Source organism: Equus asinus, chromosome 25 (genome assembly GCF_041296235.1).
Source record: "Equus asinus isolate D_3611 breed Donkey chromosome 25, EquAss-T2T_v2, whole genome shotgun sequence".
Taxonomy (NCBI): domain Eukaryota; kingdom Metazoa; phylum Chordata; class Mammalia; order Perissodactyla; family Equidae; genus Equus; species Equus asinus.
Window position 1 is genome coordinate 34,765,094 of NC_091814.1, and position 288,358 is coordinate 35,053,451.

The 288,358-nt window shown below is 38.7% G+C and overlaps 1 protein-coding gene across 9 annotated transcripts; it reads left to right on the forward strand.

Moving 5' to 3' along the window:
• The first annotated feature begins 13,124 nt into the window (after positions 1-13,124).
• RPS6KC1 (ribosomal protein S6 kinase C1) lies at positions 13,125-181,923 on the forward strand. 9 transcript variants are annotated; one of them, XM_014834845.3, is made up of 15 exons: positions 13,125-13,387; positions 28,534-28,569; positions 34,102-34,222; positions 49,351-49,466; positions 63,055-63,148; positions 74,245-74,607; positions 106,796-106,914; positions 114,572-114,664; positions 140,118-140,165; positions 141,378-141,510; positions 150,779-152,374; positions 152,646-152,735; positions 169,819-169,901; positions 170,968-171,063; positions 180,947-181,923. In XM_014834845.3, the coding sequence occupies exons 1-15, from the start codon at positions 13,283-13,285 to the stop codon at positions 181,055-181,057; spliced, it is 3,204 nt and encodes a 1,067-aa protein (XP_014690331.1). In that variant the 5' UTR covers positions 13,125-13,282; the 3' UTR covers positions 181,058-181,923. The 9 variants fall into 9 exon arrangements, with proteins under 9 accessions (XP_014690331.1, XP_044613579.1, XP_070353036.1 ...); XM_070496933.1 differs by lacking the exon at positions 13,125-13,387 and adding an exon at positions 21,708-21,826; XM_044757644.2 differs by lacking the exon at positions 114,572-114,664.
• The last annotated feature ends 106,435 nt before the right edge of the window (positions 181,924-288,358 follow it).

Here is a 288,358-nt window from a genome sequence, read left to right on the forward strand (position 1 = left end):
TGATCTGAATTTGGTAGTCAGGATATAAAATTCAGGTAAGCCTTTGTCTTCCCTCCACCCCTTCACCCTTTCTTATTCCCCTCTCTCAGTCCCAGCATGGGGGCTTTGCAGATTTGTGAATCCCTATAGTGCAGAGGCTTGTGGATGTTATGGAATTGAGCTCCCCTCTGGCAAATGATCTTGCTTGGTCTGTTTTAGGGCTCCTAGAGTTATCTTTCCAGGAGAGTATTAAAGAGCAAGGGCAGACCTCAGCAGGGGGTCATTGGACAGAGAGGAGAATGAAGAAGCTGAGAGATGGAATGGCAGAGGAGAGCATGAGAAAGCTGCATGTAAGAAAGAGCAAAAATGCTTTTTATGGTTGTCTAATACCTATTTGAAGAGAGAAACCATGTCTTCTATTTGTCTAAATAATGAATAAATAAATGGCTATTTGATGGTACCTTTACCGAGTATTTTCACTCTGCCCATGCCAAAACTAGACATTTAGCTAGAAGCAGTATATGTCCTTTGTGAAGGCTAACATTAAGGTGTAAGGTATGCATCACTTTCTTCTCTTTAATGAATCTTTTGGTCATAAATACTTATCTCAACCTGGGAAGTCTGGGATCCTAGAGGTCAAAAAAGACTTAAGGGAATCTTTGACCTATCATAATATTTTGAAAAATCTAGTAGAAATTGAAGAAAAGTCCTCAACAAGGTAGCAAATGTTTACCAAAATCTCAAGTTTCTTTGCTTTTCACTGATATTGTATGAGTTTAGTATGGCTATATGTGTTATTTCATTCTGGTCAGAAGCTCAGCTCAGTAGTTATATGTCTCTGACTTTGGCAAAGAAGATAAAACAAATAATTATAACAATACATTTAGTTGGGTTGGCAGGAAAAAATCCTTAGAGCCATGGAGTTCATGCATTCAGCAAATCCCTCTTACCTTTCAGCCCCTGTGGCAGATACTGGGGTGCAAATGCAAAGGAAGAACAGCCCCTGCCTTTAAGGAGCTCACAGTGTAGTGAGATAAAAGTATGGCATCCCTAGGGGCCAGCCCTCTGGTGCAGTGGTTAAGTTCTGTGTGCTCTGCTTTGGCAGCCGGGGTTCATGAGGTTCATAGGCCCTGAACCCTGGTGTGGACCTACGCCACTCATCAGCCATGCTGTGACAGGCTGTGACAGGTTCCACGTATAAAATAGAGGAAGATTGGCACAGATGTTAGCTCAGGGCTAATCTTCCTCAGCAAAAAAAAAAAAAAAAAAAAGTATGTCATCCCTAAATTAGCCTATGCAACATATCACTGCCTTGTAATAGCTGGCTCCCATAGTAGAGATGTGGAATAGAGATGTGGTAGCAGAGAGGAAGGGGCACCTAATTTTCATTGAAAAGGAAGATGGGGGCTGTGAAAGAAGGTTTCAGAGAGAAATTAGTCCCTGAGTGAGCTGATTCCTGAAGGCTGGTTGGGGGGTGGTGTGAGGTGGTGATTTCAAAGGAAACAGATGGTTTGAAGATCTGAAGGTGTGAAATTGCAAAGGGTTTGGATGAAACCCAGAGAAATGAGTGACAGTTGAGGAAGGACCAGACAGGATGGATCCTAAAAACTATGACAGAGAAATCATGGCAACAGGACCCACTAAAGAGTTTTACAGAATTGTTACATAATGACATATGCTTTTAAAATGAATAATTTTAATGGGAAATGAAGGATGGATTGGAGGGGGCTAGGGAGACCAGGGTAGTTTTTATTGCCTTAAAAAAATTGTTTTAACTTATTAATTGGGATACAACATACACACAGTAAAGTGCACAAAACTTAAATGTTTAGCTTAAGTGTTTTCATATGTATACACTTATGTGACCACTAACCAGATTATGAACTTTTCTGCATCCCAGAAGAGTCTCTCTCACGCTTCCCAGGCAATACCCATTGTACCTTCCACCCCACATCCCTGCTCTCTGTGGGTAGCCACTACTCTGACTTGTATCGTCATGGGTTAGTTTTAATTGTTCTTGAACTTTATATAAATGGAATCATAGAGTATGTACTTATCTCTGGCTCTTAGGCTCAACTTTATGTGTATAAGATTCATCGTTGTTGATGCATGTGGCAAGAGTTCATTCTTTTTAATTGCTGTGTAAATTCCATTGTATGATTTTATACCAAATTTAACTTGTTCATTTTACTGCTGATTCACACTTGGTTGCGTCGAATGTTTGGATATTATGAGTAATAGTGCTATCAACTTTCTTATGTTTGTCTTTTTTAATAGATATACCCACAGACTTTTCTTAGGTATATATCCAGGAGTGAAATGGCTATTATTGTCAGTACTTTTACCTTTAGGCATTCTGGTACCACAGTCTGATAGGTGGACACTTGGGTTATTTCCGTTTTGAGGTCATTATGAATAAAGCTGCTATAAATATTCACACATAGGTCTTTATATGGATGTATATTTTCACTTCTCTTGGGTAAAATATGGGATATGTGGTAAGTGTATGTTTATAAGAAATTGCTGAACTGTTTGTCAATATGGCTGTATCATTTTGAATTCACACTGGCAATCTATGAAAGTTCCAGTTGCTCCTGTCCTTTTCAACATCGGGTAGTGTCGGTTTTATAAATTTTAGCCATTGTTGTAGTTGTAAGGCAACTCTTGTAAATTTTTCAAAAAATTGAGATAAAATTCATGTAACATAATTCACCATTTTAAAGTATACACTTCAGGGGCCGGCCCCGTGGCCGAGTGGTTAAATTCGCGCACTCCACTTCGGCGGCACAGGGTTTTGCCAGTTCGAATCCTGGGCTCAGATATGGCACAGCTCATCAAGCCATGCTGAGGTGGCATCCCACCTGCCACAACTGGAAGGACCCACAACTAAAAATACACAGCTATGTACCAGCAGGCTTTAGGGAGAAAAAGGAAAAATAAAAAAATCTAAAGTATGCAATTGAATAGTTGTTAGTATATTCACAAAATTGTGCAGTCATCACCCCATCTAACTCCAGAACATTTCTGTCACCCCCAAAAGAAACTCTGTACCTCCCAATTCCCTTGTCACCCTCTCCCCCCATCCCCTGTCAACCATTCACTAGTCTCTTGTCTGGACATTTCATATTAATGAAATTATACAATATGTAGGCTTTTGTGTCCGGCTTCTTTCACATAACATTGTGTTTCCAAGATTCATCCATGTTGTAGCATGTATCAGTACTTCATTCTTTTTTATGGCTGAATAATATTCCATTGTTTGGACATGTCATGTTTTGTTTATCTTTTCATCAGTGAATGGACATTTGGGTGGTTTCCACTTTTTGGCAATTACATATAATATTGCTATAAACATTCACACACAAGATTTTGCGTGGACATGTTTTCAATTCTCTCGAGTATATAGTTAGCAGTGGAATTGCTATGTTGGAACTCTATGTTTAAGATTTTGAGGAATTGCAAGCTGTTTCCACAGGAGCTGCATCATTTTAAATTCCCGCCAGCAATGTATGAGGGTCCAACTTCTCCACATCCTTATTAACATTTGTTATTGCCTATTTTTTAAAATAGCAATTTGTGTCATTTTGCTGGGGCTACCAGAACAAAGTCCCACAGACTGGTGGCTTAAACAACAGAAATTTATTTTCTCACAATTCTAGAGGCCAGGAGTCCAAGATCAAGGAGTTGGTAGGGTTTGTTTCTTCCAAGGACTTCTCTCCTTGGCTTGTAGATAGCTGTCTTCTCTCTGTGTCTTCACATGATCTTTCCTCCGTGTGTGTGTGTGTGTGTGTGTGTCCTAATCTCTTCTTGTAAGAACACCTGTCACACTGGATTAGGGCCCACCCATATGACCTCATTTTACCTTAATTGCCCTCTATAGGCCCTATCGTCAAATGTAGTCATATTCTGAGGTAATAGAGATAAGGACTTCACCATATTCTGTGAGTTCTCTTTTCACTCTTTTTATAGTGTCCTTTGCTGCACGAAAATTTTTAATTTTGATGAAATCCACTTTATTTATTTTTAATTTGGTTGCTTGTGCTTTTGGCGTCATGGCTAAGAAACCATTTCCTAATCCAAGATCACAAAGATATACACTTATGTTTCCTTCTAAGAGTTTTATAGTTTTAGCTCTTGCATTTAAGCCTTTGATTCATTTCAAGTTAGTTTTAGTATATGATGTTGGTTAGGTGTCCAAATTCATTCTTTTGCATGTGAATATCCAGCTTTTCCAGCACCACCTGTTGAAAAGAGGATCTGTCCCCATCCCGCCCCCCCCCATCTCCCATTCCTCTCCACCCTTCCCAGCCATTGAATGGTTTTGGGATCCTTGTTGAAAATCACTCGACTCTAAATGTATGGGTGTATTTCTGAACTCTCAACCCTATGCCATTTATCTATATATTTATCTTTATGCCACTGTCACACTGCCTTGATTATTGTAGCTTAGTAGTAAGTTTTGAAATAAAAAAATGTGAATCCTTCAACTTTGTTCTTTTTCAAGATTGTTGGCTATTCAGAGTCCTTTGCATTTTGACATGAATTTTAGGATCAGCTTGTCTATTTTTGGAAAAAAAAAACAGTTGGAATTTTGATAGGGATTATATTGAATCTGCAGATCAATTTGGGGAGTATTGCTCTGTTAACAATATTCCAATCCATGAACAGGGGATAGCTTTCTATTTTTTTAGGTCTTCTTTAATTTCTCTCAAGGATGTTTTGGAGTTTTCAGTATATAGTCTTGCATTTCTTGGGTTAAATTTATTCTCAAATATTTTATTATTTTTGATGGTATTGTAAAAGGAATTATTTCCTTAATTTTGTTTTCAGATTGTTCATTGCTAGTGTATAGAAATAGAATTGATTTTTGTATATTGATCTTTATCTTGCAATTTTGCTGAGCTTGTTTATTAGCTCTGTTTTGTGTGTGTGTCTGTGTGTGGATTCATTAGAGTTTTCTATGTATGAGATCATGTCATCTGCAAATAAGAGTTTTACTTCTGCCTTTCCACTCTGGATGCTTTTTATTTCATGTTCTGGTCTAATTGCCCTTGCTAGAACTTCCAGTACAATGTTGAATAGATGTGGAAAGAGTGTACATCTTTGTCTTGTTGCTGATCTTAGGGATAAAGCTTTCAGCCTTTCACCACTGAGTATGATGTTAACTGGGAGCTTTTCATCAATGTCCTTTATTGGGTTGAGGAAGTTCCCTTCTATTTCTAGTTTGTTTTGTGTTTTTATCATGAAATGGTGTTGGATTTTGTCAAATGCTTTTTCTGCATCTATTGAGATAATCACATGTTTTTCTTCTTTAGTCCATTAGTATGATGTATTACAATGATTTATTTCCATATGTTGAACCAACCTTGCATTTTTGGGATAAATCCCACTTGGTCATGGTTTTTAATCCTTTTATTTTATTTATTTTATTTTTCCTTTTTCTCCCTAAAGTCCCCTAGTACATAGTTGTGTATTCTAGTTGTGGGTCCTTCTAGTTGTGGCATGTGGGATGCTACCTCCACATGGCCTGATGAGCGGAGCCATGTCTGTGCCCAGGATCCAACCCTAGGCTGCTGAAGCAGAGCGTACGAACTTAACCACTTGGCTAGGGGCCGGCCCTGGTTTTTTATCCTTTTAATATGCTGTGTGATTCAGTTTGATAGTATTTAGGTGAAGATATTTGCATTATTCATAAGGGATCTTGGTCTGCAATTTTCTTTTCTTGACATCTTTGTCTGGTTTTGGTATCCAAATAATACTGGGCTCATAAAATGAGTTCTCTCATCTTCTATTTTTAGGAAGAATTTGAGAAAGATTGGTGTTAATCCTTCTTTAAACATTTGGTGGAATTCACCACTGAAGCCATCTGATCTGGGGCTTTTTCTTTGTTGAAGTTTTTAAATGAATGATTCAAGATTTTTACCTTATAGGTCTATTCAGATTTTCTGTTTCTTCTTGAGCTAGTTTTGGTTTTGGCTTTGGTCAGTTTATGCATGGTTTTCTTTAGCCCTTTCAACATATTTAAAATAGCTTATTTAAAATCTTTGTCTAGTAAGACCAACATCTGGGCTGCCTCAGGACATGGTTTTTATTGAATGCTTTCCTCCTGTGTATGGGCCATACTTTCTTGTTTTTTAGGATGCCTCATAATTTTTTGTTGAAAACTGGACATTTTGAATATTATAATATGGCCACTCTGGAAATCAGATTCTTTTCTCTCCCCAGAGTTCATTGTTACTGCTTGTGGTGGTTGTTTGTTTAGTAAATTTTCTTAGCTAATTTTGTAAAGTCTCTTATTTGTTGTGTGTTGCCATTCCGTTAGTTTAGTGGTCAGCTAACAATTGGACAGAGATTTTCTTTTTTTTTTTCAAGATTTTATTTTTTTCCTTTTTCTCCCCAAAGCCCCCTGGTACATAGTTGTATATTTTAGTTGTGGGTCCTTCTAGTTGTGGCATGTGGGACGCCGCCTCAGCGTGGCTCGATGAGCGGTGCCATGTCCGCGCCCAGGATTTGAACCGACGAAACACTGGGCCGCCTGCAGTGGAGCGCGCGAACTTAACCACTCAGCCACGGGGCTGGCCCTAGAGATTTTCTTAAATGCTTGGAAATATAAAAATCTCCCAGTCTTGCAAAGGGGCTCTGTTTGTATGTTGGGGACACATCAACACTCGGGGAGTTTATAACTCTGCCTTAGCCTTCTTTTCTTGCTTTTGAAGAATGTCAAGGTCAGCCAGACACAAGAGCTCAGGATCTTCTTAAGCATATGCATTGTTCTGGTTATGTGCATGATTTTCTAGAATCCCAGGAGTATACTGGAGCTTTTCAAGGCCCTTATTCCCCAAAGCTTGTCATTCTCCATCCTTTCCTCTCAAGCTTCTTGGGCAGTCTGTTGTTTGCTCAACTGCTATCTGTTGCCTCAGGTGACAATGACTAAAACATTTGCTTTTAAAAGTTTTTGACAAATGTCCCTTGGTTAGTGGCTTTAGCATGGGCCAAGTTCAATGAGATAAAGACGAGCCTTGTGAGCCTTTCAGGGAGCCTTCCAGGGAGCTGCTGGACAGGTCAAAACAAATAACTATTATTCTGTAAGAATCAGGTCTTTTGTGCTCTCTCCAGTACTGGTACTAGAAATATAGGCTGTTATTTTCCAGGATACCCCTGAGTTGAGGAGTAGGGGATGAGAGTAGGGTAAGTTAAGATACTAGAAAGCTTGCTGTTCTTAGAGATTCAGCTGTTTTTCTTGAATAAGTGCTCCCTGGGTTGCTGCAAGCTTTTGTTAGTTTTCACAGTTCTGAAAAAGCTGATTCTGACAGATTTTTTTCATTGCTTGCATGGAGCAGTGAACTTTTGGAGTTCTCTACTCCACTATTTTCCCTCATTGTGGTTTAATAGTTATTTCCTTAAAGATGAATGGTGTAAAACATCTTTCTGTGTGCTTATTTGCCCTCTGTATTTGTTTAGTGGTGAAATGTACATTTAGTTCTTTTGCATATTAAAAAAATTGGATTGGTTGTCTTTTGTTTGTTTGTTTGTTTGTTTTTTGGTGAGGAAGATTGGCCCTGAACTAACATCCATTACCAATCTTTCGGTTTTTGCTTGAGGAAGATTGTCCCTGAGCTAAGATCTGTGCCAATCTCTCCCTATTTTGTATGTGGGGTGCTGCCACAGCATGACTTGATGAGCGCTGTGTCGGTGCACACCCAGCATTGGAACCTGCAAACCCTGGGCCCCTGAAGTGGAGTTTGTGAACTTCACCACTACACCACTGGCCCCTGGTTGTCTTTTTTTAATGACTGAATCATAGAGCTCTTTATATATTTTGGATATAAATCCTTTATCAATTAGATGTTTTACAAATAGTTTTTCCCAGTCTGTGGCTTCTTTTTCATTCCTTAATGCTATCTTTCAGGGTGCAGAAAAATTTAATTTTGATGAAGTCTAATTTATCAATTTTTTTTTTAAATTCATACTTTTTGTTTCCTAAAAATTATTTGCCTAATCCAAAATTATAAAGATTCTTTCCTATGTTTCCTTCTAGAACTTTTATAGTTCTAGGTTTTACATTTATGGCTATGATCCACTTCATGTTGCTATTTGTAAATGATGCAAGCTAAGGATTGAGGTCCTTTCTTCCTTTCCTTTTTTCTCTTTTTCTCATTTTGCATATGGTTGTCCAAATGTCCCAGCATCTTTTCTTGAAAAAACTATCCTTACCCCCATGGAATTACGTTGGCGTGTTATCAAAAGTCAAATAGTCATTTGTGTGTGGATCTATCTTTGAACCCTCTGTTGTGTTCCACTGATCTGTATGTTTATCTTTATGCCAATATCACACTATCTTGTTTACTGTAGCTTTATAGTAAGTCTTGAGATCAGGTAGTGTGAGTTTTCCAACTATTTTCTTTTTCAAAATTGTTGATATTCTAGGTCTTTTGTTTTTCCAAACAAATTTTAGAGCAGCTTTTTCAATTTCTGTAAGAAAGATTGCTTGGATTTTAATTGGAATTGTACTGAAGCTTTAGATCAATTTTTAGGAGGTTTGACGTATGAACAACACTGAACCTTCCAATCCATGAACATAATATATCTCTTCATTTATTTTCCTCTTCTTTAATTTCATTTAGCAATGTTTTCCATTTTCTGTGTGCAGGTCTTACACACATTTTGCTAAACTTATTGTAAATGGTATTTTTAAATTAGCTTTCTATTTTTGTTGCTAGTATATAGAAGTAAATTACTTTTTGTGTATTTACTTTGAGTCCTGTGATTTTGCTAAATTTACTTATTAGCTCTATTAGTTTTTTGTAGATTCCTCAGGATTTTCTATGTAAATGATCGTGTCCTTTGCAAATAAAGGCACATTTATTTCTTCTTTCCCAATCTATATACATTATTATTATTATTATTATTATTATTATTATTTTTGCACTCTACAGACTCTCTGGTACACACTGTTGAATAGAAGTCATAGGAGCAAACATCCTGGCCTCATTTCTGATATTAGCAGGAAAGCATTCAGTCTTTCACCATTAAGTATAACGTTAGTTTAGTTTTTGGTGTAGATGCCTTTCATAAGGTTAAGGAAGTTTCCTCTGTTTCTAGTTTGGTAAGCATTTTAATCATGAACGGATGCTGGATTGTTTTTCAAATGCTTTTTCTGTGTCTATTGAGATGATTATATATATAACATTTATATTATATTTAACATATTAAATATTTTTATATATAAAATCATCTCAATATATAAAAACTATATATGTATTTGAATATATATATGTGTGTATGTATATATATATATTTGAATGTTGATCCAACCTTGAATTCCTGGGGTAAAACTCACTTGGTCATGATGTATAATCCTTTTTATATTTTGCTGAATTTGATTTGTTAATATTTCTTAAGGCTTTTTCCTTTTATGTTCATGAGGGATATTGGTCTGTAGTTTTCTTTCCTTGAAATGTCTTTGTTTTAAGGTAAAGTTGACTTCACAAAACAAGTGGTAGGTGTTCCCTGTTCTATTTTTGATGAATTTTTGTAGAATGGGTATCCTTTCTTCCTTAAAAGCTTGGCAGAATTCACCCCTGAAGTCATATTGGCTTCAAGTTTTCTCTGTTTTGAATGAAGATTTCAAATTCTTTAACAGATATAGGGCTATTCAAGTTCTCTATTCTTGAATGAGCTTTGGTAGTTTATGTCTTTCAATAAATTTATCCATTTCACCTTAGTCATCAAATTTATTAACATATAGTTGTTCACATAAGTCTCTTATTTTCCTTTTAATAACTATTGGATTGGTAGTGATGTGTCTTCTTTCATTCCTGATATCTACAGTTTGTTTTTTCTCTTTTTTCTTTAGCCCTTTGGCTAGAAGTTTATACATTTTGTAAACTTTTCCCCAAAGAATCAGCTTTTGGTTTCATTGATTTTTCACTATTGCTTTTTCTATTTTTATTTTCTCTATTGCTTGTCTATTGCTTATTCTCTTTTCCATTTCATCAAGTTCTTGCTCTTCTCTTTATTTTTTTCTTCCTTATGCTTCTTGTGGGTTTAATTCAATCTTCTTTCTCTAGTGTCTTAAGGAAGAAGCTTAGATTGTTGATTCACGCCCTTTCTTCTTTTCTACTATAGGCCTTTAAGGCTATAAATTTCCCTCTAAGCACTGCTTTAGCTGAGTCCCACACATTTTTGATACATTATGTTTCAATTTTAATTCAATTTTTTTTTTGTGAAGATTGACCCTGAGCTAACATCTGTTGCCACTCTTCCTCTTTTTGCTTGAGGAAGATTGTCTCTGAACTAACATCTGTGCCAGTCTTCCTGTATTTTGTATGTGGGATGGCACCACACCATGGCTTGGTGAATGTTGCATAGGTCTGTGCCCGGGATCTGAACCCACAAACCCCAGGCTGCAGACGTGGGGCTTGCAAACTTAATTACTACTCCACTGAGCTGACCCCAACTCATGAATTTTTAGGATTATGTTATTTACTTTCCAAGTATTCATGAATTTTACAGGTAACTTTCTGTTATTAACTTGTGTTTAATTCCCTGAGGTCACAGAGCACATACTATTTATAGTAGTCTTTTTAAATTTGCTGACATTTATTTTATGGCCCAAGGTATGGTCTGACTTGGTGAATGCTTTGTGTGCACTTGAAACAAATATATTTTCTGCTGATCTTGAGTGGAGTGCTCTGTAAATGTCAATCAGGTGGAGTTGGTTGATAGAGCTTTTCAGGTCTTCTATATCCTTACTGATTTATTTTTCTACTTGTTTTATCAACTATGGAGAGAGGAGTGTTAAAAGTCTTAACTAAAATTGTGAAGTTGTCTTTTTCTTCTTTTAGTTCAAATGGTTTTTACTTTATACATTTTTAAGTCTTATTATTAGGCACATGCACATTTAAAATTGTTATGCCTTCTTGATGAGTTGAATGCTTTATCATTAAGTTTTGTCCTTCTTTATTCCTGGCAATTCATCTTCTTTCTTAACTCTTCTGCGTACAGTTTTCAGGGTATATTGTTTTCCTATTCTTTAAATTTTAACCAATGGCATTTGCCAAATCAAATTTGGAGAAAGTGGGAGAGAAAGTTGCTAAAGATGATTCCCAGATACCTGGCTAACGTAATGGAAAAGAGAGTAAAATCAGTCATGAAGGCAGGGATAGCCTTATGAGGAAAATAAAAGTTCAGATTTTCTTTTATTTATATATTCATATTTTCTCCCCCAAGCTCCAGGACATAGTTGCATATCCTAGTTGTAAGTCAAAAGTTCAGATGTTAATCTGTCCTGTTTCAGTGGTAATTGGCTATAAAGGTAAAGATGTAGGTAACTTGAGTCAAATCCCAGAAGAGAGACATGCCTGAATTTAGAGATTTGTGAATCAATGGGAATAAAGAACAAAGGATCAAAGCCAAAATCCTGAGGAACAGGAACATTAAAGGGTTCCTGGAAAGAGGAAAAATCAGCAAAGGAGACTGAAAAGGAGTGAATGACTTACAGTGTAAAAGAAAGAAAAAGAGAATGCTGATTCATATGCTAAAGATGTAGAGGAGTTTTGAAAAAGTGAATGATGCGGGGTCAGTGAGCCAAGGAGTCGAAAGAAAGATTTCTTGGACTCTCAAGGTCTGGCAGTAGTGCTCTTTTATTTAGAGAATAGTATAGAATAGCATGGGGACAGGACCCATGGGCAGTCAGAGCTGCTGCGAGGGGACAGGGCCCACGGGCAGTCAGAGCTCCTGCTGCTGCCCCCGCTGGCATGGGGACAGGACCCATGGGCAGGCAGAGCTGCTGCCAGCATGTTGCTGTTGCTGCTGCCGCTTCTGCTGCAAAGTTGGGTGGAGAGTAAGGCTAAATTTAAGGCGTAGGTATGTGAGTTATCTCTTTACGAGACAAAGAAAAAAAGTTAAAATGGTACCAGTGCCGGTAGGGTCTGGCCATTGGGCGGTCCCACAACTTTTAGATAAGAATCAAACCGGATTGAGTAAATGGCAGAAGTCACCGCTCAAATATTATCTTCAACTAAAGACAAAGGAGGATTTTGGGGTGGGGGGTCAGTTACATGAGGTTGCCAGACAGTAAACAACTTAAGTTCTTGCCTTCCCCATTAAGAGTTTCCAGAGATAAGGCCATCCCCCCTTCCTCCTGGTGCAGAGAGGGAGGTGAATTCAGGTTTAATGAATGAGTAATAGATAGATTTAGGCATATGTAGGCTAAGAAGAAGGAGCCAGTGGTAAGAAAGAGATTAAAGATACAAAAAGCAGAAGCGGCATGCCACTGATGGAATAGTGTCTTTAGGTCTGCCAAAGAGTACCCGTTTCAGCGCACAGGTGGACTGATTAGTCTTAAAAATGGGGAAGGGATATATCTACAGCTCACATGGGAATAGAAATGTGAGAAGATTGAAGCATTGTTACTAAAGGCTCCTTTTTTTCCTCTGTAAAGAAGTCGGGGACGGGGAGAAAAGGGTAAGAAGGCAAGACGAGGAGGAGGAGAGGTGAGGAGAATGGCAAAGACTTGGAATGAATGTTACGGGGAATGAGAAAGAATCCTGATCAAGGAAAGGTAAAGGAATTGCCAAGCAGTACATAGCAACAATTGAAATGGGAAATTATCTTCGTAGTAGTTTTGAGAGGTGGTGTGATTTTTTTTCGCCCCCAGCTAGACGCAGGCTCCAGCTTGTAGAATCTGAGGGGTGAATTTTAAGATTGATATAGGGTTGGGGGCTTGTTGTGGAGGTAGAAAGACAGGTGCACAGGTGCGTGGGATTTGTCTTAGAAAGAAGGAAGCGTTATGTCTGCGAGAGTTCAGATGTTGTTGTGGGTATTTAAAATGATAGGCCGTGAGTAAGGAAGGAAAGAAGATGCTCAGCTAGGATATCCCTCCATCCCTTTACGACCTCAAATAATTTTGTACACGGGCTGGGCGGGGGTGCGGAGGACCAAGCTCTCGCCAGTGTGTCGCGGCCATCACAGCTCTTGCAGAATCTAAGAGGGGACGGAGCAGGGGCACAAGGAGACTTAGTAGAGATGTCTGGGCTCGCCGCAGTGACGAGAGCGGCGGCATGAGCAACCTGGTCACCGCCCGCTTGCCAGATCCACTCTGGGATGGGGGTCAGCGGGACGCTGCCTGGCCCGGAAGCTTCTCTGCCGACCCGGAAGCAAAGCCGTGCGGCGGAGGCGCCGCGGTGGAGCCACCGCCTCTTGGCCGCTTCGCCGCTGCTTGGGGATCCGGGACCGCGGCGGCGCCGGGTTGCCCTGATGATCCCCGGCAGGCGGCGGCGGCGGCAGAGGCGGCGGAAGGATGGCCTCTCCTCGGGAGCGGGGTGCCGACCTCGCCCGTTTCTACACTGTCACCGATCCCCAGCGACACCCGAGGGGCTACACGGTGTATAAGGTCACCGCCCGGGTGAGTGCCAGTGTCGGGCGGGGGTAGGAGCCTGAATTGAGACATGCGTGACTGGGGTGTGGACCCTGGTGTAGGTTTACCTGACCCCGGGTCAGAGCCGAGGGTGGGTCTGGGTGCACCTAGTGCCGAGACAGGCGTCGGAGGTGGGGATTTCAGGAAGGCTGGGGTAGGCGCTGAGTGCGGGATGCCCAGGACTCTGCTGGAAAAGGTCGCGGTCGTGTCCCCATTCCTGGGTGGGGCAGAGGTTGATGGTTTTAAATTGATGACTCAGCCCCCATTCCATTTAGCTTTCTCTTCCGAGGCTGAAATTTGCAGAAGTGGTTTTGCTTGTTTCCCAGGGAAAATGCAAATTTAAAACATTAATTTTTATATTATTTGGTATGTGTAATGGAAGGTATTTCTTCTCTTGACTGTTTATACAGCGTCAGGGTTGCACTGAGGCAGACAAGACTTCTTGGGAAGGATGTCAGTGTTAGGGCCACCAGCCTGGGACCTCGGTCTGGCTGTGTCTTTTTGCCTCCGAGTTTTTCACGGTTTACAGAAGGAAACGTGAGAAATTGTACTGAAGGTGTCTTGTGTGAGTTGTCTTGAGGGCTCACTTAGAAGTTGCGAGCCTCCTTTGCATCAACTGACTGATCCATTTTTAAATACCCACTTTATGTTTCACTGCTCTTGCGCTTTTCAAAGAAAGTTGTCATCTCTTCTTAGAAAATGCGACTAATAAAATCAAATAAGTATGTATGTACTGTATGTATGAGTAGGTGTGTATGTTAGACGTTTTGTACATGTCACTCAATCCTAATTTTAATGATGAGGAAACTGAGATTCAAGGAAGTTTCGTTAACTTGGCACACGTTGGGTTTGAGCACAGTTCTCCTTAACTCCAAGTTATATAAAAAGTTAAGAATTAACTCTATCATTATCATTAATTGTTAAAAAAAGAGAGGTACAGATAGTAGTAATAGTATAATATACATTTGGAGGATGTAGTAATCATATGTGATAGAGAGCTCAGGAAGTAGGCCTTGAGAAGAACCTTAAAAGTTAAGTAGATTTAGATAAGCACAGTGGGGCATAGAAGTGGCACGTAATTTATGGAAATGGTACACAATTCAGACATATGTGAGAAGATGGTGTTGATGCAAATAACCCATAACCAGACTATAAATGAAAATGTGGGTGAATTTATTCTGAGCCAGAATGTCAGGACCACATAGCCCACGTGTGAGGACTGCCTGCCCCAAGGAAGGAAGGGCAGCAAAGAAGTGGGGTGCACAGAGTGGTTATATACACCCAAAGAGCATGTTTCACATGATTGAAATGTCCCTTTTACAGTAGTCACAAGACTGGGCACAATGACTGATGGACACAGCAGGGAGCAGGTCTGTTGTCTCCAGCTGGGTGGTCACAGATGAGCGCAGCAGTCAGTTCCTAGCCTAGGGAAAGATGCTTATCCTTAAGGAAATGCCAGTGTCGGGGGAAGTTGCACCTTTATCTTAAGGGCATTTTCAATGCTTGCGCCACAGCCACGTCAGGCCCTTTTGGAAGAAGTCAGGCCGAATTAGGTTTACACCCGGTGGTTTCCTCATATACTCCAATATGTCCTATTGCTTGTCATTTCTATTTGTCAATGGGATAAGCAAGTTTGTTTAAAGATACTAAGACTAGGCCTGATCATTGCAGAGGGCTGTCCTGAGAATAGAGAGAAATTCACTACTCCCTGTTTGCCAGTAAGGTTGTTGTATAAGTGGAATGTTAGTTTCAGGTTATGTAAGAAATTTCTTAAGATTAAGGGGCCCTTATAATACTACTCTTGAGACCTTTCTAGTCATTGGGTCCTTCAAAAAATCTAGACTTAGTTTCCTAATATAGTTTATGGAATTAGAACAAATTTTAACATACATATGTTCCCCTCACAGCACCTGTTCATCCCTTGTTATAGCACTTACCACAGTTATATTGTATCAATCTGTTTACATGTCTGTCTCTAGTAGATTTAGAGCAGGTCTCTATCATGGTTATTTGTTTCCTTTTATATCACTTAAGGCAGTGGATGGCACATAGTGCCTGAAAAACTATGGTTGAGTGTTTTCCTCTCCATTCTAGGCAGCACACCCAATAAATGTTTAGTTCCAGACACTAAGTGCTGTGAGGGATACAAGGCTGAATAATGGCCCTCCCTTTCAAGGATACTCGTAGTAGAAGAGAGCCTACTGGACTTGAGGAAGTATAGTACAAGATAGAAAGGGTTAAATGTCCTAAGAGACTACAGAAAAGAGCTATGGGATTTCAGCAGACAGAGAGGTTGCTTCTGGCTCCAGGGATCAGGGAACATGTACCAATTAAGACAGGGAGTGAAAGATGGGAAGAATCCAACAGGTGGATAGAAGGAGAGGGCATTGTAGGTAGGAGGGATCGAGCCCGTAAAGGCCTAAAGAAAGCAGTGTGAGTGTGGAAATTGAATAGGAAACACTGAGTATGATGATTACTTGTATTCTTACTTTACGAAAGGAAAGGTTAACCCAATTTAGGTCTTAAATATCTTTTCTTAAGCTGTGAACTGTTTACAGAACTATTCTGACTACATAAATTAGAAGATAAAGTAGCATATTGCCCTAGAACCAACCAAATCCTTGTAATATGCATGCCACATATTGCTGTGGTTATTTGAACTTGAAAATTGCTTACACTGCCTTTTTTCTCCTTGTAAATGTTTATGTCCTCATTTATTGCTAATGTTACAGATTTTATTTTTTGATTTTGAGGTTTAAGCGTCAACATTGAGAAATACTTTAAAAATAACTGTGCTTAATATTATAAAACAAGTAAAATATTTATTGTTTTTTGAGGCTTAAGGAGAAAAACATCTTTCCTTAGGAGAATTAACCAGGTAAGTAGTGGTCCCCTGAGAGAAACTGATGAGATAAAAATTAGGAATGTCTTCTGTATGTTTCCCACTGCTGATTTACTTCTAGCTTTAAGGAACAAATCTCTTTATTCTTGATCCTTGCAGGCTTCTTTCTTTAGCAGGAGAATTAGAAGCCTTGGAAGTACCAATGCTAAATTTTGGGGAGCATAACAACTCTTTTGTCTTAAATTTCCTTTGTACTTTTTTTCACTTCTCTGGAACCTGGCAGGCTTAGAGAACCTTGTGGTCAGTGAGCAAACTTGCTGACAGATTTCTTAGTTTAATTCTGTTTCGCTTCTTAATTTTTACCTAGAATAAGTACCTCTATTCAGAATTGGAAAATTCTGTAGATTTCTTTTGATTCTTTAGTTGAAGGAAACATAGATATAAAAGAACCATTAGCGGTGTTTTTGGTTGTTTCATCATGCTAAGTTTACAAAATTCTCATATTGTAATCTGGATTTCCCAGCAACGTTAAGTGCATGGTAATTCTTGCCTGTATTCTTTCAATGAAAATGGGAAGCAAAAGACAGACTTTTATTCCTAAAAGACGGTGCCACCTTATGACTTTATTTTGTTTATATCGAGGCATAATTTTATATACAATAAAATTCACCAATTTTAAGAGTACAGTTCGATGAGTTTTGGCAAATGTATATAGCTCTGTAACCACCACCACAGTCATCACTGCAGAAATTCCCTCATGTTCCTTTGCAGTCAGTCCCTTCTCCCCACCCCCTGTTGCTAGGCAACCACTGGTCAGCTTTCTCTCATTATAGATTAGGTTGTATTTTCTAGAATTTTATATAAATGGAATTATACGGTCTGTACTTTTCTGGGTCTGACTTTTTTTAACTCAACATGATTATTTGAGATTCATCTATGTTGTGTGTTTTTATTCTCTTTTATTGCTGATCAGTATTCCATTGTATGGTTACCCTACCATCGGTCCATTTACCTGTTGATGGACATTTTGAGTTGTTTCCAGTTTTTGGCTATTATGAACATTTGTATGCAAGTCTTTGTGTAGACATGTGCTTTCATTTCCCTTGATAGCTCACAGCCTTGTTTACTATAGCTTTATGCTAAGTCTTGAAATCAGGTCATCTAAGTCCTCTAACTTTCTTTCTCAAAATTGTTTTGGCTATTTTAGATTGTTTGCGTTTTCATATAAAGTTTACAATTAGCTTGTAGGTTCTACAAACATGCCTACCCAGATTTTGACTGAGATTACATTGAGAATGTAGATCAATTTCAAAAGAATTGATGTCTTAACGATATTGAGTCTTCTGATCCATGAACATATATCTTCCATTTATTTAGCTCTTTAGTTTGTCTGAGCAATGTTTTCTAGTTTCAACGTGCAGGTCTTGCACATGCTTAAAGTAATTTGGGTTTGTTTTCAAAATGTGAGAATACGTAAGTCCTCATTTTACATAGCTAATATTTGTTGAGTAATAATTGCAAACACTTATATGGTGCTTACTATAAGTCAAGCACTGTTCTAAGTACTTTATATAAATTAGCATATTTTTCACGGCAGCCCAGTGAGTAGATGCTATGATTATCCTCACGTTGTCAATGAGGAAATTGAGGCACAGAGAGATTAAGTAACTTGCCCAGGGTCACACAGCTAGCTAGTGGTAGAGTCTAGATTTGAAGCCAGGTAAACTGGCCCCAGTCACAGTGTGTGCTTTTGATCCCAGTCCTGTGCTGCTGAATACCTATATTATAAAACACATTTCATTAGATTCTGTAGGTGTACATATGAGGACTCCTGTTTGTCCCCTCAGGGCCCTTACTGTAATTTGGCAAGAGTGATGGATACATGGATAATACAGTGATCATGATGACGTGAACAAAGGGGAGCAAGGGAATGAATGGAACAAGTGCTCAGCTTGACTTAAGTCTGAAAACGGACATTTCCAAAGATGCAAATAGAAACTCTGTTTGTATTGCTTGGAGGGAACCTGCTTTCAGTTCCTGACCGTAATCTTACGTGGCCTGCTTGAGCTTGGGAAGGGAATTATTTGTAGTTTCCCAGGTGTACTAGTATACTGTGTTTTCCCATACCGCTCTGTTAGATGCTGTTTCCTCTGTTTGGAATGCTCTTCCCTGTTGTCTTGGCAATCCCTGTCCATCTCAAGTGTGTTCTCCTAGAAGCCATTCTTACCTGCAGGACTCCGTGTGTCTTTTATACTCCTGCATTAAAGCCTTTATCATAGTGTACTTGTCTGCCCCCTCCCCTGAGGGCAGACTCTGTCTTTTTAACTTTGGATTCTTGGTGCCTCGCACAGAGCCTGGACTGTAGTAGAGACTTGAGATAAGGCTAGAAATAGGCAATACTTTTCTTTTTTAAGTTAGCATACAGTAAAATTGATTTTTTTTGTTATGTAATTCAGTGAACCTCGACACATGTAAATTCGTTCGTCCACTCACCATAATCAGCCAGCAACAGTTCCATCATCCCCAAAACTCCCTCCTGCTCTCCCTTTTTCACACTCTTTTCCCCACCTCTTACCCTCTGGCAACCACTCACCTACTCTCCACCCCTCTACTTTTGTCTCTTTTAGAGTGTCATATAAATAGAATCATATGGTGTTTAACCTTTTGAGATTATTTTTTGCCCGTTTTTTTTCGTTGGGTTGTTTGTTTTCTTACTGTTGAGTTTTGGGAGTTGTTTATTTGTTCTATATGTAAGTTTTTTGTCAGATACGTGATTTGCAAATATTTTCTCCCATTGTTTAGCATGTCTTTTCATTCTCTTAACAGTTTCTTTTACGAAGCAAAAATTTAAGTTTTGGTGAAGTCCACTTTATCATTTTCTTTCTTTTATGGAGTATGCTTTTAGTGTCATGTCTAAAAACTCTCTACTAACCCCATGTCACAAATATTTTTCCCCAATGTTTTCTTCTGGAAGTTTTATTGTTTTGCCTTCTACATTTAGCTCTATGATCATTTTGAGTTTATTTTTGTATGAGGTGTGAGGTTTAGATGGAGCTTCATTTTTTTTTTATTAAGGTTATGAAGGTTAACATCCTTGTGAAATTACAGTTGTACATCATTATTGGTCATGTTGTAGGTACACCACTTCACCCCTAGTGCCCTCCCCCCACCCCCCTTTCCCCTGGCAACCACTGATCAGTTCTCTTTGTCCATATGTTAACTACCACCTATGAGTGGAGTCATACAGAGTTCGTCTTTCTCTGTCTGGCTTATTTCACTCAACATAATACCCTCAAGGTCTATCCATGTTCTTGTGAATTTGTCCTTTTTTATGGCTGAGTAGTATTCCATTGTATATATATACCACATCTTCTTTATCTAATCATCAGTTGCTGGGCACTTAGGTTGGTTCCATGTCTTGGCTATTGTGAATAATGCTGCGATGAACATAGGGGTGCATGGGACTTTTGGAATTGCTGATTTCAGGTTCTTAGGATAGATACCCAGTAGTGGGATGGCTGGGTCATAAGATATTTCTATTCTTAACTTTTTGAGGAATCTCCATACTGTTTTCCATAGTGGCTGCACCAGTTTGCATTCCCACCAAGGTGGAGGTTCATGTAGATATCCAATTGCATGTAGATATCCAATTGCAACAAAATGCCGTTTGTTCAAGAAACTAGCCTTTCTTCATTGAATTGCCTTTGCACCTCTGTCAAAAATCAATTAGCCATATGTGTGTGGGTCTGTTTTGTTCCATATAACATTGTCTTGATTATAGTAGGTTTATACTAAGTCTTAAAATTAGGTAGTATGATTTCTCCAACTTTATTCTCCTGTTTCAAAATTGTTTTGAAAATTCTAATTCCTTTGCTTTTCCATGTAAATTTTAGAATCAGCTTGTCTCTATCTACAAGAAATCCTGATGGGATTTTGATTAGAATTGGGTTAAATTTGTAGATCAGTTGGGGGAGGATTGACATCTTTACTATGTTGAATCTTCAAATACATGAACATAGTTTGCCTTGCCATTAATGTAGGTGTTCTTTGATTTCTTTCATCAGCATTTTATAGTTTTCAGCATACAGATTTTGTACATGCTTTGTTAGATTTATTCTTCAGCATTTCATCTTTTTGTAGCTATTGTAAGTAGTATTTTTTTAAAAAATTCAGCATTTCATCTTTTTGTAGCTATTGTAAGTATTTTTTTAAAAAAATTCAGTTTTCAGCTTTTTATTGTTAGTATAAAGAGATTTGGTTCATTTTTGTGTTGACCTTACATTCTGTGACCTTTCCACAGTGACTTATTAATTCTAGGAGTTTTCGTAGAGTCCTTATTTTTTCCTACATAGGCAGTCCATGTTGTCTGGCATAAGGGATAGCTTTATTTCTTCTTTCCAATCTGCATGTCTTTTATTTCCTTTTCTTGCCTGTTGCACTAGCTAAGACTTACAGTGCAATATTGCATAAAAGTGGTGAGACTGGACATCCTTGCTTTGTTCATGATCTTAGGAAAAAGGCATTTAGTCTTTTACCCTTAAGTATGATAGTCACTGTGGAGTTTTTGTATTTGGGTGGCAGCGTGTTTTAATTTTTAGTTTAGTTAGCTTTTTATTTTGAAAGTAATGCATATTCATAAACATTTCAAGTAATAATTTGAGTTACTTTAAAGAAATAAAAGAGCCTACTAAATTTTAAACCCTTAACCTCTTACATTATTACAAATGCCCAGTGTTAAAGCAGTGAGAATTATTAGTGTTCAGTTGTTAAAACAGTAGCTCTGTGTAGATTTCATGAAGAAATATTGGTTTTGGCTTAATTTGGAGATATTTTCAGCAAATGAAGTAATTATGGGGGTAGAGAGGGAGATTAGTTTGTTGTAAAATGTAATTATGCTTAAAATCTTTGAAAAATCATGACTCTCAAGTTGTTCAGTTTTTTCCAGAGTCTGTTTTATTCTACCCTTTGTTTTTGATTCTTAATATTGTTAAGTAGAAAACTATGTTGTGTACCAAAAATTTAGTAAGTGGATTTTTAAAAATTCCTGTTTTTTGTTTATTGACAACTTGTATGCTCAGATATTAAGATTTTATGTTAAATTGCAAACTTTCTTTAACATTGAGAATTTTGATTCTCCTTGAACTTTGAATGGGAAATAGTTTACCTTAGAGTGGTACCATATAATTGGTAAAATTTAAGTGAGAAAAACAAGTTTAAGTGAGAAAGCAAATGTTTGTTGAGTACATAGAGGTAACTTGTTGTAGTTTCTTTATTCTCTCTTGAAACTTTCAGATTTTAATAATGTAGAAAGCAGCAATTCCTTACTTTCAACATACTGCTTTTGTCAAAACTTGTTAGAAAGTTGAACGTCTGAAATTTTTCCCATTGGCTTGTCTATCTTATGTTGGAGTTCTTCCACTCCAGAGAACTAAAAAATGTAAAATGTCTAATTATGGTTTGTGCAGGTGCTGTCTCTCGGGTCCAGACTACCTGGCTGGTGGGTGATAACCAGCCCAAATATTCCTGCCAGCCAGTGACACCTGCAGCTCTGCAGGGAAAAGAGGGAGAGAGGAGCTGCGATGCAGGTGATGGGGTGGGAGGGAGCTTCAGCTGGGTAAGGGAACGCCTGCCCGTGTGCTTTGGGCGCTTTGAGGTACCTGCTCTTCTTGCCAGAGTTGTTTTTGTGTGTGTATGAAATGCAGTTTAAAGGTGTCAGTATATTTATACGAAAGTGCAGATTTTATGAAAGTCAAATGTCTGAAAGTCAGGATTGCATGCATTATGTTGATGAATGTGCCATTCGGTTTACCTAACCCCCATGATGGGAAATGTTCAGTATAGCTCAGCCTTCCATTTTTGTATATCCTGTTGTACCTGTCCTACATTTGGAGAGTCGTATCTTTGAGAAATGAAGAGTGGGCCTGCCCCTCCTTTTCTTTTCCTTTTTTTTCATGTTTGATTACCTGTATCTTGACATTTAATTTTTGAAAAATCTATGTTACTCTTGGACTTTATCTTCTTAACCCTGCTGCTATTACCCTAAACTAGCAGCTGAACACCAATAGTGAAGTAGCCATCAGAAGACTCGACACATAAATTGGTCAAAAAAATACCTTCTTAAACTATGTGTTTAACTTATTTCTGTTTGTTTCTAACGGGAGTTATTTTGTGATCATTTTTATTTAGGAAATCTAATAGTTAGATTTGAATAATTTTTGTAGTTTTGTTTTCTGGTGACTATCTCTTACTCTTATAGAGAAGACAGTTCTTCTCAGTCAAAAGGATAATTTCAAATCATTATTATAATAGTAATTAGATAAAAGAGTGCTTTTGACTTGACTTGTAAGGAGACTTGGTAATGTTCGTTAAGAAGTAGATAAAACAAGTCAGCTCCCTAGAAAGCATATAGAGGATCTAGTGACAGTATGATCTGTTGATTATTATGGGCCTGAGTTAGGCCAAGCCACATCTGGTCTTTGTTTTAAACATTAAAGAGGGCTCATTTGAAGGTTGCTTTTTCTTTGGTTTATTACTGAACTGGCGAAAAAGCAGTTCGTGGCTAGTGTCAGGGCCAGTATGCAAACCCCTGCATAATTCTTTCCATTCTCCCACAGTGGTGCTTCAACTTCTACGTTTTGGTTGACTTAATTTCTTTGTAAAAGACAGAATGGGTTTACCTAACAGGCATGGGGAACGTGACTCGCATGCCTGGGATTTTCATCTCTTGGAGGGCCGATTTAGTTCTATCCTGGAAAGAGCATTTTGTTTGGAATCAGGGAGTTGTGAGATCCCGTCCTGCCTGTCCTGAGTGTATGATGAGGATGAGTGTTCGTCTGTACTGTCTGCTCTTGGGCCTTGGAGAGCTCATCCTACCAGGCAGGGCTGTTGTGATGAGCCAATGAAGGACGGGAGTTAATTTTTTAGCACAGTAACAGATAGTTACCTTCACTGTGAGCCCTTATTTGTTTTCCTAAATTCAGAATTTGCTGTTGGCATTAACAAAGGCAGATGGACTACAAGCACTGCAGAAGCATTTCTCAGCTGTTTTCCAAATTTTGGGAGGTGTTGCACTAAATAAATAAAATAATGATAAACAAGATAGGAAAAAAAGAAGTAGTTGAGTGGATAGATTGTCTTGGGAAATACTACATATCTTCCTTTTGGAGATTTACTAGGCATGGTAATGTATTAAAGACTTTGAGAAATTCTGCCGTAAGAAAGTTTTTTTAAACAAAAGTAAACTGAATTGATCATTAAGCCCTTCCTTTGAGAGCACTGATTTTGAAGAATACTGGTATTCCGTGCAGCATGGTTTATGAAGCACTGCTTCGAGGTGGTAGTTTTCAAGATGATTTTGTGATAGAATTCTCTATAGCAAAAGGCTCTTTAAGGTACTTACTGAGCCAGTGGTAGTTAATGCTTGCAGTGGAAATTTATGAACTTTAAATGAAAGGAATCACTGTTTTAACTTCCAACTTTTTTGGGAATATATTGGCTGAATTTTATGACAAAATATTGAAATTCACCCAGAAAAAATTACTAAATGCTAGCAGTCTATATCTGGGGAATTTATAGTATTTTTGTTTTAAAGTTGATATTACTTGTTGAGATAATTGGTAATATAGTATTAAAAGTTATAAAAATCTGGGTCTGAGGGCTCAATTTTGTTCATTTTCAGTATGATCGTATTCTTTCCTCATATTTCTGATTGATATTCTTATTTTTCATCAATTTTGCAGTCCCTAATTGTTGTTACTAATGGACATTTGGGCCCAATTCATGTTATCCTAACCCTTTTGTGTTTTTGGTTTCCATTTCAGAGGACACATTGTTAAGTTATTTAAATGAGATTATACATGTGGGAATGCTCAGTCCCTTACATTGGGGTGCTAAGTGGTTGAACTGGGTAATGTATTTAGCAAGTGATTATATTTTTATAATGTAGTGGCATGGGAATCAGATCTAGTGTATTCTCCATTGACTTCAGTACCTAGTAACAGAGTAGGCACTAACATTTGTTAAATGAATAAGTGAAAGAATAAATAAAACCTAATAGTGACAGGGTTTTGTGGAAGTGAGAAAACTTAATTATTGCTGCAAATTCTAGAGATAAATTGAGGGATGCAGTATAGTGCAGTGGAAAGAGCACTGGACCAAGAGTCAGAAAATCTGAGTTCTAATTCCGAATCTAAAGGTGAATAACCATGTGACCTTACACAAGTCTCTGGATCTTGTTTCCTTGTTGGTAAAAGGGGGACTCATAATAACCACTCCTGCCTAGTTCATAGGTTGTTGAGGGAATGAAATGAATCATTGATATAAAACGCTTTGCAAATGTAAATGTGCGAAGTGAAGGTTTTTTCTCCCATGCTTAGCACAGAGCCTTGAACAGCGTTAGAACAGATAAAGACTTTCTCTCTTAATACTGAAAAGGAGGCTAAGAAACAGAGTTTAGGACTGATTCTTGGCATGCTCACAGAGTGCTGAGGGTAGAAGGAGGAAGAGGAACCTCCAAGGGAGAAGCAAAGGAACCAAAGAGGAAAGAGAAGGGTCAGGAAGTGTAGCCCTCCACTTTCCAGACATGATTTTCACTCAGCTTTGTTTATGCTGTTGGGAAAGGGATATTTTCATTTGATTTTCTGAACTCTGCCTAAGTAAAATGTCCCCCGTTCATATGAGAAGTATTTGAGGGTGAAGAGAAATTCTTAGAAGCTTAAAATTAAAGACTTTCACTTAGGTGGTGTAAGAAAATTTCAACTTTGATTTTCTGTAATAGCCACGAGTAACTTATTACCATGAAAACGTTAACAGTCTTAAATCCCTGAAGTGTTCTTGACTGCTTTGGGGATGCCACTGTGGTCTGGACAGCGAGCACTCAGTGTCGTGGCAGTGCTCTGGGATGAAGTGCTTCCCAGTCTGTTGCTTAGCACACTACTGTTTTCTGAGATACTAAAATAAGTTTGGGAAATACGCCCCACTCCATCTGCATGCCCCCTGCCCACCAGCCATACGAACCGCTAGGCTGTGAGGTCCCGCAAGGCAGGCGCTTTGTTCTGCTCTCCAGTGTAGCCCCAGCACATAGCAGAAGTATGCGAGACACTGAGAGTGTAGGTGAGAAATCGTAATCAAATTGGTTATTTCTGGCAAGATGATTTTAAAATTGTAGATATTGTTCAGGGATGGCTATCATATTTTTGCTTGTATAGTACACATATATTTGATTTCTAGCAATGGCTTACCTGGAGAAAATCCAAAATGTAATTCTTCTAATATGTACACCAAACCAGGAAATAATGTCTTTTGTCACAAAAATTTCATTTGCATATGTAAAGGACAATTACTTAAAATAGTAGGATACTTTGGTATATTTATAAAATGATTGAGGGGCTGGCCCCGTGGCCGAGTGGTTAACTTCGCGCGCTCTGCTGCAGGCGGCCCAGTGTTTCGTTGGTTCGAATCCTGGGCGCAAACATGGCACTGCTCATCAAACCACGCTGAGGCAGCGTCCCACATGCCACAACTAGAAGGACCCACAACGAAGAATATACAACTATGTACTGGGGGGCTTTGGGGAGAAAAAGGAAAAAATTAAAAAAAAAATCTAAAAAAAAAATAATAAAATAAAATGATTGAGTTATAAATTCAGGAAATCTATTAATTTTTCCGAAAAATATAATTTGTAGAATGTAAGGTGTGCCTGAATAAACCCTATTGCCAGTGATCATATCAAGTATATGTATACTCTATAAACAAAAAGATGTTAGCCATCCCTTAACAATAGTGACTATTTTTGGTGGGTGGATTATTAGTAGGTTGATTATCCCTGACTTTCTTCTCATTAGCACATTTTACAAAAATATGAGAAGGATTTTTAGGAGGCAAAATTAAATCATTTAATAATGTGAAACAACATAATTTTGCAAAGGTGTGTGTGTATTTGGTGGGGGGGGCTGATATTTGAAAGTAATAGCTAAAGTCCAATATTTTAATAATATATAGTTGTTAGTTACTTGTTCTAGCCTCTTATTCTAAATTTCTGTTGTCTAATATGGTAGCTGTTAGCCAGATGTGGCTATTTTTGTTTAAATTAAGTGAAATAAAGTTAAAAATTTAGTTCTTCAGTCACAGTAGCCATGTTTCAAGTGCTCAGTAGCCACACGCACGCTTGTGGCCAGGGGGTACTGTGTTGAACAGTGCAGATAGAGAACTTTTCTTTCCATCATCAGAGAGAGTTCTGTTGGACAGCACTGTTCTAAATTAATGAAAGTTGCTAAGAGATTTCACCAAATTTATATATCCTGAAAGTTGGAGGATAGCGTAGCAAGAAATTGGAAACCTTTCCTGTCTGGAATTCTTAGGTGGAATTCAAGATAGTTAAATTCTCTAGTAAGGGATTGAAGGAGCTAACTTTTTTCTTTTTAAGATTTTACTTTTTTCCTTTTTCTCCCCAAAGCCCCCCGGTACATAGCTGTGTATTCCTATTTGTGGATCCTTCTAGTTGTGGCATGTGGGGTGCCACCTCAGTGTGGCTTGATGAGTGGTGCCATGTCTGCGCCCAGGATTCAAACCGGCGAAACCTTGGGCTGCCGCAGCGGAGCACGTGAACTTACCACTCGGCCCTGGGGCCGGCCCCGGAGCTAACTTTTTAATTAGAGAGTTCTTGGTGCCTTCTTGTTTACATCCACCACAGCCAGGCCAGGCAGGGAGCATTATTCCTGTTTTATAGAGAAGAGCAAGCCTGTCAGTGGAGGAATCAGAAGGTGAACTCAGGTTTGTCTGACTTTATAAGAACATTAAATAAAATTGCATAAATTTCAGATGCACACAACTACAACTTTTTTTTTGGTAAGAACATTAAAGATTTAAAATTGCATAAATTTAAGATGCACACGACTACAACTGTTTTTTTTGGTAAGAACATTTAAGGTTTAAAATTGCATAAATTTCGGATGCACACAATTACAACTTTTTTTTTGGTAAGAACATTAAAGATTTAAAATTGCATAAATTTCAGATGCACATGACTACAACTTTTTTTTTGGTAAGAACATTTAAGATTTAAAATTGCATAAATTTCAGATGCACACGACTACAACTTTTTTTTTGGTAAGAACATTAAAGATTTAAAATTGCATAAATTTAAGATGCACACGACTACAACTTTTTTTTTTTTGGTAAGATCATTTAAGATTTAAAATTGCATAAATTTCAGATGCACACAACTGCAGCTTTTTTTTTTGGTAAGAACTTTGAAGATTTAAAATTGCATAAATTTCAGATGCACATGACTACAGCTTTTCTTTTTGGTAAGAACATTTAAGATTGTCTGACTTCAAATGGTACGTTTTTTGTTTTTGTTTTGGACCTCCGGAGTAGTGTTGATTTGATCATAATCTCCAGTTCATGGTATTGTCACCAGTCATGAAAGACTTTTTTCTTCTTCTCATCCATAGGAAACCATTTTAATATGTTTGTATCTTTTTTGTTTGTTTTTGCAAAATGCGTATTGTCATATCAAGTTGATAAATTTTACATTTACGTGGATGGCGTTATGCATCTAATGTGAGATTTTCCCACTCTGCAGTGCTGTTTGATGATAAGCACCATGCCTTCTTCTTTTCCTAGGTTTTGTGAGGAAATCTTTCTAAATAGTGTTAGACTTTTTGTCTTTTGTAATTAGAGAAATCCGAAAGAATCCCCCCTCAGGGGATGTTGGTGGGATTATTTGTCCTTGAATGTGGTATATAATTTTTTATAAGTTGCTTTTGTTTTCTTCTTTACCATTAGGTGGTCACTGATTCCTTCTCATGGATATTGGTGTGTCTGAGCATTGTGGGTGCTCTTTTTAATTAATTGAAATTTTTATTGAGCTAATTGTAGATTCACGTACAGTTGTAAGACATAATACAGAGCAATCCTTTGTGGACTTTGCCCAGGCGCAGCTGCTTTTTATGCTTCCAGTGTATATACAGGCTGGGAAGAGGGGTAGACAGGCTGGTTAGAGTGATGTCAAGGAAGAGCGATGGCCTGAGGCCTTCTCTTGTGAATGTGTAACATGTGAACTTTAGAGTGTGGACCTTACTTTATCTGCCTTTTTGCTTAATTTTTTAGTATGTGTTTCAGATGGTGAAGTTACTGTGTGGCTGAGTTCTGCATAAGTGATATAGTATGGCATCCTTCTTCCTTTAAACAAATTGACTCTTTCATACAAATACTATTATAAGTAATTATACAAATGTGAGATCTTAAGTTTTGATAATGATTAGATATTTCTGTGTATGTTTTGTTTTAGGTTGTTTCACGAAGAAATCCAGAGGATGTCCAGGAGGTAACATGTTTATCCATATGAAAATTTTATTTTATGTATTTGACACAAATTTAATTAAATGCTTTATTGAAGTAATTGAATTATTTGTATGTCAGTCTTTGTATTTTTATGTTTGTGTGAAGATTGTTGTCAGCTCACAAAATAGTAGCTGAACTGTCCTATTTCAGACCTATGAAAATGTACGTGTTAAATTTTAGTAGGTGTTAAGTCACGTAAATAAGAATTTCAGGAATTATTCACACCTGTTAAGTACATATTAAGTTTTTGTAGGTATTAAGTTATATAAATAAGCATTTCAGGAATTCTAGTGCCGTTTAATAATGTGATAATTTTTCTGATAAATAGCACTCATAAAATTTCAATAGTAGTTAAGGGCCCCTACTTACTTATTTCAAAATCATGATGCCTGTTTAATAAAAAAATGAAAAGTATTTGGTAACTAGTATTAATTTTAAAGCTCATAATTATAAATTATGGATTTCTCTTTACTTCCACTTTTATATTGAGTTGACGTATTGACATCTTGGAAAACTGCTTTGGGCGTAGATATTTCTTTTTAAAATTTTGTAGTTAGTTCTTTTGCAGACTCTTTCCCTCTCTCTAAAATGATACCAGCTTGTTATGTTTTTGTTTAGAACTGTGGAATTCTATATTTGTAATTACTTTGTGCTTGTTACATATCTTTAGGAATCGTAACTGAGGCGTTTACTTCTTTTAATGTTTTTTGACTTGCTTTCGTTTTGGTACTTGTTCATTTACACTAAGATTAGAAGGACATATATTGGGGATTTTTTTCCCCTTACTAACGTGTTTAAAACAGATGCTGTAAATTGATAGTCTTGATTCTGCAATGTTTTTTTTCCCCCAATTGAATTTTAATGTTTTTGAGTGGGGTATGTACTTTCTATTTAGCCACAAGCCCCACTACTCCTTACAGACAAACCCGGCTTTCTTTATAGATTTAAGTTGATTGTTTGGTACTGGTTGGTTTGAGTGTGTGACAGCAAGTTTAGACAATATTTTAACTTTTATACATTACCATTTCTTGCTATTTCTGATCTGATATTTGTCTTTCTTCTGTGGTTAAAAATAGTTCAATAAAAGATACCTTTTTAAAAGATTTCCTACTATTTTCCTTAGGGGTTTAAGATAGCTTACTTTACCCCTGCCAATAGTCAGGAAGAGAATATTATAATACTGTTATTTTGGAAGAAAAGGATATATATCTTTCCAAAATAACTAGATATATAGATGGTAGTGAAAGTAATTTGCACCATTGATTAATTAAAGTGTCTACAAAAGGGTCAATTGATTAGTATGACCTATTCTTCTGAATTCCACTAATTATGTTGAATTAATAGTCAATACCAGGCTATTCTGCTTTTGAAAATTTACCACTCTGTTCAGATTGAAACTGGGTTGTGTTTCCTTTGAATACACTGTCTGATTGCTGTGCTGTAGTTTGTAGCTTGATGTTCCCCTTTTCCAGGGAGAATCCTGAACCAACCTACCCATGAACATACTCTCTGCCATTTCCTTAATCCTTTTTTGGGGAAAACTCTTTTATAATAACAACTGTTGGTGAACCATTCATCATAAAACTCTTGTAAGTGTCCTTTAGTTAGATTTGCATGGTCCTTTGTTAGAAATGGTATAAAATTAAAAAAAAAATGTCTTCTCTCTACCTGGCTTCTTAAAATATAGAGTAACCTTGAAATTATATCAATTTTTTTTTAGTTTCCCATGTGTTTCATTTAAACATTGTAATTCCCATTTAGGAGAGGAATTCACCACCTAGAATTTGTTTTCATTTCCTTTCCTTTTGCTTTCCCTTTCCATTAACTAATTCATTTAGTTACTGCTTTAGAATTTAGTTAGGCTTCACAAGGGCTATTGAGGATTAGTAGATGCACTGTTAGTCTAACCAAATATGGGGCTAATAAAATGCTGTTCTTATAAGACTGTTTTTCTTTTATATATGTATGTGTGTGCATATATATATGCACACACACACACACACACACTTGGCACATGCTACCAGATATCAGTGTATTCGTCCTAAGAATGCTAAAATACTCACATGGAGGAAATGGTTTAAAATTGTCTAGGATGGCTTGCTTGCTTTCTTTTTTTTAAAAAATCTTTAAAAAATTCCTTCTAAATTTTTATTTAGTAAGAGCAGCAGAAAGGGGAAAGAAAGAGATGGAGATATTGGGCCCTCCCTCCTCCACCTTAAAAAAAAGTAATCTAAAGCTCTGTTTCTATATAGGTAGTAAATTTCACTGGTGAAATTTGGGAAAGGAAAAGAAAAGAACTGAAATAGAACTTTCTATGTATCATGTCAGAAGGCTCTAGCTTTTAAGTCATTTCATGAAATAGTTTTAGAAAAACTATTTGAGAACATTCAGAAATGTGTCACAGGAAAAAAAAGGCTCTTGAAAATTGGGAAAAGAAAATCTGTAAACAGATAGTATGGTAGTGATGTTGGTTGCAAGAAAAAGTGATCCAGCAAGTTTTAAATACTATGAGGGTAAAGAGGACAGTTAATTGAATGGAGTGGTTTTGTAAAATACAAGAGATCTAAAGGTTTTTTGGTGTCATTAAGTGAAATTATCTGAAAAGAAAACATTTATTTTATGTAAAAAATACTTAAGTGAATGTTTTTAATGAAAATTAAACTTTTGTTATTATAGTCTATGTATGGTTGCCACTGAATTAATATTTTGGCTATTATACAACTATTTTTTTTCCAATAGGAAAGAATTGATCATTTATTAGAGAAAGTAATTTTCGCGTGTGTCTTTTGGGACTTTGTGTAGTCCAAATATAAACATGAGTACTTGCTAATATAATGGAAGTGTGCTTTTGTTCACTTTTCCATTTTGAAGATTTCTAGAAACATCAAAGTTTAAAAGGAGTGAGAAGAAAAGGAGGCAATGGATGTGACATGTTGAGATGCTTTGGTTTCCTGCATTTCTTGAGGGTTTACATTTGCTCTTAGGTATTTTGATTCTGTAGTCCCTGTGTTGAGAAGAAGGAATATGGAGTGAATAAATGAGGGCATGGTGGAGAAACACACATTCTCACTGTTGGGGTTCTAATTCTTGCTCTGACAGACTATCTGCTGGTTTACATACCATGGTATTATTATCATTATTGTGATTAAATTATTAACTTTTTCTCCTTAAGTTACTCTGCCTTTATTTAAAAATGACCCTAACTAGAATGTAAGTTTTATCTGCAGACTGACTTCTTTCCCTGTACTACAGCCTTTTGAATAGCTCTCATGTCTAGTTCATAATGGCTTTGAGGATGGCATTTACCTTATGTAAGATACTACTTTCACAAGCCCATCACCATCATATTTGATCTATTTTAAATATATGAAAATAACATTGTTTTTTCCCATGACAGAATTATATACATGTATCAAAATTAGAAACTACCGAGAAGCAAAAAATAGGAAAATTAGAATCACTTGTAATTGCACTATCCTGAGACCTTTTTCTTTCCAATGTTAGTTGGTTCTCTTGGTTAGTTCCTCTTGCTGTGTCTTCTCCTGAAACTGTTGGTTCTGCGCTGTCAACATTTGTCTTGTTCACCTCCATTTTAAAGTAAGATCTCTTCTTCCATCCAAATGGCCTATCGCGTGGCACAGCCAAGCTTCTTAAACACTTTGCACTTGGTTTCCTCTTCCAACTCTCCCTGGGCCCTCAGGGTTAGGGTTCCCCAGCATTCTGTTGTTAGACTCCTCATCTCGTTACAAATCTAAGAAACTGTCCTGAGTGATTACCGCGTCTCTGCTGATGAGTCCCAAATTAATACATCTTGCTAGTCCTTACTCTTGCACTCCAAACCCATCTACCCTTTTGGACATCTCCAGTTAGACACCTCACAAGCACCTGAATCAAATACATCTAAAATTGAACTTTGTTCTTATCTCAAAACAGCTGCTTCTCCCTTGCTCTACACCTTAGGGAATAGCATCACCATTTTTCCAGTTGCAAAAGCCAAAATTCTAGTAATTATATTTGGCATCTTGCTCTTTTGAAAGCATCCCCAACCCCTTCTCTCTCTTTACTTTATATTTGTTGGTCTCATCACTACTTCCCTTCAGTCTGCTCACCTAGGGTATTACTTTCTCTAAGCCTTCTTAGATACCCAAGGCTGGCTTAGGTGGTCCTTCCATAACACCCTTGGGCTGCCCTTCTCAGCATTTATCACGCCGTCTTGTAATGTAGTTACTGTCTTGGCTTATTCTTTCTCACTACTCCAGGAGCTCTTTGAAGGCAGGGACCATGTTTCTCATTTTTTCATCCCCTTGTGCCAACACAGTGCCTGGCACAGAGCAGGGTTGTGAAAATGTTTGTTTTTGATGACTATTTTTGTCCTTGAATAAATGAATAAAAGGAAGCTTCAGGAGGAGTACTTTGTTTAAATTAATTCATATTATAGTCTGACTAGTCTCCTAGGATTATAACTAAATTAAACAGGAAACTTAGTAATCATGGCAAAATTTTTAGTAGTATAACAAAATTTAATGAAGAATTTCTTATATGCGGAGAGTGAATATTTTAACAAGAGTCTCTTAAATCACACTTGGTTACCTGCTTGGCCTAAGATTTGCTCGTTGCCATTACACTATTGAGTTTGTTAGAAGTGAGGTAATTGGGATTTTCAGAAGCAGAGGCCCCAGTATACCAGGTAACAGAATTTAAAACTCAGTTTTACCCTATTTTGTGGAGACTGAGCAGCTGAATCAGTGATATCAAGGCCATGTGTCAAATTCTTTTCCTTTACAAAGTGCTTTTTTTTTTGTAGTCTGAGTAAGGTAGAACAATAATTCAAACTAATGAAGGTAAACTTTTATGTATTATATAATCTAGGTGATTGTTATTTTGTTTTTGAAATATACTAATTTTAATGGCATTCTGATCAGGATTTACCTTGTCTTCAGAAATCTTATTACTACTTTAAATTGAGATTTATGAAATAAGATTTATGAAATGTAAAAGTTCATGTTAATTACTTGCTACATGGCCATTTCTTCAGTTTTATTCAGTTTATTTATCCTTTTAGGCAAATGCTGAGTATGTACTTTGCTTAAAAATTGCCTAATTAACTATTTTGTGTTTATAAACGTGCTGTTTTTGAGGCAGAATCTATATTTTGATATCTAGCTCATTTCCAGACCAATAGTAATTGATTTTTGAAGAAGTTAAGTAACATTTTATGTAGTATAGATGTTCTTTGTACTAGGTTGAAGATTTTTCCAGTATGAAGAAAATGGTACTTGTTTAAAGTGAAATTTAAAAATCAAAACAGAGCAGTTGGAGGAAGAATTGCTGCTTTGTGTTTTTAAAACAGATATTAGTGGTTAATTCCATACTGTTAACCGTATTGGTTAGAACATATATTTCTTGCCTTTGCATAACAGGTGTTAGTACTTTAATGAGGATTGTTTGTGGTTCAGATGTCTGAACCTAAATAGTTCCACTATGAGATACCCATTTGATTTTTTTCTCTCTATAGATAATCGTATGGAAGAGATACAGTGACTTTAAGAAACTACACAAAGAACTATGGCAAATTCACAAAAACTTATTTCGACACTCAGAATTGTTTCCTCCCTTTGCTAAAGGAATCGTGTTTGGTAAGTGATTATTTTGAAATTGTGATTTTATAAAATGATGATTAGCTGATTGTGTATATATGCTGAACCTTGAAATACTGTCCCATGAAGTCAGAAGCCACTTATTAAAATAATTCATATCATACAGTAGGCACTTGAAGTTGTTTTTTTGTTCTTGGTGTAATTTTGTTAACTCAGAATGCATTTATTCCTCCCTTCCATGAAAGAATAACACAACTCCAACTCTAGCCAATCAAGCAAATAAAAAAAATGATGTAGGAACATAAGAAACGGTGATATTGAATCATTCTTAGGGCTCTGAAAGTTTTGGATCTGTAAAAAATAAGTCTATCCTGTGTATATTTTCCTGACATGTTTCTCGTAATATGAATGGTTGTGGTTTGAGGCACTAGTCCAGATATGACCATTTTGGGACGGTGCTCTGGGTGTGTTATTGATTAACAACTGTTAGATTCCCAGAGTGTCTGAGACCAGTCAAGTAAAAAGAATATTTGATATGATTTAGTTACGTATTTGACATGGAATAACAAATATATCAAAAATAGGGACAAAAGGTGGAAAACGTGGAGAAATACAAAGAAAAATAATGATGACAAGAACAGAACAAAAACCACTCAGGGATAAACATAATTATGTGGTTAATATTTTGGATTATGTCCTACCAATCTTTTTTTCAGTGTGGTTTGTATATGTGCACAGTGATTTAAATTAATGTTTTACTATGTATATTGTTTTGTAGGTTGTCCTTTTAAAACATATCAATTTGTTGGGAATACTTTGCTATGTCAATAAATAGTCTTCTGGGACATGTTTGGGAATGGCAACATGTATATATTTATCACAATTTACTTAGCAATCAGTTTTCTGGCAGACCTTTAGATTGATTTTAATTAGTTAAGAGCATGGGGGTTAGGGTCATTTGGATCCGGATTGAGTTCCACCTTTGCTATTTACTACCTGTGTAACTTTTGTCAAGTGACTTCTCTTTTCTAAGCCTCTGTTTTCCTATCTTAAAAGTGGGCATAATAATGTGCGGATTAAACAGGCAATGTGTATAAAGCATTAGCATGTCTGGTACATACTGAGGGTCCAGTAACTGGTATTATTTATATTATTTATCATTATTAATATTTTTACTGGTTAATAAGTCTGTTTTTTTTTTAGGTTTAAACTTACCTTTTTATACCTTTTTGCAATCCTACTCTCTTGCCAGCAGTTTTTTGTTAGTCTCTGGCAAAAGGGGGCATTGGAGGGAGCCTGGAAGGCTGGAAGAAGACACAGCCTGCCTGGTCCTGTCCACATGAACCCAGCAAGCCTCTTCGTTTGTTTCAGCTGCAGGACTTGGTTTCTGGTTGTGTTTTTCCCGCATTCCCAGAACTTGTCTTGTCATGTCCTCCCTCTTGCGGGCTGCCTGCGCCTGGGCTGCAGGAGATACCAGCACCAAGGTGCCCTCCTCAGAGGTCTCAGTTTCAGTTCCACGGCCCCTCCTCTAAGCCTCTCAGTGTTAATAACTCCACCCTTTTCCCTTTGTTTTCTCCAGAACTAGGGCTAGTGGTTATATTTTCTTTCTTTTGAGCAAGCAAAATTAAGTTTAATAGGAAAAATGTAAAGTACTATATTTAGAAAACCAATTACACAAATACAGAATCTAGTAGCCTTGTGGCTTGATAGTAGTTCAGATTAAAAACAAGTAATTTTGGGTAATTCACTGAAAAAGATCAGAATTAGCCAATAGTTTGACAAGGTTGCTATTAAAGCTTTTATAATCTAGGGGTTTATGTAATTAAAAATTTTTTTTCAATTGGGGTAAAATACACAGAAGGTAAAATTTACCATCTTAACCATTTTTTTTAAAGATTGGCACCTGAGCTAACAACTGTTGCCAATCTTCATCTTTTTTTAAATTGCTTTTTCTCCCCAAATCCCCCCAGTAAATAGTTGTATATTTTAGCTGTGGGTCTCTCTAGTTGTGGCATGTGGGACGCTGCCTCAACATGGCCTGACGAGCGGTGCCATGTCTGCGCCCAGGATCCGAACCGGCGAAACCCCGGGCCCCTGAAGGGGAGCGTGTGAACTTAATCACTCGGCCACGGGGCAGCCCCAACCATTTTTAAATGTATAATTCAGGGGCCGGCCAGTGGCACATTTACAGCTTCCAGGGATTAGAACCTGCTGTCTTTGGGGCCCTTTTTCAGACTACCACACGCGGTATATTTGTCTTCCTTTCTTGCTTGCTTGCACCCTTTGGGCAACAACTTTTAAGATCATGAAAATATCCTGCTCTTCTGGAAAATTACCCCTTAGACGTAGCATCCGTTGATGATTCTTGCATGAACCAATGTTTACATGATGGTTACAAAATAATGGTTGTCCAATTCTAGCAACCCCCTCCCCCTACATTTGCCATTGTTGTTCCTTCTCACTTCTCTGTTATCTTTGTATCTAGGCTTCTGTGTATCTGTTTCTATGTGTCTGTATCTGTATACTTATTCATCTAGCCATTATTTATTTGGACTCGTGTACTACTTTTTTTCCTAGTAGTGTAGCATTCATTAATGTTCTTAATTATTTTGATGCTCAGATTGTCCCAGTTTTGACCAGTAGGAGCCCTTTTACTCTGGCTTCTATGTCCTGTGACTTCTTCCTATCATACTAGTTTTTTTTTTTTAAGCACTTCTGATTTTTAGACATAACAAGATGTTCAGTGCTCATCTTGAGTTTATTCTGCTCCAGCCTTGGAATTAGCCATTTCTTTAGGGAGCTCTGGTTGCTTTTGTGGGCAGTGGCATTAGAAACTATGGTAGTTATCAAAGTATTGCATTTTAGCTCTGCATCCACCTTTCATTGCCTTGTTGGACATACTTTTCCAATTTGCGTGTATAAACTTACTCTGTAGAGGGTGTTAGAGAGACCCTGTAGGAGGTAGGTTTGAGCAACCCAGCTAACTTCTCTCATCCAGTGTGCTGCAGCCACACTGTCTCCAGTGAGATCTGAATCCCAGCCTTGGGGAGGAGGCACCCCTTCCAAGTACTGCCTTTGGTTCTCTCCCTCAACCCTAGGGTACTCCTTAGAGTTCTCTTTTATTCCCTCTTAGTAGTTAATCCTGTGTAAATAGTTAATAATTCTTTGTAAGATTTTCCCTGTTCAAATTGCTGGGTGGATTCCATTTTCTGGCTGGATCCTGGCTGCCACAGAGATTACTATCTGGGTAGATGTGCTCATTGCAACTTCCTTCTAGGCTCTTTCAGCAACTAGAGTTAGGAAACATAGCGCATTTATGTACAAGTGTATGTACAACACACACATTATACATACTTCCATTTATATACAAACCTGCATACATACGTATTACTGTGTGTATATGTATTTGTATGTACACATAGATACACGTATTTTATGTTTATGATAGCGTTTGCCAAACAAATTTTTATATGTTCAGTTCTATTTATGCCCCTTTCTCCCCCAAGATTTTGGATTTCTGGTCTTCATTAGAAATGTCTGCCAACACCTGTTTGCTTGCAAGATGATTTTCATAGCTTAAAAAAAATCCTTTTAGGGCCAGCCCAGTGGCATAGTGGTTAAGTTTGTACTCTCTGCTTTGGCGGCCTGGGGCTCACTGGTTCAGATCCTAGGCGCAGACCTACACACTGCTTCTCAAGCCATGCTGTGGCAGGCATCCCACATATAAATTAGAGGAAGATGGGCACAAATATTAGCTCAGGGCCAGTCTTCCTCAGCAAAAGGGGAAGGATTGGCAGCAGATATTAGCTCAGGGCTAATCTTCCTCAAAAAAAAAAAAATTCTGGGGCTGGCCCCTTGGCAAGTGGTTAGGTTTAGCGATCTCCGCTTCGGTGGCCCAGGGTTTCACTGGTTTGAGTCCTGGGCGTGGACATAGCAGTGCTCATCAAGCCATGCTGAGGTGGTGTCCCACATGCCACAACTAGAGTGACCCACAACTGAAAATACACGGCTATGTACTGGGGGGCTTTGGGAGAAAAAGGAAAAATAAAATCTTAAAAAAAAATCCTTTTAATAATCGATGTGGAATTTATATTTGAATGGGATGTCAGATGATGCTCCATTTTACTTTTTTTAGATGGATTGACATCTGTTCTAAGATAATTAATTAAATAAATCCATATTTTTTTCCCAATAAAATTTAACTACCATCTTTGTTATATATTACCTTTTTGTATGCAGTGCCATTTATTAAAGGTTTTCTCTATTGTGACATTTATTTGTCTATTCTTATGTTAATACCTATTTCTACACCATGTTGATTTTTTTTGTAATGACTTTATAGAGTGTGTTCTGATACAGACTATATTTCTCATCAACATTGGGGAAATATCTGCCTTTCAAGATCAGTCTGGAATACCTGGGGCTCTTACACTGCTAATTCTAAGAAGCCATGCCAGTTAGCCATTTATTGCCTCTTAGCTTCCAATCTCTTCTTTCATTTCCTATTCTGCATGAATGGATTGGACTTTTAAGTATTTTTGCTTTACAGTGAATATGTTGTTAAGCTTCACAATGGAGGGCACTGGAGGGACTTTGCAGAAGGATAGGGGCTTCTCTGCCTTCTTCCAGTGTGCTTTGGATTTTGTTTTTCTTTTTGCTTCTACTGTGCTTTTGCTAGAGGCGTCTGCCTCAGACATGTACTTAGAACACAGTCTCTTAACAAGCTTGCAGCCCCAGCCAGTTTGGTGGCCATCTAGCTGGGCACACCAAGGCACCCTAGTCCTACTAGAGAGTGAGCTTCTGACTGTGACTCCCTCTGTGTACCTGCCCCTCAGCTTTAGCCTGCTAGTACTTCGGAAGGTTGCTTCCTGTGCCCCTCTTTACAGGGACACTGTCGACCCCAGACTTGTCGCCCTGCAGGCGAGCAGGCTCCTGATGCCTCTTTCCTTCTGCGTGCTTGTCTGCCAGCCTTCGCCTGACTTTACCCCAGAAAGTTGTTTCCCATGGTCTTCCCAATGCAGATCCTCTGTACCCCAGGCCTTGCATTACCTTGCTTGTGAGTGGGCTCCCAGCACTGTGACTCTCTCTTTTTGCCCGCCTGCCAGCAGCCTTGTCCCATCTGAACTCTGGAGGGGTCTTTCATGCTTTCCTGGCAGCTGTGGACCAGCTCTGGCCCAGGAAACCCAACTAACTTCTCCCTCATTCAGTGGCTGCAACCACACCTTCTCCCAGAGGATCTGAGTCCCAACCTTGGGGAGGTGTTCCCCCTCCTAAGTCGTTCCTTCCTTGGGTACTCTCCCCACCCTGGGGCATTCTTTAGAGTTCTCTTTTCACCTTTGTCATTATTCCAACTGTCATGGTTAATAATTCTTTATATTCAACTTTTCCTCTTCAAATTACTGTGTGGTTCTGGTCTCTTAACTGAACCCTACGTGTGCTCTATTTGATTAAGGAAGGATTCTGGATGATCTGAAATTATCCTATCTCCATTGACTTGTGGTCCACAGGGCATAGGGATTTCCCCAGGCTGATTGAGAACCACAGTGCTCACTGAGCTTCACATTTACTTCTTCAGGATGTTCTGCATGTTTCACAACTCCTTGAGATCTGGGGAGAAGATGTAAAGCATCTTATGTAGTATAGCATCATCAGTGGCATTTATGTCAGAATGAAGTCATCAAAAGGTTGTTGCTACAGTTCTTCAATTTTTACAAATACTTAATATTCACAATTTATGATATATAATGATATCTTTTTTTTTTTAAAGATTGGCACCTGGGCCAACAACTGTTGCCAATCTTTTTTTTTTTCCCTGCTTTATCTCCCCAATCCCGCCCCATACATAGTTGTATATCTTAGTTGCAGCTCCTTCTAGTTGTGGGATGTGGGACACCGCCTCAACGTGGCCTGATGAGTGGTGCCATGTTCGCGCCCAGGATCTGAACCCTGGGCTGCTGTAGCGGAGCGCGCGAACTTAACCACTTGGCCATGGAGCCGGCCCCTATAATGATATCTTGAAATATAAGTAATAGCAAAGATATTTTGGTACATAATTAAAGAAAGCATTTGTATTTTCTTAGGTGAAAAACAGTTGAGGGATGTGGGCAACAGGTCACTAGCAGTAGAACCATTAGTTCTGATGGGACCATCAATTCATTCTGTTCCTCTACTAAACATTAGGGGATCCACAAACTCTTGTTATTGTGTAGGCTGTTAACCTTTGACTCTTTGCTTTTGGCCTTTGAGCCCACACATTCAATGATGCTTCGCATTTCTGTTCCCTTCTCTTCATAGTTACTGTGCAACATGTGTGGTTCCTTTTTTTCTTGGCACCTGATTAAAGTTGTAGTTGCTCTTTGCCATTGAACTACTGCCTCTTTTGACCATGATTTTGCTTGTTCTGTGCCTGGCAAACATGGTTGCATGCGACAGTCTGTTATTAATAGAATCATCTTTGATTAATTTCAACCTAATGCTTAATTATCTGGAAATTTTATGGGCACATTTAACTCAAGAAATGTTTTAAAAATAGGCACTGTGAATACAATGACTCAAATAGCCTGTCTTCTGACAAACTTAGTCTTGTAGTTGGAGTGAGCATCATGGTCCAGAAGTCGAGAAAGGGAAGTGCTTTAGGATGTGACATTCTCACTGTCAAGTTTTTTTGTTTGTTTTTTGAGGAAGATTAGCCCTGAGCTAACTACTGCCAGTCCTCCTCTCTTTTGCTAAGGAAGCCTGGCCCTGAGCTAACATCCGTGCCCATCTTCCTCTACTTTATATGTGGGACGCCTACCACAGCATGGTGTGCCAAGCGGTGCCATGTCAACAGCCGGGATCTGAACCGGTGAACCCCAGGCCGCGGAGAAGCGGAACATGCGAACTTAGCTGCTGCGCCACCGGGTCAGCCCCCTCACTGTCAAGTTTTTAAGTCTTTTGGTACTCTACTTTAATTATCAAGATGCAAATAATTTTAAAAATTCACCAGTTTGAGAAGTTTTAAGAACTGTGCTTCTAAACCCACACCAAAAACTGTTTTTTTATATTCTAAAAGTAAGAAACCTCCCTTATATTGTACTTAACTCTTTTCCTCCCCCATTCTCTGATTCCTTGACATTAAGCTGTGTGAGTGAGAGACTGCTTCATTCTTATGGAATATCTTCAGCATGTAGGCCCATGCCTGATAGATAAATGCTTGAAAAATAAGTTGAACAAAAACAAAGAATGAGTTAAGATTTAAGAGGTGGAGTAGTTACAGGCAGTGATATCACTGAAGGTCAATCTTAAAGCAGAAATTAAAAAGTTTGATCATACCTAGTGTGGGAACAGAGATGCACAACAGGAGGAGTATAAACTTGCGCAGTTTTTTGGAGGACAATTTGAAATATACCTTTTCTTAGCAATTCTGTTTTTAGTAAATTTTACTGCACATCTATTCTCATTTCTGCATAGGAGATATTTATCAATGATTATTAGACGTTTTGATCTTGAAAGTCTCCTTTACACTCTTAAAAAAATTATCAAGCACCTTGAAAAACTGTTATGTGGTTGTACCTATTAATATTTACCATATTAAAAATTAAAATGTACTATTGTATTAAATAAGAAAAAATACACTGCGTGTTAATATTTTTATGACAAATGACTTTTCCAAAGCAAAAAAAAAAAAAAGAAGAGTAGCATTAGTTTACCTTTGCAAATCTCTAATGCCTGGATTAAAAGAAGATAGCTAGATTCTCATATCTGCTTCTGGATCTAGTCTGTGGTGATAGATTGTTTTGGTTGAAATATATGACGAAAATTCAGGGAGATACAGGTGATTTAGTTGAAAAAGGGAGGAGTATTTTAATAGCTTTTCAGATAATTGAAGATATTCATCTTTGATACACCAAAACTTGACAAGTAGTAATTTCTTGAAGGTTTAGTTGCATTATGGAATCTGAAACCCTATCAACGAACCTTTGGTACTTTGTTATATTAAGATCCATTAGTTTGTCTTAGATTTGAATGGATCTTTTACCTATGCGTGAGCTTATAACATCAAGCATTGGTCATTTGAAAAATATTGGTTCCCCGAGTTATGCAGATTTTGCAAATGTTGACCCATTTCATTAGAGTACCAAAAAATTGTTAGTATCACAGATCTCTAAAGGAAATTTTTTAAGTATTGGGAAGCTGTCAAGCTCACAGTGACTTGACAGCTTCAATTTGATCACTGACAACAATGCTGTTGGTAGTTTTCCTTGAAGTGTCAGGCTCACTTTGTTTATTTTATTTTATTTTTTTGGTGAGGGAGATGGACCCTGAGCTAACGTCTGTGCCAATCTTCCTCTCTTTTGTGTGTGGGATGCCACCACAGCATGGCTTGATGAGCTGTGTGTACCGCACCTGGGATCTGAACCTGTGAACCCCGGGCCACTGAAGTGGACTGCACAAACTTAACCACAAAGCCACTGGGCTGGCTCCCTCACTTTGTTTAATTTTTGAGAAAATATCTGTGAAATATCCAAGTCTGAATAGTTATAGTTTGTTTATCTCCCATAAACTTTTAAAAAGAAATGGTCTCAAGGGTTGAGATTTAATAAAGTTAATAATTTTTACTGCTTCATCAAGGACATTTTCCTTTTGAAATTTTATTCATTTATTTTTTAATTGCAATAACATTGGATTATAACATTATATAGCTTTCGAATGTACATCATAATATATTTTGAATTCTGTGTAGATTACATCATGTTCACCACCCGAAAACTAATTATAGTCCATCCCCTCACATGTGAGCCTAATCACCCCTTTTGCCCTCCCAAGGACATTCTTAAGTGAAACTGGCATTTAAAAAAATTTTGATATGAGAGAGTGGCAGTAAGGAATATGCTGGTTACTAGTAAGTATAGTTTGGTGCCGTTGTCTTGATTCATGCTAAGAGGTCAGCAATTTTACTGCCATTGCTTTTAGATTATCAGGGCAAATGTCAATGTGGTGAAAAATGCAACTACTGGCTTAGTATTATTAGAAATGATTTGACCTCGTTGATCCCTTGAAAGGCCCTCAGGGGACCCCCAGGGGTCTGTGGACCATGTTTTGATAACATACACACACAAATATGTGTACACATGTATGTACATACACATAGGTGTTCCTTGCAAGGTTTTCAGTAGAAGAGAACTGAAAATAAGCTGAATTTTCTCAATAGGTGATTGTATGGATGTGCCATAATTCAGCTCATTAACAGAATTCTTCAGCTATTTGATATACACTGGGATAGAAAGATGTCTAAGATGTGTTTTTAAGATACAGAAAACAAATGTTGCACAGCTATATGTTTAGTAAGATCCCATCTGTGTTTAAATAGACATATGTATTTGTGTGATGACATGCCTAAACACGTCTGTGTAATGTGTGTAACCTCTATGGGCATGGGAGGAAGGGTAGTTTTGCTTTTTGCCTTATACTTTCTGTGCTGTGGAAATTAACTGCACACATATACCTTTAACTTTAATATTGGAAGATACACAGCCCAGCTTCTTAAACAGTAAGCTTGTCACTGGGTAAAAAGGGAGTGGCTTCTAAATTGGTTGAAGTTCTTAGCTATTATTGTCTGTTACTAATGGATTATCTTCAACTTTTCTGTGCATCCTTTCATATTATAGAGTGAAAGTTTCTTATTAATCTTAATAAGTAAGCAATTTATCTCTTTCAATAAATGGTACAGTCCATTTGTAATACTTGATGACTGCAATGAACCCTGCAGGTAGCAGCTGTGGTTGTGTGCGGGGAATTGTTGGTTGATCATCTATCTTTTTAGCTACTCTCACATTTTTAGTACGTAAACCTCAGCAGCAAAAGAGAGTCCTATTGTAACTTACAGAACCACCAGAGATGTAGTTACTGTTATAGTGGTATAGTGAAAAGAACATGCCTTTTGGAATCTGATGGATTTGAGCCCAAATCTTCTATCCACTATTTACTAGTGGTGTGATCTTGTGCAAATTAACGTCTTAGTCTATTTTCTTATTGGTAAGATAGGGATAATACCTTTGTGTTCTGAGGATTGTATCTGTGGCGTGTCTAGCTCAGCTGCTGGACACGTATGAGCTATTGTTAGCTGTCATCTGTTGCTCAGTTGCCATTCCTCTCGTGTACCAGACTCTCTGGTGTCTCCTTCTTCAGTGTTGCGTTGCTCCACTGCCAAATTTCTGGTTAGCCTCTCAGACTGGTAGATGTGTCCTCTTCTAGAAGTTCTCTGTTTCCTTTAGGCTGAGTTAGTTGTTTTCGCCTTCTGGTTCTACATCTCACCAATATAGCACCTAACTCATTTTGGTTTTCCCCAGGTTTTTTAATTTGAAAAATTTTCAAATTTACAGGAAAAAAACCAAAAGAATAGTATAGTGAACACTTTTGCTCACGTTCCCTGAGTGTTAACAATTTACCACATTTTTGTATAACTCTCTATGTGTGTGTCTCTCATTTTTTTCCTAAACCATTTGAGAATAAGTTGTAGATATTGTGACATTTCACCCCTACTTCTCATATTCCCCTACGGCCACAATTCCATATCACACTCAAGAAATTTAACATTGATAGAATAATATTACCAAATATGCGATCTGTATTCATATTTCCCCAGTTGTCCTAAAAATGTCCTTTCTACATTTTTTTTGGATCCAAGGTTATACCTGTAGGTTTGTTTCTTTAATCAAGAATATTTCTTATGCATTTTTTTTTTGTTTTTCATGACATTGACATTTTTAAGGAGTATAAGACAGTTGTTTTGTAGGTTTCACAATCTCCATCTGTCTGATTTTTTTTTTGTGATTAGATCATTGTTTTTGTTTCGTATCTCTTATTAAACTATGATTTCCCATGAGAAGGAAAAAAGCAGCTCCTGACAGCTGAGAAAGAACTGGCCTGGCACTATCCACCTGTTTGACCTTGGTGTTTCTTAGAGTTGGCCTGGCCTTCACAGTTAGGCTGTGTTGTTATTCTGCTGAACGTAAACAGTTTCACAGAACGTGAGTGTTTGACAAGTCCACTCTGTGTCCTTGGACCAAGGCAAAAACAAGACTACTCCATAATCATGATCACAGACAAAAACATGAACACTGTTTATGTCACAAAAATAATCAAGCATATCTTCATCCTGGCTGCCATGGATGACTACTGCTTCTTTATAAATCACAACCTTAGCCTCTCTTCGTTCTTGTTACCTCAAAGTAAGATTTATTTAAATCATAAAATCGTAGAATTAGATAGAATTCACAGCATTACAGTTACCCCAGCCTCCTGACAGCATCCAAACCAGGGCAAAGCCCCACTTCCGTGAACTTTTTCTGAAAGCACCTAACACAAGCCCAGACCTTATAAGTCCTTTCTGATAACCTCTTAGTGAAACGCCCCAGAGTTCCCAGGGTTCTCCCTAGTTGTAAGAAGTAGTAAATCCAACTTGTTTAACTAGAGGTGTGTTCTTGGTGCTGTTCCCTAAAGGGAATTCATGCCTGAGATCCTTGGCCTCTCTTTTTACTCTGTGAATGGATTTTTATTACAGTTAAGAATCAGCATCAAACTATTTTAATTTTTTACTGGTCAAGGATAATTTTTAGTTCTAATAACTAGTTTTTGATCATTGATATTTGCATTTTAAAAAAATGGTAAACTCTGCTGGCTAGGAGTTGTTCTGCATAAAAAAAAAAAAACCAGACATAGAGAAGATCCCAAAGGCAGCTTGTAAATCAAAGAGAGACACTATTTCCAGTGATTTATTAGCTTCGTTAGAATGTTTGAATTTAAACCCCCCCCCGCCAACTTTTAATAAACCATTCATTGTTGGGTAATTGGGAGCAGGAGAGTGACTTAGATATGATATATACACACTCATACACAAATAATATAATACATAATATATAATATTGCCCAATAAATCTTCTTAGGAAAAATTTGTTTTGCATTTTCTATCATAGATTATCTATAATTTTTGTACTCTGTTTACAGAAAAATTAACATTGACCTCGTGAATGGAAATTTAAAGCAGTGATAAGAGAAGCACCTGTTTATGATTTCTCATTGTGGCTGCTTTTCAAGTGAAGCTTTGATGATATTAAAGGATTAACAAGTAGAGAACAGCCACTAGGGTGTTGTCTGCCATTAGGATGACTGTTGAATCTTGCTACTTAAAAAATAGTTGTTTTTAATTAGGTGGCTTTGTTATATATATTAGGGCCAGTAGTTATTGCATTAAAATTCATCTGCTTCTCTTTGGTTATGCTATCGATACTAAGTATTTTTTCTTATTTTGAAATACGTTAGGAACAAAGAAGTGAGTGTGTTCTTTCACCATATTTGTTCTGATGATAGGATTCAATGTAATTGAACCTTTTAATGCATAAGCCTTTATTTTTGCTTGTACTCCACTCTGAAAAATGTTTTAATTTATCTCTGCTTGTCCAAGTTTAGTGGAATGGAAATGCATAGATCAATAGAAGTACAACGAAGACGTGCTTTTGACGTATTTATTCTATTTAGAAGTTGATATATTCATTGCTTAAGCATATTAGTCTAGCTTAATGGGGAGGTGGGAGGAATCATTGATCACACTAGGAGTAAAGCTCCCAGATTTTTATGTATTTGTTTCAGCTACTAAATAAGATTATTTTAGGGTGGCGTTAAATATTCTGGAATTTTCCATTAAAATTTCTCAACAAGTAGTTAATGTATTTAAAGATAATATCAGTTGGTTTTTGGGTTGAAACATAGTATAATAGATGCGTTTTTTTGCGTTTCTGTCCTAAGATTATAGGTGTTCACAAAATTATTAATATTAATTGTTAATAAATTAATATATAATAAAATTATTAATATATAATAAAATTATTAATATTAATTCGCAGGCACTAGAATTTACTTTTTTGTTTAAAGGATAAATATGTTGGACTATAATCATAACCACCAGTGTGTACTTAATTTCTTATTTAGGCAAAAGAAAGAATAACCTACAGTTACCGGTGATGTTAACCTGTTTGGCCAATAGATTTTCCCCAAGATTGAATAATTTAGATTATTTTCTGGCCAGAGAATTTGCGGGTTGAGGAGTTTGTTTCCAGATGATATTATTGATAGGTAAGCTAGCAGTGTCATTTTAGGTGTGCTTTTGTCATTGGGAAAGTCAGGTTTAATTTAATTGTTGCATATGAACTGGAACTAATAGGAAAACAGACTTAGCATAATGGACTATATTAGGTGTGGTGACTTGTGACAAAACTTAAAACCAGATAGAAGTCAATTTCTTTCTCATGGTCTAAGATCTGGATGTAGCCTCAGGCAGGGCAGCTCCACAATGATAGGAATCCAAGCTTCTGCCTTGTTGCTGTGTCTTTTTTAACTTCTCATTGCATAGTCCTTCCTGGAAAGGGAAAAGGAGAAAGAAGAAAAGGTGAGGAGAGAGGGTAGATCAGCTCTCTGTGAAAGAGATTCCTGGGGAGCCAAATATAACTTTGTTTCTATGTTATTGGCCATAACTTAGTCCACGTCCACATGTAACTGCAAGGCAAGCTGGAATTTATAGTCTTCTTTTACTGTGCTGCTGTGTCAGCAGTTAGAAATGGGGGATTATTTTACTAAGGAAGAAGGTGAGAACAGATAGTGGGATAGCAACTAGCAGCCTATTCCCTGGTAAATAAAGCAGTTTACTGGATGTTAGGAATCCTCTAATTGACTGCCACTTGCCTGCTAACCTTTACTGGGCCCTGGGCTCTTTGAGGATGCTGATAAAAGTTATAGACCCTTTCCCTAGAAAATGTGTCTGTGGACATACTCATGAAATTTTGTAGGATTGTGTCTCTGAAACCCACCCATTAAGCCTGGGGGGTTGTTTATGGACCCACTGTTAAGATTTTTTTTGTTAGTGAAAGATGACTGACTTATATTCTAGGATAGAAGGTCCTGCTGTAAGACTCCTTTTTTAAAAAGTTTTTCTGAGTTTCCATTATTCACTCATACCGTCAACAAAAATTAATTAGCATGTTCCGTATGGTAGACACTATGATGGTACTTGAAGGTTCAAAGACACCATGATTAATTTATTAAGTGCTTACTAGGTGCCTGGCATGGAACTGGAAACCCTCAGTACATTGTTCATTTTCTCCATTTTACAAAGGAGGAAGTAATCTGCCTAAGATTTTATACTTAGTGAATGATGGAGCTAGTATTTGAACCCAAGTTTAACTCTAAAACCATTTCTTTTAGTTATCATGAAGTAGACCCTTTGCCGTAAACATAAGACACATTGAGCAGAGGGTATTTAGTGGTTCAATTTTAAATTCTTGCCTTGGGTTATATAACCAGGAATCTGTTTCTGCCTCAGTTTTCTGTTAACATTTTGCAAAGCCACTTAAAATGTTTAAGTATGTGATGATGTTACTCTTGATTTTGCATTTTTTAAACCGTTATTGCAATCAGTGTGATACATGGCATGTGACAAATGCCAAGCGGTAATCTGATCTAAGAGTAGTACAAAATGATACTTCAAAATATCTTATCAGCATTCAAATTATATGTATCGTAAAAAACATTTTATGAAAACCACCTTTCAATCACCTTAGAAACCAGAGCTCACTGGTGCTGTGTGTTCCCTTTTTTCTCACAAGCGTGCTGTCATATATGCTGACAGCATCACACGTTGAATTTGGCTCAAAAGCTTTTTGCTTCAAACTGAGACTTTTGACCCCACTGATACACAGATGTCCTCATAATTTCCTCTCTTCAACTCCTTTATAAATAAAAAAGAGTTGGAAAGGGAAAATTATATAAGTGATTACAGTATTAAATAACTATAGAAAACCATTTGAGTTCTTCATAATTCTCTTTTCAGCTTTGGTTTCAAATCACCAGCTTCTTAAATGGTAAGTTTCTTACACCGAGGCCTTAGATTGAGACTGCGCCCTTATTTATCGGTTGACACCTCTGCCTCTTGCTTTATCAGATACGTGATTTTCTTTTCTGGCGTGAGTGCTGCTGATTCCAGTTGTAGACTAGACTTGACTTCAGAAGAGTTCCTAATAAGCACAGCACATGGGCCGTGATAGGCCTGCTGCTGCTTTCTAATCTGTGGACATAAACTGTCATAAACTGGTGTTTGCTGCTTCTTTCCGTAAGTGTTGATTCTTATTTAATTCTAGGACGATTTGATGAAACTGTTATTGAAGAGAGAAGACAGTGTGCTGAAGATCTGCTACAGTTCTCTGCCAATATTCCCGCTCTTTATAACAGTAAACAGCTTGAAGATTTTTTCAAGGTTTGGTAGTCTTTCTGAAATTTTTGGATTTTATTAAATACCTTTGTCTTCTAATTCATAGTAAACTGAGATTCAAGTTTTTTTTAAACAGAAAATGTCATTTACTTTTGAATTTCATGATTCAATAAAATAAGTAGAAGTTAGTAAAGTTAGTAGCTAGATAACAATGTCTATGGCATACCTTCTGTTTTTAGTATAGAAATGTACAAGATTTTTGATTCATAGATTTTAAAAAATTTATGTGAAGGGCTTAGAGATTATCTAACTTTATCATAATTGAAATAAATTAAAAAAAATTTAAGTACTATGAATTTCCAGTAGTTATCTTCACTTTTTGAGATGTCTTTCAGTGGTAGATTTCTTTTTGGACTAGAAACCACTGTAAGTTTATGTAAAATTTATTATAATTATATTAATTTGTGTAAATATAGAAAAAATAGTCACTGTGCAATTTTAGAGAGTTATGCTAGTACAAATTATATTGCCAGAAATCATTGGATATTAGTGTTTTAAGTTTCTTGACATGTAATGCCTTCATTCTGAATTCTTTATTATTTTTAATAATAACTTTCTATTTATTTTGAACTGAATCTGTGCAATTGTTGGTTGATATCAATGTCTTTAACAAGCACAGTTTTCCTCCTATAGCCTTATGTATTTTCTAGCATTTAGCCTTCTATAAAAATGCTACCTGATTGTGCCATAATTGTTTTTCCTTATTTAACTAAAAATCTGCTCATTTGTATAAATGTATTTCTTAGAGCATATGGTCAGCAAGGTATATGAGTAGTGGGATTTTTAAATTTTCTTGATGCCAGTGCATCTAAAAAGGAATTTATTTATTCTTTATTAATTTTTTAAATTTCATAATTTTTATTTTTTAATTAAAAAAATTTTAATTATTTTATTGAGGTCATAATACCTTATCACATTGTGAAATTTCAGTTGTACATTATTATTTGCAGTCACCAAAAATATGTGCCCTTTTACCCCTTAGGTCCACTCCCGACCCCTTTCTCCTCTGGTAACCACTAAATGGTTTTCTTTGTCCATGTATTTATCTTTCACATATTAGTGAAGTCATATGGTGTTTTTCTCTATCTGGTTTATCTCACTTAACATAGTACCCTCAAGTTCCATCCATGTTGTTGCAAATGGGATGATTTAGTCTTTTTTATGGATGAGTAGTATTCCATTGTATATATATATATATATATATACCACATTATCTTTATTCATTAGCTGATGGGCATTTGGGTTGCTTCCACATCTTGGCTATTGTGAACAATGGTGCAGTGAACATAGGGGTGCATAAGTCTCTTTGAATTGTTGATTTCAAGTTCTTTGGATAAATACCCATAGTGGAATAGCTGGGTCATATGGTATTTCTATTTTTAATTTCTTAAGAAATCTTTATACTGTTTTCCATAGTAAGCTGCACCAGTTTACATTCCCACCAGCAGTGTATGATCTTCCCTTTTCTCCATATCCTCTCCAACAATTGTTTTTTATCTTGGTGATTATAGCCATTCTATCAGGTATGAGGTGATATCTCATTGTAATTTTGATTTATATTTCCATAATAATAGTGATGTTGAACATCTTTTCCTGTGCCTGTTGGCCGTCTGTATATCTTCTTTGGAAAAACGTCTGTTCATATCCTCTGCCCATTTTTTATTGGGTTGTTTGTTTGTTGTTGGTTGTATGAAGTCTTTATACATTTTAGAGATTATCCCCTCGTCGGATATTTGATTTGCAAATATTTTCTCCCAGTTAGTGGGTTGTCTTTTTGTTTTGTTCATGGTTTCCTTTGCCTTGCAGAAGCTCTTTAGTCTGATCAAGTCCCATTTGTTTATTTTTTCTTTTGTTTCGCTTGCCTGAGTAGACATGGTATTCAAAAAGATCCTTCTAAGACTGATGTCAAAGAGTGTGTTGCCTATATTTTCTTATAGGAGTTTTGTTTTCAGGTCTTACATTCAAGTCTTTAATCCATTTTGAGTTAATTTTTGTGTATGGCGAAAGATAATGGTCTACTTTCATTCTTTTGCATGTGGCTGTCCAGTTTTCCTGACACCATTTATTGAAGAGACTTCCCTTTCTCCATTGTATGTTCTTAGCTCCTTTGTTGAAGATGAGCTGTCCATGCATGTGTGGTTTTATTCCAGAGCTTTCAATTCTGTTCCATTGATCTGTGTGTATGTTTTTGTACCAGTACCACGCTGCTTTGATCACTATGGCTTTGTGATATGTTTTAGTGAGGGATTGTGATGCTTCCAGCTTTCTTCTTTTTTTCTCAGGATTGCTTTAACTATTCAGGATCTTTATTGCCCCGTATGAATTTTAGGATTCTTTGTTGTATTTCTGTGAAGAGTGTTGTTGGGATTCTGGTTGGCGTTCTATTGAATCTGTAGATTGTATTAGGTAGTATGGACATTTTTTAAGTTGATTTTGTGTCTTGCAACTTTGCTGTAGTTGTTGTTTATTTCTAAAAGTTTTCTGATGGATTCTTTAGGGACTTCTATATATAAAATCATGTCGTCTGCAAACAGCGAGAGTTTCACTTCTCCCTTTCCAATTTGGATACCTTTTACTTCTTTTTCTTGCCTAATTGCTCTGGCCAAAACCTCCAGTACTATGTTGAACGAGAGTGGTGATAGTGGGCATCGTTGTCTCGTTCCTGTTCTCAGAAGGATGGCTCTCCATTTTTCCCTGTTGAGTATGATGTTGGCTGTGGGTTTGTCATATATGGATTTTATTATGTTGATGTGCTTTCCTTCTATACCCATTTTATTGAGAGTTTTCATCATAAATGGATTTTGGATCTTGTCAGATGCTTTCTCAGTGTCTATTGAGATGATCATCTGGTTTTTATTCCTCATTTTGTTAATGTGGTGTATCACGTTGATTGATTTGCAAATGTTGAACCATCCCTGCATCCTTGGTATAAATCCCACTTGATCATGGTGTATGGTCCTTTTGATGTATTGCTGTTTTCGAGTTGCCAATATTCTGTTGAGGATTTTTCTGTCTATATTTATCAGTGATATTGACCTATAATTTTCCATTTCATGTTCCTTGTCTGGCTCTGGGATCAGGGTGATGTTGGTTTTCTAGAATGTGTTAGGAAGTATTCCATCTTCTTCAATTTTTGGAATAGTTTGAGAAGGATATATACTAAATCTTCTTTGAATGTTTGGTAGAATTCTCCAGAGAAGCCACCTGGTCCGTGACATTTATTTTTTGGGAGGTTTTTGATTACTGTTTTAGTCTTTTTACTTGTGATTGGTCTATTCAGATTCTCTATTTCTTCTTGGTTGAGTTTTGGGAGGTTGTATGAGTCTGAGAATTTATCCATTTCTTCTAGATTGTCCAATTTGTTGGCATATAGTTTTTCATAGTATTCTCTTATAATCTCTTGAATTTCTGTGGTATCTGTTGTAATGTCTCCTTTTTCATTTCTAATTTTATTTATTTGAGCCTTTTCTCTCTTTTTCTTAGTGAGTCTGGCTAAGGATTTGCCAATTTTATTTATCTTCTCAAAGAACCAGCTCTTAGTTTCATTGATCAAGAGGATTTATTTTTTGTGACCTATTTTAGTTTACTGAAGAGAGTTGATCTTTTGAAAGGTATTATAAACTTATGGCTTATAGTGATAGTACTAGCAATAAAAAAGTTTGTAGGAACAGTAAGATTCCTGCTGATTGACTTTGTTGCTTAATTTTTCGTTAGTCTGCAAACTAGGCTGAGATGCATTTGGCTTCTGCTTATGACCTAATGCAGATCTTTAGGATAAAAGGCCAGTCAAATTGATAGAGTATTTAGCTTTGCTGTTCTTGGTTACAGCTGTTTCTCTGTGGCAAGGAGTCTATGCTTAGAAAAAGGCAACGTTATTAAGAAGAATATTACTTTATAGAAATTGTGAAAGGTAGTCATGTAAATTAGCACGTGCCAAGGGCTAAAAAAATCAGTCAAGGGATATAGAAATCAGATTGTAGACTTTGGAAAATTTAAATAAAAGTTACCTGTTCATTCCTTTTCTTTTGGATCTGGGAATTGCTGATTGTAACTGCTGCTGGAGGACACTTATGTTTAGGCTTTGCGAAACTGGAGACGAAAGAAGAGGAATAAAAGATTGGGCAGTTTAAAAGAAGTCAAGCTAATCTTGGAAAAAAGCAGTGTGCTGGGCAGGAGAGGGAGACTGATTTGACAATATCACAACAGTGGTATTCATTCTCTTTAAATAGAGATAAGGAAATATGGTTTTTGAGGTTATTTAGCTGCAAATAAACAACAAAAACAATGAAGCTGGCCATGTAAGAAAGGAATTTGTCTCGCACAACAAGAAGTTTGAGTGAGGAAGATAGGACAGGGCTGGTACAGAGCTCAGTAATGTCATCAGAGACTTAGGTTTTGGGTTTGAGTGTGAAAGGCAAAGGGCCAAAAGAAACATGGCAGTTTTTGAAAGCTGTCCCAGAAACTCTACCTGGAGATAGTCTTTACATGTCATTGGGCAGAACTGGGTCACAGGACTATCTTTAGCTTCAGAGAAGTCCTGGCAGATGACTCTTTTTAAGTGTGCAAGTCAGTTATTTTCAGTAAATTTAGAGTTGTGCAGCTTCTACTACCATCCAAATTTAGAACATTTCCGTCACCTCAAGTTCCCCTGTGCCCATTTGCTGGCAACCGCTTTTCCTAGCTCCATCCTTGGGCAGCTACATATCTGTTTTCTGTGTATGGATTTGTGTTTTCGGGACTTTTCAAATATGTGGGATCCTACCGTATGTGGTCTTTGTTCTGGTTTCTTTCCCTTAGCATAATGTTTTGAGTTTCATGCAGGTTCCATCATGTATCAGTATTCCATTCCTTTATGGTTGCTTAATAGTATTCTATTATATAGATTATACCACATTTTGTTTATTCATTGACAAATTAATGGACAGTTGGATTGTTTTCAGTTTTTGGCTCTTTTGACCAATACTGCTGTAAACATTTGTGTACAGATCTTTGTGCAGATATGTGTTACATTTCTCTTGGGTAGATCCTGAGGAGTGGAATTGCTGGGTCTTATGGTAAGTTTAAGTTTTTAAGAAACTGCTAAACTATTTTCCAAAGTGACTGTACATTTTACATTCCCCAGCAATGTATGAAGGCTAGTTCTTCCATAACCTCACCACCACTTGGTATTGTGTGATTTTTATGTTATAACTGTTCTGGTACGTGTATAGTGGTATCTCACTGTAATGTTAGTTCCAATTTCCTAGTGACGTTGAGCCTATTTTCATATGTTTATTCATATATCTTCTTTAGTGAAATATCTATTAAAATCTTTTCCTTTTGGGTTGGGTGGTTTGTTTTATTATTGAGTTACAAGAATATATTCTGGATGCAAGTGCTTTATTAGATATGTGATTTGCAAATATTTTCTCCCAATCTGCAGCTAGTCTTTTCATTTTCTTAATGGTGTCATTTGAAGTGCAAGAGTTTTTGGTTTTGATGAAGTATAATTTATCTTTTTTTTTTTTTTTTTTTTTTTTGGTGAGGGAGATTGACCCTGAGGCAACATCTGTTGCCAATCTTCCCGTTTTTGCTTAAGGAAGATTGTCTCTGAGCTAACACCTGTGCCAGACTTCCTCTATTTTGTGTGTTGGACACTGCCACAGCATGGCTTGTTGAATGGTGTGTAGGTCCTTGCCTGGGATCCGAACCTATCAACCCTGGGGCACTGAAGCAGAGCACTTGAACTTAACCACTGGGCCTCTGGGCTGGCCCATAATTTATCGATTTTTTTCTTTTTTGAATCATGCTTTTATTGTCATATCTAGGAACTCTTTGATTAACCCAAAGTCAAGAAGATTTTCTCCTATGTTCTTTTCTAGAAGTTTCAGTCTTACATTTAGTTCTGTGATCTATTTTCAGTTAATTTTTTTAGGTGTGTAGTGACAGTCTGAATTTGTCTTTTGGCGCGTGAGTATCAAATAGTCTGAGCACCATTTGTTGAAAAGATTATCCTTTCCCTAGTGAATGCCTTGGCACTCTTGCTGAAAATGAATTGACTGTAAGTAGAATGGTTTATTTCTGGACTTCAGATGTGTTCTATTGATCTGTGTGCCTTTCTTATACCAGTATCATACTGTCTTGATTACTGTAGCTGTATAAAAAATTTTGAAATCAGATAGTATAAGTTGTCCCACTTTATTCATATCTTTTCAAAATTGTTATGGCAATTTTGAGTCCTTTGAATTTCCATAAAAAATTTTAGCATCAGCTTATTCATATGAACAAATAATTCTGATGAAATTTTGATTAGAATTGTGTTTAATCTATAGTTCAATTTGGAAAGAATTGTTTTCTTTTTTTCTTTTTCTTTTTTAAAAATTTTTTCCTTCTTCTCCCCAAAGTCCCGCAGTATATAGTTGTGTATTTTAGTTGTGCGTCCTTCTAGTTGTGGCATGTGGGATGCCACCTCAGCTTGGCCTGATGAGTGGTGCCATGTCTGCCCCCAGGACCTGAACCTGTGAAATCCTGGGCTGCCAAAGTGGAGCATGCAAACTTAACCACTTGGCCACAGGGCCGGCCCCAAGAATTGTTTTCTTAACAATACTGTCTTCCAATCTATGAACATGAAATGACTCTCCATTTATTTTGGTGTTCTTTAATTTATCTCAGCAGTGTTTTGTAGTTTTTCAGGGTATAAGTCTGGCACTTCTTTTGTTAAATTCACTACTAAGTATTTTATTCTTTTGAGGTTATTGTGAATGGAATTGTGTTCTTTCACTTAGCATTATGCTTTAAAGATTTATCCATGTTGTAGTATGTATCAGTACTTAATTTTTTTAATGGTTGTATAATATTTCTTTGTGCAGATCGATGGATATACTGCATTTTGTTTATCCTTTTATCCATCGGTGCACGCTTGATTGTCTCTCCCTATTGGCTATTACGAATGATGCTGTTATGAATATTGGCATATAAGTTTTTGTGTGGGCATATTCTTTTAGGTATATACCTAAGAGTGGAATTGGTTTGGGAAGATTTAAAATTCTAATTCAGTTTATTTGCTTGTTACAGGTCTATTCTGATTTTCTCTTTCTTTCTTCTTAAATCAGCTTTGGTAACTTGTGTCTTCCTGGCAGTTTTCATCTAAAATTGTGTAATTTGTTGGCATAAAATTCTTCACAGTATTCCCATATAATGCTTTTAATTTCTAGATGGATGATATTGATGTTTCCTCTTTCACTCGTGATTTTCATAATTTATGTCTTGTCTGTTTTTTTCTTGATGAGTCTAGCTAAAGTTTTATATTTTTGTGGATCTTTTCCCAGGACCAAATTGGTTTCATTGATTTTTCTCCATTTTTCTATTTCACTTTTTTGATTTCTGCTCTAAACTTTATTTTCTTCCTTTTGCTTGCTTTGGTTTTACTTTACTCTCTATCTAATTCTTTAATTTCATTAAATGGGGGCTTAGGTTATTGATTTGGGATCGTTCTTCTTGTCTGATACAGGCATTTACAGCTATAAATTTCTCTGTTAGCACTGTTTGAGCTTTATCCCTTACATTTTTATGTTTTATTTTCATTTTTATTCAGTTCAATATATTTTCTGATTTTTTAAAAATGATTTTTCTGTTGACCCATTGGTTGTTTAGAAATATGTTCTTTAATTTCCAAATATTTGTGGATTTCCTAAAGTTTTTTCTTGTTGTTGATTTCTAATTTTGTTTTCTTGTGGTGTGGTCAGAAAACATACGTTGTGTGATTTGACATTTTAACTTTATTGAGACCTGATGTATTTCCTAGCATGTGATGTCTTGTGGAGAATGTTCCATGTGTGCTTGATAGGAATATATATTCTGTTGCCAGGTGGAGTTGTATGTGAATGTCGTTTCGTTCAAGTTGGTTGATAGTGTTACGTAAGTCTGCTATATCCTTACTCATTTTCTGTCCAGTTCTATCAGTTATTGATAGTGAAGTATTGGGGTCTCCAATTATTATTGTTGAATTTTCTGTTTCTCCTATTAATTCTGTTAAATTTCACTTTAATTATTTTGGGGCTCTGTTGACGTGTGCTTATATGTTTACAATGATTGTAGCTTCTTGATGAATTTATTTTCTTAGCCTTATGAAATGTCCCTTTTTGTCTTTACTAATATTTATCTTAAAGTCTATTTTGTGTGATTTTAATATAGCTACTCTAGGTCTCTTACAGCCGCTGTTTGCATGGTACCTTTCTTTTGATTCTTTTGCTTTCAGTCTATATGTGTTATTGAACCTGAAGAGTGTCTCTTACATGCACTTCATAGTTTCATCTTATTTTTAATCCAGTCTGAAAATTGCTGTCATTGATTCAGTTATTTAGTCCTTTTATATTTAAAGTAATTATTGATATTGATTGAATTTTTGCCTGCCATTTTGCTATTTGTTATGTCTCTTGTTTTTTGTTTCTCCTTTATGCCATCTTTTGTGTTAAATAAATATTGTCTGTTATACTGTTTAAATTCCTTTTTTTTGTTTTGTTTTTGAGTTATATTCTTAGTGGGTGATCTAAGGATTAAAATATGCATTTTAATTTATTTGAGATTAATACTAACTTAATTCCAGTAAAATATAGAAGGTTTGCTCCATAAAGCTCTATTTACTCTCCCTCTTTTGTGTTATTATTTTCATATATATACCTCAAATATATTATAAACCCAACAATATGGTATTATGATCATTGTTATTCAATCTGAGGTCTATTAAAGAAGTTAAGAAAAGAAAAGAGAAAAACATATATTCATATAGTGTTTTATATTTACCCTCATATTTACTTTTTTTGCTAAATGCCTGTTCTTTATTTGTTCAGGTGGATTTGAATTACCGTATGTTGTCATTTTTTTTCAGCTTAAAGGATTGTCTGTAGCTTCTTTTTTCTTGCAAGGCAAGTTTGCTAGCAACAGATTCTCTCAGTCTTTGCTAGGAATGTTTTTGTTTACCCTTCATTTTTAAGGAATAGTTTTGCTGGACACATAGAATTATTGTTTGCCAGTGTTTCTTTTAGCACTTTGAATTGATCATTCCACTGCCTTCTTCATTGTTTTTTTTTTTAATGAGAAGTCAGCTGTTAATTGTACTGTAGTTCCACTGTATAAGTCTTTTTCTATTGCTACTTTCAGAATTTAGCCTGTGTCTTTCAACAGTGTGAGTCTAAGTGTTGATCTCTTTCTGTTATCTTATTTGGGGTTTAATTTTTCTTCTTTATTTGTAGATTAATGTTTTTCATCAAATTTTGGAAACTTCTCACCCTCATCTCTTGAAATATTTTTTTCAGCCCCTTTCTCTCCTGTCTGTCTGGTACTCCCATTACATGTAAGTTGGTATGCTTGATGTTATCCCACAGCTCTCTCCGTTTCTCTTTATTATTAGTTGGTCTTTCTTTTCTATGATTTTCATATTGTATAGTTTCTATTGATCTTCAAGTTCATAGATTATTCTTCTTTCTCATATTTGTTGTTGAACTCCTCTAGTGAATTTTAAATTTTATTATTATGCCTTACAATTCAGGATTTCTAGCTGGTTCTTTTTTTAAAATTGAGATTAATTCACATAAAATAAAATTTACCATTTTAAAGTGTGCAGTTCAGTGATTTTTAGTACATTCACAAGGTTATGTAATCATTATCACTATCGAATTCCAGAACATTTTCACCACCCAATAAAGAAACCTCATACCCAACTTAAAGTCAACAATTCAAAGATACTCATGCACCCCTATGGTCATTGCAGCATTATTCACAATAGCCAAGATGTGGAAGCAACTGAAGTGGCCATTGACTGATGACTAGATAAAGAAGATGTGGTATATATATACAATGGAATACTACTCAGCCATAAAAAAAGACAAAATTCTCCCATTTGCAACAACATGGATGGAACTTGAGGGTATTATGTTAAGAGAGATAAGCCAGACAGAGAAAGACAAATGCCATATGATTTCACTCATATATGGAAGATGAACAAACACATGGACAAAGAGAACAGATTAAAGGTTACCAGATGGGAAGGGGGTTGGGAGATGGACATAGGGGTAAAGGGGCACATATATATGGCGACTGACAAGTAATAATGTACAACTGAAATTTCACAGTTATAACTATTATGACATCAATTAAAAAAAAAAAGAAAAAAAGAAACTTCATACCCATTAGCATTCACTCTTCCTTTCCCACTTGCTCCAACTCCTAGCAACCACTAATCTACTTTCCGTCTTGATGGATTTGCCTGTTCTGGACATTTCACATGAATGGCATCATGCAATATGTGGTCTTTTGCATCTGGCTTGTTTCACATAGTTTAATGTTTTCAAAGTTCATCCATGTTGTAGCATGTATTAGTATTTCATTGCTTTTTATGGCTGAATAATATTCCATTGAGTGGATATGAGTATAGCACATTTTGTTTATCCATTCATCAGCTGATGGACATTTGGATTGTCTCCACTTGTGGCTATTATGAGTAATGTTTCATTTTGTTCTTTTTTATAATTTCTCTTTATTTATATTTGCTATTTCATGGTCATAGTTGTCATACTTTCCTTTAAATCTTTAATCATGATTTCCTTCCATTATTTGAACATGTTTATAAACACCTGCTTTGAAGTTTTTGCCTTCTAAAGTCCAACATCTTTCTTCTCTCACAGTTAGTTTCTCTTGACTGCTTTTAGTCCCCCATGTGTGTGGAGCACACACTTCTCTGTTTCTTTGTATGTCTCATAATTATTTTGTTGAAAACTGGAAATTTTGGATAATATAGCAACTCTGAGTTCTGATTTTTTCCCTTGAGGGTTGTTGCCATTGTTTTATTAGTGTGTTTAGGAACACATCTGTACTAAATCTGTGGAATCTATTTAATGTGCAATGTATGACTGCTGATATCTCTGTTCAGTTTTTAATTTTAATTTTATTTTTAAGCCTGACTAATTAAGGGTTAGCCCTGTATTAGCATAGCTTAGTGATCAGCCAGTAATTGATCTTTGCTTGTATTTAAACAGTTTGTTCCATTATGTGCTTCTCCTCTCTGCATGTCTTCAGAGTTCAAGCAGTTTTTCAGTTTGCCCTGGCTTTTACTTTCCTTTGGGATCTCTTGTATTTCCTGTGTATGTGTGTGTACCATCTCATGACTTGCCAGGCATTTGTAGATAGCTTGATCTCTCTCTGGTTTCTCCTGTATGGATGGGTAGAGAGCTTGTTAAGAACCCCCATGGCTGTGTTATTTTCTGGATCTCCCTGCTAAATATCTGGCTAATGTGCTAGTCTTTTGCTTACCACAACTTCAGTCTTGCTGAGCCACTATTCCTTGCCATTTGTTTGGCACTGAGATTGCTACTGTTGCTGATAACACTGTTTGGTGTGGACTTTTTTCTGTGCTTCAGTCTGAATTATGCCAGCCTCTTCTGCAATTGAATCTGTTGGTTTTCAAGCCTTGCTTTGCCCTTGTATAATTACCATGGCAACCCAGCTGGGATGGAAGATGGGAGCAACCCCAGGCAACAATGCCACAGACTCCCACAGTTCATACCTGTGGTTCTCTGGTTTTTCATGAGTAACCGCTTCTTCATTTGCTTTATGTTTTTGGTCAATTTCCAGAGCTTTCAAATGATTGTTTTGACAATTTTCTCTAGTTTTATCATGCATTTTGTGGGGAGCATTTGCTGATCTAGTTATTCTACCATACCTGGACTCCTTCTCCCCTAGGTTGACTTTTCATTAGCAAACTTTGAGATGCTGTGTAAGAGTTTCTTTTCACTGCATACTCAGGAACACCAAAAGGTTAATGTTTTTGAACTAAAGATTTAAAATAGAATTGTAGCATATTTTCCTACTTCCCTCAAGTTCCTGTAAACAATTTTTGTTATTATTTTGTTTCATTAAAGATTTAATCTTTATTATTTATTTTGTATAATATTGTGTGTTAAATTAGGTAGATAAAATTTCTGTAGATTTATCAGCTAAAACATTTTCACATTCTTTAGTATTTTGTTATTTTGTCATGTAAGCAGATCTTATATCAGCTAATAATAATAATAAAAATTTATTGAGTGCTTACATTGTCCTTAATGCTTCACGTATGAAATCTTTTAGTCTTAACAAGTCCTTGTGTTATTTATACATGTTCTTTCCATTTTATAGGTAGGCAACTTAAAGTCACACACCTGGTGGTGGAAGAGGCAGTTAATTAGTTGAAATGCACTTTCTGTTAAATGAAATTGTAAATAAAATCAACTTTGTCTATTAAAATTCTCAAGAATACGTGCAGATTTTTCTTAAGATTTGGTTTGGATGTTGTTAAAAGGAAGGCTTAGTCTAGAATAGATGTTCTTTTTTTTGGAGAAAAAGATGTAAGCTGTGATTTCAATATTTTAATAAATAGAGTAAAGTAATATAAATTCTTGCTTCTAAAGAGAATAATGATTTTTAAAGTTTCAGTTTAACTTAACACTCTGGGAAGTAAAATTTGGTAATTTGAGACGGGCCATTTCAATTTCTCTTTTTTAAAAATAAGCTGACAGAGAGACTTTTGGTTAGTTAAAAATAGTTGTTGGGTTCTCTGTGTTCTCTGTGCTGACGTAGAGAGGAAATAGGGGTCTTGTCTTTCTCTTGGGTTTTGCTATTCTGGTAGTAATGTTTGGGGGCATAGAACTATTGGTGGAAGGTAGAAGGAAAGATTTTAAGGGGCAGAAGAGCTATCATTTTCATTAGTTATAGTTATTTAAGGATTACAAGCTCTTATATCTGTGATTGGAGCATTCAGTCCGTAAAGCCACAGCACAAAATCACATGGCCACTCGCCCGATAATAACATTCTCTAGTTGCGTGAGGGTAAGAGAAAATAGTCTTTTGAAGCCTGAATTTGCAAACCTAAATATAGAATTAAAATGATGGTCACATGGAGAAATCAACTTTATATTTATTAAAAATGTGTCTCCTTAATAAAAATATCTGACATTTGGTTTTACCTACATTGTATTCACATGGTTTTCAAATTTAAGGTACTTCTGGAATCGTTGGAGGTGCTGTGTGATAAGTTGTAGTTTTTAAATTTGACAAAATTAAATGACTTCTTAATGGAGTCCGTCACTTATCACTATTTAGAATGACCAATCTTCAAGGATGCTGAACAATATTCTTTAGCTGGTGTGTATTTTCTCTTGCAACTTTTTTGTGAGTACTATTGATAGATTAAAAAAATATGCTTTCATAAAAAGCGACATATTATAAACATAATATTCCTTTTGAATTTTTTGTAATAGATGATTTTTTAGAGCAGTTTAGGTTTATAAAAAATTGTGTAGAAAGTATAGTTTTCCCATTTATCCCTCTTTCCCCTCACAAGGTTTTTCCTATTATTGACATCTTGCATTGCTGTGGTACATTTGTTATAATTGATGAACCAGTATTGATATTGCTACTGATTTTTTAAAAGCAGTTGTAATTTAGTTTGACAGTTTTTGTAATTCTTATGCATACTCAGTTGAGATTACTATATTTCATTTATTACTGATTTTTCAATACTCTGATTGACAACGAAACACAATTACTCTGATCTTTATAGGGTGGGATAATTAATGATGGTTCTGAATTGATTGGTCCTGCTGAAGCTTATTCGGATTCCCTCACTGATAATTTTCCTGAGTGTAGTACAGAAGGTAAGAGATTTTAATATTTTTCATTTAAATGGTTTTGATTGCAGAAGACTATAAATCATATCTGCATTGCAAAAAGTAGATGAATATAGGAGTTTGAGAGTATTTCACTAAATCTCAGATTTTTTTTTCTTCACTTTTTTTTTTTTAAAGATTGGCACCTGAGCTAACATCTGTTGCCAATCTTTTTTTTTTTTCTTCTCCCCAAAGCTCCCCAGTACATAGTTGTAGATTCTAGTTGTGAGTGCCTCTGGTTGTGCTATGTGGGACGCCACCTCAGCATGGCCTGATGAGTGGTGCCATGTCCGCACCTGGGATCCGAGCTGGCGAAACCCTTGGCCCCCGAAGTGGAGCATGCAAGCTTAACCACTCAGCCATGGGGTTGGCCCCTCCTTCGCATTTTAACATCACTGATATTGGGTGCATAATGTTGGGCCGATGATATCTTACACTTAATTGACAGTTTTTTTCTTTCTTAATGATATGTAAAATAATAATTCTTCCTACAATTAATGGCATCTTAGATTTGATGAAATGTGGTATAATGACTGTTTAGAATTTGTATTGTCTAGTATAAGAATGCCTTGCTTTAGTTTATTTAACAGCATTTGACTTTTAGACAGTTAATTTCAAGACTGGGTTTGAAAGTTTAAACCTAGGGCAGTTTTCATTGTTTTTGATATTTTATAATAACATGACACTAAACCAAAACAATTTTTGTACTTTTAGTCACTTTAATTCAAGAATGCTTCATCTCGTTTCCTTCCTTTGTTAAGCCGTCCTTACATTTCTGTGAAGATTTAAAATACATGCGTTTTGATCTCTGGATTTCCTTAGCTAGTTTTCTTCCAGGGAAGATTTTGGAATTAAAAAATAAAGAGATCTAAGGATAAGGGTGGGGAGAATCTTGAAAAATAATTAGATTTGTTTGAGGTGGCTTACGTTTGGTTTATATAAAAGTAAAATCAAAGAGTAGATGATATTTGTTCATCTCTTTCACGAGTAAGAGTTTATGCTGGAGGAGGAGGTTTTGTGACTCTAACATGAGAGGTAGCCATGATCTTATTCCAGTGATGTTTTTGTGGGGATATGTGCTGATCTCATGTATCAACAGACACATTGACCTAGATTATTGCAGTAAATTCCCATCTTGATTTGGTAGGAGCAACAAGTTCCCATCCATTGTGTGGGCTGATGATCTTAAAATGTATGTTATGTTTTGGTGTTACCACATTGAGAAGTGATTAGCTTTTCTTGTTTTTCATGGTGGCCCCCATTGCCTTAAAAGCAAAGTCCATTAATTTACGCCCAGTGCTCTGTATAATGTCTGGAGACCTCAGGCTTGGGTCTCAACTGATTCCCAGTACCTTTGACTCCGTCTTGAATCAGGCAAGATCATAGAAAAACATTGTTGACAGTAACTTTACTTTACAATCCGTCATGTTTTTTTAGGTAAAAAACCAATCTATTTTTCATCACCTCTTTTGATCCTGAGATCCTTTCTAGGCTTTGGAAAATTTAATCCCTGCTTGGGATCCCAATGTCATTCTGTTAATAGAACTAGTGTCCTTGAAATGTGACCTATCTGGGATAACCTGATCTGGCTATTGCCTCAGAGATACCCTACTCCTGAGACAGAGGGAGAGGGTGTTTTCTGCCCATAAAACTTGCTGATTCTGTGATGTCCAATAGATGGTAAGTAGGAGAGCTAGGAAGATTTGTAGGAGAGTATTCAATGAGGAGCACAGTTCTTGGAAATTGCAAAATGCTTCTTTTCTCTCTCTCTTTACTTTCTGATACAGGAATTGAAGGTTGCATGATTTGGGAATGTTTATATTCTTTTGATATCCATAATAAGCCTTTATTACTAAGTGGGCATCAGCCATGGTGAGAGAAGTGTGTCTCTGGAGCCTATTTTAGTGAAAGGTCATCATGGATGGGAGTGGTCCAGAGGTCTTTTGTCCTTTGCTATAGTCTAGGAGAGGAGGGGGGAGCATTATTATTAAGAATGACTTTTCTTGAGATGGAAGAGTATTTTCTAAAATATGGAAGGCTGTTCAGGATAAAAGGGCGACTGTATTATTGTTTAAGGAGGTATAACCTAAAGCTAGGGTGAGCTCTTAATTTATTGTCCAAACTGAGACACTTCTGAGAGTTAAAGAGGATGCTATTAATAAGTAACCAAGACAACAAGCATGAACCAGGACTGCTTCAGGCAAACTAGGCAGTATGGGCCACCCTACCTACAGCAGTTGTTTCAGAGTTGACCTTTGAAGTTTCAAAAAGATGGGTTTTCCTTAGAAGGAATTCTCTTTTATGAATATGCTTTTATAAGAGAAATTGGGGGCAACATTGCTGTTAAAAACACAGCAAAAGACTTATGCTGCCTAAAATACTGCCAACTTATCCTTTCAGTGCATAGTTAGTTTTCCAACTATTTCCAACTATATTAGCATCTCAGAAACACACTGTGATCCATGAAGAATGAAAAACATGAACTGGAAATGCTGTTAATGCTTATTTTTTTACCCCCTCCCTTTGAAAGCCTTTATGCCTAGCTAATTAATCCTGCTGAAAGACGCCTTCTTGACAAATACAGATCAGTGTCATACAGTTTGCAAATTCATTGTTATTTGAGAGGGGAAATGACTTTTAAATATCATGAGATTGTCTGGCCTACTGGGCAAGTGGAAGATTTACTTTCATACCAAAAGGTCTGCAAACCCCGGAGACAACCAGGGAGGGGGCTTCTAGCAGCAAAAAAGCAGGAAAGCCGGCAGCCAGCCAAGCCCCATAGGATGCAGCGAAATGAAGGGTTGTAGAGGGATTGTGGTGGCAAGTGCTTGTGATTTGGATTTAGACGCAAAATGTGAGGAAGTGATTCACTCCGTAACAACTCCTCTGAGTGTAGTATTTTAAGTGGTGTTTTGAAGGTGGATTCATTTTTCATATGTGTAATTTAGTTTGCCAGTGGAATGAGCCAGAGGCACAAATCTTAATATATAGTCTGCTGTTTCAAGGTCCTTCAGTAAGAGTTAGAATGACATGGCAAGTATATCACCTCTCAGAGAACAGATGTAGAGGCTAAGTGATCATTACTTTTATTAGTACCATAAAAATGCAATCAACAGGTCTTAATTTACCTTGAAACAAAGTTTTCTGAGGAAAACATAAAGAGCTGGATTAGTGTTTTTTTAAAAAATTATCATTTTGTAGTACAGTGGGATAAAGGAAACCCCTTTAAGGTTTCATAAAAACCAGTAATTTGGTGCTTAACTGGTAAATATATTTTGTCTAACATGAAGTTGAAAATTATGAAATTATTCAGTAGATTTTTAGATAAAAAGTTAGCATTGTTTTATGTTTTTAAAATGAAATGCTGGTTACTTTTTATCTCCTTTGTTCAGAGAAATTATATATTTTCTCAAACATCAAAAAAGATTTAATTGATTGTTAACATCTTATTTCCTTTTGAAACTTCCATCTTTTTTGTTGGATTAAACTTAGCTGTGAAGTTACTGTGACATTTGTGGAAATCTGGCCAAAATGGTACATGAGCGTTGAGCTTCTTGACATTTTTCTCTCATCTGTTGGCCTTCTTGAAGGTTGTAGGTTGCTTTTTACTGCCATGCTGGCCTTGATATGGGAGCCTTTGATGTTGGTGTAATCTCATCTGGTAACCTGTGTCATTTCCTCTTCCTAATACGTTCTTGGATTTTCTTTGCAGTTTTGGGAGGGACATTTTCCAGGTGTCTGCAGCAAATAAGAGAAAATAATTAAATCAAATGGAGAGAGCAGCTTCTTACATGTAGCATGTCTTGAGTGAATATTCTTGAATGTCTCCAGAGTAGCCAAATTTGCCTTTTTTTTTGTGCCTGTAAGTTGTGGATTAAGGTCTCCATAGGTGCTCATTGTTAACACTTGTAGACACAAGAAAGGATCTATTAAACTGTGTTGAACTGACTGTAGTAAATGAGATGTGTATTTTGAGAATAGCATCTATCGCTGGTCTAGACAGAAAGAGATCTCTTAAAATCACTTTCAGTCCAAGATTTGTGTATTTTTTTGATGGCAGGGTAATAATTTTTTCCATTATTTAGGTAAGGACAAGATAATGAAAGTGTGTGAAATTGAATAATGTCGATTATACTTAAAACATTAGGGGGGACTAACTGGAAAGGTGTATAGTTATTTAAGCTTGCAAAGAATTCTTCTGTATCAAAATACCATTTTATTTTATTATATTTTCTTTTTCTTATTGGTGTTATTTTCATTTAGTTGATTTAATGTTGACTGGGGCAGGATTATTTTAAAAAGAAATATTCTTCAGTTGATTGATTACTTAATAATCCAAATCTATTTTTAAGGCAAACGTAAAATCTATGCACTACACCGTGTAGTGTAGGATGACAAAATATAGAAAGCCCAATTAAAAGGAATTAAAATTTGAAGTAGAATTTAGTGCAGATGTCCACTAGGTGGCGCCATGAGAACTCTAAATCTTGATGCTGAGATTGTTCTAGTCCCTCCTGTATTATGTTAGAATATGCTTATTTAGTTTGATGTTTCTTTTTCTCTTAAGTGCTTATCTACTTAACTTTTACTCACTGTCCCTTATTACTTGAATTTTCTTTGGTGGGGGAGCTTAAAATAAATAGGAAAAAAAGAACAGGTCATTATTCTCGAGATAAGTAAGCACAAATGAGAATGTGTCATTGTGTGTGCGTGTGAAACAAATGATACAAATTATGATTATTGACTCTTAAAAACCCTAGGGCTATTGAGGATAATGTTGGATATTAGGAGTTTAGGAGTCAAGTGGGACAATAACAGATGTCGTAGGAATGGGAATGATACAGATAAATCCTTTTATTTTACAGTTAAAAATGGGTTTTCAGAGAAGTTAAGCCATGTGCCTACGGCAGTCAGGGCACTCCAGCTATTTAAGAACAATCGCAGAACTATAGTATGAAATGAAGAGATTTAATTTTACGGAGAGGAAGGCGGTGAGAATATGTATTTGGTGTAGAAAGCTCAGCGTGAGCTACTCGTGTGCTGGTAGCAGGTTTGGTTTGCAGAGAAGATTATGGAGAGGAGCTGCATAAAAAGTTCATTGGGTAGAAAGGGCAACCAGCTCATAGATCTTTGTTGTTCATGATAAGATAACAGTATTAGGGTTGTAATTGTGATTGATGTGTTGTTTTCTGAGCTTATTCTGTTTTTCACCAAATATACAATAGATATTCTGATGCTCTTTTCATAAATTTTCAAGGGTAAAGCAAAGACGTGTCCCAAGGACGTTATCAAAATGTGAAACATCAAAGGAATGGTTCTTTTCGGTAACAATAGCTATTACTAAATGATTACTCCTGAAACGAGTACAAGAATCTTAACTAGCATCAAGTTTTAGATTTAGGTATTCGCTTAAAATCATATTTATAAGGGCTTGTTTCTTAATGGAGATTGATATGTATGTCTTCTACCTCAGGGTGACCTTTGTTCTGCTGGCTAGATATCTTGCTTTGTGTGTGAAGCATGAGTCATTGCTACTAGGAAAAGTAGAAATTCCCTTTTGTTGACTGTGGCAATATTTGAAGCTCAGGGCTCAGTGAAAGCTATCAGCTAATAATAATGAGGCCATGTATTTTATATATAGTCGGCCATGAGAGACCACCTGTTGTTCTAAAGGAAACTGATCTCTTTTTGCAGATGGTCTTCAAATACAGATTTCTGATAGTTTATAGTATAAAGATTTCTTTCTGTGGCAACTCAACCTTTTCCCCTGGTGCCTTTCAGAGATGGTGTCCTAGACAGATTTCACTATACTGCCCGACTCTGAGCAGTTCAAAGCACAGAAGGTGAGGGTAGGTAGGTGAACTGGGATGCTAAATAAACCCCTCATGTCTGTAGCTGCCTTTTAACCAGTCACCTGGGGCCCTCTAATAGCCCTGAGACTTGAATCTCTGTGATAGGAACCTGGAGGCAGAATGCTTTCATAGAACCTTTGACTTTCCCCCACCCCTGTATCCCTTCCAAAAAAGGCTTAGGTTTTTGACTTGATGGTGTTGGGGAAGGATGTGTCTTTTACTCTCCTGATGGCCCAGAGGGCCCCTTTAAACATGGATTGACTTCAGGTTGGTTTAACTTTTAACAGATAGTCGCTTGTATTGTCACTTGTTGCCCTGCCTTATCCACAACGTTCTTCCTACTCACCTTAACTGAGAACCTCCCTGTATCTTACTTGTTAACTTTCTTTCTGGGTTTTAGGGAGCTAGTCTCTACTTTATGTGATATTTATATGTAGCTTTGTATAAAACAGGTTGAATGACAAGATTGTGATTTCAAGGAGTTAAGCAAGCACTGTAATTAGGATATAAGAGGAATAAACTAGGTATTGAGTGTGTATATATGTAATTCATTGTTGTGGTGGTGAAGGGATGTTTTCTTCTTGAGCTGTTTGGGGAATGCCTCATTGAGAAGGAAGGAATTTAGAAATTGCTTAAATATGGAAGAGAAAGATATCAGAGAGTATTAGAAGATGATTAGTTGCAGTGTATGGTCAAGGAGATATGATAGGGTTAGGCTTTTCAGGTATGGTAGGGTGTATCTGAAAAGGAGTATTAAAGGGAGAAGATAGACAAGGAAGAAATGTTAGGGGTTCATCTGCTTTAAACAGATCTGTCTTTATAATCATTTCTATCTTCTCTCTGAAATTAGCAGTTCCTTGGCACTGGCTGCTGGGTGATTCATACAGGTCTATATTTCATAAGTGTTATCTGTGTAACAAATCTTTGTTCTCAAACAAATTCCCAGTTTTAGTCCTCACTGCATCTCCTTTGATATCTTTCATATGCAGAGCCTAAGGGCCTTGCCATACACATACAAGGAATATTATGAGTCACCTGTAATCCCACCATACAGAGAAAATTACTCTTAGGGCTTGGTGTACCTTTCTAGCCTATTTTCTTTGTGTGTGTGTTTTTTGGTTTTTTTTTGAGGTAGATTAGCTCTGAGCTAACATCCAGAGCCTGCGAACTTAACTGTTGCACCCCTGGGCCGGCTCCTTTGTGTTTTTAAGTTAGAATATAGTGTGTGTGTGTGTATGTATATATGTACACACACACACACTACTTTGCAGTTTGTTTTTGCAAAATAGATCATGAATAGTTTAGCATTAAACATTCTTCTATAACAATTTTTAATAGTATAATATTTTATTATAGAGCTGTACCATGATCTCCTATTGTTAGGAATTTATTTCCAAATTTTCATTAATTTTTGTGATAGGTATTCTTCTATATAGATCTTTTTTCACATCTCTAATTGTTTTTGGTAGAAATTGCTGTATTTCTGGGCCAAAGATATAAGCATTTTCTACATCTGATATGAGCTGCCAAATTGTCCTCCAAAAAGATGAACCCAGAGGAAGTCATTTTGTTTCCCTTTGCTGCTCCCAGTTAGGCTAAAACAATTCCTCTTCTTAACCTGCTAGTTTTTATTTGTTTGCTTACTTTGAAAGATTCTTCATTTAGAATTAGGTAGAGTTTGAAAAGGAAACAATTTGTATAGAATATTTATGACTTTACTATCTGACTTTCTCCTTAGGTATTTTGATGGTCTCACTTTTCTGATCTAATTTCATTTAATTATGATTTCCTTTGCTAATAAAATAAGGTTGGAAAGGTAAGAGGAAATATGACTATGTCACTAGATTTTTGTGGTCAAAAGTCAAGAAACTGAGTACACATAACTTTACCCTCTTGCCCTTTGGTATTATTGTTCTTGTTGGAAAGGAAAATCAGGCCAAGCATGAAACAGTACAATGTGATAGATGATGTGAGGGTTACAGTGGCAAGACACCGGAGAGCAGACGAAAGATTGATAGCAGCATTTCCTTTCTTTTGTGATTAGCCATATAAACCAGAACATTTTCTTAAACTTTGTCTATTTGTTTATTAATTTCAGTGGACCAGCTTATATAATGACACCATTTAAGGAAATAAGTTGCATTGAAATATATAAAATATTTTAAAGTTATTTAAAAAAATCTCTTATAAAGTCTATGTATTTTTCAGAACAGTGGATAAATAATTTTATAGATTGCTGTAAAAGTTTTTGATTTTGAAGTACTGTCTGTACAGTTGAAATGTCAAGGAATTGAAAAGATTCCCACCAGGTCCCATGAATCTCATCTGAGATTGAGGACTTAATGAAATCTCTTGCTTTTAGGGAACAAAATTGGTTCTTTATGGGCATTCTAAGGATTTGGAAAAAAACCCCTGAAAACAGGATATATTGACAGGGTGCCAAAGTACTGCCTAAAGCTGATTTGAAATTTGAGCTAAGCTGCCAGTAAGCATGTTTTTACCCTAGCTTATTTTATTTGATATGAAGTAAGCAATTTACATCTCTAACAGGGGTTGACAAACTATGGCCCGTGGGCCGAATCTAGCCTGCCACCTGTTTTTACGTGACCTACAAGCTAAGAATGGTTTTTACACTTTTAAATGGTTGACGGAATTCAAAAGATATTATTTTGTGGCATGTGAAAATTATATGGAATTCAAATTTCAACATCCATAAATGAAGTTTATTGGAGCACAGCCATGCTTCTTCATGTGGCTGCTTTCATGCTACAACACCAGAGTTGATTAGTTGTGACAGAGATTATGTGGCCCACAAAGCCTAAAATAATTCATTCTCTGGCCATCAGAAAAAAAGTTTGCTGACCTCCCCATCTAGAGTTGTATAGTCTAATCCACCTTTAATTTTGACTTTGTATATGATTCTGAGGAAGTGATTTTCTTCTTCGTACATTTTCTTTTCTGAGAAACTTGGCAGTCAGTATTCATGGTGATAAAGATCTCCTAGTTCTTCCCAAACCTAATTTTTACAAAACCCTATTGTCAGTCTTATTTACTGATAGATCAGTGCCTCTCAAAGTATGATCTTCAGATCACTGAGTATTCCTGAGGTCTTTTCAAGGGGTCCCCAAGGCAGAAACTATTTTGATAATCTAGGAAATTATTTGCATTTTTCATTGTGTTGACATTTGCACTGATGATGCAAAAGCAATGGGGGGTAAGACTGCTGTGCCTGAGCATGAATCAAGACAGTGACACTGACACCAGACTGTAACAGTAATCATTGCACATACTTACAGTAGTAACTAATTTCACCTAAGAATGTCCTTGATAAAGCAGTAAAAACCATTCATTTTATTAAATCTCAGCCCTTGGGTGCATGTCTTTTTGATATTCTATGTGGGGAAATGGAAATATACATAAAACACTTCTGCATGCTGAACTACCGTGGTTGTCCTGAGGAAAAGCACTTGTAGAGTTGCTTGAACCATAAACTAACTGCTTTTTTTCCCGGGACACCATTTTTGCTTGAAAGAATGATTGACAGACAAACTGTCATTATTCAGACTTGGATATTTGGCAGATATTCTTTGAAAGTGAATAAAGTGAGCTGACACTTCAAGGAAAACAACTGACAGTATTTGTTGCCAATGATAAAATTTGAATTTTCAACTCAAGATTAGAAGTTTGCAGAATTTGTATCTGCCACTTTAAGCTTGACAGTTTCCCAATACTTAAAGAATTTTCTGATGATATTGGTGGTGATTTTGGGGGGATATTGTAATAATGAAATTTGTCACCATTTAGAAGATCTGTGTAACTCAGGGAACTGAGATTTTCACAGTGACTAGTGTGTGATGCTACAACTCATGGATGGATAAAAGACCCATTCAGTGTGCAAGACAGACCAATGGATCTGAACGTCACAGAAACAGAAATTTCGTTGACAGGAATTTATTTTCTACATAGCAACTAAGCTTTGAGAAACTACCACTTGTCGGGTTTTTGTGTAGTATCAAAAAACAATATCCACAATTATTTGAAAAGCTTACTAAAATATTCACTCCATTTTAAATTACACATCCATGTGGCATTTTCTTCAAATCTTTCAACCAGAACAACATAAGACAACAGATTGAGGGCAGAATCAGATATGAGAATCTGGCCATCTTTGGTTAACAAGATTTGCAAAAATATAAAACAGTGCCACTTCTCTTACTAAATAATTTTTTGTTTTGGAAAATATAGTTATTTTTTATAAAAATTATGTTAACGTGTAATGGGCTTTACTGTTTAATTAAGAAAATTTTCAGTCCTTTTTCTAAATATCAATATTGGTAAATATTTACAGATATCGTTCACATAAACAAAAACTCTTTGAGGTCCTCATTTTTAAGAATGTAAAGGGAAGTCCTAAGACCAGAAAGCGTAATAACTGTTGTGTTAGGTCATGCTCATTTGCTACGAAGTCAGTGAAATGGCAGAGGTAGTTTTCATTGCTGAATATTTCAATAGCACCTCTTACTCATTTTCTGTCAGAAAACTAAGATGTGAGTACAGACCAAAGCTCTCTAAAAGCTTGTGGAAGACACTGAAACAAAAATTTCTAAAAGTTCAGTCCTTTAAAAAAAAACCACTAAATGACATACATTTTCCAGATATGGATGGTTACCTAAAAGCACACCTCTGAGGATACATTGTTTAATAGTTAAATAATTATATAATTGCTGTAATAGTTAGAATTTAATGATAGTCTATTAGGCTTTATATGCCTTAAGTCTATTCCTCGTTTAAAGCCTTGCATAATAAGTAATATTATTAAGTAACTTGCTCATGGTCACATAGTAAGTTTTAAGAGCTGGGATTCAAGGTCTTCTTTTTGTATTACTTTTTTGCCCCCTTTTCGTAATGTTGTTCACAGTAGCTGTGTGTACAAGCATCAGCTTTATGTAAACAGTTTACAAGATCTTGTTGCTCTTTTTGACAACAAGCCTAGATAAAGACTTGTCTTCAGTTTTAGTTTGATAATTAAAACAGAGATAGTCTTCCAGAGCAATGGAGAGAGAGTGCAGAAATGAACGAACTAAGCTGAAACAAATTGCTAGACACCGTCAGTAAATTACAGCCTTCCTAGTTGATTTGGATAGTATGAAAAAATGAATAGTCAGCATGATTTATATTCTTTTGGCTGATTCTCAATTTAATATCAGTTTTCTCTTGTGATAATGTTTCCAGGCTTTTCCAGCGACAGCGATCTGGTATCTCTTACTGTTGATGTGGATTCTCTTGCTGAGTTAGATGATGGAATGGCTTCCAATCAAAATTCTCCCATTAGAACTTTTGGTCTCAACCAGTCTTCGGATTCTTCAGCGCTGGGAGCTGTTGCTTCTGACAGCGAACAGAACAAAGCTGAAGAAGAACGGGAAAGTCGTAGCCTCTTTCCCGGCAGTTTAAAATCCAAGCTTGGCAAGAGAGATTATTTGGAGAAAGCAGGAGAATTAATAAAGCTGGCTTTAAAAAAGGAAGAAGAAGACGACTATGAAGCTGCCTCTGATTTTTATAGGAAGGGAGTTGATTTACTCCTAGAAGGTGTTCAAGGTACAATTTTATCTGTATTAATATGTTTTGGCATGTTCTCATGTTGGTATCTGGAAATAAAAGCATACATGTATAGCTGTATCTTGTGTATAATCCTGTGTAAAAACAAGGCTAGAAATGAGAAATTACTGAAGATTAAATGACCTAAATATGGACAGTACTTTTAGTTACATGAGATGGAAGACAGTGTCAGAGATACTGATTTCTCTACTTTGATTAATTAATGAACAAAAATAGGATTAAAAAAAAAATCAAGCCTCTAAGTCTCTTGTGTGAATAATAGTCTGTTTTTTCTGACATGGCCAGTGTTCACCAGCCTTCATCTCTCTCAGGAGATTCACAGAGATTCTTTAGTGCATTTACTCTTGATGGCCTACAGAGACCAGATGAAATGGGTTTTTAAAGTGAGCATGTAAAGCATTCTTGGATTTGCCTACCAGTCTGTTCTTTGTTAGTTGCAGTAAATTCTCAGCTGATTATTGGGGATGATATGGGACATGTAGAGCTGAATGTCTGTAAGTAGAATTTACCTTTTTTTGGGCGGGGTGGAGATTAACCCTAAACTAACATCCACCGCCAATCCTCCTCATTTTGCTAAGGAAGATTGGCCTTGAGCTAACATCTGTGCCTATCTTCCTCTATTTTATATGTGGGACACCTGCCACAGCATAGCTTAATAAGCAGTGTGTAGGTCCATGCCTGGAATCCGAACCAGTGCACCTCAGGCTGCTGAAGCAGAGCATGCAAACTTAACTGCTATGCCATTGGGCTGACCGCTTACCTTTTTTTTTTTTACAGCGTCAGTTTTTCTTTCAGTCATTTACCTTTTCCTTATAGAAGCAGAGTGAAGCATACTGCAGTTAGTTACATAATTTTTGGGACACAATAATCAAATATTGACAGGACCTTCTTCCAGTGGTTTTCTTTCCAGAAAATCGTAATTTTCATTGTTATTCTGTAGTCTTTGACTTGTTAGTACCATTCAGATTACCAGTGTCCTGTATTACTAATGCTTTTCTATGACGGTACGTCCGCCCTCATTGTGCTGTAGTCCAGAAGCCTTCCTCGAGTGTGAACTTTCAGTCTTCGTATGTGGGGTCAAGATGAATACTTGGCGTACGGAGTGGAAGAGGGAGTGTGTGCAGTGGCATCCTAACTGCTTCTGAACCAGGATTTTGACTCATTCTCCTGTTGTTAGCCTCCACTCTCACTTCCACACGCAGCTGCCCAGTGCCACGAGTTCTGAAGTTTTGGAGAGATTTAGAGTGCTGTGTTAGCTAGGCAGCTTTCTTCAGTTTCCCAACTCAATAACCACTCATACTTTCTAGCTTCTAAAATTTTGTTTTTGCTATTTTCTCTCTCAATCTCTTTGTTCTTGTGGAATTTTGCCTTAAAAATAATTCTTTTATTGTCATGTTAATGGAGTTTCAGGAGGGAGCATTTCTTGTGGTTTCACTGAAGAGCATTTTGATAAAAATTTCTGTTTTTCAAATAGTTTCGTAGTCTATTGGGGTTTTCTGTTTGCTAGTGGAGCAGCCTGGTCTTAAAGAACTATTCGTTTTTCTTCTTTGTCTTAATTCTCATTTTGGGTTGGGGGTTTAAAATGGAAATGAGTTGCAATCAGCTCTGATATTTTCCCTTTTCTTTTTGGATAACTTGTGCTAAAACATCAATAATGTTTAATTGATATAGGTAAAACACATCAGTGTGATATTTTTCTGTGTAAAAGTTATTTGCATTTAACCTTAGAGCACTTCATAATGTTACCACTTGATGGCACCAGAAAAATAAAAATCTTTGCTTCAAAATGAGAATTAAGGATGCATATCAGCAAATAACAAAAAATATATCACTTAATTAGTTACATTGTGATTATGGTAGTGAATTATTTCTCCACTAGAAATTGATACCAAACCTACTTAGACCTCTATCTTAAGGAATGTTACCATTTAAACATGTTTTTCCTTTTTGTTGTGTGCTTGTCTTTCTGAAACCACAATATCCATTCCTACCCTGGATTGTTTTGGTTTTTTTTTTTCTTTTTGATGAAGAAGATTGGATCTGCGCTAACATCTCTTGCCAGTCTTCCTTTGTTTTGCTTGAGGAAGATTGTCCCTAAGCTAACATCTGTGCCAGTCTTCCTCTGTTTTGTATGTGGGATGCTTCTACAGCATGGCTTGATGTGCAGTGTGTGGGTCCACACCTGGGATCCGAACCCATGAACCCTGGGCAACCAAAGTGGAGCACATGAACTTAACCACTATGCCACCAGGCTGGCCCCCCGGATTGGTTTTTATTGTTAATGTGCCATCAAATCCAAAAAGTTATTAGCCTTTTATTGTTTATTCATAACGTGACCAATTTTTATTTATACAAACCATGGGAATCATAATCACAGAATTCTAATTTTTAACCAATATGTAAAATAACCTCTGTTTCAGTCCTCATGGTTATACGTTTAACTATGTGTCAAATGTAATGTCAGAGCAGTACTTCTGGTCTGTGGATTGTGTTTACAAGTATACCAGTCAACACCTAACAGACACACGGACATTATTCTTTTTAAAAAAAATTTTTCCCCCAGTTTTATTGGGATATGATTGACATATAGCATTATATTAAAGGTATATATCATGATTTGATATATGTATATATTGTGAAATAATTACCACAGTAAGTTTAGTTAGCATGCATCACCTCACATAGTTAGAAATCTTTTTCCTTGTAGTGAGAACTTTTGAGGTCTACTCTCTTAGCAACTTTCAAATATATGATACAGTATTGTTAACTGTAGTCACATGTTGTACATTACATCCCCAGAACATATTAATCTTATAAATGGAAGTTCGTATCTTTTGACCATCCTCACCCATTTCACCTATCCCCCACCTCTTGCATCTGGCAACCACCGATCTGTTCTCTGTTTCTATGAGTTTGGTTCTTTTTAGATTTCACATATAAGTGAGAATGTACAGTATCTGTCTTTCTCTGTCTGAGTTATTTCCCTTAGCATAATGCCCTCAAGGTCCATCCATGGTGTCTCAAATGGCAGGATTTTCTTCATTTTTATGGTTGAATAATATCCCGTTAAATGTACGGTTATGTGTCACTTAACAGTGGGGATATTTTCTGAGAAATGCATCCTTGGGCAATTTCGTCATTGTGCGAACATCATAGAGTGTACTTACACAAACCTAGATGGTCTAGCCTGCTACACACCTAGGCTGTATGGTACTAATCTTAGGGGACTGCTGTCATATGTGGTCCATTGTTGACCTAATGTCGTTATGCGGTATGTGACTGCATATACCACATTTTCCTTATCCATTCATCCATTGATGGACCCTTAGGTTATTTTCGTGTCTTGGCTATTGTAAATAATGCTGTGATTAACATGGGAGTGCTGATATCTCTTCAAGATAGTGATTTTGTTTCCTTCAGATATATACCTAGAAGTGGAATTGTTAGATCATATGATAATTCTATTTTTAGTTTTTTGAGGAGCCTCCTTACTGTTTTCCATAGTGGCTGTACCAGTTTACATTCCCACCAACAGTATACAAGAGTTCCCTTTTCTCCACATCCTCGCCAACATTTCTTACCTCTTTTTGGTGAAAGCCAATTTAATAGGTGTGAGGTGGTATCGCATTGTGGTTTTGATTTGGATTTCCCTGATAATGATTGATATTAAGTACCTTTTCATGTACCTGAAATTTGACATTTGTATGTCGTCTTTGGGAGAATGTCTATTCAGTTTCTCTGCCCATTTTTTAATCAGATTGTTTTTTTTGATATTGAATTGTGTGAGTTCTTTGTATTTTAACCCCTTATCAGATATATGATTTGCAAATATTTCCTTTCATTTGGTAGGTTGCCTTTTCATTTTGTTGATGGTTTCCTTTTCTATGCAGAACTTTTTAGTTTGATATAGTCTCACTTATTTATTTTTGTTTTTGTTGCCTTTGCTTTTGGGGTCAAACCCAGAAAAATCATTGCCAAGAGCCATGTCAAGGAGCTTACTCTCCTGTGTTTTCTCCTAGGAATTTATGGTTTCAGGTCGTACATTCAAGTCTTTAATCCATTTTGAGTTGCTTTTGTGTGTGGTGTAAGATATAGGTCCAGTGTCATTCTTTTTCATGTGGCTGTCCATTTTTCCCAGCACAACTTACTGAAGAGACTATCCTTTCCGTAGTGTATATTTTTGGCTTCTTAGTCATGAATTGATTGACCATATATGGGTGGGTTTATTTCTGGGCTCTCTATTTTGTTCCTTTGGTCTATGTGTCTTTTTTATGCCCATACCATACTGTTTTGATTACTATACAATACTATACTATAGCTTTATAATATAGTTTGAAATCAGGAAATTTCATGCCTCCAGCTTTGTTCTTTTTTCTCAAGATTGCTTTGGCTTTTCAGGGTCTTTTGTGGTTCCATACAAATTTTAGGATTGTTTCTTCTACTTCTGTGAAAAATACCATTAGAATTTTGATGTAGATTGCATTGAATCTGTAGATAGCTTTGGGAAGTATGGACATGTAACAATATTACGTCTTCCAGTTCATGAGCATGGAATATATTTTCATTTATTTTTGTCTTCAATGAGTTATAATTTTCAGTGTACAGATCTTTCACCTCCTTGGTTAAATTTTTCCTTAGTATTTTATTCTTTTTGATGCAAACATAAATGGGATTGTTTTCTTAATTTCTCTTTCTGATAGTTCATTATTAGTATATAGAAACACAGCTGATTTTTGTATATTGATTTTGTATCCTGCAGCTTTACTGAATTTGTTTATTAGTTCTAACAGTTTTTGGGTGGAGTCTTTAGGGTTTTCTATGTGTAGTATCAGGTCATCTGCAAATAGAGACAGTTTTACTTCTTCTTTTCTGATTTAGATGCCTTTTATTTCTTTTTCTTGCCTAATTGCTCTGGCTAGGACTTCCAGTACTATGTTGAATAGAGTGACGAAAGTGGGCATCCTTGTTTTGTTCCTGATTTTAGAGGAAAACCTTTCAGCTTATCACTGTTGAATGTGATGTTGAGTATGATGGACATTATTCTTTAATTTGTGAGAAAATTGGAGGCTCTAGCTTACAAGCTGACTTGACGTTTATGAGCAGAAGAGATGTTTCCTTGGGGATAGTTTGTTCTAGTGTGGCAAAACTGTTATTGAAACATCACTATAACCAGTAATACCTATGAATCATTTTAATTTAACTCTTGCTGTGAGAATTGTGACCTGTGACCTTTGTTTGGACTGGCATGCTCCATGATAAAATAATATTTCTGGGTATTTAATAATCCAGAGAAAATAATTGTTCAGAGCTATATAGGAGTGCTTTATACAGGGATTCTTATGAGTTGGCAAATTTTGTTATCCTGAATACTATAGTCATCTTAAGTAAACTGTTCACCCTAGAGGAGTTTATCTGGGTTGTTTGTACATCTAATAAAGATGGCTCGATGTTTTTCTTACCTAACTGGTGTTTGCACAGCTGAGACTAGATGGCAAACACAATAGCAGCAGTTCTGCTTGCTCGTCTAGCAGAGAAGAAGCGTACCCTGATAGTAGTAACTTTGAATTCTCTTTTTGAACCCAACGCTTTACTTATTCCCTCAGTCTAGAAATGGCTCTTGAAATTAGGGTACTTTCTACTCTTCTAAGTCCTCAGGTCTTTGTGGATTTAAGATAAAAAATGCAAAAGTCAAGATTGAAGGAATCAACTTGAATCTTTGAAGAGAGTATTTCAGTACATATCCTTTCATTTCTGTCTTGTTTATGTAGTTCTGCAAGTGGCTCATATGATTAATCTGTATTCTCAGTGTGGGCTTATTGGAATAAATAGTTGTGATAATGTAGAGTGGCAAATACATGACATAAAGGTATGAATGAAATGTTTAAATAACATCAATAATATATTATCTATTACATACCTGTCACTGTACCAGAGATTTTTCTTAATGTTATTTTTAATCCTCAGAACGAGCTTATATGCTGAACTATGGCTGGTCATAATGGACTTTGTCTAAGGACACCAAAATTCAGAGGGTGCAAACATTTAATGTAATGATTCTAAAAGCTTGGCACCTAGTTAGCAAGAGTAATTATTTAAAACAGGAAGCTACCAGATGGCGAGCATTGTTAGTAACACCCATCTGTGGGCTACATTTTGAATTACAGAATTGATTTGAGAGCTGGTTTTGTTTAGTTTGTTCCAGGTGCCAACATTTCTGGTGTATTGTGTTTGTAAGGTAGATACTGTAATCCCCATTTTACAGGTGGAGAAAACTAAAACTTACATAAAGTAAGCAATTTGCTTAATGACACAAGCCAGTAAAGGTTTCAGCCAGGATTCAAATCTAGGTCTTTCTGAGTTCAAATCTTGTCTTCTTTCCACTATACCGTGCTACTTCTCACAGATTTCTCCCCCAGTTAGATTAGCTATTTGAAATGGAGAAACAACAAGTCTTCTCCAGTATCAAACATTTTAAACTTTCTTATTTTGAGTATTCATTCTTTTCCTTCTGCCCATTTGTTTGTTTGCTTATTCAACCATATATCCATCCAGTTGACCATTCAACCAACTTTTATTACTTCTATGTACCACGTACAGTGATAGTGATTACAAAATTTTTTGAAATAAAAATATAGAATAAAATTGAGTGATGAGCCTTCAGAATGAGATCTCATCTCTTCTCTTTGTTTCTATTTAAATCTCCTGCATAGACTATGAATCTTACAATGAAAAGAGCTCCTGGATGTTGTTGACATCTAATTTTTCTTTGATAATCTTGTTGATATTTTTGACCAGTGAGACTATTTCTGATGTTACTATTCAGCTAAGGTAAGCGATGCAAACAATCTTCTACAATTTTCAGTCCGGTAAATGGTATAATAAGCAATACCAAGCCATTTTTTTTTTAATAGTTTACCCCATCCCTGGGTACATGTGCTGGGCTCTCAGGCATATCCAGACATATTTCAAAAACTATGACCCAGTGTGCTGAGGTACTGTATCATTCTGGGTCTCTTACTGGGTCTTGACTATTCTTCCTCTTCCCACAATGAGGAAGAGAATTCCTGGAGAAACCACAAACCCATATATACTTCTAGATTGCCTTTGAGTCATTTAGACTAGCTCAGAATTGTGGGTTGGTTCTAGAACATGTCCAGGCGCTATGAATGTGGTTAGTCTCTGTGCACGCATAAGGATATATAGTCAACTGCTGTAAAAAGCAATTTTGGCCATTGATTTATTCCTTTGAGTGAGAGTTACTTAAATATTAGGAAACTCAAAGGATAAACTTGTCTGCTTTAGAATGGATAGATATATGAGAAAGGTAGTAAGTCTGTTTGATAAAGGGAAGCAAGTCAAATGATTTCTTATTGCTGAATTTCAGAAATGAAAATGTGTAAGTTTAAAAATAAAATTTATTTGACTTATTTATGGTGTTTGTTAACTCTGAAGATACTACAAAAATATTGTCTAGCCTACTTTATCTAAAAGGGATTGCCTAATTCAGTACAAAGTATGGTATAGTATAAGACTGATAAGACCAAAAGCTGTATTTTTAATATGCAATGGTGGTATGATATTCTTGTGTTTCAATGCACTGACTCCCAGCTTTTTTGATTTAGGATCCCTTTTGAGAACTTTGTTCTTCTTTCTCAATAGTGTTTTGTCTATTTGGGTCCCCTTACAACTCTATATAAATTTGAAAATCACCTTTTCTTTCTTTTTTTTTTTATTGTGGTATAATTGACATTTTGTTTTTAATTAATTTTTTAAATCAGCTTTTTAATTTTTGCAAAAAGGCTGTTGGAATTTTGATAGCGATTGCATTGTCTGTAAGTAAATTTGGGGAGTACTGCCATCTTAACGATATTAAGTCTTCTAATCCATGAACACAGGATATCTTTCCATTTATTTAGATCTTTTTTAATTTCTGTCAGCAGTGTTTTGTAGTTTTCAGTGTATGAGTCTTTCACCTCCTTGGTTAAATCTATTCCTAGGTATTTATTCTTTTAATGCTATTGTAAATGTAATTCTTTCAAAAATTTTCTTTTTGGATTGCTCATTCCTGGTAGATAGAAACAGAAGTGATTTTTGTATGTTTATTTTATATCTGGCAACTTGCTAAATTTGTTTATTAGCTCTAGTAGCTTTTTTTGGTGGATTCTTTGGGATTTCTATATATAGGATTATGTTATCTGTGAATGAATATAGTTTTTACTTGTTCCTTTTCAATATGGATACCTTTTTATTTCTTTTTCTTACCTAGTGCTCTGGCTAGAAGTTCCAGTACAATGTTTAATAGCATTGGGAAAGTGGTCATTCTTGTCTTATTCTGAATCCTAGAGGGAAAGGTTTTAGTCTTTGACAATTGAATACGATGTTACTTATTGGTTTTTCATAGATGCCTTTTATCACGTTGAAGAAGTTTCCTTCTATTCCTAGTTTTCTGGATGGTTTTATCGTGAAAGAGTGTTGGATTCTCTCAAATGCTTTTTCTGCATCAATTGAGGTGATCATTTTTTCCCCCCTTCATTCTGTTAATGTGGTGTATTATGTTGCTTTTCTTATGTTAAACCACCCTTGCATTCCTGGGATAAATCCCATTTGCAACAGAGATTTTTATCTTAGATTTAAACCCTGATGAAGCACATGAACTGAACAGCCTAACTATAGGATGTGAGAGGAGTGGATCAAAATGAGGAAGGGTTATTAGGCAGACACAAACAGAACAAATTGGAATGTCATTCTCTACTGACCCTTTCTGACCCCACAGTGACACTTAATATGCTTTCTCCCGCTTCCTGTTAGAAAAATGGTTGTTCATATGTTTTCTCTTATATGTTTCTTAGACTGTAATTCTCTAGAGAACTCCATGATATCTATTCTTTTTACTTGTGATTAAGTTGTAATTAAATATATAGAAAAGCGCATATCATAAGTACGTAGCTTGATGTATTTTAACACACGGAGCACGCCCATCTAACTGGCACCTGGATCAAGAAGCAGAACATGACCCATACGCTAGAAACTTCCTCAGGTTCCTTTCCAATTACTACCTCTCCAAAGGTACTGCCCTGTTTCTACCAGTGCTGATTGCATGAGGTTTGCCTTTTTCTGTCCTTAGTCCTTACGAGGGCAGAGTTTTAGTTTCTGTCCTTTTCTGTCCATTCACCCCTCCTCTGTGCAATATTTTATGCATGGTGATGAGGCGAGGGGTTGGTGTCTTGTTTCTCTTTTTCTGTAGGATCCTTACCTTTCTCCTCTCATTTCCATCTCTCCCTTCACCCCTTCATTGTCATGTCTTCAATATGTGGCATCCTTTTTTATATATCTGATTCTTCCCAAGAAGAAAAGCTTTACCAAAGCTCTCACTTTTAGTTCCACTCACTTGTTTATAGCCTGTGCTTTGAACTACGAAGTCCCAACCTGTGTTTAGTATTTTGGCATTTAATTGGACTGTCTCTCTCTGGGGGTATTTTTTTTTTTTTTTTTGATTCTGTGCTTTGGTGTAAATCCTGTGTACCCCTCTAGACATCTCTTAAGCTTTTCCTCCCACAGTTTCCACATTCACAGGCCTGCAATCGTGAGGCCCTGGGAGCTCTGTTGTGATGTGGTTTATTTCCCTATTTATAGATAATCCAAAGATCATAGTATTCTTCATTTCTTAGTAATGCTGAAGATAATGGATCATATGTGGTTTTATTTGCTCTTTTGATTTTTTGTTTGTTTTTTGAGAGGTTATGTGGATAGGTTTGAAATTGGGTGACTGCCCTTTTCCTCCTGACCTGAGATTCCACACTGATTGGTTTTTTGAATGTTCAACAACCTTTGCATTTCTGAATTAAACTTACTTGGTTGTGATCTGTATCTTTTGTGATCTATATATCACTGAACTTGGTTGCTATTACTGAAGATTTATGTGTGTATTTTTATTTTTCGTATTTATCTATATCTATATACACACATACAAATATATATATATTTACTGAATTTAAAAATAAATTATAGATATCATGGCTTTGACCCATAACTAGTATATGTCTCCAGAAAATAAGATCATTTTTCTACATATCTGCAATGCAAGTATCATACTTAAATTTAAGAACAGTTCCAGGAGAAGGGTTTTAATACTACATTCTGTTTCTTTAAAAGATATCCAACTGTGGAAATTGTATATATTTCTTTTAGCAACTTGGGTAAATTGTATTTTTCAAAGAATTTGCCTATTTCATACAAACAGACAAATTTATCTATCTCTGCTCCTTTGCTGTATTTTAGTTTTTAAATTGAAATATAATTGTCATATAACATTATATTAGTTTCAGGTGTACAACCTAATGATTTGATATATGTATATATTGTGAAATGATCACCATACTAAATCTTGTTAACATCCATCACCACATAGTTACACATTTTTTAAATTGAATTCATAATAGTTTACAACATCAAAATGAAATTTGTCATACATTATTATTTGTCACCATATAAACGTGCCCTTTCACCCCATGTGTCCACCTCCCAACCCTCTTCCCCTCTGGTAACCACTAATCTGTTCTCTTTGTCCGTGTATTAATTTATCTTCTACGTATGAGTGAAATCATATGGTGTTGTCTTTCTCTATATGGCTTATTTTGCTTAACATAATACCCTCAGGGTCCATCCATGTTGTTGTGAATGGGACGATTTTGTCTTTTTATGGCTGAGTAGTATTCCATTGTATATGTATACCACGTCTTCTTTATCCAGTCATCAGTTGATGGGTGCTTGGGTTGCTTCCACTTCTTGGCTATAGTGAATAATGCTGCAATGAACATAAAGGTACATAAGTCTCTTTGAATTGTTTATTTCAGGTTCTTTGGATAAATACCAAGTAGTGGGATAGCTGGGTCATATGGTATTTCTATTTTTAATTTTTTGAGAACTCTCCATACTGTTTTCCATAGTGGCTGCACCAGTTTGCATTCCTACCAGCAGTGTATGAGGGTTCCTTTATCTCCACATCCTCTCCAACAATTGTTATTTTTGTCTTGGTGATTATAGCCATTTTCACGAGTGTAAGATGATATTTTAGTGTAGTTTTGATGTACTTCCCTGATGATTAGTGATGTTGAACATCTTTTCACATGCTTATTGGCCATCTGTGTATCTTCTTTGGAGAAATGTTCATATCCTCTCCCCATTTTTTGATTAGGTTCTTTGTTTTTTGTTGTTGAGTTGTATGAGTTCTTTATATATTTTGGAGATTAACCGCTTGTTGGATATATGATTTGCAATTATTTTCTGCCAGTTGGTGGGCTGTCTTTTCGTTTTGTTCGTGGTTTCTTTTGCCTTGCAGAAGCTCTTTAGTCTGATGAAGTCCCACTTGTTTATTTTTTCGTTTGTTTCCCTTGTCTGAGTAGACGTAGTATTTGAAAAGATCCTTCTAAGACTGATGTCAGAGAGTGTACTGCCTATATTTTATTCTAGGAGTTTTATGGTTTCAGTTCTTGCCTTCAAGTCTTTAATCCATTGTGAGTTAATTTTTGTGTATGGCGAAAGATAATGGTCTACTTTCATTCTTTTGCATGTGGCTTTCCAGTTTTCCCAACACCATTTATTAAGGAGACTTTCCTTTCTCCATTGTATGTTCTTAGCTCCTTTGTTGAAGATTAGCTGTCCGTAGATGTGTGATTTTATTTCTGGGCTTTCAATTCTGTTGCATTGATCTGTGTATCTGTTTTTGTATCAGTACCACGCTGTTTTGATTACTACAGCTTTGTAGTGTATTTTGAAGTCAGGGATTTTGAAGTCAGGGATTTTGATGCCTCTAGTTTTGTGCTTTTTTTCTCAGGATTGCTTTAGCTATTTGGGGTCTTTTATTGCCCCATATGAATTTTAGGATTCTTTGTTGTATTTCTGTGAAGAATGTCATTGGGATTCTGATTGGGATTGCATTGAATTGGTAGTATTTAGAATCTCTAAATAATACCATCTTTAGGTAGTATTGACATTTTAACTATTTTCAGCCAATCCATGAGCATGGAATATCTTTCCATTTCTTTATGTCATCATTGATTTCTTTCAGTAATGTCTTATAGTTTTCATTGTATAGGTCTTTTCACCTCCTTGGCTAAATTTATTCCTAGGTATTTTATTCTTTTTGTAGTAAGTAAATGGGTTTGTATTATTGAGTTTTCTTTCTGTTAGTTTGTTATTAGAGTATAGAAATGCAACTGATTTTTGTAAGTTGATTTTGTAGTCTGCAACTTTGCTGTAGTAGTTGGTTATTTCTAATAGTTTTCTGATGGATTCTTTAGGGTTTTCTATGTATAAAATCATGTAATCTGCAAACAGTGAGAGTTTCACTTCTTCCTTGCCAATTTGGATACCTTTTATTTCTTTTTCTTGCCTAATAGCTCTGGCCAAAACCTCCAGTACTTTGTTGAATAAGAGTGGTGAGCTGGACACCCTTGTCTCGTTCCTGTTCTAAGAGGGATGGCTTTCAGTTTTTCACCATTGAGTATGATGTTGGCTGTGGGTTTGCCATATATGGCCTTTATTATGTTTGAGGTACTTTACTTCTATACCCATTTATTTATACTCATTTTATTGAGAGTTTTCATCATAATGCATCAAATGCTTGCTCAGTGTATATTGAGATGATCATGTGGTTTTTATTCCTCATTTTGTTAATGTGGTGTATCACATTGATTGATTTGTGGATGTTGACCCATCCCTGTGTCTCTGGTATTAATCTTACTTGATCATCGTGTATGATCTTTTTAATGTATTGCTGTATTTGGTTTGCCAATATTCTGTTGAGGATTTTTGCATCTATGTTCATCAGTGATATTGGCCTGTAATTTTCTGTCTTTATGTTATCCTTATCTGTCTCTGGGATCAGGGTGATATTGGCCTCATAGAATGTGTTAGGAAGTGTTCTGTCATCTTGCTCACTCACAGCTGCTTTTCTATTGTATGTGCAGGTGCTCTGGCTGGCTGGCTGAGTTGGAGTGCTGGGTGGGAAGAAGGGGCACTTTGTTTCACATGTGTAATCCCAGAGGCGTTCTCACTGTGCCCTTTCTATTTACTCTCCTAGGGTGCTGGCTTGATGAAGACACCCCTGCAATAGCTTAGGCACCTCCATGTTGGGCTTTCCCTTGCGCTGTGAGGGAACTTGGAGAGCAGAAGTGTTCCTAGAGAGGGCTGCCCTCCCTGCTCTCCTCTTAGAGCTGTGCATGGTCCCAGGCTCTGGGTTGTTGCCATTGGGGGAGGGAGAGATGATCTCCTTGTCTCTGTGCACTTTTTGGCAGCCCAGCACCTCCACCTTCAGACATATGGCTGCATAGGTCTCTCAGACGTCTTTTGTGTTGTGTGAATGTCCTCTGTTGGTATATGAATGTCCTTTTCGTTGTATCTTTGGGGGAGAGTCTAAGGGAAGAGCTCATTTTGTCATGATGCTGACATCACTCCTAGTTAACAAAACTTTTTTTCTTGTGATGAGAATTTTTAAGATCTGCTCTTTTAGCAACTTTCAAATATACAGTACAGTATTATTAACTATAGTCACCATGTTGTACATTACACCCCCAGGACTTATTCATTTTTAACTGGAACTCTGTACCATTAGACCCCTGTTTCCCATTTAACCCACTTGCTACCTTCTGTTTCTGGCAACCACCAATTTGTTCTCCAAACCTATGAGCTTATTTTTTTACCCCACATATAAGTGAGATCATATGGTATTTGTCTTTGTCTTTCTGACTTATTTTACTTAGTGTAATACCCTCAAGTTCTGTCCATGTTGCAAATGGCAGAATTTCCTTCTTTTTTATGGCTGAATAATATTCCTGTGTGTGTGTGTGTGTGTGTGTGTGTGTGTGTGTGTGTGTGTGTGTATACCACATTTTCTTTATCCATTCACTCTTCACTGGGCACTTAGATTGTTTCTATGTCCTGACTATTGTCTATAAGGCTGCAATGAACTTGATGGGGTGGTGGTGGAGATATCTTTCTGAGCAAATGTTTTAGTTGTCTTTGGATAAATATCCACAAGTAGAATAGTTGGATCATATGGTAGTTACATTTTTAATTTTTTGAGGAGCCTCCATACTGTTTTCCATAACAGCTGCATCAATTTACATTCACACCAGCATTGTAAAAGGGTTCTTTTTTCTCCATATCCTCACCAACACTTCTCTCTTGTCTTTTTGATGATAGCCATTCTAACAGATGTGAGGTGATTTTTCATTGTGATTTTGATTTGCATTTCCCTGAGGATGAGTGATGAGCACCTTTTCATGTACCTGTTGGCTGTCTGTATGTCTTCTTTGGAAAAATGTCTGTAAGATCCTCTGCCTATTTTTTAATTACACTGTTTATTTTTTACTATTGAGTTATGTGAGTTCTTTATGTATTTTGGATATTAACCCTTTATCAGATATATGATTTGCAGATATTTTCTTCCATTTGGTAGGTTGCCTTTTCATTTTGTTGATGGTTTCAGTTGCTTTGCAGAAGCTTTTTAGTTTGGTGTAGTTGCACTTGTTTATTTTTTGCTTTTGTTGCCTTTGCTTTTGGTGTCAAATCCTCAAATTTATTGATTATAGAATTATTCCTAGTATCGTTTTGTGTTTTTTGATAGCTATTGGATCTTTCCTGATATTGGTAATTTGTTATATTTTCTTAATCGGCCCTATTAGGGATTTATCAGTTTTATTAATGTTCAAAAGAATCAACATTTCTTTATTTTTTTAATACTATTGCAGGTTAGTTTTCTATTTTATGAATTTCTGTTCTTTTAGTTCCCTTCTTCTCAGGTCTTGCTATTCTTTATTTTTTGAGTTAGGATCTTGCGTCTTTGAGTTTTGGCCTTTTGTTCTATATATGTTTAAGATTATAAATTTCCTGGTAAGTACTGCTTTAGGTACATTCTGTAGGTTTGGATATGTCATATCTTCATTATTATCAGTTCAAAATAGTTTCTATTTTTATTTTATTTTAAAGTTTTAATATTTTCTTTGCTGACGAAGATTCATGCTGAGCTAACATCTGCTGCTAATCTTCCTCTTTTTTTTCATATGTTCACTGCTGCCACAGCATGGCCACTGACAGACGAGTGGTGTAGGTCTGTGCCCAGGAACCAAACCCAGGCCGCCGAAGCAGAGCACGCTGAACTGAACCAATAGGCCCTTGGGGCTGGCCCTTCTGTTTTAATTTTTTTATTTATCCCATTTTATTAGTTTTCTATTGCAGCTGTAACAAATTACCACAAACTTACAACACAAGTCTATTATTTTATGATTCTGCAGGTTAGAAATCTGACGTGAGTCTCATTGGACCAAAATGACTGTGTGGGCAGACTGTATTCCTTTCCAGAGACTCTAGGGGAGAATCTGTTTCCCTGCCTTTTCCATCTTCTAGGGGCCACCTGCATGCCTTCCTCCATCTTCAAAGCCAGCAATGTTGTCTTTCTCTCACATCTCCCATAGGTACAACTCACTCTGATCCTCAGCAAGGAAAGGTTTTCTGATTTTAAGGATCCCTGTGATTTGGTTGGGCCCACCCTGTTAATCCAGGATAAACGCCCTATCTCCAGATTCTTAACCTTAATCACATTTGTCAAGTTGCTTTAACCAAGTAAAGTATAATATATTCACAGCTTCCTGGGTGAGGATCTGGACATCTTTAGGAGTCCATTAGTCTCTTTCTCTGTCTGACTTACTTCACTTAGCAAAATGCCCTCAAAGTCCCATGAATTACTTCTAAGCAATATACTTCTAAGTCCATGATAAGTAGGCTATTTAATTTCCCAGCAGTTGAGATTTTTCTAATTATCTTTTTGTTACTGATTTCTATCTTAATTCCATGTTGTTTAAAGAAGTTTGAATGATTTCATTTTTTTGAAAGTTGTTAAGGCTCTCTTTATGGCCAAGCTGTCCTGCCTATTTAATCATTTTAATTGGGGCCTTGAAATGGGGATGCTTGATACATTCAAAAAATTGCTTGGTGGTTTCATGATAGTTTTTATAAGATGGCTATCTTCTCTATGTTTGTAGGGCATTTTCTTTTTTTTTTTCTCTTGAAGAAGATTGACCCTGAGCTAACATCTGTTGCCAATCCTCCTTTTTCTGCTTGAGGAAGATTGGCTTTGAGCTAACATCTGTGCCAGTCTTCCTCTATTTTGTATGTGGGATGCCCCCACAGCATGGCTTGATGAGCGGTGTGTAGGTCTGTGCCTGGTATCCAAACCTGCAAACCCTGGGCCGCCAAAGTGGAGCGTGTGGACTTAACCACTACACCACCAGGCCGGCCCCCATTTTCTTACCTTTTAGTAGTCTCTGCCTTATTTTTAGTAGTTAACCAAACATTATAGAACAGTCATAAGTACTTATGATTAAATTGATTTTCCAACTATATGAGATGTCATTAAATTATTCTCTGATTAATAGAACCATGCCTGTTTTACTGGCTGTGGGTGAAAAAGCTAACAAATATAATAAAATCTTGCTCTAAAATAGTTATCTTAAATGAGTGCAGATCAGTAATAACCTCTTCCTGTACAAAAGAAAAGCACACTGTAGGACAAAAACAGTGAAGACTTTGAGTACCCAAGGAAAGATAAAATTAGAGATTAGAAACAAAGAACTCCAAATTGGATTTTTTTTAGTTGATTGGTCTCGTACTTGGATAGGGAACAATGTCCTGACTTGCACTGTTAATAAAACGCCTGTCTTTACCCAAGCAACAAGAAGCAGGATTAGAAAAATGAATAATGAGAGGGGGCAAAGATGTGACATGTCAGTATATGGTAATAATCCATTTAAATGAAGTGGTTCAGTAATATAGATCATAGACTGTTGAATTTGCATTATGTGATCTAACAAGTTGGGTCAATTTATAGTCTCATTCAACAAAACATTAATGGATGACTACTATACTCACTAAAATCAATGAGGAGCTTATAAGTTATCAGAGGAGAGAGTGTGGTAAACAGTTTAATAAGTGCCATTACTTTGTACTTTCCTAGTCTTCAAGTTACTTATTAACCCTTCTAGATGCCTGACCTACCCACTTTTTCTCTCTAGCATTTCTCAGCTGTCCTCCATTTCTCTATTTATCTTAGTTTTCATGATGCATCATTTTAAAAAGTCTTTTGGCAGATACCTTAATCTTGCTTCTGATGTTCTATCACATTTATGTGGCAAAATCCCAGCCCTGGATTAATTTATCCATTTGTCTTGGAGTATCCATGAGTTTTCCTTATTTCTTGCTTACAGAGGCAGACACCTGGGCCAACTGAGTGCCAGTGGAAGAAACTGCACGCTCTGGACAAATTGATAACCAAAATAAATTCATTGTTGCCAATCTTAACTCGGCCTTTATTAGTATTACTTATCCTTATTGTTCTTTTGTTAACTCATGTGTATACAATCTGCAGTGACTATTTCATACAACCTCAGCTTTCCTAAATCTCTTCTATTATTCCAATGACACCACACTTTTCTTACTTTAATAATTCTTGGGTTGACCTTTCTAAGTCTACTTTGCCAGCTCCTTCTTCCCCACTTGACCTTTAAATATTGAAGTTTATTGAGACTTGGTTGTGAACCTTCTTAGGCTCCTTACCTTACCTTCTTAGGTGATTTCAGCATTATATAATTGTATTAACTATCTCTAATAACACTGTATAGTAGAAATATAATGTAAGACATATGTAATTTAAAATTTTCCAGTAGCCACATTAAAACTAAGACTTCCACTGCTGGCCAAGGTGGGTAATGGGGACTGTATCCACCTTCCTTCCTGAAGCAACTGAAAGACCAGACAAAATGTATGTAACATGGTTTTCAAGACATTGGACGTTAGGCAGTGAAGGACAGTGGTTTCTGAGAGACAGGAAACAAAGGAAGTGAGTCTCATGATTATCCAGCTTACTGTTTTGAGTTTCCAGGCTGTGGTTCAGGAAGAGGGAAGCCAGCTGGATCATGGCAAACTCCAAGTTGAAGAGATGGAGCTGTGACTCCAGGAAGACCAAAGCTAGAGTTTTCAGTTAGAGCTTGCAGGACCATTGGCTAATGTCTAGTGTTTTATGAAGAGAGGAGATGGCTGTACAGAAATTTGCAGAGTGTCCTCTGGAATATTCAGCAGAGTACTGATTAGTGCATAGATGTGGAGAAACTACCCAAGACCAGGGAAAGATTCAGCGAAAGGATAGGGGAAACATTCTGGACACTCACCCAGCGGTGAGAGTAGTGTCTATTCCTGACAGTAGTCTCAAAAACCTCAATCATGGGGCACTGACTAGAATACGCAGAAGAGTCTTGCCCCAGTAGTGTGGAGTAACAGTTAGCTCTAGGCCCACCCTAACAAATCGTAGAAGCAAGAATCAGAAGGATCAGACTGCTTCCAAGAAACCTAACTATCTCACAATGAAGCCCAATATTTGTAGGAATTAGAAAAATATTCACCATATGATATAGTAAAATTCACAATGTCTGGCATCTAATAAAAAATTACCATTCATTCAAAGAACCAGCAAAAATATGACCCATAGGGAGGAAAAAAATGAATCAATCAAAATGTACTCTGAAGTGACAGATGTTAGAATTATCAGACAAGGACTTTAAAACTTATTATAAGAGTATTCATTATGCTCAAAGAGTTAAGTAGAAAAATGGAAGATTTTAAAAAGACCCGTATTGAACTTCTGGAGATGAAAGCTATATTATCAGAAATGAAAAATACAAGGAATGGGATTAGTGGCAGATTAGATACTACAGAAGAAAGGATTAATGAACTGGAGGACATGGCAATAGAAGTTATCCAAAATGAAACACAAGGATTCATAAATAAAGCAAAAATTAATATAGTATCAGTAAGCAATGGAACAACTTCTCTCCATGTAATTGTAACCCCTGAAAAGGGAGGGGGAAAATTATTTGAATAAATAATGCCTGAAACTTTTCCAAATTTGATAAAAGCATTCTACGGGTCCAAGAAGCCCAACCCAGCCCGAGAATAAGAAACATGAAAACTACACCAAGACACATTATAATCAAATTACTCAAAATCAGTGATAAAGAGAAAATCTTGACATTAAAAACAGGCAGAAAGAAAAGACATATATTGAAGAACAAAGATAAGAATGATGTCAGATTTCTTGTCAGAAACAATGCAAACAAGAAGACAATTGATTAACATCTTTAACATATGGAAAGGAAAAAAACCCTATCAACTGGGAATTCTATACCCAGTGAAAATATATTTAAAAAATGAAGGCATAATAAAGAATTATTAATTGAGAGTGATGGATATGTTTGTTATTTCGATGGTAGTGTCTTCTCTCTTTTTCTTGGTTGCTCTAGCTAAATGTTTGTCAGTTTTGTTGATCCCTTTAGAGAACCAACTTTTGATTCATTTGTGTTTTCTATATTTTTTTTATGTTCTATGTCATTGGTTTCTCTTCCTTCCTCTGCCTTCTTTTTGTGTAATTTGCTCTTCATTTTCTTTTTTTTGAGGAAGATTAGCCCTGAGTTAACATCTGCTGCCAATCCTCCTCTTTTTGCTGAGGAAGACTGGCCCTGAGCTAACATCTATGCCCATCTTCCTCTACTTTATACGTGGGATGCCTACCACAGCATGGCTTGCCAAGCGGTGCCATGTCTGTACCTGGGATCTGAACCGACCGGTGAACCCCGGGCCACCAAAGCAGAACATGTGAACCTAACTGCTGTGCCACTGGGCCAGCCCCTGCTCTTCATTTTTTAGATCTCATATCAAGAGTTGGAAGCTTAGGTTATTAATTTGAGATCTTCTTTTCAATATAGGTGTTTAAAGCTATGAAGTCCTTCTAAGCACTGCTTTCACCGTATCCCGTAAGTTTTGATATGTCATTTACATTTTCATTTAGCTTGAAGTGCTCTCCAGTTTCCAGTGTGGTTTCCTCATTGACCTGTGTGTTACTTAGACATATATTTTTCATTTTCAAGTAGTTGTGAATTCTGCAAATTTTCTTTTGTTGTCAATTTGTAGTTTAATTCTGTTGTGGTTGATGAATATAGTTCATATGATTTAAATTATTTTAAATTTATTGAGACTTCTTTTGTGGCTTATCACATGATCTCTCTTGGAGAATGTTGTATGTGCACTTGTAAAGAATGTGTATTCTGGTGTTGAGTGGAATATTCTGTAGGTATTGGTTAATTCAGGTTGGTTGATGTTGTTACTCAAGTATTCTACGTCATTGCTGATTTTCTGGCCTCATTTCCCTTTTTGTCCCCCTATTTCTTGTAAGGCAGTCTACTTGCAACAAATTCTCTAAATGTTTATGTGGGAATATTTATTTTGCCTTTTTTGTTGAAAGATAGTTTTTCTGCAGTTTGTTTTCTTGGTTGACAGTGTTTTTTCCTTGTCTGCCTTTTGAATGTGCCATCCCATGGCCTTCTGGTTTCCATTTTCCTGATAATAAGTCAGTTATTAATCTTGTTACGATTCCCTGGTACATGATGAGTAGTGTTTATCTTTTGTTGCTTTTAAGATTTTCTCTTTTGGCTTTTGACAGTTTGGCTATTATGGGTTTAGGTGTGGATCTCCTCGAGTTTATCCTTTTTAGTGTTTGTTTCCTTGGTATTTGATGACTTTCTTGGATATGTAGATCAGTGTTCATCAAATTTGGGAAGTTTTCATTTATTATTTCTTCAAATATTTTTCCTGCCTCCCCCCCCAGCCCCCCATTCTCTTCTGTTTCTTGGACTGCATTATGTGCCTATTAGTGTGCTTTATGGTTTCTACAGGTGTCTGAATTTGTGTCTTCCCCCTTTATTGTTTAATTTTATTCAGACTGGATAATGTCTGCTTATCTGTCTTCAGATTTGCTGATTCTTATTTCTGTAAGCTCAATGTGCTATGGAGTACTTTTTAACTCTAGATTTTCTATTATTTTCTTTTTTACAAGTTCTGTGTTTTTATTGTTAAATCTGTATTTGATGATTTATTGTCTTTGTACTTTAATTCCTTAAACATGGTTTCTTTTAGTTCTTTGAACTTATTTATAACAGTTGTTTTGAAATGTTTGCCTGCTAAGATTTACGTACAAATCCCCTCAGAGACAGTTTTTTTTTCCTGTTTTTTCTCCACAAACACTCCTTGTACACAGTTGTATATCTTAGTTGCAGGTCCTTCTAGTTGTGGGATGTGGGAATGCCGCCTCAATGTGGCCTGACGAGCGATGCCATGTCTGCACCCAGGATCCAAACCCTGGGCCACCGCAGCGGAGCGCGCGAAGTTAACCACTCAGCCACGGGGCTGGCCCCAGAGCCAGTTTTTATTGACTGCTTTTTTTTCTTGTTTATGGGCCATACTTTTCCTGTTTCTTTGTATGTCTTATATTTTTTGCTGAAAACTTGACATTTTAGATAGTATAGCAACTCTAGATTATACCCCTCCTCCCCCCATTTTCTCAGGTCGGTTGTTGTTGCTATGTTTTTGTTTTGTGGTCAACCAGTGATTGTTTAGAGATTGTGGTTAAACTGTGTGAATCAGTGAGGCTGCTACCATTTGCTGAGAGTGTCTGTGTATGGGTTAGGGCATTCAAAATTCGATCAGTTTATAAGTCTGTCCTGGCTTTTACTTTCTGCTTGTGCAAGGCTTCCCATTCACCAGGAATGCGTGGATAGCTGGGGCCCTCTGTGGTCTCTTCTGTGCTTGTGTGTAACTTTCAAGATCCCCAAGAATATGTGGGAGCTTATCAGAGCACACTATGACTATCTTATTCTGCAGATTTCCCTGTTAAATATTTAGTTGTCTGTTGTTCGTCATTCATTGCTGTTGGTTTCAATCGCATGGAGCTTTTCAGTGGAGATCCAAATCATACTAGTCCTCTCCAGCAGCAGGAAGGCTGTTGATCCTCACACCTACTGTTGTGTTGTACTAGGGGTTGGGAAGGAGTAGCTCCACGTTAAAACATTATTGTGTCTCTTATTGCAGTTTACTACTTTTTCTTATGTAAATATTTCTCAATTTGTTATATATCTCTAGTCAATTTCCAGAATTGTTCTTTTGATAATTTTGACCAGTTTTGTCTGGGGAAAGGTCTGCTGAGCTTTTCATTCTGAGATTCTGGAAGTCCCACCTTCCATCACCACTTTTATAACTGTTTATTTTGCTCCTGCTCTCACTTGATTCTAATCCATTCTTTCTCTACCAATAGCCTGAGTGATATTTTGAAAATGGAGTCTGATCATGTCACTTTCTTGGATTAAACCTGTTGCTTTGAGGCTAAAACACAAAGATATTACAGTCTACAAGGCTATGAATGATTTGGCTTCTGCCTCTCTCTGCAGGCTCATCTTTATCCCTCCTCTGCACTTGTTCTCTTTTGGCCACAGGGCCTTCTTTTACCTCTGGAAGGCACCAAGGTCCTTCCCATGTTAGAGCTTTCATAGAAGCGGTGCTCCATTTGAGTGCTTTACTGTGCTTCTTCAATTGATATCTTCTCCTTGTCCATCAGGTCTCAGTTTTCCTGACATTTCCTCAAGGAAGCCTTTCCTCAGCTCTGTTCAGACCAGAATGGATTTCCTCAACTTCGTCGTCATTGCACACTGTTTTGCTTCAGTACTTAGCATATTTACAATGAAATATATATTTGTGAAATTATTTGTTGAATTAATATCTCTTTATTTACTTGTAATGTCTTTGAAGGCAAGGCATTTTCTCATTCCTTATTGTATCTTCCAGCTTAGTGCCTGTTACATAGGAAATTCTCAATAATATATGAATGAGAATGATTCTATAGATACATATGAATGGGCACTTGACCAGGGGAAGGAGAAAGCCTATAGGGACAGCTTTGGAGGAGGTGATAAATAAGTTGAATCCTAAAGTATGTGTTGTAAACAGCCAGTATGCATTTAAGGTAGCTTCTGAAAATATCAGTAGGTTTAAAATGCCTCCTGTCTGGTATTGCACAGTCATTAGTATATTTGTCCCAAAGGTTTGACAATGTATAGAATTCAACCATTTGAAATGGCATTAATTATATGCATTATTACATTTATATTTGTAGCTATATATGTAGTGGAACTCACTACTGGGACTTCTTGCTAATCTGACCCTGAGTTTGATTTCTAGCTTTAATAGTAAGCTTCTGTCTTGTTCCCTTTCCTTGTCTTGGTCATGTGTTTCCTATTCCAGCATCCTTGGAACTAGAGCTCTGTTCTCTTTGGATAAGACCCAACCCCAAATTCTCCAAAATAGGCATTTGACCCAAAACTCAAGCTTGGCAGCTGGGAAGCTGTCATTTGATTTGCTATAATACCTTTCTTAGGTTTTTTGGAAACAAGGTGGGGATGGAAAGACACCTATAGCGTATCCCTGTAGCTGATTAGACACCTGTAGCACATCCCCATAGCTGATGTATTTCACAGTAGCTAATGTTCAAGGAAAGAATGGAGTAGCTCAGTTTAGAATTATTTGTATCAAAGTACAGTTACATAAACTTGGACCTGAAGGGCTAATTCCACACTATCTCTAAAAAATTTGGTTGTGAAAATAAACAAACAGAAAACCTTGTTCCCTAAGAGTTCTTTATTACCAAGGTTTTTCTATACTGCAGATGATGACCGTTGATATTTTAAAAATTGCCTTGTTTAAAAAGAGAAGGGACTCTAGAAAAATATTATAGAGTTCTGCTTCTTCATTGATTTTAGATTTTGTTAGCTCTGGAAACAGAACTTTAGAGATTATGTACCTTGGGCCTTCAGGAATGTCCATCTGAGGATGATTGTTGGTATGCAATATTAACATTATGTAATAATAGTAATAGTAATTATAATAATTATGATGATCTTTCATGTAGTTGGAACTCAGGCAGGATAAACTGAATATGCAACAATATATTTTGGGCAGGGTTTGGTTCTTCATTTGTTGGTCTCACGTCAAAGATATATGCATTTGGTGGGTCTAGGTGAAATGGATATTATGCATTAAAAACAATAAGGAACCTTCTAAACTTCTGATACTCAGGAAGTTTAGCATACTGCAGCTGATTGGCATAAACTGCTGTATTTCCCACAGGGTTAAAGCTGAAAGAAGAAAGTCTGGATGAATCGTTGCTGGGCATATGTTTCTTGAATTGTTGGCTATTTTGGTGTCAACTTTTATGTTGAAAGTTTCATGTTTTAATGACAAAAATATTTACTGGAAATTATAGCTTGGAAAAGAGAACCACTTTCCTGCTTCTGCAAAAAGCTAGGTAAAGCATTGATGTGGGGTAAAGTAGCTGTGGAGTTTTATATTCAGATTGTATGAACAGTAAACAGAGCATCTAAAATAACCACTTGCACATTGCAACAAACACATCATCATTTGCTTAAAAAAGAGTTATAATTACAGTTGACGAAGCATGGACACCATAAAAAATGCATTAGTTTGGCTTGACACATTAATTACCTGTTTTTGCAGATGTTTTTATGTATTGTTGTGTGAACAGTTTACAAAATAATTACAGGAAAGTCATATGGAAAATAAACTAAGTGGGTGGTTTCTCGTCTAAATATTTTCATTCATGTGGATCTGTGAGGCACAGCTGCTGTGTAGCAAAAGCAGAGAGACAGATGAGGATTCTCGAAGGGTTTTTTATTATATGGTCTCTGTCATCAGTATCACCACATTTTTATATCTTTAGTAACACAGTTTAAAAACATTAAAATGAGAGAGGTGGTTTAATCCCTGTGATTACTGAAAAAAACTTGGTTCGGACCAGAAAAAATGTAGATATCTACAAGTATTTTAAAGTAAACCAAACTAAGCTAAAAAGCTCTAAATGGAAAACTGCCACTATTTCAGCATAGTCATGCACCGCATAACGATGTTTTGGTCAACGATGGAGCGCATTTATGACAGTGGTCCTTTATATAAGACTAGTACCGTAGAGCCTAGGTGTGTAGTAGGCAAAACCATCTGGGTTTGTGTATGTCTACTCTATGATGTTTGCACTAGGACAAAATCATATAAGGACACATTTCTTGGAACGTATCCCTTTTGTTAAGTGATGCATGACTGTACTAGCAGGTTATTAGGCACTCTGAGAAAGAGTTAATCATTTTTTTGTAATTACTGGAGTTACATTGTTTTATATAACTTATAGCTTAAGTTATATCTTAACAATTAAAAATCGAGTCTTGTATAAATTGCACAGAAGTTCAGCTTATCTATTCTTTTTTAGGAAGTATTGAACATGTAAACCTGGTTTTTCTCAGAAGCTTACTTTGTTGCCATTAGTGGTCTCAAACTGTGTTTCATTTGAAAAATAACCAGATCATTGTGTAGACATATTGTACTTTTACTAATTGTTAAGAAACACATTTTCCAAAATTGTAATTGTGAAACAATAAAAAGAGAGTTTATAGACTTCATTCTATTTTATGTAATGGTTTATAATTACTTAGAAAATCTGCAGTGTATTTCCCTCATTGATACTGTTATGACAACTTTTCATAAAATTAAATTAAAATGTAGCGTCTCTTATTAGACCAACCATGCCACTTCTATGCTCTGTTCCTCTACATTCCTTTTCTATGAATTTTGCCTACACAGATGATAAAGACAATTATTGTGCATGTTTTCTGACATGTGTTTCATATAACTATCGTTTAAGTTAGAGAAAGGCACTAAGTTATAGAAAGAGGTAATTGGAGCATCTCTAGGCAGGAAGGCATCGTTATCAGACCATGTAAATATTGGTTCAAAATTATTCATTTACGTTTCCATTCATTTGTTTAACAAAATGTTGTTGAAGGTCCTCTATATGTAATGTTCTAGGACAATGTTGAGATGACTATAAGCATTGAGATGACTGCGTCTGAACGTAATAGATGCTCAGTAACTCTTAGGCAGCTCTCCTTCTAAAGGGGTAGGAGTGGCAGGAATAAGTGGTTTGGAGAACTTTGTCTCTCTAGTGGCTTACTTAAAAACCAATTGTTGGGGAGGATTTTCTTTGTTATCCTGAGATACTCTCAGAGGATTGAGTGACACATTCTTTGAATTGCTTAAATGTGGGAGATACATCTGTTCATGTTAAATCAATCTGAAGAAAGATGGAGTGGAGTCTCTTCTAATTCTGGTATGCACTAAGTCAATTTATTTTTTAGGGTGGGGATGCATTAAAAATGTGAAATTTGTAGGATTGAGAAGAATTAACTGCTTGTGATCAGTAATTCTGTTGATCACTTTACATCATCTCTAAGGAAGAGTATGGATTCAGTATCATGACTTAAGGAAAATAATTATTGGACTTTAGAGTCTTCCATGGATTTGCTACTTCTCTTAAGGTGTCTCTTATACTCAGTGAAGGAATGAGCAAAAGCCTTTGTGGGGGTTGGGGAACTTTCCATATTTACCGGTATGGCAGATAAAAAGTTCTTAGTTTATGTGGAGTTTCATTTCCAAATTTTCCCCTTATTTTTATTGTATCTCATAAGGCAAAATTTTAGCTCCTTGGTTTTAATTTGTTCCTTTTTCCTTTAGTATATTGCTAACTCTTTTTAATCTTTTTACCTTAATCTTTTAAAAGCCATTTGATTACAGCATAAGGGAAATTTAGAGGATTATTACTGTTTTCTTAAGGGACACTTAGGGGGTTGATTATTTATTTACTTTATTTATTTATTACTTACCAAGAGTTTATTGTCACAAAGAGATGGGCCAGGCAATGTTGTTTTGAAGAGATTGAGTGATTAGTGCTTTGGGTACTACCCTTTAAAATTGCAAAACAAAGAAAAATAGGTTGGGGAGCAGAAAGAAATGGTTGAATCTAAGAGAAGGCTGACTCTGTAGGTGTTTAGCACTCTATGATTTAATGATGTGTTTGTTTTCATTCAGTATTAGTGATAGTGGAAAACCTGCTGAGCAGCATTGAAAGTGATCATAAGTGAGGCGGCGCCTGGGTATGAATATTATTATGACTTTTGCTTTTACTATCCTTTGATGACTCTTTGAACTTCGAGGGGTCACATTACACTTGGTTTTGAAAAAACATTAACAGGGGGTTGGTTAAATGCGAATGGGAAGCCGATTCCTTGACTGACCATATTCGTGTTATACTCAGAAAGGCTGATGGCTCCAGAGTTGTGGTAGACGTGTAGAACCATAAATTACTGTTCTTCTCAAGGTTGCCTTATGTTGTCAGAACACTTAGCATAAGTCAGAAATGGTAGGCTATACCTGAAAAGAACAAAAAGAACCCATTAAGTATAATCAGTCAGCACTTAAAAAAACTGTAACCACCAAGGCCATCTCAAACAGTCATTCTTTTATGTGACTGAAGTTATAAAAAAAAAAAAAAAAGGAAGCACCAACAAACAAAAACTCATTCCAGCAAACCCAGGTTGATTTCAGTGTTCTTTCTAATGTGATAAATCTGAGTGAAAACCGAGTGTGCTTGACCAATACAGCAGCATAGGGCCTATTGAAGAATGTTTGTGGAGTAGAGAAATAGAGATAAGAATATAAGATGTGACTAAGTAGAGTTTTATGTGGGGATTAATTCTGTGCATGTGGTGAAAATCAAGTATAGTTAAAATACTCTTAAAATTTCTCCTAAAATACAGATGTAGACATACTGTCTTTCAAGAAGTCTAACATCGCCACTTCTTCCTCTAGCGTTGCTCTTGTTTTGCTGAACCAATGATGAGGCATTAGCTATATTCTTTTTAGTGCCTAAGGGTAAAATAACAGAAGTGGAAGAACTACTATTTATTCTCGGTTGTGAAACTGATTTTCATTAGTTCTGTGAGTAAAAATGCCATTTTGGTTTTTTATGGGTAAATGAGAAAAGGCCTTTGTTTCCCAAAGAAGTCTTTGGGTAACAAGGATGTTTGAGAGACCAGTTTTTCTCAGAAAGGCTCCTTCTCTTTACATAGTGTGGAATTTATACCTCTTTGTAGCTCTGATTTTTTTCTGTGTGCTTGTCTGTCATCTTCAGTCTCTCTCCTTCTCTCTGATTCTCCTCTGCTGTGTTGTCTGATAGGCTCCTGTCTCAACTCCTTATGTTTATTTTCTCTTCATCTTTGTTCCCATACTCACTTGTACTTGTCCTGTGCTCTGTATTTTGCTTGTTCTACTCACTAACAGCAGGATAATCGAATTCAAATTCAGTTACCTGAAGTGTGGTGTCAGAAGACCTGACTTAGGTTTAGCTTCATATTAATTTTGTACCTGAGAAGGCATTTCACATCCCTGAGCCTCAATTTCCTTAGTTATAAAAGGAAGGTACTCTATCTTCTGTAAATAGAATTTGATATAATGAAGGAGTTCCAAGTGGTGATGACTTCTTGGATAACTTAGAATTTCATGATCCTATTATCTGTAGACTATGCCTTCTATAAAACTTCTCTTAATAACTTAAGTCAGAGTTGGTGCTCTGAGAAACGCAAGATAGGCAATCCAGTGTTTCTAATAATTTCAGTGATAACTTTGGAATTTCTTCTCATTTCTATTCAGTTATACTCTCTTCTTTCACAGATCACACTGTATAACCACCTTATATCCATCCTTTCTCCTGACCAGAAATTGATAACATAGAGTAAGGAAATACACGTTGACACAGTATACATAAGACGTCTTTTATGGGACACCAGAACTTTTTGACATAAAGATTTGTAAATAATGGGATCAATTTGTCTCTTTTGAATAGCGAAGCCTGGTGGAAATTCTTGCTTTATATGAATGATTAACAGAAATGTAGAGAAACTTATTGAAGATAGTGGTTTATCTTTAAGTAGAATGTAAAATATGTTTCCATTTTTAAAAGCATTTATTAAGTGTCTACCTGGATATATGACTGAAGAAATAGTATAGCCACATGAGATTTTAATGAGATTAAAAGTTGAATTCCAGATAACCTACTTTTCCTTAAAAAATAATCATTATGTGCTGTGTGTCTTAAAATGAAGATAAATTAAGGGCAGGGTCAATTAAAATTTTTAATCAATATCTCTTTAAAGTCACATTTATCAATAATTTGATCAGTTAGAATTATTCTGGAAATCTACAGAGTAATCTTTTCTTTCCTGGTACTCACTGTCGTCGGTAAGTATCCAGCAGCAGAAATCTACAAGAGATATTTTTCATCCTTGGCAGCTGCTATTGATCAGTAGTGGTTGTGACCTACTTTTAAGGGGCTGATAAGGAAGGAGACGTAGTATGTATATTTAAGGTTACATTTAAAAAGCCTTCCAGTATTTCCATCACTTTGTTGTTTCCATGGAAGCGGAACCACTATCATCAGCAGGAGTCCATTTCAATTGCTGGCTTCCGGTTCTTGTTTCTCTGTTACTATGGAGACTGCCCAGAAAGTGACAGAAAAACCAAAAGTTTAAAAAACAGTGATTTGATTACAAAATATGGTTTTAAGTCTAGCTTTAATTAGGTGTTCTATAATCTCGGCATTTTTGAATTTCAAATTATTTTGAGGAGAAGTTGATTTTTTTTGACAAAAGCAAATTTCAAAGTTTTATTAAAGTTTAATCACACTGAATTAAAAACTAAATTGCCATAGTTTCTATTAGAGTTGAGCCCAAGATGAATCAAAAATTCTAAATGGGAATTTAAGTTAGGGCTTGAAAGGTATAACCTAAAATGAGAAGAGCTAATGATAATGGATATAGCAGTTAGAGTTTACGAACGGTAAAGTCAAAACTAAAGTACTAGTAGTATGTATAAATAGTGAGTATTTCTTATTTATATGGCACATTTTATCTTCAAAATATGTTATAGTTACTTAGGTGATTTTCACAGATTATGTCCATTTTTCAAATGAGTAAAGATAAAATCCTTGTGTTTAGAAATTAAGTAAATTTTAAGGACAGAGGAAGGAAGTATACTGATAGTAATTGAGATTTGAGGAGTTGGAGAGTTAATAAATTTAAATTGTTCCAGTTACAAAGCAATAGAGATTTTTTTCCTTTACCAAGACCAGTTATATTTGTGAATTACTCATAAAGGAGAGAAGAGATGGAATAGTAATGTAAAAACTGTAAAGGGAAGTTATTTAGCAAAATTGTAGTCCCAAACTTTGTTGCAGTTTTTCTTTGAGGTCTGTATTCAGTGAGGGTTCTTTGGTTTACATGTGACAAAATCCACATTTGAACCGCCTTAGGCATAGAATGGCAGGAAAGTAGGTTCAGCTGAAATCAGGGACCCCAGTCACACTAGGATTTCTTTTTTTGTCTCTCTTATCTGCTTCTCTGTCAAGTTCCTTCTTTCTGATTGGCTTTTTGTGCATTGGCAGAAATCATGGCTGCTGGCAGTTCCCACTCCTCTTATTTCCATCATCAATAACAGAGAAGGACTGATCGGCCCAGTTTGTGTTGGGCCAATTCCTCCCTTTTCCAACTGTGGCCAAAAGGGTGGGATTCTAACATTGGCTCAGCTTGTGACAAAGGAGCTCCCCCTTGGCTAACTAGTAGTGACTAGGGGGACTGAGATCTGCAACGAGATACCGGCTTTCATTCAAACCGTGTTGTTAAGAGTTGATAGCGGTGGCAGTGGAGAGGTGGAGGAGTATGAAGGGGAGGAGAAAGGGGCATTTCCCAGAAGAAATAGAAGATGCTGTTCCAGGCAGAAATAAGAAGAGGTTTTTCCACTAGTAGTCTTTTGGGGAAAGATGTCTGCTTTACTATGAATCAGTTCACTTCAATTCAGCAAACCAGGTAATATTATTTTATAGGATTTGGTTTTGAGAGAAAAACCAAGATCGAACATGTTTACAATTTAGTGCGTCCAATATTACTGGCTCTGTTGTAGTACCTTTTATGTCTGTTGTCTCCATTAATCTCCACAGTCACTTCAGGTATGTATTTCCATTTTAGAGAACGAGGAAGAGGTTCAGAGAGTTGAGATGACCTATCATCAGTCACATGACTAATGAGAGGCAGAGTCAGAATTCAGATAACCAAGGTTTCTGGAATGTAATCTAGGGCACTTTCCACTGTATGATACTTGCTTTTTGGTTAACTTCATTCAGAAGATGCATAGGGTGGGGGCTGGCCCCGTGGCCGAGTGGTTATGTTCTCGCACTCTGCTGCAGGCGGCCCAGTGTTTCGTTGGTTCGAATCCTGGGCACGGACATGACACTGTTCATCAAACCACGCTGAGGCAGCGTCCCACATGCCACAACTAGAAGGACCCACAACGAAGAATATACATCTATGTACCGAGGGGCTTTGAGGAAAAAAATAAAATCTTTAAAAAAAAAGAAGATGCGTAGGGTGAATTATAAAAACAGTACTATGTATTAAGTGCTTTGATAAAAATGAATCATGAATAGTATAGAATATTATTTATGAAAGGAACCTTAGAGATCATATCCTATAGTGGTTTTTAAACTTTTTGGCTTTCGGCCATGGAATCCTTTCTTCAAATGAAATGTTATATCACAGCCAAGCACATGAAGTGGATAAAAGCATAGGATCATCCCACTTTGGAGAGGAGAGAACCCAGTGCTTCATGGGCTGGTACACCTCTTTTTTAACATCTTGAGGTCTTTGGAGGCCACACTGAATACCTTTTGTTTAGGGAAACTGAGAGCCAGACAAGGTAAATGATGTGTTCACTTTCTCATAATTGTATATTACAAGGATTTCACTCACATTCTTGTTTTTAGTTATAAAGTGGGTAACAATTTATTGTTAATGAAAAAATCATGAAGCTTTTAAAACTCAATTAGAGTGAATCAGTTACCTTGAATAATTTTACTCTCTAGTTTGGTGATACTTTTACAGCATGTTATATCCATGTCACAGCTGTTATTAAACATCTGTCGTATTTAGTCCTATTGGTTGAGTCGGACAACGGTATAGTGTCTGGACTAGGCTAGTCTTTTGTCTTCAGAGCTTTTTGCACTACATTTCTTGTATAGTGACTCATCCTATAAATTATATCAAGTTCTCTGTACATGTTTAAATGGGAGAGTTTCAGATTTTGGATAAATAAAATTCATGGGGATAATATTTAGATTTTGCTGAAATTAATAACTTTGACGTTTGTTCCAGTTTTGAATCTCCCTTCTTTTCAGTTAGCAACGTGTACAAACAATGAATTGGGTAAAAGGGAGATAATCTTCAGATTGGATAAAACAAAGTTTATTTATTTTTTACATGTCCAGAATTTTGTTTTCTTCTTTTAGGAGAGTCAAGTCCTACCCGTCGAGAAGCTGTGAAGAGAAGAACAGCCGAGTATCTCATGCGAGCGGAGAGTCTCTGTAGCCTTTATAAAGGAAAACCTCAACTTGATGACGTAGCTCAGGTATGTCTCATCTTTCATTTTGTACTTTCTTTAGCCATTTTTCCTGTCTTGTCTCGGCTTTATTTCTAATTAGAATGTTTGAGAATTTTGGTCTTTGGAATTTTATCAGTAATTTTCTTAAAAGTTATTGGTGGAAAGAAAAATGTTAAAGCAAACCAACCAAACATGGAATAAAATGGGACTTGCTTTCTCCTTCTCTTTCTCAGTCCGTTGTTTCTTACTCCTTCCCTAGTATCCCCATGTGTAGGATGACAGTAATTTATACTGAATTTTATTTGAATTTTTTTAAGTTATGGTTCTTGTACAATTTCTTTATAGTTTTATTGATTCATGCTAAAATTAATCATTTAAGCATAAGTCCTACAAATATCTGCTATAGATCACCTAGAATTATAAAGGCATAATTCTAACGGGTGTTTTGCTTATTTGGGATTACCTAGTCTTGTCTTGTCTAGAAGGCAGGTGAATGCTCAAAATATTAGAACATTGTGAATTATTATTATTGTCTTTATATCATTTCCATCTGGATTTGGCAAATTCTGGAAGAAACTTTTCTGTTATTTTTTGTTTATATTAAACTAATTTTTTTCTGATGCAATTTAAGAATCATATCTTCTAGAGATGGGAGAAACTGTTTATTTTCTTAATTGATCTAAGAGGCAAGCAGGCTTGGATGTCTACATACAAATCAAGTGCCTGCCTTGTAAAAAGATCAGCCTCTCAGCCAAGCTTTTGTAACTTTATAACAAACTTAGTAAGTTTTAGCCCTGTTTTTCATCTCTCCCCATATATGACTTTATATACTTTTTTCCACTTTTTTTTTATGCTTTACATGCTTTTTCAAAATTATAAAATGTCTCAATTTTCTAGTTTATAAACGGCCCCAAGTTTAATCTTGATTCATTGGACCATTAAAACTTTTTGTTGTTTATTTTCTGAGTCCTTTTCATTTTCTGGGTGACCTTTTAAAACATGCAGTTATCAAAACTATCCATATCAGTGAGAATTTTTGATGTTAAGAGTTTGACCATTCCTTTTACAACAGAAAGATTATACTCCAACTTGGAAGTAATATATTCTCGTTACTTGTTCTAACATAATGAGTATGCTGTAAGATATCTGCTGACTCATTTTCAGATTGTTAATTATTGTGACTCCTTATTCTGTATTCTCTTTGCTAATTTTTCCTATTTTCTATCGTTGATTCTTAAATTATATTACTAAATTTATTTCCTTTAACTCTATACTATTGAATTTTATCTTTTTTTAAATGGAATATTTATCTAAAGATTACTTTGAATTCAATTTCTTATTTTCTGTGCAGTTGGCAACCCTTCTCATTCGCAATCCTGATGTATACATTCTTAATTCTGTTTTTGAGGACATTGATAAAAGTATTAAATAGGATGGACCCCTATGAACTTACTTATTTTACTAAATCCATCTTGTGTATAAATATTATAAATATTTTACAGAGTCAAAATTACCAGTATTCTATCCTTCCTGTTAGCGTTAACTTTGAACATTCTACTGATATTTACTCTTTCAAACTCCCTACTTACACATTTCCTGTTTTAGTTCCCCATAATCACGTCTATGGAGGAATAATTTTTTAGGCAAATAAATATATAAAGCCTGCTGTGTAGCTTTTGACTTGGAGAAGGGAACCATGAAGCATATCAACCAGAATTTCCCTTCAGTCATAGCTTCTAATGGAAATTAAACAGAAGATGGCAAATACAGGAAAGCTGATTGTATTAGGTTGTATATTGATTGACTGAGCATCAGTTAAGACTCTGTTTGCATGCACTATCAAACTAGGAACAGTTTGGAGTTATACAAAGATGATGACACAGTCTCTGCTCTTGCAAGCCCTATAGCATAATTGAGGACCAAAATAGGTACATAATTGAGGAAACAAAACTTAGAGAGAATGGTGAGAGCTATATAGAATGATGGCAACTTAGAAAGGGTAAAAAGGGGTACCCAGTGAATCGGATTTTATAATCAGTTCTTAGGCAAGGAGGCTAGAGGAGAGTTTTTCTTGCTAGAGCAAGATGTTTTACTTTTATGTGAGGAATTGCTTTTGATTTTCAGTTTTGTATTTTATTCTCTTAAATCTAGCCCTTATTTAGGTCAGGGACATGCTTGATTATTTTCCTATCCATAATTTAACTTAAATGTCTTCTAGAGGTTGGTTCTTGATTAGCTTGGTGAATTCATTATTTAACCATCTTTGGGCCTCAATTTTAACAAACACAAGGAGAGGATTGGTAGGAATGATTTCTAAGGGCCTTTTAGCTCTTAAATTCTGTGCAAAGCACATATTTCTCTCTTGAATCCTTGTTCAAACATTTCTTTCTAGCCTGGTTGGTTAACAGAATAAAGGAATCCTTTCTGATTTAAAAAATATTTGTGATTACTATTTTCCCCTTTGCTGCTGTCTGGGCCATGGCAACCTCCACCCAAGTTTTCTGTGAACGGCTTAAGCTTTTGCTTTATTGAATTTATTTATAAGACTTATGTGGTAAATATAAAAATTCTGAATTTCCCAGTCATTGATGGTAATATTCTTTTCAAAAGAGCCCAAGAAGGAACGAAAGTGCTCTCCTGTTCTTTCTTTTCTTCGTTACTTCATTGCTAAAAGGCTCCCAGAAGCTGTAAGGAGCAGCTTTCAGAAGAAAAGGACGTAAGCTTGTTTGATGCAAAGGTGAAGTCTTAACTGAAGGAGACAGATTTTTTTTTCTTTTCCTTTTTTGTTTTTAAAATTGTAGATGACTTTGAATAATTTAAGAATTAATATGAAAAGGAAATTTTCCTGGAAAAGACTTGGAATAGCTTTTATGCTATTTTTAGCTCTAGAAATTTTAAATTCAAGATGAATGAAATTTAGAAAAAGATAGTAAATGGTCTATGTTTAGGACATAAAAGACTGTATAGTTTCTAAAATGTGAATACATTTTTTGTTATGCAGTTGCAAGGTGTGAATGAAAATTAATGTGTAAAAGGTATGCCTTGCGTGAATCTTTTGTAGATTGTGAGTACAATTGCTATAATGATACTGAAAATATATTTCTATTGTGCATTTTATTTCTTGGCATTATTGGTATTTCTCAATTCTTCTTTAGAAAATACTTGAAAATGAGTATTGTGTCATCCTCAGTGAGACGTGGACTAAGTGGAGATGGCAGTCAGGGGCATTTTAAATCAGTAATAGGACTGCAATTAAGAGTCACGCTTGAAATGTGATCTGAGAGAGGCTTAGGAGGCTGGGTGTTGAGGGTTAAAGATTGACAGTGAAAGTCTTGGCAAAGCCAAAAATCTGCAGATGAAGCCAAGTTTAGAAACTCGAGTGTATTAGCTCTCAGGGTTCACAGTGTGGTTTCTTGGTATGTTCTTTGTAATGCTTTCTTTTTGCCTTTGATTACTTATTTTCCCCCAAATAATGGAAACTTTAGTTGTTAGTGTCGTCAAGTCGATTCTGACTCCTGGTGACCCTGTGTAGAGCAGAGTGACACCCTGTCCAGTCTTTTTGCTCCATCCTCTTATCTTCTGGCTTTATATCAGACATTGCTCTGCTGCTATTTGTAAGGTTTTCATGGCCAACTTTTTCAAAAGTGGGTGGCCAGTCCTTCTTTCTAGTCTGTCTTAGTCTGGAGGCTCCACTGGAACCTGTCCCACCATGGGTGACCCTGCTATTGTTTGAAATACTGGTGGCATAGCTTTCAGGATCACAGCAACATGCAGCCACCACAGTATGACAACTGACAAATGGATGATGTAGTTCCCTGACCAGGAACGGAACCTAGGCCTCGGCAATGAGAACACTGAATCTGAACCCTTAGACCACCAATGATGACTTATTCTCAGATTGTTTCAGGAGGAGTAGCTAATCCTACTCCAGATGTGGTTGGTGGACCAGCTTGTTGGAAATGCAGAATCTTAGGCCTCTCCACAGACTCACTGTATCAGAATCTCTGTTTTAACAAGGTCCTCAGGTGATGTGCATACGTGTTAAAGTTTGAGAAGTGCCACACTAACAGATTGGTGAGAATAGAGATAGAGCTCATTGAGAATAGGGAGTAATATCAGGTGAAAAGACTGTGGACAGAATAAATACTTAAAAAAAAAAAAAACAACAACCAACCCAAACCAAAAACAAAGCTTCACTTAGCTGTTTAGAGAATCTAGAACAAGAATATAAAATAGACTTTCCTAGTGTGCTAACTCTAACCCACAAGTAGTAGCGTTCAAGAGCACTGTATTGAGCGGAGTGTGAGACAGAGTGTGGGGTTAATAGATGTGTCTGCCATGGGCTTGCCCAGTTGAGTGATATGTACTTGCCATCTTTGGTTTTGAAGATTATTGGATCATCATATATTCCCGCCTCTTCCCCCTCCTTGCCCCTGTATTTAGTTTTGGTGTAGGTGAGTACAACTACTCCTTGCTTTTCTAGGCATCTTCTGCTATGGTAGCTCCTACATATAAGTGGAAATCTTACTTTTTTCATTAGGGAAATCAGCAATGTTGCCTAGAAATACACTGCATCTCTCTTCCCCCACCCTCACGCCCACCTTATAGCATTGGGCTAAGGTTTCCCCAAACAACGCTATATTATTTTCTAAATAAGATTTAATCCCCTCTTATCTGTTACTTAGTTTTGTCGTCTTAGACAAATTGCTTAACCTTGCTGCTTCCCAGTTTTCTCATCTGAAAAAAAAAGAGAATATTGGACTTGATCTCTGTCTCTCTTTGTTCTTAAATTTCTGTGGATTTATGTTTCCTTTTGCCTTCTGAAAAAAGGAGTAGATCTATAGGGATTCTACCCAATTTAAATGCTGCATATAAGAAATACAGGATTTTTTTTATTGATGATTTTATTTTATGATCTTTCTTTGTTCATTTCTCTGATCTTAAGCTTTTATAGATGGTTAAAGTAGAAAGAGAGCTTTAATGATCACTTTGCCTTTGGTCTTTCCCATTACCGTTTCACCATTCCCATCTTTGCAAAGGAAACCTTACTAAATCACTGTTTTCATTGGTTTGTTTCTCGTATGAGACTTGTTGTCTAGACTCTGGAGAATATGATCCAGACTTTTCTTCCTGGCATTCAAGGCCTGGGAAAAGTGACCTTAAATGTATAATTTTATTTGCCTCTGTTCTCCAATTTGAATATTTTTTCCCCACCAGGCCAGTTTCTGTCCAATGCTGTATATAATATCCTCTTCCTAAGCTAATTTCTATATAGCATTTAAAATCACCTTTAGTCTCACTTCTTCCTGAGACGACAGTTTATCATACACTAACTAATCACTTAGCTCTATTGTCTTGTATTTTTTTAAAAAATTTTACTGTTATTTAACTTTTTATGTATTTGGCTTTTCTGCTCAAGTAAGTTGTAAATGTCTTGAAGCTAGGGACCGTGCCTTTTGGTGATATATCTCCTTTTTGGTTATCATGCACATAATGGGCACACAGTAAGTATTTATTGAAGGTGCAGTAGAGATTCTGTAGTTTGTGATCTTCGCTGTTGAAATTGCTAAAGTGAGCTGATAACTTTCTTTGGGAACTGAAAGATCCAGTGACATGAGTGAGTAAAGAGGTGTAAGTAGGAGATAGGGATGTTGGAGGCATATTTTCAATGACTAATGTAATGGATAAATTATCATTTAAAGTATTCTTTTCCCCGTATAACTTTTCTTCAACATCTCCTTTAACAAAATCACAGGCGATTCTTACTCCTTCTTGATAATAGAGTAGGAGGAGATGAATTTTCCGTCATCAGACTGTGTTGCGTAGTAGAAGACTGCAGGCATAGAGTAAGGAATTGGAGTCTAGTCTGGGATCTTCTGCTGTCTCTCTTTCTGACCACAGTCAACCACCCTGAACTCCCCTTTATTAGCTGTGAAACTGGGGATTGTAATAACAACTTCCTGTAAGTGCCACGCTCAGGGTGGCACGAGGGATGAAGATGAAATAATGTAATATAAACTAAGATAGAAGAGACTGTTTCTGTTATATGTCTGTTTACATGTATGACGTTAAGATACCTTGCTAAATGTTTTTATATCCTTAAAAATTCCCCTTAAATTTTAGGCTTTTAGGGAGGCAGAGATGTATTTGTTTTTTGTAGCATCTAGCTCAGCCCCTCATGAAGTGAGAGATTAAGTAAATGAAACATGTCCTAGAAGTATAAATTAAATCAATTTTAAAAGATTATTGTTATCCAGTCCAATTTCCACTATCACTGGTGTTCTCAAGTTAAATGTCTTTAAAAAATAAAAAGTCGACGTCATCTTTTGCTTAAAATCAAACATCACCTCTTCAGACATATTGAAGTTCTTCTTTGCTTGCTAAAACAAAAAACAGAAAAATTTGAAAGCCATTCGAATTGCTACTTTTAGAAAATTTCACAAGTGGTAGTTTTCCCAGTTGTTGATGATGCCTAATTTATCTGTGCGAACTGCTCCCCTTGTTTCCCTCTTCTCTTCTTCCTTCCTCTGTTTTCTACTTCTCCTTCCAGCTAACATCATAGACACGGTGAATATAAAGATGAACAGGGCATATTTCCTGTTCTCAGGGAGCTTCCTGAATAGTGATGTTGGTCTGTACAAGGACCTGAAGTATCAAAAATAGTATCTCAATATCTCTATTAATCATGACATTTGATTAACCAGGATATTTCTCTTCCACTCATGGGGATCACAGTGTTTCCTATATATTCTAATAATTTTTTTGACAACAAAAATATCTGCTTTGGGGATATAATAAGGCTTTGTGTCTCTTGTCATCCTTTGCAGCATCACTATTTTCATATAAGGATTAATATGGCATTGCTTGCTGGTTATAGATGCCAAATGGAAGGATCTTTGGAGTGTATCTAGTCTCATGTCTTCTTTACTGATAGGGAAAAACTAAGACCAGTTGGATGGGAAGTTAGGATCACAGATGTTTGAATATTTGAAAAAAAGTTTTCTTTATCCTGTAAATCATCTCTTTTCCAGGCTTAAACGACCTCAGTTTTGATAATTGTTGGTTATATGGTGGAGTTTCTGAATTTTTTATCATTGTTGGTAATTCTTGTGGAACATGAATCAGCCAATCGTTCTTAAAATACATAGTATATATTTATAAAGTAACATTAAAGGACAGTAGTTTCATGATGAGAGAGAATGACTTGGGTTCCCTCTCTCCCCAAGTTTATCTATTATTACGTTGTTTTTTAGTCCCCTCCTCCCCCTACCTTCCAAATTACTCTTGAGCTCCAGTCTGGGGTAAATATAAGGCTGTGATGGATTGTTGGCTCAGTTATGCATTTGTTACAAAGTTTCATTATAGCTGCACAGTTCTGCATTGAGTTATTGCTCTAGAAACTCTATCAGCTCATTAATTTTTCTTTTTAAAATTTTTTTTTCAGTGTTATCATGATTTATTTACTTGCAACTTTTTTCTTGCTTTTTCTTTTTGATTTTCTTTATTTTTGATTTTGTTATTTTTTTATTTTACATTACAGACAAACAGAAACTTCCTCCTTTCATCTTTGCGTTCTCTGATTTATGATAAATTTAGTTTCCTTTGGCCTGGCATTTGCTTCGGCAGGCAGTCTTCCTTCAAGTACCTCCCTGATTGATGTATAATCTTTGATATCTTCCATTAGCCTCCAGGATCACTAAGTTCAAGGCCCCCTTGGAACCTAAGGAGCCCTGCCGAGGAGCTGAAGGCCTTCAGAGTCCTTGGGGTGATTGACAAGGTAATTCTTCAGTGTCTCTTCAAGAGTTCAGTTATAAATCGACTGCATGCTGACATTATGTCTTTGAAGCTTTGGATCTTAAGGATATGAAACAAAAGGAGAAAATGACTCAAATGCATCTGCACTTTAAAATAACAAAAGCAGAAGAGAAAAAGCTTTTATCTAAGCAATTCATGTAAGGTCGTGCAAAATATATTTGAGCTAAAGGAGAAAGTGCCTATTTATTGGCATTGTCAGAGTAAGGGGTTTGGTTTTATAAACCTGTGATAGCAGGGTAAAGATACATTTTGTGTTAGTTATAAAAACTTGTGAGTTAGTAGTTGTTCAACATTAACTGGTATAGTCAGCGTAGTGGTCAGAAAGAAAATTCCATTCTCCCGATAACTCATTTATTGAGCACCTACTGTGTGGCAGACCATATAGTAGGCATTTTATATAAAACAACTTGCTTAATCCTTCTCACAGCCCTGTTCTTTGTATCTTAGTGGGAAAGTGATGTTTATAACAGGTTAAGTAATGTGATCAAAAGTCACAGAGCTAATTTAGGGTAGTGCTGGAATTCAAACCTAGATATTTGTGACTCCAAAAGCTGTGCTTCTTCCAGTACACCAAACCCCCCCTCCACACACACATAGTTTTATATCGGAATAAAAAATACTGTGATAACAGAGATATCTGCCATTTGAATTTTTACAAATTTGGTGACATCTCATAGATGCCAAACATTAACAATACTGGACCTGTCAGAGAGTTTACGAGTGTAATTTTAAAACCATACACAATAAACCGTGTTTTAAATATATATGATCAACCACCACTTTACCTTTCAAAGTAAAAGAAAATACTTTATTTAACATTAGATATAAATTAATTTAGATTTTTTTACATTAACTATCTTTTATGAAGCACATTAGTGTTCACTTGTAACTTAATGTTCGTTGGGTACTTGTTGTATTCTAAAGTGTGTGTGTGAGTCCATGCTAAAACTGAACAATGTGCAGTATATCTCAGGCAATTTAGACAGTAACTAACAGTTTGTGGTATTTCAAAGGGGACGTTAGGTGGGATGTTACATGAAGATGTCACTGTCTTACTAAATTCTTACAAGCATCATTTTTCTCAAATAAATTCATGTAACTGAATTTTGAACTTAAAGAATTCTAAGCAGTAGGACTTTTGAGCCTGAAATACTCCCTTACCACATTTTTTCTAGCTTTTCCAGTTCGGAGAACATTCTGTTTGAGAATACAAAGAAGCAAAATAGGAATTCGATAGTTCCTAGGTTCTTGGGTTTCTCTGCATGCAAATATGCTTTCTTGATGTACAGTGTCTGCTCCCTCTCTTATAGCTGTTTATTTTGACAAAGTGTGACCTTTCATTGCCATGCTCTAAACATGAGTAAGTCTCCTTGAAGTCCTGGTAATAGCTCTGAGTCTCAGAGATTTACCCAGGTAAGGGCTTGACAGTGGAAGAACTCCTAAATTCTGTGCTGAGGCATCATTCATTACTGTTTTTATTCTGTTAACCTGGGAAGTGTGTTTGGTTTTTCAAAGGTGACATTTAATTTTTTTAAGTAGAAATAAGGAAATACGTATTTGGGAATTAATAAGCTTTGCAAATAATCTTTTAGAATTTGTAACAGTCTCTACTTTATAAAAACATGAACAGGTAGAATTTTGAAAATTTCAGTTGTTTTTTAAGATAAATTCCTTTCCATTGTACTGAGGAGTACCTAAAATTTGGGTTTTAGAAACTTAAGGTTTGGAAGAGAAATGTTGAATAAATTCAAACACTAGAATATACACAGGGTACACTCATCTAGCCTGTACAGAACAGTTTCTCTGATTCTGTTTCATTAAATTATTTGTTCTATATGAGTTATTTTGAGTATTAGCTATTAACTTAAGAAAATAAAATTTCCCTAGGAATAGGATTTTGCAAACTTTTATATAGAAAGTAAATAAAGCAGATTTGTTCATTAATGTCTAGACTGTAAACTCCATGAGAACAAGATTGTGTCTTTCTTGCTCACCTCTATGTTCTCAGCACCTAAAATCATGCCTGGTGCATAATGGGCGCTCAATAAACATTTGTTGATTGAATGAATTGAAACATAAATAACTTTAAATACATCATATATAGAGTGACACCTACTGGTCTAATATGAGACTGCTTCCTGACATCGTTCAAGATATTCAGGTGTCTTTACCCAGAGGAGCAGTAATTCTATTGCTGTATCTTGGTCTAGTATTTAAAGGGAAATAAATGACTTTCTGTTCTTTAATTGGTATTAGAAAATCCTTCATTAACATATATATGCAACAAGGATTTTAAACATTAGGGTTCTTGGAATATAAATAAGCTGGTGTACATTCAGAAGCAAGAATGATAAGGCTAGTGAAGACTCTCAAAATCGTATCATGCAAAGAACAGCTGAAGAATGAGCGAAGGTTAACCCAATAAAAGCATGTGTGGTCTTCATATGAGTGACTGTATGATTTTTTGTTCAAATCTTGAGGGCGAAAGAGGATATTAACTATGCCAGAACCATAGGTGCAAACTGGGATCATCTTAGGCAAATCAGGATGTCTGGTTTTCCTGGAAGAAAAGTAGTGAGGGAGAACAGTTGCTTGTTAATATTCCCATAGGATATAGCTGCAATTAAATGAGTGCAAGTTTTCAGAATTTTGCCGAATGATTGGAGATACCATTCAAGAATTAGGATTGACCAAAGGCAGACTGGACTCCTTCATATCTTGTTTGTTTGTTGCATTAGAGATATTCAAGTAGAGGCTGAAGGATCGTTGATGGGGATGTTGCCTTCATCCAAAATCGTCATACAATAGTTGATATTAAAATTGTAAGAGATACAGGAGAAACTTGTAAAATTGTAAGAGATACAGGAGATAGCCAGTTAGCTCTTACAATTATGGGCCAGATCATTGTAACTTTCTATATTACTTAGAGTTTTCTGAGGACCAAACTCTTAGGATTACATACTTCCTGCATACCATGTACTATTCTAATGCCTGCACATAAACTATTTAATGCTCTCAAACTTCCGGCAGATAAAGAACCTGAACTCACAGAGATTGGGTGTATTGTCTAGAGACACATGGCCACTAAGTGGCAGAGCTGGAGTTTGAACCAAAGTCCGTCTCTTTCCAAAACCAGAGAAGTCTATCATATTCAGAACTGTATTTTATGTGATTATAACATTTATGTCCTTTATCAATTTATTGTATTTCAATATCATTATTTTTTCAGCTTTCCCTTTTTAAAATCAGTATGCCCTTATTACTATAAATTAATATATGAATAATAAGAATTTTTAAACTACAGCCTTCAAAAACTCCCACAGTGATTAATAGGGTTTTGCTGTAACTAATTGAATGCGAGAGTCAGGTCTTATTTGATCCTTACTAACCACTATGCATTACTTGTTTTATAAACACTTTGATGCTTTCAAACTATACTAATTTAAAGGTAAAAATATTGAAATAATTATTGCATTTATTGATTAAAAAATTAGAAATTGAGATATACACCGTTACCATCTTTAAAGTATAAACCTCAGAAACTCTGTGTGATCCAATTGGGAAATGCTATTCTAAATTATTCTCTTTGATGGTTTCATACTATTTTATCATATACTGTAGTTTATTTAATTAGTTCCCTATTGTTTGGCTCAGTAGGTTGTTTTCCTATTTTTCTCTGCCCGTAATGAATATTCTTAGAGATAAATATCTTCTATTGTGATTTCTTTAGTGTACTCTTTCAGAGTTGGAGATCATGAGTCAGAGAGTATGTGTCTGTGTTTGAACCTCTCCAGAAATATTGTACTAATACAGGCACATGTCAGAGATATGGTGGGTTCAGTTCCAGACCACTGCAATGAAGTGAATATCACAATAAAGTGAGTCACACGAGTTTTTAGGTTTCCCAGTGCATGTAAAAGTTATGTTTACATTATACTGTAGTCTGTTAAGTGTGCAATAGCATTACATCTAAAAAAGTATGTATACCTTAATTAGAAAAACACTTTATTGCTAAAAAATGCCAACCATCATCTGAGTCTTCAGCAAATCATGATCTTTTTGCTGGTAGAGGATTTTGCCTTGATGTTGATGGCTGCTGACTGATCAGGGTGGTGGTTGCTGAAGGTTGGGGTCGCTGTGGCAATTTCTTAAAATAAGACAACAGTGAAGTTTGCCACATCGATTGACTCTTCTTTTCGCAAATAATTTCTCTGTAGCATGCGATGCTGTGTGGTAGCATTTTACCCACAGCAGAACTTCTTTCGAAATTGGAGCCAATCCTCTCAAACCCTGCCGCTGCTTTATCAACTTAATTTATGTCATATTCTAAATCCTTTTTTGTCATTTCAACAGTCTTCACAGCATCTTCACCAACAGTAGATTCCATCTCAAGAAACTGCATTCTTTGCTCATCTAAAGAAGCAACTTATAAAATGTTTTATCATGAGATTGCAGCAATTCAGTTACATCTTCAAGCTCCACTTCTAATTCTAATTCTCTTGCTCTTTCCACCAAATCTCCAATTTACTTCCTCCACTGAAGTCCTGAACCTCTCAAAGTCATCCATGAGGGCTGGAATTACCTTCTTCTAAACTCCTGTTAATGTTGTTATTTTGACCTCTTCCCATGAATCACGAACCTTCTTAATGGCATCTAGAATGGTGAACCGTTTCCAGAAGGTTTTCATTTTACTTTGCTGAGATCCATCAGAGGAATCACTGTCTATGGGAGACAGCCTTATGAAATGTATTTCTTTTTTTTTTTTTTTTTTATTTATTTTTTTATTAATGTTATGATAGATTACAACCTTTTGAGATTTCAGTTGTACATTTTTGTTAGTCATATTGTGGGTACACCACTTCCCCCTCCGTACCCTCCCCCCACCCCCCCTTTTCCCTGGTAACCACCGATCAGATCTCCTTCTCAATATACTAATTTCCACCTATGAGTGGAGTCATATAGAGTTCGTCTTTCTCTGACTGACTTATTTCGCTTAACATAATGCCCTCGAGGTCCATCCACGTTGTTGTGAATGGGCCAATTTCGTCTTTTTTTATGGCTGAGTAGTATTCCATTGTGTATATATACCACATCTTCTTTATCCAATCATCAGTTTCTGGGCATGTAGGCTGGTTCCACATGAAATGTATTTCTTAAATAATAAGACTTGAAGGTTGGAATTACCCCTGGATTCCTGGGCTGTAGAATGGGTGTTGTGTTAGCAGCCATGAAAACAACATTGATCTCCTTGTCCATCTTCATCAGAGCTCTTGGGTGACCAGATCCATTGTCACTGAGCAGTAATGTTTTGAAAGGAATCTTTTTCTGAGTGGTAGATCTCAACAGTGGGCTTAAAATATTCATGTTACAACTGTGTTATAAACAGATGTGCTGTCATCCAGGCTTTTTTGTTCCATTTACAGAGCACAGGCAGGATAGATTTAACATAATTCTTAAGGGCCCTAGGACTTTTGGAAAGGTAAGTGAGCATTGACTTCAACTTAAAGTCACCAGCTGCATGAGCCCCTAACAACAGAGTCAGCCTGTCCTTTGAAGCTTTAAAGCCAGGTGTTGACTTCTCCTCTCCAGCTATGAAAGTCCTAGTGGGCTTCTTCTTCCAATAGAAAGCTCTTTCGTCTGCATTGAAAAAGCTGTTGTTTAGTGTAGCCCCTTCAGTACTGTCTTAGCTAGACCTTCTGGATGACTTGCTGCAGCTTCTACGTAGCACTGGCTGCTTCCCCTTGCACTTTCATGTTATGGAGATGGCTTCTCTCTGTAAACCTTGTGAACCAACCTCTGCTGGCTTCAGACTTTTCTTCTGCAGCTTCCTCACCTCTCTGAGCCTTCACAGAACTGAAGAGAGTTAGGGCCTTGATCTGGGTTAGGCTTTGGTTTAAGGGAATGTTGTGGCTGGTTTATCTTCTATACAGACCATGAAAACTTTCTCCACATCAGCAATAAGGCTGTTTTGCTTTCTTATCATTTGTGTGTTCACTGGAGTAGCACTTTTAATTTCCTTCAAGAACTTTCCCTTTGCATTCATACTTGGCTAACTATTTGGCTCAAGAGGCCTAGCTTTCAGCCTGTTGGCTTTTGGCATGCCTCCTCACTAAGCTTAATCATTTCCAGCTTTTGATTTAAAGTGAGAGAGGTGTGACTCTTCCTTTCACTTGACCACTTAGAGGCCATTGCAGGGCTATTAATTGGCCTAGTTTCAATGTTGTTGTTTCTCAGGGAATAGGGAGAACTGAGGAGAGGGAGTGAGGCGGAGGAATGGCTGGTTGGTGGAGCAGTCAGAACACATACAACTTTTATCAGTTAAGTTCTCTGTCTTATATGGGCGTGGTTCGTGGTTCCCCAAAACAATTACAGTAGTGACATCAAAGATCACTGATCACAGATCACCATAAGTATAATAATAATGAAAAATTTTGAAATATTGTGAGAATTACCAAAATGTGAAAGAGATACAAAGTGAGCAAATGCTATTGGAAAAATGGCACCAATAGACTTGCTCATGCAGGGTTGTCACAGACCTTCAATTTATAAAACGTACAGTGTCTGTGGAGTCATTGAAGCAAAGCAAGATACAAAGAGCTGTGCCTGTATCTGCTCCTGCTGCTAGTGTATTAGAAGGCCTATTTCCTAACATCCTTACCAACAAATGGCATTTGCTAGTTGAAAATTTGGATTTCCTTATCATTTTCATATGCAGTTTTAATGGCTAATGAGGATGAATTTTTAAAAATTTTTATTGGTTCTTTGTGTTTCTTCTTTAATGAAATAACAGTTTCATGTCCTTTTTCCATATTTTTTAATTAGAGGTTTATGTTTTCTTAGTGATTTTTAAGACTTCTCTCTTTATATAAAGATTTGTAAACCTTTGCCTTGAATATGCAGGAGTTATTTTTCTCATGTTTCTTCAACACAAAAATTTCAATAATACATTCAACAATACATTGTTTATTGTGGAAAAGTTGTGAAAGAAAGCTAAAATTAAAAAGATAGAATTCACCCATAACCCTGCCACTCGCTGAGAATCATTTTTACATTTTGATATATACTCCTCCTGTCTTTTTTCTGTGTGTAACACACACCTAGGCCCCATACACTATGTTTTCAAATGATGTCATAAAGACATTAACATCTAAATTATACTGACTTGGTAGCTCATACCTGCATCGTGGTGGGACCTCTTTCTCTCTTTTCTCCATCCCAGGAGTATTTCTGAGATTCTTTATAGCCTCCTATGAGTTTAAGAATGAATCTGCATCTATGAGAAACTCCTGTTCTTCCTCCAGCCTTCCAGTTTTCAAGGAGCTCTCTGAAGGTCCCATGTCTGAATCTTTTTTGTTCCAGTTGCACCTGTAATTCTGCAGCATAGAACTTATTAAAGTGTTTGTGATTGCCCTTCTCCCATGCTGAACTTTAAGCTTCTGTAGAGACCATATCTGGTATGTTCATCATGCTTTCGACCGTGTTGGGTACAGTACCTGAACAGACAGACAGTAAATAGACATTGAATTGATTTGTTGACTTTTAACATATGACGGAGGTGGGAGACAACCCCTACGTATTAATTTGCTTTTTAATTTTATGTATGATGTTAAATTTTTATCCACTATATTCTCAATCTTTTCTTTATGATTTACTTTTAGTGTTGTTTCTTAGTTTCTTTTTAATAGTCAGAAAGAGAACTTTTTGTGTCCGTTGTGTTTTTGCAGCACAGCACTTGAGGTTGGTTTTAGTTTTCAGTGTTAGTGATCCTGAGTAATTAGCATGTTAGAGTATATTGGAACAGATTACATAACTACCTCTAAACTCTCTCTTCTAGCAGCCTAAATCTGCAAAAGTTGTAAAGAAAACAGTTTTTCACAATTGTCAGTAAGCAATTTTTAATGTAATTGTTAATTTTTATAATAGACTTGAATGAGTCCAGTTGCTTTGCAAGTACAATGGCATTTGGCACATGAATGCACCTCATTTTAATACTGGCCAGACTATTTTGGGCATTGTGAACATTTTACCAATCCCAGGCAGCTTGTGGTATGCATTAAAGTGTGAAATACTTCTTTTTGGATTCATACATAAGTAGAATTGTGTTGTGTGCCTTGCTTAATCTATTATTTCATGCATCTTTGTTGGAGGATGACACAAAGAAAGTTGGTGTCAGAATGTGATTTCTGCTTGTAGTATACTCTGTTGATTTATTAAGACAGCCATTAGGAGACACTTGATCTTGTGCTGAAGACAGTTATATACTGAGCAGGAGGGCAGCAAGTTGGACAGACAGAAGTCGTACTTTTAAGAATCCCATGGAATACCAGTTATTGTGAACGTGGGGAAAGCAATAAAGCAGTTGCATGAGGCAGTTTAAAAGGCTGTGTTGTGGGTGGAGGAGGGAATCGTCTCAGTCAAAGCTTTAAGAGTGACTAAGAGGCTAAGGAATCATTACTAATAGGGCCAGATAGTGCAGATAACATTAATAACCACAAATTAATTTATGTATATTGTTGAAGAGAATGTTGTCTACCCCTAGGTTTTATGTTTAGAGTCAGGACAGGCTTTGATTATAATTAATAATGTCATCTTTAAGGAACTACGTCTAGTATACCTGTTTTTTAAAATTAGGGACAGCCACATCTTTGATACACACATGCGTTTTAGTTATGTTTCATAATGTTCAGTGCTTTGATGTGTTATTCTGTCTCCCTGTTGTTTAAATACATATCTTAATTATAATTAAGAGTATATATAATGAATTCTATACTTTCAAAACCCTTTATATGTGATATTAATGTTAATATATTGGATTAATAATGATTTTGTTCCAAAGAACTTAAATTCTTTTAGTATTTAAAGTATGATCTTCTAACATATTTTTAGGGATACATTTGTATGGGGAGTTTTATAATAGGACAACCTAAGTAATTTTAAAGTAAAGGTACTAGTTTCATTTACCCCCTATGGCCTGGGGAGTATACATCTCAGAGTTAGAAAGGACTTTAAAGTCATCTGACCGAGTATATTATAGATCTCGTGGCCCATCTGTATTGTACCCTTGAATACAGGCCGTTCAGCTTCAGGGCCTTTTATTTATTAATTTAACAAACTTCTTTTGAGTGTTGCCTGGGGCAGGCACTGTGTTAGATGCTGGGGATATTACGGTCGGTGTATAAGACATGGTTCTTCTCTTTGGTCCAGCAGGAGACGTATCGGTCAGTATGTAAATTCTAAAGCAGCGTGGAAGGGGCTGTAAAGAAGCATGAATAAAGACAGAGCTGCTTAGTGTTTCAAAGTCAGTCATTCCATTTTACACAGTTGAAACTCTTAGAAAGTCCTTTTTTCTCTTGAGCTAAATCCTGCTACTTTAGGTCTTAATTCTTCCCTTGTCCAGTAACCATTTTTTAGTTATTTCAAGATAGTTATGTTGTCTTTCTGATTGGTATTGTTTTTATGTTTATTCCTTCTAGTTTTATTTTGCTTAAATTTGGCCTAAATTTCAATCTGTTGAAATATCTCTGGGTCTTCCTTGTAAAAAATTTTGGTTTTTCTTAGGGTTTATAAATTGTCTCATTTTTTAAATTTGCTTAATTTTTCCTATGTGCCTGTCATTATTTATTCCTACATCCTCCCACAGAACTTTAAAACGTCTCTCAATACAATCAGACACCTCAGATAATCCGTCAGATCCATGGTTTTCTCAGAGCCCTCTCTCCTGGATTCCTTCTGTGTTCTGCTCAAGTCTGGATGACTTTGCTCTCTCGGCCTGCTACACAGCTCTCCTCTTCACTCTGCCACTTCCTGTTATTCTGGGAATTCCCTTCATCAGTCTTCTTTATTGTGTTCCAATTCCTGATCCTTTGTATGTGATCTATTTTTTCTTCCTCCCTCTCTTGTCGGGGTCGTATAGGATCATCTCTTTGTCCCGACTGTTCTAAAATTTCACATGGTATGTTTTAGTGTGGGACTTTTTTTCATTTGTTGAGCTGGGCATTTGGTGACTTTCAGTTTGGGTAACAGTCCAGATGTTTTGTTAGCAGACCTAATAAATGTCAGTATCTATGTCTTATTTTTTAGACCAATTGGTTTCCTTAGAAAAGAACCTTACAATTGCCTACCTACAGATCTAGTATAAAACCAGCAGCATTCTGGGAGCCCAGTGATGGAAGGGGGACTACGTCCTCACCAATTCGATGTGCAGATTTTCACATAATGCCTGTTTTAAATACCACTCCTCAGTCCCACCTTCAGCTGTCTGTACTGTCTGTCTGATTCCACAGCTTCAGAGAATGAACCGTAGTCTTCTGCTGGGGAGGAGCAGGGCAGCTACCTAGCTGGCTGTGCAGTGGCAAAGAGTATGTAGACTTTTTCCAATCCTTCTGTTTTCAGGAGATATCTGATACCTCTCATTTCTGGAGTTCTGCAGTAAGAATTGGCTTGCTTTTTGTTGGGTTATCCTCCGATAGACATTTAGCATCTGTTTTCTGTCTTCTAAAGTTTTTCCATCTTTTCTCGTCTCCTCTCTTGTTTTTTTTTTGTAGTATCACTCTATGTCTTTTAAAATTTCTTTACTGTTATTTAATGTATATGTATGTATGTATATTTAATGTATTTAATGTTTCTATAGGGGATAGTGATTTATATTTAAGAGAATGTTAAATTTATCACATTATGTAGCCCTCTCAGCTTCATGGTGTCCATAATTTTGATCAACATATCTTTGTTGACTTTTTTTTTTCTGCTTTATCTCCCCAAATCCCCCCGGTACATAGTTGTATATCTTAGTTGCACGTCCTTCTGGTTGTGGCATGTGGGACGCCACCTCAACATGGCCTGACGAGCGGTGCCATGTCCGTGCCCAGGATACGAACCAGCGAAACCCTGGGCTGCTGCAGCAGAGCACGCAAACTTAACCACTCGGGCACAGGGCCGGTCCCTTTGTTGACTTTTTCAAGTTGTTAACAAATTTTTTTTGACAAAATACAACAGAGTCTTGTAGGTGCCATATAGCTAGAATAATTATTTCAGGTTGACCCAGGACCCTCTGGGTACTGCTAGTTACATCTAACTCATCTTTCCTTCATCTGTGTTTCAAATGAAAATTTAGGCATTCCAAATTATTTGTAATTTTAAAGGTATGCACTGTTTTCTTTATCCCCCTTTTAAGATGTACTATTATTTGCTTCTAGTCTGATTTTCCTCCAGTTCATTGTCAGCAGTGCTGCCTGAATAAGTCATAAAACTGATGCTTTAGAAAAGTGATCTTTCTAAAACTAATAACTCTCTTGCTTAAAATCCTTTAATACTTTCACATAGTTTTTAGGATAACATTCAAACTTCTTAGCTAGGCCGACAAAGACCTTTGTGATCTGGCCCCTGCTTTCTCTATTGGTTATCAACTTGTTTCTTCCCCCTCGTTCCCCAGACCAACACCACATGCTTTCTTGGTCATAGCCTTGTTGAACTTGTAAGGTATACAAGGCATCATGTTTCACATGTGATGTACACCTCTACCTGGAGTGACCTTTTCTTCCTCACTTAATTTCATCTCATTCTTAATTATTGTCTTCTTCTCCTGGAAGCCTCCCTTACTTACCTCTACTGTCTCTTTTCAATGTCTTTTGCTGTGTCCGTTTAGTGCCCTGAACTTATCTGTCACAGCATTCATCCACATTGTATGGTAGTTTTTGATGTTATTTCTATGACTCCTCCAGCAAACTGTCATATGCCTTAAATGACCAAGCATTTTTCTTCTTCTTTCTAAAAATTAACATTTTTCTTTATTTTGGCACAGTGTTTACAGACATTTATTAGACAGAAAAGATAATCTAGATCCTGTGCTCAAGATAGTGTCTGGGGAGAATAAGTCTCTATAACATGTCAAACACCACTTAGTGACTATATCTTATTTAATTTTGTATTCTTGGCATTTAGCATAGTGGTTTGTAAACAGCAGATATTCAAATATATGTGTTGAAAAAATGAATGAATGAATGATACTTCCTTACTCACATTATCACAGAAAAGGTAGAGGGACCATTTATTCTAATTGGCCTGCCTCCTCACGTTCCTCTGCATGTCTTTTCCATTTCTATCTCATTTAGTTATTTATTTATTTATTCATTCAGCACATATTTACCGAGCTCCTGTATGTCAAGTGTGGTATTAGCCACTGGAGGTATAATGGTGAATAAAATACACCTAATCTCTACCTTCTTAGAGTTTATACTCCACTGGGAAATATAAATAAATAAACTGGCAGTTACAATACAGCGTGAAAAGTGCTTTGGGTGAAGGAAGTTGATAAATAAATGACAAGCAATAGGATATATTGGAGTATATGAGGAAGCCATTTGGTTTAAAACTAATTCGGCCTGACCTTGTTTTTCCAAAAGCACCTCATGTGGCCTGTTGAGCATGCATTGTGTATCTGCTTTAAACATTTACTATGTCCCAAAGACAAGAACGATGCCCCTAAAGAGAGGGATATAACTTCCCCCCATACTGGCATGTCTTTAAGGATTTATTACTGGGAACTAAGGATTTATTACTGACCTGCTGTGTTCACCTTGTGACCACTGACCTGCTGACCACTGATCTGCCAGGCCAGCTAAGCATCTCGTGACAGTTGTAAAAGGGACATTACTGTCATATGTGATGTATGCTCTTTGTCCCAAGACAGTATATAACCACTCTGTACACCCCACTTCTTTGGTGCCCTTCCTTCCTTGGGGAAGGAAGGCCCTAGGCTATAGTCTTCAGATCTGGCTTGTAATAAACCCACCCCAGTTTTGATTTATAGATTGATTATGGATTATTTGTGTCGACAGAGTAAACTTGGGTATTGTGAGAACATATAGGAGGGGCACCTTGTTTGGGGCTCTCCAGAGGCTTCTTAGAGTAAGCAAAGCAAAGACATGTGGGGTGAGTAGGATTTAGCTCATCGAAGAGTGTTCCAGGCTGAAGGAATTGCATAAACATGGGTGTGGCAGACTCATAGAGCGTGCTTTCTCTCTAGTGTCTTCAACTTTTTCAGTTCTTCCTTTTTTTTTCCTTCTTGTCCGTCTATATTTAGTCCATTCTTTAGGACTTAGCTGAATGCTTACCTCCTCTGTAACTTTTTTTCCTTTCTTTGAGTTAAGCTTAGCATACAATTGTGTATTATTTTCACTCGTATGACTTTGGTGGCTTTAAATATATTGTTAACCTATCCTAGAGAGCAGGAACTATATCTTATTCCTCTTTATTTTCTCTGATAATGCCTAACTAAATATAATACTGTCCATGTAGTCAGGATTCAATAAATGCTTGCTGAATAGTTGTAAAGGGAACAAAAAGAGACAATATATGTGTTTTAAGATTTCCAACACTCTGTACCTCAAAATATACTACAGCCGTAGGATCAGAGCAAAAGGTTAGTTTGAACTGAAAACTGTCAAAACGTTCCTCCTGCTCCCCTTTTCACCGTCTCTCCTAGAACACACCTGTAGGTTGTTGGCAGGCTACTTTGTTGCAGTCAATAAAATTGTCAGTTTGAGAATGAGTGTTTTGTCTTTGTGTTTCATATGTACTTTAAAATATTTTGGAAATTTTCAGAACATGAACACATTGTATTCCTATACTAAATAAATGTTCTGGGTCATATTAAAACACTGTTAAATTTTAATCAGTACCAGAAGTTCAGCTTCATGTGTTCCAAAAGCACAAACCATTGAAAACATTTAAAAATAATAGCATTTAAATCTTCCTTGCTCTTAAGGCGTTTTCTTCTGAGTTGGAACTGGGCTCCCTTTGACATGGGCAGCTTAGCTGGACATGTGTGATGGGCTTGAAGATGTAGCCTCTGTGTCTGGTAGCGTTGTAAGATGGCGTTTATTAGCTGAGCGTACGCTGCACTGATTCTGAACGCTACAGAAAAACTATGTGGATGTATTTTTTAGGCATTTATTTCCATTTTCAGGGCCTATAAATTGATTTGAGCATATTTACAGAGCACATCTGGTAGCAGAATGAAAATATTAATACAGGCTATGAATGGACATAGTTTATAGCAGCACTAGAGTATTAGGTTTTTCTAGCAAGTGCAAATAAGGATCTAAAGCTAAATAAAAGAGACTATACTTTTTATTGAATTAATTTTCGTCTAAATTTAAGTATCAAGTCATTATCCCAAGTGAACTTCAGTATTCAAACCAGAGAAATAGAATAAATGGTTTCATTATGGAATTGAATGGCTTGAGTTGAATTTGGGCCTATAAACCCAGAACTTCAGAGTTTTAACCTCTCTTTAGCATAATCTCTTTGTGGCCTTGGGCAAGTTGCTTCGCAGAAACAGAAAACAGACGATCAAAATGAGAATGACAAAGGTGTAGAGATCTAGCTTTTAAAGCATTTGGATCTGAGAAGAGCCTCATAAGTGGATGTTTTTCCTAGCTCTTCAGCGTTTCTGTTTTAAACCCAATTTCTCTGTCTTTTATATTCTGCCTTCTGCTATATTTATATCAAGTTTTCTTACAAAGACACATCATGTCCTTTGGAAGCAGGTTTTATGAAGTAATAGATGTATAGGCCTAGGATTTGAAAAATTATACAGAGTAGAACTCTTTTAGCATATATATATAAAAGACATTTGTGTGATAGCTTCATTGTTCACTAAATCATTAACTTCACATCCTAGTGTGAGACATCATTGAGAAATGGCTCCCATTCATTGACATTTGGCTAATAGGAATATAAGAGATTTTTTTTTTGATTTTGTGTATTTATTTATTAATTATTTTTCCTTCTTCTCCCCAGAGTCCCCCAGTACACAGTTGTGTATTTTAGTTGTGGGTCCTAGTTGTGACGCGTGGGACTCTGCCTCAGCGTGGCCTGATGAGCGGTGCCATGTCCCCGCTCAGGATCTGAACCAGCGAAACTCTGGGCCGCCGAAGCAGAGCGCACGAACTCAACCACTTGGCTACGGGGCCAGCCCCAGAATACAAGAGATTTTAAATTCATGTTTGTGGTCAAAATAATTACTCTTTGAATTATTTTCTGGAAAATAATGTGGTATTTTGCATTGCTCTAGGACAGGACTAGATTTACTTATTTGCCTACAGATGAATAAGCCAGGGGCTTGGCCAAGTTGTTACCGCTAACCGACGTGCATAACAAGCCAGTTAATTGCAGCATCAGCTTTTGGGACAAGAGACCAGCTTTCTTCTGTGAGATTGATCTGCAGGGAGACTGGGGCTTGTGCCCTCAGATCTGTCTCCCCGATTCAGGATTTGGGGCAAAACTTAAGAGATTAGGGAGGACACGCTGGCACGTAGAAATACAGGTGGGACAGGTTTTGATTGGTGGGCTTCCAGCATTTATGGTAGGGTTGTAAACATTTATGATGAGGTTCCAAACTTTTATGGTAAGGTGGGGAAGGAATTGTAACACAGGATCTTGCTGAGTGATGGACCGCTCGCTCCTGATAAGAGTCCGACTTAAATTCTAGTCCTTTGGTTCTGTGGGGAGGAGAATCTTTGGTCCCCTGCTCATTTCAGGTCAAGATTTCTTCTTCTGTGCATGCTCTGGCTACGTGACTTTACACATTTTCTGAAAGGCAATTCTTAACTACTCTTGATAAGATGGAGTCCGTTGATCTGATCCTGGAGGGCCCATGGTTACAAGGTGACTTTTCCATGGGAAATGGAGGAACGTTTTTTTTTTTTCTTTTTTTTGTTAATTTAAGGATTGGCACCTGGGCTAACAACTGTTGCCAATCTTTTTTTTTTTTTTCCCTGCTTTATTTCCCAAACCCCCCACCCCACCCCGGTACATAGTTGTCTATCTTAGTTGCAGGTCCTTCTAGTTGTGGGATGTGGGGTGCCGCTTCAACGTGGCCTGACGAGCGGTACCATGTCCGCGCCCAGGATCCGAACCCTGGGCCGCCGCAGCAGAGCGCGCGAACTTAACCACTCGGCCACAGAGCCGGCCCCGGAACGTTTTTTAAATCATTTTATCTTTCCTGATCCTGATATTAGCCTGTCAAAGAAGACAAACTTTGCCAACCATATTTCAATGCCTTGGAGGAATGGAAAAATGTAGGAATGACTGGCCTTTGAATTTTGAGTAAATTACTTGTATTTGTAAGTCTGTTTTAGCACCACCAAAATGTGCTTGTTTTCTTTTTCTAAAATTATGATTCATAATGTATCTTGGAAGATAAAGTTATTCTGGTAAGATTTACTCTATTTTTAGCTATCACAATGACAAACTATGACCCTTAAAAAAAGTCATGACTAGGGGCTGGCCCCGTGGCCAAGTGGTTAAGTTTGTGCACTCCACTTCGGTGGCCCAGGGTTTCACGGGTTCAGATCCTGGGCAGGGACATGGCATCACTCATCAGGCCATACTGAGGCAGCATCCCACATGCCACAACCAGAAGGACCCACAACTAAAATATACAACTATGTACTGGGGGGATTTGGGGAGAAAAAGGAAAAAAAAATCATGATTAATATTGAAGTTACTAAGTATATGAAGGCTTAAATTGAGTTTAAATGGGGCATACACACACAGTACAGTATTGTATTAGGTTATAGAAACTGTAGGTAGTTGCATTCAACAGGTTGTGGTTGTTTTCGGTTTAAATAGAGGGCAGGACAAATGGGCTTCATTATGACAATTCTTTTTTATTTATTTTTTTGTGAGAAACATTGGCCCTGAGCTAACACCTGTTGCCAGTCTTCCTCTTTTTGCTTGAGGAAGATTGTCATTGAGCTAACATCTGTTCCAATCTTCCTCTATTTTGTGTGTGGGGTGCTGCCGCAGCATGGCTTGATGAGCGGTGTGTAGGTCTGTGCCCAGGATCTGAACCTGTGAACCCTGGGCTGCCGAAGTGGAGCACACAAACTTAACCACTATACCACTGGCTGGTCTCATGACAACTCTTATGGTACATGAATGTTTAATAATGCCCTAGTTTTAAAGTAATTTATAACTAATTCCCTGTGCAAGCTTTGAGAAATTTTTAGATATCTGGATTAAGATTAGAATTAATGCAAACTAAATGCATCTGTTGCCATTTTAAAACCAAGAATAAAAAGATGCTTTTTGTATTATTTTCTGTATTGATTTTCTTTTAGCTGCATTTAAAATACTAAAAAATAAGGCAGAAAGCAAATATGAAGCACAGGAAAATTTCATATTAGTTCATTTCTTTTAAGATGAATATATGCCAGTTATTCAATATTATAATCGAATATAATTAGGTTCTTGAGAATCTCTGTTTTTGATATTTTAAAAGACACCACAGTATTTTGTCTATATGAGGTATTGTGGTAAATGTGATCATTACCATAAATAAATGGCATTTTTGAGTAGCCAGAAATCAGAGTTTTTAGTTGGTATCTTGTGTATTTTATAAAGCCCTGTCTCAAAGTACGTTTTCTTTGGGTAATGTTTGGAATGTGGGTATGATAGTATCCAGAAAACAAGCCTTTCACAGCAAAATGCCTTATTTTATGACTACATAAAAATTGTATACCTGTATTATTATTCATAGACAGACTGATTAAAACACCTTAAAGTTTATATTTCATGTTACTCATTGTACAAAGCTTATTTTGAATAAAATTATAGGTGATTTTAAATGTGACTAGACCCTCACCTCTTTTTTTAAAAAGAAAAATCTTCCCATTGACTTAATTTACTTAAGTAAATTTCGTTAGTCTTAGTATTTCTCTTGTCTTTTTGTTTAGCTGCTAAAGTCTCTTGTGACCTTGGGTACGTATTCTACAGGGTGACTGATGCTTCATGATGTTCCGTATTTTCCGGTAGCTTGGCTGTTGTCTGCCTCTGGGTTCGCCATCCCCTTCTGCTGACTTAGGCAGTATTTCTTCAGTCTCTTATCTTGGGGCTTTGATGCGTCTGTTCTGAAGGCGGCCACAGTGACTTTGGGTAGCAGCAGATGGTAAACCTTCAGGCTGCCACCGGCTGTACTGGTGTTAAGTTGGAAAGTTAGCGTTTGATGAAGAATCAGTAGTGCATATGAAAGAGCTTTCACTGCTGAAATGTCTTTTAATTAAAAAATTAGCATACTAAAACCTTTGCAAATGTCTGGGCATTTAAAGAAATCTAAAATCAGTTGTTTTCTTATAGAGATATTAGTTATTTACCAGCTTAGTTTTGTGTTGCTTGCTCTTCCTAATGTGGTTCTTCCCCCCCCCCCCCCCCCCCGTCCCTACCCCAGTTTGCTTGTAGTTAAGATAATTAGATAACTGAAATAGAGGATGATTTTAGGAGTTAAAGGTATTTGGATAAACATTTAAAGTATACTTTGAGTTACGATATTTTGGGTTTTAACAACTGAAGGAAATGTGGGTCTTGAGTACTGCCTCCATAGAATCCTGGTAGATTTGGTCTGTTGTTTCCTACCTTTGAAGATAGTTCTAGGTTATATAGAAGCCTGAAGAACTCAACCTGCCTCAAACAGATAATTCACCTTGTTCTGAGCTGGTTGGTGATTTTTGACTTTGCCGTCAATCCACAAAGCAATACCTTTTCCGGATTGTTTCTTCACTTACTTCACGATAATGTGCCCTCTTGGAAGTTCTAGCACAAATAAAACACTGATAAGACTCCAAAGGATGTTTTTTCTGTTCCCATTAAATCCTAGGGGTACATTTTATGCTTTTCTCTACTGAAAATATATCCTTCAGAGTAGTAAATGAAAATATTCTTTAGGCCAGAGTTATAAGTATCCATGTCAAATTTTACTCTTCATACTTCAGTTCTCATTAGTGAAACAACTTTTGTGAGCATATGACCACCAAGAGCAGATTGGTTTCATGGCATAATATGAGAGGAGTGCCTCTGCACAGTCTGTTCATGCTGATGCTCTTGACGCTGCAACTTCTGATGGACAAAAGCTGTAGGCTCTACATCTTTTGCTTTTGGAGTTGCTGGGCAATGGTGCAGGGAACATTGCTAGCCTTCTGATGCCAGAGAAAGAGAAAATTAGACCACAGTGGGAAGAATTGTCGGTATTAAAGGTCACCTCGTACTATTCCTTGTTTTCTGGTGGTTGAATGAGATGGTGGTTTTATGAGTTATCTTATGAGAATAAGGTTTGGAATGAACAGTTAAAGTAGAAATACATTTTGAATATTTGAGATGAGTCTTCAGCAGTAAATATAAATAACATTGGATTATCATCATGTAGTATTGGGGGGAAAGCGAAGGTCTAGGTTTGCTGTTCAAAACCGTTTCTACAGAACAATAGCATTACCAGCTTCTATAAGTCTGTCAAGATGAGTTTAGTTAATAACTCGTCTAATAATGGTCAAGAGTGGACTGTTTTAAAAGAGAACACAGTATTGTCTTATTCATATAAGTATTATCTTATTCATCTGAAACTTATTTTGAGAAAAACTGCCTAATTTGGAGATTTGGACTGTGTGTTTTCTCTGGCTTCTTTATTATGTTGATCCCATTTTTTTCTGGTATGTTTATTTATATTGAATTCCCAGTAGTATAACTTGCACAGTTGAAGTCCGTTCAGATTATATCTAGCAAGCACGAATAGTACTGCAACACAGTAAGGGAAAGGCTGTGTTTGTCCAAAGTGACTATCTCTGTAGACTTTTCTTAAACATTTTTTTAACTTTTATTAATTGTTTTGGAGTCCTGTGAAGTAATAGGCCCAAAAGTAGACAGATGTTCCCTCAAATTATCCAAGTAGTCTTTCTTTTTAAAGGAATTGGAGCTGAAGTTATTTTTAGAGATTTAAAGACTTGGAATGCCAATGTTTAAATTAAATATCTAAAAAGGTTCCAGAATGGGTGACGCTTAATCCTCATTGAAGGGAACTCTCCATACTTCCCCATGACAATTATAGTGACTTTATAGTAGCATTTCTCTTTTTTTTTCCTCCAAATTTATTCTTCATATGCTTAAAAAAATAATGATCATTTGGTGATTTGATATACTCCCCCACCCCTCCTGTCTTTCCAAACATGGTACCTAGTTAAATATTAGGCCTTCCCTATTCTAGTTAACAAAAAGACCCAGACCTATAATCATTTGGAGCTTTTGCTACTACTGTTAGGAAAGAAGAGTGGACAAGTCTCATTTTGCTGGTGGAATTGAAGAACAGATGAGGCTAATCCTTAAGGGATAAGTTGTCTGCTTTTTTTCCAGTTAGGAGCAGTCATTCTTTGTATTACTACAGGCAAAGATGGAGTAATCTCTTCTGGTAGACCATATGCTAATATAGTGCTGATAAGTAAGTGTGAAAAATGAAAGGGAGAAATACGTTAATTGTATTCTCTCAATAAGGTATGCTATCCAAGATAATTATTTCATGACAGTTTTAGTTATAGTACTTGTTTTTATCATGAAATAAAAGATGGTTTTAGGAGCCTTTTATTGGAAAGACAATTGTATCAAATTAGTACCAAATTAGATTTTTGTCTTTATAAAGGTGAGCAAACCCATGAGCAGTTTTTAAATTGATGTATTCTAGTCTACAAATGAACAAATTCTGTTTGAGGGTTAAAGAAGCTATTATTTTGTCCTTTATGCTGACAGCTTCATTACGGATTGGCCTACTGTTGGCATTAAAAAAATGTTTGGCTCCTTATGATCTTTGCGCATGCAACTATAATATTAATGCAGCGCCATAGCACTGTTCATTAACAAATGACTTTAAATGAGGTTGAAGCATGTAAATTTGGAAAGATACAGATGTTAAATGCAGTCGTTTCTCTTTGTATACAGCCGTATGGCTAATAATTTCCAAGTGGCTAAAGCTCTTGTTAGCAGGAGTGCTGGTGTGTTAAGAATGGCTCTATAAATAACTTTAAGAACTGAAGTTGAAGGTGCTTCTTTTAAAGACCATTGTTAACTAAACATTATTGCCAAACAGATGGAAAGCATTCACCAGCCTGATGTTTTTAGGTCTAATTATATTATCACCAGCCCTGTACGGCTCAGTTGAAGAGGTGTATCCAGAGGCCAATTTATAATCATTTAGCCAACACCTGTTTGGGAGAAATTGACAGTCAAAGGGCACATTTAAAAAAAATCACATATGTTCTTGTGTTTATTGCCTCAATGTGAACGTTGTCTAGTTGCAAACAAACTTGGTCGGAGAAAAAAGTAAAAATGTAAACAAAGCAGCACTTCCTATCCGTGTTTATCCATCTTAATTTGGCCTTTTATCTGATCCACTTCGTGCTTCATGGATAAGTGAGAACAGTGAAGAGATATCACTCGTAATTTATGCAAGCGTATTCTGTTTAGTCAATTAAGAGTCTTCCAGTAGGAAAAAGAAGTTCTTTCCTTTGTACAGCTTCCACACCTTTAGTGAAACATTTTCTACTTCATGTAGATATATCTTGTTTAAGAAGGATTGGCCTTCTGGTGAGTGGCTTAAAAGGGTCACAACTTGATGTAAAAACAAATGAGATTTAAGGAACACGAAGTGTCTTCACAGACTCAGTAGATGTGCTCTGAGCCCTCCTTTGTAGAAAGAGGGCTGTGCTGCCTCCTTTTTGCACTCATAATCTGTTAATTTAACTCTCAAGGTTCAAGTTTTTAAAATGTGTTTCCATGCCTTGGAGGTTCAAGATTGGTGGAGAATATAGCTCAAAGGGAAATTATGGGGAGAATAGGTCTACTCTATCTCAAAATAGTTTGAACCTGATGATCCTATCAACTCTTCCATTTTAGTGTTTTGCCAAGTTCTGATGTATTTTGCTGTTGAAGGTTTTGTATATGTCACTTCCGTTTTCTTATCACCTATTATTAACTCAGAGCAGTCTGGCTTCTCTCCTTCCCAGCTCACTGCATAGTGCAGTGTTGAAAGTTACCAGAGGCTTCCTAACTGCCTTGGGCAGTAATCATTTCTCAGTCCTCATTCTTCATGGCTTCTTTTTGTTGTTTGGCACAGGTGATTACTCTCATCTTAAGCTTCTCTTTCCCTGACATCTGAACCACTATGTTTTCTTTGTAACTTTTCTCACTGCACTTTTGGTGGTTGTTGTCTTATATGCCCTCAATATTTCAGCTATTTATAATTTTCAAAATTCAGACATAAGTAGTATAGCTTAGCAGTTTAAAGAGGAAGAAGTCTGGAGCCAGACTGCGAGGGCTTAAATTTTACCTCTATCACTTCTTAGCTTTGTGAGCATGGGCAAGTTAACAGTTTTATGTTTGTTTCCTCATCTGTAAAATCGGCTAATAAAAGTATACCTCATTGGATTGTTGAGTGCATGACATGATTTACTTTTTTAAAACCCAGTACAGTGCCTGGTATAAAGTAAGCACTCCAATGGGGTACATTTTCATGTCTTTAGTTGTTTCTTTATGGAGAATGCCCAAATAGAAATCTTTAATCTCAACTTATTTTCTAAGCTCCATTCCCATATTGCCATTTACCTTCCAAACTTTTACAGTGAATTCATTCGCATGATTATTGAACAGTAACTATGGGAGTGGGATGTGTTACATGTTGGAGGAAATATAACTTCTGCCCTATATTAGTTTTCTATTATTGTCATAACAAATTACCACAAACTTAGCAGCTTAAAACAACGAAATTTATTGTGTCATGTTTCTTTGGATCAGAGGTCTGACACGGGTTGCCTTGGGCTCAGATCAAGGTGCTAACAGGGCTGCATTCCTTACTGGAGGCTCTTGGGAAAAATCCACTTTCAAACTCATTCAGGTATTGGCTGAATTCTTTTCTTTGCAGTTATAGGACTGAACTCTCTTCTTGCTGTTTATCAGCCAAGGGCTGCTTTTTGTGCCTAGAAGCTGCCAGTTCCTTCTTATTCTTGGTATGAGCTCATAGGGGCCTCTCTCTGGTGCTTACATGTGGGTCTTCTATATCTTAAAGCCAGCAACTGTGCCTCCCTCTTATACTTCCAATTTCTCTGATTTCCCCTTCTGCCATTTCATTTCTGTGCTTTCCACTGCTGGCCAGAGACAGTTCTCTGCTTTTAAGTGTTTATGTGATTTGACTGAGCTCACTCAGATAATCCAGAATAATCTGTTTTAAGGTTTGTACCTTAATTACATCTGCAAAGTCCTTTTTGCCAGTAACGTAACATATTCACAGGTTCTGGAGATTAAGGTATGAACGTTTTTGGTGACCATTATTCTATCTACAATATGCTGATAAAAAGCTTGAAATCTGGTTGTGAGATAGACAGGTGAACAAATAAAACCAAAGTGAAGGGTTAGAAATGCTATAATAGAAGTTGGTACTGTATGCAGGGGGAGAACAAAGAAAGAAGAGTCAGTGTCACTGAGAGATAGACATTTGAGCTGAATATGGAAAGATGAGTACTTGTTTGATAAGTGGCTGGGGGAGCATTTCAGGGAGAAGCTGCAATAACAGCAATGGCAATATTAATAACAACTGGCTATACCAAGTACTTTTCAAGATTCTATCACTGAAAGTCTCAGAAATGGTAGACATCTGTTATTCTACCATTGTAACTTCTGCAGATGAAGCTATAATGTCTTCATACCCAGAGTAGGAATGGTAAAATGATCTCATTCAGTGGTTGAAAGAATTAACACTGATTACACATGGCTAAAGCATACGCTTGGTAAACACTTAAGACATGGTGGGGAAAAGAGTGGAGGGTGGATCAGAGAGATACTTAGGAGGTGGAATTGACCGGAGTTGGTCACTGTCTATGAAGGTAAGGGACAGGGGAGAACTCATAGTGGCTTAGGGAGCTTTTTAGTTTGGGGGGGTTACCTGAATGGTGGTGTTATTCAATACTGTAGGAGGAGAAACAGGCTTTTACTTTGCTTTTAGGGGGGACAGGGCTTTGGGAAGCGGAAGGGATGAGTTCAGGCAGTATCTGTGAGAATATGCAGTTGAAATTAAATGGAGTCTTACGTAGTATAAAAATCAAGCACTGAGAAAAGAGGTCAAAGATGTTGTCAATATTACCTCAAACTCGTCATGTCTAAGATGGAATTTACTATCTTTTTCTCAAACTGCTTCCCCATCTTAACTCCCCTGTTTCTTCTCACCATTCTTTTATTTTTCTCAAGCTTGACATCTGTTTTTCATCCTTCACTCCCAATTCTCTGGAGAGGGGAAAAAGCCCTGTTTACAGTGTTTGCAGATTTTTGTGGTGTAAATACTCCTGCCATGGCCCGTTTCAGACTGTGGCTGCTGTTGTGCTATGATGGCAGAGTCGAATAGCTGCAACAGAGACCGCATGGGCCTACAAAGCCCAAAATATTTACTATCTGGATCTTTATAGAAGAAAGTTTACCAGCCTCTGATATAGTGTCTCCAAAATAATAAAATATTAATATGGTAGGATAATTCCCTATCCCTATTCACTCCTGTCCGTCAAGACCATCAAGATGGGTGTGGGGAGCGGGTCATTTGAGAGGGCAATGTGTGAGATCATGAAGGGACTTAGGCTTTTGCTTTGAATGAGAGGAATGACAAGGTCTAACTTATGTTTTAAAAAGAAAACCTTGGCTGCTATTTTGAGACTAGATCATAGGGCAGAAAAGACTGAAGCAGACAGATCTGTTGGAGGCCATTGTTGTAAATTCCAGTAAGTCTTTGTTTGGATCAGGGTGAAAGCTGTGGAAGTGGTGGGGTGAGTTCAGATCCTGGATACATTCTGAAGATAGAGCTGACAGGATTTGCTGATGAAAAAAGAGGAGTCAAGGATGAGTCCAGGATGGAGAAGTAGCACCAAAATGATGCCTTAGGCTGGAGCCTGAGTTGTTGAGATCACGTTATAGCAAGTTGCTATATAAGGAGTTTTAGGAAGAAAATTGAGACTTTACCAATTCTCATAATTTTTTTTACTTCTTCTTAACCATATATGTTTCATGAGGAAAAATTCTTTGTCTAAAATAATTTTTACTTTACTTTCAAGAAATGTATTTTAAGGGCTGGCCCCGTGGCCGAGTGGTTAAGTTCGCGCACTCCGCTGCAGGCGGCCCAGGGTTTCGTTGGTTCGAATCCTGGGCGCGGACATGGCACTGCTCATCAAACCACGCTGAGGCAGCGTCCCACATGCCACAACTAGAAGGACCCACAACGAAGAATATATAGCTATGTACCAGAGGGGCTTTGGGGAGAAAAAGGAAAAAAATAAAATCTTTAAAAAAAAAAAAAGTATTTTAAAATAAATGTAGGAAGCATAGTAAGGTTTCTGAAATATATCATTTTTAGAAGAGGAAACCGTGATAAAACCCATGTTAGATAAGACTACTTTAATCCTGTGATTCGGTGGCTTTTTTAAAAAAATATATTCAGAAATTAACAATTTTGGCATAGTCAATGCCAACACCTCCCCCCAGAATCTTGAAGTGTAGTTTTAAAAAGTAATGAGTTAATGTTTCATGATGTTGTGAATAAATTATTACTCATGTCTTTTATGTAGGTTTTACTTGTAGTGGACACAAGGACAGAGCAGACATTCATTTTAAAGGTGAGTAGAATTTGTATGTTTAATGAATTTAGAAATTTATTTTCAAATTATGCTTCTGAAAGAAATAATATTTAATATGTTTTTCCTGGGTGTTGAATGTTCTCTTCTGTCTGTGATAATCTGTATTTGTTTTACTTTCTGTCCTTCCATCACAGTTGATAAATGCTCTATAGCGTACATTTTAAAGGAGTTTTAGATTATAGAGAATGGGGAAAATAATTTGGATAAGTTGAAGACTCATTTCATGCTGTTGAAATGTACAGTGTGTAGTTTAAATACGTCTCAATGCATTTTGAAGACCACGCACAGTCTCACCTTTGACTATGATTGCAGCTCTTAAGAGCTGAAGTTTTGCCTTAAAGTCTTTGTTGCAGATATTTGGGAAGAGTTATCTACATCCCTGGCCCTCTTTTTGATATAAATTCAATTTTGATTCTCTATATAACTCAATTTGTAACTAAATGAATAAGGAAAGAAAACTCCCTAAATTTTGTAATTGCGAAATTGTATTTGAAATGGATTGTGACAGTACCTATTCTAAAAATATCCTAATTTAAGCATTTCTACAGCATCCCAAATTAATCAATTTCAGATTAATTTTATCTTTCTTTTTCTGATACTTTTACTTATCAGTATGGCAATAGGTCACGTTGACATACACTGAAACAAATTTCTTTTTATGAATATACTTCATCGCTGGGCTTTCCCTGGATTTTTAAACCAGGGTATGACACCAGAAACTACACACACCTGTTCCTTTGGGGAAAACTTAAAATAACCTTTGTACTTTTTTGGAATAGAATTTGGAAATTGCCTGTTAAATCTGGGAATATCTTTTGTGTCTTAGGAATTTGAATTGATTTCACAATGTCTACTGCTTTAAAGATATACCTAAGTAAAATAAAACTTAAGGAAAAGGTCATAGAGAAATAACTGTGTGTCATCCTGATGACTTAGTTTGAGAGCATCTCTAATAAAAACACTGACCCACGTAATTGATTTTAATGGCAGCTTTGTGGCATCTTCCGTTCTCTGGATCCACGCCAGATGCCATCAGCAGAGCCTCCAGGGACCGAGGGGCATAGAGCAGCAGATGAGTGGTTTCTCTGAAGCCCAGAGTAACTCGGATAGATTAGTTTGGTTGATAAACACAGAGCACAGCAGGCTCCAAAGGCAACTGAGGGTACAACTGACCTTTTTGTTCTCTGTCAGGGTCTAAGGAAAAGCAGTGAATACAGCAGGAACAGAAAGACCATCATCCCCCGCTGTGTGCCCAACATGGTGTGTCTGCACAAGTACATCGTTTCTGAGGAGTCGGTGTTTCTTGTGCTGCAGCACGCAGAAGGTTGGTTTGTAGTTTAAACTGTTTATGCAGCAAAGACTGTCACCTGTTTAGCTTTTCAGTTTCTATAATGTCCTTCTGCCATTACATGAGCGGATAAAACATATCAAATGTGTGAAAAACTGTTTCCTTATTCCTCTGCTCTCCCTCCCTATTTTGAGTTGTGGGGGAAAAGAAAACCCAGGTGAGGAGCAGGTTTCATTTGAACCACAGCAACACTCTTGGATAGACAGCTACTTTCTCCTGGAATTGATCCGATAGGACGAGAACTTTAAGGTGAATCTGTGCTAAAGAGAGCCAGGCTTTATTTTAGGGATTTCATTTTGTTCTCTGCTAAAAAGATCATAAATGTTAGATAACTAAAATAAAAAGCATCCCCTGAAGAATTAATTAATTACCTCCTTTTTTAGAAGGCATGGGTATTTGCTTAACATTTGACATTACCCAGTGATTCTGATCTGAGTTTTTACGAATACAGCCATTGGCATCACATATGGGTACAAAGCAGAGGTAAAGTGCTCTGCCTTCGAACTATTTATGAAATTTTAGCTCTTAGTAGAGGGAACAGGTGGCAAAAAAATGTTGTGTTTTGATTTGTTTTTGCCCTTTAACATCTGAATTTAAGTAAATAGTCTTTTATTTAGAATGACTGAATACAGCATATAAATATAAATCCACATAATAAATATTGACTTTTGGCTTTTAAGAGGTGTTCTTAAAAATAGTAAAAAAATTTAAATTATTTGCCGTATTTCATGAAGGTATTATTATTTTTACATTACTGAGAATAAAGAACTGTTGTGCTTTACTAATAGGCATAACATTTGAATTTAATGCATTTTCCCAGGAAAATGAGTCATTGCTTTGTGGAATGAGGTCTCTTATAACTAATGCAAGATTTTTGACCGGGGCAATAAACTATTAATATTGTTTATTATGAAGTACAGCACAAGATAACTACAGATGGAGGGAAGACCTCCATATGTAGTGTTTAATAGGAAATTCAGAAGGGGCTCCATGGTCTCTCAGGTATTAAGAGAGTTAATTGCGTGTGTGAATTGGATAACTAATTCACCTTTGTTCAGACATTATAGACAGCTTTTATCTGAGGATACCAGTGCATTACAGACATTATTGAATTAGAGGTCATGTCATCTGATAGCGAAATACAGCCACCTCTGGTGTGGAACAAAATAACTTGCGTAGTAATAATCCATAATAATTTAGAACAAGGTCAGTAGGATGAATGTAATTATAGTCAATATTCTATTACCCAGTGTGGATTATTCATGTTGGAGATTATCTGTGGCAAATTTTCAATCTTAGTTTACCTCTGCTATTTGCAACTTCCTCTTCCTGTTCCCCTTCCTCTTCCTTCTCCAAATCATACTTCAGGTTTTCTTCTGCCATCCTCTTACCTTCTCTTATACTCCCTACAGCTGGTATTTCAACTAATTTTACTTTTATACTATAGAAAATCTTTATAATCTGTCTTAAAGACATAGACTTATGGCTTTCAACTTTTCCACTGTTTTAGATTATCTTTACCAAGTCTCTTTTCCTTTATTATTGACTGTGCCTGCCTTCAAATGGTCACATGACCATAGCATTTGTTCTGGATTATTTAAATTTGGCGGGGGAGGATCTCTTTTGATTGTCATTTCAGGTGTCTGTGGTTTAATTTTAAGAAGGTTTTATGATACAAAGATAGTAAATTATAATGCAAATACGGACTCTGGCTTCATTTACTATTCAACAAATTTATTGAGCACGTATTATGTACTAGGCTTTTAGGTGAACAAGACAGGAAAAGAGCCTGTTCCTTTGAAACTTACATTCTTGTTGTGGAGAGTCAAACAGAAAAACAAAAAGCAAGAGAATATTGGATAATAATGAGTATCCTGATCTTTAACTCAGAGAGATCTAATAGAGAACGATTGGTGGGGGACTACTTTAGATTAGTAGTCAAGGAAGTCAAGGAAGCCTGCTCTAAGAAAGTGACATTTAAGAGGAGTTCTGAATAACAAAAGAAATAACCATTTGGATGTAAGGGTGAAGCACATTCTAGCTACATGGGTCAGTGTAAGAAATCAAGATAAAAACAAACTTGGAAATGTTTGATGCACAAGGAAGGAGACCGTGTGGTTGGGGTGTAGTGGGTGAGGGCAAGAGTGGTCTGCGAGGCTGTTGGAGAAGCAGGCAGGAGCCTTTTTCGGCAGGGTAAGGACTTTGACTTTTAGTGACAAGATCTGATTTACATTTTAAAAAGATGACTCTGGCTGTTGTAAGGGGAATGAAGTGTAGAAACGCAAGAATAGAAGGCAAGAGATGGTAATGGCATGGCCTTCTGGGGTACTAGTGAAGATGCTTTGAGGGTAAAATCAGTGGGTCCTGTGATGGATTTGAGGTTAGGGAGAGAAGAATCTAGAGTAATTTCCTGGATTTGGCATGAGCAGTTGAGTGAACTGGATGATGGACAATGTGTTATCTTTTACATGTCGTGGTACTTTCTTTGTTACCTCTGTGAGTTAGGCGGGTGTGCATATATCATAAAAAATGTCACTTTCATATGTGCATATTACTGAAAAAGTTAATGTTGAACAATTGTTTTCTCCATAACATGAATGTTTGAATATTTATGATTTGTGGCTTTAGCTTTCCTCTGCTTACAGAACTATTCATGATTCACATGAGTCTCTTGGACTCATTTTCTTTTCATTTTTAATTCATTTGGTTAGAAATATATTGAGTGCTTACTGGGATACAGGCTTAGTTCTAATATGGTAGTGGACGAAATAGATGCAGACTCTGCCCACATGGAGCTTACGTTACAGAGGCAGAACAGGCAATAAGCAAATACATGGGTAAATATATGTCAGATGGAGATGAGTGCTATGGAGAAAAATTAAATAAAGGAAAGGAGAAGTGGATGCCAGAAGGGTGAGGTAGGAGTTGCTATTTTATATAGAGTGGTTACCTTATAGAAGGATGTTTGGCCAGTTACCTGAAGGAAGTTAGAGAGAGAGCAGTGTGGGTACATGAGGGAAGAATATCTTGGCAAGAGAGAACAAGTACATAGGCCCAGAGGCAGGAGTAGACTTGATGTACAGGGAACAGCAAGGTCAGTGGGTTGGAGCAGAATGCGAAGAGTGGCAGGAAGTGAGTTTAGACAAGTGGGGAGGCGGGGTGGCAGATCCCGTGTGGCCTTATAGGCCGCTTTAAGAACTTGATTTTTATTAGAATACATGGGAAGTCACTGGGGGCTATTGAGCAGAGGAGGGACAAGATGAAGATTGTGCTGGCTGCTTTGTGGAACATCGAATACAGGAGGACAAGGGCCAAAGCAGGAGGCCCGGCTGGAGGTGGTTGCAGCAATCCAGGTGAAAATGATGATGGCTGAGGTAGAGTGTGAGTGGCGCAGGTGGTGAGAAAATGCTTAGAAGATTCTGAGTATATTTTAAAGCTAGAACTGATATGATTCTGCCTTGCATGGCTCCATGGTTTTTGGCTCAAATAACTGAAAAAATGGAGTTTCCATTTATTAAGATGAGGAAAGCTATAGAAGGCATAGATTTAGAGGAAAAAATCAGGATTCTGATTTGGACATGTGAGTTTGAGATGCTTATTAAATATCCACTTGGTCTTGGGTAAGCAGTTGGATATACAAGACAGGATTTTAGGATAGAGTTTTAAAATGTCTATTGTTCCTATTAATGAATCCCTTATTTTAACTCTGTTTGAGGAAGAAAAGGTGGGAAAATAATTGTATTCAGTCAAGGCCATGTGTGTTATTAAAACTTTTAAGTTCCTAAGATTAGGCATTATGTCATATTCATCATATATATCCCAGCATTTAGCAGACTGCTTGGTACATAGAAGGTACTCAGTGTATGATTGTTGAACACTGAGTCAGTCAGAGAAGAGATGAATGACTAAGTGAGAAGAAAATGATTTGACAAGTGTGGACCCACCTGGCAGATGGGGGATGGGAAAGAATTCTCCCCTAGTTACTTGGGGACCCACGATTCTCTTTTTATTAACTAATTAAAAAAATTATACAACTAGTATATAAAGAAATAAATTCAAACTGTATAGAAGTATATAAAGTGAAAATAAAAATTCTCCCTCCTTATTCTCTTTAATGCCCAGTTCCATTCTCTAGAAATAGAGGAAGAAATTTCCTGTGTGTACTATAAACATATTCTCCCTACCTGTCTGTTTTTTAACAAAGCAAACATAAATGGATCTTACATATTGTTCTGTAGCTTGCTTCCCCCCTCACCTTGGCAGTGTACCTTGGACAACTTTCCTTGTCAGTATATAGTGTGTGTAGGTCTGCATTAAGAGAGGCAGCATAGTGTAGTGATTAAAAACAAGGATTCTCGAGCCAGACTAAGCTCAAAGCCTGGCTCACCATTTACTACTTGTATGACCTTGGAAAGTTATGTAACTTTTTTTGTGCCTCCATTTCCTTATCTATAAAATAGGGATGATAATAATGACCTTCCTCACAGGGTTGATGTGAGGATTAAATAGTTGAGATATGTAAAGCATTTAGAAAAATCCTGGTACATGGTAAATGCTATGTAGGTATTTGCAAATATTGTTACTATTTTTTTTAGTAGATACAGAGTATTTGTTGTGCAGATTTACCATAATTTATTGGGCCACTCCCCTATTAATTGGTGTTTAAATTTTTCTGGTACTTTTACCTATATGTCTTTGTGTATTTTAGGGTTTTTCTGAGAACTATTTGTAGGACAGATTTCTTGAAGCAGAATTGCTGGGCTGAAAGATGATCTTGATCATTGGTCCAGTAATATTTTATTGTACATATTAAATTAAAGTTTTAATTCTGGTCAAGCAAATTTAACGAATTTTCTTTGCAATCTTGCAGAAAACCAATAGATTAAAAAATGACGAGAGACAAAGAGTGAGTTTTTGTTAAACCTTATGAATTGCTGTTTTCATAGTGGGAAATAAGTAATGCCTGCAATTGTATATGCTTCATTGGGCCTCAGAAAGGTGTCATTTATATTTTTAAAGTGTTAACTGTAAAGATGTTAGGTATTTTTTATTTATATTATGTGAGTTAACAATAACAGGTTTCTTTAGGGTTACTGTTTTTAATGTCACAATAATAATGTTGACATTTGTGTAAGTTTGTTTATTAGGCCTGATCTTAACTCTACAGAAAGGAAAACCCACTCTGCTTTAGTGGGTGAGAAACTTCACAGGGAATAATGTATTCTTATAAGTTATGTGATTTTCATGATTTTTAACTTAAAAAAAGTATATGATAGGACCAAATTTTATTTCTTTAGCTTGATATCGAGCATTAAATTTAACTGGGCACCCTGCAAAGAGTGGAGAAGAGCTAAGAGTTTTTTTCTTTCTTGAAAATGTAGAGTTTTATAATTCATGTTAAGGTACTTGTTTAGGCTAGGGACAAATTCCATAAAGAAAGTGCCGACAGTCACATTTAGAAATTTTATCTAATAATGAAAAGAATGGAAATTAAATAAGATGCCATATTTGATTAATCGAATTGGTAAACTTGCTAATATCCAATATAAGCAAGTTGCTTTGAAGATGGCATTAATACGCATTGCTTATAGGAGTGGATTCTGGTACAACCTTTCTGTAAAGCAGTTTAACAACACATTTCAGAAGCATTAAAAGTATCTATGCTTCTTCATCTAGTATTTTCATTTCTGGGATTCTGTCCTAATGAAATAATCAGAGACGTCAAGTATTTGTATGTAAAAGTATATATTATTTTAATTCTTCAAATAGTAAAAGACTGGAAGCAACTTCAATGTCCAACAATAGAGGAACATTTAAATATATCGTAAGATCTATCACGTGGATATGCTATATAGCCATTCAAGTTCATAGTCTCATGAAAATTAGAAAATATTTATGATATGAGGTTAGTCGTGAATAAAAAGACTGAAAATAAACGTGCTGATGGTTAATAGTGTTTATGAGTGATTTGTGTATTCTGATTTTTTCCTGTTTTCCTTGTTATTTTCTGTATTTAAAATTTGTCTTAGAATAAACCCATATATTTGTTTTAAAATAGAAGGTATGACCAAAAATAAAGATGATATTAACATGAATAGACCTTTTTCCTTGAAGGTTTTCAAAAAATTTGTAAAGATGTCATCTTTTTATAACCCACTTTAATAAATAATTACTTAATACCTATTATTTTACATGCTAGACAGAATCCTCTTCCTGCAGTTGTGAAGACCCTGCAGTTTGGTAATGGAGACAATAAAAGCATAAAAGTAACATTACTATAAACTGGAATGTTGTAAATGTCCTAAGAGGGATGAAGTGGTATAGAGGATTCAGAGAAGATAGGAGTTGTATCCAGTGAGGGGATGCAAAAAAATTGGTAAAATAAAACAAATTTTCAAGGACCTTCAACAATGGGTAGGATTTTGACAAGAAGATATTGGGGAAACTAATAGGGAAGAAAATTCTAAGTGGTAGGTATAGTTTGAGGAAAAGCCCAGCATGGGTTATACGTGGAGAAATCCAATTCAGATGAATTGTGTAGTAAGTTGAGGGAGAGGACCAATTCATGGGTTGATACCATATAACTGAGGGGTTCAAATGCCTCTGTGGAGTTGGTACATCATTCAGTAGGTGGAAGGGTTTTGGGTTCTTGAATGGAGAAATGACATGATAACATCCGTGCTAAAATGGAAGATTAATTGGGCAGCAGTTAGTCTGATAGAGTGATACAGGAAGGACTTGAAGTAGCGATCTAGTTGTGGCTCTAACATTATTCGAAGAAACAGAGTGGTTAAAGGAATTGAAAGGAGGAAGACTGGTAGAACCATTATGGGTAGATCTTCTTGGACTTGGAAACTTGTCACATGTAAAAAGAACAAGGGAGAGAAAATAATCCAAGTTTGGTCCAAAGTTTTTGTGCTAGAGTGGCTTGGAAGTCAGAAAGAGGAAGCAATTTTGGAGGCAAAAATAAAGAATTTAAGCACATTGAATTTTAGATTTCAGCAACTCATTCCGGTAGACTTTGCCTAAGAATAGTGAAGCTTCTGCAGGAACTTTTGCAGGTCGGGTGTCTTGCCGATCACTGAAAACTTTACAGCTACAGATACTGTTTACTCTGTGATGGCACATTTCCTTCTGAGGAGTTGTCATCTGAGTTAACAAGCATTGACTGAGTGCCTGTCATGTCCTGCACACCATCTAGGGAGTAGATATACAACGATGAAAAAGACTTGGTCCTGTTCTCACAGTAGTCACCATCTAGGAGAATTGAAAACAACACGTCATGTTTTATTTGGATTGTATACAAGAGTCCCAGCTTCAGGTTCGGACATTATTCTTAGTGTGCCATAATAGAGGTGTTTGCGATAAGAGGAATGGGGTTATTGTTGTCAAAAGACTAAAAAAGGTGGAATCAGTGCATAGCTTCTTTTGTGAATGAGTTTCAAAGCCATATATGAATCCTAAAACTTCAGTTTGAATATGGGGAAATAGGAAACTCCGAATATAATCTAGTGAGGACAGAAAGTTAGCTAAGAAAAAATGAGAGGGAGAAGTCAAACACCATAATGTCCTATAGCACTAATTATTGTCAAAGTGGGAGAAGACTGTTAACTAGATCACTGAAGAGGGGCTGTATCAGTACCCTAGGATTAATATTATGACAAGTACTCTTTATTGAGCATTTACTCTATGCTAGGCACAAGTATCGGGTGCTTTATCTGTTTATTGAGTTCTTCTAAATGAAATGAAATATGAAGTAAAAAAAGATTTTTTGGATGCTTCCATTGACCTTTTTATACATACAATTGACTGTCAATGATTATTACCCTTAAGATTTAGTATTTCCTTTGGTATTTGATGCTTAATAATGACATTAAAAATATGCTGAAAAAAATTGCCTTCTCAATGTTAATAGAGGGATTCATTTTTAACACATTGTTTCCCATTTTTGGAAACTACAGTTACATCTTCACAAAGTATGCTTCTGCAATTACTGTTTTTAAGATTTCTGGATCAAATTTAACTATTCTTTCTTTTTATAATACTCTTTCTAATCAGTAGAGCTTTGGTAGGTTTTTGATACTTATTATAGTTTATTTATTCAAAGATTCTAATTAGCAAAAGAGATTGAGTTTTTAATGGTTAAAACAAAAGAAAAATAAGATGAAATAACTATCTAACGTATTGCTGGTAAAATATTGGAGTATTCCTTGTTTATTTGATCTCTATATTTGTGAAATTGATTTATATACGTTTCTGATATATAGCAGAATACAGAATCCCAATTACAATAGCTTGCCTCAATAATGGCTGCCCAGTTAATTTTCCTCAGTTGCTTTACTTGCTCTTAATACCACACATGATATATATGGGGAAGGGAGAAAATGGGGAAAATGTTACTAGTATGTCATTTATAATAGTATAATTATATACCAGATGCCGCATCTCCTTGCTGATCCTGGGCTGGGGCATTTTCAGAATGGAATAATGTTGATTTTTTTCCCCACTGTAGTATACAATTTTAAGCAGCACTTATTTGTATATTTCCGTTTGACCAAGGGGTCATACTTGAAAAAATTATTACATAAACAAATCAGAACATAATCAGATGTTTCTAAACCTAAATTATATTTAACTTTAAAGCAGAATTTTACTTGTATTTCATACTAGTATTTATTGTAACTGTTTTCCCTTCAAAGTAAGAAATAGGTTGTCCTTTTTTTTTTTTATTAAAGATTTTATTTTTTTCCTTTTTCTCCCCAAAACCCCCGGGTACATAGTTGTATATTCTTCATTGTGGGTCCTTCTAGTTGTGGCATGTGGGACACTGCCTCAGCATGGTTTGATGAGCAGTGCCATGTCCGCACCAAGGATTTTAACCAATGAAACACTGGGTCGCCTGCAGCAGAGCCTTCGAACTTAACCACTCGGCCACGGGGCCAGCCCCTAGGTTGTCCTTTTAAAGATAATTGTTATCGGGAGATATGGTTGAAACTATACTTACCAGTCGGCAATAACAAGAAGGCATTTTATTAAAATGCTTGTCTTACACCAGACTTGATATTAATGGTTATTATTGACTTGCCTTTGATTGATTATTAGAATATTAGATACTAGAATATTAATATTAATAATATTCTAATATTGATACTAGAATATTACAATTTTGTTTTTCTAATGGCTTCAATAAGTAACCACTAATTTGGGGATCTTAAAATTTTTTTTTGGTTATACTTGTTCACAGGTGGCAAACTCTGGTCATATATCAGTAAATTTCTAAACAGAAGTCTTGAAGAAAGCTTTGACATCGAGGAAGTGAAAAAATCTACACTTAGTAAAGTTCACCTGCAACAGCCGACTTCTGGTCCTCGGGACAGCAGCAGCTTTGAATCCAGAGGAAGTGATGGTGGAACCATGCTTAAAGTTCTGCCCTTGAAGACTAGTCTTACTCCAAGCTCTCAAGAGGATAGCTACCAAGATGATGATGGCCAAGATAGCTCTCCAAAATGGCCAGATTCTGGCTCAAGTTCAGAAGAAGAATGTACTACTAGTTATTTAACATTATGCAATGAATATGGGCAAGAAAAGATTGAACCAGGGTCATTGAGTGAGGAGCCTTTCATGAAGACTGAAGGGATTGGTGTTGATACCAAAGCTATTGAAAGCTTCCCGGCATGCCTTGCTCCTGACAGCGACAGCCCCAGCACACAGCTGATAGCTCACGAGCTAAAGTTCTTCCCTGGAGATGATGGCCTAGAAGCAGTTAGTTCTCCAGGAACATCAGATTCCCTCAGTAGATCTAAAAACAGCCCCATGGAATTCTTTAGAATAGACAGTAAGGATAGCACTAGTGAACTCCTAGGACTTGATTTTGGAGAAAAATTGTATAGTCGAAAGTCAGAGCCTTTGAAACCATTTTTCACTCTTCCAGATGGAGACAGCACTTCCAGGAGTTTTAGTATTAGTGAAAGCAAGGTAGAGTTGATAGCTCAGGACACCATTAGCAGGGGCTCAGATGATTCAGTCCCAGTTATTTCTTTTAAAGATGCTGCTTTCGATGATCTCAGTGGTACAGATGAAGGAAGGCCTGATCTTCTTGTAAATCTACCTGGTGAATTGGAGCCACCAAAAGATGGTGCAGCAATGGGACCTACTAAATTTGTACAGACTAATATAGGCATAATGGAAAGTAAACTATTGGAAGCCCCCGATGTTTTATGCCTCAGGCTTAGTACGGAACAGTGCCAAGCATATGAAGAAAAAGGCACAGAGGAATTGAGTGATCCCTCTAGGCCTAAATCCCATAGTTTAACAGAGAAACACTATGCACAGGGCGAGCTTGGGATGTTATTTGCAGCAGCTGTTGATCACTGTAGTTCAGGAGACAGGTCTTTGTTACACAGCTCAGATCCTAAGTTTCAAGGGCTTGGAGTGGTTGCATCGGCTGTAACTGCAAACAGCACAGAAGAAAGCTTATTCCATATTTCTAACCCACTCTCAGGTGCTAATGAGTATAATGCAAACACGGAGACTTTAAAAACTGAAGAAGTATTGCTGTTTACAGATCAAACTGATGATTTGGCTAAAGAGGAACCGACTTTATTCCAGAGAGACTATGAGACTAGGGGAGACAGTGGGTTAGCACTACAAGGAGACAAGGAAATACATCACATTTTTGAGGACCTTGATAAAAAATTAGCACTAAACTCCAGGTTTTACATCCCAGAGGGCTGCATTCAAAGATGGGCAGCTGAAATGGTGGTAGCCCTTGATGCTCTGCATAGAGAGGGAATTGTGTGCCGCGATTTGAACCCAAACAACATCTTATTGAATGATAGAGGTCAGGAACTTTTGCAAATGCATTTCTTTTTATTCGCTGTTGCTTCCAATTAACTGAGTAGGCGTTTTATCTTGTAATTAGTATCTTCATTTCCTGTCTAGAGCTTCATTATCAGTGCAGCAAATTCACCCCCAGTAATAGCTTCTAGTACTTAATGATGCCATTATTCTTAATGATACTGTTTTTAGCTACAAAAGGAGTAATTACAGTTCACTTCTGCAGAAAATGGAAGAGAAAAATGTTTTGATTTCTCCTGTCGTTTTGTTTTTAGGACACATTCAGCTAACGTATTTTAGCAGGTGGAGTGAGGTTGAAGATTCCTGTGACAGCGATGCCATAGAGAGAATGTACTGTGCCCCAGGTTAGAGCAATCTCCTAAAATGTTTCACTTAAAAAAGTAGTTCGGCAGCTCTCATTTCTTTATAGAAGTTGTATTTTTCACTAGTAGTTCACATATGTGTTGGATTTGATTGTCTCTTTAACTCTTCAAAAAAGAAAATTGGGAGTTAAAACCATTATGTAATCCATAGTTATATATGTGTATGTATATGTGTGTGTGCGTATTTGTTGTTGTTAAATGAGTAAATGTTGAGTTAAATGAGTCTATACTTTTCTTGGAACTGTCAATGAATTCTGTCTTTGAAATGTCTTAACTTCTTAGTGTTTAGAAGGACCTTTAAATACCCTGAACCTTTAAATGGAGAGAGCTGACTAAAAGGGTAAGATTCCTAAGGCTAAAAATGGATAAAATGCAGAATTAAAGAAAATACAGTGTTGTAACTTTACTGTTGAGCCAACGTGGCATTTTAGAGCAGATTTTAAAGAGTTCTTTCTATATTTGACCAGTTTTAGGAAGTATGTTCTTTTTGTTTTAAAATAGTCTATTTAGCCAAGTATTTGACACAGAGGTTTCTCTTACTCTATTTACTGTATAGTCTTTATTTTCTAAAAAGTAGAGATTTATTTCTGGGGGTGTTAGATCCTTTGTTGATAATTACAGGTCGCTGAGGCATCTGAATTGGATTTGAGTTAGTTTCTCTCTGTCTCAGTGCAGATGGGGCTGTATTTGAATTCGAAGTCCCTTCACCTTTTGCCTAGTGTTCAGCCTCTTTGGATGGCCAAAGTTGTTTCACTCGTCACCCCTCTGGCTTTCAAAGGAGGTTCAAGCTGATTATATTGACATGATCTGCTTAGTTGTTGATTAATACGGTATTTAATGCTTACTAGCTAACCACCATATTATTGATGCTAACATTGTTTCCCTGCATCTTGGGAAATGATTATAATTAGGATCAAAAGAAGTATATTGTTTTTAGTTACAACCTAAATTGTTAAGATTTCTGTATTGGGGAATAGCAACGTGTTTCAACCTACAAAGCAAATATCCTAAAACTATTTCCTGAAAACAATGATTTGGATTTTCTTCTTACTTATACTCTTTCTTTCTTCTTTCTTCCCCCAAATTAGAGCTGTTTGATTTCATTTCTTCCTAGGGGCAATAGAACATGCCTACATTTTTTGTTTGTCTCAAATTTAGATAATGTTCTGCTGTTTTTTTGAAACCTTATTAGTATGATTTAGTTAATGGGATAACAAAAAAAAATTTCATAGTGAAAATCACTTTATTATGTTATGTGGTTCTTTTTTATTTTTATTTTTTAACAGACCCTCCCTCTTTTCTAATTTGATAAAAAATAAATCTTAATGGGGCCAGCCCAGAGGTGTAGTGGTTAGGTTTGTGCGTTCCACTTTGGCAGCCCAGGAGTCTCAGGTTTGGATCTTGGGTGTGGACCTATGCACCGCTTGTCAGGCTATGCTGTGGCAGCGTCCCACATGCAAAATAGAGGAAGATTGGCACGGATGTTAGCTCAGGGCCGATCTTCCTCAGCAAAACGAAACAATAAAACCCCCCCCAAAACTCCCCACAAAACATTTTAGGTACCAGTGTACAAAAATATGTATGTTAATTATAATGAATTTGGAGGTTTTAGGATCAAAATTAAATGTGAGAGTTCTTTTAAATGAAACCTGTTAAATCCTGAAGTTAAGTGCAGTATAAACCTCACATCAAAACCAAATGTTTATGGGGCGTGTTAATGTTTATAACTGACTCCTTATTTACTATTCTTCTTGTCACTTGCCTACTGGAAACTCTGTAGGCTTGTCCTTTGGCATTCTAGCAGACTGTTTTTCTTTAGTTCAAAGTGCAGTCATATTTACTTTAACATCCGTAGCATATTGACCTCCTAAGAGTTTTAGTATATGTGGAACAAAACCATACTACGTTCATCAACAGATGCACAGTTTCAATTTTGTATACTGAAATACTGAGTTTAATCCAGACCAGTTTCCAAGTTCTAATTTTTAAGCCTTTTCCCAGAAATCACAATTCTCATAGCTTACCAGCAGGTGGCAGTCTACCATTAATGGATCTTTACTGTCATCTTCCAGGTTGTCCTTCACTAACATTTGGAAAAAGCTGCAGTCTGAAGAAGGGCTTTGTGTTAATTATTTGCATGAAACAATTGTACTTTCAAGCTTTGTGAGTTGCAAAAGTGTTCTAGTATTGTGGCATGCATTGGACAATGTGAGAAGTCTCTTCATTCCTTCGGCCTATTAATTTGTTTTATCAACAGGATAAAACAAAACCAGTAATGGCCTTAACTGAAAAGTAATGCTAGTGTTCTGATTTAGATGAGCTTAAACCTGGAGAGTTGCAGAACTCAGTTGTCTGTGTACTCCGGCCCCTTGTTTACAATGCAAGAGGAATTGGAGCAAACATTTGTAAATTACTGTTTGTCTTGAAACTGAATAGCAGTGATACTGATGAAAACTACAAGTAGGCTTTTCTCCTCTTCTCAAAGGAGTGGGAGCAATGATAATAAGCTAATATTTCAACGCTTAAAAGTAACAACTCAATGAATACCTGGGGACATAGAGTACTTAGTCATCTTTTGATCCATCCTTAGAAACGCTATGTGTTGAAGTAATTCTCCCCCTACATCCCCCCTGCCCTCCCATTTCCCAACTCTAACCTTAGTGTTATTGTCCAAGTAACTCTAAAGCATGTTAAGCAGCTGATGTTTGGTTAGAAAGTAAGTTGTCACAAGATTATGATGAGAACGATTCACTTCTGTTTAAACAGCATGCAACCTCTACCCCTACCACTCCTCCCTCCTGGGAATCCTTATCACATATTTGTCCTAAAAACATTATCCACCTGCCCTGTACTTTATAATATCAGCAATGTATCTTTTTATCTTGTGGGTGATGTGCCTTTATATTTTGAGAAAAATTTCCAGTAACAGATTCGATTTACATGGACAGAAATTTGAGCAAATGCCAGACTAGCAGGGGGGCCATTATTCTACTCTATAAATAAGTTTAAAAAAGAAAAAACACACACACAGAAACCTGTGAATCAACATGTTTTGGTCTAATTGAGGGGAAAAGCAAGATAGATAAATTTTGAAATGCAAATGATCACCTTCTGTTATTTAAGTTTAGTTTCTGCCAAATTTGTGATCTTAGATTTTAAAAAGTGACAGTCATTTCAACAATGTACACTACCAAGGACGTCCAATATTCACAAGTTTCTACAACAAAACGAAGAACTTTTTTTAAAAAGTTGCCACGTTTTTTATATTAAAGAAAACAAATCCAACAACAAAAAGACAAAAACGATGGAGCTTTCTCTGTCTACATCTGTGAAAAAGCCAGTAAATAAATGGCTGCAGCTGCAGGCCCATCAAGAGGGTCTTGAGAATACGAATTCACTGATCAAACCCAGCCCTGTTTTCAAAGTAGAAGCCATTCCTTTTAGGTTCACTTTGTATCCTTAGATTATCTAGGATGATTCTCTAGAAAGGTTTTATTTTAAATAAACATCATTTGTGGTAAATGGGTACCTTTCATACCAGAAAAACACCGGATGGAGTTCAGGAAGAGAAAAGGCACAGAAATAGTTCCCAAAGTAGGAATAGATTGTGTGGCATGACGTTATAAATATAACACTGTCTAGTTTCCATTTTAGGAGACTTTCAGATGCTTTATTAATTTAGATAGGTTCTCCTATTTTTTGTTGTGAGAGATTATAGAATGAGAACTGGAGTAATTGGTTACTCTTCTCTGGAGGACTTCCTTGTAGTTACTCTGATTTTATTTCTAATTGTGCACGCACATGTGCACACACACACACAGGATTTTATGTGCTTTGTCATTGGAGCCATTAATTTATCAGAATTTAGAATAAATTTTTGTTACAGCATTTTAAGTATAAAGAAAAAATAAAATGTCAAGAAAGTATTTTTTCTTTTACCAGTATTTTTTTCTTAGCAGTCTTGACTCTCATCATAAAAAAGCAGCTAGAAAAATAGAACCTATAATATTAAGCAAGTAAAATACAAAAGTCTGTATTTGAAAGTTTAATATGCAATCTAAGACAAGTGAGTAAAATTGTTTATATGTTAGTTATTATGCTAATATAATAATCACTTAAGTTTCCCATTCTAGTCTTAACAAGTTGATGTGGTACCTATCAGTGTGTGTCCTTCACCTTTATTTTCCACCCCATTATAAGCCTTTATAAATGCTTGAAATTTACATTGATATTTCTCATTGAATACTTTTCATACTTGAGTATGTATAGGTGAATATGTGTGTAAATTGAAGAAGTCCAAAATGCTTTTCACTGCAGTCCAATCTCCACGCTCCCAGATGTCAAATGACAGCTTTGCTTCCTCTCTTAGGCGATTTCACACTTGGAAACAGCTCACAGCTGACGGTGGAAAGTGAAACATAGAAAAATCATGCTGAAAACTATCTGCAAAATTCAGTTTTAGAGCATGACATTTATTTACTACCACTCTTTGCTCTTCTGGCCTGACTGTATCAAATAGTCCATGAATATATTTTTTGGGGGGTCGTCTCCCCTGCTCTTCTCCATAAACATGTTTTACTTGCGATTTGTTGCTTTTTAAGCATGGTGCTCTGTGTGATAGTTAGGTATTTGATAATTAAATCTAAGATTCAGACCAGGGATGGTTTAAAAATATCATGAGGCCATCATAAGTTTAAGTTTTAGAATATTAGGGTGGAATTGAGAATTACGGAACCTCGATATTTATCCCACATCAGCCATGAACTCATTGCATGACCTTTGGCAAGTTATTTAAGACTTTGTAGGCCTTGATTTACCATTAGTAGAATAGATTTGTTGAGTATAAAAAAGATCACAGATGTCAAATCATCTAATAACCTTCTTAAACAAAATTTAGTCTAAATTCAAGTCCATCTTATTAAGGCAAGAATTTTTTCCTCCAAGGATAAATATTGGTTTCTGGTCTAACATTAGTAGGGTTAAAAGAATTCTTTTACTTGAAGGACTTCTTAAGTATGTATTTTTACTCATTTATAGTGTTTTTACATAAAGTGTATAATGTAGAAATGAGGAATTTATAGAAAATATTTTCATTTAGAGGAAAAAAGCCAAGACAACTGTGAGTAGGGTGAAATTTGAATGCCGAGATTCTCAAAAAACAATATTGTTTAAAGAAGAAAGAATCATTTAGATCTGAGAATTTTTAGGTCCTGGGTAACTTTGCTAAGCATGAGGAATCTAATCTTAGGAATGCAAAGTTGATGAAGAAAGCAAATGAATATAGGTGTATATTTTGAAATAGTAATGATATAAAGAGGAAACATGGCTCTTCCTGGTGTAGTGTCCCCCACCCCCCCCCCCCCCCAAAGAGAAGGAAGAGAAAGGCAAGAGGGAGCTGTAGAGATAATTTTAAAAGAGTAAAATATTTGTGGTTAATATTTAAACATTATGTTTCAAACAGTAACTCTTTTGTTTGATTTACCTTTAAGCAAAACTTCAACAGTAGCTCCCTTGTACATAATAAACATTTTAATGTTTTCCTTGAATGAATAGCAAGTACTTTTAATCTTTTGCCTTTAGTGCCTGTTGTCAGAAAAACTAAATCTATATCTTCTTTGAGAGAACCAGTAAGTTTTCAGGTTTGCCATAGAATAGAGAAATTTTACACTGAGGAGAATTCCCTGATGCATTTCACTCCTATATAGTAATGAAGCTTGTGCCGTGAGTATAGAGCCGTGTTAGGATAAGGAGAAAGAGCTTCAAGTCGACTTAAGTCTTACCTTGTCCAGGCAAGGCCTTGTGATGGAAGGAAGGTTAAAGGGTTGCTTTATACAGGTCTCAGGGTCTGGAATCTTGGGATTCGTCCCTAAAAGATACATCCTGGAGCCCTCACAACCTCCCTAATGATGGGCCGGTCACCTTCACCTTTGCGTTAAGGTCACTCCATGTTGAAATAGGCTCCTTCTGAAATCGTACTTCTCATCCAGCCAGAATGTGATTTGTCTCTAGTGGTGGGAATGAGACAGAGTAAGAATAAAGTGTTCAGTCCCTGTTATTTGGCACCTTAGTGAATAACACATTAGCCCTTCTCAAGAGAAGAAATTCTTCAGCTGTTAGAACTAGAGAATTTATAAGGGTGAAAGAATTGTTACAGTATTTTATCTCTTCTGTATGAAAACATTCTCTCTGTGCATTTCATAATACTACCTGATACTGGAGAGTGGGGGTTTTACCTCAAACTTCAGGTTATTAAAAGGAAGTTAATTTTAACCTGTTTACTCCAAACCTTTTTCTTTATGATGTTGGACAAATTTATTTTTTAGAAGAGGAACAAGAGACTGGATACTTGTAGTTTTAAGTAATGGCTGCATTGTAATGCTTCTTAATTTTCGGGTCTAGATTGATATTTGGCAATTATTCAGTTAATTGGCCTCACCACCATATCGTAAAGAAGAAAGTGAACTATCTTTTACTTCTGATATTCAACAAAGAAGATGTAATGCTGAGTTAAACATCATGTACCAGAACTATTGCCCAGCTACTCTGACCAAATCATCAGTTTCTATTCCGTGTAAAATCTTGTCAGTTTGAATCTCCATGAAGTAACCAGGGCTTACTCCTTCTAAGCCATTATTCACAAATACTTTCTTCAAACAAATGATTAAAAATGCTAAGGTTTTAAAAAATTGATGATAAAGCAAATAGAATTCCTGATGTTCCTTTAATAGCAATGCCTGTAGCTCTGCCTGCCGAACACAGCAACAGAGCAGCGGAGAGAGACAGAGAACTGTGTCTGTCGTTTTCACAATTTTCAGTTAGCCTTTTTCTCATCAATCAACTTTAATGGCTTTGGTTGGGTAACACTGTGACACCCGATGGCTATTCAGAATGGAGTTGTTGTGATATGATCAATGGAAAATGGAGCATGCTGTTGGTTTTTTTCCTACGAGAAATGCAGGGAGAGAGAGTAAGCAAGATTGTATAGAGCTCAGAATTATAATTATAGTCAGTCAACCAGAAGTCATATGGTAGTTACTCATTTCTTATTTTATCTCACAAGAAAACGGTATAGTAATGATAACTATAAACTCCCTTGAACAAGTAATTCTTGGCTCTGGAATGCTGAATAAGTTAAATGAAGGAGTTTTGACCCAAGTTGTGCAGATAATTGCAGGAAAGCTCAGAACATGGTTGCCAGGTCACCACGACAACAAGAAATTCAGAGCTGGGTAGTGGGAGAAAAGCAGAATTAGGTATTTTGCAAGCCTAGCTTGAATTAGCTGAGCGTGGTGTGTACTTACATCCAAGTCCCAACGATACAAAAGGCCCAGGGTTTCAGATAACTAAATTACCTGAAAACCAACTGAATTAATGTGGTGGCAGGAAGCAAGGCTAGAGCCTGGGATGAGCCAAGAAAGCAAGGGTGTGAAAGGTGGAGCAGGGCAGTATCTCTCCCATCTCCTGTGCACTGTGGAGAATAGCAGAGACCCCACTGCTGAGGACTCCTCTCTCTGGAACGTGCTGGCCTCTGTCATTGGTCTTCTCTAGATAATCCTCTAACGAATTAGAGTGATGTGATATTGGTGACTTTTAAACGGTTCACGTGCCCTACTCGATGAATATGACATTTGAATAATCAATTGCGTACAATATTGGAGGACTTTACGGAACGTGGAACAGATAATTGGGCAGCCAATATTTTCTGAAATAGTATAAAATAAGAGAAAAGGAGCAAAAGGCCCATTTGAAAGGATGGCCTAGGAAATGCAAATTCCAGGCTCTAATTAGTCTGTCACTCTGAGAATTAAGATCTTCTGCCTCAGAGACGTGAGACCTTAGGCAAGTAAGTTTCTTCTGTCCAAATTACCTCATTTCAAATACACGATCTCTAAGCAGTTGTGTACCTTCAGACTTTTAAACTTCGATAATTTATAGGTATTAGAGGAACAATCCAAACCTGAAATTAAAGTGAGGTTTTATTCTCAGAGTTGCTATGGCTTTTAGTTTTGCATTCAGTTGTAACATTTTATCTTGTTGTTTGTGGAAACTTTAAAAACTGTGTCTCTATATCAAAATAATACCCTTGGGAAAACTAGGTAGTATATTTGTCCTACAATGCACTTCAATGAATTTGTTTTTGATGACACTTAAAAAAATTTCTAACTGATACTAGTTATCCCACCAGACCAGCAGCTGCTGAACATTATAGCCAGCTTACACATTTGTAATACATTTCATGTAACGGTGTGCCTGAATTCCTTACACTAGGCAGAGGCAGGGGAAACCTTGAGTTATTCCTCACTCCTGTCTTCTTCCTGCTCCCAGGCCTTTTCAGCGTTTTTTCCTCGTCACATGCCCTCTGTGCCAGAGCAAACTCCAGCGGTCGTTGGGTTCTCCAGAGGAGAGCACTAGACCTTGGCTACTCCACCACTCCTCTTTAAGCCACTAGCATCTCTTGCCTAGACTACTGCAGTCATCAACTGACTGACCTCCATTCTCACCCTGCTCTAATCTGTGCTTCATCCAGCCGCCAAAGTATGCTTGTTGACAACTTTCTAGCCTACCACATGTAAAAGCGTAAAAGGACTTGAGGTAGATCTCTCTACTTAATGGGGCTTAAAGAAAATGAATGTGATGAGGTCTTTGTAGGTATTTTGAATACCTTGAATAACAGTGCTACAAAACACAAAATGGTTTTATTTATTCAACAAACATTTATTAAATGCCTTCTCTGTCACAATCACTGTGCCTAGAAGCTAGAAATAAAAGACATAATTGGTATAATATTGATAGTTACTTTTGAAGATTTATATGAAAAAACAGACTACCCAAATAGAAGACATATGCAATTGGTTAACTAGGACGTTAATAGACCTTTATAAGTAAATAGTTGTATTTATAGAACTGTAATTTACCAAGCTAGCAAAAGGTATGCTTAGCTGTCCCTCTTCTCACGGTTTGGTTCCCTATATTGTTGGATACAAAAAAAAAATGCTTTCTTCCATGTTTCTTTCTCTTTGCTCTTTAGTTATCAGCTGTAGTGGAAGACTAATGCTCAGCCCCTGCGTAGAAAATCTTTATACACAGCAAGAGCTGGTGAGAGAAATCGACTAGAATTTTGTAATTCTAGTCCCTTTCAATTAGCAACAGATGCTGCAGGGAAAGATTGTCTGTGTAGGAACACAGCACTAATGTCTCTGTGCTCTAGCTGACACGGAATGCTCATTGCAGAAGAAAGATGTTCTTTTCCTTGGTCCAAGTATGTCACTAGTGATAGATCAGATTTTTTTTTTTGTTTTTTACTTTTCTCTACTATCTAAGGCCGTTAATGAAGGCTCACTCCCTTGGAAGAACGTTCACAAATTCTTGACTATTTGTAATAGCATTTTAAATTTTATTAGACCCTTACAGAATTAATGGAGAGTTTAGTGCTTAATTTTAAGGTTTATAAGAACATGGCTTAATTTTTATTTTGTTTTATTCACAGAGGTCTCTCTTTTATTCCAAAAGTCTAATGTATTTACCTTACTTATGTTTCTTTTCTAAAAGAGAGAGTTGGAATCCATAAGGTCAGATATTTAAATTTTTAAAAATTATTTTGGAAAAAAATCCTGTGGCATTAGAAAATTACATTTATCCTCCCCTTTCCCCAAAGTCTATTCACTACTGATTATCATTTTGATATATTGTATAGGTCTGTGCCTTTAAAATTTTCCGTCATTCTTATATTTAGATAAAGTGCTGTATCATTTCTGTGACAAATTCTCCCAGCATCTAAAGGTTGGTTTAATTTGACTATTACATAAACCCTTTATTTGTAACAGTTGTTACTCTTCCTTGAGTTTTAAATGACCTCTTAATAACAGTTCCACAGTTACTATAATTTTGAGAGTGAAAAGAAATGAGGCTTCTAAGATTCTATTTATTAAAAAAGTATAGTTGAGGAAAACAGTTTTGGAGAAATATTTAAATACTTGTTCTGAATTGAAATAGAATTTCTCTATATGTGAAATTCTCTTATAAGAAAGTTCTGCACTTACTGTATTTCCTACTATATCCTGGAAGGAAGATGGTAACAACAGAACATACAGCCCGAAGGAGGTTATGGGATTGTCTCTGGAGATTTTGGAGCGGGGATGGACAACTCCATTGTTAGTATTCGTAGAGGTCAGGGGAAGGCTGAGATGACCTGTGTGGGTCTCCCTTAGTGGAAAACCTGGGAACAGAATCAAGTGTCATCAACAGTCTGAAGTTGTGCCTTAACAAATCCATCAGCAAACTAAATGTAGACTATCAGACTCCCTTGTTTATCAAGCTTCATAGCAGTAATGTCTCTTACAGAAAAGTAAATTCCGAATTTGGGATGTTGAAGGCACCAGAATTGCTTAAGATGCAAGATGATTCATTTTTAGAAAGCTTGGCCTTCATTTAAAGCTTGAGTTTGAGACACATTTTCTAGCTTTTTCCATTTTCTATGCAGTTTCCAGCATTGTTTTAGCGTTATCTGTGGTTATTTTAGAGTCACGTCTTTGATAAATCCGTGTAGTTTAAACTGTATAGTCCTAAAAGTCAGGGCCTGTGCCCGTGGATAAGCCTATGCCATGATTTCAGTAGTGCTGGGATCGCATGGTCTCTCCAGTGTCTTTCAGACGTCCTCCTTCTCATGTCTGAAAGTGTACATTTTGCTTCTTTCCCATCATTTCTTGTACATAGATACACACATTTTATGTTTTCCTGGCTTTCTGCTTTTTTGCTCCTCTCGTTATCAGAAGTGATGCTTATTATAGTCATGGTTTTGGGGTCAGGTTAACTTTATTATTTTTGGCTATAAGAAGGAGACTTAGTAAACTCTGATTATCGTAAGGACTATAAAACTCTTGTTCTATGTTTTAGCAAGCCCTTTGACAATATTGGTTACCAAGGCAGCATTGTTTTTCTGAAAAATATCCTGGCTTGTTGAAAAGTGTTCTATGAGGTGTTGAACATGAGTAAAACAAAGGTAGGCAAAGCACATTTTATGTTGTGATATCTTTATTGTTTTATTTAAACTTGTTTATTCACTTGTGAAATCTGAGAGTTTGAATCATTAGTATGAATCAATAAGATTCTACATTGTGTTAGAATATGAGAATTGATGCTGCTAAAATGAGAGTTCTAGAATTTTACTAAACTATTCTCAGATGTTTGATGTCCTTAAAAGATTTTGGATGAGTTGAAATCTAATCTGGATCTGATTCTGTGTCTTCCTTATGTTAAAAGATGACAACGGTTAGGTTCAGCGATGCGGATTCATTTCGCTTGCCACCAGGTCTCTAAGGGAAAGGGAACAGTGGCTGTGTAGAGAAGGGAGAAAAGGGAAGATTGAGGAATGCCAGCTCATTTTAGCATAATCCCACTCTTTGGGCATCTTAAGTTAATGGAGGGAGGAGAAGTTATGAGAAAGACTCATGAGTGCTTTTGAAAACACTTTCAGGATCATAAAATTACAGGTAAAAGAATATCAGAGGCCTGGCTGTCCTCATTTTCAGAGAAGCTAAGTGCCATACCCAGCCAGGCTCAAACGGGAGCATAACTAGAGCCTTGCCAATACATTTCTTTCACTCAAAGACAAAAATCCAGGATTCTTTGATATCACCATCTCTTTTTGAGTTTTTTTGGGAATCATCCGAGAATGCGTTTGATTTCTTGGGGAATAGTTTGGTTTTGCCCCTGATCATTTTGCTGAATGCCTCTAGTACTGCTGCACTTGCAGAGGATAAGCATAGGATTTACCACCCTGGAAACTGCAAACGTAGAATGTCGTGGTGGGGGAAGGGGTGGGCACGGAAACTTGACACGTTGGGTTTTATAGGAAAACACCTTGAAAATCGACAAAGCAGTGGTGCGATTTATCCTTTAAAATGATTTTTTTCTGCTCTTTTTTTTTTTTTAGAGATTTTAAAAATTCAAGGTAGGAGTTTAAAGGGACTTCTCAGCTTCATTGTGTTATACTTTTTAAATAGCCTCACAAATCTATTTGGTGTTTCTTTATATTCTCTGTTTCTGACAATAGACACACATCCCTGACTCTTCACCTGGTGTTTGTTGTAGTTATCATGTAGCTCTATATAGAAATCAGTGCTCTTGGTTTATGCTTACATTTTTGGTATAGATTTTGCAGGGAAAGCAGTTGTAGAGCTGTAGTTTTGACAGCCACACAACCTCAGGCTTCTTTTTGGCAATGTAATTTCAGGGTATATCTTTACATTTTTAATCTAAGAATTATTGGTCCTTAAGGGATGTTAAAAAGACAACCAAAATCCTTTATTCTGATTATTAAAAGAAGAAGAAAATTCTGTTTTAAAACCCTAAAGAAGAAATTTCACAAGTACCTGCTTCCACTTGTTGTAATATTTAAATTTCCTAGCTGTTAGAGGTTCTTTTTGGTATCTTACCTAAATAGAGAACTCTTTGGTGTAGTTTAGAGTCATCTATGAAAATCAAGACCAGTTGGATAAGATGTCAATTTCACATTAATTAATGAACCCATGCTTAATACAAAGTCATTTTGACGCGTTTCAAGCCACACTGTTAAGGAGAAGGACTTAAAACTTGTTCACTGTCTTTTTTCTAGATTTCCATGAAAAAAATTACCTTTTCAAAGTTGTTATCCTTTTTTACTAGCCCAGTCAGATTGCAGATGGCTTTCAGCCTCGTCGCCTTCAGACTTTCGGAAGCAGTTTTTCTTAGATTGGGATCAGCCATCTCTTTATGCTTGAGTGCCATTAGAAAGCTTAACTAATGCCATCCAAGAGGAGGGAAGAAAGAGAAAATGAGGGGAGAGGAAAAGCAACAGGCTGTCATTGGGAGAAAGTAGAGGGGAAGATAAGGAAAGATGGAAAAAGAAATGGGGAGTGAAAGAAGTAGACTAAGGTTGACAGTGTCGAGTGTCACCAGCAGTTATGTCGGGCGCACTTGCCGCATCCTGGACTGGGTAGCGAGCTGACTGAAGAATGGGAAGTGAATTGGCTTTAGGACCTGCATGTGTCTCTTGCTACTGTCTGTGTTGCCTCACGTTCAGATTGGGGCCCATCGGGTGCTGTAGCAGTCCACGTTTGAGGCAGTATGTCGGTCCTTATCTCCCTGTTAAGGACTCTGGCAGAAAATTGCGAGGGATTTCAAAGCCGCATAAAACCAGTGAACCTAGTTGTTAGTCTCCTTAGTTGGGCAAGTTCACGGAAACCAAGAAAGGAATACCCCTTGTCTGTCTCATGAAGTGCCTCTCAAACTGTTCTGCCCAAGTGCTTCTGACTGTAGAGGTGATATGAAATGGGTACCCCAGGGGCTAGTGAAAGATGATCCTCAGTTTCTTTGAAGTCTTTTTATCTTACAAGTCTTATGCAAGTTTTACTTTCTGTTTCATAATAGATCTATGTTTCTTGTAATAGTAAAACAATATCCCACCGCCTCCTACACATATAGAAATCTTTGATGCTCAGAAGATGCACTATGCTTATCTGGTAGCTTCAAGGCCCACCCCTCCCAACCTCTCCCCTACACACAGCAACACATTTCTCCTTGATAATGATGCACATTCCCAGCAGCGACATGGGAAATAGTCGCAACATATAGCTTTCGATGGTCTAGGCTGCACTGGTGATGGCACTTTGGACTTTCGCTGAATTTAAAAGGTGCCTTTATTAATTAGGTTAGCCGTTGATTACATTACATAGACTTGACTCAGCGACCTTCTGCTCAGTTCTAACAGGAAACCTTTGTGAGCAGACACTTAGGGTGTGGCTCTGGTCTAAAGCTCCTCAGGGCATGTTGTTAGACCCTAAAAACCCATCTCCGTTTTCGCAGCTTTCCCTGAGCTGACCAGTCCGATGTTCCTCTTTTCCATAGACATAGAAATGCAATATTCTTTCTCCTCCCAAGTCACTCTACCCAAATAAGTTCTCTATAAGATTGCTTGGAAATTTTAAATAATTCGTGTAAAATGTTAAACACAGCTCCTTACACACAGTCAATAAACATTGGCTGCTGTTTTATTGTTGCAACTGTAATTAATTGTAGTGCGTACCGACTACAAGCAGAGCAACATTCATACAGGAAAGTGAGGCTTGTTGGTGGCACATTTGAAACAGATGGTTGATCAATAATTTCAGATCTTGAGTTGTGAACAGATAGCACCTCTGTAAAGCTGAGAAATATATACCACTTACTGTATGATCAAAGAAAGTGCAATAACTTAAATTCTTGAGCAAAAAGATTAAAAAATAAAACCATTGACCATGTTAGTGGGAAAGCTGATTTTAACTTCATATTATTTAGCAATGTGGCCAGCACAGAGAGTTCTGTGGAGGAAAATGCCTAGCATAGTGCCCGGTTTGTGCTGTTTATGTCTGGTGGGTGAATCAATCTGATAGATTGAGACCTCATTGTTGGGGCCTGAATATATACATGCCTGATTGAGCAAGACATTTGAATGTTACTTAATGGTTAATGAGAAGCCATTTCAGAATTTTGAACAAGAGGAGATAATGTAATCTATTGCTTGCTTTAGACTGGAAGGAAATATGCGAAAGGTTCTATTTGATGACAGGACTATGGTAAATTTCTTTTACTTTTCTGGTTTCTAGAGCACACACCAAAGGTGATAATGGCTCTCCTCTCCATGGGAAAGTTGGGAATGGGGGTGGGGGCAGTGTATTTGAATCTGAGAAGGGTAGCTTGAGTACTTTGAGAGCCCCCAAGGAATTGTCCTTCATGAGAATCACTATTTTAGGAAATCCTTGAGTATCAAAATTGTAGAATTTAGAGTTGAATTTAACCTAGAGGCCCTAGCTCTAACCCCTCATGTTATGGATGAGATCAAGTGAGTTCCTCAAGGGTCTTAACCCCAGGACTCCTGGTTCCTAGTCTGTTGTTCTCTCTAATATCTAATAAAGTTGTGGGGGAAACTGTGTGGGCAAACAGACTCTTAGGGAGGATTGGCCTACATAGCTTTGTCTTCCCTGCTCCAACAAGCCTAAATGTTTTCATGTCATCTTGCTGTGCATTTAAAATTGTACCACTTAGAAATTCATGTAGGTTTATAAGTGTAAAAATGAAAATAAAAATCTCACCACTCCAGAGGCAAATTGCTAAAACATTGTCATATTTTCTTACTAGTCTTTTTTTAGAATACATACTTTTAAAATTAGAATTCTGTTGTTTTATAGCTTGTTTTCTTTAATATATCCAGACGTTTACTTATATACTTAAACTTTGTATGAATACATCATTTTAAATCCTTATGTAGTATTCCATCACACTGATGTGCCGCAGTGTATGTAATTAAACCTGTATTGTTAGATCATTAGGTAGTTCTCAGTTTTTTTTAAACAAGCTATTTTATAAATGCAGATGGCTCTGGGAGGATTAGGAGACTTTTGAATCACACAATAGTTTGAGTTTGTTAAATATCTATATTTTCTTTTTACCACCGAGCTGAGAGCAGCTAGTTAGAGAATGGAAGTTCTGATTTGGCATGAAGCAAATTAAGAAGGGCAAAGAGGGCCTGGCCCTATGGCTGAGTGGTTAAGTTTGCGTGCTCTGCTTCGGCGGCCCAGGGTTTCGCTGGTTCGGATCTTGGGTGCGGACCTAGCACTGCTCATCAAACCACGCTGAGGCGGCATCCCTTATGCCAAAGCTAGAGGGACCCACAACTAAAATATACAGCTATGTACTGGGGGGCTTCAGGGAGAAGAAGGAAAAATTAAAAAAAATAAATACATAAAATCTTTAAAAAGAAAAAGAAGAAGGAGAAAGACTGGGTAGGGGCTAGTTGGAAGGGGTCTAGTTCTACACAGGCCATTTGAAGCCTACAAGAGGGTAGGTGCAGATATGGAAGAGGGTTGCCGAAATGGAATAGTATCAGTATTTTGCATAGGAATGGCTGCTTTTTCTTTTTCTGGCCCACATGACCTTTGCTTCAAGACTTTACACTCAAGCTATTTTATGAGTTTTGTGGTTCTCCCACACAGTAGATTTACAAGTATTGGTTATAAGGCTGGGCACCTGAGCACCACCTCCACTTATTACTTTCTAAATTTCAACCTAACTACTTAAAAACTTTTGAGCATCATTGTTATGAGTTGTGGACTTCCTGCAGACAAATAAAAAGTATATTTTGTCAGTCAAATGAAAATTTAGGGGCAGATATTGACAAGGCTTAGTGACTAATTGAATATTGTTAGGAAAGGACAAGGAGACATCAAACATGACTTAAGAGCTAAAAGCCTCAAAAATGGTGAAATGAGGAGTTGTTGATCTGTGGAGAAACCTCAAAGATGATACCTGAAAACTGTATTACATTTGAGGAACTCGTGCTGGTGAGAGAGAGAGAGAACACAGATAAAATTGTAATTTGGAGATATTCTAAAAGCCTTTATCTTAGCCAGTAGTTTCACTTGTGGCTTAAAACAACATATCTATCTGTATTTCTAAAGAACAAAATGGATAAATTTGCATTTCACATGCTTCATATTTAGTTGGGAACAATTGATTATGTAAGAGAAGGGCGATACTAGAAACTAGGCCTTAGTTCTGCTACTGCTTTACTATGTGACATTGGCCAAGACATTTCACCTCTCTGGTTTCTGATCTCTAACTAAAAGGCTAATTAATACTGGTTTAAATGATTTTTGAAGTTCCTTCTGAACTTAGAGTCTTTATTTCTAAAACAAACAAAAAAATGGCCCCTGAGGTAGAGTTGGTCATACTTTCTCGAATTTGAAAAATCGAGCAAAATGCTGATCTAGTAGATTCATATAACTTTTAAGTACAGCGTCTTGAAGGTGTCCCTCTATCAACTAAAGAACAAATGTCCTCGGTTTAATATATGACTGCATCAAAAAAGAAAAAAAATTGCAACCACAGTAGGTGACCAAAGGGATAAGTAACTTTCAGGAATTTTGAAAGCCCAGGAGTATTTAGTATCTGCTCTCTCAGCATTAAAAAGGTCACCTTGCTAATATATGTTAATTTTGAAAGTTTAATTGACCTTTGGAATTTTAATATCAACCTTTTTTGGTGTGTTTAGAGGTTGGAGCAATCACGGAGGAAACTGAAGCCTGTGATTGGTGGAGTTTGGGCGCTGTCCTCTTTGAACTTCTCACTGGCAAGGTAAGCAGTGACCTGGACGATTAATAAGCTTGCCCAGATGCTACCTGGATTTTAAATTGAGAACATTTAGCCTTTGCCTTTCGTTTTTAGATCAGCAACTAAGTAAGAAAACCTGTGATATCAAAAAAAGCAGAAAAATGCAAGTTTATCAAGATTCCAGATTTTTTAAAAAGTAGAATTGTATTACATTGAATAAATTGATGGTAAAATTCTGTCATGTCCCAATGTTAGTACAAAGTGAAATATAAGACTAAACATTTTTTCTCTTCATTTTCTATAATTCAGTTTTAACAGAGTTAAATTTGCAAGGTTCCTGTAAGGATATGTTAGAATTCTCTGGATGTTTTAAACATCTTACCTGAAACCAGGAGGGAATTCTCATTTTAGAAAATTAGTGTAAATATTAAAGGTAACATGTTTTTTCTCAATACTGTAAATTTTTCCTATCTGTTCTAGCTTAAGGACAGAGTTTATACTGTCTCTGATAAATAACTTTTAAGTAAGATGTTTGAGGTTGATAGACTTTAATAGAGTGTTGTGTAGATTGCCTCCTGGGAAGAAAACAGAGAAAATGAACATACTTTTGTAAGTAGTCATCTACTTTAAATATGTAGGTAATACTGAACTCCTAAGGTGGTTGTGTAATTTACAAATCACCTGTACATACATGTAAATCATAAGTTGCTATGCATATATAAAGTATTATTAAGAAATTCTAAACATTGAAGGTTTTTAAGAACATTAAAAAGTTTCAGAGATATCAAGTCCCTTTTTAGTTTCTATGTGTAACGTCAGCCTTTCTATTACGAGCCATTCTCGTTATAACTAAGGGAAAAGAGCTAGTAGCATATGCTTCTGATGTGATCTCAGCGATTGCCTTCACCTCAGTGAGAAGTTCTGTAGCTTGTGGCCCTCGTCCTAAACCGTTCAGGCGGCACTCTGTTGGTTACTACACCTCCAGTGATGATTGTTGTTGAGCTCTCTGTACTTGCTGTCCATAAATCCTGTGATAGAACAGAATATGATGTTATTTGGGATAAGAAGTGTACCTGATTGATTGTTTCAGACTCTGGTTGAGTGCCATCCAGCAGGAATAAATACTCACACTACTTTGAACATGCCGGAATGTGTCTCTGAAGAGGCTCGCTCACTCATTCAACAGGTAATTTAATTGACCTATTGGCCAAGTATATCAACCATGCAAATTAGCAGAGCCCACAGCTTCAAAACCTTAAAGAAATTAGTCTAGGGCAAGAAAGACCCATTACTAATTACAAATTCGGAACTAATACTTCAGGCTTCTGCTATTTTCTAAGTATTGGTGAGGTTGGAGAGAACAGTTAAAGCTTATTGGTATTAACATTGTTTTTCCCCAAAAGTCCAGGCTAATGTTTAGTCACTTCCATCTATTTGTGTAGGTGTGAATTTAAGTACTTTTGCTTTTAGCTTGTCTGGAGCTGCTCTGTTTTTGCCATTACATTTTGTAACTGTGTCTGAATGGCTATTTTCAGTCTTTCATTCATATTTATATTAGGAATGGGCTACTCAGGTTGTTTAGGAGAGAAGTAGTGTTAGAAAATCTTGCCAAGTTAGATCACTCCAGCTCCATCCGTTTATGCAACTTGGGCATTGGTGTTAGTGCATTTCTGGTGGCTTTGAGGAAAGAGACTATGAGCTTCTTAAATTGATTCCCCACATTTAAAATGCTCCTCTAGTTTTGGTGAGTATGCTGAGGGTTGTCACCATTGTGCTATGATAGGCTCATAGCAAATCAGCAAGAATTGTCAGGCCTGGGATCCTTGTACTTTTATGAAAACAAAGGGAAAGTTTATTTAAAAAAGGTCAAGAACTAAAATTTTTGTTTGATGAAACATGAATTATTTCTTTCATCAGGGGAAAAAATTTAAAAAAAAAGGGGAGGAGGGTAGACTATATTAAGAAGAAAATCGCCTAGTATTCTCTTGAAGACTGTTTTTGGTTCCATTCAACAAATCTATGCAAGGCACAGTGCTGTGAGCTACAAAGGAAAGACTGACGAGTAACTATATCACAGATGGGTCTGATAAAGGCTCTCAGAGAGGTTTAAAAAATACTTCGGCAAGTCAGGATAAGGAGGGGTTATAAGTTGACGCAGTGGTTGTATTAGGAAAGTTCTGTGTAGTAGATGTTGTTTTTGTGGAGCCTTAGACAGAATTTGGGCGTGGCAGGGTTGGATGTGGGGGGAAAAACTAGGTGGAATGAACAGCTTCAACGAAAGAAGGAGTCTGAAAGACTCAATTTGGGCAATCAAAAGTTTGGTTTATCTAGAGTAGAGGAGTGAATATGGGGATGAATAATAGTAGTGGATAAGTGTGGAAAAATAAGTTGGGGTTCTCTTATAGGTTCTGCTATCATGAACACTAGGGTAGAGTGATAATATTTAATTCAGTAAAAAACTTGAGATTTGGAGTTTTCATGCAGAAGAGTGAAGGGATCAGGTTTGTGCTTCGAGAAGATTAATGCCCAGAGTCTGTAAAATATGAAGAAACATAATCAGGTTGGAAATACTGAGATGAAAATACTCTGAGCACTTTGCAAAAGGGCTAAGAGGTAATATAAAGATATATAAAACATTTCATTCTAATGGGAAAAAAGGACAGCTGCTCACTTGATTTCGTCTTATTTCTTGTGGCACAACAAGGTAAACTCAAAGTATTTTTTGGGTAAATAATTTAAGGAAGGCTAGCAACTGCTATGTTTTGTTTCTCTTTCTTTAAGAAGTAGCCATTATTACATAATGTTGAGAATAGAATTCCTTGCATTAATTCGTAAAGGTCCGCTGCTCCTGTCTTTATTAGCAATTATGTTGTAAAGGAGTCTATGCTTAAGGTATGTTAAATCTCCCAGTACACATACATACAGCTTAGATAGTAAATCAGCGTTCTATCGTTGGCCTGCCTGAGGAAACTACCAGTCATGTTGAGGAAACATCATCAGGAAAGGGAAAAGGGGTCTCTTGGCATGATTAGCAATTTGTCATTTTGACTTTCCTCTTCCACTACCTCACAGGTCAGAGAGGTCATTTTAAAAAATCATAGAATGATTTATATGGAAATAATTATTCTGCTTTGGGGAGATTTCCCTTTCTTTGGTCTTTCAGCTCCTTGCTCTCTTCTTAAGATTTCATAATCCGCAGTACTTATGGTTCAGTCATCTCGGTGAAGTGAATGATGCTAAAGTAAACATAGTTACATTTTAAGTGCAATTTAAAAAAAAAGATACTTAACATTTTACAAATCCTCAGAGCATGTGTGTTTGTACTTCACAGTATACATTTAGTTAATTATGACACAGGTGCTTTGTCAGTTGGAAGATATATATGAGAAAAAGATCTTCAAAACAAATTTCTGTGCCTTTATTGCTCAGCTTTATTGCCTGTTCTTGAGGAGAAAGGAGGTTAGTGGTGACTATCTTGGATTTGTCGCTGGCTGACGCATTCTCTTAAGCAATAGAATTTGTGTGTAATCTCTCTTGAGGCCTGGAATAGTATTTAAAATTGCAGAATATGCAAGATAGTCATGGGTAAAACAATTATGCCTTTGCCTATAGGTTTGTGCTTGCAAATTTATAGAGGAGTCCATGAACTAAATAAATTGACTTTAGTAAAAGTCAAAATATGAACCTTTATTGGAATTTCCTAATGAGGTCATGTTTTGGAAAGAATGGGGGTGGAAAATTGTAACAAAGAAGAGAGAAATTATGTTTCTTGAAATGTTAAAAAGTATGCTATGGTTATAGTTAATTTTTACCAATATTTGATATTTTAGATTTATAATAAAATGTCTGATGCCCCCCACATTTCTGTCAGTAGACATGAATTGTCTCATTTTGAAAATGGATTTGATATATTTAGGATATTTTTATGGTGTATCTTTTATAAAACCAGCTTTTCTCTTAACACATTTTAGCAGCTTCTAATATAAAAATTCTGGGAGCAGTTAGCTTTAATAAACAGTGGTCATTTTGAATGCTAGGTGTAACAATTTCAAGTGAAAAGACTGTGAGTGCAGTGTTTTGAAGTGTATGCTTCCCCCTCTCTGTGGATTTGGTAATATCAAAGTGAAGTCATAGATTCTTGGCATTTGCAGGCCACCCACTTGTGAGGCAGTATAGTGTTGCGGTTAAAAGCATAGGTTCTGGAGCTGTAGTGCCTGAATTCATATCCTCTCTTTGCTACTTACTACTTGTATGATCTTAAACAAGTCATTTAATTTCCCTGAGTTTCTGTTTTCTCATCTATAGAGACAATAATGGTAGCTATTTATAGAGTTGTTGTGAGTTAAATGAATGAACCTATGTCAAGCACTTAGAATAATGCTTGGTACACAGTAAGTGTCACTTAAATGATTTGTATTTTTATTATTGATAGGGCAATGTTGAAGGTTCATGACATACAGTAATTTGTAATTTGATGAAGCATGTAGTTGAATTATAGGGCTGCTAACGTAACAGTGAGGCAACTGCTGGTGAGACAGGTAAAAAGGTCTGAGAACCCTTATGTTCATCACAGCATTATTCACAAAGCCAAGACTTGAAAACAACCTAGGTGCTCATGAAGGGACGAATGGATAAAGACGATGTGGTATATATACACAATGGAATACTACTCAGCCATAAGAAATGATGAAATCCGGCCGTTTGTGACAACATGGATGGATTTTGAGGGTATTATGCTAAGTGAAATAAGTCAGAGAGAGAAAGTCAAATAGCGTATGATCTCACTCATAAGTAGAAGATAAAAACAACGACAGACAAACACAGAAACAGAGATGGGATTGGTGGTTACCAGAGGGGAAGCGGGGAGGGAGGAGGGTGAAAGGGGTGACAGGGCACGTGTGTGGTGATGGCTGGTGATTAGTCTGTGGGTGGTGGACATGGTGTAATCTACACAGGAATCGAAATACAGAACAATGTATGCCTGAAATTTATATAATGCTATAAACCAATGTTACCTCAATAAAAATAAATAAAAACAAAACAAAACAAAACACCAAAAAACAACAAAAAAGAAAAGGTCTAAGAAAGTAGTAGACTGGCCTATAACAGGAAGTCAGTTGATATTTTTCAAACAAATAATTGAATTAATGAATGAAAGAAAAATAGAAATAAAGGAAGAAAGAAAAGAAATAGAAGTTTTGGTTAAATTTAAATAGTGGGATTTCCTATATGTATAGAACCATTAATGTAAAGAAATCAGTTAGATATTTCAGTTGCAGTTGGCTAAATTTGTGGAAAAAATTATTTGCTATAGGAATATTCTCAGATTTGAATGGCTATAGCAATATGAGGAAGTTGGCAAATTCTCTCTTCAAAAAAGGAAATTATAAAGTTGGACAGAATTGGCAAAAACAACCATCTCAATGCTCTGGAAATTGATCAGAGGTATACAACAATCTGAAAAGTGTTTATGCTTGAAAAATAGCTTCACTGTAGGAAAGAACAGTGGGACTCTGTGGCATTCTTATCTGGGGCTGCTCCCATTCTCTCTTTCCTGCTTGGTCAGGTGTAAAGGTTCTGCCAGATTGGGGTAGGGCGTGAGGACCAACCCTGAGGCTGCATGTATGTGCATAGGAGCAGGGAGAGATTCCAGAGGAAAGTAAAGAACAGGGCAGACTTGAACATGGCCTAAATTTTGAATGTGTTCTCCTATCCGCTGGCAGATGATGAAAGCTTTAGTGGCTGAAGTATTCAAATGCAACCTCTTTTCAACCACTGGTTGACCACTAGCTATGCAGACACAGGGATGACCCCTAGGAAGTGAGGCTTAAAAATAAAAACCAAAAAATAAGCAGAGATATCAACAGTTGCTTGTTACAGTCGAGTAGGGGAAGCAGATTTACAGATCTAGCTGAAAGAAGTTACCAAACAAAGAACAAACCAGCCAACAGCAATGATAACAGTCTTTGTGGGAAAAAAATCAGATCCAGAGTTGCTAACATATGTTATTTAAAATGTCCTGTTTTCAGCAAAATATTATGATATACACAGAAACAAAAAAGTGTGACCCTTATGCAGGGAAAAAAAATCAGTCAATAGAAATTGTCTTTGAGTGTCCCCAGATTTTGGATTTAACAAAGACTTCAAATCAGTTTTTATAAATATGTTCAAAGAACTCAAGGAAACCATGTTTAAAGAATTGAAGGAAAGTATGACAACAATGAATCAACAAATAGAGATTCTCAATAAGGAGATAGAAATTATATTTAAAAAAAAAGAACCAAGTAGAAATTTTCAAGTTGAAAAGTACAATAATTGAAATGAACAGTTCACTAGAGGGAAAATAAATTCACTAGAACATCTCAACAGCAAATTTGAGATAGATGAAAGAAGCATCAATGAACTTGAAGATAGAATGATAGAAAGTATCCAAATGGAAAAACAAAGAAAGTTGAAGACAAATGAACAGGGCTACAGAGACCTGTGAGACAATATCAAATATATCAATATACATATAATAGGACTCCCAGAAGGAGAGAAAAGAGCAGCAAAAATATTTGAAGAAATAATGGCTGAAAATGTCCCTAATTTGATGAAAAACATTGATATACATCCAGGAAGCTCAGTGGACCTTAAGTAGGAAAATACAGAGAACCCCACCTGAACATATTATAGTTAAGTTGTTGAAAGAAAAACAAAGAGGAAAATGTTGAAAGCAGCAAAAGAAAAGCCACTCACTGTATATAAGGGAACATTAGTGTTTGACGTCTCACCAAAAACAATGGAAAACAGAAGACAGTGGACTGATATATTCACAGTGCTGAAAGGAAGTAACTGTCAACCATGAATTCTATATATCCAGTAAAATTATCCTTCAAAAATGAAAATGAAATAAAGAAGGTCCCAAATGAAGACTGAGAGAATTCATTGCTATCAGACCTGCCTTACAAGAAATAATACAGGAAGTCCTTCAGGTCTGAAAGGAAATGACACCAGAGAGTAACTTGAATTCATAGGAGCAAATGAGGAGCACTGGAATGGTAAATATGAGTTAATAGAAAAGACTATATTTTTTTCTCATTTCTTGTCTCAATTTTCTTTAAAAGACGTAAGATTGTATGAAGCAATAATTATAACATTGTGCTCTTGGGTTTATAATATATAATGTATATGACAGTAATAGACAATATAGGTATGGAGCTAGAGTAGACCAAAGTTTCTACATTTCACGGGAACTGTTAGTGTTAAGAAGCATAAATTAACAAGCATAGCAATCATAAAAAAATAGTAAAAGAAAATTAATAGAGGAACTGAAATAATACAGTAAAAAGTATTTGACACAAAAGAAGGCAGTAAAAGAAGAACAAAAAAGAAAGTGGGTGTAGAAAACAGACAGCAAAATGGCAAATGTAAACCCACCGTATCAATAATTACATTCAATGTGAATGTCTAAACATGCCAAACAACAGGCAGAGATTGTTAAAAAAGTAGGAGCCAAATATCTTCTGTGTACAAGAGACACTCCTTAAGTTCAAAGACACAAATAGGTTGAAAGAAAAAGGATGGGAAAAGATGAGCCATGCAAACAGTAACCATTAGAGAGCTGCAGTGGCTCCAATAAATACCTGACAAGATAGGTGTGAAGACAAGAGACTTACTCGAGACCAAGACAGGTGTTTCATAATGATGAAGCGTTAGGACGCAGAAAGAGAGAACAAGTATGAATGTGTGTGCTCTGATAACAGCCTGAAAGCATAGGAAGCAAAGTCTGACCAAACGGAAGGGAAAAATACACAATCCGGTAATAATAAATGGAGGCTTCAATACCTCATTCTTGATAATTGATAGAAAATCAGCAAGGATATGGAGGAGACTCACATAACATTATTAAACAACTCTGACACATAGAGAACAATGATTGCAGAGTACATTCTTATCACCTGCACATGGAACATTCTCCAAGATAGATCATATGCTATGCCATAAAACAAGTTTCAATATTTAAAAGGATTGAAATCATACAGTATACTCTAACCATAACAACTTAATTAGAAATCATCAACAGAAGGAGATCTGGTGAAGTCACAAATATTTGGAAATTAAACACCACATTTCTAAATAACCTATGAGTCAAAGAATTAATACCAAGAGAAGCTAGAAAGTGTTTTTATCAGAATGAGACCAAACGTACAATATATCAAAATTTATAAGATGCAGCTAAATCAATTCTTGAGGAAAACTTATGGTTTTAAACACCTATACAGTAGTCCCCCTTTATCCACAGGGATACATTCCAAGCCCCCCTGTGGATGCCTGAATCCACAGATAGTACCGAACCCTGTGTGTACTATGTTTTTCCTATACATACATTCCCACGATAGAGTTTAATTTATAAATTAGGCAGATTAACAACAATAATAAAATAGAACAATTATGATAATATACTGTAATAAAAATTACTGTACATCTTAGCAATGTCAGCATACAATTTTTTTTCTTATTAAGTGGAGAATTCTCACCTTTTCAGTTAAAGGAACCACTTTACGGCTTGTCTTTGGCAGATCTGAAGTGCCAGCAGCACTATTCTTTACTTTGGGGCCATTATTAAGTAAACTAAGAGTTACTTGAACATAAGCACTGTGATATCATGACAGTCAATCTGATAACTGGGATGGCTGCTACATGACTAACGGGAGGGTAGTAGATACAGCATGGACATGTGGGACAAGGGGATGATTCCCATCCCGGGCGTGATGGAGCAGGACAGCACAAGATTTCATGGTGCTACTCAGAACGGTGTGCAATTTAAAACTTAGGAATTGTTTATTTCTGGAAATTTGCACTTAATATTTTTGGACCACAGTGGACCACGGGTAACTGAAACTGCAGAAAGCGAAACCAAAGGTAAGGGGGGACTACTGAATCAGAAAAGAAGAAAGATCTCAAAAAAATATCTCACCTTGCACCTTAGGAAACTAGAAAAAGACTATGAACTATAAAAAGCAAAGTGAATCCAAAGCAAGCAGAAATCAATGAAAAAGAAAAAAGAAAAATAAGGAAAATCAAGGAAATCACAAGTTGAGTCTTTGAAAAGATCAGCCAAATTGTGAAAAAATAGTCTTTTCAACAAGTGGTGCTGGGAAAATCAAATATTTACATGCTAAAACCAAAATGAACTAAGACTCTTACTTTATACCATATGCAAAAATTAACTCAAAATAACTCATAGACCTATATATGGGAGCTAAAATCATAAAAATTATAGAAGAAAACAGAGGAGGAAATCTTCATGACCTTGAGTTAGGCAAAGTTGTTAGATATGATACCAGAATCATGATCCATAGAAGAAAAAAGTTCCTAACGTGGGCTTCATTAAAATTAAAAACTTTTTGCACTTCAAAAGACATCAGTAAGAAAATGAAAAGATAAGCCACAGACTGGGAGAAAATATTTACAAATCATATAACTGATAAAGGACTTGTATTCAGAGTGTATAAAGAACTCATAACTGAATAAGCAGACACCTCAGGGTAAAGCAGGCAAAGATTCGCTAAGGAAGCTATGTGAATGGCTAATAAGAACGTGAAAAGATGCTCACTCTCATGAGGCATTACGAAATGCACATTAAAACCATAAGATACCGCCAATACCACCCACTAGAAGGGCTATATTCAAAAAGATAGTTTCAAGTGTTGATGAGGATGTAGAGAAACTGAAACCCTCCCACATTGCTGGTCGGAATGTAAAATGGTACAGCTATTTTAGAAACGTTTGGCAGTTTCTTAAACAGCTAAACATAAACTTACCACATGACCCAGCAGTTCCACTCTTAGGAATGTCCTTAAGAGAAATGAAAACATATGTCTGCACAAAGACATGTATGTGAATGTTAATAGCAATATTATTCATTATAACCTCAACCTAGAAAGTCTACATGTCCATTAATGGGTAAATAGATTAACAAAATGTGTTATATCTAAACAGTGGAATGCTATTCAGAACTAAAAAGGAATGAACTGTTGATACCTGCTACAATGTGGATGAATCTCAGAAACCTTAGGCTAAGTGAGAGAAGGCAGCTGTAAAAGACAACATACTTCCTGATTCCATTTACGTGAAATATCCAGAAAGGGCAAGTTTATAGAGACAGAAAGCAAATCAGTGTTTGCTTAGGGCTGGGGATGGAAGTGAGAATTAACTGCAAACAGCATAAAGAAACTTTTTAGGGTGATCAAAGTGTTCTAAATCTGGACTGTGATAATGGTTGCACAACTCTTTAAATTTACTTACGATCATTGAACTGTACACTTACGATAGATGAATTTTATGCTATATATATAAATTATCCATCAGTAAAGCTGTTAAAACAAAATTTGAGGATACATGAATGTCAAGACACAGTCTTCCAGCATGCCCAGGGTCTACTATAATTGTATGTGACGACTACTGCTTTCTCACACTTAACAGTCCTGTTCCATGTAACACTATTAACTTATTTTATACATGATTCCTATTAGTGAAGAAGTCAAAACATGTTTCACTCATTGGATCAGATTATTCCATGTGAGCCAGCTATTCCAAAGAAGGTTATTTTGCAATACAAATTGGCTTATTCAGACTTTAGGTAAAGTTTAGTCTCAGTGCATCTGTAATTCACTAGGAGTTGAAAGATTGCGAGTCTCAAACTTTCTAATCATGAAAGTAACTGGATCTCTCAGAATTTGGTGCAATATCTAATTAATGTCACAGTGTGTTTTTGGAATAGGAAATTGATAGGTGTAGCTATCCTATTATGCTCTATGAGGATGAGAGAAACAAAGTGAGTTACTCAAGGTCATATTTCAAATCAGTTGAGAAGCCGGAAGCCGTAAACTCAAATTTGCCCCCTCACGCCACAGCTAGAGTGATGTTAGACATAGCTCCCTTTCAAGGCAATATAGTCAGTTGGATATTAATCAAGTCCATTTGTCACTGGGGTTGAATTTGAAAGTTCTTTCCTTTCAGATATTTTTGTTTTCCTTTGATTTGCCGGTTGGATTCCTGTTACTCACTAAATCCCTCTTTTTTAGCTCTTGCAGTTCAACCCTGTGGAGCGACTTGGTGCTGGAGTTGCTGGTGTTGAAGATATCAAATCTCATCCATTTTTCACCCTTGTGGATTGGGCAGAGCTGATGAGATGAACATAGTGCAGGATTATCTGCACACATTCTGATCTTCTCCGTGATGGGCGTCTCCAGCGCAGAGGCAGCTCTGCTTCATAGTCACTTACGGAGCACCAAAGCTGTGGGATAAAGACCTTCAGAGGAAATGGGGGAAGGAAAAGCCTGAAAGAAAACAATTCCTTTACCGTTACTGTCTGGACAAGATATTGGCTTCATTTGCAAGGGGCTGTTATGTGCAAACCTTTAAGCAGGTGTGATCCCTGTTTTATCTGCCTTTACATGGTATTTCAGATGAGTTGTAAACCCACCTGAAAGAGGAACGCCCTTCAAGAACTTCCTCTGATATGAAGCTCCCAGTGTGGAATTAAGTGTTACTTGAAAGGAGGACCTTTACATGGCAGCTAACTGCTAACCAAGATTGGGTTATATGATCAAATTAGTATTTGCTGAATAATATATTAAAAGTGCTCCATGAATAATGTCATCTCTGGAGCTTAAAAAGTGAGAAAGAAAGAATATACACATCATGTCTGATAGGAAACCTGTACCACAATGCTATATAACTAATGTATGTTGAATGTGGCCCGATATTGTTTCATCCTTTCAGAAGTCCACATGAGAGGGAAACACTTCATGTTGTCACCTTGGTGCATTGTTGGTTGGTACTGCTTACAGAAAGTTCTTACAGGCACTCACTGACTCTCTCTTTGACTTCATCTTTCTACTTCCTACACCCTTTGCCTATTCTCTCATATTCTGTTCTTCCTACCCCTACTAATACATATGCAACAGAAGAGGGAAGGGAGTATTTATTTCCCCAAATTGTATCAACGTAATAAGGACTAAGAAATCATGATGTAAAATAAACATGGTAAAAACTTAAATCTCTCCATTTAATTGCTTAAGATTTTTTTTTTAGGAAAGCCTCTCTTTCTTTTATTTTGGAACGTTAGCAATTTCTGCTGCTTCTTATGCTTGACTTTATTGTAGTTTTTTGGCTTGATGTACTAAGAACCAAAGGATCTCATCTAAGTGGAATTGAATGGCAATCCTATTTTATTACTTACAGTGATGGGATTTCCAGATTTGACCTCCTAATCTACTTGACTTTGTGTAGAAAGAATATGAGTATTTACACATCTCCAAACATTTATATTTATCTCTTTCGTGTTGCTAAGATAGCTCCTGTAGTCATGCATTGTTTACAACAATTTTCAAATGGTTTAAAAGTGTTAATATCTGTTTTTTGAACTTTATCCAAAGAAGAAATAAGGTCACTATTTCCAAGTTAGGAGCCACCAGAAATAACGAAAGTTTTCTATATATTCTAATCCTTTGTATTTTTGCTATCTGTGTGAGACCCCACCCCTACTGCAAGAGCATCTGTACAGCTTCCATCTGCCATCAGCCAGGTCCTCCCATCAAATTAAATGGAAGCAGCAAATGCTTTAGTGAAACACAGGAAATGTGCAAGCATTTTTCCTTTTTCTATTATCCTGCTCCCCCTTTTTCCTTTTTGGTCCCCTTATAACCTGAACCCCAGCTGAAGAACTCCAACACCACCAGGATGGGGAGCAGGTCACCAGGATCATAGCTCAGTCAAGATGACATCACGCCCTGGAACTGGATTTCAACTCACCAGCCACTGGCCTCATAACAGGAACTCATGCAGGTGAGACACAAGGATGACTTCCTGTGTAGGACTAGTAGGAAATCTGCAAGTACTTAGAGCTGGCCATTACAGAGCTTCCTTCCAGAAGTGCCCTATGACATGAAAGTAGGACTTCACAGCTAAGGTGAAGTTCCCAGCCCTACCACATGATTTTGGTCACTTGGATTCAGAGAACAGTAATGTCAACAGATGGTTGCTGTGTCAGTGTGTTGACACAATTCCATTGCTTCAATTTCTCTCTGTGTGTTTGATTGGAACTTGTGGTTAATGAAAATACATTATTCATAATCATGGTGGACAGGAATTATTTTAGTAATAAACACACAGGATAAGTGGCTTTGGAGTGATGAACCCAAGTCTGTTTTTATTTGATGATGTATATTAGAAATACTAGTATTTCTAATGCTGTGGGTGATACTGTTCTTCTTTTTTGTATTTTTTTTTTTGAGCATATATAATCTGGGTCAAAATCATAAAAGAACTTGCACTTAGTATTTCTCATTTGATTTTGTTATTTTTATTTTTATTGTGGTAAAATAGACATAATATAAAATGTACCATTTTAACCACTTTTAAGTATAAAATTCAGTGGCATTAAGTACATTCACATTTTTATTCAACCATCAGAACTTTTTTTTTTTTTTGGTGAGGAAGATTGGTCCTGAGCTAGCATCTGTTGCCAGTCTTCCTCTTTTTGCTTGAGGAAGAGTGTTCCTGAGCTAACATCTGTGCCAATCTTCCTCTGTTTTGTATGTGGGATGCTGCCACAGCATGGCTTGATAAGCAGTGTGTAGGTCTGTGCTTGGCATCTAAACCCATGAACCCTGGGCCACTAAAGCAGAGTGCATGAACTTTACCACAGGACCAGTCCCGATCTCAGAACTCTTTAATCATCCCAAACTGAAACGCTGTACCCATTAAAAGCTAACTCCCCATCCCCTCCCCCTGCCCCTAGTTACCACTGTTCTACTTTCAGTCTCTGTGAATTCGACTCTTCTAGGTCTGTCGTATAAGTGGAATCATGTAATATTTGTTTTTTTGTGTCTGGATTATTTCACTTAACATTATTTTTTCATGGTTCGTCAGTGCTATAGCATGTATCAGAATTTCATTCCTTTTTAAGGCTGAGTAATACTTCATTGCATATAATACCGCATTTTGTTTAGCCATTTATGTGTCAATGGATGTTTGGCTGTTTCCAACTCTTGCCTGTTGGGAACAATGTTGTTAGGAACATTGATGGGCAAACATCTGTCCAAGTCCCTGCTCTCATTAGATTTTATATTTTTATATGAAATTACCAATGTCCTTATTATTTTAACATGCTCTTTGTGAGAAAGCTTTTCTAGCAGGTTGCCAATAACATTATGGTGTATCACCTATCTTAAGTTATGATGTAAAAATCTACCATTTCTATTTCACAGATGGGTAAGTGAAGCTCCCTAAGAGTAAAAAAGAATGCCATCATTTTAGCAATTTGTTTTAACTCTGACATGAATTAATACTTCTTGAGACATAAGTCTTTTCAACTTTTGTGTTATAATAACTAAACTCTTGATAACATATCTAAATCTTCCTTTTAAATGTTTTTAAATACTACAATTCCTGTTGTGTTTTGCTCCTCAAGCTTTTCCTATCCTATTTCAGAGTCATTGTGAACCAAGACTGAGTTTTGCTTTCATATAATGCATGTACTAAAGATTATAAAATTTATAATAATACTCGTGCTGTGACTAGTAACACTACACCAGGACCCCACACATAGTATGTCTTAGTTGAATTCATTTGCCTATAGCTTATAAATCCAAACAGAAAGAAGTCTGACTATAGCATTAAAAAGCTCTTTGCTTCTCAGGGGGCCTCTTATAGCATCTTTATCGGACTCACTTAGGAATTACTTTATAGCAAAGGCCAAGGCATAAGATGGATTATCTTTCTTTTTAGAGTAGTTGATAAAACCCCTGATCTATCTATATGCTCTGGGTAATGAAGCAAGCTCTTTCTCTGAGGATTGTATAATATAATGGAAAGTCCTAGAGTGGTGTTCTGGTCTTATCTCTGTGACTAACTAGCCTTTTAACCTTAGGCAAATAACAATATTCTAGACCTGTTCCTTCTCCTATAGAACGAAGAGGTAGGTGAGTGCTCAGCTCCACAAGCCTACACTGGACTTTCTATTTTTCAGAGTGAGCTGATTTGATAAACCAACATTGTAGGAAGACAAGGTTAATGAAAATCTTTAATTGGTACTTAACTGTTTTCTTATAATTATTTTTCTAGTAATCCCAGATACTTGGGTTGCTGCCATATACCCGCTCAGTAGCATAACCCTTAGTGGTTATGTGGCTATAAAATTTATAAATAGAATGGAACATTAAAAGGTTATTTCTCAGTCAGCTCTACACTGGAGAAGGAGAGTTGAAGGTCCCAATAGTCGTACATGAGGCGAAAGGAGGTTAGGACACACCTACATTTGCTCACTTCTAGACCTTTCTCAATAACTGTGGTGGTATTCCTACCCCAGTTGCCCTCATCTCTCATATTTTATGTGTTTGTTTGACTCAGTTCTTTGGAAGGCGTAATCAGAGTACAAAATTGATACTTTCTGTTCCTATTTAATGCAGAACATTAACCTCTACCAGGCTAGGTAATTTGGACTTTTGAGTATTTGATGTCCACTCAGCTCATTTTAAGGATTTCATATTAAGTCCTTATGCTGAAGGGTTACTAAATGGCAAAAGCTGTGAAGTCAGCTATTTCTGAATCAAGTTGTAAACATAACAGCAGTAGGGAAATGGGAAGCAAAGTACTACAGGGTTTTGTGCCTCAGCATCACTTATTCGCTCAAGAACAGTAAAGAGGAAACCAGAGAACAAGCTTCCTTTTGGGGAGGGTTTACGATGGTGGTGATACACAGTCAGATGGCATGGCTTTGCTTTTTTTGTTCCTATCACATGACTTCTTCCCTTGTTCCAGGGCTCTCAGCTCAGGGAGAAGTAGAGGCAGAGAAGGTTTGTGAAGGTGTAAGAAAGAAAGTAACTCGAGGGAGGGTGGTTTAGGGAAATGCCGATGTGCACTCGTCAGGCACGTTGGCCCGGGGATCTGGAGCAATAGAGAGCCTTCTTTGTTGAGCTAGGTTGGAAATGCGATTCTTTGTTCTCCCTCCAGGAAGAGTTAGGCAGAAACGGAAACTGTTGCAGCCATCCCAGGAAAAGGTGCTGAACTGCCTCTTGGGAGAGGGCTAAGTGACAAGCTTATCTAGAGTCAGGGCATCCCCATCTCCTTGCTGAAGACAGCTGGGAGAGCTGGGGTAAAGGGAGAGGCCGCGAGTGTCTGCGGAGAGCTGCTGCGATTTCTTTGGGCAGGAATCCCTCTTAGTGGGTGTGGTAAGGAAGAATGACACCTGGACCAGCTTTGGTCACAGAGTTACTGGCATCCTGCTTTTGTAAACCTCAAAACATTTTATAGCAAAATGTTCAGATTCCCCCTAAAGCTAAACTATAAGGCAGGAATTTGACCAACCCCACCAAAGAGGCAAAAGTCGAAGGAGATTCGACAGATGTAAGGGGGTTTGAACCTGTTTCAGTGCCCAAATAATAATGACCACAATGTGATGTTGCCCTTGTCACGTGGGAGATATACATGTAATTGACTCAATGGCGACGTAGAGGGAAAGCAAGGAGAAAGGAGGTGAGGTGGTGGCAAAACAAAAGAAAATTTGTATGACTATTCAGTCTCTCGGGATTGTTCTGGAAAGAAAAAGTGTTAGATATTTGAAGGCTCTGTCTTCAGCAAAAAGATTCTCAATGCCAAGGAAAACTTTAAAACTGAAATTTTTCCCCTTGCTCTCCTACTGTTATCTCATTTCTTCTGCTTCTTCCCCTCTTCATGTCCTCTTCATCTACCCTCCGCCTCTGTTATGGGCTTCTCTGGTCACTGAACAAAAGACATGGTGCCCGTCTTCAAGGACCTTATCCCACCCAGGGGAAGGAAGGCATAAATAATAAGTAGGGCAGAATGTCGTAAGTGGCGTAGGTACAAATAGAGGATGGGAGCGCACAGAGGAGAGATCTGAGGAGCTGCAGGCAGGCTTCCTGTATTGCTGCAGAACCTTGAAGTTTGAACAGTATTTTTAAACATAAGGACTTTTTTTTTAAGATTTTATTTGGAGAGAAGGAAAGTTTCCAGGGGAACAAAAAAAACAGTTGTGTACAAAGGAGATGGGAAATGTAAAGCTGTGCATATTCTGTTTGGGCTGGTTTGTGGGTACATGAATTTGAAAGGTAGGTTGGGGCCAGAGGACAGCCATGCTGAGACACTTGGACTTCATTCTCTATGTTGTAGGGAACTGGAGAAGGTTCTTAGAGAGCTGACATTATTGCAGCCTGCTGTTAAAAGGATAATTTTAGGGTTAGAATGGAGAATAAATTGGAGAGGGCGATTAGAGGCAGAGAAATCAGTTAGGGGTTATTGCAGAACCTCAGGCAGGAGAGAGAGTCCTGAGTTAAGGTGCTAGAACACAGAGGGCCACGTCAGCGTCCTCTTGTCCATGTCTCAAGTGGACAGTTTCCCTATCAAATAATTGCTTTCCTTTTTTCTTGAAGCCACTCTATACTAGGAGACTATGGATTTGTTGTTTGTAAATTACCCCCAGGGAACCACCAGAGAGACAAACACTTTCCCCCATTGGTTGATAATGATATTTGCTATTCAGAGCTTAAAACCCCTGGGTCCCAACTCACTTTCTTTCATCGTTTCGTGGCACTCCTTCCTGCCTTTTGCTTTAAAATAGCTGGTTTGCTTTCTGTTTGGATCGTGTTCTGCTCTTGCTTGTAGAAGGAATTCCATCCTGCCAGGTGGTTGCTCCCTGTACCAGACCCCTGACATAAGTTCAGCTTAGCTCAGAGGTTCTCAGAAAGTGGTCCCAATCTGGGTCAAGAAAGTGGGGTGATTTTTACTCCTCTTGCAACTTTTCTTTAAGTTTGAAATTATTTCCAAGGAAAGAAGTTTTAGGAAAGTAAAAAAAAAAAAAAAAAAAAGTGATGCCCAGACCATCAACATTAGCACCCCCTGGGAATTTAGAAATGCAGAGTCTCAGACCCTCTTCAAATCAGAACTCTGGGGCTGGCGCAGCAATCTGTTTTAACAAGCCTTTCCAGGGGATTCTGATGCACGGTTAAGTTCGAGAGCCACTGGCTTAGTTGAACGTCAGCTTATCGCCTCTGCCTTGTGTTACCATAAGCCTCCTTCCTTGTGGTATGTGTTTTGAGTTTGAAGACATTTCCCAACACTTAGTATATTTCCCAGGAACTGGCCCTGGAAGTCCTTGCATCAGTGGGAATGACCAGAAGTGACAGGGGAAGATAGATCATGAGGACAAGCAGGAAGGGAAAAGGCAAGGGGAATAGCCAACTGGATAAAGAAATAAAACAGAGGAGGGGGCAAAAGGAGGAGCCCGTGATGGGGAGTGATTCCATTCCCCCAAAGAGACTCAGCCCCTTCTGTCATCGTTCTCTAGCTTCAGATAACTCACCCTCTATAGATAGCTTCTCTTATCTCAAATCCATTTTAGAAATAGAATAAATATCAAATTATAATGACAATTCTTTTGATTACGTGTTGTGTATTGTTGGCTTTTTTGCTCCTTCTTAAGCAGAGCCACAATGAAATTTAGTATTTAGTCCCTGCATTGCTCAAAATCTGAATGAAAAGAATCTAAACTGTAAAGTTTGGGAAAGACACCAGAATGTTCTCTTCGGATTCTGAAGTGTGGCAGAGCTGCTCGATTGTCTCTTTAGAACTGAGGGACTCAGCTGGGGATGCTTTCTCAGTGGACTTGATTTGCCTTTTGAAAATGGACATCAAGCTTCCCAGGAGTGAAGTGAAATGCAGATGTTCCCCTAAGGTCAAGTGTGTTTGCAGGGGGCATGGGGAATGTGGGTGACCCACTGTCTCCTTATTTTTCACGTTAAGGCTCTTTTGTTTATAAGGCACCAAGATTATTAGATGAGACTGTTAATAAATTACATTTTGACCAAATATGTATTTGACCTGTCGTGAGCGTCTGCAAAGTGTTTCCATGATTTTGTGTTTTCGGTAGGTGAGACTTCATTGTCGGCGGTTGTGTCATCTGTCTCTGCTCTTGCCATGCCTGGACTCAGCCTCAGTAGTAATGTGCTGTCCTTCTTTAAAAAAAAAAAGACAGTATGGCTTAAACCGCCATCGATAGGACATGCTTTGCACAATTTTTCCAATGGTAGGCTGAGGTTCCCACTCACACTGCACCCCCATGCACTAATTATGACCAGAGGCACACCCGGGTGGTTCTGGTTAGGGAGTACAGTCCCTGGTGAACAGAGAAAAGCCACTTTGCCCCTAAGAGAATCAACCCTCCTGTTGGTAAATGGCCTTTGGGGCTGTTTCCCCCAGTCTTCTGACTGCAGAGGCCAGGACTCTTCCCACCATGTAGTCTTCTCTTGTTCTCTTGCTCCTATAACCTGTCTTTCAAGTGTAAGGCCCTGAGCTACTCTTGACAAACATGATGTGGGTAAAGGGGATGCTACATAGAATTTGATATTTTGAGAAAGAAGAACTGCTGCCTGCTTTTTATTTTCTCACCTCTTACTTCAAAGCCTAAATTTACTCAGTTCAGCACACCCCTCCTGGGCCATACCTCCACCTCCTGGACTCCATCAGGACTTGAAGCCTCATTCCAGCTGGGATCATCTTAGCATGAAAAGTCACCATGAGGCACAGGGCTTCCTTTTGCCTGCACCCTGTTCCTGTGATCAGCACACCCCTGATCACATCTTTCTTGATCGTAAGTATCCCTTCGAGACTGCTGGTCTGGATCTCGTCCTCAACATTCAGTTGGCCTTCCTGGCGCTGGTAAATCTTGGCACCCATAAAGCAGAAGGTGGCAGCCATCCTGATGTTGCCACTCTGTCCCTTTGCTGCAGATTTACGCTATATCCAGTAGCTTATCTCCACTGTGGGCTATCATGGCGTGAGGGAGAGGAGGGGAGAGTGCTTGCTGCCTGCTGCAGCTGTCTCCGTTTGAATCAACCACCCCCACTCCCCAGGTGCCAGAATAGCTCGCTGGGTTTCGAATGCTCCCCATCTCTACCTCTCCCGCCCATTGCAGCGTTGGTAGCAGCTTTCCAACCGGTCTTTTGTTGTGGAAGCTCTAAATCCATGGTAGGGAAATTACCGAGAGACTCTTCCACAGTCTGCCCTCCCTCCCTTGCTCCGTCTCTTTCTTTCCTTCCTTTGTCTCCTTCCGTAGCTGGGGTCAGAAACCCTAGCCAGACTGAGAACATGGTTGCTATTCCAGGACCCAGATGCCAATATGTGGCAGCATCTGGCTTATTGGCAAGCGTTGCCGGCAGTTGTGCTGGCTGCTTCTAGGCCTGTCATGTGGCTGAGCCTGCTAATGGGGGCCCTGTCACAAAACGGAGTTTCTTTGAGAATATGGTTTCAACCAAGGAACTCACCAGAAAACAATGAGCTGCACTGAGAGGACATGAATTATTGGGCAGGGTGACTGCAGACCGTAACTTTGATGCTGATCCTAGACCTGTTTTGCAAAAATCCCTGTTTCATGTTGTTGGAGTCTGCTCCTCGCGTAACCTTACCTTCTTGTGCTGTTAGTGTTTCAGGTGCCTTAAGGCATGGAGCTCCTTGAAAGAGAAACACAAATCACTAAAAATGTTGAGATAAAATCCTGCTCCTCAGAGGCGCCTGTTTGGCACGGGGAGTGCATGATAACAGCTTGCTTTAGAAAGGTGACATTTCTGCTGAAGGCTGAATAATAAAAAATGCATTTAAAACTCAGCTCTTCCGTGTCTTCTGATGGTTGACTTTTGGAGTCAAGGCCATTTCTTCGATGTGAAGGGTCTTTTTTGAGGCTAGCCTCCCCAGCTCCCAAACATGGGTGTATTAACTCTTGTCATCCTTGATGAGGCTGAGGAGCTTTTTAAATTAATGATCACATAATAGGACTGTTAAGGCTTTTTTCAAGGTGCAAACATTGGGTGCTCAGAATGTGTCAAGCAGTGTCCGAGGCATTAAATCGGGGCAGAGGCAAAGATGAAGAACAGTTGGTTCCTGCTCCCCAGGACACAGGTCATTGGTGACCGAATTACTCATGCTTCCATTATTTTGTTTCTTCCCCACAGCTATACATTGGACAGGGCAAGAGATATGCACTGTCTTTTACAAATGGAGAAACTAAAGTCCTGAGAAACTGACTTGCCCTGGTTGGCGTGGCAAGCTAATAAGAGCTGTGATTGGAAATTAGGTAGTTGCAGTTCTGCCTCACTGAGTGGATGTCTGCTGGATTCTTAGGTTATAAACTCCTAAGGGCAGGGACTGTGTCTTTAACTTTTGCAACTCTGCCCCCAATTAGCAACCTCTGCTCACCCATGACCCCCTCTCCACACATCTCCCAAACACACGCACACACTATAATTCAGGGGCTCCTTACAAATGGAGGCCAAGTTCTTCCTGTGACAGGCTGACGGAAGGAATCAAGAGGAAGTATATAGCAAAAATTAGCTTGAATTAAAAGATGATGATGATGCTGGAGGGATGGTGGTGGTGATGGCAGTAGCATGCTGCCTACATAATCCCGCATAAGCACAGCACAACTAGATGGCAAAATCAAAAATTCGTAGACAACATTTACAACAAAACTAGGTGACAAGATACCAAAAGTCCCAAAATAAAAGCAGTTGGAGACAAAAATACCAGTAACCACAAGACTTGCATGATACGGGTATCGTGTGTGTGGGAGACAAAAGAAAGCAACAGTGTAGCTTCTGACTGGACCCGCGAACAGGAGAACCCCACACAGCCAACTGGTATTCGCTAGGAAACTCAGCGGGCCGATTTGAGAACAGCCGCTGAAGGTGAAGGCGTTTTGCCTGCTCTAACACCTGGTGAGTGCAAAGAGCTTGCAATAAAAGGCATTAAAGGGGCTAACCCTTTGAACTCTCCAAATTGACCTGCCAGAACTGCCTTCTAGTACAGGGCCCTACGCTGAAGAGAAATTGCCGGGAATGGAATCAAAATTGAGCAGGGCAGAGACCAGAGAAAGGTCCAGTTCAAAGGAAGGGAAGAAAAGCAGCCAGGAAATCTCAGAAAGCAAGATGTCATACTTTTTTTTTTAACTCTTCACAAAAACAACAGAAGAGGGAGCTCTATGAAGTTAGAGCCTTTTAAAATTTAACCCACTTTTTTTCTCATAGTTTTGAAAACTAATTTCACATAAAAATGCACAACAGAAAAGAATCAACATCAAGTCCTGTGCAAAGCGATTATAAGAAAAAAGAGAATTAGGAATAGAATAATATCCTTACAGACAATAAAAGCATTCCAGAAAGATGTGCTCACAAAACAGATGAAAACTAATTTGCTATTTCAAAATGAACTGAAAAGCATTAAGAAAATTATATAAGACATGAAAGAACAACATAAATCATAATTAGAAAACTCAGAACAGAGGTGACAATTCAGGAAAGAATTATAAACAAAAGAAAAAAATTATTTAAGAAATGAAGACTAAACTACAAGGACCAAAGGAGGTAATAAACACGACAGATATTGCCCTAAGAGAAACATAAGGTGAAAAGGGAAAATTAAAAAAAGATTTTTATTAAGATTTTTAGAGCAGTTTCAGGATCACAACAAAACTTAGAGGAAGGTACAGAGATTTCCCATACGCCCTTTGGCCCGCACATGCATAGCCTTCCCCATTATCAACATCCCCCACTGGAGTGGTAAATTTGTTACAACTGATGAACCTTCTTTGACACATCATAATCACCCAAAGTCCATAGTTTGCGTTATGGTTCACTCTTGGTGGTGCACATTCTGTGGGTTTGGACAAAAGTATAATAACATGTATCCATGATTATGGTATAAAGAGTATTTTCGCTGCCCTAAAAATTCTCTGTATACCCCCTAATTCATCCCTCCTACTCACCGACCCCCAACCCCGGTAACCACTGAATGTTTTACTGCCTTCATAGTTTTGCTCTTTCCAGAATGTTGTATAGTTGGAATCATACAGTATGTAGGCTTTTCAGATTGGCATCTTTGAGTTGGTGATACACACTTAAGATTTCTCCATGTCTTCATGGCTTGATAGCTCATTTCTTTTTAGTGCTGAATAATATTATTCCACGGTAGATGAACCACAGTTTATTTATCCATTCACCTACTGAAGGACATCTTGGTTGCTTCCAAATTTTGGTAGTTATTAATAAAGCTGCTATAAACATCTGTGTGCAGTTTTTTTTTATAAAGATTGGCATCTGAGCTAACATCTGTTGCCAATATATATTTTATTTTTCTTCTTCTTCTCCTCCTCCTCCTCCTCTCCCCCCCCCCCCCCCCCCCCCCCCCCCCAGTACATAGTTGTATATTCTAACTGCAGGTCCTTCTGGTTATGCTATGTGGGACGCTGCCTCAGCGTGGCTTGATGAACGGTGCCGTGTTTGCGCCCAGGATCCAAACCAGTGAAACCCTGGGCTACCGAAGTGGAGCGCTCAAACTTAACCACTCAGCCATGGGGCTGGCACCTGTGTGCAGTTTTCTGTGTGGATGTAAGTTTTCAGCTCCTTTGGGGAAATACCAAGGAGCATGATTGCTGGGTTAAATGGTAAGAGTATGTTTACTTTGGTAAGAAACTGTCAAACTGTCTTCCAAAGCGGCTGTATCATTCTGCATTCCCTCCAGCAATGAATGATAATTCCTGTTGCTCCCCATCCTTGTCAGCATTTAGTGTTGTCAGTGTTCTAGATTTTGGCCAGTCTAATTATTGTTTTAATTTGCATTTCCCCAATGACATCTGATGTGAAGCATCTTTTCATATGCTTATTTGTCATCTATATATCTTCTTTGGTGAGGTGCCTGTTGAGGTCTTTGGCCCATTTTTAGGGGTTGTTCATTTTCTTATTGTTGAGTTTTACCAGTTCTTTTTATGTTTTGGAGAACAGTCCTTCTTCAGATATGTCTTTTGCAAATATTTTTTTCTCAATCTGTGACTTGTCTTCTTATTCTCTTGATGTCTTTTGCAGAGCAGAAGTTTTAAATTTTAATGAAGTCCAGCTTATCAATTACTTCTTTCATGGATGGTGCTTTTGGTGTTGTATCTGAAAAGTCCTCATCATAGGCAAGTTCATCTAGGTTTTTCTTCTATGTTATCTTCTAGGAGTTTTATAGTTTTCCATTTTAGATTTAGGTCTGCGATCCAATTTGAGTTAATTTTTTGTGAAAAGTGTAAGGTCTGTGTCTAGATTCATTTTTTTTTTTTTTTGCTTGTGAACATTCAGTTGTTCCAGCAGCGTTTTCTTCCAGTTTCATTGAAAAGAAATTGACATATTACTATATAAGTTTAAGGCATACAGCATGATAGTTTGATTTACGTATATTGTGAAATGATTACCACAATAGGTCCAACTAATATTGATCTTCTCATATAGACATATAGACATATATCCATCTTCTCATGTAGAGGAAAAGAAAACAGGAAAAAAATATTTCTCCTTGTGATGAGAACTCCTAGGATTTACTCTCTTAACAACTTTCCTATATATCATACAGCAGTATTAGCTATAGTCATCATGTCGTACGTTACATCCCTAGTACTTAATTTATCTTATAACTGAAAGTTTGCATCTTTTGACCATCTTCTGTAATTTCCCCCTCCCTCCACGACCTCTGCCTCTGGTAACCACAAGACTGATCTCTTTCTATGAGTTTGGGGTTTTTTTGTTTTAGATTTCACATATCACTGAAATCATACAGTATTTATCTTTCTCTGTCTGACTTACTTCACTTAGCATAATGCCTTCAAGGTCCATCCATGTTATTGCAAATGGTAGAATTTCCTCATTTTTTTATGGCTGAATAATAATTTCATTGTGTGTGTGTGTATAGATATACTCACACATATATATACATATATACATATATACACATGCACACACACACACACACACATATGTATATATATGCACACACAAAATATAGAGATATATGTAGCTTTTTGACTTAGTGTTTTGATTTCCTTTGGATATTCCCAGAAGTGGAATTGCTGGATCTTATGGTAGTTCTATTTTTAACTTTTTGAGGATCCTCCATACTGTTTTCCACAGTGGCTGTACCAATATACAATGCCATCAACAGTGCACAAGTGTTCCCTTTTCTCCACATCCACGCCAGCATTTATCATCGCTTGTCTTTTGGATAATGGCCATTCTAAGGGGTGTGAGATGATATCTCATTGTGGTTTTAATTTGCATTTCCCTAATGACTAGTGATGTTGAGCATCTTTTTATATACTCCTTGGCCTTTCCTATATCTCATTAAAGAAATGTTTATTCAGGTCCTTTGTCCCTTTTTAAATTGTGTTATTTGGTTTTTTTTGTTACTGAGTTGTATGAGATGCTTATATCAGATATATGGTTTGCAAATATTTTTTCCCATTCCATAGGTTGTCTTTTCCCTTTGTTAGTGGTTTCTTTTTTTTTTTTTTTAATTTTTTTTTATTGTTTTTCCCTTTTCTTCCCAAAGCCCCCTGTACATAGTTGTATGTTCTTAGTTGTGGGTCCTTCTAGTTGTGGCATGCGGGACACTGCCTCAGCATGGCTCGATGGGCAGTGCCATGTCCACGCCCAGGATTGGAACCAATGAAACACTGGGCCGCCTGCAGTGGGGTGCACAGACTTAACCACTCGGCCACGGGGTCAGCCCCTTGTTAGTGGTTTCTTTTGCTGTGCAGAAGCTTTTTAGTTTGATGTAGTCCCACTTGTTGCTTTTTGATTTTGTTGCTTGTGCTTTAGTTGTCATATCCAAAAAATCATTACCAAGACCCACGTCAATTTATTCCTATATTTTCTTCTAGGAATTTCATGGTTTTAGGTCTTACATTTAAATCTTTAATCCATTTCAAGTTAATTTTTGTGAGTGGTGTAAGATATGGGTCCAGTTTCATTCTTTTACATGTGAATATCCAATTATCCCAGCACCATTTATTGAAGAGACTGTCTTTTCTCTATTGAGTATTCTTGGCTCGCTTATCAAGTAGTATTTGACTGTATATGCTTAGGTTTATTTCTGGGCTCTTGTTATGCCACTACCATACTGTTTTGAGAACTGTAGCTTTATAGCATAGCTTGAAATCGGGAAATGTAATGCTTCCTGCTTTGTTCTTCTTTCTCAGGATTTCTTTAGCTATTCATATAAATTTTAGGAGTGTTTTTTATACTTCTGTAAAAATTGCCATTGGAGTCTTGATTGGGATTGCATTGAATCTGTAGATGGCTTTTGGTAGTATTGTGATATTTTAATATTAATTCTTCCAATCCATGAACACAGGATACCATTCCTTTTATATGCGTCGTCTTCGATTTCTTTGATCAGTGTGTTGTAGTTTTCAGCATAGAGGTCTTTCATCTCCTTAGCTAAATTTGTAAGTATTTTGTTGTTTTTGATGCTATTGTAAATGGGGTTGATTTATTTCTTTTTCAGAAATTTTGTTGTTAGTATATAGAAATGCTACTGATTTTTGTATGTTAATTTTGTGTCCTGCAACTTTACTGAATTCCTTGATTAGATCTAACAATTTTTGGTTGAGTCTTTTAGGATTTTCTATATATAAAAGCATGTCATCTGCAAACAGAGGCAGTTTTATTTCTTCCTTTCTAATTCTGATACCTTTTCTTTCTTTTTCTTGACTGACTGCTCAAGCTAAGACCTGTAGTACTATGTTTATAGATCTTGTCTTTTTTTGTTCAATTTATGCCTAAGCATTTCATTTTGGGGGGGTGGGCGGTCATAATGTAAATGGCATTGTTTTTTTAATTTCAAATTCCACTTACTCATTACTGGCATATAGGAAAATATATCCTGCAACCTTACTATAATCACTGATTATCTCCAAGAGTTTTTTGTCAGTTCTTTCAGATTTTCTACATAGACAATCATGTAATATGTTAGTAAATACAGTCTTATTTCTTCCTTTCCAATCTGCATACCTTTTCCCCCCTTTTTTCTTGTATTATTGGATTAGCTAGAACTTCCAATATGATGCTGAAAAGAAGTGGTGAGAGGGGACATCCTTGCCTTGTTCCTGATCATAATGGGAATGCTTCAGATCTCTCACCATTAAGTATGATGTTAGCTGTAGGTTTTTTGTAAACATTATTTATCAAGTTGAGGAAGCTTCCCTCTATCCTACTTCACTGAGAGTTTTTATCATAAATGTGGTTGGATTTTGTCAAATGCTTTTTCTGCATCTACTGATATATCGTGTGATTTTTCTTGTTTAGCTTGTTGATGTGATGGATTCCTCAATTGATTTTTGAATGTTGAATCAGCCTTGCATACCTGGAATAAATCCCACTTGGTCGTGGTGTATAATTCTTTTTATACATTGTTGAATTTTATTGGCTAATATTTTGCTGAGGAATTTTGCATCTATGTTCATTTGAGATATTGGTCTGTAGTTTTATTGTAATATCTTTGTCTGGTTTTGGTATTATGATAATGCTGGCCTCATAGAATGATTGGGAAGTATTCCCTCTGCTTCTATCATCTGGAAGAGATTATAGAGAATTGGTATCATTTCTTCCCTAAATGTGTGGTAGAATTCACCAGTGAACCCATCTGGATGTTTTGTTTTGGAAGATTTTTATTATTGATTCAATTTCTCTAATAGGTATAGGCCTATTCAGATTGTCTATTTCTTCTTGTGTGAGTTTTGACTAACTTTGTCTTTCAAGGAATTGGTTCATTTCATGTAGGTTATCAAATTTGTGGGCATAGAGTTGTTCATAGAATTCCTTTTTTATCCTCTTAATGCCCATAGGACCTCTAGAGATATCCCCTCTTTCATTTCTGATATTAGTAATTTTTGTCCTTTCTCCTTTTTTCTTAGTTCAAAAACAGATATTGTATGATTTCTATTCTTTTAAGTTTGTTAAGACGTGCTTTATTGCCCAGAATATGAATATCTTGGTGAATGTTCCATGTGAGCTTGAGAAGAATGTGTATTCTGTTGTTGTTGGATGAAGTAGTCTATAGATGTCCATTGTATCCAGTTGATTGATGGTGTTGTTGAGTTCAGTTATGTCTTTACTGATTTTCTGCCTGCTGGATCTGTCCTTTTCTGTTAGAGGAGTGTTGAAATCTCCAACTATGTTAGTAGATCATCTGTTTCTCTTTGCAATTCTATTCATTTTTGCCTCACATAGTTTGATGCTCTGTTGTTAGGCACATGCATGTTAAGGATTGTTAAGTATTCTTGGAGAAATGACCACTTTATCCTTATGTAATGCCTCTCTTTAACCTTGCTTACTTTCGTTGCTTTGAAGTCTGCTCTATGTGAAATTAATATAGCTACCCCTACTTTCTTTTAATTAGTGTTAGCATGGTATATTTTTCTCTATCCATTTAATTTTAATCTATGTGTGTCTTGATGTTTAAGGTGGTTTTCTTATAGACAACATATATTTGGTTCTTGTTTTTAGATTGACTCTGACAATCTCTGTCTTTTAATTGGTGCATTTGGACCATTGATGTTCAAAGTGATTACTGAGATAATTGTATTAATATCTGTCATATTCAGTACTGCTATCTATTTATTGTCCTTGTTCTTCCTATTTTTGTCTTCCATTCCTTTCCTGCCTTTTGTGGTTTTAATTGAGCATTTTATATGATTCTGTTTTCTCTCTTTTCTTAGCATATTGGTTATATTTCATTTTTAGTGGTTTCCCTCAAGTTTGCCATATACATTTACAGTTAATTGAAGTGCTCTTTCAGATAACCCTATAGCACTTCACAAGTATTGTGAATACCTTATAATAACATAAGAATCCTAATTCCTCCCTTCCATCCCTTTATCATTGCTGTCATTCATTTCACTCACTTATAAGCGTATATATATGTATATATGATATGTACATATATGTATACATATCATACAGACATAAGCATATATAATCGAATACATTGTTGGTATTATTTTGAATGAACTGTTGTCTATTAGATCAATTAAGAATAAGAAAATAGGGGAAAGGGGGCTGGGGAGAGGGCACAAAGGGTGAAGTGGTGTACCTACAACATGACTAACAATCATGTACAACTGTAATTTCACAAGGTTGTTAACTATCATAATCTTAATTAAAAAAAAGAATAAGAAAATAAAGTTTTTACTTTACCTTTACTTATTCCTTCTTTGATGCTCTTTGTTACTTTATGTGGATCCAAGTTTCTGGCCTATATTATTTCCCTCTCTCTAAAGAACTTCTTTTAACATTTCTTACAGGACAGGTCTATTAACAACAAATTCCTTCAATTTTTGTTTGTCTGAGAAAGTCTTTTTTTCTCTTCCACTTTTGAATATTAATTTCTCAGGGGTCAAAATTCTAGGTTGGTGGTTTTTTTCTCTCAACACTTTAAATAGTTTGTTCCACTCTCTTCTTCCTTGCGTGGTTTCTGAGAAGTCAGATGTGATTCTTACCTTTGTTCCTCTATAGTTAAGGTGTTTTTCTTCTCAGGTTTCTTTCAGAATTTTTCTTTATCTCTGATTTTCTGTAGTTTAAAATGATATGCCCAGGTGTAGTTTTTTGGAGTTTTCTTGGCTTTTATCCTGCTTCGTGTTTTCTGAGCTTCCTAGATCTGTGGTTTAATGTCTGACATTAGCTTGGGGAAATTCTCAGTCCTTATTGTTTCAAATATTTCTTCTGTTCCTTTCTTTCATCTCCTTCTGGTATTCCCATTACACGTATGTTACACCTTTTGTAGTTGCCTCACGGTACTTGGATATTCTCTTGTTTTTTACACTCTTTGTTTTCTTTGCTTTTTGATTTTCAAGGATTCTATTGATATATCTTCTGGCTCAGAGATTCTTTCCTCAGCTGCATCCAGTTTACTAATTAGCCCATCAAAGGTATTCTGTATTTCTGTTATAGTGTTTTTTGTTTTTTTTTTTATAAATCTCTACCATTTCTTTTTAGTACTTTCTTGGGATTTTTATCTAGCTGCTTACATTGCCCATCTGTTCTTGCTTGCTGTCTACTTTATCTGTTAGAGCCCTTACCATATTAAACAGCTGTTTTAAATCCCCAGTCTGATAATTCCCTGCCATGTCTAGTACTGGTGCTTGTTCTGTGTCTTCAAATTGTATTTTTTGTCTTTTGGTCTGCCTTGCAATTTTTTATTGATTGCCATACATGATGTACTGGGTGAAATGATTTGCTAAATAGGCCTTTAGTAATGTGATGGTGAGGTGTGGGGGAAGGGGAAGCAGTCTATAGTCCTATGATTATGTCTCACTCTTTTAGTCAAACTGTGCTTCTGGACTGTGAGCTTCACAAGAGTTTCTCAGGTATTTTCACCCCCCTTAGGTAGGACAGGATGGCTATAGCAGACTGGAGTTATTTCCCTTCTCCCAGGAAGGCTAGAGCTGACTGGAGTTAGGTATTTCCTGTCCCCAGGTCAGTTAGGCTCTGATAATACCCTGCAGGTTAGACCCTAGTTAACTAGTTTCCCCTAGTGCAGGTCTTATTAAGAAGAACAGAGTCCTCTGGTGTATTTCAAAATGGTTCCTCTTCCCCTCCTCTGCCAGAAGTGTAGAAGCATGAGAGGATTCTTCTTTTAGATTTACTGTGGGAACTTGGTCAAGCTCCTGGAGGTAAATCTCACAGCATTGTGGAGACCTCCTGCATGGCTGAGTCCCCTGGGTTTTTAACTCTCAGACTTGTCCACAATGAGCCTACAGCAATTTGTCAAGAATAGTTCAGTTTTCCTACCACAGCATTGGTTCCCACAGTGATTGCCATGTGTGAGTCTCTGCTCTGCTAAGCCACAACTCTCTGTATTCACCTTTCTGTCTCTCCAATCTTGGGGGGCAGTGGTTTGCTTTGTGTCTCTCTTACACATCCAAGAAGAGTTGTTGTTCAGAATTTTACTTGTTGTTAGGATGGAGTGACAACTTCCAAGCTCCATACATGTGGAATCGGAAACTGCAAGTCAGAAAAATTTTAAAAATAAAAAATTAAGAGAGAGAGAGATAAAAAAAGATTCAAGAGAAAGTGCCAAAAATTGAAGTAAGCAAAGAAGATCAAACATATGGTTGGTAGGAGATAACAAAGAAAACCAAAGCAAGGCAAGTGAACTAATGAAAATTTTCCTGAAATTAAAAAAAATTGAAGCTACATAAGGAAAGAGCATCCTGCATACCTGAGAATGTTGACCGTATGAGTAACAGCAAGAAACGGACAAAATGCTTTGAGCTTCTAGAAGAACAACTGCACTTGATTTATAAGGGAGAAAAATTAGTTTATTATTACACTTCTCAACAGCAGTGCTTTTTTGAGGGGGGAAAATGAAACAACATATTTAAAATAAGGAAAGAGTCAGCCAAGGATTTTTATACCCTGCAAAACTGACGTTTTTTTTCAGTGAGGAAGATTGACCCTGAGCTAACATCTGCATCTGTTGCCAATCTTCTTCTTTTTGCTTGAGGAAGATTGTCCCTAAGCTAACATCTGTGCCAGTCTTACTCTATTTTGTATGTGGGATGCCACCGCAGCATGGCTGGATGAGTGGTACATAGGTCTACACCTGGGATCCAAACTGGTGAACCTCAGGCTGCTGAAGCGGAATGCACAAACCTAACCACTATGCCACTGGGCCAGCCCCCAAAACTGACTTTTAAGTATAAAGGGCATAAATAGTTATCAACATGCAAGTACTCAGCGGGTATTGTTCCCATGAGTTTTTCCTGAGAAATCTAGTAGAGGATGTATTGTAGATGACTAAAGTGATGAGAAAGACACCAACATAAGAACTTAAGCATTAAATAAGTAGTTGCCTAGAACTAGGACTAAAGGAGGACTAAGGGGGAAGAGAGTACAGTGTGTAATGGCTCTGTCCTCTGACAATGTAGATTTAATAGAACTATGTTTTTTAATGGAGAAAGTAGGGAGAGCTTGTACAAAAAATTTCTGATATTTTTGATAATCATATTGGTGGTGACGTTAGTATTGTCATTCTGAGACCGTTGTGCTGTAATGTGGGATAAAACAAGTGATATTAGCATGTTCTAATTCTAACATCCCATTTTAAGAACTAGGCTTCTTAGAATGGAAGAAAGGAGATTGTCGTGTTATAGAGAAAAGGTTAAGTAAAAGCTCTGTAGTATTGAATTTGAATAGAAAGTGTCGATGCACATTTATGAGATGTTTTTGTCTTTGAATCAATAATATTTCCTAGTTTATTTCATTGAAAAGTCCTAGAAACTATGTCTAACTTAGTTAAGAGCATGTCTAGCACCCAGATTGTGGTTTTGAGATAACGTTCTCTGTAAAATAAAATAGGGCTTCTTAGAGAAATAGGTATGTGGCAGGAATTTTACAAAATGAAGCTGGAATATCTTAGATAACAAGGAAGCTATCAAAGATTTCTAGGGTCATGTCAAAAAGACTCAGAGCCTCCTACTGGCCAAAGATAGGACAGTTTGACCTTCAATAATGATGAGAATTGAAACTCATCAGATATGTTTTAAAAATCCATGATTTAATAGTGATATTATAAAGAATTAACTACCTTCAGAGAATTATAGGGAAACAATTCATTACCTTGAAAACTGGGAAATAAAGGGAAGGAGTCAAGCATTTCTCCGGGTTTTTATATAAACTATACCACTGGGTATCCAAATAGTAAATGAGGGCCGAGTCTCTTATAAAGCTGTTCCAACTACAGAGTGAAAAAACTGATAGAATTAGAATATTACCCTTTGTAACCGCCAATGGATGGATATAGGCGTTTAGCATCAATGGCTGCTAAGATCACAAAAAGGAAGACAACCAGACATTTGTGCCTCCTATAGTATTGCTAGACACCACTGATAGTCTTGCTAAAGGGCTCCAAACTGGATCTGATCCTTAGGCACTGAGCTTCCAATTTTCAGGAAATACAGAAGACACGGGAACTTATTGAACTTTTCCATGAGTATGCCATCAGCAACATCAAGACTCTGGACAACTGTAGGTCAAGTTGCCTAAATTCTTCAACGATAATTTGTAAAGAAATGAAAGGAGTGGAGGAGAAATCTATAGATTAAAATAGAATGAAAAGATATTGAAATTTTTAAGAAGGGCAGGATGAAACAATAGTCTAGAGATGCACATTTGGGAGATAAAATGGTTTTAAAAATGCAAGGAAGTGACAATTATAACAGGATAATTGTCACTTTGGGTGAAGTGAGGGGTTATGATTGAGTGGAGCACATGGAGGGACTTCTTGGGTGTATATATATACATAAAATTATATATAAACATTATAAATATATAAACTATATTATACATTATATGTAAAATATTTATATATTTTGTAAATATGTATAAAGATAAAAGGATGCTGGTTACCTTATTTTATAAATAAAATAAATACTTTATAAAATAAAGTAAATACTTTATAAATAAATAAAAAGATAAAAGAGGATGCTAGCTACCTGTCCTCTTGCAAGATAGAGGTTTCTACAAAGCTACTGCTAGCCTTCATTGATATCTTTGTGCAATTTGGAAAAAGGCAGCCTTTCCTCAAGGTATTTAGGCTATTGGCCAGTAAATACAAAAATCTGTAATGCCTGTGATGTGAAAGCTGCCTCTTTGATGGTGCTCTTATGCAGTGTATAACCTGCACAACTTTGTGAAATGACATTGAGTCTCCGTGTTGGTTCAAGCTCAACTCCTTTTGGTGTTATTAAGGAAAGGAATTCTTCTTGCAAGCACCATTTTGTTCTTTGAGGAATTTTACTTCAATGCAATTTAGCAATCCAGGGGGCTAGAGAAAGTGCTATTCTAGCCAATATTTCTCTTGCTCATTTTAGCATGCAGCATCCCTGAGGGAGAATTAAGTACGTCCTGAGATGTTATGTAGTATTAGAAATGTTTAAGAGCGCTGGCTGCCTGCGGAGGCAGGAAGTTCCATGGTATACCCCTGCTGTAGCTAGCACAGTTTTGGCTCTAGACCCCATCTTGGCCAGGTCCAGAACTTGATTCACCATAATTCATCAGGTTCAGAGACATAGACACACATTAGCAAAAGTTTAAAAGATTGTGATATAAATCAGAATGTCAGTTTATTAATTTTTCATAATAATGGTAACTGCTAAATGAACTAGAGTGCTCGTGTTAGCTCTATTTTCTCCCTTCTAGGCAAGCCCCTTTGAAGCCAAAAAGTGTGTGGTTTGCAATGGGAGGTGGATGATCCTAATGGTTGGTGACATTCTCATCACACTCTGATCCATCCATCTCCACTCCAGGGAGATACCTGCCAGCTGGACCAAAACACTTGTGTCAGCCGTGTCAACATTGTGCAATACACTCACTTACAAATTCTTGCTTTCTAGCTCATCTTTTCCCAGGTTTCACAAAGAGGGAGGAAGGGAACACCTTCCCAGTCAGTCAGAACATCTGGGTCAACCCTAGTGATTAGTGGCATGACAACTGAAGCAGCTAGCTCACCTCACATGCAAAGAATTTCAGGTAAATGTATCTAACAAACATGGAGCCCCTTCCATGGACTAAACACAAAGAGGAGCCAGCAATGGTTCCTTGCCTTATGTAGCTTACAGCCTCGTAGGGCAAGATTTAAACACAGCTTCCCCATTTCCAGTAGCTTCCTGTTATTTAATAGCTTACAGCCTGGTAGGGCCAGTTTTGAACATCCTTTGCCTGCTTCTACTAGTTGATATATACAGTGTGATTGAATCAGAGAAAGCATCAAAGTAAACTTCAGCTGGGCCTGTGTCTGAGCTATCCAAAATTCAGATTCCTGGGTTTCTAAATAAAGTTTTATTGGATTTCTTTTCATGGATTTTTGTATAACAGGACTGAACTATATCTGAACCCAATCCATAGATTTTATTAGATTGGTTTGGATTTATAGGATCTTGTTGAATGCAGCCTTATCCGATAGAAGCCTGCTGTTTGATTGTGTATTTAGAGAAATAGCAGTAACTTCCTCTGAGGGTGGCAAAGCGCTGAGAAACGGGGCTGCACCTTCCTTTAAGGCTGCAGGTATGGGGGATGGAGTTTGGCTGGGTTTTTGTTTGTTTGTCTGTCTGTTTAAATCCGGCATATAACGTGGAACTATTGCTGCTGCTCCAGATTCTGGGCTCGTCCTGCTCTGAGCTCAGGTGATCACGGTGTGTGAGGCTCAAGTCTGTTCCTCAAGCCTGTCAGCCACACGGCCACTTGTATTATCTTCTCATAGGCCTGACACCAGGTCTGGAAACATAGTATCTAAAATTACAGAGTTCTTTCCGCCCTGGAATTTTCAACTAACCTTTAGAACTCAAGTGAGGGCTTGGCGAGGGCAGCGAAAGAATTAATCTGGAGAGTTGAATGCTCAAAAAGAAGACTTAAAGATCCCATCCCTTAAATATATTGGACCTGAAATGGAGAAGATTATGTATATTTTGGATTTAAAAGAGTTTTGTAAAGAAATTTTTTTTCCACGAGTTTTTGGTTTAATTGCCTGGCAGGGCGGGAAATCCCAACACAACAGCGTGGAACTGGGGCATGAAAAGCAGCAAGTGAAACGGATTTATGAAGCCCATAAATAAAAATGAAACTCATTTCATTGTCCAAATTGAGTGGAAAGGCACAATCTATCCCAATTCTGATAAATGGAAGAATGGGACACACATAGGGGAAAGATCTTTCCATTTTAATAAGGCAAGATAATGGGTGGAACATAACTGAGGAATTTCAGAAAAAGGGACATTTCATTTTGCCAGACTTGACCAAGAAGGCATGTTTCCCATATTTACTCTCTGGGGGAAAATGCACTTTTTTTCAAAAAGAAGTACAATTGACTGCATGTTTAAACAGTGCCCCAAATGAGCATTTTCCTATAAAGGCGACAGCAGTGAAAGGAATGGGAAGCCAAAGGCCAAGGTGGCAGCCACGTGAGGCAGGAGATTTCCATACTTCTGGAATTTGGGGGGTTGCCAGCCTTTTGTCATTCTCTCCTAAGAAGACCTTGGCGCTTAACTGTTCTTTGAAGCCTGTTTGTTCCTGTACAAATGGATCAGATAAGACAGAGGTGAATGTCAACGATGAACATCTATATTACAAAAACAAAAGAGAGTGATGGAGAGTGCCTGCAACTTGAGGGCCAGGATGTTGGTGCTCAGTGGCTCCTCATGAGTTTTAGGCCACTGTCTGCTTCCTACTCCACACTGATTTCCAGCCCCACCTTCTCTCGTGTGTCAATTTAGCCTGTTCCCTTCCCAACTAAATTCTTAGGTTATTTCAGATTTTTGTTTGCAGTTTTTTGCTGGTCCGTTATCTGTCTCTCCCCAGGCCTAGTGTGACAAGGGCAGGTGTGCAGGTTGGTTGGTGTAAATTAAGATCACAGTCACTGGTCCTGAAACGAGAGGGAAGCCAGTGGGTTTATGAGGGGATCCAACCCAGGCATGAACTTATCGTTTGATATGGAACTAAAAACTCACTTGTCATTTATTTAATAAACATTTTGAACATTTGTCTTGTACTACTCATCCTGCTAGGAATTTCCATGATTCAAGATAAATTAGCCCTGGCCCTCACCCTCAGTAATCCCACAGCAAATGGCAGTGTTTGCTTCCTCCCTCAGTTTTCATCAGCGCCCCCAGGCCACCCCAAGATATGTTCGATCTAGATAAAAATAGCAGGTTTGCTTTGCAAATGTTTCTTCCAGACAAGTTCTCTAAGCTCCTTCCAACTGAATTGCTCCCTAAGCCTGTCTTCAATAGAAATTCTGAAGCTGCTGCAGCCTCCCAAGTCTACACTGAAAATGCACCCTGATGACTAAAAGGCCACATCATCAAACCATCTCTTCATCTGTCTCTTTATCCATGCCTAATGGGAGACTTAAACTGAGGCTAAGAAGACAAGGACATTCCCTCCCCCTTCTTTGTGTGAACTCCTGGAAGCATCCTGCCGCATTTTTGTACGTTAAGGAGAAATCACCCTTCTCTGGGAGAGGATGAAGTCTCTTCACCGCCTCCTCTAGCCTCTTAGCTTCAAGAATCGACTCTGCAGCAATTTAGCCAACTTGATATAAAACACGTCCAATGCACACTCCTGGAATTGATCTTGCTTGGTTGGTGTTCTATCCTTGGATCGTTAAAGACTGAGACTGGGAAGAACTTCCCGTGTAGTGAGATTTTGACTAATTGAATTACCACAACGAGAGGAACTTTGTTAGATGAAGCAAAATACGTGTCCATGAAACAAGGGAGGTATCTGCACTGAAAACCGGAGTCCAAAGTCAGCTCGTTTGCAGCACTGTGCAAGGAAGAGGCACTGTGTGCGAGGGATCAGAGCGCTTTGACCACAAGGAAGAGGTTCCCTGTCGTGCCGAGGGGAAATTCCATGGGCCAGAACCCTCCCACACCATTCTGCTTTCCTGCTCTGCTGTTGAGTTCACCAAGGAGCCTTCTTATTAATAACTGAGCTTCCTTTCCTGAACACATTGATATTGGAAAGGGGATCACCTGGATAGGGAGCATGAGAATTCCAAGATCTAGAAGGGGAATTTCTGAACTCCTCCATGATAAATTATGATTTATAGGTCAATTTTGTGTTAATTTTGTTAGAATAAGGTCATCACTGAGAAAATCTGATTTGTAAGGTTGAGGATCATTCTCTGGAACTTGTTGCCTTGAGGTTCTTGAGAGCTCCTTTCCTGCAACCACCCCCATGGCGTCTTCCTGGATGCTTCCCCAAATTCCAGCACACTCCCCATTACTTTGGACTCAAGGATGAGACCATCCATCAGACTATGTGCTGGTTAGGTTGTGAGTCTTAAAGATTTTATGTCTTTCTCTTCCTTACCACCTTATGATAGACAATAATTTTCTAAAAGGAAGTCTGATGGAGGGAGTAGGATTATGCAAATTAACATGATTACTAAGAAACATAGGAAGACCTGCAGGCCCTCTTGAATCCTAATTGGGTAATAGTTCTGATTTGCTGGTGGAGACTTGACTACCACCTTTCTGATCAACGAGTGCTCCCCCACAATGCTCCCTATAAAATGGGGAGAGAGAAGAAGAGAAACTCACCATTAAAATCAGGCCAACCTCCTCTTTGAATAACTCTGACATGGATGAGGGAAAAACCCAGAAGAAAAAAATTTGAAAAGTTTACTTCAGGTTGAGAATTTCTAATTCCACCACTTTTGTGTGTGTGTTGTTGTTTGATAGACATGACAGCATCTCCTCATTATTATGGAAAATATAGGGTTGGTGGTAATTACTATCTGAATATGAATGGGAGCAGAAGTGGGCATAGCCTGCACTGGCCTTTCTTTGACAAGGTATAACTTTCTTCTGAATTTCTGTGTTAATTAATGCTTATTTAAAAACCACTTTAATTGGTAGTAAACACCTCAACTTTTTGTACTCATTAAAATGCAGCCATTGATGTGTGATGGATTTTTTTTAAAGCTTAATTAACTTTCCTTCTGTATATATAACCTATAATAATGACAAACATATTGGGAAAAAATTACCCCTGCTTTTTCCCCCTCTCTCCCTACCCCCATTATAAAGACATTTTTAGCTGTGGATGTCTCACTTTGTTAGGCTCAGATGCCATTAATTTGGCATTTTGGAGAAGAGTAGGTGGCAGGAAATCAAAGCTTTTTGAGATCTTGGTTATTTCTAAACCAAATAGTCATGTTTCTGATGAAGAAACAGGCTATTTTTTTAAAGAAAAGAAAATAATACCCTAGATGGTTCAAAACTTATCTTGAGTATCTTCGTGGAAAACATCAAATTTTTAAGCTTTTTTGGAAGTCTTTTCTTGGAGTGATTATAATTGTATAGGAATCAAGTAATGCATCCCTTCCCTTTTTCATTAGGAGATATAATAATTACTGTTAAGATAATATAACTACCTTAGAGAAATTTTGGAAAATAAGAAACAATTTTCTTAATAGTCTCATTATCCTCACACATCAACAGTTTTTAATTTTTCATAATCTCCTTGTGTTCTTTGTCCATATTGGGCACAAAATTGTTAAACAGTAAAACCACAGTCAGCAGATGTAGAAGGAAATCGACCAGAGCACCATTAGGAGGAATTGGAGGAATGAGGTGGAATGATCTTGTGGTTTAATAGCCATTGGATGGGAAACTTGGGTTTTATCCAGAAGGATGGGAGGAACAGCTGCAGGGGCCAAGTCATACGAGGGCCACTGTGGGAAATTTTCAGTCACTTAGAGGCTCTTGCAGTCCCTTCTTTTGGTCAACAGGGAGAACAAGTCTCATCATTTGATCAGATTCTGATTTGTTCACACCTCCAAATTATGTATCTCATGCCAGTTTCAGTCTCAGACTCATTGGTGATGACTATTAATCAGAGTTTCTTGTGATTTTTGCCCTTGTAGCTGAATTTCAATCATTTTTTTGAGCGAATGGCTGACCAGAAGCATGTAAGACTCTGGAGAGAACACAGTGAATGACTATGGAGACAACACATATCAAAGAAATTATCAAATGGCCTTGGATAATGCTTATTAATCAAGATCCTGACTCACCTAAGATCAGCCAGGAGAACAGTTCCATCCCCAACCCAAGGAGAAGGGAGGTTTGATATTAGTAAATTTGCCCAACACTTTGTTCATCCTCTTGATTTACTGAGGTTTAATCTCTGGCATCCAGAATAACATTACAGTATTAGGGAAAGGAATTTTAAGAATCTTATTTTAACAAAGTTTTAAACCAAGAGAGAAGGGAAAAGATAGTTATGAAAAGAAGAAAGAGACAAATAAAGATATGGCAGTCAGTGGCTTCCTGTGTTCTGGGGTCTTGATCTGGAGGTCATGGGCCAAAGCTGTCCATGTCTAGCTGTCTTGGGATTCTGGGAGATTCTTGGGAAAGCTGTGTCCTTTGGGATGCCATTTGCTTCAGAAGAATTCTGAAGGAGTCTCAGTTTTAGATCTCCAGTCAATATGGAAGTCCAGGATGTGGGCGTATCAGATCTTGGGAATCACGAATCCAACGGAAATGATTCCTTGGTATCTGACTGCAGTGTTTCTATTTGATGGTTCCTGATAAGGTCCCTTCCAAGAGGTACACCTCAGGTTTAAGACCACCAACCCAGAAAGTAGATAAGACAATTGTGATATCTTTATAGGGAGATCAGAGTAAGCCTGGAAGGTGAGATAATTAATAGTCTCTGAGATCAGGATGGCTTCGTTCAAGGACTGGATTTTTGACCACTCAATTTTGACATGAAAGATCTCAGGGAGAGCTGCCAAGAGATCTGTCTAATATTTTTGCCCTTTTCATATCCATCCGTGTTCAAATTTTGATCCACGTATTTGACATCATTTTGATAATCAAATAAACTGATAGGAGTCCCAGGATGTATGTTCCAAGGACAACCCTTAATTCTTTAGTGAACTTCTGTCTTTCCTTATTACTAGGGGTTGGGAAGTCCTTAACTAGCTGGTGCAAATCTGATCTTGGCCAAGGATTAAAGTTATAAATCCATTGGCCTTGGGGGTGATCTTCATCCCCATCTATATTAAAAAACCATTGTGAGGAGACGTTGTCTATTAAGCAGGATGTGTTCAGGAAGGGGCAGCAGAGGAGAGGAAAGAGAGTCTAGTGACGGTGCAGAAGTAGCAGAGCAAGAGTGAGGAGGAAGTCGAGGTTCGGGCGACAAAGAAGAGGCCAATATGCAATCAATTGTGTTAGGAGACGGAGAAGGGAGTTTAAGTTTGGATTTTAGCTCATCCAGGGTTTTATTAGCCTTTCCTAAGGAGTCCTTAAAAGAAGCAACTTTAGAATTTTCCTGTCTCTCAGAGGCCTTCTTATACTAGTAATAAATACTGACCATTGAATATTTGAAGTCTTTGATCCCTTTGATTCTAAAGTGCCATGCAGATGGATTATTTCACCCATATCCCAAGTTCACTAGAGTGGCCACTGAAGTTCTAAATTGTTCTTGGTAAGATTGCATCAGAGCTTCAAAGATTTGGTGCTGTTGGCACCATGTTTGTATATGTAAGAAGCTGGAGAAAGACCTGGAGGCTCATTGAATGGCTGGGGACTCTCAGAGTCTCAGCACCACATAACCATCTTGTTGTTGGAGCCCTGAGTTGTGAAATAAATCAAATGAAAACTTTTCACCAGGGCACTTCAGAAAGAAGAACAAAGGCTTAGGTGGTGCTTCAATGTAAAGAGAGCCAAGTCCTGTGTCAGGGGCAGGACTTACTCAGCTGTCCAGTCCCTGGGACTCCCAAAAGGAGAGACTCAAGGGGTCTGCTGCATTCTCTGTCCTCAGTGGAGTGGTCTGGGCTGAGCAGCGGTGGATCCAGGCAGTGATTAGAGTCTTGGCATCAAAAACTGTGGAAGATAATCCACCAAGGCACCATTAGCATAAGCCTTTGTTTAGAATGCTACAGAAGGAGAAGACGGAAGGAGCGTTCTGCCTTGGGGAAGAAGGGAACACTTTTATAGAGCTTTTGCAAGAAGACTCAGCTGAAGCTCAGCTAGTTTGGGGAATAATTGGTCAAAGGTGGTTCTCAGAGCGGGAGGGATCATTCTTATGGTTTAGCAGCCATTAATTGGGCAATTCGAGTTTATCAAAATGGGTGGGGAAAACGTTTACAGGCTAAGTTCAAGTGAGGGTCATGGAAAATTTTTCAGTTCTTTAGGATCCTTTATACAGGCTTGCTACAGCGACAAAAGAAACAATTCTAGTGTGACGGGAGAAGAGTGAGTAAAAGGGAAGAATCTTCCAAGCGGCCCTCTGCTCAGCAGTGTTGTTCTTTACAAAAGCAGGGCTGGGGAGGTGGAGAGGGTTGTGGTGTCGATTCTTCCTCTGTATGCCTTATCCTTATCTCCACCCTATTAGTCCCACAACTCTACCAAAGCAGCAGGAAGAAGTGAATTTATAACTAAGCAGGGATAGAGAGCAGTATAATGCAAAGTTCCAAAGAAGATGTTATGGACTGAATGTTGTGTCTCCCCATAATTCCTGTGTTGCAATCCTAAGCCCTGATGTGACAGTATTGGGGGTGGGCCCTTGGAAAGTAAGAATCTAAACACAAATATCCCTTGTGCCAGCCCAGTCCAGATACCTCTGCTTGAAATGTCTGCAACAGTCTCTTTAGTTGAGGACCTTATAGAGTCAACGAGAACGATTAGCTGAGTATACCTGGGCCCACATGATGGAATGAACCGCATGCATTTAATAAACAGGTGATGTAAGCCTGAGTGTGCATACCTAGGAATAACTACACATGGTTTGGTTTGGATGTAAGTTTCCCATCCTTCCTCTAGTTTTGCTGCTTCTTTCTCTGGTTTTGCCTTATCCACTGATCTCTGAGCATCGCAGTCCCTGTGCAAGCTGAGCCTCCCCAGCTTGGCTGCCTCAGGGTGAGTTCCAACTTGGGAAGATCCTCAGCCTGGTTGCAACAGCTGGGCCACTGCCCTGAAGCTCCTTCACCATTATCCTGGGAATCCTTGAGTCTCTCCTGTGTTAGATTTCCAAATTCCTGAATCCCACGTCTTCATCTTTCATGTTCTAATAACTTCCAGAGTAATGGTGCAGAGGAGATAACATTTTTTTGAGTGTTTTGCCTGAGAGTGTATAAGTCCTTCAAATTTGATAGTTTGGCTAGACATAGAGTTTAAGATGGAACCATTTCACTCAGAATTTTAGAGGCAATTCTCCTGGATTTTACTCATATTCTTGACCCTCTTTTCCTTTTTGAAAGCTTTTAGGATCTTTTCTGAATTCCTGTTATTCTGAATTTCCCCCTCATGTGCCTTTTTCTCAGTGTCCCAGTGATGAGGCGTTTGCGGGACCTTTTGACGCGTATCCTTCAGCCTAGAGACTTTATTATATTATTTCTTCTGTTTGCTGTTCTTTCAGGAATTCCTGTTAGTTTTGGGCCTTTTTGAGTGATTTAAACATTTTCTTTCTTTTCTATTTTCTTTTTATTCTCTCTGGGAAATTTCTTCAACTTAATTTCCCAGTGTCTCTATTGAGTTTTCTTTTAGCAGTCATCTTTTTAATTTTCAAGAATCTTTCTTATTCTTTGGATACACTGATTTCATAGCATTCTGTTCTTATTTTATTAATGATGTATTTATGTATGTTTGTCTCTCTAAGGAAAGAGGAATTAGAGTTTTAGTTTTCATTTTTCTTGTTTCCAGCGTGATTCCCTCTGTTCTGATTATCTAGTGCTGTGTAACAAACTCCCCTCCCCCGATCTCAGTGGCTTATAATAATATTTGTGTTGCTCATGCACCTTCGATTTAGCAGAACTCAGTATGTACAGCTCATCTTTGGTCCATTCAGTGTCACCTAGGGCCAGAATCGTCTGAAGCCTTGCCCACCCGCATGTCCGGCGTCTGGGTTGGGGAAATTTAGACAGCTGGAGCGTCTCTCTCTAGCAGCAGGTGTTCCTGCCAGCACAGCAGCTTCAGGGGCATCAGACTTCGATGTGATGAGTCAGGGCTCCTAAGGCACATGTCCCAGGAGTGTGAGCTGGGTGCAAGCTGCATCCTTTTTCTTACCCAGCCTCAAAGGTCACATAGTGTCATTTCCCCTAAACTCTACTGCAGTTCTGTGCAACTGAAATATAATGTGAGCCATTATATTTGCCACACGTGTTACTTGAAGCTTTCTAGTAGCCACATTAAAAAAGTGAAAAGAAATAGTGAAATTAACTTTAATAACATATATTTTTATTTTATTATTACTTTTTTATTGAGGTAACATTGGTTTATAACATTCTACAGATTTCAGGTGTACATCACTATATCCTTATTTCTGTGTTCACCACCCAAAGACTAATTACGTCCGTCACCATACACATGTGCCCTAAAGTCATATATTTTAATTAACCTAATATATTCAAAATATCATTGTAATGTGTAATCAATATAAAATTGCTAATAAGGCATTGTACATTATTTTTTCCTACTGTCTTCGAAACCCAGTTTATATTTCATACTTACAGCACATCTCGATTCAAGTGCTAAATTTTTTTAAGATGCTAAATTTTGAATAGTTAATGAAATGTAGTCCTCAAAACAATCAAATCAGTGGAAAAATATTTTATACTGCTTCAATTTTTGAATTTAAATGATTTTGAATTGAATAACATTATCATTTCAGTTCTTCAGTTGCGATAGCTGCATTTCAAGGGCTCGATAGCCACATGTGCCTAGTGGCCACCATCTCTCGTATTGGACACTATGACTCTGTTAGTTGAAGTCCCACCCAGATTCCAGAGGAGAGAACTTAAACCCCACCTCTCAATGGGAGAAGGGGAAAAGTTTTAAAGAAGATGTGGGGACAGAGATATTGTGGCTGCTTTCGGAAAATACAATCCATACCCTCCAAGTTTTCCTTGGTTTATTTGCTTTGGTTTCTGTATTTCACGGTGAAGACTTTCCTCTGACATCTATTTACTGCAACTGAAGCTCTCAGAGGCTGATTGCAAGCTGTGTGTGTGGGACCAGGCTTATCTACTGGGAGACTTCACTGAAGGGTGATTGACGGGGCCAGTTATCTTATTGGGGATGCGTCACAGGTCAGCATCAGTTGGTTGTCTCTCTAAGGTCAGATTGTTCAGAGAAGAATCAATCTCCTGGGGGCATTTAAGCCTGGCTGTCAGTGTTCTGGAGGCAGTGGAGGAGGCAGGGGTGGTGTCACTTTTCACCTAACGCCATCACTTCAGTAAGGTACCCCACCTCTGCCCTCTGTTGCACCTGGTGTCAATACCAGAGCTGCTCTGATCTAATTAGACAAAGAATAAGCCTCTCAGGGCTTGCTGGGTTGGGAAGGAGTCTCCTGGCTGCCACAGGTAGGGTTGGGGAGCAGCCAGTCCTCTTCTTCCAGCTCCACCTTCCCTGAGCCTCCGGAGGAAGACCCCTGAGCGCCTCCGGGCCCTCTACTGTGAAGCTGTCCCACTTCAGGGGCCTCTTCTCTACAGGCTCTTATCTTTCATATTTTTTCATGCTACTAAGCCAGTTATCACTCCTACATCCACTTTCTGTCCCCAAAATATTTGGAGACATTCGTTATGTGCTGTCTTCTCCTTTCTTGTTTTCTTTGTCCTTTGTATATCCCTTTGCTTACTATTTTAGCAGGGTTTTAGAAGGAAGCAGAGATAGCTTTAAGGAAGGAAAGCCCCCATGTCCTGCTAATATGACAATGCCATGCGAACAAACATCGGGGCCATTTGGTGCCTTAGAACTGTTAGCTGTCGGGCTCAACAATTGTGCTGCTTTAAAAATTAAAATTTAGGGTCCAATTTTATGATAAATTACGGTTGATATAGTGACCAGTCAATAGATATTCACTGAGCAGCTGGTATACGCTGAGCATCGTCACTGCCGTGGGGATGCAGTGGTAAACAGGGCCGAAACGCACGTCGTCCGGCGCTCCCAAGCTTTTGTGTGTGCAGGTCACTGGGGATTTGTTAAAAATGCAAATCCTGTGTCAGTCAGTCTCGGGTGGGGCCTGAGATTCTACCGATAGAGAAGACTTATCCCCTCACACAGGACTCCCAATCAACTTCTGAACCCGCCACTCAACGTGAGCAGACATTAGAAGAAAGTCTCTAACATGAAAGATGTTTCATTATAAACTTCGCATGGGAGTGGCATGCTCTGCCTGTCTATGCTCTCACAAGGCTTTGCTTGGCCAGAAGTTGATGAACGGCCTATTATAGGCTTCTCTATCCATTGTGTTTATAGGCTCCTGGAATCTCGGGATTGGAAAGGACCTAAGAAATGACTAGTGCAAAAGCCCCTCTGTATTACTTACATTCCTGTTGTGGTTTCCTTGTGGGTCAAGCACCAGCCCCCAAGGTTGCGGGATCGTATCTTCATATTGAGCACCCACAGGCAGGGTTGAGGTGTGTTGGGAGATTAATACGCCAACTGCTCTGTGGCCCATCCACGTGTGGGCACAGGTTTCATCATAGGCACCATCTATCTGTCCCAGTGGCTTCAGTGTCCCTCCAGGCCCCTGTGACTAAGATCAAATCTGGGAGAAACCCAGGGACAGAAGCCACGGTGCCTGGAACATTGTAAGTATTCAAGGATAATAGCTCATTTTTTTGCATATGTCTTTCCCACTGGACTTTTAATACTTAAAATATTGTCTAAGGGCCAGCCCTGGTGGCCTGGTGGTTAAAATTCGACCTGCTTGCTTTGGTGGCCCGGGTTCAGTTCCCAGGCATGGAAACACACCACTTGTCTATTAGTGGCCATATTGTGGCAGTGGCTCACATGAAAAAAAAAGAGGAAGGTTGGCAACAGATGTTAGCTCAGGGTGAATCTTCCCCAGCGGAAAAAAAAAAAAGTCTAAGTACTAGAAGCATCACCTGGAAGCTTGTTAGACTCTCAGGCCCTACTCCAGATCTACTGAAACAGAACATGCAGTTTTACCAACATCCCCAAGTGACATGTGTGCACACTTAAGAAGTTTGAGAAGCACTAGACTATATGCTTTTTCCTGCTTTGTTTGCTACAAAACTTTGTCAGTACCATACCAGTGCTTGGCATCTGCTGGCTGCTCAGTAAGTGCTAGTTGACTGGCTGACTGCTGGTCACTGCCTTAGGTCCTCAGCAAGTCAGGCTGCAGCATGAATAGAGCTCGAAATCCGTGCCAGGATGGGAGGCAGGGAAGAAGAAAAGTCTTTGCTTTGTGCCTGAGAACTTGGACCTATTTGGAAGCACAGTAGCAATAACTAGCATTCCCTTCAAGATGCATCTTAGGATCTTTCAGACTGAAACTGACCTTTGAGATTCCCCCATTTCTTAAACAGTCCTGGAAACCTGATGCCATCCCAGACTCCTTCCAGCTCTGAGGTGACTTGGACATTAGAGCAGATTTTGAGCTTGCTCAGGGGCAGCCCTGAGGACCGGAATTCGGGGTGCGGCTCTTCCCCAGACATGACCCACACGCTGGCTGTGTTTCCTACGACAAAAGGCGAGCGTAGGATGTGCCAAAAGCCAGGAGAATCCAGGACCTTCCTCCCAGCCGTGCTGAATTATTTTAAGAATCCTTGGATTTCAAATTACCTAATTTGAGATTAGCCTTATCTTACCAAAAGATTTTATAAATAATGTAACAATAAGGTTCTGAATAGTGTTATAATAATATTTTATTTAGTTAATAACATACCAACTGAAAAAATATAAAAATAAAATGTCTCTTCGATAGACCCATCATACTGAACACTGATGACCATTGTCTAGGATTGCATTTAAAAGGTACAGATTGTTGAACCAAAGCTTTCCTCACCCCAGAACGTAGCCTGGAATAATTAAAATCACTGAAGTCTTGATACAAATTTATTTTTCTTAAAGTAAAAATTTCCCCAAATTTAAAATAATATATATTCATTAAACAAAATTTGAAAAATGTAGACACTTTAAAGAAGAGATAAAAATCTCTATAATCCACCACTCAGAGATAATCACTGGTAATGTTTTTAATATATTTCCTTCTAGTCTTTTTATGCAAATTATATATTGTTATACAAAACTGAGATTATTCTGTATAGAAAATTTTGCATCTTTTTGTTTATCTAACATTACATTGAAATATTTCACATTTCACTATTCTTCAAAAACACTATTTTGCTTTACCCATAATATTCTGTTACAAGGGTATCCCCTGGGTTTTTTGTTTTTTGGTTTTTTTTTGATGATTTTTCTTTTGCTGATCACTTAATTTCCATTTTTTGCTATTACAAGTAATGCCACAATATCCTGGGACCTGTCTTTGGGAAACAGTCTGAAATTCATGCAAAATATTTTTTACTGGATCAAGCTGGGATTTAAGCTTATTTAAGACTCTTGCTATATACTTGCCAAACCAGTCTCTGGAGTAAGGGTCCACTTTGCTCTGGCTTTATGGAACTAGTTGTGTTTTCTTTTTTTTTAAGATTGGCACCTGAGCTAACATCTGTTGCCAATCTTTTTATTTATTTATTTTTTCTTCTTCTTCCTCTCCCCGAAGCCCCCCAGTACATAGTTGTATATTCTAGTTGTGAGTGCCCCTGGTTGTGCTATGTGGGACGCCACCTCACCGTGGCCTGATGAGCGGTGCCATGTCTTTGCCCAGGATCGGAACCGGCAAAACCCTGGGCTGCCAAAGCGGAGCGTGCGATCTTAACCACTTGGCCATGGGGCTGGCCCCTGGAACTAGTTTTTTGAAAAGTGAGGGTCAAAAACCCCAACTCCAATCAGTTGAGTGTTCTGCTTAGCTCAATTTAATTCAGTGGATGGGAGGTGGCGCCCATGGCTGAGCCTGAGGCAGGTATCAGAACACAGAGCAGGGGAGTGGAGAAGAGTTGAGAGTGGTGGCCGGGGTTCACTTAGTTGGTATCAGTGTTTCTGGTGTCTTAGGTAAGGACAGATCCCTCTAGACTAATGTAGCGCCACGAATTTCCTGGTAATGAGTTCCTCTGTCCCTACCATCTCCTCTCGCCTGAGTCCCCTGCTCTCTCCATCTCCACCTCTTCTGTACCAGCGACTTTGCTCTTCCACCGACTTGTAACTTCTGAGAATCTGGTCATCACCATTAATGCACTGGGCTGGGGTTGCGGGGCAGGGGCAAGTATTCCATCATGGGTGACAGACCTCATTCATTACTGTGGTCAGGATAAGCTAGGTAATGTTATGGTGACAAATAGTTTCAAAACCTTAGTGGCTTTATGTCATCAAGTCTATTTCTCCCTAGGCAGCTGTCATCCAATGAGGTGTGACTCAATGATCCGGTTTGCTTGGATTTCGTGGCACCTTGATCTTAAGACGTGATTTCAGGATGACCATGGCAGGTGATGAGTGTACAGAAAATTGAACATTGTCTCTTAAGTACTTGCAACCTGGAAGCAACACACAGTTCTAGCCTTCGGATCAAGATTAGGCACATGACCTCACCTAATTGCCTGGGGTCAGGAAAAAGTGATCGTCTCTACGTCTAGGAAGGAAAGACAACTGGAAATATTGGTGAGCATTATGATGTCTACTTGAATTACCAAAAAAGAGATCTCAAAATGTGCTCCAAACACAATAATTAGAGAAAAACATCATTATTAAATATGTGCAGGCAGCGTCGATAAATAATGACTTATGAGAGCACCCATTATATAGGATTCATGTTTCAAACAGAATTTGTTGTTTACAAATATATGAAATTGGATGCCTCATGATGAAAACAACTACATCAAATTAACCTGGATGTCATGATGGAGCTCCAGGTAACCCAGGGATCTACCTATATTTTCAGATGCAAATCGTATCACTTAAAGGGAGAGTGTTACGATTTAGCTAATTGTGAAGGGATGGCAAGCAGGTTTCTATTTGTGTGCCACAGCTGCTTGATTGGTAGTAAGCAGCTTGGAACTCAACTGCTGTGTTGAGCAGGACTCTAAGGCAGTTTCTAGGCTCAATGGGGAAGAGTGCAGTGATTCATGCATTCAACACATATTGACAAAGCACTTACTACGTGGAGACATGGTACCAAGTGCTGATGCTTACAGTTCACATGGAAGTTACAGTGTCAATGTCATTTATCGATGTCTGTCATGGGATGCTTGCGTGCATGCATGTGTGCATGCTCATGTGTGTAGTGGGTGAGGGAAGTGGAGGCACATTATTTTCTTCATATTTCCATCTCTAAGCTGACTGTTCAGTCAGTGCTAGATTAATTCAAGCATAGGAGTAATTGCTAATCAGCTGTCTCTCACATGCACTCCCATAAGAAGTATGCAGATTTTGAAGTATTTTTCTCTTGTCATGAGAGTCCTGCAGAACTAATCATATGCTTTGTCCCTGTGACATGTGTTTGCAAGGAGACTAAAGGTGTTAATGGATTACCATCTCCTTTTAAGTTTCTCTTCCCCCGGCTCATTCCTCTGGCTGCTATGTAAAACTTTGCTTATTCATATTAGGCCCCAGATTCTGCTGCCTCACATGGAATTTTCTACTTTCTTAAAAAGCTTAAACTAGCAAATGGGAATGAAATTAGCTTCCCCTCTCTGTTCCTATAATTTTTTTTTTAACCCACCCAGGGCAGAGCAGGAGGAATGCTACTGTTCCTCGTCCATTGCTTCAGCAGAAGTGATCTGAAGACCAGCAGTATCTCCAAAAGGGGCTCATTCTAGGCTGGGGCTCTTGGGTGGCTTCCCCATAGTTTCTCTACCATGAAACTCAAGTGAAATGATAAAGGGCACAAAGACAGCCTTAGCAAGACCAACACCGTCAATTCACTGGATTCCTGTCTCCCTTTGTTCTCATCTGCAGCCTCTCTTGGCTCCCCAACCTCACTCCTTCCAGAGAGCACAATACTTGCTTGGGACCTTCTCTGGTTTGCAGTGGGCAGTAAGAAAGGGTGGTGCCAGCCTCGAATGGTAACAAGGCTGTATAGTGTTGGCCTATTTCCAAATTAAAAAGAATGAAGAATTTATTTCTAAAGAAAAATAGGAAATACATTGTTACACATTTTTCTTCTTCATTATTTTGATGTCTATATAATAAATATGAGAAGTCAAGGAACAGGTTTTCTAAAATATTTTCTCTATTGGGATCCACTGAGTATTTAGTACTTGTAATTATAATGATATATATATAGAAACAGATTTGGAACTAGATGTTAAAACACCATGTCTATCCATTAAAAGACATTTCACACCCACTATGGGAAACTTTTTGAAGCTGTTTCATTGGTGTAAGGATCCTTTTGTCCTCTGAGTATTCATTATCCGAATCCCCAGCTGCATATGGAAGGAAAAATCATCCTAATAAGAAAATTCTCAATAATGATGTGACTGCTTATAAAATCAGTCTCCACTCAAATGTCCCTCCGTACTTAGCACTAGAGTTTGAACCCTGCCCACTGGGTCAATGTCTTTAACATTTTTGGCTCTCAGTCCATCTCAGCTAATTTCAGGGTATGGGAAACATTTGAAAACACTAAGGCAAATAACGTGCAAATAGATTGCAAAGTGAAATTGCAAATATTGCAGAAGATCCAAGTTTTCATAAAGTTGTTGATAGTGATGCGGAGAACAGCAAAGCGCTTGACAGTGGAGATCTGGCAAAGCGGGGTTTAATAAAAAATTGAAGAAGAGACAATTGAAGTGGTTGATGACAAGATAGGTGTTTAAAAGAGAATTATTTGAACCCTAAGAACACTGATATTATACCTAAGTATTTAAAAAATTATCTGCTTTGTGCCAGCCCTGGTTGCCTAGTGGTTAAGTTCAGTGCTCTCTGCTTCCGCAGCCCAGGTTTGGTTCCTGGGTGCGGACGTACACTGCTCGTCTGTTAGCAGCCATGCTGTTGCGGTGGCTCATGTAAAAGAAACACGAGGAAGATTGGCAACAGATGTTAGCTCAGGGTGAATCCTACTCGGCAAAAACACCCCAAAACAAAAACATCTGCTTTGTACTCTTATTTCATGCCAACAAATAAAGTAAAACAATATCAGAGTCCATAAGAACTTTAGAAATGTTTAGTCCAACCCTCTCACTTTAGAGATGAAGAAGACCCAGAGAGGCTGAAGATGTTGCACAAGGTCATGCTGCTGGTGATGGAGCAGGACTAGCCCTCAGGTCTGCCTACCTTGCCAGTTCCTCTAGTCACTCCAGCTAGAGTCGTACTTGACCTCTTTTTTCTCATAGCTCACGTCCCACCCATGAGCAAATCCTGCTGCCCTCTCTTTCAAAACATACCTGGAATCCGACCGCTTCTCCTCCCCACTCTCCCATCCACCCTGGAGCGTTGCAATAGCTTTCCACCTGGGCTCCCACTCTCATCCTTGTCCCTAGACTGTCCTCCTCATAGCTGTCACTGTGATCCTTTTAAAACAAGTTTATCCCTCCTCTGCTCAAACCTTCCAGCTGCTTCTCATCTCCCTCAGAATAGAATCCCAAGTCCTTCCTGAATTTATAAGGCCCAACTGAGTCTTGCTCCTGCTGACCTCTCTGATGTCATCCATTTCACTGTCCTCCCCCGACGCTGTGCTCCAGTCACCTGGCCTCTTTGCTGTTCCTCAACTCCCCAAGCTCACCCCCCATTCAAGGCCTTTGCTCTTCTTTTCCCTCTGCCTGGAGACTGTTCCCCCAGATACCCCACTTCCTTTTGGTTCTTTTCACATGTCCCGAGTGCCCATTCAAGAGAACACTCCACCTTGTCATCCTCTCCTGCTGTCTTTTTCTTCATAAGAGAAAAGATCAAGACTTGACAAGTATACATATATGTTTGTTATCTGCCTTCCCACCAGAATATAAACTCTGAATTCATTGCCTGTCTTCAGTGTATGCATCGGGCATCTGTACCTCTCTTGTTTGCAGGTCCTGGTAGAGCACAAACACTGTTAGTAGATGCTAAATAAGTAATTCTTGAATAAACAAAGAAATAAATTACATGAACCATGAAATGAATAAGTTATCTATCTACATTAGGGTTATGTGTGAGAAAATTTTTAAAAGTCAGAATGTTTTGTCCACTTTCTTCCTCCAACAGCTCTGCATCCTGTTGTGTGTTTATCTATCCCGTGCACTCACGCGCTGTGCTCTTTGCCGGGAAAGCTCACCTGGGGAACCAGGAGACTCAGCTCCCTGCTTCCCAGTCTCTTGGTGAATAGATGGGGGCAAAGTCACTTGCTCACGCTTCAGGATCCCAGGCTTGCAAGGACACTGGGAGTCTTGCTCACCCACAGCCGTTGGGGCCGTGGAGAAATCACTTACATGGATGAAGGACTTCTTAAAAAACTTTTAAGTTCAGAATGTAGGCAGCTCTCTCTTGGTCAGTGATTTTTACGTAGTTTCAGGGTGTTTGGCATCTCTGTACTCCTGCATTTTGACCAGAAGGAAGGAGAGAAGTTCCATCCAAGTTGTCAGACTTGTAGTGAGAAAAGAGGTTGAAATTCCTGGATTTCAAAATCAGCTTCGCTGGATTTTTTTTCCTTTCTGAGGGAGCTTGGGGTTAGAGGTGTACTGGAGAGCGGGGCCGAAGCGGGAGCTCCCACGTTAAGGTGCAGATACTGTTTGGGGACATTTGTTTTGAAAGTTTGGGAAACATTTAAGGACTGAGGGATTTTTTTTTTATTATTATCAATTAGTGGTGGAGCAGGGAAAGGGAGATAACGAGGTGAGGAGAGGGGAGCTCAGCGCAGAGTGGCAGCAGTTATTACGGTTGAAGGAGGTCAGGCCAAGCATGAGGAAGAAGCGTTACTGTGCACACGGAGAGGCCGGAGGTGTCACCCCAGAGCAGTAGAGCGGTTGCATGGCATGGAACAGCTGGGTCAGTCTCTTCTCAGGGGACAGAGGTGTCTGGGAGCAGAGATGACTCTAGGTGACTGGCTTTTATAATCCTTGATTCCAGGTTAGTCCCCTAAATTTCAGGGTCAACAATACTTAACTCATTTTAGTGGCGATTGACCTGACAAATTGGCACCTGGGAGATTTTCAGGGTTGGAAGATTCTATCTCATCTCCAGACCCTTCTCCCACAACAGAATCAACTTGGGGAAGTCGGCGAGTGGCGCTAAAACTCCTCTCCTGCCCTCGGCTTTGCCCTGTAAACCCCTGCCTGTAATACCCTGCAGTGTGGAATTTCCTGGCGCTATAGAATGAAAGCGAGCCTGGCCCTCAAACCTCGGTCCTGATTGAAGGATGAGTGAGCCTACTAACTGCCATCTAAGCAGCTTCGCCAGCCCCACAACGTGAGGACGGGGTAATGATGTCCAATTTTACACACTTCAGATCCATTAGTAGCAATTACCTTTCTCGAGGTGTTTTGAGTTAGTTTTAACATAGCATTCTTGCAGTTGGTGGATAATGACAGTAATAATGTACACAACATTTTCAAGTCGCTGTTTTTAGCTACAATAACGCCATTAGTAGGTCTATTTAACAGATGCATTTCATGCTAAAAGTTAAGGTTCTCGTGATTCCTTTCCCTTCCCCCATGCGAACCTTAACTGCTGTTTTATTCAAGGGAGATTTTTCACTCCCGAGTTTCAGAGATATTTTTCCTATTCTGGGTCTTCCTGTTGAAACGGGATGGTTGTGTGACTGGTTCCACCTAGAATTGTATTTGTTTAGCTGTTCTTATTTAGTTCTTCTTTTCATGACATGCAAACTGACCCAGAAACCCACAGCTCACAAAAATGGAAAATGCGTGTATTTTCTGAAACTCACTTGGGATGTCTGTGAGAGATTACTGGATTTTCCATGCTGCTTCAAGGCAGATAGATGACCACTGAGCTGCTCGGGGGAGAATCTCTCAGAAGGGAGGTGTTGGTCTCTTCTAGGGACTCCATCGAGTTGTGTGTGTGTGTTTTTAACTCCCTCCAATGAGCCAGAAGAGGAGTGTTTACTCCTCTCCGCCTCTGCCACCCCCGCCTGGGAGCCGTCTCTGACCGCTGCAGCCACCAGACAGCTCTTCTCCTCTCAAACGCTGCATCCGTGTTAGCTGGACTCCTTTTTGGACACTCTTCTGCACGGCCTCCTCCCATCCCGGCCTCTTGCTTCTGTTGCTGTTTGGGCTCCATTTTGTAGCTGGTCATTCATGTGTCTCATTTCCTGTGTTAGTTTCCCAGGGCTGCTGAAACAAAGTAACACAAACCGAGTGGCTTAAAACAACAGGTGTTTTATTCTGGAGGCTGGAAGTCTGAAACAAAGGTGGTGGCAGGGCGGTGCTCCCTCCCAAGGCTCTAGGAGAAGATCCTTCCTTGCCTCGCTCAGCTTCAGCTGGTTCCAGGCTTCCTTGGCTTGTGGCAGCGTAACGCCCATCTCTGCCGCTGTCTTCCCACGTCTTCTCGTGTGTCTCTGTCTCTTCACACGGCATGCTTTTTATAAAGACACCAGTCATATGAGTTAAGGGCCCACTCTAATGACCTCATCTCAACTTGATCACCTTTGTAAAGACCCTATTTCCAAATAAGTTCACATGCACAGGTAACAGGGGTTAGGATTTCAACGTTCCTTTTCAGGGGACATAATTCAACTCATAACACCCCTCAAGGAAAGTGTAACCTTCTTGAAGTCCAGAGTATTTGATGTACTCCCGTAAGCAGTGTTTCCTGAAACCTCGGCTAGGGAACAGGAATCCTTAGGTTCTTGTTAAAAAGAGTGTCCTTAAACAATTAGAGAATCGTTATATCTATGTCCCTGACCTGGGGACTCAAGATGCCTCTTAGCATATTAAAGGCTCTGAGAAATCTTGCTCTAAAGACATTTGCGTAAGTCAAGCTTATTTTCACTAGCTTTTTTGACCACAGGAACTTTTTTTTTGCTCCGAGTTTCCTCCATTAACAGCAGTGGAATAGACTTTGGGTGAATATAGTGCCATTCAATGTTGTTTCTGCCATATGAATTGCCCCAAATGAGATAAGCAGAATAATATGACATTCAGTTGAGTAATTTTTTTTTTTTTTTTTTTGGTATAGTATGAAATGGGCACTGAAGAGCAGGAGCGATTTTTAAAAGACTCAAGTTTGACTGATACTCAAATTCAGTCGAAAGCTGGACAGGATGGCTGTGAGGGCCCCCAAGCTCGATCTACTCAGCTGACCCCTGTGTGGTTGTATTTCCTCGTTTGAAAATGGGGACAAGCATAGATGTTAAAAATGTACAGCGCATAATTACTATTTGAGCCTAGTAATTCAGCCAGGAAAATCAGCGAAGTCAGTAGGTCCTTATGCTATTCTGTGCTTTCAATCACAATGATTTTAAATGATGTGATAGAATGGTGAGCTGCCTGGGGAAAACTTCATTCTCTGCTTGTATTTAAAGGAACATAATGGTGATAATTTTCCAACAACAACAACAACTCCTCTTTTTGACTCTTTCAACATCACGTGAGTTCTTTATGCATCTTTTTGGAAAAAGTTCGATCCCAGGCGGACTTTGCAGTAAACCTGTGGTGGTTGTTTCTTTTTCCTCTCTGCCCATTGGTGTGATTTGGGGTTACAAATCCGTTTCAGTACTTCCCTGGGCAAAATCTTATTAGGAAGCTCAATCTCTGGACAAAAATGTCACATATTATATTGCAAAGGCAAATGAAAATGTTTTTGGAATCATGGGTGTGTCCTGGTTTCAGATGAAGCTGGTATATTTATCACAAATGGATACATTAGAGGCCTATTTCATAAAAAGCATTATCTGTTTATTAAAATATACGACTTGGGGGGCTGGCCCCATGGCCTAGTGGTTAAATTCAGTTCACTCTGCTTCAGTGGCCACAGTTCAATTCCTGGGCGAGGACCTATACCACTTGTCTGTGGCCATGCTGTGGTGGTGACCACAGACAAAATAGAGGAAGATTGGCACAGATGTTAGCTTAGGGCCAATCTTCCTCAGCAAAAAAAAAAATTTAAAAATAGATAAAAAATAAAATATACAAGTTGGTATTCATAGCAAGCTCCCTTTAAATAGTAAATACTCCTGGTATATTTCAGTTAAGATTTAATTCATGGATATCTGATTTCTATACCAATTTTCAGATTGTATCAGTAGACACATACAGTGGTTAAAAGCACTGGCTTTGAAGTCAGACAGACCTGTGTTCAAATCCTGATGACTACACTCCTCGCTATCCCTGAGAGCTGGTCCAGATGGCTTACTGTGGGAGCTTCAGTTTCTTATCTGTTAAATGGGAATAATAACACCTACCTCAAATGGTTATTGTAGGGACTAAATGAGATGATGTCTTTAAAGCTCTATTACTGGTATGTAAAGAGTAGAGTTTAATGCTCAGCATATTATGATGCAACATATATAGAAAGCTTAGCTCATCACTCAATAAATATAGCCAGTATTATTATCTACTCCCTTATAACCATTCACATTTTCCACTCATTTAAGAAAATACTTATTGAGTGTCTACTATGTGCCAGGCACTATTCAAGTGGCTGGGGATATAAGAAAGAACAAATAATTTCCTGCCTATATGAGCTGGTGTTTTGGGGAGAGGCAGACAATTAAATTAATAAGCAAATAGTATGTCAGGTGCTGAGAAGTGCTACAGAGGAAAATAAAGCAGAATGATGTAGGTAGGGTATGCAGTGTGTGTGTGTGTGTGTGTGTGTGTGTGTGTGTGTGTGTGTGTAGGGGGTTATGGGGTGTTATTTTATAGAGAATGATTAGGGAAGGCCTCACCAATAATGTGACATTTGAATAGACAGAAAGGAAGTGAGGAGAGAGTCTTCATGCATAGTTAGAAGCAGATGCAAAGGTCCTGGGGTGGACATATGCTTGGCTGTGTCTGAGAAGCTGCAGGAAGTTACACGGCTAGGAGAATGAACCAAGGGGAGGAGATGGGGATGAGGTCAGAGAATGAGCCTGGGCCTGGTCAGGGGGACTTTGCAGGACCTGGTGCATAGCCAGGATTTTATTCTGAGGGAGGTGGAGCCAATAGCAAGTTCTGAGCAGATGAGCGGTAAGATCTGACTTACGTTTCAAGAGGACCTGTCTGGCTCTGTGCTGAGGACATATTATACTGAAATACAAATGGAACTCATGGTGTACATACATTTAAATCACGGGCTCTGAAACATAGCTTTCTGAAGAAGTCTTCTCTGACTTGTTGCTTGTCTTCTCCTTTTCCTAGCCCTAGTCTTCAGTACCCTGTTGGGCACTCTCCTTTTGTAGCTGCCTCTTCCCAGGGTGGCTAAAGATCATTGATGTTAATGGCAGTGTCTCCGGTCGGGTGACCATAACAAAATGCCATAGACTGTGTGGCTTAAATAATAGTTCTGGAGGCTGGCAGTCAGAGATTAAGGTGCTGGCAGAGTAGTTTTCCTTCTGAGGCCTCTTCTGTTGGCTTGCTGTGTCCTTACATGGCAGAGAGAAAGAGACAGAGAGAGATGCTGTGTCTTCTTATAGCGACACTAGCCCTATCCGATCAGGGCTCTATCCTTATGACCTCATTTAACCTGATTACCTCCGTGATGGCTCTATCTCCAAATTTAGTCATATTGGGGCTTGGGGCTTCAAAATATGAATTTGAGGGGGACACAAATGTTCAGTCCCTGGCAGAAAGGAAGTGACATATTAAGAGTTCAGTTCTTTTGTTACCAGAATGGAGAGTATGCTCATTTAGCTAAAATAACATTTGTCACCCCCATCTTAGGAGAAACCCAGTGGTTGCCATCATCTGTCACACTGAGGCTCAGCCTAGCAGAGTTGCCCTGGATGTGATAACAACTACAGGGATTGAGAGCCAAAGACCAGGGCTTCCATGGGGATGATTTGACCAAGTTGCCTTTCAACCTGAGAGGCTTTGGGAGGAGATGGTCACCGGATCCCCTCAACAGGGCCGCCCCAGGCCTTGCGCAGGCCGTGTTCCGTACACCGGCTCCTGCCTAAGGGGCGACGGAGGGCTGACCCCCAGCGGGCTCCTCCCATCCAGCCTCATGACGGGCGCCCTTCTCTGTTCACACAGACGTTCCTGTGGGCCGGCCGGCAGCAGTCTCCTTACTGCAAGGGTGTGAGCGGACAGTAACAACGTCTTCTCTGTCCTCAGAAGAAATTTCTCTCCGGTGTGAGTATCAGAAATAGTTGTGCTCCCCTTGAGCCACTGTTTCCTTTTATCTTCTGCATCCATCCAGTGGCATGTTGCTCTTCCATGGATTGTGAGAAAGCTGGGAATCAGGTTGGGGCCTCCTGGCCAGCAAGTCGATGGGATGTCGTGGTAGACATTCCGAGTGCCAAGGGCCCTTATCATGCGGGATTCCTGGCCTCTGAGCTCTATGGGTGGGGCTGGGACACCTTATACGGTTATTAGTTTGAGAACATGTTTTCCACATTGCTTGGACTGGGCCCTGAGTTGAATTTTGGTTTGCTTACTTTATGGAATTATGATGTCCACATTCATTCCTTGATATTCATTGAGTATCCCTCTCTGTGCCAGTCACACAAGGGTGATGAAGACAGGCTCCTGCCCCACCCTCAGGAGCTTGCAGGCTAATTAGGGAGGCGGCAGGTAAACAATCCAGCAAGGGGATTTTAGACTGGGACAGCGGCCTACAGGAAGCAAGCAAGGTGCTTGACGGAGAGTTACTGTGTGGGGGGAGGGAGCGGGGGCTTCTTTCGACAGAATAAGCAGGGAAGGCTGCTAAAGAACGTCAATTTAGATAATGTAAGTTAAGACCTTAGCTTGGTGCCTGACACATGGTAAGCGCTCAATTCTTGATAATCTGCTATCACTAGTATTACTGACTGTCACCTCTCCCTCATTATATGCTGCCCAACACATGAAGGGCAGAGGAACACATGGCCAAATTTGAAGAAACGATGAGGGCTTTGCCGATGTGCCAGCCTTGGACGGTCGGGGAACTCCAGCTCATAATACCTGAGTGTATCTTTTCCCTCTTTCCATCTTGAAAGGCAGGCCTTCCGCGTTGGGTGGAGCTAAGCAACTGCTGTGCATCTGCTCTTGGGTTTATCATTTGAGCCCTCTCTCCAGCCGTCACCCCCAAGCATCCTTCTGCTGCAATTGCCCAGTATCTTTAAATTTGCATTTTCCTGATTGTTATTGTAGTGCAAGTTTCAATTCATGCCCATTTAGAACCAAGGGCAATTAAATCCTGAATTAATGCTGGGACAATGAATAGCAAAATACCCTTCTTTGCAGAGATAACATTCAGTGTACAGGAGTGTCATGAAATGGGTTGAAATATATCCTCTCTAACTTCATGTTTTCAAGCACTCTCTGAGCTTCTAGAACAGTTGGCCTATCTGGTGGAAGACGAGGGAAGGTTTAGGGCTGGGAGTTTGGGCGAGTATAATAGGCTGACTTCACTGTAGTCCTAGGAAAGATGCGAAGCACCTGAAACTTTGTGAGCGAACCTGGTTGAAGTACTTGGAAAGGCAGTGGCCTCCATCTTGCCTACAACTGGGTGCCTTCCCTTGGTTACCTGAGGGAATCCGCTTACGACTCTATTACCCGGTAAATTAGGAGAGTGATTCAGTCAGGTATATTTATCATGAAGAGAACTGAAGATAATTAATACACTGCATTGAATGCAAATTGCACCCACAGCACTTATCTCGTTTTCAATTAGCACAAATGTTACAGCGCTGCAGGCTTGTTATGGTTTTACCATGGGCTGGGTAATTAATTTCCGTGAGCCACATATCAGGCACCTGGTAATGCCGTTTATTAATAAATGTCACCCCAGGTATCGGTTTGTTAGAAGAGGTAAATAAATGGAATCCGCAGTTGTCTGCCCTGTGCAAATCTATTTTTACACCTCGCTGAATCTTTTCACTTGTTTGTTTATTGACGAGAGTGACGACTGTGAGATTACAATTGCAAACAAAGGAAAATCCCCACCCGTAATGTGGCCTCAGAGGGGGGTTCCTTTTTCTTCCCCCTCAGGGAGGGTCGGGCCTGTGAGCGGAGTTGTCACAGGTGAGCTTCTGTTGCTTCAGAAAGTGTTTTCCCACAAGAGACCCACAGGGGAGAGTCGGAAAGGAGAGGCTGCTTCTGGAGGCCCCCCCTATCTGACCACAGACTCGCTCGCTTGGACAGCGCAGCTCCCGTTTCCACATCTACGATTCTTTGGGGAGCAAGAGGTCATACAGAGCCCATTCTGGTGTACCCGTCCCAACTCCCCTCTGCCCACTTTCTCTGGTCTACTTCTCATCCCTACTCTCAGCTCCCCAACCTTGTGCTATTTGGGCTCCTTGAGCAGGTGAGTAGGATTTAGATGCTTTTGACAACGGTGGGCTGTTGAGCAGAAGTCTCATATTTCTGTGAGCTTGTCCCCTCTCTCCATATTGGCAGGTGACATTAGAATTTTTTTGTAAAAAAAAGCTAGCAGATTCTGACTGCGTATCTACTATGGGTTGGATAATTTCCGGAGCTGGAACGTTGTTGGCTCAGATGCCATTTTATCAACACTCCTGGGATGACATCAGTTTTTCCCAGGAAACAGTTTCTTCTTTTTGCTCTGAACCAGCTGGGATCAGCAATCAGCAATTCCCACCCCACATTTTGAATTCCGTTGCTCCTTGAGGTCCTTTGAGGACCCTGTGTGAAGAGCCACTGTGACTCGATTAACTGAGTTAATACGTGTAAAGCATTTACCACAATGCCTGGCACTTAGTAAGTACCCAGTGACTTAGCTGTGATTAGTATGATTGTTGTTATCTGCACTGGTTATAGCCCCTCATGGACTCCTACAGGGAAAGGCTGGCAGAGGGTGATCATCCATTTAGCAGATGTTACTGTGTGCCAGGCACTGTTCTGGTAAGATACAACAGATAAAACAGACAAAAATTCTGGTCCTCATGAAGTATACATTCTGTTGGAGACAGCAAATAAGCAGATAAGTAAGGCATGTGGTAGGTCAGAGAGTTGAGTGCTGTAGAGAAACAGCAGGTAGGGAGTGGAAGGAGGTTTCAGCTGTAAAGAGGGCCCTCAAGGAAGGCCTCACTGAGGAGGTGCCATTTGAGCAACAACATGAAGGAGGTCGGAATTCAGCTCTTGAATGTCTGGGGGAGGGAGCCTTCTAGACAGAAGGAGAGCAAACATAAAGGCTCTGAATCAGGAGGATGCCCGGAGCCCCAAGGAGACCCGTAAGGCCAGAGGGGAATGAGTGGGAGGAGATGGCAGCAGAGAATGCCTCAGAAGTTACAGTGGCTACGTCAGAAAGGACCTTGGGGGTTATTTAAGAATTTTGTATTTTACTCTGAGATAGGGTGCCAAGGGAAGACATGGAGTAGAGAGGGATATGATCTGACTTAGGTCTTAAAAGAATCATTGTGGCCTTTGTGTTTAGAAATAAACCACAGTGGACAAGGGCAGAAGCAGGTAGACAGTAAGGAGGATGTAGGAGTTTCTTATTGCTGCTGTAAGAAATTACCACAAATTTAGTGGCTTAAAACAACACAAATTTCTTCTTTTACAGTTATGGGCATGAGAGTCCTAAAATCAAGGTGTCAGCAGAGCTGTGTTCCTTCTGGAGTCTCTAGAGGAAAATTCACTTCCTTGACTTTTCTGGCTTCTTTTTTTTTTCCGTCTGTTTTATCTCCCCAAATCGCCCCTGGTACACAGCTGTATATCTTAGTTGTAGGTCCTTCTAGTTGTGGCATATGAGACGCCGCCTCAACATGGCCTGACGAGCGGTGCCACGTCCGCACCCAGGATCCGAACCAGCAAAACCCTGGGCCGCTGCAGCGGAGTGCGCGAACTTAACCACTCGGCCACGGGCCGGGCCCCACTGGCTTCGAAAGACCACCTGCATTCCTTAGCTCATGGCTTCTTCCTCTATCTTCAAAGCCAAGAGCATAGCATCTTCAAATCTCTCTGTCTGGTGTCTGCTTCCATCATCACATCTCCTTCTCTGACTCTGACCCTCCTCTTTCCCATATAAGGACTCTGGTGATTATATTGGGCCCATCTGCATAATCCAGGATAATCTTCTTGTCTCAGGATCCTTAGCTTGATCACATCTGCAAAGTCCCCTTTGCTTTAAGGTAACATATTCACAAGTTTTGAGGATCGGGACGTGTTCCTCTTTAGAAGGCTGTTATTCCGCCTACCACAGGGGTTAATGCATTAATGGAAGTAAAGGATGAAGGGGGCCTGGCCAAAGGTGGTGAGAAGCAGTTGGATCCTGGTGATGTATCAGGCTGCCTCATGTCTTGGGCCAATTTCACCCCAAGCTGAAATAATTCTCTGGGAAGCTCCGATAATTCTCTGGGCCTGTGGCATGGGCATCCCCTTTTTCATTATCATTTCCACTGACTTGGGGTCTATTCCTTATCACAATAGTTTGCCTAGAAACTAAGGAACCCATAGACAGTTGCAGCGGGAAGGGACTTTAGAAGATATGAAGTCCTCAATATCACTTTATAAATTCCTGCTTTGTCCTGGGCCCATTGAAAACTTCTTGGGTAGTTTTTACCAACTTTACCTATTTATTCTTTTATTCATTCATTCAGCACTTCCTGGGCATCCATCTGTTGAGTGCACTGCTCTGTGCTATGTAAAAGTGGAAGCAGAAGACGTAAGAGTCACGATCCTTATCCTCAGAGATAGGGGTCTATCTGTAATCTATTTGGAAGGAATCAGAGAACAATTATAGAACTAAACATAAGTGAGTGAAAAATGAAATGCAAGATTCATGCATCAGTACCAAGGGAGGGAGGGAGGTGGAGAGGCTTCTTGGAAAAAGTAACAGGTCATAGATTTTTATTTTTTAATTGAGGGCCAGTCAGAGAATCTCCAGCTTTTAACTTTGCTAAGAGTAGACATTAGAAAAGTTCTTACTATCTCTTATTTCCGTCATTTCATAATAGGTAGGACATCTAAGACGTAAAAAGGACATGATCTCAGAATAAAGAGGGCATCCTTAGGATTAAACATATTTAGCTTTATAAAAACTCACTATTTGTCTTTATTTTTCTCATTTCACTGAGGGTCGTTGAGGATAGGCACAGATCTCTAAACCTCCACCTAGAGACAAAAGGCTGTTTGAGTTGTTTACAGTTTGGATTTCTGACTTTGTTAAACACGATTATCTCCTTGTACTTTTTGGGGCTTCAACTTCAGATAGCTGGTGCCCAGAAGACTAGGATCTGTGTCTCCCTTGTGTATATTCTCAAACCTTGTCACTACTCATTGGTTTCTTCACCAGAGGGAGCTTTGGGAGGCAGAGGCGGGAAGAGAAATGCAGACCAGTTTGTGTTGGGGCATCTGTGGTCGTCTTGTGGTGAGCAAGTGGTTGGCTCAAGTGATAATCTAATTCTACATTGAGGTTTTGGGATTTTTCTGTGGGTTTCAGTCATCGTGCTTGTGTTAGTTTCCTGTGGCTGCTATAACAAGTGACCACAAAGTTGATTGCTTAACCAACAGCTTAATTCTCTCACAGTTTTGGAGGCTGAAGTCTGAAATCAAGGTGTCAGCAGAGCCATGCTCCCTCTGAGGGCTGTAGAGAGGAATCCTTCCTCACCTCTCCTACCTTCAGGTGGTTTGCTGACAATCCTTGGGGCTCCTTGGTTTGCATCTGCATCACTTCAGTCTCTGCGTCTGTCATCACTTGTCATTCTCCCTGTGTGTTTGTGGTTACGTTTGTCTCCTCTTCTTATAAGAATGCCAATCATTGAATTTAGGGCCTGCTCCAATCCAGTAACACCTCATCTTAACAAATTACATCTTCAAAGGCTGTATTTCCAAATGAGGCCACATTCTGAAGTTCTGGTGGATATAAATTTTGAGGGGATACTGTTTGGGGTTGGATCGTATTCTCTCAAAATTCACATGGTGAAGCCCTAACCCTCAGTACCTCAGAATAGGAGTGTATTTGGAGATAGGGCCTTTAAAGAGGTAATTCGGTTAAAATGAAGCCATCGGGGTGGGGCCTAATCCAATCTGACTGGTGTCCTTATAAGAAGAGGAGATCAGGACACACAGAGACACCAGGGATGCACACACAGAGGAAAGACCATGTGCGGACACAGAGAGAAGGCAGCCATCTACAAGTCAAGGAGAGAGGCCTCAGCAGAAACCAAACCTGCAGACACCTTGATCTTGGACTTCCAGCCTCCAGAACTATGAGAAAATAAATTTCTGTTGTTCTGACCATTTCTATTATTTGGTCTGTGGTATTTTATTATGGCAGCCTGTCAGACTGATGCAGACACTATTCAACCCAATACAATGCCCCATATCCTTTATTTTTAGTTTAGACAACCCAGCGTATGACTGAGGGATTCTGAAATGGATTTCAAGATGTCAGTGTTACACTTGTATACCTTTTCTTACCATTTGCTCCATGTCTATTCCTACAAACGGAGCAGAGATGCCACCCTTGGAGGGTGGGTTGGGTGGGGGGAGTGAGCACCTTTATATGTGATGTTGGGAGATGGTGGCACCAAGATAGACTTCTGTAGGCCACTGTCACTGGGGAAATTCTGCTTAGGTAAATTATGGATTTGCCACATTGAGAGTTCTCTTTAGTCCCAGCTTCAGCAGACGTGTGTCCATGTTGGGGGGCAGGTATGAGTGGAGGGCTGGGGTGGTGTGGGGGCTCTAACAGCCCTGGTTTCTCTGCTCCCAGCCTCATTATCACTCTCCAGGGACCTCAGTCTCACCCAGGCTAGCCCTGCCCCCTTTTTGCACCCAGTAAACATTGCCAGTTTGCTTTCTCATGAATATGGATTTCCATCATCCCTCACTGTGGGGATAGATGTTGGGGGCAGAGCTGTTGATTACATTTCCAGCCAATCATTGCCCATTAGCAGGGAAGAGCGGTGGGCATTATGCCTCTTCAGTGAGGAGCCATTTGCATTTGGTTGGGCCCCCGCTTTCTTTCTGAGCATCTACGGACCCTCAGCGCACTCAATTACTCCTGTATCCGGCTCTTCCTCTGTGATGCTCTTTTGCTTTCTAAGTGTCTTGATTGGATTCACCAAATAGCTTGGTGCTAACTACAGCTGTTTAGCATATCCCTGGGTGAGGGTGATGAGGGCATCAGGGCTTGGGGCGGCTGTAACCATCAGGAAACAAATACCTTTTCCTTTCCCTTTCTGCCCACGCCTCTCCCCGCCCTGCTCCTGAAAGAATCCCCAGTCATTTGGAGGGAATAGCCCCAGCAGGCTGTGGGGTACATGCTCGTACATCTTTGCATCCTTTTAGGGGAGGACTGAGGCCCCTTCAATCCAGAGTTCTCTGCTCAGTGCCCTTGCCCATGGGGATGTTGGTCTCCTGATTGCTTTGGAGGGGGATCCGTGGGGTCTGGCACAGACAGATGCTGGGGTTCCCTCATCACTTCCATTTCTCAGGAAGGTGGGTAAGTGGGTCTAAAGAGAACCCATTGGGGAAGCAGTCTCCCCTCCTTTCCCAGATATTCCAGCAGAGCTGCTGGGCCGTATGGGAAAAATGGAGGCCTGACCTGGGAGACAGGCATTTTCACATCCTGTTCACAAATCCTCATCATCAATAATGTGTGAAGACAACTGGGAATGACAGAGGGTCTCTTTCTTTCGCAGGATCATGTTATCTTTAACCCCCTTTCCGCTGCTCGTGGTCCTCTGGACAGCCCTTCTCCAGCGTCACAAACATTTGCTCTTGTTAAGGTTGGGGCCGTTTTCCCTCCCTCCTCTGGGCCTTGCCCGCCCGTGCGCCCCCAACCCCGGCTCCCCCTCGCCTGTGTTACTAGGGATGCTGTTTTGTTTTCTTTTCTCCCTTTGTTTTGCCTCTTTAAGAAAAGAAAAGTGAGCACCTGAGAAAGAGAGCGAGAGGGAGGCCGAGGGAGAAGAGACGGCGAGCACCAAATGATCTGAGAATGATAAAGGAAGGTTACCTGTGTGTTTGTCAACAAGATGAAATAAATAAGAGCAAAAAAAAAAGAGGACAGCAGTCAAAGGCAATCAAATATGTATTTAATTAAAGCAAACATAAAAATAAAAGTTACATGTTGAATCAATAAACAGCACTTTTTTCTACATGCATTTTGAACAAGACAGATCAGAATCTTGCATGATGAAGACATAATGTGTCATAATAATCAGGAACACAGACAAAAGAACAGCTAATCAGCATGCAAATGTATGCAGTTCTGGTGATTCAGATGAGGCAGATTTCTACCTCTTTTTTGCTTGATTCATCTTCATTGCTAATCATCTGAAGGCTGCCAAATGTTCACTGACACTAATGTATTATAGGTCAAGAGAGGCAGGTCTTCACCTATTACCCCCCCGAACAATATGCTTCCCTTCCCTGTTTCCTCTTCAGGATTTTCAGCAATCACTGCCAGATGCAATCAGACTCCTTGAATAGGAGCAACTGAGGCTTGTTTGTGGCTCGGATTCATTAGAATCAGGAGGCTGAAGAAAGGAATAAATTACTTAATTGCACAAAAAAGTTGCAGCCAAAGTGATGGTGAGAGAAACCGATTGTGTAGATACGCATTAGGCCACTCTTGGAATGGGGCGTCTTAGAATAGCTGGTACTTTGGCCTCACAGATTCAGTCAGATTTGGGTGTCCTCCAAAACAGATGGCTCCACATGCCATCTATTCTTCTCTTTGTCAGGTTTTACCATTTATTTGATCTTGGTCCCTCTCTGATGCTGGTTGTATTAGTTGTAACACAAATATGCATTCAGATCATATCCATTTAGTCTGGCCTCTCCCAACTTTTGTTCTTCATCTTTTTTCTTTTTCTTTCTGTCTCTTTTTTTTCTTTTGAGGAGATGATCAAGTTGAATAAAACCCTTGTTGTCCACCTCCTGAATGCTCCTTCGCACGAGATGCAGGAAACGGGAAGACCTCACCGGCCTGCCGCGCAGGGACGTGGGCCCCAGCCTGAACTGAGGAGGAGAGAGGGGTTGCTCAAATGGGGCAAAGAAAGAAAGAAGTTGCTCTATTTTCTAACCACTGGGATTCCTTTCTTGCCTCAGACTAACTCTTAATCTGTTAAAAAAAATAAAAATAAAAAGGCACACTGTTAACCAGGGCTGTTCACATAGAACCAAGGGAGAAGAAACAAAACCGCTCAGAACACTCTCACGTGCTCCGCCCCCCCTTTCTCTGGCACTCCGCGCGTCTCTGGCCGGGGGGCCTCTGTCTCAGGCGTTGCACTCAGGTTTTTGGTCATGTGCCCGACTTGTGGGTGGTCTTCAAGTCTTGAAGAAGGAACTTCATTTTCTCTCTGAAGTCCTTGCATGGCTAGTAGCTGTGTCTCTCTGTCTGTGTGTATATGTGTGTGTATGTAGAGGGTGTGAGAGGAAGAGGTTGATGCAAGATGAGGCCCCAGCAGGGAAGAAATGGGGAAAGAAATAATGAAGATGGATTTTTATTTGGAAAAAAAAAATTCAAAAAGATGGGATTTTTCTGGTACTGTTGAGAAAGTAATTGGCTAAGCTGACTTACCCAGGTTTGCTCTGAGACCTCCCCTCAACCTCCCTTTGCTCTCGCTGTTCCCTCTGCCTGACAGTCCCTTCCTCCAGCTCTTTCCAAGCCTGGGTCATCTCATCATGCAGCGTCAATCCGACGTCGTCCATGGGGCCAGCTCTGCCCTCCAAATGTCAGTTAGTGGTCACCCTTCCACCCCATCTCTATCATGTTAGTGTTTTTATTCCCTTTATAGCTTTTACTACTATCTGAATTTTATTTGTATAAGCATTACTTACTTATTTAATTTTATTTACACGTATATTATCTGTGGTCCCTATTAGAGGGTAGGTTTTGCGAGGGCAGAAATACTGTCTGTCTGTTTTAGTCCCGTATCCTCTACACCTGGATCTGGCCTTCAGAAAGCAGGCGATTCTTATTTGTTTTTTAAACAAATGATTTCTGGAAATGAATGCTGCCTAGAGGTCAAATCACATCACTCATCAGCTCCAAGAGGTTGCTGAAGTTATTTTCCTGAGCCGTGATGCTGTGACGAAATTTCCTGGAGGCTAACCTGCGGGCCACTGAGCTCTTTCAGTTACACACGGACATTTTTCCCAATTCTTCTTTCTAAGTCTGGCGCTCACTCGTTGGGGAAGCGAGGTAGTGACTTCTCGAAAGGAAAGACACTTCTTTTGGTGAATTCATGGTCTGTGTTGTGTCCGTTTAGTGTGAGCCGGGAGGCAGTCATCTTTCTAGTTGTGTGAAGACCTTGGGGTGTGGGTGGGAACCACTGGGAGGTCTGGGTGATGTGAGGAAAAGCAGGGAGGAGAAAAAGGAGGGAAGAGAAAGGAAAGACATCCTAGACAAAGGAGGGTTAGAAGGCACCTTGAGGCTTGAAGTTGCACGCATTAGAGACCCTGGGAATGGACCCCACAGTGGCTGAAATGCTGAGTGAAACGCCAGGTTGATCTCTATTAGATGCGTGGACAAGGGCTAACTGCTTTTTTCCAGGAGGTGAATAAGCCAAGAGAGTCACGGGGAAAGGCATTTATTTCCTCCTCTGGTTTTTTTTTTAAAGATTTTATTTTTCCTTTTTCTCCCCCAAAGCCCTCCAGTACATAGTTGTATATTTTTTTTAGTTGTGGGTCCTTCTAGTTGTGACACGCCACCTCAGCATGGCCTGATGAGCAGTGCCATGTCCACACCTAGGATCTGAACTGGTGAAACCCTGGGCCACCCAAGCAGGGCGCGAGAACTTAATCACTCAGCCACAGGGCTGGGCCCTCCTCCTCTGGTTTGATCATGCCCTTTTAAAATTCCTGTTGCAAAGACCAAGTATCCAGGTGCTGCCAGTTTCAGCTCCCAACTCTGAGCTCCCCACTAGGACTGGGTGTTAGTTGCAGCTCTTGTAGAGAAGTGAATAAATCCTTTCCTTCTGGTTTAGGGTACCACTTCAGCCCTTAAAAACAGAGTAAAACCAAACAACTTCTTCTTTTTTTGGAACTTGCCATGACTGATATAAATGGAAATTAAATTAATCCTGGGGCTTGTTTTGCTTTTTCCGTCTTACGGTTGGAATGATTCCTTTCTCCCAGGAAGCTCAGTGAGGCATCTCCCAATGGGCTTGATCTCATTCCCAACTTCAGGGGACCCATGGAGCACAGATTTATTGGGAGTAGGGAGTGGAGTGGGAGGCAGGTCCCGAGGGGGCAGCTCAGCTCCAGGCATTTTAATTCCATGTGGAGTTGGCAGGGAGAAGGCCCGAGCAGGCCCCAGACCATCTAATCCCTTATCGTGAGGGCCCCAGCTCCATGCCAAGAACGCGACTTTTGGAGAATAGCAGTCGTCTTGGGGGAGGCTCTCCTCTCTGCGGGAAGCCAGCAGGCAGAATGGACACCACCAGATAGAGCCTTCTGTAGCCAGTCCAGAGGCATCTGATTATTCAGTGGATGCGTTTTTTTTTCTGATCCAAATAAGCCTCGTATCCCTTCATCAGAACAAAGCTGAACTTTCCCACTCTCCGGCTGGCGGAGATCGCTGTCTTAGGCTCCTTGGAAAAAGCTCCATGGTTACCTTTCTTTCCCTTTTCCTTAGATCTTTTTGTTTGTTTGTTTGTTTTCTTTCTCATAAAGTGAGAAAGACATTCTTCTGGGCCTTGGCAGACAGCTGTCTGAGGTCCTTCCCCTACTGGGGTCTCACCGTTGGACCCCCAACCCCTCCCAGTCGCACAAGTGACAAAAGCTCCTCCTGCCTTGCCTTTCACATCCCATGTCTGAGGGAAGGAGCGGATCTCTGTGCCAGCAAGTGAAACCTTGGCACCCTCTCAAAGAAACCTGAAGTGACAAGGGTTCAAGAGGGAGGTCGTTTTGTGTGGAAAAGCTCTCGCCGCAGACCTCTCCACCAGCCTGTCTGAGGGCCTCCTGGGGGGGAATGGAGAGATGGAAACCCGTTCACACTGGGCATTGTGTCCACCCTGGCTCCTTCAGCCATTACTTTAACTTTAAACAGATGAAGAAAAGGATTCCCATGGGATGTAGGAGAAACCTAACCCCACTCCCCTCCCATCCATGTCTGCTCTAGATTTGGTATTTTAGTCTCAAAATGCCTCATTTTTCCTAACCACCAAGTTAGTTCATGGATTCTCTACCCGGAAATGCCATAACCGACTGGCCTTTCTGTTCACGTCTCAGGTTAGCACTTCTTTAGCACAAATACACGTTTATTGCCAGACATTGGGGAATTGGATGATTAAATCGCCGTCCTGTTGGAGTCCAGTAGGTGAGTGAGACGTGTAAACAATTAACTTAGAGTGCAGTGTGATCGGTGGCTGGATGTCTGTGGCTTAGCCTGGAAGTTCCTGAGAGAAGCTCTTCCCACACAGCACCTGGTCCCTGTGCAGTTGGAGTTGTTAAAGGCTCATTGATCCTAGTGACTGGTGGCCCTACCCTTCTCGACTGGGGTTCTCAGACTCAGGAGGAGGGAAATTAGTGGTGTTAAGACTACTGGAAGAACAGAGAACCCCGCTGGACCCTTTCTCATTTCACTCATACAGGGTAGTGACAAGCTTGGAGGGCAGAGAAGGAAATTTCCAGCAAGTCATAGGAAGAGAGTGTGCTGTCTGCTTTCCTCTCCACTCCTCCTCCTTCTCTGGAGAAGGTGATCAGTGAGGACTCCATGATTTAAGTGTCCAGGTCTTGGGTTTGAATGTCTTCATTTTCTCCTGGGGGAAGAACTTTTCATGGCATCTTTAGCTACTTTCAGAAGAAGTAATTGCTAAAGCAAGAGGAGATCAGATCTCTGCTGAGCAGTTCACAAGCCAGGGAAGCTGCTGGAGAAGTGGAATCAGAAGGCAGCATTTTACCCTGGCATGTGAAGGAAGGAACAGAGAAGAGGTGGTGGCGGTTTTTCTTTGTCATTTGAAGAAAAAATAGAGAAATGGGCATTTAGCTATTGCTTTGTCCATGGTAGGAGGTGAACAAGTGTCCCTCTTTGGGTGCTACTGTCCCGACACAGGAGACCCATGACCTCAGCAAGAGCATAAACCTTTTCTGTTGTAATGGTGTGTGGAGAATTCATGTCTAAGAAGGTTGCACTTGATGAACTCTAGGTCCCCATCCAACTCTTAAAGTTCCACTTGCCATGAGTTAATCAGCAACATGGACTGGGTGCCCACTCTGTGCAGGAGGGTCCTCTGGGTGCTTCCCCTCTCAGCTGTGGGTGGGTACTTTGCTTTAGTTGGAGCTGAAAACTCGGCCTAGGAAATGAGAGTGATGTTGCAAGAGTATTGGGTGGTGGAGTCAAAGCTATGCTAAGTTCAGTTTGGTCAATTATTAATTGGACAAGTACGTATTACGAGCCCGGCCCAGTGCCCGTGCAGGGATACGAGGATGAAGCTGATGAATGAGGGCATGCGGAGGGCCTCTGTGATGGGGCTGGGCAAAGCTGGAACAAGGCCTCTGCACCCGAATGCCCATAGCACCGCTGTTGCTCCATGCTGTTAATGTCTGGACGTTAGTCAGTCCAGACAGGCAGGGTTAGCCGCCTGGGTAGGAAAGCTGGTGGTGTTGCTGTTATTTTGTCTTGAAGGAGGCCATGGCTTTTGTGTAAAACAGAGGTGAAACGGCTGTGGACCTGTTGTGTGGGCATGGCGCTACGTCACCCTGCAATTCTCTGAAGACTCCTGAGGAACTAGTGCCGGCAGATGAACTCCTGGCCTCTCCCCTGGCCTCCTCCCCTGGCCTCCTCCCCCACTGCCCGCCCAGGCCGCCTTTGTTTTGACATCTTTTTACTCTCCTCTCCATGTTTCCTGTTTTCATGGATCTTCCCCTTCTGCTGTATTTTTCCTGTGTCTGTTTGGTCTCCCAGATGTTGCAGGCACTGGTTATTTTGGTAGCTATCTGGGCATCACAAAATCTAAAAAAAAAAAAAAGGACAATGGAAAAATCCTATATTGCAAAAAAAATTTCCATACATGTGACCCAGGTTGCATAATGGACCATCCCAATATTTCAAATGCATAGCTTGGGTGTTGTTATTATGACAGAGCTACCAACTGAAGTGTAGCAAATTCAGTTAAAAGGTCCACACTTCTTTCATATTATGCCACTTCCTTGGAGCACATCACAGCACCCTGCACATAGTTGGCTCTTGCTAAATGTTGGCTGAATTAAATTTATTAAGCACTAGACCCTCCCTGGAGATATGGTTTTAGGTTTGACAGTTCACAGTCCTTTAAAACACCTCTTCTCCACTAGCTGTCATATAGAAAAAAATCCATCGATACAGCAACCCAATCAAATGGCAGTGAAGGCCGTGCTTGTCTGTATATGCAAATAAAAGAAATGCCACAGAAGACATATGCTGCTCCAATGGGGACTCTAATAGATCTCTGGCACCAGGACGGCCAGCAGTGCCTGGGAATTTGGCCTAAGAAAGGCCTATAGGAAGAGTCTCATTAGTTAATTCTGTGTGGGCCAGATCCCGCAGGTAGGTACACTGTTTCCTTAGACACCATTTAGTCGGCTCCTCTGTGGGTGGCTGTGGCGGTGGCATAGCTGGGCCGTGAATTCCTCCCTGTGTGGAGGAAGTGTCTTCTCTCTGCCCTGACCACAGACCACACTCCCATCCAGAAGGCCGACCTTGGATGGTGTGGCAGGACAACCTGCTCCTTATACACCACTCTTTCACACCCATGGTGAGGTGGGTCCAGAATAACAATTGATGAAAAAGACACAAGTCCCTCAGTGGATTTTCCCCCCACTCCATGGATTAGGTAGAGGAAGCCTCATTATCTTGCTTGGTTAGAAAGAAACTCAGGGGTCTAAGGGGCCAAGTGACACAGCTGGAAGAGCAGGGCTGAGTCAGGGCCTGGGAGTTCTAATGGGATCTCTTCCTGTTCTCGAACTGCTCGCCCCACATGCTATCAGTGGAAAAGTCTTATTGATTCTCCCTCCCAAACTATTTTCTCAAATCCATTTCTTTCTTTCCATTCCACAATCTTAGGTGAGTCCTAGGCCGCTAGTTACATATTTAAAGAGAAATCGCTATTTCAGGATTGCTCTTGTGAACGGTGTAGACCCTCAAGCTTCTACAAGAAGATTTGGAAGAAGAGCCTGCAAACTGATCCTGCACATTTCATCTCATATTTGTGACCACAGTTCTTGGCCTTTCTCTCATTACACGGAGATCTGTATTTTCTAAGAGTGAAAAGTTGAATTTGATGTAATAAATTAAGGGAAAAGCCTAATGTATGATCCGTGTTGGGGGTGTGAGACTTCCTTGCCCATGTGGTGATTGTCTCATGTTCAGTGAAAACGTCCAAGTCCATCATCTCCATGTACACAGGAGACTTCAGTTGATCTGTAGGACAATCAACCCTAACGATTTATCCAGCTGTGTTGAATTGTCTTGTGAGGTGCTCAGGGTGAGATTTAGGGGTGTCATGTGTTTATTTGTAATTTTTTTGCTTGATTTTCTGCAGCTTCGTGTATGGTGTTGCTGTGGGAATCTTCTTGAGCTTTTCTCCTATGCCCCTGTGATGCTCCATGTTGCTGATCAGGGACATTGTGGCAACAGAAGGACTGACTTTTTAATGTAACCAGAAGACACTCACTGTAGACCTTCCAGAGCAGGATTGAGACCTCCTGGTTCCAAAGGGGAAGCAGCTAGAAAGCTCTTTCAATTTCATAATGATAATAATAATAGAAGTAGCATTTGTTGAGGTCAGGCTACTCTTCAAAGTTCTTCATATGAATGAACTCCTTTCATCTTTACAACTACCCCATGAGGTAGATTCTATAATCTTTACTTTATAGATGAGGAAACTGAGGCACAGAGAGGTTGATTAGCTTGCTGAAGTTCATACAGGTGGTTTCAAATTTTGTCAAATTTGGAGTGATGTCAGCATCTTGGTGGAGGGAGTTGTTCCCTTTGTCTCTCCCCTTTAATTTACAACTAAATGGACATCCATTAACCAGCAGAGGACTTCTGAGAGATGCATGCAGCTATACATCTGAAGGTGGGTGGATTGGATGGCCAGGAGGGAGTGGAAGTAGGTGAGGACACCCCTGCCCCTCCCCAGCAGCAGTGATCAAGTTTGTGGGTCCTCACACAGAGGCTTGTGTGACTATAAGAGGAGGCAGGGGCATCCTGGCCTTCGCGAATGCTTTTGGAGTTGTAGCCCAGCCCCATGGGAGCACCCACTGTGCTGTGGTGGCCCCACCCATGGGAACACTCCCCATTGAGTGGCTTGGCTTAGCCCCCACAAAGCACAGCAGCTCAGTTGAGTGGCCCACAAACACAGAGCCAGTGTGTGTGGAAGAAAGCATCCCCTTCCTGCCTAGGGCACCAGCTCATCTGGTCCCCTGCCAAGTGCAGTGGTCCCACACCAGAGCAACCCACCAGCAGAGCATAGAGGCCCCACCTGTGCATGCATGGGTGACCCGCCAAGTGGCTGCAGCCAGTGCACAATTGCAGAGAAGCCCTACTAGCACAACTTCCAGCAGGTGGAGTGGGATCAGAAAACACATCTCCTAGGGGCTGGCCCGGTGGCGCAGCAGTTAAGTTCTCACATTCCACTTCAGTGGCCTGGGGTTTGCTGGTTCAGATCCCAGGTGTGGACATGGCACTGCTTATCAAGCCATGCTGTGGCAGTCATCCCACATATAAAGTAGAGGTAGATGGGCACAGATGTTAGCTCAGGGCCAGTCTTCCTCAGCAAAAAGAGGAGGATCAGCAGCAGTTGTTAGCTCAGGGCTAATCTTCCTCAAAAAAAAAAAAAAGAAAGAAAGCTTCTACTTTGCCCAACTGTGGCAGGTGGAATCTGTGACCTGATACTACCACAAATGTGCTGGCAAAAGATCACTTCATCAAACACCATGAAGAACTACATTAACATTTCAGAGCAGAAGGAAAATGATAAGTCTCCAGAAACCAGTCCTGAACTCACAGAAATTTACAATCTAAATGACAGAGAATTCAAAATAGTTGTCATAAAGAAATTGAATGAGTTACAAGAAAACTCAGAAAGATAGTTCAATGAGCTCAGGAATAAGATTAATGAGCACAAGGAATACTTCACCAAAGGGATTGAACCACCCCCTCCCCCACAAAAAAAAAAAACCAAACAGGGCTGGCCCCATTGCCTACTGGTTAGGTTCAACACACTCTGCTTTGGTGGCCCAAGTTTGTGGGTTTAGATCCCTGGCATGGACTTACACCACTTGTCAGCCATGCTGTGGCAGAGACCCACATAAAAAGTGGAGGAAGATTTGCATAGATGTTAGCTCAGGGCTAATCTTCCTCAAGAAAACAAAGGAGGAAGATTGGCAACAGATGTTAGCTCAGGGCTAATCTTCCTCAGCAAAAACAACAATAACAACAAAAAACCCCCAAAGAAAACCAAACAGAAATTCTGGATATGAAGAACACAATTAATGAGATAAAAGTAATCTAGAATCTGTAAAAAATAAAGCTGACATTATGGAGGACAGAATTAGTGATTTAGAGGATAGAAATATAGAAATGCTTCAGGTGGAAGAGGAGAGAGAACTAGATTTTAAAAAAATGAAGAAATTCGTTGAGAACTATCCAACTCAATTAGGAAAAACAACATAGGGATCATAGGTATTCCAGAGGGAGAAAGGAGCAGAGAGCTTGTTCAAAGAAATAATAGCTGAGAACTTCCCAAACCTGGGTAAGGAACTGGACTTACAAGTACATGAAGCCAATAGAACTCCTAATTCCATGAGTGCAAAAAGACCGTCTCCAAGGCATATACTATTAAAACTGGCAAAAGTCAATGACACAAAAAAATATTAAGGGCAACAAAGCAGAAGAAAATAACCTACAAAGAACCCCATTGGGCTTTCAGCAGATTTCTCAGCAGAAACATTACATGCTAAGAGAGAATGGATTATATATTCAGAATACTGAAAGACAGAAACTTTTGCCCAAGAATACTCTATCCAGTGAAACTATCCTTCAGATACGATGGAGAAATAAAAGCTTTCCCAGACAAACAAAAGCTGAGGAAGTTCACCGCTACTAGACATCCCCTACAAGAAATGATGAAGGAAGCTCTTCTACCTGTAACAAAAAAGCAAAGGTTAACAAAACTTTGAGCAAGGAGATGTATAGACAGATAGAATCATAAAATTGCAGCTCTATATCAGAATAGGTCAGTAAACACTTAATTATAAGATAAAAGACAAAGGGAAGGAAAGCATCAAAAATAACTATAAACACTTCAATTTAGTCACAAATACACAGCACAGAAAAGAACGATTTGTGACAAGAATAACTCAGAAGGGGAAGAGGAAAGGGATGGAACCTGCTTAGGCTAATGGACATAAGAGGCTCTAGGAAAATGGACTATCTCATCTACAAGATCTTTTACACAAACCTCACAGTAACCACCAAACAAAAAATCAGAGCAGAACCACAAATCATAAATAAAGAGAAAACTGAGAAAACCATTGCAAAAAACCACCAAATTGAAATGGCAGTCAGAAATACAAGGGAAAAGAACAATAGAAATATAGAACAATTGGAAAACAAGAGATAAAATGGCAGTATTAAGCACTCATATGTCAATAATCACTCTAAATGTAAATGGATTGAATTCTCCAATTAAAAAACACAGAGTGGGTGGATGGATTAAAAAACAAGACCAAACAATATGCTGCCTCCAGGAAACACAGCTCAGCTCTAAAGACAAACATAGGCTCAGAGTGAAGGGATGGAAGATGATACTCTAAGAAAATGGCAAGCAAAAGAAAGCAGGTGTTGCCATACTTATATCAGGCAAAGCAGGCTTCAAGATAAAAAAGACAATGAGAGACAAAGAAGGGCAGTATATAATGATAAAAGGGACATTCCACCAAGATGACATAACACTTATGAATATGTACGCACCTCACACAGGAGCACCAAAGTATATAAAGCAACTATTAAAAGACCTAAACCGAGAAATTGACAGCAAAACAATAATAGTAGGGGACCTCTACATCCCACTTACATTAATTGATAGATCATCCAGACAGAAAGTCAATGAGGAAACAGTGGCCTTAAATGAAATAGTAGACCAGATGGACTTAATAAATATATATAGAACACTCCATCCAAAAACAGCAGAATACACATTCTTCTGAAGTGCACATGGAACATTCTCAAGGATAGACCATATGTTGGGAAATAAGGCAAGCCTCAATAAATTCAAGAAGATTGAAATCATAGCAAGGATCTTTTCTAACCACAGTGCTATGAAACTAGAAATCAACTACAAGAAAAAGGCTGGGAAAGTCACAACCATTGGATCAATAAGAAATGAAAGGAGAAATAAGAAAACACCCAGAGACAAATGAAAATGAAAACAAAACATACCCAACTTATGGGATGCAGCAAAAGCAGTGCTAAGAGGGAAATTTATGGCAATACAGGCCCACCTCAAGAAAGAAGAAAAATCTCAAGTAATCTTAGACTACATCTAATAGAACTAGAAAAAGAAGAACAAACAAAGCCCAAAGTCAGCAGAAGGAGGGACATAATAAAAATTAGAACAGAAATAAATGAAATAGAGACTAGAAAAACAATGGAAAGAATCAATGAAACTAAGAGCTATTTCTTTGAGAAAATAAACAAAATTGACAAAGCCTTAGCCTGACTTACTAAGAAAAAAAGAGAGAAGGCTCAAACAAGTAAAATTAGACATGAAAGAGGAGAAACTACAACAATACCACAGAAATGCAAAGGATTATAAGAGAATACTATGAAAAGCCATATGCCAACAAATTGGACAACCTAGACTCATACAGCCTCCCAAAACTGAATCAATAAGAAACAGAGAATCTGAATAGACCATTCACAAGTAAGGAGATTGAAATAGTAATCAAAACCTCCCAAAAAACAAACGTCCAGGACCAGATGACTTCTCTGGAGAATTCTACCAAACATCCAAAGATTTAATACCTATCCTTCTCAAACTATTCCAAAAAAATTGAAGAAGATGGAACACTTTGTAACTCATTCTATGAGGCCAACATTACCCTGATCCCCTAACCAGCAAAGGACAACACAAAGAAGGAAAATTACAGGCCAATATTACTGATGAACATAGATGCAAAAATCCTCAACAAAATATTGGCAAACTGAATACAGAAATACATTGAAAAGATCATACACCATAACAAAGTGGGATTTATATGAGGAACGCAGGGATGGTTCAACACCCACAAATCAGTCAATGTGATACACCACATTAACAAAATGAGGAATAAAAACCACATGATCCTCTCAATGTATGCAGAGAAAGCATTTGACAAGATCCAACATCCATTTATGATAAAAACTCTCAATAAAATGGGTATAGAATGAAAGTACCTCAACATAATAAAGGCCATATATGACAAAGCCACAGCCAACAACATACTTAATGGTGAAAAACCAAAAGCCATCCCTCTGAGAACAGAAACAAGTCAAGGGTGCCCACTCTCACCAATCCTATTCAACACAGTACGAGAGGTTTTGGCTAGAGCAGTTAGGCAAGAAAAAGAAATAAAAGGTATCCAAATTGGAAAGGGAGAAGTGAAACTCTCACTTTTGTGGATGACATGGTTCTATATAGAGAAAACCCTAAAGGATCCACCAGAAAACTATTAGAAATAATCAACAACCACAGCAAGGTTGCAGGGTACAAAATCAACTTACAAAAATCAATTGCATTTCTATACAGTAATAACAATCTAGCAGAAAGAGAAGTCAAGAATACAATCTCATGTACAATTTCAATGAAAAGAATAAAATTTCTAAGGATAAATTTAACCAAGGAGGTGAAAGACCTATACACTGAAAACTATAAGACATTATTGAAAGAAATTGAAGAAGACATGCAGAAATGGAAGGATATTCAATGCTCATGGATTGGAAGAATAAACATAGTTAAAATGTCCATTCTACCTAAAGCAATCTACAGATTCAATGCAATCTCAATCAGAATCCCAATGACATTCTTCATGGAAATAGAACAAATAATCCTAAAATTTATATGGAACAACAAAAGACTCTGAATAGCCAAAGCAACCCTGAGAAAAAAGAACAAAGCTGGAGGCGTCACAATCCCTGACTTCAAAATATACTACAAAGCTATAGTAATCAAAACAACATCGAACTGGCACAAAAACAGACACACAGATCAATGGAACAGAATTGAAATCCCAGAAATAAAACAGGCACGGACAGCTAATCTTCGACAAAGGAGCCAAGAACATACAAAGGAGAAAAGAAAGTCTCTTCAATAAATGGTGCTGGGAAAACTGGGCAGTCACATGCAAAAGAATGAAATAGACCATTATCTGACACCAGACACAAAAATTAACTCAAATTGGATTAAAGACTTAAAGGTAAGACCTGAAACCATAAAACTCCTAGAAGAAAATATAGGCAGTACGCTCTTTGATTTCAGTCATAGAGGCATCTTTTCAAATACTGTCTACTTAGGCAAGGTAAACAAAAGAAAAAATAAATGAATGGGACTAGATCAGACTAAAATGCTTCTGCAAGGTGAAGAAGATCATGAACAAAACGAAAAGACAACCCACCAACTGGGAGAAAATATTTGCAAATCATATATCTGACAAAGGGTTAATTTCCAAAATATATAAAGAACTCATACAACTCAACAACAAAAGAACAAATGACCCAATCATAAAATGGACAGAGGATATGAACAGACATTTTCCCAAATAAGATATACATGTGACCAACAGGCACATGAAAAGATATTCAGCATTACTGATTATTAGGGAAATGCAAATCAAAACTACAATGAGATATCAACTCACATCTGTCAGAATGGCTATAGTCAACAAGATAAGAAATAATAAATGTTGGAGAGGGTAAGGAGGAAAGGGAATTGTCATACACTGCTGGTGGGAATGCAAACTGGTGCAGCCACTATGGAAAACAGTATGGAGATTTCTGAAAAAATTAAAAATACAACTACCATATGGCCCAGCTCTCCCACTACTGGGTATTTATCCAAAGAACATGAAATCAACAATGTAAAGAGATCTGTGCACCCCTATGTTCTCTGTAGCATTATTCACAATAGCCAAGACATGGAAGCAACCCAAATGCCCATCGTCCAGTGAATGAATAAAGAAGGTGTGGTATATATTTACGACAGAATGCTACTCAGCCATAAAAAAAGACAAAATCATCCCACTTGCAAAAACATGGATGGACCTTGAGGATATGATGTTAGGTGAAATAAGCCAGACAGAGAAAGACCAACACTGTGTGATTTCACTCATATGTGGGAGATAAACAAACACACGAACAAACAGATCTATTTAGTGGTTACCAGGGGGTAGGGAGTTGGGAGGTGGGCAAAAGGGATAAAGGGGCACATATATACGGTGACGGATAAAAACTAGAATTGATGGCAAGCATGACACAGTCTATAGAAACTGATATGTAATAATGTACACTTGAAATTACACAATGTTATAAACAATTTATTTTTATTTTTATTTTTTTGAGGAAGACTGGCACGAGCTAACATCCGCTGCCAATCCTCCTCTTTTTTGCTGAGGAAGACTGGCCCTGAGCTAACATCCATGCCCATCTTCCTCCACTTTATGTGTGAGATGCCTGCCACAGCATGGCTTGACAAGTGGTGTGTAGGTCTGCACCTGGGATCCAAACCAGCGAACCCCGGGGGCCGCCAAAGTGGGATGTGGGAACTTAACCGCTGTGCCACCGGCCCAACCCCTGTTATAAACAATTCTGATCTTAATAAAATAGTTGAAAAAAAAAATTGGTCAAATTTGGGAACACCTCTACAAGTTTTCCTCATATCCTATTCTCAAACACTGTACGAATTGATGATTTTAGGAGTATTCCTGGGAGCCATTCCTACACTAGAACCACTAGCAGTAAGTATACAATGGATTGCAAACCACACAAATATACCCCACAAAACCCAAACGTAATGTGTCACCAACTCAGCTTCTCCTCAGCTGAACCCCAAAATGCCTGCAGCCCTTCCTCCACCACCTGAGTGGAAGTCAGAATGGAAGTCAGGGTGGAACGAGAGAGAAGTCTTAACTGACTCTGGCTGAAGTAGCTTACTTTTGCAAATTTTATAAAAACATATGAGCCTGTGAACACCTTGCAAGGGCCTTTCTTGGGGTCTTTGAAATGGTCTGCATGAGGGAGGGGCTGTGAGACTTATGCTCTTTAGCTTTATGATAAATTTGCTCCTCGTCACAAGACGTTTACAGGATTTATATATACATATACGAATGGGAACAGGATTCACGTCTGCAGGTGTGTGATGGCTGCCCTTCTGCTGCCAATCCTATGGGGCACTGCTGTGACAGTGGGATAATACCTCACCTGGAGATAAGGTGAAAAGGCTACATTTAAAACCCTTTGTGAAACTGAGACTTGGATCAAATGATTTCTCCATCCCGCCTCTTCCTACAATACCTGTGTTAGACAGGAATTATTATCCCCACTTTGCACATGCGGGAGCTGAGGCTCAGAGAAGGGTACAGGGTGAAGAACCAGCTCTGACAGTCACTTGTTACTCGTATGAACTAAGGATGGCCTCTATAAAAAGCACAAATAAGGATCACATTTCATGGCCTCAAGAGGATGAGAGAGCTTTTTGTTCCTCAGGGGAAGTTAAGTACGTAATGATAGGTTGTAGTATTAGTTAGGATTAGTTTTGGCTGTGAGTGGCACAAATCCCTAAATAACAGTGGTTTAAATCCCATGGATATTTATTTCTCACTCACAGGTCCAGATGGGTGGTCCACCATCGGCAGAGGCCGAGTTCCTTCTATTTTATTGCTCCACCATCCTTCACATGTAACTTCTAACTCATCGTCCCAAGTGGCTGCTATAGCTCCAACCATGAGGTCTATGTTCTAGCCAGCAGGAAGGAGAAAATGACAGAAGGAAGACAGGCTTCTTTTTAAGTACACTTACTGAGAACTTTGTGTAGACACACCTGCACATACCTTCCACCCCATCTACAATCCCATTGGCCAGAACTTGGTCAGATGGCCACGCCAAGATGCAAGAAAGACTGGGAAATGTATGTTTTGTTCTAGGCAAGCATGTATGTGAGTAACACTGTGGGAAAAGGATAGAAATGATATCGGGACAGCTAGCACAATTGTCTTATGCTGTATTTCATCATGTTTTGCTTTTTATCTTCTCAAGAAGATTGTATTCTCTGTGAAGCCAGGGATTCTGTTCTGTACTCATTCACAGAATCAGAAATATTTCAGAGTGTGAAAGGGCCATAGAGATCATCCAGCTCAGTGATTTTCAAACTTCTTTTTATTAGTCTATTTCCTTTTTCAAAAGAAAACCTTTATGAGATTCCAATATGTAAGACACAAAAGCAACATATTATTAAGATAAATTTCTTAAGTTCAAAGTTGTAGTGTTTTCTTATTTTAAAATCAATGAGAACTCAAGTAAAAGCATTGAAGGTATCCAGTGTGCTAATATTTGATACCTAGTACATTTGAGTGTGTGTTTTCCACCGGTTTATAGTTTAAAATCCACTTTTAATAATGAAATTCAATACAATATTTTCAGAACTTGTTCAAACTTGAGCTTGAAAACAGCTGATCTAGTCCAAACTTATTGTACAGCAAATGTTGTGAAGCTCAAAGTGGTAAAGTGGTTTGGCAGCAGCCCAGAGCTGGGCAGTGACAGAACTAGGCTAAAATCAAGTTTGTGAGTCAACAGTGTGGGCTTGGGTTCCCACATTGTGCCAGGTGCCAGTGCTCCTTATGAAATCCGTCTATACTGCCTAGGAGACTGTTGGGCATAGAGACTACGTGATATATATTTATTGTTAGAGAAAGACCTTTTCTTAATGATGGCTATGCCCATTAATGAGAGTAGAGACCCTCAGGGTCATTATTTGATATGGAGGGAATGACAATACCTAACATTTGTTTGGCTCTTTACATATTTACAAAGTGCTTTCACGTACCTGATCTCATTTAATCCTCTCAAAAAGCTTTTCAACAATCAGGGCGGGTAGTATTCCTATTTTATAGATAGGAAATTGAGGCTCAGGCTGTTGAGTGACTTGCCTAAGAACACGGGGCAGGTGAGTAATGGAGCCAGGCGTTACACCACATTTTCTAACTCCAAATCCAAATGTCTATTTCCATTTAAAACCCTTCTTGTTGAGTTTTCCATACACTTACTCTCTTTCTTGTGTTGCACAGCTCTGGGGAATACCATTCCCACTGTGGTCTGTGGAGTTATGTTCTAGTCTATTTACACAGACAACAGTGCAAATGGTAGACAAACTTTGGGAGTTACCCTTGCCCATTCACCCCTTTAAGTCCTGCCCTCCTCAATCTCTCTGGCAGGGTAGAGCTCCGAGATCTCCCTCAGCCAGCCCGTGTATTGCAGCAGCAAGCGCAGTAGTGGGCTCAGCTCTGATCTGAAGCCAGAAGACCTGGGTTTGAGTCTCACCTTCATCATTAATGAACTGTGGGGCCTTGTATCAGTCCCTTTGTCTCTCTGAGCCTTAGTTTCTCCTCTGTAGAAGATAGAGATGCTCTGCCACTGTTTGTGGTGATGTTAATAGTTGTATGATCCAGCTCTGTGTCTTTAGACAGCAACATTTACATGAGATATGAACCTCCACCCCGTCAGCTTCTGGAGGACAAATGGTGGGAGCTGTGAGTAGAGAGGGACACAGGTAGGTCTGGTTGGCTGATTTGACCTCCGTGTTAATGCACTAGGGAACGATCATAATACCATGGCATTTCTTCCAGCATCTTGTGGTCACTGTGGTTGTTGATTTTGGTGCTGTTCTTGGTGAAGTCTTGACCCGGCTGATTTGTTCCTGGCATAGAGTGTATGTTCCTTTACTCATTCATTTATTCAACAGATATTTATTGAAGGTCTGCTTTGTGCCAAGTATATTCAAGGAGCTGGGAAACACAAAAGCATGTAATACAATATAAAGTAGTGACTGTTTCTTTGAAGATAGCAAAGCAGGGTAGCGGTTAGTGAGGGCTGAGGCTTTGTGTCTGTATATGAATGATACATGTGTATGTGCGTGTGTGTGCGTGAGTGTGTGTATAAGCGTGTGCGGGCCAGATGGGAAGGGCTCCCTGAGAAGGTGACCTGTATCAAGAAGAGTCAACTGTGTGGTTATCAGGAGCAAGAGCTGGGTTCCTGGCTTCTTAGGAAATGTTTGTTTAATGTGGAATAAATAATTATTCATGGCTCTTGTGCCAACTCTTTTTGAATCCGACTTTGCCTTCCCATGCTTCCCCACTGCAAGTCCATATGCCTCCAAGGGTCTTTCCGCCATGAACCTCACTTTCCTCTCCATCTGACTGTCTCATTCCCTCCTACACATCAAGTGCATTCTCACACCCTGCTTTGGCCTGGTCTAGGACAGCCTCCTTGTCTCGACTGCTCTAATCCTGCCTGCTCCATGAATTCTTCTCTCATTACTCCACTGGTCTCTCTTTTCTGGGCATTTTTATTGTTCTTATAGCCTACACCTCATGGTTTTCACACACTCTGCTTCTGTTTCATTCATGAGTGTTGACTTTGCCTCTTCAACTGCGGCTCAGCAGTTTGGGGGTGAGCCATGTCTTAAACTTCTTCTGGATCCTCTGTGGGACCTATCACAATGCTAAGTCCTTAGCAGGTGCCCAATAAACCTTTGGATACTGACTAATTGAAGAGTTATTTTCTCCTCAGAAAGAATAGAGTGGAGGTAAGCCTGTTGTGGTAAATTGTAAACAATGGCACAAACTCCTCTCAGCAGAATGTGGCGTCTGTTTCCCCAGCCCTTGAATCTGGGTTGGCCTTTTGAGGCGTTTTGACCAATAGAATGTGGTAGAAGTGACATTAAGCAAGTTCTGGGTCTAGAAGTCTTGTAGCTTTTGATCTTGGGCTGGAAATGCTTCCAACACTGAACATGCCAAGACTAGCCTTATAGAGGACAAGAGGCCACCTGGAGAGAGGTCTTGGCCATCCCAGCTGTGGCTCCAGACGCGAGAGTGAGCCTAGCCAAGAACAGCTGAGTCTGGTTCAGATCAGAAAGATCACCCAGCTGAGCCTGGCCCAAATTGTCCATCCACACAATTATGAGCTAAATAACATGGTGGTTGTTTTATGCCACTGAGTTTAGGGTGGCTTGCTCTGCAGCACTGAATAACGAATACATTCTGTGAGACCACTCTGGGAGCAAGGCAAAGTGGTTCTAGAAATAATCCCTTGCATTCATACAATGCATTCATTATATCCTTCAGATCCATTTCACGTCCATCACCTCATTTAATTCTTGCAAAACTTTTTGAGGAGACAGGCACTTGTCACTGCACCTATTTTACAGACTAGGAAATCAAGACTTGGAGAGGTTGCCTCAGACATGCTAGCTGGCAGAAGATGTAGGACCAGTGCTCAGCCCACCATCATGCAGAAGTCCCGGGACACATGGTGGCCTTCCCTGTTGAGGGCAGTAGCCTGAATCAGACAAAGAAAGTGGAGACCTGAGGGCCTCACTCTGAGGCTGCTTGTTCTAATGAGCCCTGCTACCCCCGGCTCCTCTCACCTCTGAGTAAGAAGGTTGTATAACGAGAAACTCTAATGAGGCTTAGAAAGTCCTTGTTTTTTCCAGAGTAGCTCTGAGCCTCTGCTTTGCTGCAGGATTGGGCTGCTTGTGAAGGTTTCTAATTCGAGGTCTTAATTTTTGTAAAGCGTGAATTACAAGAAGTCAGAAGAATGATGCAAAGAGCATTTAATAATGCACATTCACAAAAGAAGTGGTGTAACTACATTAATTAGGCAAGTCTTGCGTAAAGATGCAATGTAATTATATATTTGAGACAGTTAATTAGAGAGCTACTTGGAAATTTCAGTGAATATTAAGGTAATTATACATAAATACTATAACCATTAAGACTGCACCCATAATGAAAGCAATAACTAATTACATAAATAACAGCATACTTATGTTTTTACATTACCAACACCTAACAATGCTTCCTCTCCCCCGCCTCCCTTCACCATGCAAATGACAAATCTTCCATTTTTAACTCAGATATTCTTGCAAATGGTTGGAAACAATGACCTTTCCTCTTCTTTCCTCTATTTTGACAAATCTGGGCCTGCTGTGGGAGCTTCCAGTGAATGGACAGAAATGTGGGATGTGAGGCCCCTGCCTGACAACACCTGTCAGTAGTTGTGCTTGTGGGCAGGAATAAACCATGGCCACAGGGCGCAGCCACTGGAGAGGGGCAAGGCAGGACCACGGACAGAGTCAAGGTGTGGGTTTGGGAGACCGGGACTCCAGTCCCGGTCCTGGCCTTTATCAGTTGAACCACCTCAGAGAAGTCACTTAGTGTCTCTGAGCCTCAGTTTCCTCATTATATCAAATGAGGATGACAGTAATCCCTGTCTCCCAGGGCCATGATGGACAGCAAATATAAACTGTCAAACATCATCCTGTGTAACAGGTGGAAGTTAGCCTCGGAAGCTCCTGATCATTGACTTCTGTGCCTTCTGCTCCTTTCAGCATGTCCCCTTATCTTCAGGGCTCTCAGATACTCATCAAGCTGCCTACACCACCCTCCCAATTAAGAACTGCTTTCCTGAGAGGATCTGGATCTCATTCACACTCAAGTGTGACTGACTAATGACTTAAAGTGCTGGGAGGGCCTGGGGATGAGGGAATGTATTTATACTTTAAAGGAAGCAAAGTCCTCAGCCCTGTAGAATGCCCAGGCAACAGGCGGTTAATGAAATGTTTGGGTAGTACTACTTCTGGGCACTCCTGGTTTCTCACCGTGTAGGCATTGCAGTACCGTGTGAGAGGGACCACACAGAGTGGTGGGTAAAAGCATGAGTTGAGGAGTCTGACATATCTGGGGTTCACATCTTGGCTCTACCACTAGCACACTACTAGCCCCTCTAATAATAGTAAAAATCCTAGCATTTATCGACCAGTTACTATGCTTCAGGCACTGTTTTACATGCATTAATTAATTTAATCTTCATAACAATCCCACAAGGTACATGCTATTATTGTCCTCATCTTATAGATAAGAAAAGTGAGGCACAGAGATGTTAAGTAACTTGTCTTGGATCACATAGCTAGGAAGTGCAGGAGGCTGGATTTGAATCTCAACTCTTGGCTCTACAGCCTGAATTATTTGCCTCTGTGATATGTTTTTTCTCTTCAAATGCAAGATGATGGCAGTCATTGTCGGTACCGCATGCGGCTGTTGTAAATGTTATGTGAGATGGCACAGGTAGAAGTCTTATCTCAGTGCCAGCACACTGTAAATATTCTATCCTTCAAAGTTGGCCTCCTACCCCAAATGTCAACAAATGTTCATTTCTCTGTTTCACTCTTCTCTTGGCAAGTCAGTCTCTTCCATGCTCCCCATTTCCCACTATCTTTCATTTTTTGCAGTTCAGTCAATTTCTCACTGGGGGGTCTTTCCTGCTCCTGTGGGGTGTGGACTTGAGGGGTGGGTCTGATTCCACCTGATCCACCACATGAATGTTGACTGTTCAAAGAGTTCAAAAGGGGAGCCACACACTTGATCTGGCATTGCTTCCATTGCCCAAAGTCCGACTGGTACCATCCCCTCCTGTCACAATCTGCTGATTACCTGGAAATCACACATCATTTTTTAGTGGAAAAGTTTGACAATTTCACTTATTGACCAGATTTAGCTATGAATTGTTTCCAACTCTTTTGAGAAAATCAAATCTTCTCCCTCTGGAGTGAGAGGTGGCAGTAGTATTTGGTACATAGAGACTTATTCTTTAAAGAAACATGAACAGTATGTCTGGAATGAGAAAAGGCTCTTAGTGTGGCTCTTGGTACCCAAGAGTGAAGGCTTTCTTAATTTGTCGTGTTTGGGGACCAGCCTGTTTCCATCTCCCCACTCATGCACCCTAAAGTAAAGTGAGTCAATTTCCAGCCTTCCCATATAGTCATAGCTTGTAGTTGGTAAGTGTTTTCATCCAGAGGGGGGGCATGCTGGGAAAAACACTTACACAACATCAGAGGAAAGTTGTACCATCTACCTATATTAATCAACCTTTAGTCACAAGTATAAATAATTCATTTATTCCCAAGTATAACAGACAGTAGATGATCTCTAGACATTTAGGGGCAAAAATGTAAATAACAGAAGAGAAGAACCAACAAATGGAGCTAATTCCAGAGAAAACAGATAATTTAGAGAACAGAAGGAGACGAATTACTTTCAGTTGTTATCCTCAGAGGAATTCAAGATGGATTGTATTTATAAAATAACTACTTCTCTAAAAAAGAGAAACCAAAGAACAAGAAAGAATTTTTGGAATTAAAAAAAATATGAGTACTGACATAAGCATTTCAATAAAAGTTGTGGAAGAAAACCTGAAAAAAATCTGTCTGCTTATGGAGCAAAAAGACAAAAACACATAAGATACAAAGGAAAAGTTAAGAGACGGGAAAGATCAAACCAAGAGACACTGTCTTATTCAATAAAAGTTCCAGAAAGAGACAACAGAGAAATGAAGAAAAGGAAATAATCAAATTTCTCAAAGTTCAGGAAAGATAACTTTAAAAAGAGTTACGTTAAAGGAGCTGTCAGTAAATGAAAAAAAATACCCACACCTAGATATTTGTTCATCAAATTTCAGAACATAAGGATAAAGGGAAGATTCTAAAAGCTTCTAGAGGGAAAAACCACATTACCAATTAAAGAAAAAGGGCCAGGTTTCCATATGATTCTTGTTAGCAGCATTGGTTGCTAGAAGAGAATGAAGCAATGCCTTTCAACTTCTAAGGGAAAATGATTTTTCTTTTTAAAGATTGGCACCTGAGCTAACAACTGTTGCCAATCTCCTTTTTTTTTTCCTGATTTTTTCTCCCCAAATCCCCCCAGTACATGGTTGTGTATTTTAGTTGTGGGTCTTTCTAGTTGTGGCATGTGGGACACCACCTTGGCGTGACCTGATGAGCAGTGCCACGTCCATGCCCAGGGTCCAAACCGGTGAAACCCTCGGCTGCCAAAGCAGAGCGTGTGAACTTAACCACTCTGCCACGGGGCTGACCCTAGTGGAAAATGACTTTGAACCTAGATTTCTATACCCAGCCAAATTATCATTCAACTATGATGTCTAAGGATGCTTTTCAGAGATGGAAGGATTCAGAAATTTTATCTCCCCTAGAACTTTTCCATAAAAAACAAAGCAAAGCAAAATAAACCAAACAAAAAACCTGAGCACCTAATCCAGCAAAATAAGAAAAGAATGGAAGAAGGGGGAAAACACAGGATCCAATGCTAAGAGTGTGTTAAAAAGAAATCCCAGACTAACAGCTGTACAGCAGGCCAAAGAAACAATCAGGTCAGGTTAAGACAGGATGTCAGGTAACTCCAGAAGAATGTTTTTAAGAAAAAAAGTGGATTTTGTTTACTAAGTACTGTGATTACAAGCTCTCAATATCTCATAGACATGACTTTTTAAATGTGTACTTCTTTTCATTAAAAGAAAAAGAAAAATTTAGAAATTTCAGGAGAAACAAAAACTATACCCAAAATTATGGCCCAAATATGAAGTCAGCTAAAATACGGCATGATTTTGAGTAATTCTATGGATGACTTTTTCTCATAGCATTTAGCATCTTTTAGCACTCCTTATAATTTATCTTCTTATTTGTTTTTTGTTGGTTATTTATGCCCCCACTAGAATGTAAGCTCTGTGAAGGGAGAGTCTCTTATTTTCACTGTTGTATTTCCTGCACCTACAAAAGTACTCAGCACATAGTAGGCACTCAATAATTTTTAAATAATTGAATGTATCAAGAAAATGCAAATCCTGTTGATCCTGACCCTTAGTATATTTTTCTTCAAGTTACACAGGTTTTGTGACAGAGTGTCATTGATTTTCCTTTGAGTTCAATGACACTGGTTCTACGTGAAGAATATTTACATAAACTTAATATTATAAATACTGTTTATTTTTTAAGAATAAATTGTTGAAATGTAATCTATATTCACGAATCAAAGGGTACAATTTGAGGAATATTATTGCCCAGATTAAGAAACAAAATACTACCAGCATCCTAAAAATGTCCCAGTTAGTTCCCAGTTTGATAAAATTACCAATCTTTTCTTCTACTTTCTTGAACATAATAATCACAGTTATTTCAAAGTTCTTATCTGAAACTCCAATATTTGGATTTCCTTTAGGTCTGTATTTTTGTGTGTGTATTTTTTATAGACAATTTTTTAGAGCAGTTTTAGGTTCACAGCAAAATTGAGTGGAAAATACTGAGAGTTCCCATCTACCCTTTCCCCCTATCACACGCCCACAGACTCCATCACCACTAACACCTGGCACCAGAGTGGTACATTTATTACAGTCAATGAACCAATATTGACATGTCATTATCATCCAAAGTCCATAGTTCATATTAGGGTTCATTCTTGGTGTTGTTTGTTCTATGGGTTTGGACAAATGTATAATGACAGGTATCTGCCATTATAGAACGACACAAAAGAGTTTCTCCCCACCTGCCCATCCCTGCCTCCTTGCAAGCCCCTGGCAACCACTGATCTTTTTAGTGTCTCCATAATTTTGTCTTCTCCAGAATCTCGTATAGTTGGAATCATACAGTATGTAGCCTCTTCAGATCGGCTTCTTTCACTTAGTAATATTCATTTATGTTTCTGCCCTGTCTTTTCATGGCTTGATAGGTAACATTTCTTTTTAGTGCTAAATAATATTCCATTGTATGGACGTACCACAGTTTATTTATCCATTCACCCACTGAAGGACATCTTGGTTGCTTCCAAGTTTTAGTAATTATTAATAAAGCTGCTATCAACATTCATGTGCAGGTTTTTGTGTGGACATAAGTTTTCAGCTCCTTTGGGTAAATACCAAGGAGCGTGATTGCTGGATCGTGTGGTAAGAAGATGTTTAGTTTTGTGAGAAACTGTCAAACTGTCTTCCAAAGTGGCTGTACCATTTTACATTCCCACCAGCAGTTCAGAGTTCCTGTTGCTCCATACACTTGTCAGCATTTGGCGTTGTTGGTGTTTTGGATTTTAGACATTCTAAGAGGTATGTAGTGGTATCTCATTGTTGCTTTAACTTTCATTTCCCTAATGACATATGATGTGGAGCATCTTTTCATGTGCTTATTTTTCTGTACATCTTTTTTGGTGAGATGTCAAGGTCTTTGGCCAATTTTTTAATTTGGCTGTTCACTGTCTTATTGTTGAGTTTTAAGAATTCATTTTATGTTTTGGAGAACAGTCCTTCATTGGATATGTCTTTTGCAGATATTTTCTCTCAGTCTATGGCTTGTCTTCTCATTGTCTTAATGGATCTGTTCTTACTGATTGTTTTTTTTCCTGTTTTGGTCATTTGGTCTTGCCTGTTATCTTATCAAATAATTTTTGATTGAATTACGGGTGCTGTGAAATAAGGATTGTACGGTTGATCTGAGGCTCTGGATGGTGTTTTCTTGCAGAGATTGCAGGCAGTGCACCTGAACCCAGACTACGATTAAGTTTATTTGAAGCTGGGCTTCTCTCTTGGTAAAGGCTTGGTAAAGGTCTGTTCTGGTTTGTCTTTACCTCTAGGGAATTGTCTTTCTGGGGAATGACTGGGATGTTTTCCAGGGCTACTTCATCTTGATGGGCCCTAAACTCCAATTTTCACTCTTTCAGCCATGTGAAGTTGCCTAGAACTCTGCTTATCCTCTCAGACGTGGGGCTGTCACCTTCTGCTCTGCTTCTCTGACGCTCTGCTTCTTGGCCTCTTGTCTGCAGCTTTAAGAATTGGCAAATGCCTCGAGGCTAAAAACTACTGGAGTGCTGACTTTCTTCTGTACTTACTTCTCTTTAATATGTTGGTCCCCTGAAATCTTCCTGTCTTGGCAGCTTTCCAGAGCCTTCAATTTCTTTTTCTTTTAATAAATGTTTTATTGTGAAATAATTTTAGATTTACAATAAAGTTGCAAAAATACTGTAGAGAATTTCCATCTATCTCTCTCAGCTTCCCCTAATGTAACATCTTACATTACTGTGATACACTTGTCAAGACTCAGAAACCAACATTGGTACATTACTATTAACAAAATTTCTCACTTTATTCTGATTTCACCAATTTTTCCACTCATGTTCTTTTTCAAAATTACTGGATTCAATCTAAGATATCACATTGCATTTAGCAAATGTATTTTTAAAATCTAGCTCTTTAAGGATTCTTGGCAAGAGGGCTGATCTGTTATTTATTGATCTCCTATTTATTGGTTTTAAATTTTTTATAATTAACCTGAGGTTAAGGCACCAAAGACTTAATTTTGGATTTCCATCATTATAAAGGTAACCAATAGAACAATGAAAAAATATAACCAATAAAACTGGGAATAGATGTGAGGTAGGAGGTAGTATAAGGGAGTTAAATTTTCTCATATTTAATAGAGGAGATTCCGTTGATATCATCAAGTTCCCAAATTGTGGCACAGAAATACAAGAATTATAACAAAAATGATTAGAAAAATGGAAAATAGAATTGATTATCTCTGAGCAATGGGAGAGAAAGTTGTGAAGGCATAAGAATTTTGCTTTTCTTTTACTGAGGCTGATATGCTTAAAGTTTTCCCTTTTTTTAACCATATCAAGTAGAGTCTATGTGTACTGACAATGCCTATTACATAGTTTAAGTGGAAAAAACAATGGGCGATAGAGTATGCGTGGTATGATACTCTTTACTTGAAAATTCTATGTACATATGTATGTATATGCCATGATTTTACAAACTTATGCTTGTGTGCTTCTTTCATTCTCATGAGAACAACATGTCCAGGTTAGCCCGCTGGTCCTGCAAGGAGGATGAGAGACACAGGGAGCAGAGCGGACTTACACACTTCTTACAGGAAATTGTGTCTGAATCTGAATTACCCATCCCTCTATTACCAGTAGTGAAAGTCAAGAATGAAAAATACAGTGATGATACATTTCTCATAAGTAACTATAAATACAAAGGGATAATATCATCCAGTGCTGAATGACAATAGCCATTAACTCAGCTTCCATAGCCAAAACTCCCCCTAGTATTTAAGATTCAAGATGGTACAGAGACCTTTTCACACATACAGAAACCCGGACCTTCCTAGAATAAATTAATAAAGGATGTACTTCAAAAGAAGAAGAGTGATCCTGAGGGAAGGAGTTGGATGCAAAAAAAGGTGGTGAAAAATGAAATTAGTATTTGTTGGTAATAAGATTAATTACTGTACAAACTTTGTTTTTTAACAAGAGTTGCAACAACGAAAATTAAGGTTATTGGTTCTCAGGAGATAAACAGTTCTTGGTTTATTTTGGAGGAGATTAGAGACATAGAACAAGTTTAGAATTAGGAACATCTATAGTTATGTATGTATATTAAAATGGATAAGTAACTAGGATAATAATAGAGGTAAAAGTCTAGCTTTCAAAAATCAGCAGAAGAAAAATAAAGGCGTAAAGAAAACTTTATCAATCCTGTAGTGGGTAGGAAATGGGAAAGAAACAAAGACCAATGTGACTTAATCACAGCTGCAAGGACCCTTAACATATGCACAGGTTATGGGGACAGAATATGCACATTTTTGGGGAGCTGTTATTCAACCTGCTCCAGGAACATACATGCAAAGGCCCTGAGGTGAGGATGTGATTGACATATTCTAGGAGGTCTGTGTAGCTGGAGCAAGGATGGGAGAGTGAGGAGGGAAGTGGGAGCAGTTCAGGAAGGGCTAGTAGGTCGCAGTAAAGACCTGAGCCATCTCTCTGTAACTCTGAGGGTGGATTTTCATATTCTCTAAATCACTGAACGTGAGAATCAACCGGAGACCTTGTTAAAACATACATGTCTGAGCCCCAAAGATTCTGATTCAGTAGTTCTGAGGAAAAGCCCCAGAGACTGACATTTTCTAAGGCATCCTAGCTGATTTCACAGATGGTTCCAGGGATCAGCCTACAGCCTGTAACTACTTGCTCCAGATGAAAACAACGCAGAAAGGTTTGATAATAAACACCCTCCGTCTAACTCTTCCTCTTCTTCATCTTCACGGTTGGTTTGTTCCTCTTGCCAGTGATGGGTTCTGGAAAGGGCACAGGACCTAATTCTGGCCTAGGAGTCATGGGGAGAAAGTCTTCCAAAGGTGCTTCTACAGAAATTGTCCATGTCCTTAAAAGAAAACCTATCTTGATATGGCAGCCGTCATCGTGAGGATGATACCAACACCAAGGACGGCGGAAGAGACGTAAAGAATGTGGGACCTGGCATGATTAAGCTGTGGAATCCTCTGTCCTGAGCTCACCTGTCTTTGAATGTTCTGCTATGAGGAATAATACAGTCCCATATTGTTGAAGGCAATTGGAGTTGGTATGCCTGCAACTTACGGTTGAAGTATTCCTAACTGATGCAGCAAGACAAGCTATAGCTTTTCTCAGTTGCTCTGTAGCTCTCCTTTGGGTAGAATGGAAAACCTGTAACTCTGCTTCTCTCTCTCCGTTATACAACAATAAATGCTGTCAGGCAGGCTTGTGAAGGGATGAAATGAGATAACGTCTTTAAAGTGCTTAGTACAGTGTCTGGCACAGAGTGAGAGCTCAATAAGTGCTCCTTGAATTGAATGAATGAGTGAATGGGGGGTTGAATTTGCTGAAGGCTGTAAGATAACATAGAAGTAACACCACCACATACTGGTCTTCATTCCCAGGATTCCCTTTCTCAAATCGGGATTGAAGATCACTTTGGCTTTCTTTGGCAACTACCCTATTGTACTCATTACTCTTTTCTAACAAATTTTGTGTTCGCTTAGGAAAGGCTAAGTATTTACTTTAAATTTATACATTTTTATTAACCAGAGGCAGTTCTTTTGGATGTTTTTTTCTCCTAAATCTGTGCCCACACCCTGTGCCATCCATTCATGGCCACCAGGACTGATCTGTAGGAGGGTGACATGTTGCCACTGGGCTGATCCAGGGTGGCAAAGAGAGGTAGGATGGATGTGGCTGTATGATACTTGGGTGCGTTGTCAAGATGCTTATGTGACAAGCCTGCTTTCCCCGCCCCAGGTTTCTGGATACTTTGCTGGCTTACAATAGTTGCAGCAGGCAGGGTTTAGCCTGAAGTCAAATGCTAAGCTCATCAGACCCTTCAAAGCATTGTAGATTAGCAAATAGGTCCTAAAGACAGAAGGAGGGGTCCCCCATGTAATTCACAGCCATGTCTTCTTTGAACCCAAATTTGTAAAACCTGAAAAGCTTCTCAAACACAGACCACATGGGAAACAAAACAGTACAATATTTCACTATTTCAAGAATAAAACTGGAAAACAGTCCTCCTGTCCTTTATGGCAAAGTTGCTTAGAGTTAGTTGTGCTACTGGACCTGGCGGTGACGAGATCAAACTTGTCAGGGCCATGAGCAAATGACAAAAAGTGGTATTATTAACATTTCTATCCCAAGAGACAGAGAATCTCATCACGGGAAATATAAACATTTGTGTTGATTGTTAGACTGTTTTCATAGTGAAGGTCATGACTGCATACCCGGCCCTTCCCCAAATCCTCACCCAGCTCCTGGCTGACTTCTGAGTGGTTTGAACACTCTCATAAGTCTCCAGGGGTTTGGGAACTGGGCAACTTGGGAGGTATGCATTTAGACCCCCTGAAAAAAAGTATAGGATGGCGTATTACTGGATTCTGCCTGGCTAAAACCTTGATCCTAACGTCTATTGCCTTGCAGTAAGCTTGGGCACGCATATGACTCAGAAAGTTTTTCTCCTTCGTTTTTCTCTTTCTTTCTTTTTCTTTGTTTCTTTGTTTCTTTCTGTCTTCCTCTCTGTCTCTTTTTCTTTCTCTCTATCTCTCTCTTTCTTTCTCTCTCTTTCTTTTTCTTTCTCTCTTCCTGTCCCCCGTCTCTCCCCGCTCTCTCCTTCTCTCTCTCTCCTTTCCGAATTAAAGCCCTACCTCTCTAGGGTCACATGTAGATGAAAAGTAAATCAGAGATCAGTCCTACAGCTTTGCATTCAGAATTGACTTTGTTCTTTGTTTTCATCGTATGCCTGTGCAACTACACAGTATTGTGATATTTTGATCTGGGCGCAAACAGAGCATTCTCTTTTATCAGCAAAAGAGCAGGTAAGGGTCATGGTAGATAAAGCAGGATGGGTACTTCTTGGGCAGATGTGGCTCTGTGTGTGTGTGTGTGTGTGTCTCACACACACACAACACATACATTGAGAGACAGTTGCCTCTAACAGTGAGAAATCAGATTTCCCAAAATGGACACCTGGAAATCCTGTGTCATATTGGCTATTGCGTCTTAAGAATGACATAATGGAGCTGGAGAAGATCCAGGAAAGGACAGCTGAATTAATTAAAAAGTTGGAATGGTTTCTAAAACACTTTTATTTTCAGATTATAAAAGTAATATGTATGCACTATAGACAATTTGGAAAATATTCAAGGGAAAAGGAAAATAAAATTATATATTATCCTACCACCCAGAGAGAGCAATGTTTAACATTTTGTTGCATTTCATTTTTGTCTTTTTTCTATGTACACAAACATACATGTGAAAAAATTGATGCTTATCTGTCTTTTCATATATACTCTTTTCATATATCTTTTCACATATATATCTTTTCATATATATATTCATATAATTAGTGTTTATCCCTCTATCTTTTCATATATATACATATAATTTTGTAATCTATTTGGTGCATGTTTTGTATCCTATTTGGTGTATTTCTTTCTCATTAAATATTTTTTGGAACATTTTTGTGGCTGCATAATACAGCAATTATACAAAATACAAAATTGTATTTTTCTCCTATATTACTTAGATTTAGTTTCTTTTTAGATTATATTTAATAAATTAATTACATATTTACTTTTATAATTAACACTACAATGAAATGTTTTCTACCCAAACTTTCATGGGCACCTCTGGTTATTTTCTTAGGATCAATTCTTAGAAGTAGAAGTATGGGGCCAAAGTTTTGAACATTTTTAAGATTCTTGCCAGATTGCAATACAGACATATGAAATGACTTTAGAAGTTGATTTGTCAGCATGAAAAGTTAAATGCCAAATGGAGACATAGATGAAGTCCATAGCAGCACAAAGGGTCTCTACTGGTCAAGTAGAGATTTGCTCAGTAAATTGAAATACTGCAAATGTGCAGCAAGTTTTGGAATTCAGTGAGGGCGGCTTTGGAGTCAATGCAGAGAAGGTCTGATTTGCCCAGCAGAGGGGGATCTGTGTAATTCTTTGTCTTGAAAAGTGGGAACTGGCTAAAAATACAGACAGACTAAGATTTTAGACGATGGTTATGGGAATGGCAAGGTGTTTGGTGGGTTTGTCATTTTGAGCTGGTGTCATCAAATGCCTAGAACTGAATGGCGCAACCATGAGACAATGGTCATTAATGTGCATTTTGACTGTGTGGCATGGCACTGAGTGAAGGGACCATGGGATCTCTGCAGCCTTGATACCTGGGGACTGTGACGCAGAGCTCTTCCAAACTGCAGAAATGGCTTCTAGGACTCCGACGGTGGAAGCAGGGCTCAGTCTTTGGGAAAGACTCTTTTATTTTATTTTGGGAGAGAGTCACTTTTGTGAGTACTCTTAGCCACAGAAATGTGATTCAAGCATCTACCCTATCTTCTTAGGGAGAAGTGATTGAAATATAGATATTGGCATGTTAGGTGTTCTGTTTATTAATATCAAAAACTATCCCAGGATGGGGCCAGTAGTAGGACACTGCAGAGGTTTTCTTTTTTTTTTTTTTTTAACCAGAGGAGATTGGTGGTTTTTTCTTGTGGGCTGGGAGATAGAGTTTTTTGGGGAAAAGCCTATGGAGGAAAGAAGCAAGTCAAGAATCAGCTCCAAATTTGTTGAAATTACTTCAGCATGGGGCAGCAATTTCCTTCCTCCTTTGCTTCGTCCTACCTCCCTCCCTCCCTTTCTTTCTTTTTCTTTTCCTTCCTTCCTTCCTGCCTTACTTCCTTTCTTCCTTCCTTCCTTTTTTTCTCCCTCTCTCTCTTTTTTTCTCTTTTTCTTTCTCTCTTTCTTTCCTTCCTTTCTTTTTCTGCAAGTGCAAGAAGAATTTTCAGTGTCATTAACAATATGTCGAAGGATGAGGAAGAAGAATGTGCGTGGAAATGGTGCAAATGAACTTACGTTTTCTTCAACATTCTCTACTGTTATTCTGAAATAAGAGAACTATAAAAATAAAATATAAAAGCTGCATAGCAAGCAATAAGGACAAATTCTTAGTTGAAATATGCAAATGATGAAAAATTAAATACATTCACTTTGAGATCCTGTATTCCCAAGTTTTCTGTATTGCAGGAGGAGAGTGCCGGGAGTAAGACTGGGGCCCTGGGGAGAGAAGGGCCAAAAATGCTACGGGAAGTGAGGGGAGGGAAGGTCTTTCTTCTGAAGAAATTAGATGAAATAATCACAGAGACCAAAAGAAACTCATCATCTTGCAACCACAGGCTCTTTGAAGCTACTCAGCAGGGACGAGGCTTCTGCAGTTCCTGGCTGCGAATGGGCAAGAAAACAGACCCAGAAGGTGACTGCTGATCTGCGTTAGTTCAGTTGGCTTTGAATATCAGCTTTCCCCATGATTAATATTAGATTTCTATTGCTTGAAGCCCCACTAACCTTAATGCTCATCCTCACGACCATGCTTTGGTGCTGCTGTCAGGAACAGAAAGCCCACCTGGGTGGCTGAAGAGACTTGGGCAACAACAACAACAATAAGAACAAGCGAACCCTGCTGGTCCTAGTGTTCAACTGGGTGCAGGCAAACGGGATCTCTGGAAGCTTCCATTCTTAGATGGAACCCATGGCATTGACAAGGTGTTCAAAGTATGCGCTCTTAGGTACTTACACTATTTAAGACTCAGACAATCAATTTATACTTGCTGTGCACCCTTCACGTGCAGGACCCTAGAGTGACTGCAAAATATCTGGAAATACGAGCAATGTGAAGGGCGAAATAGGTGAAGGGGGTCAAAAGTACAAACTTCCAGTTATAAAAGAAGTTCGTTCTGGGGATGTAACGTACAGCGTGGTGACTATAGTTAATAATACCACATTGTATATTTGAAAGTTACTAAGAGATTAGATCTTGAAAGTTCTCATCACAAGAAAAAAAATTGTCACTATGTGTGGTGATGGATGTTAACTAGACTTATTGTGGTGACCATTTTGGAATTAAAAAAAAAGAAGACCAACGTGAAATGAGAGGGTTGTCCTCAGGTACTTATGAGATGACACTGTTGCAACTCCTAAAGTAAAGGATGTCGAATTTACTTATTTCTTATGTTTATTGCCTCTCTCCACCTGCTGGATTGTAAGCTCATCAGGATAAAGACCTTTGTTTTGTTACCCCCAGTGTCTTGAACAATGCTTGGCACAGAGTTTGTGTTCAGAATGTATTGAATGTCTATTGGAAAAATGAATGCTTTGCAATTCTTCTCCAATTGTGCTCATCCATTCATACCTATGAAAATACACTTATATCTCACTTAAAATGTGCCAGGCACTGTTCCAGCCCTAAATATACATTAGCTGGTTAACCAATCCTCTCATGTAGTATACTTATCCTAATTTTACATGTAAGGAAACTGAGGCAGAGAAGAGGCAGTAACTTAGCTAAGGTCACCAGTCAGTAAGTGTTAAGACAGTGATTCTAACCCAGGTCGCCTGGCTCCCGCGTCCACCTCTTCACTCTAACTCCATTTTCCTTCTCAGGAACTTGGGTGCAAGGTGTCCACTCAGCATTAACGATGCAGTCTGTGGCTGTGAAATGGAGTGACATGAACCAGCCAAGTACTTTCTGACTTCCTGCCCTGGAAGTTGTCCTTAACATTTATCTCTGCTCAACTGAATTATTAACATCTCTCAGTGTTGAGCTCTTATTATCAGTCAGGCATCCATATTAACTTTTCATCTTATAGGGGAAAAGATAAGATGCAAAAGCAAACAATTTTTTGTATTATGTAGAAAGTGGAGTCACCATGAGAAAGGGATGGAGAGAAATGTTATGGAAGTTCAGAGGATGGTGCTGTTATTTCCATATGTTGAAAGACATGGGAAAATGAGATGGAAAGATCTTCAGGGGAGAGAGAACAGCATAAGCAAAGATGTGGAGGACCATCTAAGAAGACCTCTCGTTGGTTGCTACTCAGGGTCCCTCAGAGCCACAATCGTTCCTCTCGTGGGCCAACAGATCTCTCACTGAGTCCTGGTGTGCCTGCCCTTTCAGCAACCTAAGGGTGTGGTCCAGCACATCGGTTAAGAGACCCTTAGCTGTTGCTTCTATTTCTATCACGTGCCCATTGATGAACTTCTCTGAACCTCAGTTTCTTCATCTGTAAAAGCTAGTAGGACCTACCTCAATTGCTTGCTGGAAGGATCAAAGGTGGTCACATATATGAAGCTCTTAGCTTCCCCTGACGCCGTGACCGCTCAATCACCTTGCTGCTGTTAGCCGCCCTAGTTGTCTGACTGCTGGTAGGTGATGATAGTAACGACCCCCGGCACTTGTGCTGGGCTCTGGAGTTAGAATCCTTTCACATGCGTGAACTCATTGAAACCACACAACTGTCTGCCTGGGCAGGCCTGGGAAAATCACCTTGTCTCTTCCTTCTGCAACGTATATTTTAATTCTGATGAACTACTTCGGGCTGAAATGAGCAGTAAGGGCAAAGTTGGAGAGAGAAGGGGGTCAGAAAGGAGTGGCTGAGGAGTCTGGTAGAAGAAGGCGAGGTGGGATGTACAGGTGAGCACCAATTCCAGGACCAGCTGGCAGGGCCCCTTCTTGCCACAGCAACCCCTCCCTGAGGCAGAGACCCTCCTCTTGCAGGAGCGAGGCTGGGGTGATGGCGCGGAAGCCCAGGCCCTAGATAGGGGTCTACAGCCCGGCATGGCATAGGGCAGTTGATGCGAGTGCCCAGAGTCTGAGATACTCACTTCTCAGGGAGACTCATAAGTCATTTTTGGTGAGAAGCAAGTTACGTAGCATTTTGTAAAAATCGTCTCTGGAGTAGATTTGCATAAATGAATGTATTGTATTTTTTTTTTTTTAGGAACCATGAAAGCTTTAATTACCTAACCTCTAATTAAGCTTGTCTCTTGCAGGAAACACAGGATATTAGCTTATTTTGTACTTGGCTCAACTTTCCTGTTTTCATGTATTGGGTGATCTTCTCTATTACTCTCACGTAAACTCAGTGGAAACACTGCAAGGATGTTTTCAAACCAAAACATATTTTATTGAGCACCTACCATATGCCAGCATGGCTTAGTATGTAAGAGCACAGGGCCCTGGGAGCCGAGTGCCTGGGTCCATTCTTGTCTCAGCCACTTACTAGCTGTGTGACCCTGGACAAGTTATTTAACTAGCTTGTGCCTCAGTTTCCCTATCTGTGAAATAGGTATTATAATAGTACCTATCTCATAAGGTTTTTATGAAAATCAAATGAGATAATATGATTAAAGTGTTGAAGATAGTGCCGATACACAGCAAATACTCAATCCAGGTCAGCCTAATACGTCCTGGACACAGGGCCAGGAGCTGGAGATAGAGCTGCCGTAGACAATGTCCCTGAATTCTCGGAGCTTGCAGTCCAATGGAGAAGCCAGCAGCTAATATTAGTCAGCAGGAATAGTGGTGCATAGGATGAAAGGAGCAGACAAAGTCTTCTGCGGGTTATTATAGGCCGCTGTAGATACTCTGGGTGTTTTTGTTTTCCTATTTTATTAACATAGACTGATTCATTTAGTGTCATAGGTCCTCGGGGGTTGAAAAGAGCTTTCCAAGGTCACTTGTCCATTTCAGTGAGCCAGGTAAAACCCTCCCTCAGATGGCACCACGATCATGTCTGCTTCCTTCTCTGGCTCCATTACTGCATGAGGGTCTGCGGTCCCCATGTTCATTGATCAGCTTGGAGTGGTCTGCTTTCAGGAACTCCCTGTAGAATGGCTCAGAGCCCATTTGAGGCAGATCTTCTCAGCACTTGTCTGTGGAAAGGGAGCTGCTCTCTGTGTGCATCTGTGACCCACAACCTCTTGATTCCTGGACGTGGGCATGATGCCTTGACCATTTTCTGGGCCTGTGGCTGTTGGCAACTCTGCCTGGTCACCTGGGCTATTGTGAGCAACAGGACAAGGATGGGCACAAAGCAGGGGCCAGAACCAGGACTAGGGGGGCAATAACCACCTCCCCCGGTGTTCTCATCCTATCATCTGTGGACCACCTGCACCAGGATCACCTGGGGGAACTCTAAAATGCAAATTCCTTGGTCTCAGACCAGTGAGGCCCAGGAATACACATATTCAAATAAGCATCCCAGGTGATTCTTAGGGGCCCACCACCCAAAGGCTGAGCCCTTTTGCCTACTTGGAGCCATTGTTGGAGATAAATGCTTCTCTTTGCTGGTTCCTGAGAGCTGCACTCCCACTGGATCTTCCTCCTGCCAGGTTTCTTCCCAATACACAGCCCCATTGGCTTAAGGGCCTCCCTATACGCACTGGGAAGGGGGGAAGGAGGCAATGGGGGAAGGGTGTTGGAATGACTGGCAAATTGGGGATAGTTCTATGGATCACAGAATCATAAAATGTTGGAACCTAAAACATCTTAGAGATGGTCTTATCCAGATTCTGTATTTCGTGAGTGCAACATCGCGCCTGGAGCAGTCAGGGGAGGCATCCAAGGTCTGACAGCCGGTAGAGGGCTGGGCAGGGCTAGAAGGCAGACCACCAGCTCCTTGTCCAACCAGAGTGGTCCTCCAACGAGGGCCAACCCTGGTCTGGTTTATTTAAGCTGTGGGGACCAAAGAAAGTGCCACTCAGTTACACATGTCTGGCTTGTACTTTGAATTAATTTTGCCAGTATCGGATGGGCCACGCTGAGGTTGGCTCCATCTGTGGGTAAGAGCAAGTTAGGGAGAAGCACAAGCCAGGCCAGGATTCAGGCTGGAGTCCAGAACAACCTGGCTGGCTCTTTGTGCTGGTGCCTTCTTCTAGGGCTCCTGGGGTGGTGGTGAGGGGCGTGCACAGCACTAGGCATACTAGTAAGCTACTGTGTGGTTGTGACGAATATCTGTGGTTGTTCCTATTACTCACTCAGCCACACACATGAAGACACCCCTAACTTAACAAAGACACCCGGCTCCAGGAAGGAGAGGGCCTTTTCTTCTCCTGTCTTTGCTGTCGCTCACTTACTCTTCCCAAAAATATGAGCTGTCAAGGGTGTGTCTGTTACAGGGCAGGCTTGGGTTGTGAATGGCAGTGGATTGCCCTCTACAATGCGTCCACATGCATGAGTGCCTCCGTGTGTGTGTGTGTGTGTGCGTGTGTGTGCACGTGCACTTGGGGCTGTGTGTGTGTTTGAGACTTGCACCAAAATGACTGACGGATGGCAAATTATTTTAAAACATTTTTCCCTCTTTTTGAGCATAACCTTCCCCTCTGGCTTGTTGCATGCCAAGGTACCAAACCTGGAACAGAGCGGTGTCAAGTTTGAGAAGTAGAATCTGTTGAAAGAGAGCCATTTGTGCAGCGGGGGAGGGTGTAACAAAGGGGAGGATGGAGATGGGCATCCTGCTGTTTGCTGAAGGCTTCCAGCGCCCATTGGACTATGGTGGCGAGGGGGTTTATGCTGCACTTGAGAGACCCTCACGGAGAGTTAAAAGACATTTTGCACATCTTTTCTTTACTACGTTACTCCAGAGCTTCCTGGTGTCTTCACATCTCCAGCTGTAAAATGGGCCCAGGCACGCTGAGTGCCATGGAGACTTTAAAATCCTTTCTCACATCACATCTCTCAGGGTTAGAAAGACCTGAAGACGTCAGTTGGTCCAGCACCCCACTTTCAAGCAAAGAAGACCCGAAACACCCAGGATAAGAAAGCTCAACCCTGTTTTTAGAACTTCCGGGCATGGCAAATTCAGCGATTTAATTTCAATTAGTCAGAGCTTTATCACTTGTGGGTGACAAAAACCCAACTCAAACTGTCTTAACTGTAAAAGGGAATGCAGCGTGTCTCCCATGCACGGAAGGATGCTGGGGGAGCCTGTCGAATTAAAGGCAGAGTGGTAGGGACTGGCTTCAAGGACTGAAACTCAACATTGCCCCTTCCTCTTGGGACATCTATGAAATCAACTCGCCTCGGCTGCCCTTGGGTTTTGGCCCTTTTCTTGCTGCCGCCTGGCTTCCTCCATGCAGCTCAGAAGATGGCAGCCAACAGTCCTGGGCTCACATCCACATAGTTCTCAATCCAAGGGAGACGGGTAGGTGGTATTATTATCTCCCTTTTACAAATGAAGAAATGGAGGCACTGGGGAGTTAAGTAACTTACCCCAAATCACAAAGCTAGATGTGATAGATCCTAAGCATTCCGGCCCCAGAGTCTGTGCATTTTCCTACTACATTCAACTGCCATGCCAGGAATGACTTTTGTCTTCATGGCTGCAAGATGGCTGCTTCATCTCCAAGTGTTGTGTCTGTGTTCCAGGCAGAAGGTGCCTGGCAGAGAAGGGAGAAATGAGAATGGCAAAGGGAAGATCTTCCCTTCTTTAGGCTTTGCCTTTTTTGGGGGAGGAAGGAGGGGCATTGAGGGAGGGAAAACCTCTCCAGAAACTTCTACCTACATCTCATTGGACAGAACAGTTTCACACTGCCTCCTCTACACAGCCACAAAGGAGGCTGAAGTTCAGTATTCTGCTTCCTGGCCTTTACAGTAGAGCAAATCAAAGCAAAGGTGAGTCAGAATATGGGTGCTTAGTGTGGGGCTTGGTAACCTTTTTTGGTAAAGGGTAAAATAGTAAACATTTTAGGCTTTGTGAGCCATATGGTCTCTGTCGCACCTGCTCCTCTCTACTGTTGTAGCGTGAAAGCAACCACAGACAATACATGAATGAATGAGTATAGCTGTGTTTCAATACAACTTTATTTACCAAAACAGGCAATGGGCTTATGTCTGATTATGGCCCACAGGCCCTAGTTGCCAACTCTGGTTTAGTGATTCAGCCTAAAATATCTGCCATTGGACCCAAATATTTCAGCCAAAATGTTATTCTCACAAAATGGGTTGCAGACATCCCTGAAAGATGGGAGTGGAGAATGGATCTCAGACGATGATTTGGTGACCCCAGGGTTGACTCTGACAGCTGACAGCCAAGTAGAGCGGCTCATCCCTGTGCATTACTCACTGTGTGTCCCTCCCCAGACCACAGGGCTGGTCAAAGAGATGAACAAGGGACCGCCCAGCTCGGGAAGAGAGAACAGTAAATGTAGTAACTGAAAATCGGAGGGTTGAATGGGTATATAGGACTCATTGAGCGCCATAAATGTCTGTTTCCATATTTTCGAGCTCTTTAGTAACCAGAGAGCTGTTAGCTAACAACAGACGTTTGGGGTGTGGGTTAGAGAAAACTTCTCTAATTTTCCCAACCTCACAACATTTCACATTTGTATCTGGCTTCACCTTTGCTAGAGTAGAACCAGCATTGAGACAGTGTGCATTATATAATCTCGCATCAAACCTTTGTGTTTATCATTAAAAATATGGCAACATCATTGCAGTTATAAACAGAGTTACCAAGGAAACCAGTTTATCATAATTAGCTATTTATTCCCTCTCCTTTCTCGCTCTCTCTCCCCCTTCCACCTGAGCTTTCTTTGGGCAGAAAGGTATGATAAGCTGTTATCAGCCTGGGCTCAGTGGCTAATTAGGTCCTAATATTGATTCATAGAATTACATTGCTCTTTTCCATAACTATACTGTAGTGCATTGTCTGTGCTTATTGCAAACAGACACAGCGATGGAACAATTGGTTTATTATATGTGTTTTAAATAGTCATAATAGCTGTCCCCAGGGCAGCGGTATATCAAAACCCAACAGATAGACGATAAAAACTTTTCGTCTAAAAAAGACTTGTGGTTCTTGCTCTTGCATTAGGAGATGGTTGTGAGAGGAATTGCTTCCTGGATAGGGTTTCCCAGTCCTGCAGGATTTTTCTCATTGTTGTTGTCCATTACAACGAGAACATTAGCTGGTATCCACACTCCACACTGGTGTCCTAGAGCGGGGGTTGGCAAACTTTCTCTAAAGGCCCAGACAGTAAGTATTTTAGGTTTTGCAGGCCCTTTGCCCTCTGTCTCAACTATTAAACTCTGCCTTTATAGCAGGAAAACAGCCATAGAAGATAAGTAATGAATAGGCGAGGCCGTGTGCTCCAATAAAACTTTATTTACATAAACAGGTGGCAGGCCAGATTTGGCCCACTGGTTACAGTTTGCTGACACCTGTCTGGAGCCTCAATCCCTAATGTAGGGAATAACCTTGCAGTGGGGCCTTTGAGAGTGGGAACAACATCTGGGGAAGGCTGGACGAGCCACCAGGGGCCAGTGTGCTGCTACTCAGCTGTCCTCTGTGTGGCTCTCTTCCTGCCTGTCAATCTCTCATCAAGAGGGGAGGTTTCTCATGCTGACTCCCTACCCCTGCCACAGAGGGATGGACTAGGGATCAAGTGACCTGGGGTGAGTCCTGACTTGGACGCTCAACTGGATGACGTCTTCTCATCTGCAAGCCACTCTACCTGCCCCAGAGAGCTGTAAGAGTCAACAGAGACAGTGAATGGGAGAAGGCTCTGTGAAGGGTAAACCACCACACCATGTAACCATTACGGGGTGGCTGAGAAGATGTGGCTGTAGAGCAGATGGCACAGATGGGACGGGAACAACCTTCAGGGTTTAGTCCAACTCTCAATTGAACCCTGACCCCACCCTACACTCCTCTTCCGGGAAACTGTCCAGCCTGTGTTTTAATCCCCCCAGTGGCCAAGTTCCAGATAGCTTGTTCCACCTAGGCACAGTTCCGGTGGTCATAAAGTTCTTGCTGATATTGAGCCCAAATCTGTCTTTCTAGGTCTTCCACTCATTGGTTCTGGTTCCATGCCTCAGCATTTTCCAGAACAAGATTAAGCTCTTCTTCACTTGTCAGCTCTTTGAATATTTGAAGACAGAGGTCATTGTCTCCAAGTCTTCTCACCAGGCTAAATATCATCAGTTCCTTGAACTATTTTTATATGACATGGCTTTGAATCTTTTCACTATTCAGGTGGCTCTCCTCTGCACAAGTTCCAGTCTCTCAACACTCCTCCTGATTCGTATACCCACAATTGGACACAACATTCCATGCATGTTCTCACTATTACAGAGTAGAGCAGGTTCATCATCTCCTTTGTTCTAGATTTAATGTTTCTGTTAATGCAGCCTATAATACATGTGACTACATAACAATGCTGGATTTGATTGAATTGTAGTTGACTAAGACCTTTAAGTTTTTTGGTCACATTCTGCTAAGTCATGGCTACCCCATCCTGACTAGTGCAGTGTAAAGTTTACCTGGATTTCCAATAAAAAATTGTTGGCTGGATTTGGCTCCTTTTTACATAAGGCCAAAGTCCTTTTGAGTTGTGGTTACATATCTTTTTCAATGTGGGTAGTCTGTTTTAATGAGAATGCTGACTGTGATGTCAACCACATCTTTATATAGCCTACCATGGGTTTTGTTGTGGTCAAAAGTACAGTCTCTAAACCAGTGAGACTCAATTTTTACTGGTCTGTGCAAAGATAAAGAGTTTAGTCCAGAATGCATATAAAAGCATTGCGTTGGGGAAGTCTAGGCCCAACTAAACGCTGTGCTTGGTGACGTAGCTGATTTGCAGTTTGTAGATGAGCGGCAGTCCTTAGACCTCACTTTGACCAGTGTGGCTCTAAATGATACTCTACGATTCTTTTTGCAGGGAAAGATTCACCCTGAGCTAACACGTGTTGCCAATCTTCCTCTTTTTTTTTTCCTCCCCAAAGCCCCAGTGCGTGGTTGTATATTCTAACTGTAAGTCCTTCTAGTTCTTCTATGTGAGCTGCCGCCACAGCGCAGCAACTGACAGACGAGTGGTGTGGTTCCGCAACTGGGAAGCACTGAACTTTAACCACTAGGCCATCAGGGCTGGATCTTTAAGATCTGGATTGGAATCCTAGACACTGGCTCAAGGAGGGTAGATGAGAAGAAAAACATCTGCAAAAAGAATAAAAAGGGTCATGGTGATTAGATGAAAATTACCCTTGAGATTCAGTCTAAGTCAGGGTCCTAACGGATAACCTCCTCAGGCTGGATTTCAGTGGTCATTCAATGCACATTTGTTGATTTCTTGATCTGTGAGCAGCCTTGTGCTGGGCCCTGGGGGGTTACAAATTTAAGTCAGATATGGGCTGAGCCGTGGTTGGGGATCCTTAAATGCAAACAGAGAACAAATTGTGGTGTAGACTGGAAGTGGCCTCCTCCAATATCATTCTCTCCTTTCACCTTAGGAACAGAATCCTGATTTTATTCATGGTAGCAGTGCCCTCAGGTAAAAGACTACATATCCCAGCATCCCTTGCAGTTAGACTTGATCATGTGATTTCCAGCATTATCTTATATCATGAGGGAAACTGAATGATGGGAGTTTCATGCTATATAGATGTTGGAGCAGAACATAGAGGACCCTTGGTCTCGGATGACTCTGTGGCGCTTCCAGCCCTGCCTAACTGTGGACTTCTTTCACATGAGAGAACAAATCCTTGTGTGTTCCATATTCTATTCTATGCAGCTGAACCTCGTCCAAAGTGATAGAGAATTTGATATTCAGAATGTGGTTCCTCCAAGAAGCAGAATTTAAAGTGTGATATTGACTGAGTGGAGGAGGTGTGAAGGCAAATATTTAGAACTCAGATTTTGCAAACTGGAAAGCTGGTGACCCTCGTTATGCATCGATAGAGCATTCGATTGAACTGTTGCCAGCTGTAACTGGGAAAGCAAACCACAAGTTGACTGAAGCTCTTGTTTTAGGGGAAACGGCAGAAAAAACTCAGAGTGTTGGTTTGCCGTCTCATGGCCACTTTTAGCAAAGTCCTCAAAAGAGAGCCAGCCAGCCTGAGGGCAGATAAGGAGAGAAATGGGAACCCCAGAAGCTGGCTTTAGGGGGATAGGACCCTCCTACCCTCTAGGGCAGCACCTCTACCCTGAAGAGGGGCTCCCTGTCTGAGGCCCCTGCAATCGAAGTTTGTTGAGAATCTTATAACATGAAACTTTGTTGGCTTTTATGCTGCAAAATGAAGTGGGAGTTATAGTGAGTTCAAAACCAACACCTTGGAAGGAAATAAGGCTGGTGCCGATCACAGTAAAGACAAGACCAAGAGTGCTATCTTCCACGTTGTGGACTGCCTGCCTCTGAACGAATTGATGTTAGGGAGTAAGTCCTTGTCTTTAAGCTTCTGAGATTTTGGATTAATGTAGTGGAGCTTAATCTTAATTGACACTTGTGATCTCGGGGCGACTGTGAAAGTTTTCTTCTGTCATGCTGATGACATGGTACATTATCCTCTGGGCAGGGGGAGTGGCCTGGCAATACCTGATGAGAGCAGGTTTAGGCAGGTAAGGAGTGGGCCACCTCTAAGATGGTACAGGTTATCAGGGGTGAGCAAGGCCTCCCAGTCCGCATCTTCCTGCAGCCTGGCTTGTTTGGCTCCTGACATGCCACCATCACACTTGTATTCCTTTCGTTTTTGAAGGCATTGCAGATGTTGAAAGTCTTTTCTTAGTGACTTTCAAATACTCAGTAGGGGGTGACACAAGAATGCTCCAGCTGCAGACAGCTGCCAAAGACCCTGGCCCTCTGGAGCCCAGCTCTGGGGAGCGAGGTGGAGATGTCCCAGAGTGGGAAGGGCACCAAAGGGGAATGGAGGGGGTGTCACAGAGAAATGTCCCCAAGCTCACAATTCCACACGCTAAAGGCCGGTGCAGCCTGGGGTGCCCCGATCCTGGGATAGGTTTTCCAGTCGAACCCATTCTCTAAGGCTGAACCTGCGCTGTGTCACTGAAGTGGAATTTGATCCATGTAGACAGCTGATCTGGACATTTTTGGCCTGGATTATTTGTTTGGCTGTCTCCACTGATCAAATTAACTGGATAATTGCCAAATCTCTTCTCAGTTGTGCTCCCGTAGGCAGCTGGTGCGGCCAGCAGGATGGGGTGGGCCTCCAAGGACAAGCCAGATTAGAGGGTTAGCACATGCTTGCTACCTGGTCGACCCAGGGAACTGGCCGTTTAATCAGGGGTGAGAACTGAGGGCCGGTGGGGGGAAGTGGGTGATAGATGGGCCTCAGCAGTCCCGGCTCCACAGCAGGAAGATGCAACAGTGGTGCAGCCTGCATCTCCCCAGGTAGCCCTCCGGACCAGCAGATGAGACAGGGCCTAATTAGAATCAGGAGCCGCCCTGATTCTGCTCTGGCTCACCGTGATGTGTGTGTTGACCGCGTCTTATCTCTAAGCAATTATTGTCTGGGGAGATGAGTTTCTTAAACTCGAGGGGCAAGAAAAACTTCAAAGAAAGAGTGAAAAAGACAAGGAGAAGAGACCTTCCTTCTCCTCCCCCTCCTCTGGGTGGTTGGGATCCCAGGCTCTAGCTCGCACGAGCACAGTAAGAACCTTGACTGTTACTTTGATTGTTTTACGTGTGTCTTGTCTCCTCAACCAGCAAACATCTTCTTGAAGAGCATGATTCTCTGTTGGTTTCTTTAGCACCTGGTAGTGTGTGCGGCATGTGGTCAGGGCTCAGCGAGCCGGATGGTCTATTGTTTAATTCAGTCAGATTTATTGAGCACTTATGATGTGCTTGAACGCTCTGGGGAGAACAAAGATGGTCCAGCCTAATTTATGAGGAGCCCCCAGTTTCATGGGGTGGTGACAAGTGATCACAGTGCAGTATGGGAAGAGAGACAATAGTTTTGAATGGAAATGCTATGGGGGTACAGAATGGCATTGGAGGCCAACACGCTCTCACTGAGCCAGAGCCCTGAGAGGGCTGAGGAAACAAGGGAGGTGTTATTAGCCCCATCCAACAGATGAGAAAGCTGAGGTTCAGAGAGATTCAATGACTTGCTCCAGGGCAGAGCAGGAACTGAAACTCAAGTTAGCTGTCTCCCTTTGTGTCTCAGGACTGGCCCTCTTTTGATGGAGTGAGTACATCTGGGCTTCAGAGAGGGGGGCAGGGGCATTGGGTACCTGGATGTGGCAGAGATCTCAAACTTGTGCCCTGCAGCATGAAGCAGTCTGCATTCTGCAGGGTTTGTTAGGGTCAGACGCTACTGTTATTATTTTAAACCACACTAATATTTGAAAATCAGGATATTTCACATAAAGATTCAGATCTCTGGCTTCACTCTAAAATTGAGAAGACACCACTTCTGCATAACAACAATCTGCTGGTGCCCAGCAGTGGCCGCCGTCCCTGAAATGGGGCACAGCTGTCCAGGTAGCTGCGGTGCATGCTCACCTCCTCCATGCCTGGTCTGACCTCTTCAGGCATTTGAATTTGAGAGTCTGGGGTTGAGTGACCAGAATGCCGACCCCTCTCCCAATCTTTACCCCTGGGTGGTCTTAATGAGCATATGTGTTCTAACAGACAGAACCCTGGACCAGGAGTCAGAAATCTTGGGCTGTCGGTCCAGCTCGGCGATTTTGGGCAGATCACTTCAGCTCTCCCTCACAGCAAAATGAAGTCCTGCTATCCTCTCTGTGTAGCTCCCAGTGTTTCTGTGTAATGGAGGAAGGCGGTGGAAAGCTCTTCATAAACTGCTGACCAAGAATAAAGGAAAGGCTGGTGGTTGTGACAAATGAATGGTTGAGGTCTGTATGGGTGGGTGCTGCAGAGAGATGAGGTGTCTGCCTGCACCCCCTCACCTCCGCCCCAGGCTGGAACCTCAAGCCAGCTTTCAAACGGGGCACTGGGAAGGGGTTGTCGACAAGCGCAGGCCCAGTTTCTGGTCAAGTGACCCAAATGCTTGCCTTCAGATCCATAGAGAAGCCACCGACAGGTGGGGAGGTGTGTGCAGGAGGCTCTCAGAGGCCTTTGTCAACAGACCCCTTGGTCTCCGTGCACATGGTCTGGCCTCGAGGGCCGGTACATCTGCACATGGCCCATCCTGGCACGGAGGAGCGGGCTGGGTGTCTGCCTGTCTCTTCGAGCTCTGTTCTGTGTGAGTTCCGCAGCAATTGCCCTCAAACCATTTCTGTTGGACTCGCTCTCTTGGGAACTTCTGCTTTGTCATTTAAAATAGTTTGGGAACTTCAGATTTAGCTGAGTGTCAGAGCAGTTTATTTGGTCTGTAGGCGTTTTTGTTTTTAAAATTCATGACAAGTTCCTTGCAACATGTTTTATTTTATTTTCACCACCTGTTCTACCTTGGGGGTGGTTTTAAAATCTGGGACTATCTATCTATCTGTCTTTTTTTTTTAAGTTTCCTTATTTGCCATTTATATGTGTCTTGCAAACACACACGCACACACATGCGATGTGAATTTAAATATGGGTATGAACATACATACGTGTGTATATATCTCTCTCTCTCTCCCCCTGTGGTTCAACTGGCTTTAAACTATGGTTGTAACGTTGAAGGTGTACGTTTTGCCAGGCTAATTATGGAGTTTTAAGTGATAAATTTGTAAAACAAATAAATACTTGGAAAACCCTTTGCCAGTGTAAAGTGCTATCTCCCTGAACATTAATAACAACAACAACAAAAAGTCACAATATTTAATCTTCTAAGGAAAAAAGCCTTTGAAAGCTTTACATCCTCCTCCACCCTCCACTGAAGTGGAAAAGGAGAAGTAGCGTGCCCATTTTCACAGATGGAAAAATCAAATCTCAACAAGGGTAGCTGGAAGGCCAGTGGTGGAGGTGGGGATCCCTCCCTAAGCTCCTAAACTCCGTGTGATTCTTTGCAGTATCTCTCCACGTCAACCAGGATAAGGGACCAAGGCATGTTTATAGCACTAGATTCTATTTCCTTTCTTTAAAAATATAGGTATCATGCATCTAGGTTTAACGATGGTCTCATTTGAGCCCCTGGATCCAACTGTGCCTGAAGCCTGGGCTTTTATATGAGCCAAAAAATTATCTTTGGGCTTCTTCTACTTGAAACTGAGGAAAAAAAAAATTAAAAAAATTTTAAAACCAAAAAACAATTTATGCTATCAGAGTTTAGCTTTTAACATATTATGTACTTAAATTTGACCTAAAAATAGGAGATGGGTATTATCATCTCCATTTTTTTAATAGGTGAAAAAACCCCAGATAGCCACATGGAATATCCGGTTGCTCATAAAAACCAGGCCAACAGGTATATAAGACTCAAAAGAAATCAAGCTTCTTTTAGAAGAAATCCAGAAGTTGTCTACTGTATTTTCCATAACATCATTGGAAAATATGTATTAGGGTCCCTGACATGGTGCCCTATCATGATCCTCTTGCTGGGATTTTCAAGAAGGATTTTGTTTGCGGCATTGAGACATTGACTCTGTCTTTATTGCCATGGAAACCAAAGCTTCCCAGGAGCAGTGAGACAGCCCCCTATATCCTCTGTGGGCCCCTGCTCTTCCTGTTCCACAGGGAGGTGACCTGTAGTATTACACGACTGGTAATGTGGGAACAAGTAGTGCGATGTGCGTGAGTTGCATAATTTATGCAAGTGTAACCTGCAGACTAATATCCTGGGACACATATAAAGCCAGGATCTTGTAATGGTTAAGAACACGGACTTTGGTGTCCTACAAGCCTAACTTAAGCAAGTTATTTGACCTCTTTAAGTGTCAATTTCTCCATCTAGAAATGGGAATACTATGATTGATATCACGTGCTCAATAAATGGCAGCTATTCCTATTGTTTCCCAAACTCTGATCACATATATCTGGGCATGCTGAAATCTTACCCTGGAGATTCATAAGGTTCATTATCATGTTAAGGATTTGGAGGAGTCCACGAATAAAGCAAATTGCTTTTATTTGTCCCAGGGTTTTCAAATCTAACTTAAGCATAAAATACTTTTCTCTTCTGCTATTTTGTGGCACAACTGGGGGTCCCATGGAACACACTTTGAGAAACCTCAGGGGTGCGTAAGCTACAGCAATCAAGGGGGATTCATTAGGCGACCACTAGGGGGTGTGCCAGCCAAGTTTTCTGGTTCTCAGTCAGAAAGGAGGGTTTGCTCTGGGCTTCCAAAGAATGGAGCTTTTGAAAGCTTCACTGGGGAGGAAGGAGAGGCCAAAATGGCTACAGTTTAGGGGAGCAAGGGAAATAAAAAGAAGGGGTCACACCATGCGGAGAGAAGGAAGTTTTCCTGTTTCCCTTCTGTTAAGAAGTGCCAATGGCTGACCTCTGGATAATGAACCAGTGGAGACCTCAGAGTGGCTGAAATGGGAGGCATGGCTTGGAGGCCCAGGCCGCAGCCTGGGTGGGGACAGTGAGGGCAGGCCCACAGCAGTGGCCTCCGGGAGGGGTAGCATCAAAAAAACTAGCATTTTCTAGGATATTGGGATATTAGTTTCCAGTATATCCTATGTCTAGGACACTGGTTTCTGTTGGATATTGGTCTATCTATCTATCTATATCTTCATATTAGACGTAGAACATATATTTAATAAATGTATATTTTCTGTTAACTAAAAGTTTTCCTTTAACTTTGTGCACAGTATGATGTTTATGTGTCAGTGAGTTAGAGTGGTGGGTTAGGAGGTGGACGCTGAACATCGGATGATAAAAATGTTCATAGTAGAGAATTTGGAAAGTCTAAAAAAGCAAAAAGAAATCACTTGCCATGAAACACGCCTCCCCACTGACATTTTGACGTATGTAGGGGATGTACAAGTAATTGGGTTTTTGAGGGACAGAAATCCAATTCAAATGGCTTAGGTAGCAAAGGAAGCTTTATTATAAGGATCCGGGATTGTCTGTCTCATGGACTCTGAGGGCAGGAACGTGGCCAGGCCTCAGCAACGATGGCAACAGCAGGGACTCACGTGCTGTCAGGACACTCTCTTTCTCCGACTCTTATTTCTTCTTCTGTGCATGTGCCTCCTGCTGTCTGTTCTCTCTGTGGATGTGCTGCCGGGGTCTCTGGCCCACAAGGCAGGACATGTGGTGGGCCAACATCTGCAGCTCCTGGGCACTCTGTCCTACTGTTTCTGCTGCTAGAAAGAGACAGATTCCCTCAGTTCCAATTCCAGAATTACTGGGGAAGGAGAGATTGTCCTGGCTGGGGTCAGATGTCCACCTTGGACCAATCAATTGTGGCCAGGAGCCAGCCACACTGTGCATAATGCTCGTCTGTGGCAACTATATATATATGTGTGTGCGTGCGTGTGCATGCATACGTGTGTGTGTGTGTGTGTGTGTGTGTGAAGTTCCCAGAAAAGCTGGAGGTGCGGAGAGGGGAAGGGGACACTGGCAGACAAAACAACACCTAGTGCTGTGTATATTCTCTATATTTGTATAGCTGAGATTAAACTATACGTAAATGCATCCTGTTTTTAATCAAACATTATGTCATCCGCATTTCCTCAGTCCTCAAAATCTTTGTAAATAGCATTTTAAATTATTGTATTGTATTCAATTATTTGGATTTACTTAGCAAATTTCCAATTGTTAGGTATTTAGATTGTTTCCATTAAAAATTTTTTTCACTATTATTAGTAATGCTATGATGGAAGGAAATTTTCCTGACTTCATGCAAAGATTAGCTACATTATTCTGAATAAAAATAAACAGGATTTAGTCCACAGCCCCCCCACCCCATTTCACAGTTGGTGCAAATTATTCTGGATCTCACCCCCTACTTGGCTTCACTTTTCCCTTCTATCCATCCCCAAAGTCAAAAATGCTGGTGGGAGTTGAAGGCTGAGCAGTATGGGGGAGAATGGGCAGGAAGACAGCTTTGGTGGTTCCTGCCCGTTTTCCTTCTGGAAGCAGGTCTAAGCAAAGCAAATCATCTGTGAATAAACCCTTCCACCCAGTAACGGAAGAGGTCAACATCCTCAAGGCAGGCTTCTGGGGAATGAGGCTCCATTTGGATCAGGCTGGGTGACCTAAGGCAGGGGAATCCAGGAATGGAGACAATCAGGGGAACTGAGCGAAGGCTGGGTCCTCAATCTGTGTGGTGTTCACAACTACCCTGCTTTGGGGAGCAAGCAAGCCCTGTCTAACCATTAACCTGCCACGTTCTCCTCTGGGAAGGGCAGTCTTGGAATGTTGGTGGTTTTCAACATTCCATGATTTTTCCCAAGATGGAGTTAAAAATTTGCTCAGGGTGAAATGTGGCTTTAAAGGCCCTTTGTGCAATAATGAGATTTCCTGGATGTGGGGTCATTGGGTGTTTTGTTGTGGAGAGCAAAGAATTCCTGAATGTGATAACCTGAGCTGGAGAGTGTGGACTAATTCAAGGAAGCACCACTGAATGCCACTAGAAAGGGAGGAAACTAAAAATGATGTCCTACTGTGTGCCGGGCACTGTGCTGGGCCCTTTATGTTTGACCCTTCTGGGGCTTTAAATGGGTTGCCCTAGAGAACCTTCTGTGTCGATTTGCCTGGACACCCATTGCTGCTCTGTTATTTCAGGTGATCTCTGTTTTGGGGAAGGTTCAGAATGTCCTCTGCCATTGTTATTCTGCATTTTCGAACACTTTCTATTTGTGGAATACTATGGTTTTTATTAGATATTCCAGTTCCTTCTGTCCTGGAGTGGCTCCAACTGATGTTTTATCATTCCTATTTGTTTTGAATAATAATAAGTGAATAATAATACTAAATGCCGTGACTCTAGGAGGTGGAACATTTCTCAGGCTAGGGCTGCGTTTAATTTTGTTTTGGAAACTGTTGAAATCATTCAGCGCAAGAGGGCCAAGAGGCACCATGTCTCTGTCGGGGGGAGGGAAATAGGAAATAAAAATATTCCTGCTTCGTTTGGGAGGAAGGGAGTGTGCTACCTGAATATGATGCTTACCTCCATGGTGAGGTCTCACCTCTAAGCTTGAAAGCATCTTGGAAAATCTTGAATGTACAGGAAAATCCCACTCATTTGGACTTTCTGCTAAAGCTTGGAATTTGGGGACATTGATCTATATTTTTGTGCTATGTAAGGAAGAAGTTGGTGAGTAAAGAACAAATAGCGTAGTAGGAGCAATGTTTAACTCCCGTAAGATACTTCCTTCACAGGTCCTGTTAGGGAAGCTCTGCCAGGCCTTCTGTCTGCTTAACTGAGGGGTTGACACCTCAGGTTAACTGAGGCGTGATTTCCAACCAATAAAACCGCATTTCCTACAAAACAAGCTCACTGTGACTTTCTCCTAATTCAGGTGTCCCTCTGAGTAAGTACAACTCTAGTTAGTAAAATAACAGCAGAGTTCTCTCTGTTAACTGACTTGGTTCAAGGAATTACAGCAAGTCGTTTAAGCTTTTTGTTCTGTTTCCTCATCGACGAAGTAGGGATAACAATGCTCCTCCCTTATGGAGGATTAACTAAGCTAATTCATGTAAATTGGTTGAACAGTGCCTGGTATGGAGTAAGTGATCAATAGATGCTATTTATTTGTTTACTTAGGTGATGGGCATGTATGTAGCAGTTGCCTGCTGAATTTCATTGGTGTTTTGCAATATGGATATAACAGTGAGCTTGACAATGAGTTCCCTGAGCAGACAGTAGCAATAGTGGGGAGAGGAAGCTTGGAGGCAAGCTGAAACAGGAAATGGGAAACAGACATTTATTGAACCCCAACTATGTAACACGGCCCGCCCCACCGTTATTTTATCATTTAACAAATAATGAATGAGTATTGAATACTAAACAAATGCATGATAATAAAGTACAGAATATTTTGTCTCCTTAAGAGCTCAGGAGAAGAGAGGAATCGTGCCAAGCAGAGGCAGGGTGTGTGTGAGAGAGCCAGGCTCCGACCAACCGCCCCTGCCCCCCATGTCCATCTAAGGCTCCGCACCCGCAGACCACCTGCCACGTTTCCTCTGGAGGAGACACAGCTTAGTGAATGATTTATGTCGGAATCTGATGGAACCAAGTGATCCTAGGCCAGGCTGCTCTGGACAACATGCCTATCAAGAGAAGGCTGAGGGGGAGGCAGACCTGTCATCAGCCCTAGGGCGGAAGGGTGGCCTTGGCCAACTCTGGGTTCTTAGCAAAGGTCAGGTGGTTGTATTCAGATGGCCCTCTTGTTGTTTAACTTCAGGCAAGTCCCTGACCTTCCCGAGCCCTG

What these genes read in the sequence shown, in the direction of transcription:
- RPS6KC1 (XM_014834845.3), top strand. Translation starts at nt 13,283, where the DNA reads ATGGCCTCTCCTCGGGAGCGGGGTGCCGACCTCGCCCGTTTCTACACT. An exon ending in TCCTGAGTGTAGTACAGAAG is followed by an intron (nt 63,149 to 74,244) that starts GTAAGAGATTTT and finishes TAATGTTTCCAG; the next exon opens with GCTTTTCCAGCGACAGCGAT. An exon ending in AGCAGACATTCATTTTAAAG is followed by an intron (nt 140,166 to 141,377) that starts GTGAGTAGAATT and finishes GTTCTCTGTCAG; the next exon opens with GGTCTAAGGAAAAGCAGTGA.